General features: G+C 55.3%; 61 protein-coding genes across 61 annotated transcripts; 31 read left to right on the forward strand and 30 right to left on the reverse strand.

Moving 5' to 3' along the window:
• Nucleotides 1-3,310: 3,310 nt before the first annotated feature.
• CH63R_07492 (Major facilitator superfamily transporter) lies at nucleotides 3,311-5,336 on the forward strand (the record flags this gene model as incomplete). Its single annotated transcript, XM_018302467.1, has 6 exons — nucleotides 3,311-3,723; nucleotides 3,806-3,892; nucleotides 3,960-4,143; nucleotides 4,215-4,604; nucleotides 4,678-4,989; nucleotides 5,052-5,336. The coding sequence occupies 6 exons, from the start codon at nucleotides 3,311-3,313 to the stop codon at nucleotides 5,334-5,336; spliced, it is 1,671 nt and encodes a 556-aa protein (XP_018157245.1).
• Nucleotides 5,337-11,353: 6,017 nt separating this feature from the next.
• Nucleotides 11,354-12,570, forward strand: CH63R_07493 (BZIP transcription factor; the record flags this gene model as incomplete). The annotated part of the gene is made up of 3 exons (XM_018302468.1): nucleotides 11,354-11,476; nucleotides 11,589-11,932; nucleotides 12,057-12,570. The coding sequence occupies 3 exons, from the start codon at nucleotides 11,354-11,356 to the stop codon at nucleotides 12,568-12,570; spliced, it is 981 nt and encodes a 326-aa protein (XP_018157246.1).
• Nucleotides 12,571-14,670: 2,100 nt separating this feature from the next.
• On the reverse strand, nucleotides 14,671-16,120 carry CH63R_07494 (CDP-alcohol phosphatidyltransferase; the record flags this gene model as incomplete). Its single annotated transcript, XM_018302469.1, has 3 exons — nucleotides 14,671-15,473; nucleotides 15,602-15,714; nucleotides 15,813-16,120. The coding sequence occupies 3 exons, from the start codon at nucleotides 16,118-16,120 to the stop codon at nucleotides 14,671-14,673; spliced, it is 1,224 nt and encodes a 407-aa protein (XP_018157247.1).
• A 1,419-nt stretch (nucleotides 16,121-17,539) lies between these two features.
• On the reverse strand, nucleotides 17,540-20,551 carry CH63R_07495 (Coatomer subunit gamma; the record flags this gene model as incomplete). The annotated part of the gene is made up of 5 exons (XM_018302470.1): nucleotides 17,540-17,772; nucleotides 17,824-18,642; nucleotides 18,699-20,013; nucleotides 20,080-20,390; nucleotides 20,476-20,551. 5 exons carry the CDS (start codon nucleotides 20,549-20,551, stop codon nucleotides 17,540-17,542), a joined length of 2,754 nt encoding a protein of 917 aa, XP_018157248.1.
• Nucleotides 20,552-21,392: 841 nt separating this feature from the next.
• CH63R_07496 (Coatomer subunit) lies at nucleotides 21,393-23,198 on the reverse strand (the record flags this gene model as incomplete). Its single annotated transcript, XM_018302471.1, has 1 exon — nucleotides 21,393-23,198. One exon carries the CDS (start codon nucleotides 23,196-23,198, stop codon nucleotides 21,393-21,395), a length of 1,806 nt encoding a protein of 601 aa, XP_018157249.1.
• Nucleotides 23,199-24,125: 927 nt separating this feature from the next.
• On the reverse strand, nucleotides 24,126-24,458 carry CH63R_07497 (uncharacterized protein; the record flags this gene model as incomplete). The annotated part of the gene is made up of 1 exon (XM_018302472.1): nucleotides 24,126-24,458. The coding sequence occupies one exon, from the start codon at nucleotides 24,456-24,458 to the stop codon at nucleotides 24,126-24,128; it is 333 nt and encodes a 110-aa protein (XP_018157250.1).
• A 2,621-nt stretch (nucleotides 24,459-27,079) lies between these two features.
• CH63R_07498 (pH-response regulator) lies at nucleotides 27,080-29,337 on the reverse strand (the record flags this gene model as incomplete). The annotated part of the gene is made up of 3 exons (XM_018302473.1): nucleotides 27,080-27,593; nucleotides 27,650-29,081; nucleotides 29,148-29,337. The coding sequence occupies 3 exons, from the start codon at nucleotides 29,335-29,337 to the stop codon at nucleotides 27,080-27,082; spliced, it is 2,136 nt and encodes a 711-aa protein (XP_018157251.1).
• A 5,844-nt stretch (nucleotides 29,338-35,181) lies between these two features.
• CH63R_07499 (ABC1 family protein) lies at nucleotides 35,182-37,251 on the forward strand (the record flags this gene model as incomplete). The annotated part of the gene is made up of 1 exon (XM_018302474.1): nucleotides 35,182-37,251. One exon carries the CDS (start codon nucleotides 35,182-35,184, stop codon nucleotides 37,249-37,251), a length of 2,070 nt encoding a protein of 689 aa, XP_018157252.1.
• A 6,687-nt stretch (nucleotides 37,252-43,938) lies between these two features.
• CH63R_07500 (Septin) lies at nucleotides 43,939-45,547 on the forward strand (the record flags this gene model as incomplete). Its single annotated transcript, XM_018302475.1, has 2 exons — nucleotides 43,939-44,408; nucleotides 44,476-45,547. 2 exons carry the CDS (start codon nucleotides 43,939-43,941, stop codon nucleotides 45,545-45,547), a joined length of 1,542 nt encoding a protein of 513 aa, XP_018157253.1.
• Nucleotides 45,548-46,694: 1,147 nt separating this feature from the next.
• CH63R_07501 (Myb dna-binding domain protein) lies at nucleotides 46,695-49,595 on the reverse strand (the record flags this gene model as incomplete). Its single annotated transcript, XM_018302476.1, has 6 exons — nucleotides 46,695-46,869; nucleotides 47,005-47,934; nucleotides 47,993-48,947; nucleotides 49,005-49,055; nucleotides 49,114-49,179; nucleotides 49,262-49,595. 6 exons carry the CDS (start codon nucleotides 49,593-49,595, stop codon nucleotides 46,695-46,697), a joined length of 2,511 nt encoding a protein of 836 aa, XP_018157254.1.
• A 1,025-nt stretch (nucleotides 49,596-50,620) lies between these two features.
• Nucleotides 50,621-51,128, reverse strand: CH63R_07502 (Nadp-dependent alcohol dehydrogenase-like protein; the record flags this gene model as incomplete). Its single annotated transcript, XM_018302477.1, has 2 exons — nucleotides 50,621-50,993; nucleotides 51,067-51,128. 2 exons carry the CDS (start codon nucleotides 51,126-51,128, stop codon nucleotides 50,621-50,623), a joined length of 435 nt encoding a protein of 144 aa, XP_018157255.1.
• Nucleotides 51,129-52,388: 1,260 nt separating this feature from the next.
• Nucleotides 52,389-54,083, forward strand: CH63R_07503 (MYB DNA-binding domain-containing protein; the record flags this gene model as incomplete). Its single annotated transcript, XM_018302478.1, has 1 exon — nucleotides 52,389-54,083. The coding sequence occupies one exon, from the start codon at nucleotides 52,389-52,391 to the stop codon at nucleotides 54,081-54,083; it is 1,695 nt and encodes a 564-aa protein (XP_018157256.1).
• Nucleotides 54,084-55,098: 1,015 nt separating this feature from the next.
• CH63R_07504 (40S ribosomal protein S4) lies at nucleotides 55,099-56,342 on the forward strand (the record flags this gene model as incomplete). Its single annotated transcript, XM_018302479.1, has 3 exons — nucleotides 55,099-55,112; nucleotides 55,301-55,723; nucleotides 55,991-56,342. The coding sequence occupies 3 exons, from the start codon at nucleotides 55,099-55,101 to the stop codon at nucleotides 56,340-56,342; spliced, it is 789 nt and encodes a 262-aa protein (XP_018157257.1).
• A 5,026-nt stretch (nucleotides 56,343-61,368) lies between these two features.
• Nucleotides 61,369-63,407, forward strand: CH63R_07505 (Glycolate oxidase; the record flags this gene model as incomplete). The annotated part of the gene is made up of 4 exons (XM_018302480.1): nucleotides 61,369-61,725; nucleotides 61,779-62,460; nucleotides 62,554-62,952; nucleotides 63,007-63,407. 4 exons carry the CDS (start codon nucleotides 61,369-61,371, stop codon nucleotides 63,405-63,407), a joined length of 1,839 nt encoding a protein of 612 aa, XP_018157258.1.
• Nucleotides 63,408-64,705: 1,298 nt separating this feature from the next.
• CH63R_07506 (RNA-dependent RNA polymerase) lies at nucleotides 64,706-68,586 on the forward strand (the record flags this gene model as incomplete). The annotated part of the gene is made up of 2 exons (XM_018302481.1): nucleotides 64,706-67,589; nucleotides 67,655-68,586. The coding sequence occupies 2 exons, from the start codon at nucleotides 64,706-64,708 to the stop codon at nucleotides 68,584-68,586; spliced, it is 3,816 nt and encodes a 1,271-aa protein (XP_018157259.1).
• A 1,475-nt stretch (nucleotides 68,587-70,061) lies between these two features.
• Nucleotides 70,062-70,794, reverse strand: CH63R_07507 (uncharacterized protein; the record flags this gene model as incomplete). The annotated part of the gene is made up of 2 exons (XM_018302482.1): nucleotides 70,062-70,104; nucleotides 70,568-70,794. The coding sequence occupies 2 exons, from the start codon at nucleotides 70,792-70,794 to the stop codon at nucleotides 70,062-70,064; spliced, it is 270 nt and encodes an 89-aa protein (XP_018157260.1).
• Nucleotides 70,795-71,886: 1,092 nt separating this feature from the next.
• On the reverse strand, nucleotides 71,887-72,618 carry CH63R_07508 (uncharacterized protein; the record flags this gene model as incomplete). Its single annotated transcript, XM_018302483.1, has 2 exons — nucleotides 71,887-71,977; nucleotides 72,215-72,618. 2 exons carry the CDS (start codon nucleotides 72,616-72,618, stop codon nucleotides 71,887-71,889), a joined length of 495 nt encoding a protein of 164 aa, XP_018157261.1.
• Nucleotides 72,619-76,681: 4,063 nt separating this feature from the next.
• Nucleotides 76,682-77,218, forward strand: CH63R_07509 (uncharacterized protein; the record flags this gene model as incomplete). Its single annotated transcript, XM_018302484.1, has 1 exon — nucleotides 76,682-77,218. The coding sequence occupies one exon, from the start codon at nucleotides 76,682-76,684 to the stop codon at nucleotides 77,216-77,218; it is 537 nt and encodes a 178-aa protein (XP_018157262.1).
• Nucleotides 77,219-78,935: 1,717 nt separating this feature from the next.
• Nucleotides 78,936-81,834, forward strand: CH63R_07510 (uncharacterized protein; the record flags this gene model as incomplete). The annotated part of the gene is made up of 2 exons (XM_018302485.1): nucleotides 78,936-79,610; nucleotides 79,675-81,834. 2 exons carry the CDS (start codon nucleotides 78,936-78,938, stop codon nucleotides 81,832-81,834), a joined length of 2,835 nt encoding a protein of 944 aa, XP_018157263.1.
• A 1,515-nt stretch (nucleotides 81,835-83,349) lies between these two features.
• Nucleotides 83,350-83,809, forward strand: CH63R_07511 (Stress responsive A/B barrel domain-containing protein; the record flags this gene model as incomplete). Its single annotated transcript, XM_018302486.1, has 3 exons — nucleotides 83,350-83,448; nucleotides 83,518-83,633; nucleotides 83,704-83,809. 3 exons carry the CDS (start codon nucleotides 83,350-83,352, stop codon nucleotides 83,807-83,809), a joined length of 321 nt encoding a protein of 106 aa, XP_018157264.1.
• A 10,592-nt stretch (nucleotides 83,810-94,401) lies between these two features.
• On the reverse strand, nucleotides 94,402-95,555 carry CH63R_07512 (C6 transcription factor; the record flags this gene model as incomplete). The annotated part of the gene is made up of 2 exons (XM_018302487.1): nucleotides 94,402-95,271; nucleotides 95,337-95,555. The coding sequence occupies 2 exons, from the start codon at nucleotides 95,553-95,555 to the stop codon at nucleotides 94,402-94,404; spliced, it is 1,089 nt and encodes a 362-aa protein (XP_018157265.1).
• An 11,050-nt stretch (nucleotides 95,556-106,605) lies between these two features.
• Nucleotides 106,606-107,501, reverse strand: CH63R_07513 (uncharacterized protein; the record flags this gene model as incomplete). Its single annotated transcript, XM_018302488.1, has 2 exons — nucleotides 106,606-107,178; nucleotides 107,319-107,501. 2 exons carry the CDS (start codon nucleotides 107,499-107,501, stop codon nucleotides 106,606-106,608), a joined length of 756 nt encoding a protein of 251 aa, XP_018157266.1.
• A 1,809-nt stretch (nucleotides 107,502-109,310) lies between these two features.
• CH63R_07514 (Serine threonine-protein kinase sid2) lies at nucleotides 109,311-111,378 on the reverse strand (the record flags this gene model as incomplete). The annotated part of the gene is made up of 3 exons (XM_018302489.1): nucleotides 109,311-109,671; nucleotides 109,726-110,764; nucleotides 110,814-111,378. The coding sequence occupies 3 exons, from the start codon at nucleotides 111,376-111,378 to the stop codon at nucleotides 109,311-109,313; spliced, it is 1,965 nt and encodes a 654-aa protein (XP_018157267.1).
• A 653-nt stretch (nucleotides 111,379-112,031) lies between these two features.
• Nucleotides 112,032-112,891, forward strand: CH63R_07515 (WW domain binding protein 11; the record flags this gene model as incomplete). Its single annotated transcript, XM_018302490.1, has 2 exons — nucleotides 112,032-112,104; nucleotides 112,176-112,891. 2 exons carry the CDS (start codon nucleotides 112,032-112,034, stop codon nucleotides 112,889-112,891), a joined length of 789 nt encoding a protein of 262 aa, XP_018157268.1.
• A 1,432-nt stretch (nucleotides 112,892-114,323) lies between these two features.
• CH63R_07516 (amidohydrolase) lies at nucleotides 114,324-115,760 on the forward strand (the record flags this gene model as incomplete). Its single annotated transcript, XM_018302491.1, has 1 exon — nucleotides 114,324-115,760. One exon carries the CDS (start codon nucleotides 114,324-114,326, stop codon nucleotides 115,758-115,760), a length of 1,437 nt encoding a protein of 478 aa, XP_018157269.1.
• Nucleotides 115,761-116,201: 441 nt separating this feature from the next.
• On the reverse strand, nucleotides 116,202-118,819 carry CH63R_07517 (Nitrogen assimilation transcription factor nira; the record flags this gene model as incomplete). Its single annotated transcript, XM_018302492.1, has 6 exons — nucleotides 116,202-116,963; nucleotides 117,258-117,644; nucleotides 117,730-117,997; nucleotides 118,063-118,511; nucleotides 118,608-118,630; nucleotides 118,690-118,819. 6 exons carry the CDS (start codon nucleotides 118,817-118,819, stop codon nucleotides 116,202-116,204), a joined length of 2,019 nt encoding a protein of 672 aa, XP_018157270.1.
• Nucleotides 118,820-123,302: 4,483 nt separating this feature from the next.
• Nucleotides 123,303-124,232, forward strand: CH63R_07518 (basic region leucine zipper; the record flags this gene model as incomplete). Its single annotated transcript, XM_018302493.1, has 1 exon — nucleotides 123,303-124,232. The coding sequence occupies one exon, from the start codon at nucleotides 123,303-123,305 to the stop codon at nucleotides 124,230-124,232; it is 930 nt and encodes a 309-aa protein (XP_018157271.1).
• Nucleotides 124,233-126,055: 1,823 nt separating this feature from the next.
• On the forward strand, nucleotides 126,056-126,910 carry CH63R_07519 (C6 transcription factor; the record flags this gene model as incomplete). The annotated part of the gene is made up of 2 exons (XM_018302494.1): nucleotides 126,056-126,612; nucleotides 126,673-126,910. The coding sequence occupies 2 exons, from the start codon at nucleotides 126,056-126,058 to the stop codon at nucleotides 126,908-126,910; spliced, it is 795 nt and encodes a 264-aa protein (XP_018157272.1).
• A 3,595-nt stretch (nucleotides 126,911-130,505) lies between these two features.
• On the reverse strand, nucleotides 130,506-130,864 carry CH63R_07520 (uncharacterized protein; the record flags this gene model as incomplete). The annotated part of the gene is made up of 2 exons (XM_018302495.1): nucleotides 130,506-130,560; nucleotides 130,629-130,864. The coding sequence occupies 2 exons, from the start codon at nucleotides 130,862-130,864 to the stop codon at nucleotides 130,506-130,508; spliced, it is 291 nt and encodes a 96-aa protein (XP_018157273.1).
• Nucleotides 130,865-130,886: 22 nt separating this feature from the next.
• CH63R_07521 (major facilitator superfamily transporter) lies at nucleotides 130,887-132,453 on the forward strand (the record flags this gene model as incomplete). Its single annotated transcript, XM_018302496.1, has 2 exons — nucleotides 130,887-131,466; nucleotides 131,546-132,453. 2 exons carry the CDS (start codon nucleotides 130,887-130,889, stop codon nucleotides 132,451-132,453), a joined length of 1,488 nt encoding a protein of 495 aa, XP_018157274.1.
• A 332-nt stretch (nucleotides 132,454-132,785) lies between these two features.
• CH63R_07522 (uncharacterized protein) lies at nucleotides 132,786-133,435 on the forward strand (the record flags this gene model as incomplete). Its single annotated transcript, XM_018302497.1, has 3 exons — nucleotides 132,786-132,936; nucleotides 132,980-133,124; nucleotides 133,339-133,435. 3 exons carry the CDS (start codon nucleotides 132,786-132,788, stop codon nucleotides 133,433-133,435), a joined length of 393 nt encoding a protein of 130 aa, XP_018157275.1.
• Nucleotides 133,436-133,509: 74 nt separating this feature from the next.
• Nucleotides 133,510-134,703, forward strand: CH63R_07523 (DNA/pantothenate metabolism flavoprotein; the record flags this gene model as incomplete). The annotated part of the gene is made up of 1 exon (XM_018302498.1): nucleotides 133,510-134,703. The coding sequence occupies one exon, from the start codon at nucleotides 133,510-133,512 to the stop codon at nucleotides 134,701-134,703; it is 1,194 nt and encodes a 397-aa protein (XP_018157276.1).
• Nucleotides 134,704-134,940: 237 nt separating this feature from the next.
• CH63R_07524 (Acetyl-CoA transporter 1) lies at nucleotides 134,941-136,716 on the reverse strand (the record flags this gene model as incomplete). The annotated part of the gene is made up of 2 exons (XM_018302499.1): nucleotides 134,941-135,274; nucleotides 135,329-136,716. The coding sequence occupies 2 exons, from the start codon at nucleotides 136,714-136,716 to the stop codon at nucleotides 134,941-134,943; spliced, it is 1,722 nt and encodes a 573-aa protein (XP_018157277.1).
• A 1,018-nt stretch (nucleotides 136,717-137,734) lies between these two features.
• CH63R_07525 (Cenp-O kinetochore centromere component) lies at nucleotides 137,735-138,671 on the forward strand (the record flags this gene model as incomplete). Its single annotated transcript, XM_018302500.1, has 2 exons — nucleotides 137,735-137,804; nucleotides 137,863-138,671. The coding sequence occupies 2 exons, from the start codon at nucleotides 137,735-137,737 to the stop codon at nucleotides 138,669-138,671; spliced, it is 879 nt and encodes a 292-aa protein (XP_018157278.1).
• Nucleotides 138,672-139,686: 1,015 nt separating this feature from the next.
• CH63R_07526 (Beta-endoglucanase) lies at nucleotides 139,687-140,649 on the reverse strand (the record flags this gene model as incomplete). Its single annotated transcript, XM_018302501.1, has 1 exon — nucleotides 139,687-140,649. The coding sequence occupies one exon, from the start codon at nucleotides 140,647-140,649 to the stop codon at nucleotides 139,687-139,689; it is 963 nt and encodes a 320-aa protein (XP_018157279.1).
• Nucleotides 140,650-142,738: 2,089 nt separating this feature from the next.
• On the reverse strand, nucleotides 142,739-143,431 carry CH63R_07527 (Yae1 protein; the record flags this gene model as incomplete). The annotated part of the gene is made up of 1 exon (XM_018302502.1): nucleotides 142,739-143,431. One exon carries the CDS (start codon nucleotides 143,429-143,431, stop codon nucleotides 142,739-142,741), a length of 693 nt encoding a protein of 230 aa, XP_018157280.1.
• A 795-nt stretch (nucleotides 143,432-144,226) lies between these two features.
• Nucleotides 144,227-145,285, reverse strand: CH63R_07528 (Pirin; the record flags this gene model as incomplete). Its single annotated transcript, XM_018302503.1, has 1 exon — nucleotides 144,227-145,285. One exon carries the CDS (start codon nucleotides 145,283-145,285, stop codon nucleotides 144,227-144,229), a length of 1,059 nt encoding a protein of 352 aa, XP_018157281.1.
• A 10,923-nt stretch (nucleotides 145,286-156,208) lies between these two features.
• On the forward strand, nucleotides 156,209-156,484 carry CH63R_07529 (uncharacterized protein; the record flags this gene model as incomplete). Its single annotated transcript, XM_018302504.1, has 1 exon — nucleotides 156,209-156,484. The coding sequence occupies one exon, from the start codon at nucleotides 156,209-156,211 to the stop codon at nucleotides 156,482-156,484; it is 276 nt and encodes a 91-aa protein (XP_018157282.1).
• Nucleotides 156,485-158,994: 2,510 nt separating this feature from the next.
• CH63R_07530 (GATA zinc finger) lies at nucleotides 158,995-162,280 on the forward strand (the record flags this gene model as incomplete). Its single annotated transcript, XM_018302505.1, has 3 exons — nucleotides 158,995-159,443; nucleotides 159,599-160,001; nucleotides 160,247-162,280. The coding sequence occupies 3 exons, from the start codon at nucleotides 158,995-158,997 to the stop codon at nucleotides 162,278-162,280; spliced, it is 2,886 nt and encodes a 961-aa protein (XP_018157283.1).
• A 3,726-nt stretch (nucleotides 162,281-166,006) lies between these two features.
• On the reverse strand, nucleotides 166,007-166,557 carry CH63R_07531 (Ribosomal protein S30; the record flags this gene model as incomplete). The annotated part of the gene is made up of 3 exons (XM_018302506.1): nucleotides 166,007-166,030; nucleotides 166,107-166,218; nucleotides 166,505-166,557. 3 exons carry the CDS (start codon nucleotides 166,555-166,557, stop codon nucleotides 166,007-166,009), a joined length of 189 nt encoding a protein of 62 aa, XP_018157284.1.
• A 605-nt stretch (nucleotides 166,558-167,162) lies between these two features.
• Nucleotides 167,163-168,829, reverse strand: CH63R_07532 (Oxoglutarate iron-dependent oxygenase; the record flags this gene model as incomplete). The annotated part of the gene is made up of 2 exons (XM_018302507.1): nucleotides 167,163-167,998; nucleotides 168,070-168,829. 2 exons carry the CDS (start codon nucleotides 168,827-168,829, stop codon nucleotides 167,163-167,165), a joined length of 1,596 nt encoding a protein of 531 aa, XP_018157285.1.
• Nucleotides 168,830-170,248: 1,419 nt separating this feature from the next.
• Nucleotides 170,249-171,082, forward strand: CH63R_07533 (uncharacterized protein; the record flags this gene model as incomplete). The annotated part of the gene is made up of 1 exon (XM_018302508.1): nucleotides 170,249-171,082. One exon carries the CDS (start codon nucleotides 170,249-170,251, stop codon nucleotides 171,080-171,082), a length of 834 nt encoding a protein of 277 aa, XP_018157286.1.
• A 693-nt stretch (nucleotides 171,083-171,775) lies between these two features.
• Nucleotides 171,776-174,536, reverse strand: CH63R_07534 (uncharacterized protein; the record flags this gene model as incomplete). The annotated part of the gene is made up of 3 exons (XM_018302509.1): nucleotides 171,776-172,215; nucleotides 172,271-172,768; nucleotides 172,820-174,536. The coding sequence occupies 3 exons, from the start codon at nucleotides 174,534-174,536 to the stop codon at nucleotides 171,776-171,778; spliced, it is 2,655 nt and encodes an 884-aa protein (XP_018157287.1).
• Nucleotides 174,537-175,813: 1,277 nt separating this feature from the next.
• On the reverse strand, nucleotides 175,814-176,449 carry CH63R_07535 (uncharacterized protein; the record flags this gene model as incomplete). Its single annotated transcript, XM_018302510.1, has 2 exons — nucleotides 175,814-175,933; nucleotides 176,111-176,449. The coding sequence occupies 2 exons, from the start codon at nucleotides 176,447-176,449 to the stop codon at nucleotides 175,814-175,816; spliced, it is 459 nt and encodes a 152-aa protein (XP_018157288.1).
• Nucleotides 176,450-181,645: 5,196 nt separating this feature from the next.
• On the reverse strand, nucleotides 181,646-182,229 carry CH63R_07536 (uncharacterized protein; the record flags this gene model as incomplete). Its single annotated transcript, XM_018302511.1, has 3 exons — nucleotides 181,646-181,750; nucleotides 181,822-182,169; nucleotides 182,212-182,229. 3 exons carry the CDS (start codon nucleotides 182,227-182,229, stop codon nucleotides 181,646-181,648), a joined length of 471 nt encoding a protein of 156 aa, XP_018157289.1.
• A 540-nt stretch (nucleotides 182,230-182,769) lies between these two features.
• CH63R_07537 (Pre-rRNA-processing protein IPI1) lies at nucleotides 182,770-183,875 on the forward strand (the record flags this gene model as incomplete). The annotated part of the gene is made up of 2 exons (XM_018302512.1): nucleotides 182,770-182,817; nucleotides 182,904-183,875. 2 exons carry the CDS (start codon nucleotides 182,770-182,772, stop codon nucleotides 183,873-183,875), a joined length of 1,020 nt encoding a protein of 339 aa, XP_018157290.1.
• Nucleotides 183,876-185,587: 1,712 nt separating this feature from the next.
• CH63R_07538 (DEAD/DEAH box helicase) lies at nucleotides 185,588-187,714 on the forward strand (the record flags this gene model as incomplete). Its single annotated transcript, XM_018302513.1, has 5 exons — nucleotides 185,588-185,890; nucleotides 185,924-186,131; nucleotides 186,189-186,626; nucleotides 186,689-187,180; nucleotides 187,245-187,714. The coding sequence occupies 5 exons, from the start codon at nucleotides 185,588-185,590 to the stop codon at nucleotides 187,712-187,714; spliced, it is 1,911 nt and encodes a 636-aa protein (XP_018157291.1).
• Nucleotides 187,715-188,383: 669 nt separating this feature from the next.
• Nucleotides 188,384-190,343, reverse strand: CH63R_07539 (Aldehyde dehydrogenase; the record flags this gene model as incomplete). Its single annotated transcript, XM_018302514.1, has 3 exons — nucleotides 188,384-189,970; nucleotides 190,045-190,207; nucleotides 190,285-190,343. 3 exons carry the CDS (start codon nucleotides 190,341-190,343, stop codon nucleotides 188,384-188,386), a joined length of 1,809 nt encoding a protein of 602 aa, XP_018157292.1.
• Nucleotides 190,344-191,421: 1,078 nt separating this feature from the next.
• On the reverse strand, nucleotides 191,422-196,108 carry CH63R_07540 (Phospholipid-transporting ATPase; the record flags this gene model as incomplete). The annotated part of the gene is made up of 3 exons (XM_018302515.1): nucleotides 191,422-192,364; nucleotides 192,416-195,594; nucleotides 195,653-196,108. The coding sequence occupies 3 exons, from the start codon at nucleotides 196,106-196,108 to the stop codon at nucleotides 191,422-191,424; spliced, it is 4,578 nt and encodes a 1,525-aa protein (XP_018157293.1).
• Nucleotides 196,109-203,235: 7,127 nt separating this feature from the next.
• On the forward strand, nucleotides 203,236-205,536 carry CH63R_07541 (uncharacterized protein; the record flags this gene model as incomplete). The annotated part of the gene is made up of 2 exons (XM_018302516.1): nucleotides 203,236-204,813; nucleotides 204,871-205,536. The coding sequence occupies 2 exons, from the start codon at nucleotides 203,236-203,238 to the stop codon at nucleotides 205,534-205,536; spliced, it is 2,244 nt and encodes a 747-aa protein (XP_018157294.1).
• A 242-nt stretch (nucleotides 205,537-205,778) lies between these two features.
• Nucleotides 205,779-206,693, reverse strand: CH63R_07542 (V-type proton ATPase subunit E; the record flags this gene model as incomplete). The annotated part of the gene is made up of 3 exons (XM_018302517.1): nucleotides 205,779-205,929; nucleotides 206,018-206,526; nucleotides 206,664-206,693. 3 exons carry the CDS (start codon nucleotides 206,691-206,693, stop codon nucleotides 205,779-205,781), a joined length of 690 nt encoding a protein of 229 aa, XP_018157295.1.
• Nucleotides 206,694-208,111: 1,418 nt separating this feature from the next.
• CH63R_07543 (Duf803 domain-containing protein) lies at nucleotides 208,112-209,961 on the forward strand (the record flags this gene model as incomplete). The annotated part of the gene is made up of 2 exons (XM_018302518.1): nucleotides 208,112-208,153; nucleotides 208,249-209,961. The coding sequence occupies 2 exons, from the start codon at nucleotides 208,112-208,114 to the stop codon at nucleotides 209,959-209,961; spliced, it is 1,755 nt and encodes a 584-aa protein (XP_018157296.1).
• A 2,821-nt stretch (nucleotides 209,962-212,782) lies between these two features.
• CH63R_07544 (Tetraspanin) lies at nucleotides 212,783-213,610 on the reverse strand (the record flags this gene model as incomplete). Its single annotated transcript, XM_018302519.1, has 3 exons — nucleotides 212,783-213,055; nucleotides 213,119-213,351; nucleotides 213,442-213,610. The coding sequence occupies 3 exons, from the start codon at nucleotides 213,608-213,610 to the stop codon at nucleotides 212,783-212,785; spliced, it is 675 nt and encodes a 224-aa protein (XP_018157297.1).
• Nucleotides 213,611-214,058: 448 nt separating this feature from the next.
• On the forward strand, nucleotides 214,059-215,617 carry CH63R_07545 (uncharacterized protein; the record flags this gene model as incomplete). Its single annotated transcript, XM_018302520.1, has 5 exons — nucleotides 214,059-214,198; nucleotides 214,497-214,694; nucleotides 214,753-214,984; nucleotides 215,044-215,183; nucleotides 215,233-215,617. 5 exons carry the CDS (start codon nucleotides 214,059-214,061, stop codon nucleotides 215,615-215,617), a joined length of 1,095 nt encoding a protein of 364 aa, XP_018157298.1.
• Nucleotides 215,618-218,373: 2,756 nt separating this feature from the next.
• CH63R_07546 (Alpha-galactosidase) lies at nucleotides 218,374-218,616 on the forward strand (the record flags this gene model as incomplete). Its single annotated transcript, XM_018302521.1, has 1 exon — nucleotides 218,374-218,616. One exon carries the CDS (start codon nucleotides 218,374-218,376, stop codon nucleotides 218,614-218,616), a length of 243 nt encoding a protein of 80 aa, XP_018157299.1.
• Nucleotides 218,617-221,656: 3,040 nt separating this feature from the next.
• CH63R_07547 (uncharacterized protein) lies at nucleotides 221,657-222,319 on the reverse strand (the record flags this gene model as incomplete). The annotated part of the gene is made up of 2 exons (XM_018302522.1): nucleotides 221,657-222,054; nucleotides 222,196-222,319. 2 exons carry the CDS (start codon nucleotides 222,317-222,319, stop codon nucleotides 221,657-221,659), a joined length of 522 nt encoding a protein of 173 aa, XP_018157300.1.
• Nucleotides 222,320-225,873: 3,554 nt separating this feature from the next.
• Nucleotides 225,874-226,419, forward strand: CH63R_07548 (uncharacterized protein; the record flags this gene model as incomplete). Its single annotated transcript, XM_018302523.1, has 1 exon — nucleotides 225,874-226,419. The coding sequence occupies one exon, from the start codon at nucleotides 225,874-225,876 to the stop codon at nucleotides 226,417-226,419; it is 546 nt and encodes a 181-aa protein (XP_018157301.1).
• Nucleotides 226,420-229,281: 2,862 nt separating this feature from the next.
• CH63R_07549 (uncharacterized protein) lies at nucleotides 229,282-229,589 on the forward strand (the record flags this gene model as incomplete). The annotated part of the gene is made up of 2 exons (XM_018302524.1): nucleotides 229,282-229,443; nucleotides 229,488-229,589. The coding sequence occupies 2 exons, from the start codon at nucleotides 229,282-229,284 to the stop codon at nucleotides 229,587-229,589; spliced, it is 264 nt and encodes an 87-aa protein (XP_018157302.1).
• Nucleotides 229,590-232,322: 2,733 nt separating this feature from the next.
• CH63R_07550 (SRF-type transcription factor) lies at nucleotides 232,323-233,179 on the forward strand (the record flags this gene model as incomplete). Its single annotated transcript, XM_018302525.1, has 3 exons — nucleotides 232,323-232,568; nucleotides 232,691-232,825; nucleotides 232,895-233,179. 3 exons carry the CDS (start codon nucleotides 232,323-232,325, stop codon nucleotides 233,177-233,179), a joined length of 666 nt encoding a protein of 221 aa, XP_018157303.1.
• A 4,954-nt stretch (nucleotides 233,180-238,133) lies between these two features.
• On the reverse strand, nucleotides 238,134-238,825 carry CH63R_07551 (Ctr copper transporter; the record flags this gene model as incomplete). Its single annotated transcript, XM_018302526.1, has 2 exons — nucleotides 238,134-238,242; nucleotides 238,296-238,825. 2 exons carry the CDS (start codon nucleotides 238,823-238,825, stop codon nucleotides 238,134-238,136), a joined length of 639 nt encoding a protein of 212 aa, XP_018157304.1.
• Nucleotides 238,826-246,714: 7,889 nt separating this feature from the next.
• On the reverse strand, nucleotides 246,715-248,142 carry CH63R_07552 (C2H2 finger domain-containing protein; the record flags this gene model as incomplete). The annotated part of the gene is made up of 4 exons (XM_018302527.1): nucleotides 246,715-246,831; nucleotides 246,922-247,807; nucleotides 247,860-248,001; nucleotides 248,049-248,142. 4 exons carry the CDS (start codon nucleotides 248,140-248,142, stop codon nucleotides 246,715-246,717), a joined length of 1,239 nt encoding a protein of 412 aa, XP_018157305.1.
• Between the last annotated feature and the right edge of the window lie 9,865 nt (nucleotides 248,143-258,007).

Here is a 258,007-nt window from a genome sequence, read left to right on the forward strand (position 1 = left end):
ACCCTGTGGTGATCATGTCGGTCCGGATGCCAAGGCCATAAGCGATTATGTCTGTTTGAGAAAGGATGGAAACCGCACGGGTGTGTTCGGATTGGCAGTTGCATACTACAATGCTTCGGACTTTGATAAAACATTCGAACTTCCACTAAGTAGCCGTCGATCTTGCCGGTCACCAACACCTTGTTATCCATCGTCGGGCAATCGGCGAGTCCATCTCGCGATAAAAGTGAAGAAGCGGTCACGCTGGAAATAATAAATGGACCAGTCCATAGTAATATGTCACCCATACCATGGCAGATCATGGGCGGCGGCGTCACGGACAAGCATCAGCAATATGTCATCCACAACATGGCCGACGCCGACGCCGACGTCTTTCTTATGGAGTGCCCTGAGCCCACGGCATAAGTGGAATAATAAGACTTAGTCTTTTCCGAACATAGTCAACAACGTTCACGTCCATCCGTACGCTTTGGAGGCCCTTTTTTTTCTCTTTGATTCCTTAAGAAGTCTTGGATTGTTTTCAAGGCCGTCGCCCGGCTGATCACTTCTTCGGTGCGGCCGGTTGACGTGCTCCTGCGGACTCCTTCACCTAATTATCTGTGTTACCATTTTCTCTCACCATGCTTGTGTCTCCTTGACAGCGAAGCCCGACCGACCTACGTCCTGGACTCCGACTCAGCAACCACGCCATTGCCTCATTCTTCTCTGAGTTATCAAACGAGAAAAGATTCTGATGACAATCACCGACATCACGATTAGCATCGAACAAAACACAGGCCAGCTCAAAGTCAACCGTTCCAAACCGCAATCATGTTGCGGCGGGACCTCAGCTATCCCTAAGCAACTGTCCAGATAGGGATCAGTGAGTCCGAGGAGCCATAGACCATCTATAACACCAGAGACCTAGATTGGGCTACGAAACTAGGGTCGGATAGACTTGGCTAAGAGGGACGAGAGATTTACGTCTAGGATGACCACTAGCGGTTGCCTGAAGGCGGCAGATGTACAACCAGAGTTCCTCCTTCCGCTGGTAACCGGCAGACTGCACTCAACGACACCATCTCTATGGTCGTTACACGCTCGTATCTAGGCATGGGATTGAACACATCGACGTCCGACGGCCTCTTGGAAAAGGCAGCACCATGCAACTAATCCTTCGGCAGTTCGGCGGGGACCAGAACTCCAGTTTAACCGTCGACGAGTTTGTCAAGGGAAGGCTTCTCCCGCAGCCATCCCCCCCCTGAATCGCCGCAGTGCCATGACTTCGTCCCTGGTGTAACAATACTGGGCTGGGCGGTGAGCTCCGTGAGCCATCGCCAAGAGACAACCATCCTCTGGGGTGACGAGGGGTAACGATTGTGCTGGACCGCGCTGAAGCAGCGACTACCGGTCGTCCGGACAGCCTAGGACCAGAAGAACGAAAAGTCGACTGTGGTGGCCATAACGGATATTCTCATCGTGAAGAAGTGCAGGAGAGATACGCCTCAATGAAATCTTACCCTAATTTTCTCTCCGTGTGCTTGTTCTATCAGCTCAGGAAGAACACGCGACAGCTACACATAGAAGTGAGTCCCCAAGCCAGGCAATCTATTCTATCTCAGGGTATCAGTAACTACACAAGCCACACTGTTGTACCCGCTTCGACGAGCTGCCCTCGCCTAGTCTCAACTCCGCTGGGTCAAGGATATCGATCACAATGACAGGCCAGACGGGCTTTGACAGAGCGCAGCGTATCTCTCAGAACTGTTCTCGGCCGTGGGTGAAGCAGCGACTCATCATGAACTTTCAGTTTTGGGGAAACGCAGATACATACGGGGTATGAACAATGCACACTCTCCTATGACGGCTAAGCAGTTCTTCTCTGGAGCACCTCGGAAATTGCCCGTCTACCCAAGGGGGTGGGGATGTCCTCTAGACCGCCTCCGAACCGTCCGCCTCGATTCAGAATCGAAGCGAATCCCACCCGGGGGGGCACGAGAGGGGTGGTGTTGATACCAATATTACGCACCCCAAACATCACGAGGAAGTATCCGTACATCAAGGAGCACGGAAAACCGCCCAAGTTCGACAAAAACGCGTTCGGGGTCTTGTCTCTTGCCGATGAGCTGTACGCCACGCCCCGACTTTCCGACGAGAGATCAACCATGAGCGTGCTCATAATTATGCAGACTCCACGAAAAAAACCTTCCCCCAACACATTGCCAAGCATGGGAGCACCAACCACATCGCCGCGGAGCTGGATCCCTCTCTCTCCCATTGCAAGGTGTCCCACCCCCGGTGTCGGGCCCATGGGGGCGGCGGAAACCCCAGGGCACTTTCATGAAATATATCATTGTAAGCGGAGCAGCGGAGACGCTTCGTATCAAGGCGGACACTCCCCTCGTCTTCGAACAACCTGAGCCAAGCGACAGCGCCCGCCCCTCCCTGCATCGATAGACAACGCGCGGTGTTGTCCCCGTCACGACTCGTCGCTCAATCAAATCGCATCACCGCTTCTCCTCAAACAGCATCTTGCAAGGACCCCTTCGGAAAAAGGGGGAGGGGGGGGACGGGACAACATCATGGGCCCGGAGCATCCCAACACCGCAAGTCCCCTCCCTCTTTCCCTCAGGGCCTCCGCCAAACAATGTCAGCCGCGAGCCCGTCATCCCCCGCGAGCCGCATGGCCTGAGCCTCCCCACCCCCCTCTCATCTTCTATGGGCCATCTACCACAAATCGTGCGTCAGCGGCGGCGTATGTTGAAGTTGGACATGTTCTCCGGCTTGGCCGCCTTGAACAAGATCCCCCCAAGGCCTTGGCTGACTAACCAACACCAATGAATACACTCCACACCGCGTGCACCCCGGGCGAGCCCGTCTCCATACGGATCCTTTGCCAATGCTTGGTCTTCCGCTCGGCGAGAATCCGACGGAGGGCTTTTATACAGGGACCCGTGATGTCACCTCCACAATCACGGACTTCAGCCCGGTCTCTCACTTCCCGGCAACGTTGCGTTTCTTGGTTTTCTCTCATCATGGCCCATGATGGGACTACGCGGGCTTTTTCGACCAACCTTTACCAAGCACCCGTCGGCCGCGGCGCCAATACCGGGGAGAGCGAACGGAACCCCTCATTGCCTGCTCAGAGAGAGGGAGAGGGAGAGGGAGAGGGAGAGAAAGAGGGAAAGGCAGAGAGGGGATGGAGGGGGGTGGTTTCGCCTCCGCCGAGTCCAACATCTCCGTCCATCAACAATGCGGAGTAGTGTGGGATGTAATCTGGGGTAAGTAGTGTGGGGGACGCGGTCACGGTCCAAAGGGTATAAGAGCGACGATGCTCTGTGTGCTCTTGGGAGGAACAGACGGGCACCCATCGTCGATCCCTCCCTCCCTTCCCCCTTTCTCTTCCCCGACTCTGCAACTCCCACACATGGCGAACGACAAGGTGCCCGACGCGCCCTCGGGCCAGGAGCCCACAATCCACGGCAGCACCATGGGAGCCGGGGCGCCGCACGCGGCCTCGGAGAAGGCCAACAACACGGACGACGAGCCCGCGTTCCTCGAGCACGCCGCGACAAACAACTCGGAGGCCTTGAAGGAGGCCCGGAGGGTGAACGCCATCGAGGCCCTCGGCATCCCGGACTGGCAGGCCAAGGAGAAGAAGATTGTCCGGACTCTGGACATGACGCTGTTGCCCCAGCTGTGGATCTTGTACATGTTCAACTACCTGAACCGCACAAACATCGCGTAAGACAGGAAGCACATGCTCGCGTGGGCAAGCAAAAGAAGGAAAAAGAAAACCCCCGACCCGCTAACCTCTGGGGTACAGACAAGCCCGTCTCGACGAGGACTTTGAGGCGACGCTCCAGCTCGGGAACACCGACTACAGCACCGCAGTCGCCCTTCTCACCGTTGGGTTAGTCGAGGCCCCCCCCCCCCCCCCCCCCATCCCGAGTGAACCACCCCGACTGACTTTTCTGTAGCTACATGTTGGCGCAGCTGCCTTCCAACATGCTCATCACCCGAGTCCGCCCGGGCCTCTACCTTCCGACATGCGCCATCCTGTGGTCCGGCGTTTCCGCCACGACGGCTGCCGTCACCAGCCCGGGCCAGCTCTTTGGCGTCCAGTTCATCTTGGGCATTATTGAAGCCCCCCTATTCCCTGGTGTAAGTCGGTCATAAGTTTTTTCTTTTTTTTCACCCTCTCGTACCCGACCCCGCACTGACCAATTAAAAAGGCCGTCTACCTTATGTCATGCTGGTACACCCGGAGAGAGCTCGCCCTCCGCACCGCGCTTCTCTACTCGGGCCTCGTCCTCGCGCAAGCCTTCTCCGGCCTCATCGCCGCCGGCGTCTTCTCCGGCATGTCTGGGGCCGCAGGACTCCGTGGTTGGCAGTGGCTGTTCATTTTAGAAGCTGTACTCAGTGCCTTCTTTGCGTTGACTGCCTACTTCATCTTGCCCAACTATCCTCACTCCAAGACCGGGGGCGCCATGTGGTCCATGACGGAAGATATGCGGAGGATCGCCGTGGCCCGCATCGAGGCCGACCGTGTGGAGCAGCCTACCGACTCGACCGTCTGGCAGGGTCTTCGTCTGGCGCTGACCGATGTGAAAACGTACATTTTCGTGAGTAACCCCCCCCCCTCACAAAGGCCCCTCGGGGGCGTCCGCCGCCTTTGCTGACGTATCAAACCGCCAGATCTTCATGAACATCTTCATGACATCCTCTTACGGCTTCAACAACTTCTTCCCGACCATGGTCCGCGGCTTCGGCATGGGCAGCAGCACGATGGCCCTCGTCCTCACTGCGCCGCCCTATATCCTGGGCACCGCGGTGTCCTTCGGCGTGGCGTGGTCTTCGGACCGGAAGAAGGAGAGAGGTTTCCACATCATGGCCAACAACTGCATATCCATCGTTGGTTTCATCATCTCCGTCGCGACCCTCAACACGGCGGCGCGCTATACGGCGGCCTTCCTGTACACGTCGGGCTCCTTCTCCGCCAACGCTCTGGTAGGTCTTTTCACAGACCCTCGTGATCGTTCCAACTCCATGCTGACATGTTCTCGCCATAGGTTTACACCTGGGCCGTCTCGTCGCTCGGCCAGACGCCCGAGAAGCGTGCGGCTGGCGGCGCCATCGTCAACATCATGGGTCACCTGGGCAACGTCATGTCGCCCTACTTCTTTCCCGACAGCGACTCGCCGCGCTACACGATGGCCATGATCCTCCAGATCGTCTTCGCCGGCCTGACATTCTGCATGGCCTTCACGTCCAAGACGTACCTGCGCAGGCAGAACAAGAAGCTGCGGACCGCGGCGGATGAGAGTGGTCAAGTGTACAACCCCTTTACGACGTGACGACTTTTGCGTTTGGTTCTATGTCTGGTTTTGTTTTTGCCTTGTTTTCGGAAAGTGTTGCTGCTCGAGCATAACGGAAGTCTCTGTAGTTGTCTTTTCAATATCAGACATCGCCGCTTCCGAGCGGAAAGTGCCCGAAGCACCCACCCGCGTAAATTCCGGCTTGCAAGAAGCGTTACCTCATGTGATATTCGTGAATTGCTGTCCCGTTCGAGTGGTGTACCCTTACGTGGGGCCTCGTCGTTTCGAAGACATGACCCGGAGGCTTTGGTTGTCGAGCGATGGAAGCAGAGCAAACTAGCCGCAGCCCAAAACGGCCATCCGTCAAAGAGCTGCTGTAGAAGAGGGACTAACCGCGAGGCATTGCCTCCCGACTTCGCTTGACTCGGTCCAGGCTCTTCCGGGTCCTCCACGGCTTTGGCAGCATAGGATGCAACTGCTTGCCCTTCAAAAAGTTGCCATGATGGCCGGTGGGAATGGGTAGGCATTAACCAGTGGGGAGAATCCGCTGCTGCGACTCCACTGTCCCGGTTCCTGTGCCGACCTGAACTGTCAGTCACAGCAACTTCGATGACACACAGGGAGCCTTCAATACAACTTAACGGGAGCCCGATGTCGATGCCGTTGCTGCTGGGAAGAACCAGCCCCTCGGTCACAACGAGAAGTGGGTATGCGATGCGCTTGAAAGACTTCAAAAACAACTGGGGAAAGGTGTCGGCGATGAAGGAGGAGGAATGTCCGTATACGAGGAGGTGCCAGGGCGGAAGGTGGCTCTCGGTTCAGGTGAAGACTCAAACTCATCACCTACGAACCAGGCCTCAATGGTAAAAGGATAACAGCGCCCCAAGCCTGAGTCAGCTCAGACAAGGCGGACAACAGCGCGTGGAGCTGACATTGAATATCTTGTAAATCGAAAGAGGTTCCAGTTTCCTGTCCGGAACGGATGAACGTCTGTGACGTGGATGGCCTTTTGCCAGAGGAACGCCGAGAGGCCGAATGTCCTAACGCAGTTCTTGGTGACGGCAATCAATGGTCGTGTCGTGGTGGTTGTAGTTGAGTCACCTCTAGGCGCGCCATTCAGAATGCTACGTACGCCCTGTCTTATGCGAACAACCAAAACAATCCCACACCGTCCCGGCAAAGAAAGGACGGGAGTTCAAACTAAACAGATCGTCCGATTATGGTGCAGCAGAAGAGAGCGGGTTTCCGCCGTCCGCCGAACCAGATGCCAGCTGGGGAGTACACTACAGAACTGGTCGATTTCCCACCCATCCATCACCCCCCCGCCCCCCACCATCCCGGGGCGATATCCGGTTAAGTGTGGATGACGGCCCGCCAAGCACCAGGCGAACCCTTCACGACCTTCAGCCGGTGATGTTAATTTCAAAGGCTTGCTCCATCGTTGATGCTACTCAACAGGAACAGGTGCGCCAAGGTTGCTCAGCTTGTGCAGACAGGGGCCTGTGTCGTACGCCCACCGCTCACCACCTCGGGAATGGTCGACGGAGCTTCACCAAGACCCCAATAGGTTTGGCCGTGTGCGCGTGGCCTATGTGGGTGCGGCAAAAGCGTCAGCAGACGGCGGGAGTGGCTGTGGCCATGCTCTCTCTGTCCTACCCTCTCTGGGCTGCAACCCCCAGGCGGCAGCTCCCCTTGGATCCCACGATAAGCCCTACGGTAGGGCTGCCGCTGGTCACGCGCAAAAGGCAGGAATCCAGAGGAGCGCCGTTGGCCGAGACCCGACGGCGCTTAGGAAAACGTCTCTGCTGCAGGCGCGTATCCACACGGTGATCTTGTTATCTGCTGGGGCTTTGTCTCACATCCCAAGAGGTGAGATCACCGCCCCAGTGTCCGCTCAAGCGACCAGTGTGCCTCTTCCTTCGATGGACTCGCCGCCATCATAGCCACAAGGTCCAATGGCCGGATTGTCCAATCGCCTATGATCGGTTGAAAAGCACGGATTCCATAGACCGAAGTGACAGAACAAACACCTTGGAGACTCGGCGACGCGGCGCCCATCTGACCCAAGACATTCCAAAGCGATGCACAGCAACCAAGGACACAGTCGGGCGTCTTTGTCAGCAGCGGCTATTTTCGTGCGAGGAAGTCGATAAGTCTAACGGCTCCCTGTCCCGTTCCCAAGTGGACAGGTTAAGCCAGTAAGTTCAGGCAAATATTGTCCTCGCCACCGGGCCAAATGCCTGCCATCTTGTCCGGGGTTCGATTTGCCGGTTATGTAGGCGTTGTCAGGTGGCATCCGCGAGCATGCGTGAGCAGGACTTCCTGCAGTGCGTTCGTCCTTCGGCTAGCACTATAGTCTAGATCTTCGATCGAAATGTCCGTCTCGGGAGACATACGACGTCGGCGATGCTACCGAACCTAGTCTCAGAGCAGTGCTGGGATGCGAAGCAGCAGGATTGGCCTGCGAGAGTGGCTGATCATATGATTACGAGAGAAACCTCCTGGCAGGTTCATCCCTCGAGCGGCACATCGTGTGCCGTTTTTTGTCCCGTGCCCCCGTGCATGCTATGGGCCGGCCCCTCAAGAGAACCCAACCGTGACATGCCGCATTGTGCATGGTCGAACTCGTTAGAAATACATAAAGATAACCCAAACGTCGAATAGAGTTTCCCAGGTCGTCTTTACCAAGGTTGCCCAGGACTGACGAGCTCTGTGTCAGATATCAGAGTTTCCTCGGCAACTGACTTCGGTACTTGCATGGACTACACCGCTCAGAGTCATCCGGTGTCCAGGAATAGGGATGCCAATTGTACGAGTGTCGTAGGAGGACCGAATAGATGGTGGCGGCGCCAGCTGAATGGCGATAACCAACAACTATCGGCGAAAGCCACTGCTGCAACGATGGAAAAGTCATTCGAGACCACGGGAACTGAGGTGGGACACGTCGAACGGTTAAGCTTTGCCAGTGCCAGTCTTGAACCATGCGTGCTAGGGTCTCAGACAAGAGACAAGACCTAAGATGGACGATGAATAAACAGTTGGTTCTCTTGTGGGGGAACCAGGAACTTGGGGTAAAGGATGGCGATTTGCATAGCATGTACTGTACGTACACTGTACGTCACAGCATCTGTCTTCTAACAGGGTGAGGACAGGCAATCTTGAGACAAGAACCGGGGAGAGGGCGACTGGTGAACCAGCAAGCGTAGTACAGTAATCACTGTGTTCACGTCTTTGACTAATCTTCATGGGGCACATGTGGCTGCCAAAAAGGGCAGTCAACGCCAGAACAGTGCCGTGCCTCCCTGCGCCTGTCTAGGACACCAACTCTGCAGAAACCATGCGAGAAACATTCTCCCGCGTTTAATGTGCATCGACGATTGCCAGCCTGACGTCGCGCTTGTCAAGGTAGCGTCAGCGAGCGGCTGTCGACGGGAGGGATCCTAGGGGGGCTGTCATGGAGTGCTGTAGATCACTCGCCGAGATGGGTACCGAGTCCATGATTCAGCACGACTGATGGGTGGTTCATCTCTCGAGCAGGAAGGGGAGCCTCAAACCGAAATATGTTTCTGATTAGTATTCTTGTTGGTTGCTCGGTGGATATCGCCGTGAAGGTGTGGCTTGCCTTTCTATAAAAGGAAGAAAACTGAAAGGATAGAAAGAAAGTCGGCTCAGTGGTCTTTCTTTGAGTCAGAACATGCGACGACGCAGTCGACGAGTAGAGTTCGCGAGAACGAGGGGCGGCAGAGACGGCCGAGGGCGGAAAGCAAGGCGAGAAGGGAAAGGGGTCGCCGCGGACGGACGGACGGACGGACGGAATGTCTCGTGTAACGTGGGGGTGGGTGGCCGGCGGAGGTTTAAGACCGCGCTGGGTACGGGTGTCTTTGTGAAATTGTGATTGCAGAAAGCTGCAATCTCGACGGGGATGGATCGCCGAAACCCATGATGGCCGTTGGGTGCATGCAGGATGCTGGATGCTGCCAATGACCGACCAGCCGTCAACGTTGGCAGATGGGTTGGTGATTTGCAAGTCGCGAGGAGAGTTGTGTAACGAAGCGCCGGACGTGGCGAGTAGAAAAGCACATGTCTCGAGCCTGTGACGAAGGAGCCATGTTGATGGTGCTATCCTGAAAGTAGAGTCGTCGAGGGGCGTCAAGCATTGGTTGGTACTGGACAGTCGCATGCCCTAAAGTTATGGTATGAATGAATCCTCCGGAGAACGGAGAAGGGCAGAAGCACTTGGGGCCAGTAACAGGGGCAGGAGCAGGCGCCGGTGGGAGGGGAGAGAACGAGGTGGAATAGGGCAGGCTGCACCATTTCCCGGCAGTGGAAGGATACCCTTGTCGGAGCAATAGCAAAAAAAGGAAACACAAGCCGCCAACGGTGATCTGGAGCGAGTACGAACATTGTATTCGTACACCCCAGACGACCGTTGGCTCGGGGCGACGTGCGCAATGGCAACAGGTAGATTGGAGCGGCCGTTAACGGCTTGGGGAGTGAGTGGGAAAGGGGATGATGATGATGGTGGTGATGATGAAGCAAACAAGCACGGGACGTATTTGCTCCCGGGCTGTTACTTTCAGGTCCGGACATCCAACATCCAAGTCTTAACATTGCCTCATGCGGATTCATCAGGCCAGTCTCATCAAAAAGCCCCAACTCTAATTAGGGATCCGTCATCTGTCAACATGGTGCTGCGCCGACAAACTTGGATTTGGCCTTTTGTCCTCTGCCTCATCGACAGCAACCTTATCCTCGCCGTCACACCCGAAGACCCCTCCCACGCCGGTTTGGGGGCAGTATCGTCTGGTCCGACGTGCTTCATCTCTCCAACCCAACTCAGACGAGTCACGGAAAACGTCAAAGGCTTTTCAGGCACAGCGCGGACCAAGTGCTGCCTGCCGTCTTCCCTCTGAACCGATTACCCGATGGTTGTGGTGAAGCTTTGCAAAGCATACTCGGCTTCATTCGAACTTGACACAAACAGAGAGGCCCGGTCCAGGATGGCAGACCTAGGTCTTCGGATACACTGTACGGGTGGTTGCACACCATATGTAGGCTTTGTATCCGTACACACTTTACACACTTCATACCAATAAACGCAAAGCCCGAGTGGAACTCGAATACATGAATTTTGTTTTCAAAACAATGCCAAAGCAATTTAGGGCCTCCATCCACCACACCCGTCGAAGTTGGAGATAATGCCGACCTCCTGCCCCCTCACGAGTTCTATTCAGTCCCCTCGGACGTTTGTTGATTCTCGCAGCCACGGGTACTCTACAGAGGACCCCTTCGTCAGCCGGCACCCTGATACTGGCGGCACCGATGCTGTCTGTGCTACAGGCATTCGAAACTTGCGCCAACGGTTTGCCTTAGCGGACCCTGTCCCGGCCTGTCGAGGCCTGTCCCGTCCAGCCTTGTCGGTAGGTACATAGGACTGCAGGCACTTAACTCTGTCTGGTTCTGGGGGTGTCTCTGTTGTCTAGACCTCTTTCTTCTCTTGGCTCGCCTGACCCTGCAACCCGCACCACAGCCTTCAGCCCGTAGCTCGGTCGACTCGGCTTCCTCGCGTCCTCCGTTGCACCCAGTCTTCAAGGTACTGGGTACTAGCGCAGTTACAGTGCAGTACATGCACACACTCCTGGCCTATCCTGGCCAGTCTTGGTCTGTGCATCTCATACCTTACTCGGTGTCCGGTTTGCTGCCCCGTTTGTCGCTGGTGAGCCAATCCACCCCTCCATCAACCCAAATGTCACTTGGCCAGTGAGTGCCATCTCGCCCTAAGACTCTAGAGCAAGTACTGTCTGTTGGTAGATGTGTTGACGCTACATACTACCCCCCCTCCCTCCCTCCTCGTCTTCGTCGTCGTCCTCCGCTTGTTCCTACTTACGGCCTAACCGCCCCCCCGCCTCTACGACTGGACTGGACCGGACTGGACCTAGACCCTCATCAGAACACGCCTATCCGCTTTCCAATCCAACTTCTACCCTTTTTTCCTCACCTTTACCCTTCTTCCCATCCCAACGAGCTGGCCAGCCTGTTCAGACCAGATCGCAACCATGGACTTCTCCCATCAGTACTTCGCGCAAACGCAGCCCTACCAGTTCATGGGCATCCCGCCCCTCACGCCATCCCATTCCAATTCCGCAGGTTCAGACGACTTCAACACGACATCTCCACCAGTAAGTCATCGAATTCCTTTCCCGTCCCTGAGCCCCCGAATACCCACCGCCCACTGGTGGGCTGCCGCTTAGCGTACTGCGACCTGCACTTACACAATCATGACATGAGCAGGACGTCTACGCCGCCGAATTTCCAAACGACCACCACTTCGCCTCTTTTGATAACTATCCTCCCGCCCAGTTTAACCACCAGCACACTTCTTTCCCCGGTCCTCCCGGCCCTCCTACTCCGCCAAATCATGGCCTGCCCGTCCAGCAGCCCGTCCAGTCGCAGCCTCAGCCGCCACAGCACAATGGAATGAGCGCTCCTCCCGTTCACCAGATCAAGCCCCAGCCCGATGCTGTCGCCCACAAGCAGGAGCCCCTAGACGATCATTCTCGTCGGGGCCAGTCCAACTCGGACGACGAAGACCTGACGCCCGCCCAGTCGAGGAGGAAGGCCCAAAACCGCGCCGCGTACGTTGCACCTCCGCCACGCCCCCCTCTCCCGCATGAATCGACGACAAGGCCCTTGGCCTGTTGATGCGAACCATGCCCATTTGATGATGGAACCTAGTACTGACACGCGACTACGATGCAGACAACGCGCATTCCGGGAACGAAAGGAGAGGCACGTCAAGGACCTGGAAGCGAAGCTCGCGGACCTCGAGGCCGAAGCGCAGCAAAAGTCGACGGAGAACGAACGGCTCAAGCGAGAAATGCAAAAGATCAGCACCGAGAACGAGATTTTACGCGCCACCTCGTCGATGAACGGCCACCACAGCTCAGCGTCCCCCGAGCCGCGGACGACAGGCCCTATGCACTACAACCCCAAAGACTTCTACACGGACCTGCTCGCGCCGCACAACAACAAGACGCCCAGCCACCGAGTCGCCATTTCGTCCGACGGAGAACGCTTGCTCGCCGCTGGCGCTACGTGGGATTTCATCATCAGCCACCCACTCTTCAAGAGAGGCATGGTGGATGTGGGCGACGTGAGCGAGCGGCTGAAGAACCAGGCACGGTGTGACGGCCAGGGTCCGGTCTTTTCGGAGCGCTGCATCCTGGAGGCCATCCAAGGCAGCGTCGCCAGCGGAAGTGACGAGCTGCTCTAGTCCGTGATTCGCGACAGCGGGGACCTCTCAATAAGGCCGCGTAGGTGGCTTTGTAAGCAACGTGCAGCACCGACGGCGCTAGGTTCGGCGTTATGGATAAACGGAGTCAAACGGAGGACGGAATTGGGGGAATCGCCTGCTACAGCGACAGACGAAATCGTGCCCGATTTGGCCGTTGGAGTTTCTTATTTTGCATCGTTGCCAGTTATGTGCGATGCTTGCTATTCGACCGATGCGATGGAATTCTGGCTTGGGGGGGGGGGCGATCAAGCACCTGCGATCTGACCAAAAATGAGGTTCCAACTAGACGATATGGCTTCTTGTATATGGAGAAACACAACAAACAGGCCTCTGGCCGGCGACGGCATCCAGCCAAGCAACAAGGAAAGCCGTCCAAAGGCGGGCTGGGGCAGCCGGAGCATCATCATGATTACTATCGTTGGAGAAACGGACGAAACACTCGTCCTAGGCGGGGCGGCCGCCGCTTCGGCACGCACGGATAGGTTTGTGGTGGGCACATACGCGTTGGATGCTTCTGGGGGTTACTCTGGTCTGCTTTTTCCTCCATCCCATTTTTTTTCTTCTTTTTCTGTCTCTGGGGGACAGAGCCTATCTAGCAAAGAGGGTCCGTTGGTCGGAAGGATATCTGACTTCGCAGGCCCAGGTTAACACCTTCTATTCCCTGGGAACCACGTCCCTTAGGTCCTTTAGGATCTGAGGCTCTTCTCATCATTGAAGGGTGTTGGAAATAGCAATGTCTCGGTGTCCCCACCTAAGAAACCGTGCCCGCTTCGCGTCGCTTCGTTTCGTGTTTCCTCGCGAGCGGTGGTGGCTTGCCGTGGTTATTGTTCTGAATTCCTGAATGAGAAGCGAGGGAGGGAGGGGAGAGACGGACGGGGTTTCGCCAACCGGGTGGTGGTGGGTGGGTGGTGCTTGAAACAACACCGTCGCGGGTTGCGCGCGCGCGGGGGGGGGGGCAATTGCGCTTCCATTCCGGCCCGGGCCCAAGGTCTAAATGGTCGTTACGCCGCCCCCCCGGTTCTCTGCTCCTTGCTTCGGTTTTCTCCCTCTGTTGCTTGGCTCTTCCTCTGATCGGATCGTTGCATACCCTAGACGGGATCAAACCCCTCCCTCCCCGCCTACCCCGGGCGGGCGGGCGGGCGGGCGGGCCTAAGTTCAGATTCCGCTCCGACCATCCTCCGTCCGGACCAGATCCTCGCTTCCGTCTCCGTTGAGCTGTACCGCGATAACCGTGCCAGACTTCTTAGCAGCTAACTAAGTACACCGGGGCCACAGTAGGTACAACGCGCCAGGACGAGTGCGGCCGGGGACGGGCTGCATGAAAACCGAAAACCATGCCGGGGCCGTGGGGAATTCGTGTGTTATCTCATTTCAAGCGGTTTTGCTCGAAGGGACAGACACCGCCGTTCGTGACGGAAGAAACACCCCAGTGTATGTGAGACAGAGGAGAAAAACAGCAGCTCGGTAGGTACGTAGGTAGGTTAAAGGTAAAGCAGGCATACTCTGGTGACGGCCGTGTATCCGTCACGTCACAGCCCACCTCTCGCATCCGGTACATGCGCCCGAACTCCTGACATATGCTGTGCCGAGAAGGAGATACAGATTGATGAACAAGAAACAGCAAGAAAGCAACTTGGAGAGAGGTGGGGAAAGAAGAAGAAGAAACCCAGAAAAACACCGCGCGTAGACTTCCATCACATCATTACTTTTGCTCCCTGATTCCACCGCCTCCTCCATCGCCGTCGTCCCAGAACCATCGTTTATCCCGTCATGTGCTTGGTCATACTCTCATTTCCTCCGATGGCCCGTGGCTCTTGTTCGTTTCATTACGCGGTAGTCGTTCATGGAGGGGCCGGCGACGTGCTGGATCGAACCTTTTACTCGACCCTCATTCAACCCTTCACGGCGGGCGTCCCCCCTCCCTTCTCTGCAATGTCTGGCGACAAGCAGGATATAGACTCAGCTCACCGCGGAAGTTAAAGGAGGTCCCCCCCCCCTGTCTATAGCGATGTTTAAACCGGTCTACTGGCATCTCCCCAGCCAACAGCAAAGGCAAGAGAAGAGTTGCCTCCCCTCCCTTTACTGAGACTTCTTGCCGTTGACCTGGGCACTGCCCTCGCCGTCCCGACCCTCAACCCATGGGTGCTTGATCGTCAAGCACCAGATGTCGAGGTAGTCGCAAATGGTGACGATGACATCCACGACGAAGCTGCCATAAACACCAACTGCCAGACCGAGCATGAGGAACATGAAGGCGACCTGGTAGACACCATCGCCCAGCGCGCTGGGCCAGCCGAAGCCAAAGTATTCCTGCAGCTTCGGGCCCAGCGCATCACCGACCCCGAATGCGAGCGGCAGGCCCAGGACGTTCCAATAGGGGAAATCGAGCTTCACCAGGTGCGCCGTGATCATCTGCCCGACAGAGTATGCGTTTACGACGCCGGCGAACATGACGAACGGCACGAGATGCGAGTACAGGATGGTCGGATGCAGTAGCAGGTATGCTGCGATGAGCACCCACATGCCGAAGAAGGGCAGGAGGCCCAGCAACGCGCCGCGGGAGCGGTCACCACGCGCGCGACGGGCCTTGATGACGTTACGCGCCGACTCAATCGTGTTGAGGACGAGCACGAACGAGCCCTGGACCATGTACCACTGCGTGAAGGAAAGCTCGTACAGGGCCTCGGGGATGCCCAGCTTCTCCGAGACGCCAAATGTCCGGAGGAGCGACTGCTGCCAGAAGGAGGCGCCACCCATGTAGCCCGTTAGCGCGTAGACGCCGACGAGGATAAGGACGCCCTCCACCGGTCCGTTGATAATGCCGAGAGTGAGCGTCTTAGTGTGGTACTCGTCCCACGTCTGGGTGTAGAAGGTGAGGAGTGCTGGTGAGAGAGTGTCTGTTAGCTTTGCTAGAAATGTTTTGGGGGAGGTGTCTCCAGAGTCTGGTGGGGGCAGACTCAAAGGAGCATTAAGAACATACAAGAAAAGAGGACGCCGACAGTCATCCAACCCTGTCCCATGTTCTGCGACGCAGCAAAGATGAGGACCTCGAGCGAGGTGTTGAGCGCATCGACGCCGTGGTCGAAAAGCTCGCCGAGGGGTCCGGACTGGTGTGTTCTTCGGCTGTTGACACAAAATCAAGCCAGCATTAGCTTCTTCGCGTTCTACCGTCTTAAAATCTCTGCTCGAATAGCAAAGCCATGGAAAAGGGAAGAACTCACGCCTGCGAACCGTCGACCGCGTCAAACGTCTGGTATAAGAACAGGCCGATGGCCCATGAGTAGTAAACCCATGGGGGGCAGTCTTGGTCGAGCGTCGGGTTGTACCACAGCAGCGTCAGGACGTTGGCGATGACGAACATGAAGCCGGAAAGGGTGATGAGGTTCGGCGCCATGCTCATGGGGAAGATTTTGATGACGACGTTGGTGTAGAAGGGCTTGAGGATGTACTTTGACGTCAGCGAGCGGTCGACGCTCGAGTACTTGTACTCCTTGAGCGCCGGAAGGCGGTCCTGGCGCACGTAGACCATATTGAAAGAAAGGATGCGATCTTGTTCTTTGCGTGCGTCGTTTGGTGCTGTGTTGTGTTTTGTTGAGGTAGTGGTTGTACTTGGACAGATCGATCGGGTTGGCACCGAGAAGGGCGACTGGGTTTTGGCTTGCCGGGAACTTTTTTCTCGGTTGTCGGAAGCTCTGGTAAGCGGGGCTCGGGGAAGAGAGCGAACGCTGTAGAACCAGCCGATGGGTCCCAGAGAAATCCGTATCCGTTATCCTTCAAAAGCGGTGACGATGGCTTCAAACCAAGGGGGGTGGGGATCCAATTGTAAGGTAAGTGGCCAAGGACTTCGGCGGGGTGGGCGGGCAAGGCAGGAGGCACGGTAAGTAGATGGGTTGTTGGTTGGAGGAAGGGAAAAGGTTTAAGAAGAGGATGCGGAGTGGGTGGGTAGTAAATAGGTAGGTATTGTACGGATACAGAGAAAGACGCTTCAGACGGGTCCGAGACAGGCGACAGGGAATCCTCAAGAGCAAGAGGTTGTAACCAACCTCCGAGCAACAGACAGAGAAAGGACTTGACATGTGGTATCAACAAGCAACGGCCGGGGGGTCGGTCGCGTGGCCGGCGCTTTCTGCTCGCGACCCAAGCTCGAGCTAATTTTTTCTTTCTTGGACAGCTCTGCAGTGGGTGAGTGGCCCTGCACAGATGCTACAGCGCACACCGTCACCGACAACGTCATTTCTCTCCCGTCTGCCCCGAGCTTGTGTCTCCGACAAATCCTGGAATGTCCTACTTGTCTTTATCGGGACTAGCCAAAGTACCCTACGGTCTTTCTGGTCCGTGACACACTTGTCAAGCTTTCGACCAGTGCCCTTCAAGCTCCCCACCCAAAGGACGGAACCAGCCATGCCCAACGCCAACCGCTCTTTTGCCTATCAAACCGACGCGCGCGCCGCGAGGCTTGACACCCTCGGACGCTAGACAGCTCCGGCACAGGATTCGGTCGTGTGCTATATCGTCTTATTCAAAGCCGTGCAGTCTCTGGCGGCAGTTCCGGTATCAGTCAGCAGTAAATAGTGGCATGGTGGTATCAAGCATTCAGACCCGGTCACGGCTGGCCCAGAGACGATACTGGCAGCAGTCACACATTTCAATACACCGCAATACCAAACAAAGCACAGGCAGCTCGTCTTCGTTTCTTTTCGTGTCTTCATTCTAGATGTACGCGAGTCGCTGGCCCTTTTCAACGCGCACGCTTGTGCGCTCAAAAACTCCAGCTTAAAACCCCCTTACTACTATGGTGGCGGCGGCGTCGTTGGCTGCTTTGATCGAGTCGGCTGTGATAGAAAAAAGGTCCTCATCTCTTTTCGTCTGCCGTACGTACATCTTGGCTTACTCGGAACATCCGACCATTTGTATTGATCCCACAAACTCCGAACAAGTATCTTCTTTTTTAAGCAACCGATGCAACAACAAGCGACGCCACGCCCTCCTCCTCGCTGCGAACCGTGATCTTCGTCGTCACGCCAGACTTGGACGAGTAAGCCATCCGCACGTTGGCAACCACTCTGCCCCCGCCGACAGTCTTGCCGAGCAGCTTGAGGGTATGTGTCGTCTGGTTGACCGGCACATCCGTGCCCTCCAGAGGCTGCAACGACAAGACCTTGGCAAGTTGCTCCGTTGCCTCTGCCAGTTTGTCAGCTCCATTCATGTTTTGGGTCCGGGAGGGAGACTCACCTGCTATGCTCTTCATGCTGCTGAGCTGCAGAGTCTCCTCGGCCTCCTCGCCAGCCGCACCCACCTGTTCCCAGATGTGGTTGAAGTTGCTGGCAAACGTGGGAATGACATAATCGCTGCCCGCAAGGTCGAACTCGGCCACCTCGTACTCGTCGTCGTAGCCAGTATCCTCTGGCTCGTTCGTCGTAGGGTCGATCTCCTTGCTGGTAAACTTGAGCACGTTGGAGAAGCTGCTGATTGGCATGGAGCCCTCTCCGTTGACCTTCTTGAAGGCTACGTAAACCTTACCGGGCTCGTTGGTGGGGAGCTTCTCAGCCTGGATAATGAAAACCTCCTCGAGCTCCTCCTCTTCGGACGGCGTCGCCACAATGGATACGTTCTCGAGGACTGTCGCGTCCAGTGTGTTCTTGACCTCATACTGGAACACGACGTGCTCCTTGAAGATGTGCTTGACCACGGTGACGACGTACTCCATCTCCGACTCGGTAAGCTCGACGACGGGCGACGACTTGAGCACACTGCCAAACTCCTTCATCTCGGGTATCTGCATCAGCTCCTGGGCGTAACGCTGAGTGGCGGCAGTTGCTGATGCAGCAGCCTCCGCGCCACCTGCAGCAGCCTTCGTAGGTCCAACCTTCGGGGGCTTGAGAGACGGGGCAGTCGCCGTGAGCTTCTTCGTCCGGTCCTCGGCATCGGCCTGCTCGCGGGTAACGACAGGGATCTGGGAGATATCGAAGGGGCTGTTAAACGCAGACTTGTCCTCTGACGTGACGTACATAACGAGCTGTTGCTCGAAGTAAGGCAAGGAGAAAATGCTGTCTGTGAAGAGGTTAGTATTTGGGCTGCCTTTCGCAAGGTGCGGGTGAAAGACATACCGTTCTTGACAAACTTCTCCGAAATCTCATCTTCCTGGTGCATGAGTCGGAGGTTAAGCGCGGCACGATCTCTGACTTCGTCATCGACATCGTCCAAGCATCTGGTGAGGAGAACCTCGACACTGCGCTTGACCTCGGGATCCTTCTGCCCGACACCGAATTTGGCAAGGGCGGTGACGGCGGCCGCGCGCACGATGGCGTTCTCTAGAACCACTCTGTTATAGATGTAGCGGATATACTTGGTAGGCTGAGAGGTCTTGGGGCCTTCGAGACCGAGCAAGTGCAGGATTCTGACCGCAAGTTTGGTGAACTCGCAGTCTTCGATGAACTCGCACAGGTGAGCAAGGGCATCCTCCTTCGACTCCGGGACAAACTTGATCAGGTCGAACATGCTCTCAACCACGGCGCGCTTGAACTCGTAACCGCCCTCGTCGCGGAGGATGCCGCTGAGGAAAGCAAGCATGCCGGCCTGCTTGCTGGGGAACTTCAGACACAGTGTGCGGATAGCCTCGACGATGGTGATCTTGAACTCGTCCGTGATCTCCGACATGAAACCAGAGATCTGCTTCATCAAACGGTCGACGCTAGCCTCGTTACCAGTCTTGAGCAGAGTGGTGATGGCGAAGGTGGCAATCGATCGGTTGCTGTTGGAGATCAAGAGCTCAATGTCGGGGTTGCAGACGTTGACGGCGTTGGGCTTGAAGGAGGCGAAGTTGTGGAGGATCCGGAGAGCGGCGAACTTGGTGACGGCGCGAGGGGAGGTAAGGAAGAGCTGGAGCACATGTACGGCCTGGGAGACCTCGGCGTCAGTGACATCCCGCATGTCGCAAATGGCCTTAGCGGCCTCAAAGTTAACCATTTCGCTCTTGTGACGCAACCAGCCGTCCAGCAGCTGCATCATCGGCTTCCTGAGCGACGGGTCTTCCTCGGCAAGCTGGGCGGCCAGGCGGACAAGCATGACAATGGCGGCCGAGCTCTTGACTGCACCAGCGGCACCGAACTGCTGAACCATCTTGACGAGCGCCATGCGATCATGCATGCGCATCGAGTAGAGCAGACCAATTGCGTGGTACTGTGGCATAGTCGAGTTGTTGGCGGGCAATTGACCGCTCGAGGAGGAGAAGCCTAGGGAGAAGCCGCTCGAGGACTTCGTGGAAGCCGCAGCTTCCTGGGTCTCGCTCTGCCAGCGGCGGACGACATCCTTGGCGATCGGGAGGAGGTGGTACGAGGAAACGAGGGCCGCAGACGATACGGAGGGGTTCTTGTCGACAATGGCGGTTTTCATCACACGCTCGATAGACTGGACTGTGGTGGCCTGGAAGCTTAATTAGCAAGGTGCTCCTTCCCTCCCTTGTAGCTCGAGACAGCAGCTTCAGCGTACATCGATAATGCGGCACAGGGCCCTAATGGCGTTGGGTCGGAAGATGGCATCGGTGCTGCCTCCGGTATCCTTCATGATGGTGCTCGTGACCATGATAATGTCTTCAGCCGAGTGAGCCAGCTCCTTGATGACAAGGTGGACCATCTGTCGCAAGCTGGCATCTTTGTTCTGGAAAAGCTTCGAGATGCCGAAGAAGAGGGTCGTCGCTTCGTTCGTCGGAAACTTCTCGCCCGTATAGAGGAGAAGGGCGATCTTGGTGAGGAGGATTCGGCATCTTCGCGGCTGGATGGGCGAGCTGTTAAATAGCCGTGCTGTTCACCCTGGGATTAGCCAGCTTGCTCGCCGCACGAATCTCGAAGGGTGAGCGACGGAGCAGTTCCATGGAAAAACACTCACCTTCTTGGAATACCTGGGTCCTGTCCACCTTCACCAGGCCCAAATCGGCATCTTCGTCTTTCTTGCCGTAGCTCATGTTGGGCAGCGGTGTTTGGCGGACTGCTTGAGGTCGGCGTCGGTGGATTGTGAAGTTGGCTCCGTGTCCTTGGGATAACGCCAGTCAGTCCCACACCCCTTGAAGTTGGTGGGGCCAGTCACGTGCAACACTCTGGCCAAGTCCCAACCTCACATCAACGAACGTGCAAGGTGGCTCGACCAAGAAGTGTACAGCAAGCGAGTTTATTGTTATGCTTTCATGTCTCGATCTGATCGCTGAATTGGCTTAGTTCACCTGATTTTTAATCTACATTATGTTTTCTTAATTTACATTGCGAGGCTCGACCAATATTCATCGTCTCATCATTGAGATCCTCGGTGTCATTCCGTCCCCCTTGCGCTATATTCGCAAAGAACTAGCGTCTGTTTATGTCTGGCTCCGGAGCCAGGAACGTAGCATAAAAGGCCAAGTGCAATGAGTCGTGGTTTCTTGTTTGAAACGAACACCGACGTAAATATCATGCTTGCCTAGCTACTCATTAACATTGTCATCTGTAAAACGCGCATGACAAGAACACGTTTGAAGATACCTAAACTTTTGGGTGTCTATCTGAGAGTAATAAAGTGAAAAAGACTGATGGCCGTATCTCAGCCCCGGGATGCGGCCTGAATCTAGAAAACCCACTCTAACAACTTGCTTCTTCACGCCCCCCTCTAACCTGTGCTTAGGCGGCTGCTTCCTGCTTCAATATCCACCCCAATCTCAAGACTGCCCTCTAGGTAATCCACACACAGAGGGCCAAACAAGGTCCTCATCCAAGCAACGACGCTAACGAAGCCAATGTGATTGCAACCTCATCCCAATCCACGGTCCCAGATCTTCAACGTCCAAAGACTGACTTGCGTCCCTCCACAGAATCATCAACCTTGCATGCCTCGGGATCCTTCCATTGATTAAAGCGCTGGTTATCGTACTTTGCCTCGATATGATTCAGGAGGGACGAGACGCCCAGGGCGACCAAAGGCTCCGCTGCCTCCTTATTCGTCATGTTGCTGGCCTGTTGAATCGAAATTGGCCGATGATCAGCCTTTTCTGGCTTGGTCTTGGGCCGCCGGTCTCCAATGACACCGACTTGGCGCTTGAAAGTATTGAGTTCTGCATCCTTGACCACAGAATCCAACGACTTTCCAAGCTCGCCTGTACCCGCGTAGAACAACTGGTAGATTCTCTCGTTGCGTTGGCGGAGCTCGTCCTCCGCGATCGTCCACGTTCCCTTCGACAACCTACTGCGACCAGTCTTGGGGTAATCTGCTACCCATTTCTCGCCGAAGATAATAGGAATGTTGGTTTCTGGCTGACGAGACTTGTTCTTGTTAATATTGGCGTAGTGGACCGGACTGGTATCGGTGTGCTGGAAGCCCTTCTTCATGTTCACATCAGAAAGCTTTCCGGTATGGATGGGGTCCTGATAGAAATGGTCCGCATCGGGGGTCGAGTTGCACAGAAGCGAAGGCAGCCCGGCCATGAGATGATCAGGCGTTTCGGAGCCGGCGAGTCTCAGCGCGTCAAGCGATGTGGTATTGTGCATGCAGTGTGAAACAGGGCGAGAGTCACCCTTCACAGATTCATCGTAGAACGTGTCCGTTTTCGGACCGCCGTTGAGCGCCTTCATGGCGAAGTCGAAGGTTGATGTTCGATACTGGCGCTGACCAGGAGGGCCAGCAGTCAGGGGGCGAGGGGCACCCGGACCAGTCGCGAGAGTGGACTTGTAAGTCGTATGCGTGTTGGTTCTCTGAACGTTGTGAGCAGCGAGGAGGCCCGGGGGCGGCGTCACGCCGCTGTCTCGCCAGGACAGATTGAGGTCTCGAATCATTTTCTGCTCAGCCTGCATTTTGAGGATGGTGTTCGGATCAGTCTTGGCCAAGCGGAAGAGACCAGGGGAACTCGAGCCATCGGCTCCCATGTCGGATGCCTCGAAGGAATGGGCTCCGTAGAACGGAGTTGTCGTGCGACTGATGTTGCCGGTAGAGAGAGCGGGAGTGGCACCCGGTCGAGCACGAAGAAGCGTCTTCTGGGCCCTCTTCTGGTTCGGGTTGGGGTATGATGCCAAGTTCTGAAGACCTTTGACAGTGAAGTTTTTGAGAGGATTGTCGCCGGGGCCCTCGTCATCTTCAATGTCGCTCGACTCGGCATCGACAAGCCTGTCTACGGTAGACATGGGCATTGCACCACTTACTGGCGAGGCTTGATCGCCATTCATGGTGAATGACGGCACGCGAGAGGATGAAAGGCTTGAAAGGTCAGAGTCATACAGCGACTCGCGGCTGTGGTCGGTGACGGGGCTGACAGCACGATCGTAGTTTTGCTGAAGAGGCGAGTACTTGGGGATCTTATGGGGAAGTGGGCTGGGAGGTGTAGTGACGGTATTGTGTGACTTCAGAGGCAAGCTTGCGAGAACCGACTTGGGAAAGAGGGACAGCTCCGAGGCGGCAGCGCCGACGGGCGGCCACTTGAGGGTGCGGCCGCGACGAACGGGAGGCTGGAGCGGCTGAGAGTTGCTGGGGTTGTAGATGGTACCAGCCGTTGTGTAGGTTTGCTTAGGAACATCTTGATGGAAGGTGCTGACAGATTTCTGGGTATAGGTGGTCGTGCCCGTCGACGATGAGGAAGAAGATAGATGGTCCATGTTGAAGGCCGGAGGCATCCGCAATACTTGGAAGCATCCAACAGAAAATCGGGATCCCCTGATACTGATACGTGGTTGGCCAAAGACGAGCTGTTCTGTTGATCCAGTCAGAGATATGAATTGGACCAAGAGCATCCAAGGGCGTGCTGTGGTGGATGAAGGAACGACTGATGTTGAGTTGGCGGAAAGTGGTGTCCTGGAAAAAGGTGATGCCGGCTGCTTTGGATAGCTTCAGGTCATCTCGCCTGGAAGTCGAGATGGATATGAGAATGGGACAAGAACAAAGTGTCTGTTGACAGAAATTGCGAGTCGGGGAGTGGAGGATGTGATGGTTCAAAGAATAGAGAGTGTGTGAAGAGGGGGAGAAGACGGGGATGATGAAGAGTCAAGAGGAGGGGTCGGCGCATGTGGAAGGCAGAAATGCTGACGGAGGAAGGGTAGGACCGCAGGCTGGAGGCAAGATGGAAGGTGCGCGCGTGGGTTGTCTCCAAGACAGGAAGGCATAATTCAGGAGGGATGAGGCGGGTAGCCTAGTAGACGAGGCGAAGTGAAGCGACGGAAGGCGGACAGGCAGGTGCTTTCAGGTGCCCTCGCCAGCGAAGGCGGCTCCAGGCTCAACTTTCCTGTTACCTATCTTGCTCAACAGTGAACAGGTGAATGGTTCGATGAGACATGAAGCAGAGGTGAAAAATCGAACCAAAGCCAAAACATGGCTTCTTCCCTCTCCTCTCTCTACCTAATTTGTCAAATGGTTTATTTGGCAGCTGAAAAATACAAACGCAAGAACGTCAGACCGATGGAGAAATTACTGAACTTGTTGGCGCGAGAGACTTTTCCCAAGGAAAAGGGACCGAAAAGACCACGCTTCCTGGCCGAAATCAGACCAGGCAGGCGGGAAAGGCAACAGACGTACTATCGAAATGAATCTCAAAGACGAGCTCGGAGAATCTCCACAGCCCTCTCCAAGCACGCTGCGTAGACACCCTTCGAGAAACCCCTGATGCTGCACGTGTTGGAGTAACTGCCAGCTTTGGCGACGTCGATGTCCCCTTCAAGCATGGGGAGTGTCAGCGGCAGGGAGTCGAACACCCACGGATAATACAGGCACCACTGTATGCTCGTCGCGCCGGCTGTTGTGGGAGCATTTTCGGCTTCGTCGCAATGGGTACAGGTGAAGCAGACGACGTAGTGTTCTTGCATCTGGAGATTGAGCCGCTTGAACAGACTCGAAGGGTCTCGTGTAATACCCGTGGCGTACATCTTGGAGGACTAGGACGACGAAGAATAGATGACGGCGACTCGAACACAAGACTACTGTTGATAAATGTAGTGGATGATGCATAAGGGCACAGCGAAGACGGACCTGATAACCAACACTCTCCCTTCTCCGTTCACGACAACCAGAGAAGGGCCCTCTCTCTTATAACCAAACGGTCCTAAAGCATATCCTGACAACCCCTTTGGCCACTCATCCGGCCCGTCTTGTCTGGTTCGCCAATACATCCAGCAGAACACGTCAATCACCACAAACACATGCAATTCCTTCAACTCACCTATTTCCGTGAGTGAAAAAGAGATCCGATAGCACCACCGCCAATCGCTCCCTATCACCAACAACACAGATCTTGCCGCGCCTTACAAGCCTATAAGAACCTGAACCCAAAACGCTCCGTTGACCGAAACGTCCTCTGCAGCAGCCACAACCGCCGCCCATGCCAACGATGAAAGGCTCCCAAGCCCGGATTACACCGTCCCCGAACGCCCCCTGTTCTCTTCTCCTCGTATTCTAGTCCAGTAAGGGAACACTTCCAGCTCCAATGTCAAGCACGATCGGATCTCGAGTATCCAGCACCACATGCCATTCGTCTCAAATAGATGCCATGCCCACCGATCAACAGCCCAAACCGCTCTACTAACCGTGTTTACTTGACAACAACCGAACTCTACAAGCTGTTTGTTTACCCCACCTCCTACGCTAAACATTGCCTCAATATCTCGTCCTCAGAAAGTGTTCGCCATGGTCAAAGGATTGAGGTTGGTGGCTCTTCAAGGTTCTATCTTTAGGGTGACACGAGCCTCGTCATCCCAAAGGGTCTAGCTCTAGACCTTGATAACCGTGTGGATAAGGGGACTCCTGCCTCCGGGCTGAATTGACATGTTCAACCCCCCTCGCAGCTCCTGTGTTACACAGACTAAGGCCATCAGGGCAAACCGCTGGTTCCGCTTTGTGCTAGAACCTCTGAGGGGCCGTCGTTTAGTTACGCGACCAACGTACCTACCTGCCTCCGGTCGTCTTGGGCTGAGAGCGGTTTCGAACGTAGACATACTCTCAAAAGATCGAATCGGGAAAGCCAGCTAACTGGGCCCCGAGGGTCTCAAAGCTACGGACCACAATCTACCGAAGCAAATGATGTCCGAAATCAGACAGCAGCAGCCCAAGTACTTTATTGGTTAATCAAAGACCAGAGACGAAAGACCACAAGCAGAGGGAGGGGGGTCCGCGGATGTCATCCATCGAGACTAGTATCCCAGGCGTCCTCTCACACGCGTGAACCCCAGTTTAGCTACTCAGGCATCATTCTCGAAAGAGCCCACCCCCGCCAGAGCGCTCGTAGTCTCTTAAACTCTATCTCAGCTGCTTTCCGTAAGATGGACTGATGTGAAGATCTCGGGGGGTGGGGGGGGGGGGGGGTGACGCGAACACCCGGACGCTAAGTGAGTCGGTCCGTGATTGCCTCGCCAGCCCGATCAGCAAAGAAACAGCTTGCCAAGAATACCACTCTCCCTCTCTCGTCCCTCTGCAACTCATTGGCTGACTACTGCAACAGAACAGTCATGCTACGTCTGCTGCGGGGCGGCTCCAAACAGATGGCCCGCGCCGTGGCAGAACATGGTTGATGAGGTGTCTGCGAGTCGACCGCGATTCGTGGCACAAAAGGCACGAGGCGTAAGGAACGTTCAGATCTAACACCGTATTGGCAAAAGAGCAGCACAGTTTAAACGTTGTAAGCATAAGCTAGGCGCGATGCAAGTGTTGTGGTTTGGATGATCAGGGCTATCTGTCTTATTGTTCAGCTACCACCTATGTTGCTCTACCATCACACGCACCCGAGGCAGACGAATTGCGGTGTACATGTGTTAGCTTTCACAACGACGCCCATCGTTCCTCTTCTTGCACCGGAGGGGTCCATCCATGCTTTCCTCATCACATGCAAAACACTCGAAAGCCGATTCAAGAGTCCGGCCAACGATCCTGAAACCATATGCTGTAATCGTATTCCTCCCCTACAAGCCAGGTAACCGCCCATCAAAAGAAAAAGGCCAGAGGCAATCGTGACCAAATGGCCTGCAAATGCCTCAACAATATTCTATCATATCCCCCGCATGCGTCGTGTGGGGATCGATTAGCTTGAAACAAAGTAGGCCGGGAAATTTGGCCGCCCTTGTAGACAATGATGTCGGGAGAACCCGCCTACACAACCAATCCCTAACCACCTTGTGAAGAAAGGACCAAGTTTCGAAGTCAACAACTTGGAAGGAAATTTTGGGATACCCAAGGATAAAAGTCCGCTGTTTCAACTGCTTCAAAAACAAAGAAGCTTATGTTAGAAGAGAAATGCCCGTTTTAGAAAGAAAACACGAGTCCGGTGTATGTACTGGGCGGATGAGAACTGAATGTTGCTTGGGGTATCGGCTGAAGGACATGAGTGTAAACGTCATGAGCCCATGCTGAGACTCGTAATTGCGACTCGTAGTGTTGAAGGAAGGTCGAGAATGGAAATGCCAGGCATCCCTTGACTGGTATATATACGACGTGGCGAGTAGACCCGACGAGAATGAACCAATTATGGTCGAGCGAAAAAGGGATAAAGTTGTAGTGATTAAAAGCCTGGCGGGTACGCACTGCCGGGTATCATACCGTTGCCTCCCGTGCGAGATGGGGGTCCAAGGCGACTGCCGGGCAGCTCGAAGTCGGGGTTGTTGTTCAACAGAACGTCTTGCCGTTGCTGTTGAACCGGCCGACGCGGCGGCATCTGCTGACCAGATCCAGGCATCGGAGGGGCGGGGTTCCACCTTGGGTTTATCCCTCTCTGAGATATGGAGGTGAAATTGGACCGATCAGACTCGGCGCCAGGGCTACGTGCACCGGCATCCGCATGAGCGTCATCATACATGTTGGGCGCGGGTAGAGGTACCTGAAGGGCAGGCGGGGGGCCTGCTCTGGGAGCTGGAGCCGGTGCTGGCACGTCCGCGAAGCGCGGATCGACATCTTCGTAGTAGTCGCTGGCCGCCGGCGCAGGCGAGCTTCGGACGGGTAGCTCACTGTGTTGCAGCGGAGACGCCGTGCGTGATGAGCCTTGGTTGTTCCAGGCCTGACGAGGCGGTACGTATGCCCTAGAAATTACGCATTAGCATAAAGATAGATGTACGCAGGAATGAAGTGAACTCACTCGTCCGAGCTGTACCTGCTTCCCTCGCTCATGTACGTGTCATGCCGCAAGGGTTGAGACCTGTTTCCACCGTTTTGCTGCTGCTGGAGTCCAACCATGCCAGCGATATCGGCATCACTGTCCCGGAACTGGCCAAACCCTTGAGGCGGGAGGGCGGGACTTCCCGTTGCCGCATCCATCTCAACCGCTTGACCAACCATTGGCGGCGGTGTATTACCAGGGAGAGGCGGGGGTGATTCGGCTCGCGGCAAGCTCCCACGCTCCGGATTGTACGCCTCATAGCCTTGCTGCTGCGGGATGGATGGGAGAGAAGGGTTGGTGCTGTTGTTTGCACTGTTGTATCCAGGGGCCATGTCCATGGAGCGTTGCCCGTACGGCCCAACGGGAGGAGGGGGACCACCGTAGCCGTTGCCCGGGCTTGGTCTGCGGTCATATGGTCCTGGGCCACCAGGCCCAGGTTGGTAGCCAGGCGGAGGCGGCCGTCCGCCTCGCATGCCATTCGGTCCAAATCCGCCGCGAGGGGGCGGCCCATATCCGCCTCTACCACCAGGAGGGGGCCCACCGTAGCCTCCTCCTCGTCCCGGAGGGCCGTAGCCGCCTCTCCCCGGAGGTGGTGGGCCGTAATTGTTGTACCCACCCCTGCCATAACCACCACCGCCGCGTCCTCTAAATCCACCGGGGGGCATGCCGCCTCTACCTCTCATGCGCTCTTGAGAGGGTCCTCTCCTGGGACCGAACCCATCTTGTGGCGGCATTGGGTTTCCATACGGATCTCTGTTCGGCGGAACGGATCCAGACCGTGAGGGGGGTACATCTGTCGTAGCCACGATGCCTTGGGAGCCATTGGTGGGGCTTCTGGCCGTCAGGGGGATATGCTCATCGCTGATCTGGTCGTCCTTCTTCTGGGATTCGAATGAGGCAAACGTAGGCAGCTTATCGACGCCGTTTCCACCGCTTACAACGGGCATGGTCGGCTGTGAGCCGATGGATCCGGTGGTCTTGACTTGAGCCTCACGGTTGTAGTAGTTCTCTCCGCTCATCTCGGCATTTTCGGCGATCCTCTTCTTCCTGGCCTTTCTGCTGACCAGCATACGACGCATAGCGCAGGCCACGAGTCCACTCATTCCAACGAGAATCGTGGCGGCGAGGACGATGTATGAGCCCCAGGCCATATGAGGGACGAACAAGAGTACATCGACCAGGAAGGCCAAGAGACAGATGAGAAAGTCGATGAAGGAGAAGATGAAGACAGCGAGGAGGTAGCGAGCCGAATGCGAGGGTGAGTGAAGATGGGCAACGGCGGCCATGATAAGCATGATGAGCGTCGTAAGAGCGGCGATCGGGTGCACGATCAGAATGGCGGAGAGAGTGTTTCGAGCCGAGTCCGGTAGGTCAAAGGCACCCTTGTTGTCTGCAGCTGCAAACACTTTGGCTGGAAATGGTGTCAGTGGCGGTCATCTACAACGCTCTCAACAGAACACGACGGCAGCCGACTTACTAGTGTCATAGCCAATCTCAGGGCCTTCGCAAGTGCCATCCGCCTTGCAAACGCCAAAGACTCCAAAGCTGGCACCCTTGAAGCTGCCGAGTGGTATTTGCTTAATGACGGGTGTCGACAAGGTAGAAAGCAATAGCAGGGCGAAGGCTGCGAAGAGCAGCAACGACATGGGGGTCGCCGGTCGCAGCATGATGGCGGCCTGTCGTCGAAAGAAACCTGCTTCCAAAGAGATTTACGGAATGCCGGCGTCGTCAAGACGCGGCAAAGAGGGGGTGTGAGTTGCGCCCGAGGTGATCAGATATCGTCGCGAGAAGGATCGGAGTTGGCTACTGTAAGATGGAAACGTTGCACGGCATTGTCTGTTCGGCGGCGGTAGAAGAAATCAAGGTCGTCGAGAATAGCGACATGAATGAGGGTTGCCGAATAGTGTCGATCGGTGCGATGTGGTTCCCAAGTCTGACTCTCTTTCCAATCCTGCTTCTTTGCGTTCGAGTCTGGTTGAATCGATGTCCTGGCAGGTGTTCGTCGTGTACCTGAAACAATGTCGCAAGTAGCTGGTGATTCGGTCGAGGCTGTAAATCAAATCGGGTTGGACAAAGTAATGTGAGTCGTGAGAGTTTCAGCGGTATCCTAAATTCAGGGTGCATCCAACGTTGAGGGTCGAAATTCGAGGTTGAGGTTGAGGTTGTGCGAGGCAAACGGGATCGAGTTCCCTCGTGGTTCGACCTGGAGAAAGGAAGAGGGAGAAGGAGACAAAGGTACGCACGATCTGGGGAGTAAGACGATGTGGGCGGGCGAGAGTGGGCGACTCCCATGTGTGGAGGGAGAGATGAAGAAAAGTGGGCCGCGACCGTGGATGCAGCGAAAATGGGCAGTTTTGGGACCACAGAGCAGGGGAGCCAAAGGTATTTGGGGGGCAGTGGGGTGTGGGCCAGTCTGGGAACGGTGGTGTGAGTCGAGAAAGGCTGGAAAAGGAGCAGCATGGCGGCCCACGGGAAGCGGGAAGCGTTGCGTAGCTGACTGTGGCTGGGGGGAGCGCTGTGCTGCCATCAGCAAGTGCTGCACTGCAATCAGCCAGCCAGCTTAAATTAGCACTGCGTCGCTCTGTCTTTGCGGCTTGGGAATTCACTTGAGCAAGTTGCTGCGTGCGTGAATGAGTGAATAAGATGAGTTGTGACTGGAAGAAGCCTTGGTTTGGAATCGATTGTGCTGTGCCTTGAGAGCGAGATGCCGTCTAAGTTAGGCACTTGAGTGACTACCGCTTCTACCTAAGTATTCACATACGGATACCCTGGGGTATGATTCGAGACGCCCTGGTGCGGTGGGTGTAGGGGGAAAAGGTACGTACCCTCTGTCTAGTGTACATATTGTAGGTGCACAGCCCACCAGCACCTGGCAGGTAGGAGGTTGCAGGCACGAAGCAGCACGGATTGGCAGAGACCGAGAGCGATGGGCCAGGTCTTGGGAGGGAGACACAACCAAATGGGCCTGGAATGGCGACTGCCCGAGCGGGCTCTCTCTGCAGCAGCATATGTCATGCCCGCCAACTCGTCCATTTGGTTAAAATCTAGTTCCAGTTTTGTCCCTGCCGCCGACGTGCTGCACAAGTGTCACTGTCCTAATGGGCCATTATCGAGGGCTGCCATTCCACCTGCTGCTGGTATGTCATCTTAAGCGGCAGGTACCTGAGATACGTACCGGTCTTAGTATCGAGACGAGGTATTCTTTGTTCCTCCCAACATGATCTATTTCCCGCACCAGCTGGGATTCCTCGGCCGCGTGGCACTCCCAAAAGGATACCTTCCTCCGTGCTCATCCAGCCAGTACAATGCCCTTGTTCTTGGGGAAGTCGTTTCCGTCACCATGGACGGTACGCCGAATGCCACCATGGATATGTGCCTACCTGTACATTGGTTTCCAACGGTGTATCTTTTCGGAGTCTTCATTTTTTCACTTTCCGCACTGGCCACCTACGACGGCAGGTCGCGAACTCAAATCCTTCACACGTTGTCAACCTGCCGTCATCCAGCACACCGACCACCTATGGGAACGCTAAGTATTAATATCTCTGCAAGCATGCTGATGTAGACGGGACGAAAACATTCAAAATGGTTCTTGGTCTGCTCTACTTTAGCAGAGTCCGGTGCAGTCAGGCTCCCTCCAGCAGCAACACTGAAAACCGACAATCACAACAACAAAGGGGCCAATGTCGACCATGCCGTCTTTAATTTCCCAGATTGCGGCCGATATCACCCCAACAGATGAGAGTATGTAAGAAGAGGGGGGAGGAGACTCGATTCATCCCCGCCTAGTCAGGTCCCATCCATTCGACTTTTAGTCTGGCCCATCTAGAATCGAATGCACGCAATCGCGTGCTTTCACGGCGGGTTTTGTTTGTCGCTTAACACTCGACATTCCTTCCGTACGGCGCTGGCTGGGGCTTGAGCTCAGGGGATCCGGATACTGACTGGGCCCTCACGACACGTACAAAACGACCTCTACCCGATTCAGCAGGTCGTTGATACAACACTCACGAACCCGTTGGCCGGGTCCAACAAAGCTTAGCAGGAAGAGGATTGGAATGGCGGAGGAATGTACCGCGCCGACAGAGCCCCATCCATCCTCCTTATCATCCATCCTCTGCAATCCCCTCCCTCGCCAGTAGGCTGGCACAGCCCACCAATCACCATTGGATCCTGCCAGCCGACTATCAACGCTGAACACCCTGCACTTAGATAGGTAGGTAAAGTATCTTTCTATCTCATCGTGAGAGAAAATTCGCCAGTAATTATAGATAACCCGGCCGACCAACAAACGCAAAGGCATAATATCGTGAATTGACCGCCCCTCTTTTTGTACTGGAGATATGGAAACTTTGCTGGGTTCCGGGTTCCAGGGGCTTGCACAACGCCGTTGTCGGCCCTATCCCTACACTGCAATTTGCATGCAACCATTGTTGCGACTCTAGAGAACCGTGGATCAACTGCGTAGCAGATACAGGCGCCCAACACGCTTCTCCACGCCGACTCGCCGCGAATGGTTGTTTGCAAACGCCAATCATCATTACCTAGTGTACACCTGGATTTCGATCAGCCATTCATTCATTTGTTGTTTATCCCGATGTTCCAAGTTTTGGCTAATTGCAGTAAACGTTGAATTGGCGATCAGCAGAACTGGGAACAGAGGCTGAATGAAAGAAACATCGAACGCCACACTTTAGTTTACAATGTGTGGTTCCCCGACATCCTTCACTTGCCCGTTATCGTCTTCGAAAACCCAGGCGTGTCTCGGACGCTACAACCGCTACCCTGAGCTATTTCAGGACGTCTGCCGGTCCAAGCTGAGCCCTCAGTCCGTAGGCCGGACGAGCCACGGCCCTTAGGCGCACGTCAGAGGACCGAAACTCGTCGGAGAACTAGGGTGGGAATTGGTTCGCCTTCGAGGTGGCAGAAGCGAAGCCCAAAGCCTCTCCCGTCCTTCGAAGACCAATCGATGGCAAGCTCGCGGTACCCATCATTGTGGCTGTAGGCCTTGTTCAGACAACCACGGGTCTGAGGCAAAAGGCTCACATCTAGATTTGCTGACTACAGACAGGACAGGCGACTTTGCGACACGGGCGCCCTTCGCCGTCTCAGATTCTGACGCAAACATCAAGGTTGTTCCCCTGCGTCTCTTGTAAGCTTCCATGCCAACCCTTCCCACCCCCTTCCCACCAGTCCATTCGGCGAGCGGCTCCGGTTGATGCGGGACGTAACCGCCCACGCTATTCGCCATCATTGAACAAGAAGCGTGGTCACAGTGATACACCGCAACGTGCTCGAGGTGATAAAAGGCTGGCCAACCAACGGCTCTCTGTTCTGAGTCCCTCCGGCCGTTCCAGAACGTAGCCCGGGACTGTCGCCCAACAAGTGAGGCCACCTTGGCTTTCAAGACGTTCCGCAACCGAGGATCGGGGGGTTGTCCCAGGTCGACTCACATAAAAAGAGCCAAGGGCGACTGCTGTTCCGACGATGGACGACAGCCCTACACTTCTGCACTTTTTGTCCATGGTATGATGCCTGGTTACAGGTACTCTGGCTTTGCCGTGTGAGACTTGACCAAACAGCGCCAAGTAAAGTCAGTGACGGGAGGCCAAGAGCCACGGAAAGATCTAACACAGATTACATCGCCAAGGCCCCACCCCCCGGCTCTTGGTGAGGTTGTCAGGGAATTGGCTGACTACATACACGGTAAACAGCACTTGATTCTGCCTTCTTTACAGTGTCGAGACATGTCTCACTGCATGGGTAGTCGTGGCTCCTGCACGGCAGTCGAGTCCAGCCTAGTCGAATGTTCGCACCAGCAGGTGGGCAGACAGTCCATCCATCGAAACCACACTCTGAAGTTTGACTCTGGACCCTCAACCAAAAACACGCCTGCACGGAAGTGGCATACAGACCGTTGTTCAAGCTGGTAGATCCAAAGAAGCCTGGTCCGTCGTGAAAGCCGCCCAGCCCGCCGAGGCAAAAGTTCCCTGTGACTACCAGTAGGTATCTACCATGCCTCCATTCGTCACCCGGACCCCACAAACTCTCAACAGTCAGATCGATGTGTGCAGGGACGACGAGTTCATGCACTCGTCTTGCGCCAGGCCCTTGGAGCTCAAATCAAGACGTCACACTCGTCGACTGTCCCTCGTCATGCTTTATAAGTGCATGAGCAACCGGTCGACTCAAGCCTTCGCTGCTTCTGTCCCTGCTTCCCCTTCTGTTTTGCTGTTCCTTCGTCATAACACAATGCGCCCCCCCCCCCCCCCCTCCCCCCCCAAACTGGCAGAGCCGTAAGTACGGCAAGCGGTCAAGCTTTCCATGAAATCGGCCCACCGACCTCAGTTTTGTTTCACTTGATCTCAGGCACCGGACGCCGTCGATCCCTAATGCTTCAGAACCAGCACTTCAGACGGGAGCCCGACTGACCCTGTCAGCGAGCATCATGGCCCCGTGAGAGCCCTGTTGTTGAGCTTGAGCGCGCAGAGTGTCGGCATTGCATCGTACATGACTGAGGACGATGGGCAGGCAGGGTTGTACGTTACGCGTCTGCTTCGGGGTTCCTGATTGACTTGCTGGCAATGGCCAGAGAACCCCTCCATCGTCTGCCATCGCGCGTCTGACAGGTGCCTTCAGTATTAGCATTTGGGATTTGGACTTGTACCCATCATCGCGTTGAACTTTTGGGGATGCCATCGGAAGACTGTCAATTCCGGAATTGGCCAAGGTCCGAGTGGTCTCGGACTTAAGCAAGCTGTCAGTATCGATCTGACAGCCTAGAATACCCGGTGAGATGGCACGGGGAAGGAACGCGTTATCTACATGCCTGGCACTTTGCTTTCGAGCGTTGTGCAAGGGTTCAACTGAGAAAGGATGAATAGCACTGTGGCTCCGTAGGTTGCAAACGAGAATCAAGACCGCTTCTTGGCACTGGCTGCCAAACATGGTAACAAGGCTCGTGTTGGGTAGAGACCAGGAGGACAGCTCCAGAGATTGCAAGCAGTATTCCTCTCTGAATGTTTTTGTGTTTTTATTTTTTATTTTACAAAAAGGCCTCCAGATCCTGCCTAACAGCATTGAAAGAATCCGAGAACCCTCGGAGACCATGTGGCTCGCACGAATTCCGCGCCGAATCACGGGTCGTAGTCCAACACAAGGGCCGACCGAGGTAGGCTGGGGCGCATGCAACCGGCACCGATTGAAAATCGGGCGGGGGCCGGGGATAAGTGGAAGGGACTCTTCGGGGTTTTCTACAGTTCGCCCGACGGCCAAATTTCCCCCATGGACGGTGCGGTGGTGTGGGTGTGTGTGTGGCTTTTGCTGTCATCGTCATTGATCAGTGGCGCCTATCAACTCATCCAGCGTGCGCGAGCCTAATTGAATGACCTAAGGCTTGCAACCTTTTTTCCCCTCTGCTTCTGATTAACTTTCTCTCCCTACAAATCGAATCCCAAGGTGATGGTTCGCTTTCCACCTTATTTCCCTTCCATACGCAGCCATAGCCAGCTATGTTACGTCACAGCATAGCTGGTCTCTCCGCGAGAGCACCCGCACAGAAATGCTTTCTCTCCGCCTCCGCCGCTGCCGTAGCAGGACGTCAATCCCTCCGTAATTCGAAGACGATACCGACGATAACGACGATAACGACGACGACGACATCGCGACTCCTCTCGTATACACGGACGGCGCGCATACGTACCAGCAGCCACCGTCAGGCCCTCGTTCCCCCATCGCCCGCCTCCCTCGGCGCACCGCGCAAGGCGCGCACATACCCCCGCGGGAGCAAATGGCTGCGCCGGCTCCTCGTCCTCTCCGCCGTCGGCGGCTCCATCTACCTCTTCGACCGTCAAGTCTACGCCTCCGGGCTCGGCCGTACCCTCCGCACCTTCAGCATGGGCCTCGTGGTCGCCCTCGACTACAAGGTCAACTTCCGCCCGGAACCACTGACCGGCGGCTCCGTCCAGGACCTGCACCACCGTAACGCCGAGCGCTTGTTCGAGCTGCTGCGACACAACGGCGGGCTGTATCTCAAGATCGGCCAGGCCATCGCCATGCAGAGCGCTGTTCTGCCGCCCGAGTTCCAGAAGATGTTCTCGCGCATGTTTGACGACGCCCCGCAGGACGACTGGCGCGACGTTGAAGCCGTCATCCGCGAGGATTTTGGGGGCAGGAGCGTCGAAGAGGTCTTCGGCGTCAGCTTCCGCGGCGAGGAGGGCAAGGGCGTCATGGAGCGGCGCGCCCGGGCGAGTGCCAGCGTCGCGCAGGTGCACTGGGCCCGCCTCCCTGACGGCCGCGAGGTGGCCATCAAGATCCAGAAGCGCGAGATCGCCAAGCAGATCAGCTGGGATCTGTGGGCGTTCAAGACGGTCGCCTGGATCTACAGCAAATGGTTCGATCTGCCGCTGTACAGCCTCGTGCCCTTTATCACGGAGCGGCTGGAGCTCGAGACGGACTTTCTGAATGAGGCCAAGAACTCGGAGACGATGCGCGAGCTCATACAGTCGGAGAAGAGCCTGCGCGGCAGGGTCTACGTGCCCAAGGTCTACTCGGAGTTGTCGACGAGGCGCGTCATGGTGACGGAGTGGATCGAGGGCATCCGGCTGTGGGACAAGCAGGGCATCAACGGGCGCTGGATGGGCGGCTACGGCAACGGATCCCCCGGCGTCCAGGGCGCGAGCCTGCAGCCCCCGGACATGGCCACCGTCCGCCGCGAGCTCCGCGAGCGGCCTTACGCCGAGCAGATCAAGCCGGAACGAGCCGAGTGGAAGGGCCGACGCGGCCGCGGCGGCCTGGGCCTGTCGAGCAAGGAGGTCATGACGACCATGATCGACCTCTTCGCCGCCCAGATCTTCAAGTGGGGCGTCGTCCACTGCGACCCGCACCCGGGTAATATCTTTATCAGGCGGCTGCCCAACGGCCGCGCCGAGCTCGTGCTCATCGACCACGGGCTGTACGTGTACATGACGGACCGGTTCCGGCACCAGTACGGTGTCTTCTGGAAGGCCCTCATGACGTTCGACAATAAGACGATCGAGCGCGTCACCGAAGAGTGGGGCATCAAGGCGGCGGACCTCTTCGCGAGCGCGACGCTGCTGCGGCCGTACGAGGGCGGCGACGAGCGGACGCGCAACGGGCTGATGAAGGAGCTCGAGGGCAAGACGCCTGCCGAGCGGCACTATGAGATGCAGCAGCGCATGAAGCAGGGCATCCGCGAGATGCTCGCCGACGAGGAAAAGTGGCCCAAGGAGCTCGTCTTCATTGGCCGCAATATGCGCATCGTCCAAGGCAACAACCAGTACCTCGGCAGCCCTGTCAACCGTGTCAAGATGATGGGAGAGTGGGCGAGCCGCAGCCTGTTCGAGGACCCGAACCTGCCGTGGGCGAGCCGCGCCGGTAACGCGTGGCGGCATCTTCTGTTCAAGGGCGTGCTGGCGCTGACGGACATTGCCTTTTACTTCTTCAAACTTAAGCAGTGGCTCGGCGTCGGCGGCGGTATGGAAGACGAGATGGAGAAGAGGATGAAGGATATTGCGCAGGACTTCGGCGTCGAGCTGCAGCACGAGGTTTTTGAGGGGTAGGTTAGACCATGTGTAGATCCAGAGGCATGGGGAGAAGACAGCCAGATGGATGTACGTTTATAGAATCACGGTAGCCGGCGGTTTAGATGCGCGTTTTGCGGTTCGGGACTCGGTGCGAGTCTTATAGACGCTTACTTTTTATTGATACAGGAAAGATACCACTCATCTGTTAGATGCCGTTCGTCGGGGGGTTTTTTTTTTTTTGGTTGCCCTGTAGTCCCCATCATGTGCTTGACCGTACTGAGCCCCGTCAAAGAAGTCGACGCTCTCGGGAAACCGGCCCAGGAAGATGTGACCTGTCATGGTGAATGTTTGGCTGCGGTTGTGGCTGCGATTTCTTCTATATGTCGTGTTCTGGGCGAGAAACCGGCCACCACACGAGGCTCGGATGTACACATCTGAGACACCCTTGATGGTCAAGGTCTCGTCCTAGCCCTTGAGAGTGGGATTACTTCCTTCCCCAACAAAAAAAAAGTTTGAAGGCTCGCAAGACTTTACACCGTCTATCTGTAGCGAGACACTTGACGGCGTGTCTTGACCAGAGCATCAACCTCCCCAAGGCGGTGGCCGGCCGGAATTGTCATGGTTTTCGACCCGGCCTGCCGCTATTCCTTTCCTACTTGCCCGCCGTGCCTTTTTCTTTGGCACCTAAGAGGGCGTTTTGGTGCCCATATTATTGGTTCTCGCCCGTCGATTGTGTTTTTGATGGGCATAATCCTCCCAAGCCGGAGCTGGAAGAGAACGGCAACTGCCTGTAGGGCAGCAACGAGACCGAGCCAAATCCTCGTGCCCCGAAAACACTGGGGCACAGCCCTTGGTTCGCTCTTTAGGGGCAAGCAGCCGGGCTATCCTTTCACATAACGAAGGAACCTGCGGTCTGAACCGCTCTGTCGTCAACCCCTCCGTCGAGATTGCGCTTACACGCGGTATCGAGGCAGCCCACCCCTCTCGAGGGCTGACAAGGTCTCACAGCCCGTGTCCCGAGCCCTCTCTCTTGGACTCCATGTACCTGCCTTGGAGAATCGGTTCAGGGCCCCGTCTTCCTTGAAACTTCGAGCTCCTCTCACATGGGGAAACCAAAAACGGACGCAGTGATTCCTAAGCGGCGATGGGTAAGTATTGGTCCGAGGTGCGGGCTGCCCGGCTCTCTAGAGAACGTTGTAGACACGCTGTGCCTGCCATCCTCAGCCGCTAGCCAAGGAGCACACGATAGTAATACCAAATAACTCCCGCGCCAGAGGGAAAATGCATGTGTCGTGAGCCTCACGACGCCGCCCTAGTTTCCTAGTCTCAGACCAGGGCTTCTCCGAAACCGCAAAGACCGCCAAGATCACGGACCGATGCGACGCTTCGTGTCGTGATTCTTGAACCCGAGAGAAGAAACAGCCGGGAGGACCGTCACGAGACAAGAGAGGCAGAGAGAAAAGAGAAACTGAAGCACGAGGCAATGGCGTGGCATGCAATCATATATGTGCGAATGCACAGCGTAGTAGCATGCAGGTAAACGAGCCTGAATATAGCCCGGCGCTATTGCCCTGCGGCCTGGCAGCTGAATTCCCCTAGAAGCCCCGAGGCAGGGAGAGGGGGGGGAGGAGGAGGCTGCCCGAATACCATTTTCCCTCTTCTTTGCAATGCGTGAACATGATGTGGAATGCTTTCGCACCTCTTGCCGGAGCCTGGGGGAGTTACATTTGCAAGGCAGAAGGCCCAGACGACTGGCGGATACGGCTTGGGACAGGCGTCATGCCAGCAACTTCTATCCAAGGTACCCAGCAGAGCCGCATGGGCAAGCATCGCAGGCTTGTTCAGGTGTATAGGGCTGAGCAAACGTGAATATCCGCTGCCCAGGAAACCTTGCTGCGGACCACCCTGGCCACTTGCCAATTGGTAGGCACCGGCAGAGTGTTGATCCCGAGCGTGTATAGCCATCTTGTTGGCCAGCAGGTTCGCAGCTCAACACATCCCAGATCCAAGCCATAAGCAGCCGATAGTTTCTCGGCAGGCACGTTGATATGGCCAGTTGCCTCTCGTCAGGTGTCTACATTCCAAGCTGTTCATACAGGCCTAGGGAGGCCCGGAGATGAGATCCGCGTCCGCTGCGTTGGTTGGTGCTGCAAGTGCAGCACTGTCTGAAGAAGATGAGTTTATCTAGTCTCCCGGCTGTGGAAGCCCGGGCCGATACTGTATGGGAGCGGGAGAAGCAAAGAGCCGGCGGGCCGAGATGGATGCGGCCGAGCTCTGAATCCCCTAGGGCCGGAAGCGGTCTCCACAGCACTGTAGCTCACGGGATCTTCCCGGATCTTGTCAAATGAGACGCCAGGATTAATAGACAATGACGAACCCACCCGCTTCGCGCGACTCGACGAGCTGCACAGTAGGCCAAGTGGATATCAATTCTCACTTTTCGTCCATGTCTTGAACTGCATGAAGTTGAGTTAAGCTTGGGGGTTATAAGGGGATCAGAAAACCATGCGTTATGGGCCTGGTTCGGTTCGGAATGGATTCGGCGCCACTCAAGGAGAGACACCGGCGTCATGTCTCAGTCTCACAGCTTGATGGATAAGGTGAAGTGACGGTTTTGGGTGGGTAGCGTTAGCGAGCCAGAGCTCGGGGGCCAGAAGTTAGACTAGTAGGATAAGGGCATGCTGCGTGCGGGAAATGAAAAAGGAAAAAAAAAAAGAAGGGACCTGGGGCCCCTGGAATGCGGTTGTGTGTCGTTCCACATGCTAAGGCATTGTGAAATTGGAGTGCCGATCGATCTCGGACAATTTGGGAGGGTTTTTTTCTTTGGCTGAGATGGCATGAAAGAGCGCGTGGTTAACATGAAACAAGGGCCATTTCGGCGTCGGAGGCCCATAATTCATGAGGACAGGGGGGCGGGGCCGTGGATTGGGGGAGCGAGATTATCTCTTGGGTCCGGGGGCTTCAGCTCCCGAACAAGAGATGATGGAGAGTTTTGAGTATCTAGGACGAGTGCGTTGGTGAGGCCGTGAACCCCCTGATAGATGCAAGGCCCGACACAAAGAGAAGAGACTCGACGATACCAGCCAGTGGCAGTTGTGTGTGTTGCATTGCGAGAGATCTCTGCGATTCCGAGCGTAGGAATATCAGTCGCGTGGCACGTCCGTCGTCAATTTTCCGGTTGGCGTGGACAAGGTAAGCTGGCTAGGCCGCAAGGGCAAGGCCGTTTCCATCCGTGCCCACAAGCCCTGCAGTCCCCAGTCTAGCCAAGCGATTGCTGCCGTGTGCATTGTATGAGGAAAAAAAACAAGGAAAAAAGCGGAAAGGGCGGGCTACGAATACAGAGTACGCAAGCATCAATTACACGATGCAGCATGGCCGGCAGCGAGCGTTTTACGCGCACAAAAGGCGCCAAGACGCCGGCACTGTCTCTAATTCGACCTGTCGACGTTCACAGCTGGCGCATCTCGGGCTTTTGGGAGAGAAGCAGCGCGAAAGCCACGCGTGACAGACGCGCGGAAGCAACGAGTAAAGGGGACCAGTAGCCGTGCAGTAGCCGACCTAGGTAGGTAGGTAGGTAGGTAGGTAGGTAGACAGACTACCTAGTATAGCGGTCGATGATACTGATTGGGTCGGTGGGAAGACTTTGCAACGAGCTGGATGCAGTTTTAAGGGGTGCTGCCGCCTGAGGCAGCATATCGTCTTGCGGCTGCTTCAAGGAAGGCCCCTATTTCTCAGGGACTGCTTTGCTTGCGTCCTCTGTCGCATCTGAAATGCACATGCACACCCAAACTCTTCCGAAGAAGGAGAGCGAGCACAAACTACTCTGCGGTCGAGCGAGTGCCTCTCTTCCGCGCGCCTCGTGACAGTCAGACTCGAGAGCGACGTGATTCGATCGGTCGGTCGTGTCGGAGATGAGAGCGAAAAGGCTGGCTGATGGCAAACAAGTAAGCTCTTCTTCAGACGGATGATCTCCCTATATGCCTGGCCCCAGCATCATCTTTCTTATCGTCCTATGAGTTGGATGCGAATAAAAGCAAACGGGCCGTTGATTCTCGTAACGAGGGTTGGCAGTGGTGGCGAGACCCCTATGCACGAACACGGTGTAAAGACCACTGGGAATCGCCCACCTCTGTATAGAGCCCTCTGAACAGATTACACCTATTTACCTACCTTGAGCACTCACCGCCATGTGGCCCGGGGAACATCCGCTCGAGCACGACAGCATTCCGCATCTGCTGGACGACGTTCGACGGGCACCAACCATGGGTTGAACCAGATATGTTGGAGTTCCGGCTCGCAGACCAGTACTGGTGCAGCGTCCGGCCGAGAGGCGAACAGCCCAACTGTAGAGTTTAAACGGTGTTTCCAAGAGGGAGGACCCATTCCCTCGTGGGTGGTGGCGGTGGGTGGGCGAGACCATTTGGCCCTTGGGACCTGGGTGCTTGGGGCGCGCCCCCCTTGGGCCGGCTTGAAGTGGTCCCCATGGCGTAATTAGCTCTTATTAGTTGCTTTGGGGGCCTGGGTTAGCGAGCTGTTAGAGTCTGGCTGCGTTACACGCCATGCGGAGGTTGAGGATGGTTTTGGCTCCTCTTTTTTGCTCCTTACTCCTGACTTGGTAATGCACCCACCTTAGGTACCTACTCAGGTGGATAAGTAGGTACTTGCGTAGGTAGGTAGGCACCAAGTTGAAGGTCGGACGACGGGTACATCGACCTTGACCCATCTTAGCGTAGCCCCATCTGTACCTGCGTCGGGGGGATTTCTGGCTGCAGGCTGAGGGTGCGGTGCGGACTGCAGTTTCAAGCTGGCCAATCAGAGACCCGAACTGCAGTTGCTAACTTGCTTCACAGCACATCCCGACTAAGGCATGTATCGGCGTAACCCCCCTCCCAGCTCCCAAATTGGACGGGACATTGGATCCAGTAGCCCGAGGGGGGACGCTGAGGACGAGAGCATTCATCTGTTCCTTACTATCCGCGCTCTCTCTCTTTCTTGTCAGGAAGTACAGAGACGGATAGTACATAACTAGGTGCTGGGCAAGATAGGTAAGTAGGCTGGCCTTACGTTTGAAGGGCCCTGCGTTACGGCTGCAAACGCTCTCTCTCGTCTTTTCTTACTTTTCTTCCTTGCAAATACATACTTAGTTGCCATCACCACCTTGCATATGCCATGCGCCAGCGAACCTGACGAGAAAAGCAACAAACGGCCGTTGGCGCAATTGGCAAATCTCGAATTGCATTGCACTGCGTGCGGCACTGACCTCACTCTGGCCCCCGTCTCCTCTCACCTCTCACCCTCCTCCACTGGCATAATTACATTCACTCGTCGCTGCATCCATCCCGGCCTGCGGATACCACGTCCAAGGACAACCGCTCCCGCTTTGCTCTCGCCCGCCCTCTTTTGCAACCAACACATCATTGCCCTTCTTTCCCCCAAAGCCGACGACAACGACCCGACCGGCCCGGGCCTCTTCCCATCTTTCACTTAACTGCGCCTTTTCCCCTCGTCGACGCCTCTCTGTCCATCCCTCCTCGACCTCGACTGAGGTACGGATACCCAACCCTCCTACTCACACTTGCGCGCACATACGCACGCGCGGGCCACGGACACTCGACCATCCCCACGCGGCCACGCCTCGTCGTCCGATCTATATCATCACCCACCGCCCCGACTGTAAACTATCGTTGCGTTCGACCATCCATCCGACGTTTCTCCTGCTGCTGCTTGGGCCGAAGCATCTGCTTTCTTTCGACTGCGCCTGCTGCACGAGAATAGCAATCGTGCATCTACACTAGCCTCCAGCCATCATCCGCTTGGTACTGCCTTGGTAAGTGCATATAACGGCGACCAGATCGCGCCCGTCTCATCACTCCCCTTCTTCCTGCCTCCTTTTTACTGCCAATCTGCCCCTCCTTTGTACCCTTTGCAGACGGCAGAAATCCTGCATCAACGACGTCTGCCGTCCTTTGCAGTCAACCGGGACAAGCAGAAGGAGCTCGGGAGACAGCCGTGTCCATCAGGATTGGTTTCGACTTCAGAGCCACCCTGCTACGCACTGGTTCCTGCTCCGTCTGTTTCCCCTCTCGCGTAGGTAGTCTGACCTAACAATTGGCTCCCTCCCCCCTCTCCCAAACTCCCGCTCGCTGCCTTTACCCTGTCCCATCTTGCAGGCGCTGCCCAGCCAGGGAATCACCCGCTGTGACTCGCTGCACCCGCTGCGACAACGCCCTGCTGTTGGCTGAGAATGCATTTGGGCGGCTGGCAACTGCCTCGGGTCGCCTTGGTCGTTGCTTGGAAGCTGACCTCAATCTATCAGACACTCTTTTTCCGTCATCGTCTCGTGCAACCCATCACTCCCCCCCCCCCCCCCCCCCTTTTTCACTCTTTCCCGGGGAACTACCAAACCCCCTTCCGCCTACCACTTGCAATCACGAACACGAGCGAGAAAGCCAGGCAAGAACAAGCCCACTACTATCCATACAATATCAATTGCCAAGTCGCTACTCTTTCGACTTCGCGATCCTCACCATCGATCCACTCGACACTTGACGCACTTTCGCTAAGCGCTTCACGCTCGCCGTTTACACGCAACGCACGCGGAGAGCCCCAACAGCAACCAAACAATAGGCGCAACTGACGTAGTGTGGTCGCACATGTTGTTCGCCCACTCCGTTTGCGGCCTCCGACCCCGAAACATTCAGTTTATGCCTAGGACCCCAGATAATGAGCCAGGCCCGTCGCTCTAGCTTCGGTATGCTTCTCAGACGCTCCAAGTCCGGCGACTTGGGAAAGGGTGGTAAGAAGGCCCAAGCCCAACGCGAACAGCAGGAACGCGAGGTCGAACGCCAGCGCCAAGCTGCCGTTTCCAAGAACCCTCCCAAGCTCCCCGAGTTCTACAAGGTCAATGACCAGCTCTCCAACTCCATCCCCTCCGACCTTCGCGCCGAGGAAGCCTCCATCATGTCCGACCACACCATAGGCACCGCCTATTCCACTCGCCCTTCCATGGAGCCCGGTCGCAGTGGTGTGGGCTTCGTCCCTCCCATTCCTCCCATCCCGGCCAACGCCTATGATCCCTATGCTCGCACAGAGAGCATGACGCACCGCGGTCGGTACAGCTACGCTAGCAGCGCCATCAGCACGGTGAACAGCCCTAGAAGGGTTCGGAGAAGAAAGGATCCCACTCCATTCAAGTGAGTCCCCCTTCCGAGACAAGGCCCCGCGTATCCCGTCACCGAAGCTTACTAACCCCTCACTAAGCATCCTCGTCATTGGCACCCGTGGCGCTGGCAAGACTTCCTTTCTCGAATTCCTCAAGACCGCCCTGGCACTCCCGCCGAAAAAGCGATCCCGCCGAACCGAGGCAGAGGAAGACAGCAGCCCCCGGCCGCCTCCTTCTGGCAACTTCATCCCCCACTATCTTGAGACCGAGATTGATAGCGAGCGAGTCGGCCTTACAATCTGGGATTCGGAAGGCCTGGAGAAGAACGTTGTCGATCTCCAGCTTAGGGAGATGTCGGCCTTCCTGGAAAGCAAGTTTGAGGAGACTTTCACCGAGGAGATGAAGGTGATCCGATCGCCTGGTGTACAGGATACCCACATCCACGCCGTCTTCATGGTTCTCGACCCCGCCCGCCTCGACCGCAACCTCGCGTCGGTGAGAAGCGGTGTGTCGAATGGTCACAACGGCAAGTACGCGCCTCCCGCTCGCATCCAGGGTGGTTTAGACGAGGATCTGGACCTCCAAGTCCTCCGTACTCTGCAGGGCAAGACGACGGTCATTCCTGTCATCTCCAAATCCGATACAATTACGACCAAGCACATGAACGTCCTCAAGAAGACTGTTTGGGAAACCATCAAGAAATCGGGCCTGGACCCTCTCGAGGCTCTGGGCGTCGACGAGGATGATGACTCCACCAAAATCGAGGAGGAAGATGAGATCGCATCGGAAAATGAACAGGCCGTGTCTCACGATGAGGATGACTTCCCTTTTCAAGACCGTGAGCGTGCACCCTCTTCGCCAGGCTCAAAACGACTTTCCAGCTCGTCCATCCGTCAACACAAGGCGAATCAAGGGGCAAAGGCCGAGGAGATACCGTTCCTTCCTCTCTCCGTCATCAGCCCGGATCTGTACGAACCCGAGGTCTTGGGACGGCAATTTCCCTGGGGCTTTGCCGACCCCTACAACAAGGAGCACTGCGACTTCACCAGACTCAAGGACGCCGTCTTCAGCGAGTGGAGAGCTGAACTCCGTGAGGCCAGCAGGGAGCAGTGGTACGAGGGTTGGCGCACGTCGCGACTTAAGAACAACCCGAATGCCCGTCGACGATAGGCTGCTTCCAAACCAACCCGCAAGGTCCCCTCTTATGGACCACTGATACCCTTTCTCTTCTAAGTACACCGGTATTCCCAAGACCGGCTTTTAAACATGTTTCCTCCACTTGTTGTTTTTAAGATTTGAGAGCACCACGCAGCATACCCCTATTGTCCCGTTTTTCCTATGTCACATATTCTTACGAACTTCTATGGTTGGAAGGCATCCCGAAAACAGGCCGAAACGACAGCATCTTCAGGCCGAACTCGCATGACGAAAACCCTTTTGATATCCTCGGACGCTACCTTGCGATGGCAATCTCGGTCTGGCAAGGTGGCATTGTGTGGCATACCAGCATGTCCGACTCCCCATCATCGAGGGAGCTGGAGAGTGTGACGATTGCCAAGACTTCTGTTGCAGGAGAGGGATGCAAGACCTGTTTTGTGGTACATTTGCGCACCGAAAAAGCGCCACACCCGCTCCCTCACCGGCGGGGGTGACGATTCATTCTACCAGGCCCAATCTTTTTCTATTCTGCTTCAGTAACGACATTCGAGACCCCCGGGGACGAAGGAGCAGACTGAGGTTTGCAGGGGGTTTGTAAACAGTCAACAATCGGTTGGAGAGCAGCAGGTTGGTGGAGAAAGCCCTGTCGTTCGATTGGAAGAATAGGCTTGAGAGATACAGAGACACCAGTTGAGGTCAGTCACGGTGACCAACCAGGAGACGCCGGTCGACATCTGTAGGACAGCCTTGATAGGGACCGGATTTTCAATTCACGATTTCGATTTGTCTTCTTCGTCGAGGAAGGTCTCGCGGTTGCGCCTGGAAAGAAAGGACTGTAACTTGCCAATGTTTTTTGTGATTGTAACAGATGACCAAGCCCCCTCTGAGTGGTCGGCCTACTAACAATGCTGCCATTGCAAACGAACGCAACTTTTGTCCCACAAACGCCTCGGAGCCCAGTGAAGCGAAGCTCAAACAATGCATCTTTCCTGCCCCCTTATCCATGTAGCAATACAATAACAACAATTTTGCTCGAGGCCTCTTTCCGCTTCTAGAGTTCTCACCTGCTGCTACCGCGAGCCGTCCCGTATTCCCTGCGGGAAAGGCCAAGAAATAACGCAAGCAAAACCATCGGTGGCCATCAATGAAGAAACATCCTTTAAATGCCATGCTCCTCTTCGCCGAGGGGCACGTACTCGGTATGCATCGGGTTGCCGTCCGCGTCGACGTCGGCCTCCGTGCGATCCGGATTCTTACCGCGACTGATGAGGGCCTGCCGCTCCTTCTTGCCGAGGGCGATGCCGTCGAAGCCGGGGTAGAGGGGTAGGTCGGCTCTGCAAAACACGTCAGGACTACTATGGTTGGGTCTCGTTGGAACAAGGTTCAAGGATGAGGAGGGTAGGTCAAGGTGGGTGGGTGGGGGGAGGGGAGGGGCGGGCGGCGGAGAAGACAAAGGGCACACGACGTACTTCAGCAAGTCAACCTTGAGATTTCGCGCCTTGTCCCGGATGGCCTGCTGGTCGCGCGGGTGGTCAAAGATACAATCCTGCAGTACTTCGGGCCCCGGGTCGGAACCGCGGTGCTCGTGGAACTGGCGTTTGGCGATGAGCGCCCAGAGGCAATTGTGGTACTCAATGAGGCGAATAAGGCGCCGAGTGTCGCTGTCGGACCAGGGAACGCGTTGCTGCGGGCCGCGGGAGGCGGCGCGGCGGTTCATTTCACTGAGCTCGCGGAAGGAGGGGCCGCTGCTGTTTGTGCTGCTCGGCAGGGAGCTACGCGAGGAAGAGGAGGAGGAGGAGGGAAGGGGGGCGGAGCCGCTGGGCGGGATGGAGTCTGCCTGACGAGGGGCTGAGGATGATGGGGGTGGCGGCGGTGGAGGCGCTGCGGTGGACGATAGACGAATGCGCTTCCGGGGACGAGAAGGGGGAGGCGGCATATCACGGCGGTCGCGGTCGAGTTGAGCCCTGCGTCGTGGGTCGGGTCTGCGGTCGTCGTACTCGAAACCATCGTCGGTATCTTGGGACTGGGACTGGGGTTGCGTGCGTTTGGCGCCGTTGACGGGGGTGAAGCCAGAGCGGACGACCGGGGCGGCGGGGACATGATCGCTGCTGGAACCGACATCGGCGGAAGGAGGCTGGATGCTGTTGCGGGTGATTGCGGTACTGGGAAGGTCGGCGAGGATGCCCTCGATGTCCGTGGACGCGAGAGAGGGCTCGCGGCGGCTCTGTTCTTGGTCTTCCTCGTAGTCGTCGAGGCCGCCGTTGACGGTTGGTTCGCGAGTGGTGCCCCGTCGAGGGTTGGTCGAGACTAGGGATGCGCGGGGCGCTTGTGATAGTTGTTTCTGCTGGGAAAGCATTGCTAAGAGGTGTACATTGGGTCGTGAGAGCATGTCGTCATGCCTGGGAGCGCATTAGCATTTCGAGGTGCCAGGGCAACGGGGGAGAGAAGACGACGTACACGTCCTTCCGGACTATGTCCTGTGCCGCCATGGACGAGGCCAGAGAGTCTGGCGGTGAAGACTCCCTTGGTAACGGCGGCGAGTCCCTTAAGCCCTCTTCGATCTCGTCAATGATCTTGCCGCACCAGGCGGATATCTTGGTGGTGAAATCGTCCGCAGCTTTAGGATCACCTTGAGACCCATCGAGCGGTCTTTCGAGAGGGAAGTTGCCATCCAGAGCCCGAACGGCCTCGGCAACGCTCTTTCCACGGATGAGGTTGAGAACCGTCTGCGCTCTCTCGCCAAAATGTTCAGCCTTGCGACCCTTGATACCCTTGAAGGGTCCATTCTGCAGAGCTTCCACCGCATTGGCTGACGCCTCGGCGGCGCAGAAGATGTTGGATGCCACGTCGACCGGGCTCTGCCGCTCGTCTTCCAGATTGTTCAGGTTAATAATCAACCTGTGTGTCCGGATATCCAGCGCGAGATCGATGTCCTCCTCGGCGACAACCTCATGCCAGTCATCGCTGGGACAGAATGGCGCCGGGAAATCTTCGTCCAGACGCTCAAATAACCTGAAGAAATGACCATCCTGGCGATCCGCGACCGCCTCAGACAATGCTTCCAGCAAGGCAGTCGCGTTCGCCCCCACAGTGACGGCTCGGGCCTTGATCTCGCACTGCTCGCTGATGTGCCGAACGGTCTGGGGAAGGTCGATGAACAGCTCGTCTTGTTTCGCGAAGAACACCCTGGTGCCAAACCAATTGCGGCGGAGGACATCGAGCAGCCTGTGCCAGGACATTTTGCTTGGTTTGGGGTTCCGGAGCAGCCTCGCGAACCCCTCGGAGTTGTGCCAGAGGGAATCGAGGGCGTTCTCCTTAAGCTCGGCCTCCTCTCTGTCCTCCCTCTCGTCGGCTTCCTGTTCGGACGGGTCGTCGACGCCATCGTCCTCAACGCCCGGTAAATGCACCTGGCCTATGACTCGGTTAGTGCTGTGCCCGTAAGTTTCCAGGCCATAAAACTGCATCTCACCTTCGCGTGTGGCTCGCGCCGATAGCGACAGGTCTGGTGGCTGGGCTATGCCTAAGACAGCATGAGTTTCTGTGTTGTGAGAACGGAAAAGGGGGAAGAGCAAACGGACTCGAAAGCCGGGTATATCCAGGGGTCATAAATCTCTGAGTCCCCGCAGCGCTCTGCGATCCCATCTCTGTCGCATTGTCAGCGAACCAACCATCCACTTCTTCGTCTCACGGCACATATATCGAGAAGCGCGATGGAGAGTAACCCACCACTTTCGCTCGGCGGCGGACTCATGCTGCCCTTAAACACGTGTCGTGCATTGAAGCGTGCTGGCGGCTCGTTCCTGACCACTTCTTCGCCATCATCATCTTCTTCATCTTCCTCCTCAGCGTCCATCTCTTCTTCTGTGACGCTCGAAGGTATGACCTTCTCCTTGCCCCTGCTCCGTACCAGCCGGGATGTTGCACCTGCGATGGTGGCCAGGGCGGCGCGTTCCGTGGTCGTTGTGTCAGGGTCTACGCGACGTCGCGTCAACCTCGCCGAACGAGCGTCGTCGACGACAATCTGGTCCGGGGCACCTCGGCCCGCTCTTGTTTGCACCATGTCTGTGCTTACAGCCTGGTCGGTCAAGAATCGCAGCAGGACGCGTCACCGGCGCAAGGTGGTAAGAAGATGTAAAGGTAAACAAGTTCTAACCCTAACCCTGGTGAGCATGCAGATGAGGGTAGGTACCTAGGTACCTAAGTCGAGGCCATTAAGATGGATGCCTGAGGCAGGCATCACTTTACTGTACGATGTATTACCATTGTCAACAAGAGAGGGGTTTTAGGTTCAGACAATCAAGGTTGGCTCTCAACTCTGGAAACCCCTCTGTGGAGACGAATGAAAGAGATGCGATAGGGCAACTATACTGTTCGATTGAAATCGATGGTTTGTAGTCAAAGAGAGCAAGCTGCCTGGGCTTCGGTTGCCATGCCTGCCGTAGCTAGGTGGGTGAGCCTACCGGACGGACTGCAGTCAGTTTCTTTGGCGGGGGTGGCCAGGTTCAATCCGCTTCTTTACACGTGGCTGTAAGGCAAGGAAGAGAGGAGGCGATTGTTGCGGTACTGTCGGAGTCTATCATCGCCGTCAACGCACAGCCCAAGATCTTTCTACCGGGCATCAAGTTCTTCACTTCAATCGACTGTGCCTTGAGGAGACAGCACAGAACGGCATGGGCCGTCATGTTGCCTCTTTAGGCAAACAGCCCCAACGGCAGTGGCCGATCGTGTAAGCACATATGCCGACTTCTCGACGGCACTGGATCTTGGCCGTACGACGACAGGTTGCAAAGAGCTGTGGAGTCAAGCCGAGTTTGTCCCTGACAGGAGCTAATGCGTGTGTTGACGACTGTAAATGTCTATATCCACCATCTCTGCTGTCTTCTCTGGAGACAAGACCAAATAAACACCTTTGGATGGAAAACTGCATATTGTATCCCGGAGAACACTGCTATCGCAACCCGCTCGTCAAGAGTTCACTACTGTTTCTTTGCCGTCTTTTTGGCAGAAACATCTGGCCCAAAAAGCCCTAGAAGGTAGGCTGTCCTTGTCAGACAGAGGAAAGCCTAGGACGGTTAGAAAGACAGCTCATGAAGGGATGAGTGGGTGGTGGGTGGGCGGTCGCACTGTTACTCCCACATTGCCCCAGGTCAGGGCATTCCAATGTGCAACATCGAGGAAGCGACCGAGGCCCAGAACGTTATAGCAGACGTAAATGTGGCCAATGTCCGCTATCCAAAGAGCTACTAGGTAACCGCGTACGACCTTGATCTCGCTCGTGAAATTCAGCACCGCAAGCCCAACCATGGCCATGAGCAGGTAGATATTGCCGAGCTGGAGGGCCACGAGACGGTCGTTGTCCGACACCGGCAAGGGCGGGACGGTGGAGCTGGCGCTCCCCACGATCTGCTCGGATATGAACCAAGCCGGGTTGATCACGGCGCCCAGGAAACCGCCGACGCTTGCGATGTTCAATTCATTAGTTCAGTCACGCCGGGTGAGGAAACAGGTAAGAAAGGACGGGATACACGTACAGCGAGATGGGCTCGAAGACGGTAAAGACCAGCCGAGGGAAGGCCGGAAGAGCAGATGCCATGACGAGAACGGGAAAAGTATGGGAAAAGCACGATCGACGGATGTGGTCATGTATCACAGGCTGTTGCGGACAGACAGAAAAGGGATGAATGGGTGGAGGGTCCCCGCGGCCGCGGCCGTCAAGTGGTCCAGAAGGATTGGGTGGACAAGCAAGGATCTAGAGGAGGTGGCCGAATGGTGGAGGGACGAGTTGCAACGCAATTGACGTGAACGAGACTTTGGGAGACGGTTGTCTCGCTATGAGGTGCAGTGTATTGTAATGCGGTCGTTGAGCGCTCGGAGAAAAGGAAGGGGAGGGGACGACTCGCGAGCTTGCAGACGCATGTCAATTCGAGCGGCGCGTGTCTTCGGCACTTTGGCGAACCTTGCTTGCCCTGAATTGAGGTTAATTACGCGTGCCCCAATTCAGGCTCAGGAGAAAAGGAGGGGGGTATCATTGGGGTGAACCCAAGGTGGGACGAGAGACGTGCACGGTGAGCCATCCAGTCTACCAAAGTCAACTTGGCCTGTGTGCCTCCCTCCCTGTCTTGCTTTCCCCCTTGGGCTGATTAGGCAGCCACCGCCCCCCCTTCCTCAATGTTTGTTGGCTGAGGCTTTGCGGAGCTGCCATCTGGTTCAGGAGCTCGCTCTTTGCCTTCGAGGGCAGCTGAAGCCGCGGTCAGCGAGTTATCTTGGAGCTCTCAAGTGAGGCTGCTCGGCTGCTCTCCGGTCTTGAAACATCGACCAACGATAACTCTCCATGTATTTAAGTTACTTGGCGCACTCAATGTTACCGCTGGGCCATAGCAGCAAGTACTACCGTCCCGACCGCGCTAGTCTCATTTGCCGCTCTTCACGTGGAGACATCTTCACGTGGAACTCCCGTCGTGGACGAATCCCTCCGGGAGGAGCCCTGCAGCTTGCTATTCGGCGTGGGAGTCTTTTGTTGAAGCCCGTATGTCTGCCAGACTGGGCCCTGAAATGGCTGCATGTCATTTGCTAGCTCTTGTACCCTTGGCCTCCACCTTTCCGTCACTCACTGCGAATGCCTCTGCTACCTGATTGAAGTATAGACTTGATTCTTCTTGAGCCCTACTCCTCTTCCTCCTTCACCTACTCCTCACCACTCAGTCTTCCCACGTCGTACTTCCACTATCGACGCCACTGCCAGTGTCTCTCCTTCCTCCCCCCGCCTCTTTTCGTTTCTTTTCTCCTCTTCATCAGAATTGTTTCCTACCTCCAATTTCGAACCAAATGCCCACTCCGACCCCTTTCGCCCACGATGGCCTACATCGAGCCACGCCTCATCCACCTGCTGAACGATGCGACCACGCCGCAGCTCGCTCACGCTGATCTCCCGCCTCTTCGCCTGGCCTTCTCCCGCCCCTCCGAGCGACCTTTTCCCCTCGAGCCTGACACGAGCCATCGCGAAGACCAGTCCAACGGGCCGTCCCTCGCCACCAGCCATGGGGCCCTACCACCCAATGCTGGAATCATCGATGACGGCTTCTTGGTACGGGAATCGAGAAAGGATGATGATTTCGCGTTGGATAGGGTAACGGTTAACGGCTCTACCACTACGCACTTACAACTACGCCTACTCCTTGGCGAAGATCGAGACGCGACAGACTCCTCCTTCTCTCTAAGCAAAATTCTAGACGAGGTGCCCGATAACAGCAAAGATGACACGGCCACGAAGAAGAGACACCGCACCATCACTGCCAAGGACGATTTCGTACAACTTCCACAGCCGGTCAAGAAACAAAAACCAATTCAGCCACAGGTCATGCCGGCTATGCCGCCCATCATCAATGGCTTACACGAACCTCCCCCCGATGCTGCTCTCTTCCCGCCAATTGCCTCCAACGACTTTAATGAACCCGAGAGCAATCAACTGAAGCCGATACGAGACTTCGCTCCTGCGCCTGAAGAAAAAGAGACAGAGAGACTAGCTGAGACCGAGTCGACGTCGGCAAAGAATGCAAAAGCCAATGGTGGCAAAACCAGAAAGAAGGCCATGAAACCGAGGAGGAAGTGGTCCGAGGCCGAGACGAATCACTTGCTTCTTGGGGTTAATCGCCACGGCGTCGGCAAATGGACCGACATCCTTGCGGATCCCGACTTCAACTTCAACGATCGCACTGCGGGCGACCTCAAGGATCGATTCCGTACCTGCTGTCCGAATGAGCTGCGTAGGAGCAACAGTGACCCCAAGATTGCGTCTTCCGCGGTGCCGCCAACGACCTCGACCGAGGCGAAGACGAAGGCGAAGACTGGGCTCTTGTCCGAGAACATACTCATTGCCCAGGAAGAGCCCATCTTGGGGGACCAACAGATGACGCAAGCCGAATTGGACGCGTTCCCCAAGATGAAGAAGAGTCGGGCTCATCGGAAAAAGCTGGAGGACTTGGCCGAGCTGGGCATCCACGGACCGTTCAAAAAGTCTCACAGGCGTGAACGGCGGCCTTTCACAGACCAAGATGATAAACAGATACTCGAAGGACTAGACAAATACGGGCCTGCCTGGACCAAGATTCAGAGAGACCCACGCTTCAGTCTCTCGGGACGGCAACCAACAGATCTCAGAGATAGGGTGCGGAACAAATACCCTAGTGTGTACGCAAAGATTGAGAAAGGCTTGTTTCAACCCCAGGATGGAAGAGGAAGTGATATCCTCGAGCCCACTGTCAGCATGAGCATCGCCAACAATTTCCAGTCGAACAGACCGCCCCCAATGGAGGCGACATTGAACCGGAGCAATTCCAAGGAGGATTTGCCCAGATGGCCACTATCTGTCATTGATAATGGGGAATTGCCCGTTGTCCCTCAGGCCTTTGACTTTGGCGAAACGACAACAGCCGCGTTTATGGGCAGCGCGGGTGAGATGGACATCTCTCGTCTGTTGTTGGACGACTCGCAGGTTGGAAGCTCGGCGCGGTATGCGCCTGATCAGACATCTGACTCGATGTCGCCCTGATTGATTTGTTGTTGGGAATCGGGCGCCGAGAGAGGCTGTTGTGGAGTCAGCTGCGCGATGACTCTCGACATATTTTCGATGACCGGAGATTTCCTCACAGACGCGATATTAACGCATGCTTTGCACATATACACCAGGTGTTTGCCTGGAAACCGGAAATGCTGGGGGTTTTCATGGAACTTTTAGAATCAAAAAGCGTCGCGGGTTGTTTTCTTGCGTGGCGTACATGGGGGTGGGGACGGGGCGCTTTGCTGCCTCGAAGTTCGTTTCTGGACACTGAACCAGGATAGTATTTCCGTAATTTTGTCACGGAGACCAGGCGCGTAATCGGATACCTCAGATCAAAGATGGGGAAAAGGAATTAGGGAGGTTAGACGGCGAACTACAGTCGCTTCTTCTGCACAAGATCGTGAGCCCCCCGCAGCACCACTGCTCCGAAACCTGGAACCGGCTGTTCGATGTTCGAGTAGAAGGTCAAGAAAGCCATTGTGAATTGAAGCGTCCGTACCAATCGCCTGATGGTTACAGCCTTGACCTGCGTCTGTGCTTTTTAGGCCTTTCAAGCATCAGAATACTTTGAACAATCGGCCATCTCATGGTGAGCCTAGGTAAGCCTGATGCCGTCGAGGTGCATGCATCCCGGGCGGGACTCGTTTGCGTGGGTTCACCATTCCTTTCCGTCGTCCTGCTCCGCACATCAAAGGCCCCACCGCGGCCGAAAACCCGGTAGCTACCCAGTGGGCAACAGATTGGGACAAAGGCACACGGACCACCTCGCTTATGACAGCCACTGGGCAGCACCGGATTATCGAAGCCCCGCCCCTCTCGCTGACGGCCCGCCTGCCACCCACAGAAAGCCGTAGGGTTCGAAAAACCTAGCGTAGCACAGGAAGAAGGATTTTGGCCCTTTCTCTCCTGTACTCCACGTCCCGAGACCGAAATTTGTGTATTCTCGACTTCGACCTTCACACCCACCGACCAGATACCCCCATAGACTAACCGGCAGTCAGACAAGATGGGCAAGGGACTGTAAGTATTGATCATACTCCGTCTGAATCAATCGCGACGTCGATGTCTAGTCAATCCATCTGCCGCACGAGAAGAGGCTGGAAGAAGACAGGAGCCACTTGACGTCGGCGAAAAGATTCATGGGCACAACGACAACTGCGATCGTCGCGACATCGAAAGGAAAAAAGAGTCTGACAATGCCCTCACAGCAAGAAGCACCAGAAGCGCCTTAGCGCGCCTTCGCACTGGCTCCTGGACAAGCTGTCCGGAACCTACGCGCCCCGCCCCTCGGCCGGTCCTCACAAGCTCCGCGACTGCCTGCCGCTCATCGTCTTCCTGCGCAACCGTCTCAAGTACGCGCTCAACTTCCGCGAGACCAGGTCCATCCTGATGCAGCGCCTCATCAAGGTCGACGGCAAGGTCCGCACCGACATCACCTACCCCGCCGGCTTCATGGACGTCATCACCATCGAGAAGACGGGCGAGAACTTCCGTCTCATCTACGACACCAAGGGCCGCTTCACCGTCCACCGGATCCAGGCCGAGGAGGCCGAGTACAAGCTCGGCAAGGTCAAGCGCGTCCAGCTCGGCCGCGGTGGAATCCCATTCTTGGTCACGCACGATGCGAGAACGTGAGTCTCATCACCTGTTCTGTCAGCCATCATTCAGCCGTTGGATCAAGCTTTGGTCGATTCGCTATCACCCCCAAAGTACTCTTGTTGCATCTATTTCCTGAAACATAGTCTTCACTCCCCCTTGAGGGAGGAAGCGGAAGCAACGTTAAAAAGACGAAAACTTGGTCGATAACGAAGCAAGAGATTGGAGCTGCGAACATCCGACGGCTGTAATGTATTCCCCTTCACCAAACCCCCTTTGCTGACTCGATTTGCTCTTTACAGCATCCGCTACCCTGACCCCCTCATCAAGGTCAACGACACCGTCAAGATCGACCTGAAGACTGGCAAGATCCAGGACTTCATCAAGTTCGACACTGGCTCCATTGCCATGGTCACCGGTGGTCGCAACATGGGTCGTGTCGGTGTCATCACTCACCGTGAGCGTCACGACGGAGGTTTCAACATCGTCCACATCAAGGACGCCATTGACAACACCTTCGCCACCCGCGAGTCCAACGTCTTCGTCATCGGCTCTGAGAAGCCCTGGATCTCCCTGCCCAAGAGCAAGGGTGTCAAGCTCACCATCGCTGAGGAGCGTGACCGCCGCCGCGCCAACGCCCTCGCTGGCAACTAAGCTTTTCGCCTCTCTCGGAAAAGAAAGGATTCGTAAGCGGAAGTCTGCTGCGTGTGTGTGAGGATGCCGTTCTTGTCAAGAAGTTGACTGACGGGCCATCCGAGCCACATTTTCGTGATGTCTATCCAGGACGAAAACGGTTATTTGGGTCGGGCAAAATGGGATTGAGCATGATCAAAAGAATTACGGAGTCTAGGGCTGATTTTAGAGTTGTCGGCTTTGACTACCCCCGGCAGATAGCTGTACTGCGGCCAATACCAAGCCATTGAAGGTCACTCTTCCGCCCAATCTTGAGTTCCCATATATCATTCGCTTCTGTTTGAAAGTGACGTCCCTTTATGTGACTAGGTCATGGATGGATCATGTATTTCGCGTCTGGTCTTGATCCCCAAATCGCCTAGAGCCCCGTGTGTCATCGAAAGGGCCTTACTAGGTCACTACGGCATCAACGAGCCTGCTCCGGCCACTCACCTTTTCCCAGCCTGCATGAAAGGATCCTTCGCCTAGCTAGCCAGCCCGCCCAGGCCTCTGGAGAGATGGCGCCCGAGGGCGCCAACAGCTCCAATCCCTTGGCTCTTTCCTTTCTAGAGGCCTTAGGTTGATCTCTGTCCAAAAGCCCCCACGGAACCTGCCTTCCACACCACGCACGACTGGAAACGCGGCCACCCACGTTGATTCTCCAAGGGGGGTTTTCTTGGTGATTCTCGCGTCTCGGTCGGCGAGGTCAGATGTTGTCATGTATCAAAAATCATCCATGGGCTTCGAAACCCTCTCGGATCTGCGGCGGCCACGGCTCGCCCGTGGCTCTAAGACGATGGGCAGCCGCGGTTTCGTGTTTCCCTGGGAAGAGCTGATGATGTCCTGAGCCGCCGACCTCACGCGGGGTCGTTTTTTTGGTAACATGCAGCGGCCAACGTAGGCCGGCAAGTTGTATCCCTAGACTGGGGGTTGAGCACAGCAGCAAAGCGGTCGAAAAGTTTCGTTCCCGCCCATAGAAACACCCCAACAGGACAGTCAGAATGCTTGTAAAGACAAACGTGATAGGGCAACCGCTTGAAGTCACCCTCTTCGAAGAGCCTCTCGGAATGTTCCTGTGCGTCGTGACTGTGGAACACCCCGCCCCTTTCGTCTCCCCCCCCTTTTACCCTGCCGAGCCACCCGCGCGGCCAAACACTTGTGTCACGGCCAGGGCGCTATTTCGACAACGACCATTCTCTTTCGTGCTCACCCCGCTCCTGATGAAGCCATTGGGAAGCTGACAGTGTCGTCATACTCCCCATCTCTTAGGTTTTGGGATACAGGCTGGACTCAAAGACTGTGGGACTGAGGAATGCCCAACATAACAGGTTCACGACTCACAACTGATCGCCAGTGACCTCTTATTCTGTCGTGGATGGGATGCCGCCGCGGAAACCGCCCTGGTTGCTGAGCGTCCTGCAGCGAAAAAAACCATGTTCCGTGGGCCATCGCTCCTTCGGGCAATTCTTCTTACCGCCGCGCATGAGACATTGGTAGCCAGTGAGAGGCAGCGCACTGGGAGATGACAATGCCAGTGGCCCCCCCAACATGCCCATTCTTCCCTCCCCCGCCCGTTCCAGAACCTAGGGGGCAGTCGGGGCACGCGGACACTTGGAACCATCAAGCCCGGCCTGGGCAAGAACTTCAAGCTGGGGCTTTCTCACCCACTTTGTTCCAATTGTGGCTCGCGGTAATGGTTAGAGGCTCTATTACTGCCATGTCGGCCTGGAATGAAACGCGCGAAGAGAGATCATGGCCAAAGTCGAAAAGCCACCGGGAAATGGCGAATAGAACGGGGGGGGGGGCAAGAGGCTCTGTGTTGCTTCAACCCTCGTTTGGTGGTGGTGTGCTGCACGAGCTCGTCAGGAGGACCCTGGCCGTGGAGAAAGATTCGCCGACGCACGACTAGTGGTGTGTAAGCCATTATCCGTCAAGCCGTCGGATACGAGGGGGGGGGGGGGGGGGGGTAATTATTCCACGTCAATGATGCGCCGTTCGCTATATCTGGACGGGAGTCACAGAACTAATAATGGCGGTCTCTCTCTCAGTCTTTGGCAAAGGAGAATCAGCGGACAACGGCTGGGAAAGACGAACTGCTGCTCTTGCGCCAGAACCGCGCGAACCAGGAGACTCACAGAATGCTTGTCGGGGGGCGGTTCAAGATATCCATCGCCGGCTTCCCTGCCTGGGCTATCCGATTTCCTTTTTGCAAGATCCCCTGGGGGTCCGATTCAGCTCCCAAGCTAGGCCGATCATCGTACCCCCTCGATGGTTGGGGTTTGCAGGGCGAGCGGCAAGGGGGGTTGCGTTGCAGCATGGAGGGCACGCGCCTAGCGATGCACCGAAAATCCTTCGAGCAGGTCGGCAAGAGGGCTGAGTGGGCGTTATGCCAGCCTACCTACACACTGTTATTGTCCATACGAGCGTAAAGACGCACAGCTCTGGGACGAGAACGGAGTGGTCGAAACCCTCCCTCCTCTCCTTTGAAGTAGTTCTACGAGACCGGTGAGGATGCTGCCCGAGAATGCGTGTCTGTCCGTCGCGCAGTCATTTGCGAGGCCTGACCTCGCGTTTCACCTTACGGCGGCCAGTCCGGGGTATCGCGCAAACAGTTCCACACGACGCATGCAGCTGGGGTCACGTCGCTGACCTACCCCGACTTCGTGAGTGTGACACGGCGAGTGACTCCCAGCGAGCCTTCGTGGTATGAGCCGACGTTGCTGCTTACCACCTCTTTGTTGCAACATCAGAAACACTATTGGGCTTATGTCATTTCTGCGTCCCGAGTGTCAGATGACGGAAACACAGTTGCCGATCGAGAGCCGATGGAGAGACTCTAGAGTCCTGAACGTTGTCGAGTGCACATCAGCCTCCGTCCCGGTCAACCCATCGGAGGCGGGTTTCTGGGTACTTGAGTCGGTGTTTTAGGGTGGACTGCTTCTGTTCGTCCTGGCCATGTGGCCCCCTTCCGTGTCCGGTGTTGTCCGGTGATCCACCCGCCAGAGTGTCTGCGACCTCACAGCGTTGCGCGGAAGAAACCTGGCCGTGTATGTAACGAGCCTGAACCCCATAAACTGGAGCCAGCATTCCACCAGACCTGGGCAGAGAGCCGCGAAGCGGCAACCGTCCCGAGTGTCTTGTCGTGCTCGACCGGAGGCCAACGGACCTGCGTCCTCGGCGTCCACCGCGTCCACCGTTGGCTACCGTTACCCCTCGCGAGCCCCACTGCGGGCTGTACACCGACAAAGCCCGGTGCGCGGGGGTTCATCAGAACTCGGGCCCTTTTGTTGCTCACCACTGCAGCAAAGGCGGGAAACCGTGGTCATGGGAAGCGCTTAGATTTTCTCAGCCCCCTGCGCTTCCCCCTCCCCCCCTGTTCATCGTCGTCGTTGAGGACAGTATGCTGATTGGAGGTCCAAGGGTTGCGGCCTTGCCTTGCCCCAGCTATCCATGTTGCACCAGAGTGAGAGAGCGCCCAGAGCAAGGACATTGATGGCTATCTCGGGCCACGCGGTCTCCCGACCTCTCTTGAGTTGGTCGATCGATTTGGCCGTTGCTGGTGATTCCCGGTAACTCTTGCCAAGGGCTTGATTACGTCGGTGTAAATGCCAATAGAGAGAGGGTGGGATGTCGTTGGTAATCTGACTTCAAGCAGGCCAGCAACCGTGGAAGCTTGTTGCTGCCCCCATCCATCGTGCCCCCAGGCTTCCAAGCCACCCCACGGAACGGGGGTCACGTCTGCATCACAGCCCACATCGGTTTCTGGTGATGACGTGAAAGCCTTTGTCGTCTTCCACTCTCGGTATCATCCTCGTGCCCTTCTGGTCCTCCAGACTTTGCCTTCTTTTCCGTGTCGACTCCGATACCCCTGCTGCGGCTTGGTGGGTTGAAGGCGTCACTCAGCGTCACGAGACAGCCCCCAGTGGCAAGGGAATCGAGAGCGTCAAGTCGAATTCTGTTATTGTCTGTTCTGCCGAGTCCGGGCTGGCGTGTGCTTCGCCGGGGAGGACTGGCTTCGGAACTGTCCCCGCCTATTCTCGGTTGTGCCCCCAAGGTCCAGGCCCGATGTCGTCCGCTTCGTCGTGTCTACGGTAAGTTGCAACAAGACAGTCCCAGTTCGCTGCTCCACCTGGAGGGCTCACACTAGCTGTACTGGTGCTAGCTAGCAAACAAACAGGGTACTCCCAAGTACACACCTAGTCGAGCACCAATCCAGCATCCCACCTTCGCTGACGCCTCCATCTATGCTCGCTCGCCGGCCATGCTTCTCGTTCCTCCCAGGCCTCCGCCATTTTTGTCTCTTGACTTTTTCGGCCAATATTCTGCCTTTCGGGTTCGTTGATTGGTTGAGGAGAGCGGTCGTCTATCCACACACTGCCTCTGCCCTGGCTGCACCTCGTTGCAAAGTGGGAAACGGTACGTTCAGATACTTTGACGGTTGGGTCACGCTCTCGACTCCTGTCACAGGAGAGAGGGCAAAAGCATCGTTATTAAAGACGAAGGGCCCCGTTGTCATCCACCATATCCACATGCCCCAACATTTGGTTGCTTAGTTCCCTTTCGTGGTCGATTGCGACATTGGCCGTCGACTGGGTTCTTGGGGAGACGATTCGTTCGCTTTCTTTCGTTTAAATATAAACCTCCTGTCGTCCTCTTTCTCTTTCTGCCAGGCTCGTGTTCTGACTTCGGTTGTCACGGACTCGTTTCGCACAACCTCCCGCATAGACGATTTACGAACACAACCACAATTCCTTTCGCCCGACGGACGGCCTCCTCGGCACATTGCTAGCTTACGAGATAACCGGAAGTACCGTGAAGTTGCGACTTCGAAAACACTCGCGGTCGAAGCTCGCAGCATACGTCCTATTGCCACCACCAAGGGGGGAACTAGCACAAATCCCAACGCCGACGCAACCCATAGCGTAACCCTGCCCACTTTCAACCATTCCGTGCCCCCGGTCATACTGTAGGCCAATAACAAGCAGCAGCCGGATCTGCGTTCGTGTAAATGTCCGTCGCCTGCATGTCGGCCAGATATTCTGCGAGGCCCTTTTTGGGCCAAGGCTTGAGGACCCAACTCGTGCCGTCTGCCACCCGTGCTGTTCGGAGCTTCTCGGCAACGACCGCTCGACGGAGCGGCACCCGAACCAACACCGACGGTTCAGTCAACACCGCGCAAGGAGGCTGGAGCGGAAAGTCGGTGTTGGCGGTGGCATTAGCCACGGGGACTGTCGGATGGGGTCTCGCCAATTCGGTCAAAGACAATTCCGCCAGTTCGGGCTTTCTTCCACTGGGTGGCGGGCTGCTCTCCACGGATGGCCAATCTCGCCCGATAAACTACGCCACCATGGCCGAGATGGAGCAGGTCGGTTGTCGTCTGTACCCTTGATGTATTGCGGTTATTAACGTCCGGGGCAGGCCCTGAAGGAAATTCGACAGGAGCTGAGCGGCGAGGACATCATCTCCACAGATCCGGAAGACTTGCACGCACACGGGTATTCCGAATGGTCGTCGACCAACCCTGACGGTCTGCCAGTTGCCGTCGCATACCCCCGCTCAACAGAGCAGGTGTCGGCAATTGCCCGGGTGTGCTTCAAGTATAACGTTCCCATCATCCCTTACTCGGGAGGCTCCAGTCTGGAAGGGAACTTTTCGGCGCCTTACGGGGGAATCAGTGTCGACTTCGCCTTCATGGACCAGATTCTCTCGTTCAATAAGGATGACATGGACATTGTCGTACAGCCTAGCATCGGATGGCAGGATTTGAACGAGAAGCTCGCCAAGATGGAGAGCGGTCTCTTCTTCCCCATTGACCCAGGTAAGAAAGGGATCAACGCCGTGTTTCTGGTACCGAGATCTCGATGGCTGACCTATAGGAAAGGCCCAAGTGCGAAGATTGGCGGAATGGTCGGTACCAACTGCTCGGGAACCAATGCGGTTAGATACGGCACCATGAAAGACTGGGTAATCAACCTCACTGTTGTGTTGGCAGACGGCACCGTGGTCAAGACGCGACGACGCCCGAGGAAGTCGTCTGCTGGCTACAATCTCAACAGTCTGTTTGTTGGTTCCGAAGGAACACTGGGACTTGTTACTGAAGGTACGTCAAGTCGCCTTTTATTCCTGCGCTGTCTTGATTTGCCGATCTAGAATTCCGGCTTGTTTCCTCGGCAAAGTATTGACAAAGGCATAGCGACGCTCAAGCTCGCGGTGGTTCCTGAGGACTTCTCGGTTGCAGTGGTGACGTTCCCGAGCATTAGGGATGCCGCGGCAGCAGCAGCAGAAGTGATGCGGAACGGCATCCCCGTGGCGGCCATGGAAATCATGGACGAGGTCCAGATGAAGGTTGTCAACATGGGCGGTGCAACGGCCCCCCGTGTTTGGCAGGAACTTCCGACGTTGTTCTTCAAATTCTCGGGTACCAAGGCCGGCGTCAAAGAGAATATTGGTCTCGTCCAGAAGATTACCAAGGGCCACAAAGGTGGGAACTTCGAGTTCGCCAAGGACTCCCTGGAGCAGAAGTTGCTGTGGTCTGCCCGTAAAGAGTCCCTGTGGTCCATGTTGGCACTGAGAAAGGAAGGAGAAGAAGTTTGTGAGTTGCCGCAAGGGTCCCAGTGCATGAGCCACGTTAACTAACACCGGATAGGGAGTACGGATGTTGCGGTTCCCTTCAGCCGCCTGGCTGATCTGATCGAGATCAGCAAGAAGGAGATGGACGACATGGGCCTTTTTGCGAGCATCCTGGGCCACATTGGCGACGGAAATTTTCATGAGAGCATCATCTACAACCGGACGAATCCCGAAGAGCGGGAGAAGGTTGAAAAATGCGTTCACAACATGGTGAAGCGGGCAATCGACATGGAGGGAACGTGTACCGGCGAGCATTCGATCGGTTGGGGCAAGAAAGAGTCACTTCTCCTCGAAGTTGGCCCCGACACTCTCGACGTGATGAGGTCGATCAAGCGCGCGCTGGATCCAAAGTGGATCATGAACCCTGGCAAGATCATCGACATTCCCGAAGGCTCGAGAACGAACTTGAGCGTCTAGACGATGATCTTCCTGCTGCTTTGTCTAGAGTCTCGACATGGCCGACGTGACTGTATCTATCTTTCATGGTAGTTGGAGCTATGATTCGGGTGAAGACGCATCAGACAGCAACTCGAATTTCTAACCCAGGGGAAGAAGGATACTGTAATATCAGTCAAATAGGCTCACAGAAGGACGAGTACGCAATGCATACCGGGATAACACTCAGGGGCGATGCTATTAGTGATAGCAGAGGCATTGGGATACGGAAAACAAAAGTCTGGATGGAGCCTACATGTTTTGATTAAGTCTCAAGAATCATATAACTCAAAACTGACTAGGTACCGTCTCAGCTTTATGACGGCAGGTTTGTGAACGGATAGACAATTTAATGACGCTCCATTAAACAGATGCGAGTGGGTTCTAGACTGCCGAAATCGTCAGACGGTGGTAGCAGTTACCTAGAGATATGCAGGCTTTTGAGGCGGTGAATGGGAGCAAGCAAATTGTTTAGATGGCAACGGCTAGTTGCATCTGGTGTGGGAAACTGTTGTCTGGAAACTGGCAATAACGGCCAGCCACCCGTTCCTTCCTCTAATTGGCGAGGAAGAAGAGGGAGGAGATGTGCGCCTACCTACCTAGGTACCTCAAGTCAGGATTTCTTGTTTCACAAAATTGATTCGGCCTTCATTATCGGTCATTTTGTGGCTTCTTTTACGAATTCGTCCGGCTCGTTTCCACTTGCTCATCTCAAGCCTGCCTTCGACTCCCTCCCTCCCGCTGATCCTTTCTGCCACTCTTTCGCCTTTGGGACCATGATAGGCTACATCAAGCATTCGGAAACAAACAAAGAAACAAGTTGGTTTTGATAACGACGAGCAAAACATTGAGTCCAAACAGACACTCTTCGAGGTATGTACCGGTCATAGGCTGTCAAGGCAGCCTCTCTTGAACCACGACCTCCCAATTCCTTCCAGTTTTATTGACTCAGAGGAGGGCGATAATATCAACCAAACTGTCACCGGTCCTTCCAGACACAAGCCAGCATGCAATATCCATCGGGCACACCACAGCACTCCGCACCTTCTCAATAGAACTCAGCTTGTGTCCTGCCCTCTCCTATCCTTCTCACACTATTCTCATCTCTCAACATTCCACTGCCCTCGTCCTCCTCTGCTCTCTCTGTCTCCATTTATCAAAACCAAACAACCACATCTCTTTCTTCTATTCCACAACACCTTCCTTGGACGAGGCAGTCGAATTAACTATTCAACAACCACCTGTTTCACCATTGGAAAGCAAGAACAGACCCTCACATCATGGAAGCTACTGAGACCGAGCCATGGCGGACTTGGCCGGATTTCACCATCAAGATCCATCGCCTTCCCTCCACTGTTAGTCTGGCTGAACTATACAACTCTTTCACAAAACATGGCAACATTTCACTGCTCGAGATCGGCGAGGACCGCAATGGAAACCGAGACGGATTCGCCTTGATCCGTTTTGAGCCCCCGCCCCAGCTCAACTTCTGGTCTTCCAGAGCCCACACTATTAAGTATGGCCAAGACAAAAGCGCACAGGTTTCTCTCAGTGTCTTCAAGACGCCTCATCAGAGATACGAGGGTTTGAGTAAGAGCCCAGCCAACCCCGACATCTGGTTCAAGTCCAAGATGTCCTTGCAAGCTGATCGATTGGATTTTGGCTCGCAACTCCAAGAAGAAGAGATGATAGTGCTGAGGTCTGTCACGGACAGTGTACGCATCGACTTCAATCTCCGGAAAAAAAACCTCACCATCTATTTCGATACTTCCACTCGGGATCGAGCACAGAAACATGCGGTCCAAAACCAGGGCGAAATAGGCGAGGAGGAGTACGACAACTGCGTTACTCACCACAAATGCATCGTAGATTTTTCTCGCCTCAAGGGAGTCATTCGAGCCAACGATGGAAACGGCATGGCATTGGTCATACCGCTGGAGCTCCCCCCTATGTTTTGGACCAAGGCCAACAGAAAAAAGCGTGAGATGATGGCCGTAGGGAGGTCTTCGTGGGGTAACCTGGATATGTGGGAGCGTCGAACCATCATACTCGACGATGAGCAGCATACTCGAGAGTTCCCCGTGACTCTGCAATACGACTTCGACCAGCCGGACTTCATCAACATTGGCCGTTGGACCACCTTTCGATTCATTATGAAGAAGGCCGAAAACGCAGTCGACAATGTACTGGAGGCACTACAGGCCCATAACGTTGCCACTACATTCCTGGACCGATTTGGAGCTGTGCCTTCTCGCTCTGCGCTGCTCAGCACACTTTGCCAACCTACAACTTCAAAGTTCGGCAAGCCGTCCACAAATCATTCGCTGTTGTCTCTCGCACCTCTGTCCCTCGCCCCGGCATCCGATGATCTGAAATTCGAGGTCTTCTATCAGCTAGAAGTCTGCATCTCTCGCGGCGTTCTCTCTGAGTATGCCATCACTCAGGAGTTCGTCAATCAGCTACATCGCATGGACAAGAACCGAGCAAAGTGGATGCTTGAATACTTTGCAGATCAAGGAGCGAGGGTATGGAACCCGATGGAAATGTTTAAAAATGAAGAGGCCCGGTTCTTCTTTCCAAATGCCAGCATGCCGTACTACTGCACCACTATTCGGAAAGTCATCGTCACACCATCGACCATGCATTTCTGCTCCCCAAGTGTAGAAGCATCGAACAGAGTTCTTCGAAAATACAGCTCTCATCAAGACCGCTTCATCAGGGTCCAATTCACGGATGAGCTGTATAAAGGCAAAATATACAATGACGCCGGTGATGAGGTCTTCGACAGGATCTACCGCGCCTTGAAGCGCGGCATCAAGATTGGCAATCGCATCTACGAATTCTTGGCCTTTGGAAATTCGCAGATTCGGGAGTGCGCGGTTTACTTTTTTTGCCCAACGGACTATGTTACTTGTGACGATATTCGGAAATGGATGGGCGAATTCAACCACATCAAAAACGTCGCAAAATATGCCGCTCGCATTGGTCAGTGCTTCTCGACAACAAGGGAGATACGCGGAATTACTGTTCCTCGCATCGAACAAGCCAAAGACATCCAAAGGGGCGAATACTGTTTCAGCGACGGCGTGGGCAAGATTTCGAAACTCCTAGCAGAGATGGTAGTTAACGAGATGGGCCAGGAAGCAGTCGGCATACCGTCTGCTTTCCAGTTCCGCATGGGCGGCTGCAAAGGCATGCTGGCCGTCTGGCCCGATGCAAAGGGACTCGAAGTACATATTCGACCTTCCCAAGAAAAGTTCAAGGCGCAGTTCAACGGATTGGAAATCATCAAGTCTGCACAGTACTCGGTTGCCACCCTGAACCGACAGACGATTACTATTCTTACCACTCTCGGCGTTAAGAGCGAACCCATCTTGAAGCTTGCCAAACAGCAGATTCAGAACTACGAGAAGGCCATGGATGATCAGGTTGCGGCTACAGGTCTGCTGGGCAAGTACATCGACGAGAACATGACTTCCTTGACGATCAAGGATCTCGTCTGCTGGGGTTTCATGGACAAGGAGGTGCAAGAGCCGTTTGTTCTTACGATCTTGAACCTCTGGCGAATCTGGTCCATGAAGCTGCTAAAGGAGAAGGCTCGGGTGATTATTGAACAGAGCGCTTTCCTTCTCGGATGCCTCGATGAAACGGGAATACTGCGAGGTCACTCGAAGGCCACCGAGGGGAAGACCACGCGAAACATTCATGACCTTCCCCAGATATTCCTGCAGATTCCGAACTCCGAAGACGGAAAACACTATTGCGTCACTGGAGTATGCATTGTCGGGCGCAATCCGTCACTTCATCCCGGTGATATCCGAGTTGTGGAAGCGGTCGACGTTCCCACTCTCCATCACCTCAAGAACGTTGTAGTGTTTCCTAGCATTGGCGACAGAGATGTGCCCAGCATGCTTTCAGGAGGAGACCTGGACGGCGACGACTTTTTTGTGATCTGGAACCCTGATCTCATTCCTCGAGAATGGCATCATCCGCCAATGAACTACATCGCGCCGAGGGCCAAGGTGCTGAGGCGCGGGTTCGTCAAAGTATCTGATCTAAGAACATTCTTCGTTCGGTACATCCAGAACGACTGCCTGGCTTTAGTTGCAACTGCGCATCTGGCGCTGGCTGACCACTCCAGAGTAGGAGCCAAAGATCACAGATGTGAGTACCTGCCTTACCTCGATATAACCGCTGAATGCATAGCAGATGCTAACAGACGTTGCCAGGCCTGAAGCTGGCAGAGCTTCATTCTAAGGCGGTCGACTATGTCAAAACAGCGGACCCAGCCAAATTCCCGCCAGACCTACATCCCAAGGCATGGCCTCACTTCATGAATCGGAGATGTACCTACAGGTCATCAAGCGCTCTTGGACAGATATATGACATGATTCAAGACCAGTCTCTCAACCCTCTCTACGGAAATAAATTCGACACGAGAATCTTGACCCGTTTCCCTCTCTCAGACGAGATCCTCCGAAAGGCGCGCAAGGTCAAAACCCAATACGACACCTCTTTGCGTCGCCTCATGAGCCATCGCGACGTCCAGACCGAGTTCGAAGCCTGGACCGGCTTTGTGCTCTCCAAACCACGTGTTGGCAGCGACTACAAGCAGCACGAGGACATTGGCCGGGAGTCGTCAGCGCTCAAACAACGATACCGCGAGATTTGCTACAAGGAGGCTGGCAGCAGGCACTACGACGACTTTGCCCCGTTCGTGGCTGCCATGTACAAAGTCACCGAGGAACAGGTTAACGCAGCCCTTGCGAAGGAGTACGAAGACGAGGAACACAAGAGACATTCGATGCCCCTGACCAGTTTTCCGTGGATCTTCCACTGGATCATGGGCCGTATTGCCACTGGACACGTCAAGATCACCCCGACCGTCGACCCTCAGGCCCAGCCCATGACGAAGAAGTCTTTCCCCATTCGCCGCGCTGAGGGAGACACAGCACAACAGGAGACTCAGCTGGACGACGGAAGAGTGGTTCACCGGGGCGAGCTCTTGGAGGTGTTTGGGAGCCCCACGAAGGAGGATGACAACAAGGTCTTACAGCCACCCGAGGGCGTCGATACTACTGGTGGAGATGAGATACATGTTGAGGAGGAGGAGAGTGCTATGGATGCCATGGACCGACTGATGAGCGGCGCCATGGCCTAGTGAGGCGAAAACAACGGTAGCTTTTCCCGCTGCGACAGGGGCGTTTGACATGTCATTATCGCGGGCCCCAAGTCATCAATTCAGGGAAATACGGGAGGGAGACGGAGCGATACCGGAGAAGGCTTTCCGGGTCAAGCCTGGGTTCCGGCAGACGGCCAGGCGTCCTTTCTTACGAGACATGGGGAGATAGCAGGTGCCCAATAATGGCCTTGTTTTGTGCGTGGCCCGTTTCTCATGTCATTGTGACCTAACCCCAGGAACATCGCTTGGAGCGTCGCCGGGAGATCCTAAGAGCCTCGAACTTGTGGAAGCGTTTCCACGTTACATTACGTTTACCGCGGGAAGGATCCCAAAGGGGGGGGGGGGGATAGAATAGAAATGGAAGGAGGGAAGGGGACAGGCTTGTCGCTCGGGAAAAGGACCGGAAGCAGCCGGCGGTCACGTTCGAGGCCTTTTTTCCCACGGACATGGTGATAATAGGACTAGGATACGTAGCCAAGGCAACCCCTCCTGAGGTCGCACATATACGCAATATGAAGAAAAAACACGGGTACAAAAAAAAAGCACAGTGTAAGTGTTGTACCCGAAATAAAACACATCATAAGGGGAGAGAATGAGACGAGCACGCGGCAGCAGCAAAACCTCAGCAACAGAACTGTAGGTAGCACCAGCATCGAAAGAGAGAGTGAGGGGGAGAGAGAGAGTGAGAAAGAAAGGAAAAGGGGGCGCATCCTGCCGGGCTCCCGTCCAATCCTACGCCGTGCCTATCGGCCTAAAAGGTACGCCCCTCCTCGACCGATACTGACAGAGGCAGCAGCAGGACCGGAAGGATGAGCGAAGGGAAAATAGGATTGCCTGGCACGGCGTGTACCGGATCGTTCATGTCACCACTTTCACTCTCAAGCATGTGTCTTTACGTACATTTCTACTTGGCACACACGCGATGGGGATCTCGACGGCCCTGATACTCTGATGATTTGAATTGCGATGGGAAAAGAAGGAGGGGAGGAGAGGGTGGACCTGAAACTCGTCAACCCCCTCTTGCAGAATCTCATCTGCTGGACCCCTCTTTCTCCTCGTGTTCCCCGTCCAGATCGTTGACCGAACGGGCAACCTGATCGGGTGCGGCATGCGTGCGGCGCGAAGCTCAGAGGTCAACGCGCGCTGCGAGTCCACTCCGTTGTCTTTTTCCTTCCTTCATAGGCACGATCCAGCAGTAAATCTGATCAAAAAAGAGGGGGGGGAGGGGGGATGAAAACACAGTAGGTCGTCGAATTGGCATATTCCACAGAAAGCGGTTACCGTACCAGACCAGTGGATGGGAAATCGAGGCCCATGGGCCATGTGCTGTGATCCGTCTCCACGTCCGAGCGGGCAGAGGGCGGGACAGCCGACGGGGAAGGCTACCCATGTTGCGCGATGCCTGGCGCAGATCAACAGAGAACCCTCTCACTTTCTGACGCATAGATCCGTCCTCAACACCCACTTCTCGCCTGACGTGACCTCGCGCCCCTCGTGCTGTTGACAAGTGGAACATGTGTCAGTCTAAGGGAACCTATACACTGCGGCCAGGAAGGTAAAAATAACAGGGCCAGACGGGAGGGGGGAGATGTAGGGGGTGATCGGTTTGGTGAATACTGCCGAACATGCGGAGTGGGTTGGGCTTATCGGTGAGTGGTTGGGGATTGGGGGAGGAGAGGAGAGGTGAGGCCGCATCAGTGGTGGCCGAGGTTGGGTCGTGTTTCGCGCCACCAAAAGCAACAAAAAGGTACAGGGAAAGGACTACCGGCGAGGAGACCGTGGCAGAGGCCGTGGTGGCAACGGTCGCGGCCACATACGAGCACGCTCAGGTGCGTTTTGCACTGAGCATGCCGGGGATCAGGGGAGGAATCAGGATGCATGGGGAAGGGGGGGGGGGGGGGGGGGGGTTTCTTGAGAGTATGTACACAAACGAGGAAATTTTTCGCAAGACGAGACTTACCAGCATGCAATCTTCCCCATGCTTGTGAAGGAGAAGCATGCCCGTTTCGAGGGCGACCGGGATCTCCTCCTTGGCGGAGCGGCGGTCGTTGGGAAAGAAGACGGTCTCGCCGCCCACACAGCCCTCAGCGGACGAGGTGAGATACAGCAGCAGCGTCCAAGTTGTCTTGCACGTGACGGACCCGGTCGAGGGTTCGGGACTGAACGTGACGTTGTTGGAGTCGTCATCTGTATGTGGGGGGGGGAGTACAAAGGTCAGTTGGATCGATCTTAATGATGAAGAGGAAGCCTGCACGGAAGGCAAGTGAATGATGCAGAATGAAAGAGTAAAGGCTCAGAGACCAAAAGATCCTTGGCTGCTGCAGGTCGTCAAACGATCCCAGCACCATTCACTGCTGAGTTCCTTGTTTGGATAGGGAGATGCGAGATGTCGAAGGGTTTTGGCTGGATCGGACTCGCAGGCTCCCGGGCTCAATCTCTCGCATGACCCGAGGGGGTAACGCCATTGGGTGGGTCGATATGGACCGATTCGCAGGGTTTGGGCCTGCGCGACGAATCGACAAGTTCTTTTGGTGCTGGGATGGGAAGTCTGCGGTAACAGGAAGAGCGTAGACAAAGAGGACTGAGCGGAGGGGATGAGATATCATATATCAAATATGACCATCGCTGGGCTGATCGACGGCCCAGGCTCTTGCTGTGGGGCCCAACATCATCTTCGAAGAATAGTGGGTAAAAGGAAGTTGAATTCTAAGCAGGTTTCTCCACGAGGCGTTGTAAGTCACGATCGCCTTTCGAGACTTTCGTTGTAAGCTGGAGGAGATTGAGACATGCATGTGTTGGAAACTATTCCGAGTCCGGTTCCCATATGACTGGGTCGATGAAGGATACTGTAACGAAAAACTGAAGAAACATATGGATCAAGCGAACTCATTCATCCTTTGCGCAGGTTCGCTGCACTTGACAATTCAGGGCCGCCCGCTTGAACGAAAGATGAATGTCTTGCGACGACCTTCAAACAAACCGGCCTTGCGGACTCAGGAGGTTTAGCCTACACCACGCAACGTGGCAGTTGGTAATTCCCTTTGAGACTTTATAATGAAATGTTTGACAGGCTCTGTCCTTCCATTGCATCTCAGCTTCAGTCATCTAAGAAACCGTGAAAGTTGTGACTTGCTGCTTGTTGCGAGCATGGCAAAGTAATGATTGAAATTATTCGGCCACAGGTCTTGAGTGTATGCAGAAATGGGTACCTTGCCCCGTGACTCGCAGACCACTCATCGCCCCTCGGCGCATGTGGCGTATGGCAGGTCAAAGATCGGGTTATTGAGACTTACAATGTGCGTCGAAATACTGCCCCTTGGAGTAGCGATAGATGCGAATGTTGGGATTCAGGCCGACGACCTCACCACCCCTAGCACAGTCGAACCTTGTTAGCAAGTCTCATGGCATACCCGGAACGAGAAGGTCTTGACGCAGAAGAGTTCCTTCTTCTGTGTGGGTTTCATGTTTGTTATAACTGTTTTGGACGTTTTCTGATTGTGCGCAGACACGGGCGGATCTAGCCGGAAGCGCGTGGGACGGACACATCGCTCAGAACAAGGGTCCGGAGGGGGCGGGGATAGCAAGGGAGAAGAGTCTGCACACTTACCACAAACCCTGAATGTCTTCTTGGCCCAGCGATTCGCGCAGCCCAGTCTCGGTCCAGAGGCGTTGAGCAAATCCGGCATCCTGCACTTGAAAACGGTCGTTCACCCTAACCGCTTCTCCCCGCTTGGGCCGCCCAGGGGTGGTGATCAGCGGCAGGCCCCTAAGGAAGGTGACATATGAACTGCAGAGGGATTTTGGCCAGAAGTTGCGGATCAGAACGATCTTGTCGGGACAAGAGTCGAGCTTGTCGGGAACCAGGTCGGTAACAGGCAACGGTGGCTTAAACTGGGGCCAAGCGGGGGGTACATTGGGGGTGGAAAGAGTGGTTGATTTTGTGTTGCTGCCGTTGTTGGCCCCGGCGCCGGCTTTCGTCTTCGCAGTGTTGCTACCTCTAGGTTTACCCATGATTTAGGTTTAACGCTGTGCCGTACAGATTGGAACGTGGTTCGGAATGATGTGCAGCGAACCAAATAGTAATAGGTGGCTTGCGGTTCCGAGCGGTTGTCTGGGACACAAATCTGAGCTCCCGCTAGTGTTGCAACGCGGCGTGGCACAGAGGGGGGTGGGAGCCGGTGGGCTGGTCCCCGAGAGGAGTCTATACGGTACGGATGAGAAAAACGGGCTGTGTAATGAGCGGGTGATTTGGCGGCTGAATGTGGTCGAATCGAGCCTGGGGGACGCCGTTAGAGCCCTGGGCTTGGTGTGTGAGAGCAATCTCAGGTTTGTGGGCGGCAGAAATAGAATGAAATGATGTCGCCCTGAGTTGGAGGTTGTTGTTGATGGAAGGAAGTGGGCTCAGATGACATACTGCATGCTTTGGGCTCGTGCGCATTTACTGTGCATATGCACAGTGCACACAGTGTCATATACCCTATCCGTAGAGGCACTGCAGTCGCTGATTTGAGATCCCAGTGGGTCTGTACATATATGGAGCCATGACATCGGGGACCCGGGGGTCGCATCGCCGGTGCCAGGGGTCGGCGGCGCTAAGAACTGCGTCGGTCTCTTTGCTCTGAGCATTTGGGGTCTTCTGTCAGTACTGACTTCGACTTTCTCCCTGCCATGTCTGTCCCTTCCGCTTTCGTCATATCTCAGCAGCCAGCCGACCTCCTGCACACTCACAATTTTTTTTCTTTCCAACTAGAAAATGACAGTTGACAAAGTTTTTGTTTCCCCTCCTGATGTATCTAAACCATTGTCGACTTTCTTCAGTACTCGCAATGGAGTTGTCGGCGACAGCATGGCGTACTCGTAGCAAATACGACTCAGATTTCGCACCCATCCCTCTCTGCCGGAACCCAGTCTGTGCACCGAGTACCGACCGTCGAGTTGGCTGCCAGGCGAATATGACCTCTCAAGCCTGCTGGATCTGTGCGCGACGTTGAGTCGCACAAGCCCGATGAGTAAGGGCGTCCTCTGGACGGCGGGTGACGGTGCCACATCAGCAAACTTTCGGCAACGCGGTTGCTCCCGCTCTTAATCGAAACCTCGGGCCGCAAGGACCAAAGTACAATAAATCAAGGGGGGTCGATCGTACAGAGGCGTTGTCTCTACCAAGCTCCGCGAGTAAACTGATCGGTTGCTGTCAGATTGCCGTGTTTGATGGGCACCGGTCTTTGGATGGCAGAACAAAGGTCGCATTGTCCCATCCCATCCCATCGATCTAGCACGATGCAATCTGATCGGTGACCCAGTATTGTGGTAAAGCAATCGTGGCAGCCGGGGTGGGGGAGAGCACACGATAAGCTCGCGCCTCGGCGATCGTGGAGCATCCCACATGCACTGTACCACGTCTAAACTCTTGGTCAATTGGTAAATCCCTCAGCCAGCAGGAGTGGGAGGGTTTTTTTTTTTTGGGGGGGGGGGTTTTGGTACGTGTGTGTGTGTTTGTGCGCGCAGAGGTGTCATCTCAGCTAATACTACACTGTTACTGGGTGTTGATTCGTGACTATTGCCTTTCCTGGCTGAGGCACTAGATCTTGGGGAATGTGATTTGTGACACTGCCGGACCTGAAATCAAGCCCGGCAGGTCCCAACAGCTTGCTTGCTAGCCAGCTGATTACTGGAAAGATCTCTGCGATGAGACCTCACCAACCGCTCTGACATTGCGGAACAGCACTCATCCTAGTTCAACACGCAGCAGAGTTTCTGCTGCAAGCAACCCCTCATGACGGGGGATTGTCGCAATCGGTTCCTGGCCATGATGAAGACAGTGCCATTCTGACCAGTTTGGGTTTGTGCTGTGAGACACCCAAGTCAGTTTGGAACTCGTCAATAGCCGTGAGCCAACACATGTCTCCCGTCCAACCAAACTGTGGCTTGTTTTTGTCTTGGGACAACCCTCGAACCAGGTGCCTGATTGTCGGGACGGCGCTCTCTTCAGCCCAGGGTATGTTGTCGAGAATGGGCAAACCCGTCGCAGTCTCCACAGCTGGCGCCCGACTGCGCACCCCCGTCTCGTGATGCTTTTTTGTGGTGTGGTGCATCTCAGTTTGCGACTCGCCCCGGCATCACTTCTCACGAAGACGACTGCGACAAGCCTCACCCACCTCCTTAAACCACACATGGATCCGACCAACCAAGTGGCGGCACACAACAACTGACCCGGTATTTCAATCATTTTCTAAAGAACCCTGGGCTGATTCGCTCACAAGTTGTTCCAACTATTACCAAGCTCTACGGTCTTGTCCCATCATCGTCGGGCCCGCGGAAGCAAAACAGCAATTCGTATTTGCCCACAGAGTTTAGCGCATCAACATGGCCTGGCTGTCCCCAACAAGGCCCGCGGAACTAGACTTTTCGTTCTGCCTGAGCGGAAGACGGTCGTACAGCATGTTGCGGTGGCGTTGTATTAGACAAACGATGTACAAGCCGCCTGATGACAGCTGGTAAACGTGACATGCACAACAGCCAACCGGATGATTGTTTCCAGCAAAAAGTTGATGTCTGAACGCTTGCCCGCCTGAATCTGGCACGCCTCATCCATAGCACCGCGCATGCTTTGCGGGGACCCGACAACATGGTGCGACTAACAACTGACAGAGCGCAACGATGTTGTCGAATACAATCGACGATCCAGCAATCTAGATCTCGGACAATCGATCGTTGGCGAGACAAGCATGTCTTCTGTTCCGTGTGCTTCGCCGGATGGAGTGCTGGCGCAGGGCCATAAATTGTGGAAGGGGCAGGCTCACGAGGCGTCGATGGTGTACGAGTGTATGTAAGTGAAAAACGACGTCTGATGTGTCATTTTGATGGTCTCGCACATGTTTTTATTGCAGTGGTGTGTGGCCCATGGGACGGTGGTGACCCGCCAGATGCAGCCGTCGTCGAGGGTAGGCGGACAGGCCCCGGGGAAGCCATCCGATCATCTTACTGGCATGTCTGTCGTCTGCAGGTGATTTCGACTGGTGGTACGTAGTTGCAGCCGTTGCAAGGTCGGCTATCGCCCCAAAAAGCGAGCAGGCAGGCCGGAATCGTGCTGTGGGCGATGCTAATTGGGCCTCGCAACCAGGGGCAGAGCGACGTCAGGACGTGCCGCCATTGCTCGACCAGGGCTTTAGTGTGGCATGACAATTGACCGCCATCGTGTTTTCCATGCCATCTGCAGACATGACGACGGGTGGCTGTCGCGGATGCAATGCCGACACTCCCGGCCCTATTGTTCTGCCGCTGTACGAATAGTGTGGACGCATTAGCAGCAGTCGTCGAGTTGCAGTCTTAAGGTGAAGGCGTGTCCTCTGCAAGTTGTGTCGTGTCAATAGTGGGCCGGCATGCATTTCGTCCGTAGTCAACGGGGATAGCATCTTGTCAGCATAGTGCGAAATTGCCGCATTGCAAAGCGAACTGGTTGTTGCGGACACTTGACAAACAGCGAAATTTGGACTCTAGGTTGGGAGAGGGCGTCGCCTGTGATCGATAAGAGCAATTGGTGACGTCTTGGAAACAATGTAAAGGAAAGAGTAGGACACTGAAACAGGCCAAATGCCGAGCTTTCCTATTCAGGCCAGTACGGTTTATTGGCGGGATAGCCCGGGGAAATCTGGTGATTCGATTTGCTCGACGCAGGCAGGAGAAAGTACTGGCTACGATAGTAATACTGGTTATATGCAAGCCTGAGCGGTCAGCTGGTATATATGCATATTGAAACCCACTCTTTGCAAGGGTCCGAAAATTTTAGTGGCGGGAACTTCCTTTCCCCGATATCCAGTTCTAAGGAGCTTGCTTTCCTATCTTGTCCCGCCATAGCTCCGCTTTACCTCTCCCCGGCACACGAACCTCAGCTTGCCCAAGGGACCGCGACTCCATCGACTCCCTTCCGTCTTGATCAATTGACCGTCCGGTCCTTGCCGCTCTGACCCAGTAAGTTTTTTTCTCCCGCAGAAGCCACTGCGGATGCCCTGTCTGACCTTTTTCTTCTTCTTGGGAGGGGTAGGAATCGATGCTCGCGCAACGCTTGCCAACGGCCATGGCTTCCGACAACGAATCGTCCGACTCTCGACCTGCGAGATCGTCGCCTCAGACAACATCCTCTCTCTTTCAATCCAGGGCTACGAAACAGTTGGGCCTCTTCTTTGCCGGCGCCGGCTTCTTCCTCTTCTCGGCCATGATCACGCGTCGCTCCGTGGTTCGCAAACAACTCGCCGCCTTTCCCAAGTTCTACCAGCCCAGCCACTACGCGGCAGGCAAGCAAGGAAATCCCGAAGGAGGCATGATTGCCTTTGAGGCGTTGAATCTGGCGACTCTCAACGTATTCAGCTTTGCCATGATGATGACCGGAGGTGCTGCCTGGGCCTTTGATGTGTCTTCCGTTGACGACCTCAGAGATATGGCCCAAAGAAGCATTCGCGGATCAGCTGCTCAGACGGATGAGGCCGCTGAGCGTGAATTCGAAGAATGGGCTGCCAAGGTTCTGACAAAGTTCGGCAAGATGCCCGCTGAGAGCGAAGAAGAGAATAAAGTCAAAAGTGAGGCCGACTCCAAGACAGGCAAAGAGGGACGGTGAGGTGGCAACGATCATCTAGATCAAAATATCTGTCTGTTGCGAGTACAGATGACCCATGGGTACGGCACGTCCCATTACGGACGCTGCCAGGTCGTCCACGACGCGACACAATGTACATAACCCACAAGGCGCATATCGCTCTTTAAGACACCTCTCACCATGATCGACTCAACAATTGGCATGGACTGGCGTGCATTTCGTCACGTTTGCCATCCAGCAAGACCATTTGCCTTGGCGAGAAAGCGAGACCGGAGCAGCCAGTATGGGATTGATGAAGCCACCAGAATGGCCATGTCAACATCGGTTTCAGAACAGGGCGGCGGTGCGGCCATCTACTGGAGCCCTCCCGTCGTGCCTCGGCAGGGCCCACGGGTCCTGCATCGCGGCGTTCCCAGCGCCATACGGAGTATGCTGATCCGTAATGCTGTCTCAAAGCCACCTCGATAGCCCGATCCGTGAGCCGCGCATACTCGATAACTTCATAAAAGCCAAGCAGCTCTGGTTAGGCGCCTGATCCCCTCATGACTCTGGCGGGGTCGCCGCTTAATAGAAGCTAGTGGTCGAGGAGGGCTTGCAGGCGTTCGGTTGCTCCACGCCCGCGCCATCAGGATCGTGGTTTGGCATGGTCAGCAGCCAATGGCATGTATTGCCCTATCACTTCTCAGAATTTTCTTTGCGCGTTCATGACTTTTCTTTTAGAAGGAGTCTCTCTCTCTCTACCTCCCTCTCTCTCTTCATCTCTGTACAATGAAGTAGTGCTTTGTGAGCTGTCACGAAGTCTTTCTCACCATCCGGAACGGCGTCAATGGCGTCAAATAGGTTGAGCGGTTGACGCAGATGACGCTTGTTTCCGTTCCCGAGATGTTTGACTCGGAGCTCTTTCTTATGTCGACCATGGTTGATGATCTAGGAGGCCACCGACAAGAGAGGTGGATGATACGAGCTGCCTGGAAAGCCACGCCTCATTGGCGATGGGGCTGGGTACGCACCACTGAGGCACCGACAGACTCGATTCGGAGAGAACGACGACTTCGCCTTTGGGGGTGGAGAAAGGGTCCGAGACAACCCATGGCCTTGTAATCACCCCCCGGTCGTCCCGGCCTGCCCCGTCACCATCCCTGATACCTATCTCGTCGACCAGGATTTTGTACCTTGCGGCCCTAGGTACTTAGCAGATCGCCCTCTAGTGCATTCTGGATTTTTGACCACCCACACCCATCCCCCCCTGTTTCCTACGTCCGCAAGAGCTGGGAGGGTGTTAACAAGGGTGCCATACAAATTCATACAAACGGAAGCGCAATGAGCCTTCCGCTGCAGCGACACTCTATGATCCATGCTCTGGCTATCGGACCCGAATCTATGCCAAGTCGCGTCTGGCTCCAGGAGGTAAACCGGGTGGTATTCGTCCACGGCTCCCTCTTGTTTCGGTTCATCTTATAAAACTTCCTCGCCTCCTCATCAATCCCGCTTGCTATAACCTCACACACTTCTTCACTCATAACACGCTGCTTGGACGTACAGCCGTTCACGTATAGCATAGGCTTGCCTCTACACGGCCTCCATTTCTCTCCACTGTTGTCAAGCAATGTGCCAAACCAACATCCAACTTGACTCTTGGTGGTGCTAATCCTCGTACCTTACGTTTCACGTATTCTTGGCCGCCTCCTTACACCAAACCGAAGACCATCGTCTGTCAGGAAGGGCAGTCGAAAAGACAATGTCAATGCAGTCAACAAGTTTCACGCCCATGAGTGGCCACACGACGAATATCAACATGCAACCAGCCCACGGCACGCTCCTCCATGATGGAAAATCCTTGGACGACCAGGAGTATCAACGCGGTGACCCCGTTGCAATCGTCGACGATGGTGCGAGAGAGACTCTTACAGATGCGATCCAAATTCTCAACCTCCGGAACAACCAGTACATGCTCGTCTTACTCAAAGCTGTGTGCTGGGTTCCTACTCACACCGAGCAACGGTCCGGCACCACTTTCTTGCTCACCTTGTACGGACCAAACTTGGACTTTCGTCACTCTCACTCTGAGCGTCCTCAGATGGGGTATCGTGGCATCGCCACTCTTTTCGGTTCCGGCGTCTATGTAGGGCGCGAGGTCGTGCTAGAGGGCAATCTCTCCAGGGTCAACCTTGACCCTGCGAATCGGATTTCTCTATTCACAACTCAGTGGGATGCGCTTTCAGTCCACTCGGAATTGCAACAACCGGCATTGACACCCTCTGCCTCGTCCTGTGCTTCAGAAAGAAGCCCTTCCGAGTCCGGGGATGACGCCCCCCCTCCGCGGTTCTACCGTCTCCAAGGACGAAGGGACTCTGCTATTGAAATTCGAGACCCTGAATCACCAGTTTACAAGTCTTGTACTAACGGGCGAAAGGTGAGCTCCTTATTCGAACAGAACCCCAAGATGTTGAAAACCCAAGCTGACAGCTCCCGAACAGTCGGTCTCACCTAAGCCCCTGTTTACACGCACTGCATCCTTTGCGACGAAATTCAACACCCGCGTCGCGGTAGAAACCCCTTCGCCCAAGCGTCTACAATACGAAAGCAACACTCCCACATGGTCAGACCTGGGATCTGATGACGATTTCGGTTTTGGTGTCGACGCCACGTTTAATCTTGATCCCATCTTCCCTGATGGTCTTGATTTGTGCCTGAACGAACCTCAGTTTGACAGCATGATTGCAGACAGCGACTTGCAAGTCAATTTTGTTTTCCTGCCACAAAATGGAGGCAGCGATTATGCGCCTGGGCACGCCGAACATCAACGGCCAAATGGCGGCGGCCAAGAGCCTCTGTGGCCCACGCACGGCATTCCGGCAGGTCAAGATACTGCCTGGGATCCTCTGCAAATGCCACCGCAACACGCGCCGGAGATGCGGCCACAACAACTCCCAATGCCTCAACGCCAGCAGCAGCCACCTATGAGACAGGGCCCCCAGACCGAATACTATGAGCAATATCGGCTTGCAGAAGATCAAGCCAGCTCTCATATGCACTCCGGGCCTGATGCGCACCACCCTCAGCAGCCGGAAGCCCCGCACATGCCCAATGATGCCCGCGCGGGTTATGCGCCATCTCAACTACCCCCGGTAGCTGCCTCTCAACCCATCCAAGGATTCCAGATGCAGTCCCGCTACCCGGAGTCTTCCAGCAGATTACCTGTCCCAGGTGCCCCCATCAGCTCTTTCCCGACGCCTCAGGAGGTTCACATCATTCAAAGCAACCGTCACGAGCCACGCCAGCCTCACCCCCTGGCCTCCAGCTCCTACAGTCCGGTGCAAGAAGGGACATTGCCTTCATCGTCACATAGCCAGCAGTCTAGGCGCAGTCCGATGTTAGAGGAACCACGGGCGGCTGGCACTCGAAGCACGCCAGTCACAGCTCGCCGAGCATCAACTCAGTCCGTCCATACGTTTTCGCCGAATGCGTTGGTCGAGTCCTTCCGTCAGAGCACGCAGGCGCACATTGCTACGTTGCAGAACCACCACGACCAGTTACAGCGGAACCCAACTACTGACGACGAGTTTCGCCAGGCCATTGAGGCATTGCAGGCTGCTCGCCGAGCCGCGGATGACTCCTTGCAGCAACTTGGTCTGCTCCAGCCTATCACCGGGATTCCTCTGAAAGGCACTGAGAAGAGGCTCCAATCCCTCGCTGATCAAATTGTTGACGCGATGAAAGCTTTGTTTCCAAATGCTTCAAATTCGTCTGAGCAGAGCGTTCAGAGCATGGTCCAGAAAGTTCAGAGCCTGAAGGACTTCATTGAGTACGTCGAGGGTGTCCATCCCGAAGTAGTCAAACGGGCTCAGGAGCCCGCTACTGCTGCTACCTGCGACAAGAAGATGAACGCACCAGCTACTACGGCAGGCCGAGTGCCCTCGGCTCCGGCCTCGGTGTCCTCCCAAGCCGCGGACGACTCTGACTCTTGCCGCTGGGCCGACGGCCAGACCACTCCCCCGCCAGACCGGTCATCCGCAATGGTGCAGAACCGAGACCGCTCGCGCATGTTCCGCGACATGACGACCGCCCACAGTCGTCGTACCGAGCACCGAGTCAACAATGGCCCGGAGTTTTACCCCCCCAATAGCTACAGCCAGCCCTCATCTCGGGTTCACTCGCCGATGGCCGCCCACTCGGTACCAGTTGAGGCTCAGCATCCCGCCGGACACGGCTTCTTCCACCAACCTCTTCCGACCCCTCTCCAGCAGACGATGCAGATGCCGGATTTTGGCGCGCCGATGGAATCTCGGCCGATGCATGCCTACCCGCCGCCGGCTTCGGTCGAGATGATGCGTCCAATGCAGCCCATCCCGAGCCTGCCCCCTCAGCAACATTACACAACTCAGCAGGAGAACTCATTCTACCTGCGACCGAACCCGTCTAGCAACATCTACCCCGCGAGCGGAGCAGAGATGCCGCAGACGGCGTACGCCCCACGGTCTCCGTTGTCTTTCCAGCCGGGACCGGCCCCGTCTCATGCCGGTTACTACCAAGATGTAAGGTCCACGCTTCCGGACCGACGGACGGTTCGTCAGGAACGCCCTGCCCCTTACTCTCTCAACTACAGAGATCAGAGACGACGCAGGGGAAGCCAGTGATGGCCCATGCACTTCTCGTATGTGCCTGTGAGCACATGATTCCTACACTCACGTCGGCTGCGCCGTACAACATGAAAAGTTTTTCATTTTGGCTTCAAAACTAGCGAGCATCTGATATCCTGCTGCATTCTTTCTGGCGAGGCGTTTCCAAAGTGTCAACTTTGTTTTTGTTTTCTCCATCCATGTCGCTCTGGCTGCTGGACTTCGCGTGGGAGGCTAAGCTCTCGCGCTTATCAGCCCTTAATTTCTAACTCCTAAAACATACACAATGCTTCAAGGCCTCTTGCTTGGACCTCTTTTTCTTGGTGTTATGGGGGTCTGGAACACTCCCGGGGGGCGATGAAGTGATGGGACATTGAGTACACGAGACACGCACGAGCCTGGGGTGGACTTGCGGGAGGGGAGTTGTATCAGTAGATGAATCTCTGTGTTTTTGGTGTTATTGGGATGGCTATAAAAAAGTCTTTACGATATTCGTCTTTACAATCAATGATCAATGATCAAATCATCCAGAACACCCATTCTCTGTTTTGTGATATATGAGGCAACATTCTGTGAGTGAGGGATGGTGAGAATGAGCATTGATTCAACATCTGTCGCATGGTTTAGGAGATGCCCGCAGTAAGCCGCGCCTTGGATGGATCCCACCGGTCGGCCGGAACCGTTGTCTACCTACGGCCCCGGAAGCCGAGTAACTGCACGGACCCCGGCTCCGCGCTCCACCCAGCGTCTCCAACTCCTTGTGTGCCCCTCCCCCGCCGCGGGGAAGTTGGGATCTGCCCGGTACTAATACACCTTCCCCCACACACCTCGGCTGACGCAGGCTAGCAACCCGAATCGGCATATGCTCCGCCGCCGAGCCCTGACTACCACCGACGTCTGAGGTGCTCCCCGGCTGCTACCGTTTCGAAGTTTGAGCGGGCGGGTGCGGGACCTCCTCGCTACCGGTCTATTTTTCTTGGCCTGTGACGGGAAAATGGGCTGGATTGGGTCTTGTTGTTCATGCTTTCGGTAGATGCCTTCGTTTCCGGCAAGTCTCGGCCGGCGGTGTGTTCATGCAACAGTCTCCTTCGGCCCTACCATTGACGATCGGTGGGCTCCACATCTCCCCCTCCCGGCCTCCGTCGGTGAATCCAGATCAGGGCGTGCTCGGTGGTGCCAACTCAGCCGATCGACGTTTCAACGCCCCGAAGTATCATGGACCAGTGTCTCTCGACCCGGCTTTGCTTTCCCACCTGAGTAAAGGAGGGAGAGCTATCGGACGGGGGAGCGTGGTGCCCCAGCTTCTCAGCTGGCATCGTGAGACGTAGGTCCTGCGGCGATCCGACGGCGATGAGTTCCTAGGTCAGGAGGAGGGGTGGGCCGAGTTTAGAGGATCTATAAAAGAACCGCGACGGGCCGCGCAGTCGAGTTTGTTGGCAGCCTAGCATACAACACGTTCCAAAGTCTTCTCTATTGGCTACTGAACCCTACTCGTCCCTGGCACGGATCTGTTGAAGCAGATAATCGCAAAATATGGCCATCACCAGGATTGGGCTCATCGCCTTAGCCGACGACGTCAAGCAAGACGAGGCCGTCGCACGGTTCAGCAACTTTGCTAACGAGTGCAAAAAGGTATGTCCACGCAGCCCCCCTCGGCTTTTATACGGCAGATCCGGAGTGCTGATGTCCCTCTGTTCCCAGGAAGACGGCCAGACGTACATCGTCGCGTCCAAAGCGAGCAAGTGCAAGGTCCTGACCGACGTGCCAGGCTCACAGTCGTGGAGCGTGGTTTACGAGATTACTTTTGCGAGCGAGGCGTAGGTTTCTATCCAGCGATCCCCCCTTTTCAACTGCGGCACAGACAAAACGACTGACTGCTTGACATAGAGATATGGAGTACTACCAGACCAAGGACGCCGTTTACAAGGAGCTGATGAAGCAGGCCGCCGAGGGGAAGGCGACTGGCTTCATTGCTGTATCGGCGGAGTTTTAAGAACCCCGGTTGTAGAAAGAGAGATTTGATAAATTGGACCAATGTTTTAGCTGCCCCTCCGTCTTCCACCTCGTAAATCACGTCTGGTACTCTGAAGAAAAAAGAGTGTACAAAGACCTGTTTTCAAGAGCTTGCGTAGTGCCTGACTGATGAAACAGCCTGTACACGTAATAGTCAGGTCAAGTGGCTCTCGAGTCGACAGCCCACGGCCGTAAACAACCCCCATACGCTGGTTGTGCATGCCGTGTGGGATTTGAAGATTGCGGGGACCTTCCAACTTCCGCCTGTGATAGTTGCAAGGTGGTCGGTCCCCTTTCGTGGGTGCCAGAAGCTGCCTCAAAAATGGCCCACCAACAACCGAGCACGAAGTTGTGCGTTCCCACAGACGAACTGAGTCCTCGTTAGCATCAAATTTCTAGTTGCTCCTCAAGAATCCCCAGCACCCAAACCACTAAGAAACGGATGGCAAGCTTCTCACAGTCGCCGTACAGCCCTATCGGGGCCATCCCGCTACCAATAGCATCTTTGGGCGATAGGAATGCGCCTGGGCCAAATCTCATGAACCTTCGCTGATGGCACGCAGTCCAGTCAGTTTTCCATGTAGAGATCGTCTGTACTACTCTGACAACGGCGAGAGGACCTAGGACGCTGGTTCATACAGCTCCTCTAATCAATGGGAGGGGCTTTCCATATTGCTTTACTGCACTCAAAACTTGTACAAAGGCTGCCGGAAAGGGGCATAACTCAGACCATCGGGTTGAATTGCTGCTTGACGCTACATTCCCAGATAAACCTCGTTGGTATGTCCCCCTCCTTGGCGCTTGGTTTCTGCCTGGTCAGTTGCGGGTTCTGTCTGACTGCAAATAAGCCGAACGAAAAGCCCTCGTTCATCCGAACGGCTTCGCCGTGTTCAACGCATACGGGATCCTGCTCTGTGACTCAATTGTCAGCTTGTTCAGGGCCTGCTGCCGATGACTGAGGTAGGGGGAGGCACTAAACCGATACCAAGGACTTTGCGATATGGTGGGGAACGGGCCTCGGGCCCAAACTGCTCTGTGTCTGCTTGCAAGTTATGATTTCGGGACCTTTTCCAACGGGGCTCCTGTGGAACTGTTAGCGAAAGCTGCCGTGGCTTTTGAGAGACAGACAAGGTCTCCCGAGTTTGGGGAAAGGGCACCGAGGTCCTCGGGGAGCTGCAATGGTGCGTTCGTTGCGAACACAGCATCATTTTGAGTCCCATAATGTCATTGGTTCAAGAAAGCCGGGGGAAAGCACATCGTGTTACTCGAAAGCTCGGGTTGCCAGCGCAAGTAGTCAACCGGCGCAAAGGCAGGCAAAAGTGCATCTGCGAGACGTGGGAAGCGACGAGGGCCAAGGGAATATCGGCTACTACATCTCCCGCAGTATGCGTCAAAGGAGTAAACACCTATAACGACTGACTTGCATGCGGAAGTACCTTCATTATCCACAGCTTTACCCTACGGCTGCCTCGCGATTCATGTTCCCAACAGCCTAGATGCGGTGTCCAACACAATGATATCGTATGTAGAGGACGTGCTTTGTACAACCACAAACATGGGAATTCCACCAGTTCCGTCTAGAGGGCCGCAAACGCTCAACGGAGTCCCCCCCCAATGGATTCATCCGTTACCGTTACCGATACCGACTGTTCCGTTCCCCAGGTCCCGAAACCGCGGTCACGACAGCCGGCTCAAACCGAAAGTCAGGAGCGTGGTCACAGGACGACGTGGCAGGTGCCCCCGCCAACAAGGCAGATCTACTACTCCAAGTACTCTGGTATCAAGCACCCGATTGATACCCCACCCTTGACCGGGCAATCATGGTTTAAGCTGCCGCGGGAATCCTTAGCAGCAGTAACTCACGATCCCGGTAAACTCTCAGCTTGGTCATGGCTCCCGAATAGTCGCTAACCAAGGAAATCGTACTCTACACTGCCCAGTAGGGAGGTGTACCTAGACCCTCCCACCAAAGTACGTCCTGAAGACAGGCTGTGATCACCTGCAGCGTCTTCGCTCTAGCGTAAAGTAGTTCCAGAAGTCTGGACCCCGAAAGGTACACAGTAGACGACAGGCACGGCGGCGTGGCCTCTGACGAACGATCACGGTTGCGTTACCGAGACCGAGAGCACGCATCCTCCCTGCCACCCGGTATCCGATCATGTGTGGTGGACGCCTCACCCGCCACGACGGCCGGCAAGCCTCATGCGGCGTCGAAGTATAGGTCCGAAAAGGGGGTCCAGCGCCGGAACCGAGTGGACAGACGCCGACAGCAAAGTCAAGGTCTCGGGTGGTTTGTGGTGGCAGCAGGCGAGCGGGCCCGGGCAGATTCTCTCGTATGCAAAGTGAGAATCGCATCCCACTTTGCCTTCCCCAAAGATGCCTGTTTCACTGTCCCGGTTTCCCGCTAACGGCGGCGCGGCGCCTACACGACTCGGGTCGCGGCATACGCTATCTACCATGCCTATTCGGTATAATAATCGAAAACCAAAAGGGGGGGGGAAGTAGCCCAAGAATTGCCCTTGCCCCTTCCCGAGACGGGGATCCTGTGATCGGCAGACGGGACTTGTAAGGGCAATATGAGTGGTTAGGACGCGGGTATGAATCCTAAACCGTCCCAACCCCTAACAATCGGGCTTTGGGGATGGAAACGCCGAATGCGAAAGAGTCAACTTTTCAATTTGCGAGCTCTCCGTCCCTGTGATGCTCCCTGCTGGTATCGTGAAGCTGGGGTGAGCAGATGTGCCTGGCATACTGGGGTAGTAGAGCGATGCCGGACCCCGAGGTGACATATCCGGCCTGGCCATCACGCATCCGGCTGATTAGTCGTTCTTGCCTTTGCTGTTTCACTGATCGTGCTTGACCTTCATGGGCCCCAACTGATTGGGCTGACTGATCGGCGAAACAGTCGCCACTTTTTTTTCTACACAACTTAACCAGCACTAACTGTCAACTGTCTGCTGGCTGTCAGTTGCTGATCACTCATAAGCATCCCCCGGGCCAGCAATTTGGGCAAATTTCTAGGGATACATCCCAAGAATTAGGACCGCCTGACAACCACTTCGGGGAACCTCCCGGGGCCAACCTCCCGGGGCCAACCTCCTGGGGCCAGCCATCCTAGACCATCCCGCCGGCTGTCACTGCACACTGCGTTGACCTTGACTGGCGTTCACTCGAAACCGAGGCTCCGCGCCCGCACGGAGATAAAGGAGAGGAGCTTGCGGAGGCCGCATCCCAGACCTCAGCTTCCTCCGGTGATAGCACACACACAAGCAGCACTTGAAACCGTATCAGCCCTTCCACAGGCCACACGCCATCGCGTCGCAACCCTGTGGCTTCCAAAACGCAGATGAACGTCTCGCCAAACCTCGCGCTTGCAACTGGACCCATCCCGGCAGCATGTCGTACCCAGCGCGGTACCGCTTAACCTTAATTTCTTCATCCCCCCCCATATGTGCCTGCTGGCTCGGAGTCGTGACAGAGTGCGCCGACTGCCACCGTGTTCAGCGGGCGGGGGTAGCCATCTTTTTACCATCTTTCGTCCTTCTCCTTCCCTGATCCCCCCTTGCCAAGAAAGGATGAACCACGACTCGCGCAGACTGCCGCTCGTTATTTAGCCAGTCGAAAATCGAATTTTACCCTTTCTCGTTATCACCAGCCATCCAATCGGCATTCACCGCTTGCGCCTGCCCACTTCCCTTAGCGAAAGTTGGTCCGGTCCTTAACGTGAGGGGCAGCAAGCAGGATCTGCGGCAACATCTTCGTCTGAAGTTTGCCTCGCACGAGTGAGGTTATCGACCTATTTATTGCTGTTGCCTGGACACGGCTGGCGTGAGTCAAGAAGCTTTAACGGACATCGACGGAGAATTAAGCCTGAGCAGCAAAGCCGAGTCACCTCTCCGGCCCAGGCTCCACTGCGATCAGTTAGCTGTTGGAGGTTTCCTCCAATCTCCGCTGTAAGCTTCGAGCCATCATGCCCAAGGTTTTCTTCGCGGGCAAACCAAGCTTCACTTTGTAGGACAGACGCGATGAGGTCCCGGCACGGACGAGCGATATCTCCTAAGAAGCTCGTCTGTCGGTATGTCCAGGTCTGGCTGCATTGTCAACGTTTCCCTGAACAGACTGAAGCTGCCATCGAAGTAGATGTATCGTCGGATTCGAGGCTGTGGTTTCAGGTAGCACCTTCGCTGCTGACGTTGGGTTGAGCGAGAGCCGCTCTCCCTCTTGGTCGACTCGTCAAGTCGAGACCGAGACAGAGTCACCCATAGCCAATGGCTGGTTGACCGTAAGCACAAAAGGCCCGGTTGGAACTCTGGAAGAGACATCGGCACTGGCTTTGTCCTATTTGCTTGCTTCGCTTGCCTCCGCCCGTAAGCTGACGGGCTTTTTTTATCACGAGACAATGTTCCACCTCGCGTTCTGCGACACACTGAAGCATACATACCGTTGTGCGACTCGGCAGAGGCCTGGTCTGATCAAGGTGCTTATAGTGGTGACAACAGCTTGTTGGCGTGACCCGTATGACTGGCACTTAGCTTGCCAACGCGGCATGATATCATACAGGATATCTGTAGCCTGGTAAAGGAACGAGACGCCTCTATCAACACGCCTCGGGTCGGTTAAGGGGCAGAGAAGATTATTTGAATACCCTAGCTGTGACGATGGTCCACCAGTTGAAAATCCGATAACCACGGCCTGTGAGGTACCAGCGATGCAGTATTCATAGGGCGGGTAGTAAAGACGACGCTGTACCGCATGCACGAGGTCGACGTCTCTCTCCCGAGCAGAGGAGAGAAGATTGCGATACTCGCCAAGGACCGCTCTAGGTTTTGGAGTTCCGCGGATTGAATACAGGTTGTGGCCTGGCACCAGAGTTTGCCGGCAAACAGGGCAGTGTGGGCGATAGTTTCGATAGTCGTCACCTGCTGGTTAGCGGCGAATGATATGTGTAGTACAGACATACATATTGTACGCAAGGTTATGATCGAAGCTGATTAGCAGACCACGAGGGTGGCACAGTTCAGGGGATAAGGGTCCAATCTCAATTGCTGCCGAACGTCGCCCGGGGCGGTGCTCCTGGTAAATACATTGTGTATCAGACACGGCCCATGATTGCCAAGGACCCGGTGGGATACAACCAGAAGGTTCCCCGAACGCGGAGGCATAACATACCATGACAAGTCTTGGGGACGTGAGACTTGAGCCATGTCACTCGAAGTCTCGCCAGGTACTTTGAGTCGACGACGACCGACGTGCTGCTGCGCCAGCGTCTCTCTCGTGGTGGGCCCAGACCGGCCCCGAAATCCCAAGAGCTAGGCAATATCGTGCATCGTCCAGATACAGCGTACGGCGTGCGTACAGCAAGAAAAGGGCGGGGTGGACAATTTGGCATGGCAAGGGGGTCTTGGTGATGGGTTGACAAGAAAGAAAGCATAGGCCATCTCTTGTCACGGTGAGATGGATGACGAGATGCCAATACGGTCTTTGCAGGGCGCCAAGAGGAAGACCGGCGACCCGTTTTGGAAGCAAAGAACAGGCCAAGACAGTGGGTTTGATGAGAGATGAACAAGGTTGGGGTTGCGGTTAGTTGTGCATGTCTGGTTGCCCGGCTAATTGGCCAGATACTCTATTCGGAGGCAGTAAGTAGTATGTATTACCACCCACCACAACGGTTGCTTGGGGGCCTGGCCGAGCCACAGACATACTCGCAAAGTTCGCATCGAGTCGTGGTTGGCGAGAGCCGGGAATGCGGCATGGTTGCGTAGGTAACTAGCCTGCAGTGGTGGTTGCAGCACGCACCCGTACCTACCTTGTGGCAGAAACGCCAGCTCAGGTTGAGGTTGAGGTTGATGTCGACCGCGAGAGCGAAAACGAGCAAGGGGAGACGAGCAATGCGAGGAACACGAGAGGACATGGGGAAAATACGGCGATACGCGTGTGGGGGGGAGACCGAGACTGAGTGACCTGTAGAAGGCAGTTTCTAGGTGTGCAAGGCAAGGAAGGTCACCTCTACTCGCCCATCTTTGCCCAGGAACCCAGATAAAGGCAGGGAGGTAGGTACCTGGCTACACGACAAGCGAGCGAGCTGTGGTTGACTAGTCTTGCTGCATCCCGCGTATTCATTCCAATGCAGCTTGTCCATCAATACTACATACAGTACGGATGCGGATAGTTTCTCTGGATACTGTTGTTACTAGGCCATTACGGAAAGTGCGAGCTCCGAGGGAGGTCGGAGTGGTCTGTCGACAGCGAGAGCCAGCTGCGCTGCTCAAGGGTCTGCTGTCGCTGCCGTTTAGTGCTGCTTTTCGTACCAAGTACCGTGTATCCGCACCACCGCCGGGCGAAACTACGGCTAAGTCCCGGGCGGATCGACAGAGGGAACAACAGACGGCTTCCTTCTTGCAAGTTTCAGCGCCCATGATGCCACCGGGTCCCTACGTCGTCCTTCGTTTCTCCAACTCTTCCTCGGACCCGAGATACCTCCATGGACTATGTATGCCTCGCTTCATCCATGCATGATTCGACAACAAACTACTCCCGACTAGGAACCCGCAAACAACATGTGACAAGAATACTCTTGAACCCTGTACGCGCGAAGAGCATCCCCCAGATAACGGAGGGGCCCGCGTGTACACTTGCACTTTTGTTGACGCGATCCCTCCCGACCGACGGCGTGGGTTGCTGGCCGCCGTCAACATGCCGCGGACTCTTAGGTACCGGCACCCCGAACCCGCGGACCGCAATGTCCCCAAAAATACCAAGAGGGCCAAGACAAGCGCCAATCAAACACGCGCCCCAGTGTGAATTGGCACAGCTTGTCCGCACTGTACGGTAACGGACGGACACCGATATGCAGCCTCGACCAAGCGCAAGCGCGCCTTGTCCTTTCATCGCAGGGAACCGAAACTTTCTCTCCTTGTTTCTGCCCCCAAATCTGCCCATTATCGTGTCATTTGCTGCGTCGCCTATTCATTCGCCTTGGCTTCAACCCTAAATGCCTCTATCCCACCAAAACTTGATCATCCATGACCATTGGCCCGACCACCAAGCTGGGAAGTCCTCGCCGGTCATTCGCAGCTCTTGGGCTCCGCCGGCCGATCGACACCCCCGGTCCGGCACCGCCAGCTACCTACCGATGGCTCTTGCACAAAAAAGGCCCGCCTTTGCTTTCACAACTCTCCCATCAGTAGTGGCACATCTTCTGCGATCGCCTGCCTAAATTATGGGGCCCCCCTTGTCAGGCTGTCAGCGGTGGGACCACCTACCACGTTGGCGGTTGGTCATCAAGCCCGTACGAAAACCCCATTTCTCTCCGATCCCGACCATGTGGACAGAGTGGGACGGCGCAAGACTGTGTTGCAGCCCGACTGGCTGCTTGCAACTATGGAGCAATAGAAAGAAAAAGTCGAGAAGAGAGGGAACAGTCAATCTCCCGCACCTTCTGACGGCGGGATTGACCCACCTCCCTGCCTTTCTCATAAGGCGAAAGGCCGAGTGCGAGAGAGAAAGAGAGAGAGAAAGAGAGAAAGCGCTGCGACCGAGAGGTTTCTTCGTTAAGTTTGACCCGGACCAAAGTGATTTGCCTTTGGAAGGGAAAAAACTAGAACGGTAATCACACGTCGACAGGGACAGCAACAAATAGACCAAGTCTACCATTCAAAGCCGCCGGAAACTTACGTACACACAGCGCATTTCCTTCTTGGCGAGGAGAATGGACTTCTCCAAACCCCAAAATGCCCCGCTGACAAAGCGTCTCGAACACTCTCTTCCATCAAGCCCGACCCAGGGGTTCCCCGGTTTGTGGTCAAGCCAGACTCGTTAGATATTCGGCCCAAGTCGACATGCGAACTCACAAGGCGCCATTTACTGCTGACCGGCACTTGTTTGAGCCCGCTTCAAACACAGTAGTCGGCCAGGTTTTGAGAGTCCGTGGACGATGGCATGCGCCCGCCGGCTCGTACCCGAAGCAGCAGCAGCAGGAAGCCAAAGAAGAATTAAAAAATTAAAAATTAATCCCACTCAATTCCAAAAATCGAACAAAGACGACGGGGAGTGGTTTTTCCCCCTTTCCTTCCCACAAAAAAATCGACTCATCATGGGTCACGCCCGCCTGTCGGACCGCGGGGTTTACAAGTCCCCGTCCCGCCCTCCGTTACAAACGCCGAGATCATATTTCGATTTCCAACCACCGAGTTTGCCCCTCCTTCCCATCTCTTTTCTTTTTTCTTCCTCTTTGTTAGCGCTCCAAAATGAGTAATACACGACCACCCCCCCCCCCTTTGCCCTCTGACCAGCGCCACATGTCCATTCCCATCACCATCGCATAAACCGCGCCCTGAGCTTCCCGCGTTTAAGTGGAAACATGAGATGTGGAGAGAAGTGTATTATGGGCTCTGTGGGATCGTAGGGCGGACGGGTTCAGACGGTTTCTTCCCCCGTTCTGACTCCTGCGGCCTGTCCGCCGTTCACATCAACACGAACACCCTATCCTCTGGAATTCTCTTCCCCGTCTCGGTTGTGTCTATGTGCCGTTGTCTCGTGGCATTTGCGCCCTGTCATGAACCACGCAAAACACTGTCAACACTCTGCTGCGTCCGCCCCTGCGCTACAACCCCGGCCACCCCTTGATCGACCGACAGGGATTACGGGCGGGTACACCAAGGGGTATCCTTTGTCAAGGACCGAACCAAGTGTCCCAAGACACACTATCTGAGTGGCTTAGAGGTGAGGGGCGTGACGACGACTTACCAACCCGCCAGCCGCCGTCTCGGCGGACCTGGGGAATCCATTTCGTCCGCCTCCGACGGCAGCTGTACGACACCGTTACGCCTGCCGATGTGCACCACAACGAGGGGGCGTGCTCATTTCACGTGGAAGCGGATGTAGGGGGGGACGATGTCATGTCAACACTACATCGTCATGACAGCTTTGTTGTTTCCGGCCCCCAACCCCCATTCGAGACTGCTGGCAACGCTGCCGTAGTGTGTATCTACAGGTAACTCCCTCCGGGTGCTGTGAGTGTACTGTCGATCAAACCAGCGCCTAAGTGGGACCGCCAGAAGCTTGAGGAAAGTGCGAGATCAAGTTTTGGGGACGGGGGTAAACATCATGTTCGGCGCCGGTCGCTCTTCGAGCTGGGTATGGTGAGGCTAGGCCCATTTTTCGGTCGTCTGCTTCGGCGGCGCCTGGTTGCGAAAATATGCCAGAGAGAAAGAGAGAGCCGTGACGTGGAGACCCCGTGGCTCACCCCCCCCCCCCCCCCCGCCTCCTTCCCTCCTTGACAACTCTGAGCGTCGCATTCGCTCCAAACCCTCCTCGATGAGAGAACAAGGGGGGGGCTTGGTTAAAGGCGGCGCACAAATAGCAAAACTTAACGGAGCTGGCTCCTGGTGCTCTATTTCTCTTCCCGGTGTGCATGCAAGCGGGAGGGGAGGATGAGGGGAGGGAGGTAGGCTGTGTGTGTGTGTGTGTGTGTGTGTGGCGCTTGGAAAATCTTCCCCGGAACGCATGTGGCAAGAATAGTTCGTCAATTGATTCTTGCGAGACAACGGTTTGCGTGAGACGCCAGAATACCTGCATTCCGAAAGTTTAAACGTAAAGAATTTGGAGAAGGAAAGGATGAGAAGTAAAGAAAAGGAGGAAGAAGAAAAAAAAAAAAAACCCCTTTGGGGATGGAGAGAAGGTTAAACGATACCTTCGCTCGACTCACTCGGTCCAAGTTCAACTGGGAAAAACAAAATGCTCATCACAAATTTAGTTTTTTTATTATTTGAACGATATCGTGAGAAGATTTCCGAGGGGACTTGGAAGCCTGGGCAGCATTTTGCGTTGTCACTTCATCTATTCCACCAGGACACGGTCTGTTGTGTTGCATTCTTGGTTGAAGGAGTTGTGGTTTGGTATTTTCTACGTCTTCTTTTGCCCAGAAGTCAAGGTACTTTGACCCTCACCCCCCTCCCCCTCGCTCTTGCGCACAGGCTTTATGCAAGCTTCTGTGTCCGTCCCAACTCTCTCCAAGGCAGAAAGAGATAGATAGGGAGGCGGGCAAGGGGCGACGGCGATGAGTGAACCTAAACCGAGAAACCCCACATCGTCAGGCTATGCGAAGCGACTGACGTTGTCCGAGCCTGGCCACGATGAGACAAAAGAGAAACGTAGACCAGAAAACAGAAAAGGGAAAATTGTGTACAATGGTGGGAATTCGATTTGCGCGTTGCGCGCATCGATGTTTCGTGACGTGGAGTTGTTGACCGTTCGGTCCCCCCTTTCATTCAGGCCCCCCTCGATGATTAATCACTCGGAGTGATGAGCAGAAACCCCAACCGAAAAGCCATATCCGTCAACGCCTCGGTATCGCCGCAACGTCTCTCTCGCGAGTAGAACCCATGGTCCCGATAAAACAGAGAGAAAACAAAAATCAACGCCTTCGCGGTGTATCGTGCAACAACGCCAGATAAACGTACACCTTTGCCCCGGTTCTTTTGCGCCCCATGTCATCGCCCGGCCCGAACCCAGCTTCTATCTCTCATGATCCCATAATTAACATGCGCCCAAAGGCTCCAAATATCGGCTGGGTTACAGTCGCAATGGCTCTCCGTCGTAGCCTCCGTAGATCATTGGGTCGCCCATGCCCATCATGACTTCCGGATTTGGGCAGTTGAGGACATGAGGCTTGATGGTTCCAAATTCAGACTCGATGAGGCCCTGGTTGAGCATGTCCATATTGGTGAGAGCACCTGGGTGCTGGAAGAATTGTTGCGTGAGGTCCATGGAGGGGGGCGCCGATTGCCTGGGCATGCTCCATTGCTGGTAGGCGTTCATAGGCGGCGACTGGTTTTGTTGCTGAAACATTACAGCGGCCGGGTCGACGGGCGAGGCGACCGAGTCGACGTCGAATTCGGTGTAGCCTGTCGAGAAGCTCTGCGGCGACATGGTCATCGGGTTGTTATGGCCGCCAAAGACAGCCTTGCGGTAGTCGGCCTCAAACTCGGAGTGGTCGATCTCGGAAGAGCTGGCGCGGTCCGATCGTTCGCAGCTAGAGGTCGAGTCGACCTCGATCTTCATCGCGTTCTCGACGTCGCGTTCCTTCTGTTGCTCCTCCAGTTGACGCGCCAGCTCGGTCAGGCCGGCCTCGTCCTCGGGAAAGACTGAGTGCACCGGCAGGTCGATGTCGCTGTTGGGGCGGATGCATCCAAGCTTCTGAGCAATGTTGTGGATGACGGGTTGCCCTCTGTCATTGAGCTCGGGTTCGCCCAGGTCCCATTGCTGCTGATTCCTAACCATGGAGTAGAGCTTGTGGACGGTGGCGATGAGGGCAAACTGAGTGTGCTCCAGGACTTCGGCGTATCCCCTAGGGAGCTGCTTGTATTCCGTCTTCTTGCGGACGCCGGCGGTGCAGACGAGACCATCGTCCTTACACCTCTTACAGGGGAACTCTCCATCGCACTAGATGTGGGGTTAGTTTATGGGCGGCGGGTGAGAAGGGTGGACGGCGGGCGAGGGGCGCATACCTTTGTCTTCTTCATCCGACATCTTTCACAGGCCTTCCATACTCTCTTGTGGCGGCCATCGGCAGACATGCCTTGCGAGGCATGGTCGTGATGTTGTGTAGCGTTGTGAGGGCTGGCGCGCTTGGCGGTGTGGCGGTTGGGCTTGATGGACTTCGAGCTGGATGAGCTCTTCCTAGACTTTTGGTCCTCCAACGGAGGGGTGGGCAGGCCGCTTCCCATTGTGGATGATTAACAGTTGTGAATTGGTATACGGACAAGGGAGAAGGGGGAAGGGTAGATGGATTTGTGGCAATGTGGAAAGCGTTGTAGCTGATGTAGACGGAGGGGCAAACTGCGTATAAGTGCGAGAGGATGTAGATGGGTGCCGTGTAAGTGAAGTATATAATAGCGAGAACGAAAAGTGCCCCAGTCAAGGAAAGATAACCACAAAGGTAGAAGGGTCGGGATGACACAGCCCAGAGTCCGCGGCGCTGGGGTCGACAGGGCGGGAAAGTCAGCACGACAAGGTACCGGGGGTGGGAGGGTGTTGGCAAATTATTAATGTCGAGCAGCAACGGGGACCCGACGGGGAGCAGACGGGGTGCGTCTATTGTGCGCGCGCGAGAGATTATGTGATGCACAAATCAAAAGGGCCTCGGGAAGCTTTTTGGGGGGGTTGATAGAGTTCGGTCGCTCGCAATGCTCCAAGTATGACAGGGCAGGGTGTGTGCGGTACGTATAGGAAGGCAGGTAGGTGGTAGGAGGAGTTGCGTGCGCGGGTGCGGGTGCGGGTGCGGTGCGGATACTGGCGCTGACACTGGCACTGGTGCTGGGCTCTGGCTGCTTCTGGTGTGGATTCGCTGGCCAGGTCTGGCATTAACGGTCGGCGACGTCTTTATGTCCGAGGTGCGCGGGCGGGCCCAGTGACTGAGTGAGTTGTGGTTGTTGTGGAATGGGACGGGCCTGAATAGGGATCCCTGGTTCCGTTTTGTGCTCGATCGAGTACCGGTATGCGTGTGCGTGCGTGTCACCGGTACGTAGTCAAGTTGTGGGATGTAGCCTGTCGTAACAGCGCGCTAGCAGCCTTTTTGGTGAACTAGCCGCCTGGAAGATCAAGTCCGCAGCGGAGTTCAGAAAAGTGTGAGGGAAGGAATTGGTGTTTGATTTGCAAGCCGTCGGTGTGCTGCCGATATGGCGGCGGGGTGTTGCTGACTGCAGAATGGACGTGTCTCAAGCAGATGGGCCCCTTTTCTCTGTTCGCCGGTACCTGTCTGTCGACGGCCAAAGTCCTATGGTCTTTTTGCGGGCGGACAAATGCGGGAGATGATGATGCGAATAATGATGTGAATGATGGGAGTTTTATCACCAAAACAAGTCTGTCTCCGCAGGCATGAAATCGACGTCTGGATGGATCGAGGTGGCCTTTTTAACCCCCTAAATCATTACATCAGACCACGGAAGCGATCAACGTCAGGTCGGCGGAGTTGAGCTGAACAGTGATCAAGGTCCCCGATTCGAAACATGAGCAGCCTGTAACTCCGTTGTTAGGAGACTGACCCCGATCGGACGGGACATCCTGCCGCGTCTTATACAGTAGTGTCCAGGAAACAGGGCTATCCAGAGCTCTGGCGGGATCCCGAAATGCGAACTTTCCATGTTGTGTGGGCTTGGTCCTGATCGAAAGATGACATAACACTGCGACTCTGGTAGCCATAGGCCTAGTCCAGGCCGTCCTCCATCTGCCTCGGGAAGTGCTGGACAAGAATGAACGAAACGGTACCGCTGGTCGCGAAAGTGGATTGTGCGATGTGCGAGGACAAGGCTCGTAATGGTGTTGTCAAGGGGCAGGCCAGGTTCGGGTTTAGGTTGTGCGGAATTGTCCTGATGACTGACCGGTACTTGACGATACTTCGGGTGTGGAGGTTGCTAAGTCTCCGAGGACCGTTAAGGTGAGTAAGCTCTCTCTGCATGGATGACAGAGCCAAGGAATCCAGCGAAATGGCAGGGAAGGAAAAAGAGGCGCCTCGCACCGAGAGTGACAAAATCGCTCCGAACCCACTCCGCCCCCACTCCTCCGTACTCGACCGTATGCCGTAAGGCTCACTCGCTCTGACCCGACGCCGGCACGCCTTTCCAAGAGACGCTGTCCGTTTTGGTGGTAGAGAAGATGTGTGTGCCTCGCTGTGTCCAAGAGAGCCGCCAACGCCAATTCACAGCAAGAAATCTGGCCAACATCTCGATCCAGGGATAAGCACCGGGATTTCGTCAATCTGTCCCATCTGATCATAACTGCAATTTCATCATGGTGCACTCGGCGGGATTTGACGGGGCCGCTGACGGCGCCACGAGGACCAACTGCGTTCCCGCATGCCAAGAACTCCGGCCTGTTGAGGAGGCCGGTGCCGAGGGCGGGGCCTTGACTTTTTGGTTGCGCTTCTAGCGTGTGTGTTGTCGACGACATCAGCGCGCTGCGATGATGGACGACAGCGTTGGCGAGTTTCTGGACTTGAATGCGACATGTTGGTAAGGCATGATCGGATTGATGACGCCAGTGGCCAGACTCTCCCAGGTGCCGCTTAAAATGCGTGGTTGGTCCCTGAGTGAAATGCCGAGTTCTGGTAGACATGACAGGGTGCTAGGGTTGATGAATCATGATGGATCATGACCGCCGCGTTGGGCCAAAATCAGCATAGTGCCAGGTGGACCACGCCTTGCGCCTTGTAGCCCAAACATTTCGGGCTCGCTCATGCTTTGATACTAACCGGAAGCGCTGCATTATCAGATTGGGCCCCGTGGTTTCTGTCTGCCCGATTGATGGCGGTGCGTCGTTGGGAGAAGAGGACTCCGATTTATGACCGCCAAAGGGCCTTTCTTGGTGACAAGGCTTGAGCGTACTGTGTAAGGTCAGTGGCCTGCAAAACGGGTTCGAGGAACAGACCTTAGGGGATGGCCGAGCTTCTCTCCATGCAGGGACTTCCTCGTTGAGGTTAACGGATGCCGACCGCTTGGTGAGGGATGGCCGTGGCGGGCGGACTATCATGTCATCTTAATTTCCTTCAAGGCGAAGGCCCCATGCTGTCGGTGCGTGACAAAATCCGATATGCGCCAAGGGAAGTTGCTACCCATTTGGTCAAGCCCGTGATGCTTCGCCGGGCTGCATAGAAGGCATGTACTATGTAGCTTCATCCCCGAAAACTCTGTTGAAGCCCGAAAACGGGGATAGTAGCCCAAGACAGTCCTCGTGGTGGTGCATTGGCGGTAGCCGACAAGGCGATGAGGTTCACTTTAAACTCGCAGCCGACACATTACTCTGTGCGGCGGGAGCATATGCGGGCTGGTCGTGCCCACACCATCAAACCCATATGATACTGTGACACCGTCTGAGGGCGCAAAGGACGTCATGGCGATTAGTTTCGAGGAGCAAACCCTATTCCAGAATCAACGCCTAAGAGCCGCCGTCCTCTATTCCCTGCCTGGCCAACGTCGGCGGCTTTGTCACGGGGCGGCACGCGAAGCCAATGGTTCGTAATCAATCACGAATGGCCGGGGATGGGGCTTCTAGTGAAAGTTCGGTGGAAGAGGGAGTTGGAACGGGGTACAAGAGTTTTTTCGCCGATGGCACGCGGAGGAACTGCGGAGCACGGACAAGACTCAAGACGCGAGGCCGTCGTCTGGCCCGCTCGCCCGCTCGCCCGGCGGCGGCGATGGTAGGCATCGTCGTCCAGATCTCGTGAGAAAGATGGTGGGCCGCATGGAGCAGAGGCTCGCGGCCAACTGGAGGGTGTCAGCATGCGAGCTGGCTTCATGCGCCGGCGGTCGGTGATGCGAAGTCATTGCAATGGTGAGAGGGGATGGTCTTTTGGCGTAAGGGGCTGCAAGGCGACAAAGCCGGCAAAAGAGGTAGTGACAGTCCATTCTGTAAAATGCCGGGTAAGAAGAACCGGTAACTGGGCCAGACGCTCTCTGGCAGGAAGAGGGAAATGCCTTGGCTTTGCCTACAGACCTTACAGGCAACAAACATGACCAACATGACCAAGCAGCCACAGTTGACGGCCGGGTCGTCTGCGATTCCAGCCCGCGCGCCAATCATTGAGGCTTTCTTGCTGTACTGTTACGAAACACAGAAGTGAGCGTCTAGGGTTCGCTGCGGTACGACGACGAGATGCTTTCCAGTCGAGTATCCGAGCCGAACTACGGCTCCCCGCTCGTTAGCTGAGTTACCCAAACGGTGCTCGGGCGGAGAAAGGGCACTGGAACAAGCAACGGAGATCGGCTTTGCCCAGGCCAAAATGTCCCCCGTGCATAATTAGAGTGTTGGGCGTGGAGTTGCGACACAGAAAGAGAGGGAAAAAAGAAAATCGAGATTGTCACTGGCCACAACAACGGGGAGGGGGGACGGAAGCAATGCTTACCTTAGGTAGTGTACAGTACCTACCTACCTTGCTACCTACCTTCCTTACCTATTCCCGACGGATATAAATTTGTGGGGGTCCTCCCAGAGACACATTCCTCACACACTCCTGTACACATACTACCTACCTCTACCTACCTAGAGACATCGTACAGACCTAGGTAAGGTAGGTTTGTACTGTACTCGCTACTACTTCTCGCCTACCTGCACCTTAGACTCCCTACAGTGAGTGACTCACACGGCAATCCTCTGCCTCTTGCTGTGTGGATAAGCCATCTGGTATTCTTACATAGTACATCGTAGCCTGGGGTGACGGGGGAGGGGGCGGCCGGACCCACGGCGCGGAGATAACATCATGTCAAGTCCGTGATGCGCTTGTGTTGTTGTTTTGGTCGTTTTCTGAATGCTGTTAGAATTCCCCCAGGTCAAACTCGCCAATCGTGCCCAGGGGTGGTGTCCTCACTGCTCTATCCGTCCACCGCCCCTTGCAATTTTACACACCACAGTACGGATACATTCAATCGGAGTCATCAGGGCCAGGCCGGAACGCTTCCTCGTAAACGGCAAGCCATCAATGTGACATCATGGCGACCCTACCACGGAGTATCATTCTATATCTTAGCCCAGGCCTGGTCGTCTCGTGCTACTACATCGACCTGTGAATGACCGACCATCATCAGTCTTCACATGGGCTGGATTAGAAATCTTTCGGCGGAGGAAGAGAGAGAAAGAAAAAGCTTAGTCAATCTCTGGGGCCGAGTGGGATGGGTGTTAGGTTTGAGGTAGAGAGGCAGCCAATCACTACCGCCCGCCAACTACACGCCGGAAGCCGCAATCCCACCGTCTCAATCTAGCGTATCTCCTGAGGTCTACCTCTGCATCCCTACAACAGTTGCAAGCTACCCAATGCAAAATTTCTATGGGTACTTAGCATGGGGTCTACCGAAGTGCGGAACTAAACCGGCGAGCGGACTCCGGCTCCTCCCCCCCCCCCAAAAAAAAAAGTCATTTGATAACGGAGTGAAATCATGATGGATCATCGAATTTTTCTCTTTTTTCTTTCTAGAAGGTCGTTCGCAAGCGGGCTCTTCTTGCTCCAGTGTCGGCGGGGTCGGTCTCCTCCGAGGCCGAATCGAGCAAATGATTAATCAATTGCCGTTTCCACTTTCGTGCCGTTGCCAGAGTACGTACCTTCATCCCCGGCTCAAGTAAATGTTGGTCGCCACTGCTTCAGGATCGAGACAGGAACGTGCCTCTTGTACCTCGTAGGTAGTCTCACACCAAGGGACCGTATATCAGTCCGGTCGGTATATTCGTCGATTGCGTCCTCCAAGACTCAGCATTCTAAAACCCATGAATCCGTCCTTGTCTCCCCTCAATGACACGTCCTCTGATCACCAGCCCTCCCCCCGGTACAACCTGAATGCCCCGAACTTTGTCGGTCTTTATTGATCAACACTCGCCGGCCGAGGGTTTGTCCAAGTCCCCGTTTCTCGGCACACTGCCCTTCGCGGCGTTAGATCGCGCCCGTCATCGTTACATCCATACGATGCTAGTCCAGACCCCTGGTGAGGCAGCGATTACACTGTCTCCACCTTCGTCTGGTCCCTTGACCACTATTCGTAAGCCTTCTGGTCACTGTCATTAAGGACCGACTTGCTGTGTATACAGGGCTACAGACAGGACTAGGGCTGGCTCGGATCAGTATCCGCAAGGATAGCGCAGCCCACCCCAGCGGATGCCTCCCGCTCCCCGTCGGTTCTGCGTCTTGCACAAAGTTATCCTGGTAGATCTTGGCCGAGCATGGGCCTACGGCTGTGCCCAAGAGCGGCCATCTCTCGGCAACGAAGACGGCCTTTCGGCCTCCGACTCACAATCTCAACCACCGAACAGGCGAACCATCCCTGAACCCTTCTCCCTTTTTTTCTTCTTTTTCTTTTTCTCGTGACCCAGGAGTCACTAGACTACAGCGTTTGCTTCGCCGCCTTCACTCGGCCCTCTGTACAATCTCAGCATTCAGAAACTTTCCTCTCCATCCACCACGAGGATCAGACCCGGAGTTCTGGATCCCCCCTCGTGACCCCTTCATCATCCACGAGGGGTTTTCTTCCAGGGGTTCGGGAAGAAGCCGGAATCTAGATGGCGCACTTGGGCTATCTGCCCTATCCTGCCATTGAGGCACATGAACATCATCTGCAAGAGGACAGAACAGTACACTGCTCTACTTTAGTCTTGCTTGCACCTAGTCTACCGCCATCCAGGATACCAGTTGCCTGCTCTGTCACCAACAGCACCACCGCCCCAAAACGGACTTCGGCTTCTACTTAATTTCCACTTCGGCCGAGGTTCGACTCCACCACCACGTTCTCCATGACGTCTAGCCGCATTTGAGCCTCATTGCCTGTTGGCGCGGCTTTCGAGCTGTCCCGCTACGCGATGCCGACTTCGATCTGGTGGTATAGTCTTGTCCTCTGCTTAGGTCGGACCGCTTTACAGTCCATCTAGTACCTCGGCATGAACTTTCTACTCACCGGCCGAAATGGCTTTGTCGAACCTGTATGTCCGCCTTGTCAGGCCATCAGGACATGCACAGGCCCCTCGTCGTTTCATTTAACGACACCTTCAGGTGCAGAAAACGTCATCCGTGTTTGGAGCCTTGTACAAACTTGCCGGGCGAGTTTTGGTCTCCAGCTGTATTCGCCGTCCCGCAATTTTAGGGCCTTGACACAGACAAGTTTGTGATACCAAAGGAACCTAATGGACGGCAGCGCCGAGGCATACGGATCACCGTCCTGGATGGAGACTTTCTAGCTTCTGTTCGACCCCCCCGGCATCTCCCTCCCCGGTGATTCGCTTCGCCCACGCCAGGCTTGTGGACACCAGACGATGTGGTGTTCAGTGCCGTCCGTTGATTGATACGCGCCGGGGTTGCACGTCTTCCCGCTCTTTGTGGATATTTGGGGCGCATGATCGCGCCGTCCACACTCAAAATTCATCGGAGTACACGTCTACTCTCCAGCCGAGGCTTGGGGTGGGCCTCTGGCAACAGAGTTTTCCGCCGTCAACCTACTTTCGTTGATGCCCGGGCCCAAGAAGACCCGCGGGCGGAATTGCGGGATTGAAGACACCAGGCGCCGGGTTATCTTGGCACCGGCGGCGGGGGTCCCGGGCATCGCCGTGTGGTACCCATTATCCCGGAGTTGCACAACAACGAAGCGGCAAAGCGCACCAAAAGAGATGCCGGGCTAGACCCACACGAACGGGGCAAAATCATGTCAGGTACAACGACACCTCACAGCGGCTGACGGTTTGAGAAAACGGTGACGACTCGAACATGGCGAGCACAAGTGACGCGGGCCCATGGGTCTATCGAGCCGGCTGCCTTGGTTACGATTTCTGTTTCTTGGTTATCTCTGCCTTGGTTGATCTAGAATCTCGATCGCCAAGGCACTTTGTTCATTCAACATGTTGATAGCGGAGCACAGATGTGCCTCGACGAAAACGAGGAGCGTTTCGAGTCAAGCCACCGGCCCCTGTCTGCAGGACGACGGAGTGGGTGGGGAATTCTCCCGTTACCATCGCCGGGCTGGATCTAGGATTTCAATGGAGATCGTCTGCAATACCACTTGAGGGGGCTTTCGCCGGCAGCACAAAAGGTCGCCGGTGGCCGACGACTAACCTATATTCTTCCTAGTGGACTGTTCCCAACATGCAACAACGATGCGACGGGTGGCAGGACACCTACAAGCTGCATGCACTGACTAACACAGATCGGTTCTTTCTTCTTTGGGCCCTGTGCCGCCTGTGTCGCCGAGCTACCTTGGTAGATACTGGCGGCCCTTCATCACCTCAACTTTACATATCATCTCGTAATTGGCGCATGGACTTCTGATCGGTTCAAGATGGATCTCGGGCTGCGAGACAAGGCCATTATCTCGTGTCTTGTGGTAAGCAGTTCCGAGGTCAGCAGAGTCAGCTTGCCCAGTTTGTTCACGTAACGCACTGGGATTGGCAAGTGCCAATCAATGCTATGATGATCATATCCAACGACTTGCAGATGATTTGCAGATGTTGGACAGTTTGGAACACCCAGTGGTTGGTCACTGCCAAGGCGGAAAACGGCTGCGCGAGTCAAACAATCCGAATTTGGGAACAAAGTGCATCACGACTCCACTAGACAGCGCTTCCCCTTATCAACACGCCAAGACGTGCCAACTTCTGGAGCTGTGTTGACGAGCAGTTCCAACTTGCACAAGAGTACTCCACCACTTACCTCATGGTTTACGAGAAGGGGGAAAGCAGGCTAGAAGAAAATTCTTCCTCACGATGCGAGTCACTTCCGCGACGCGCGACCTGACAGCTCCCCGAACGTCTTCAGGCCCAATTTCGCCCCACCGACGCCCGGGGTGACGCCAGTGATGCTTTGAAGTAGGTAGCATATGACCATCGCTGGGATGCAAATATTTTCAAGTGGAGGTATTCCTTCGGTGGGGATGGACAAAGGCGGCCTGGTCCCCATACAGAAAGCGTCGTACGATGACAGAGCCCCGATCAGTCATCCGCCGACACGGAGAAGCGGGGCTCCCACTTTGTCTCCTGCGGCTGACTTCGCCGGTCCTCTCCCGGTATCTGGTAGCGGCATGGCGGTAGTCTGGCGCCGGGGTCGATATGAGACTGGGTCCAGTAACTAGGACGAGAGCGGGGACCCCTGGATCCGTAGCGCTGGACGATGGGTATCGTCCATAGCCCGCCTGTGACACGGGACGGCCACTCATGTCACAATGAGGAATCGTCTTCTTCGTTCTGGCTTCTTGACGCTTCTCATAATAAAATGCAGATACGCCTGCCACCAAGACCGAGATTGGCCCCCCCTGCGTGGATATCCATGCCCAGTGTGCTCCAGAACACCGCCCATGGCAGCCCCATTCAGAAGCCACCATTCTTCTGCTGAGAATGGCTAATCGCAAAGGTCCCTGTCTGGTGATTCGCACATGCGTGTTCGATCCTTAGGTGTATTGGATGAGCCTTCGATTCGGGTTTCGAGACTTGCCTGGTTCAAAGACTACCCACACGAGTGGGCTTAGAATCTTAACGAAAAGTTATCTCTGGGACGCCAGCCAGTCCTGGGACTACGAGTCATCAACTGCGGGATGCCGCCGATGGCTGGCTAACGCCCCGAGTCGATGGCTGCATCCTGCGGATAGGACAACTCTAAAATGGTTCGGGAGAGCGCCGGTTTCTAAAACCTTCTTCTTGTTTTACTCTATCCGACCTGCGTTTCAGTTGCCTGGCCCGATTTAACGGGGTTAAAAAAGGTTTGTCATAATCATTTTTGTAAAGGATGAAATAACTTTGGGCATCATCCCCTCCCCCCTTGGTTCACCACACCAGGAGGAGGGCTCCCACGGGCCCAAGCCGGGTCCTTGTCCCAGGTCCAAGTACGGCATGAACTGCTCGAGTACATCTCCAAAAACAAACGCCATAGCTTGGGAGACGAACGTTCGGCGCATCTTTACACTTTTTTTGCGGAGAAACGCACGACATAGTTTGTCCCCTCTCCGATCTCCTGTCCTCCATGGCGCAAACGATTGCAATGTTTGTTGATAGTTCGCGCCTGTCTGGCGACACTCGCCTCGACCGGGGCCACTTTGTGAACGGGTACCCAGTGGCGAGGGCGACATGACTTGAGCACATGCTTTTGTTTTCCGTCGTTCGGTCGCTTGGCCTTTCGTGTTCAAGCCTGTCCCGACACGGCGCCGATATCGAGAGCGATTTTGTGTATGTCCATGTGTATGTCTGAATTAGGCGGTGCAACCGAAAGTATCACAAGTCACCTTTCGATAGGCACTCGGTGTCGTGCAGGGGCTTTCAATGGAAGGCAGCGCGAGGAAGAGCGCGCGCAGGTGGTGCGCGCCTGCCTTGTTGTGCCTTTCATCCGGTCCCTTGAGGCTGGACGCAGGAGTGGGGCGTGATTGTTGATGTTCGTCCCCACAGCAACGGTCGTGTCCGTCGACGTTCTCGTGGCAGTGCTTGCTGGGGTAATGCCACCTCGGAACTCTTGTGTGTTTGCCCGTATGTGGCTCGATACGACGCTTGTGGAAAATTTCGATTTCACCCTCCAAACTTGCTGTTCATCGATTGTCAAAGCATTGGTGTGGCATTAGTGGGCATCGAACTGAACGTAAAGATACAAGCACATCCTGAAATGGTTTACATAGGGAGCATCCCGATCTATAGATCTTTCCCGGGGGTCAGGGTTATAAACCAAGATGCGTACAAAGCAACCATAGAGCTGGTGGTATCGCTCTGTCAGGGGTGCACTTTTTTCCGTCTCTAATGATATGTGCAAATTCGGACGAGGGACATTCGCCAGAAATTGATGAATTCTCGATGCTCTGTTACTCTTGCAATTCATTCCTTGATATGGATAATTCTTTTCAAACCGGGAAGACATAACGGCATATCTATCTTCAACCAGAGAAGCCAGCTGTGCGGTCACGTAAGGAAGTCGTCAACGTTTGAAAACTCTCATTTCCATTATCATGTGCGGCCGTAGCTTTACTAGATCATAACAAAAGTAAGGACTGTAGTCATCTCCCATGGAACACATCTCATCATCAAATGAGGTTTACGCAAAAGGTATCCAGCCTTGACAACATCCCAGCCCACTTCACATACTCCATACCAGGAGGCATGAGGTCGATGAGGGAGAAATGGAAGCTCCGCCACAAACGATCAAACCCAAATCATACCCCTTATTTTCGTCTCCAGAGTCATTTTTACAAATCCCGTTTGTAAAACACACAAACATAGGAAAGGTTGGGGGTAAGGTATACAGGTTCAAGATGTGTAGAGATCGGGAAAACCCGATACCCTTTCTCAAATGAGACCGACGACGGCGACGACGGCACCCAGAGCTGCGCCGGCGACCTTGACGGCGCGGTTGGGGTCACTACCGGCAGCGGCGTTCTGCGAGCCGGAACCGCCGGAAGAACCGCTCGTCTCCTGAGCGGCGAACGCGCCGGTGAAGGTCGTGAGCAGTGTGCTGCTGCCCGAGACGGCCTGGGCGACGGTGGCGGGTCCGGTGATGGCGACCCCATTGATGGTGCGGGTGACGGTGACAGTGTCCGTCTTGTAGGCCCAGCCGGGGCCCATGCCTCCCCATGCGCCGCCAGGGGCCCACCAGCCGTCGACGGCGCACCCCGTGATAGTGACGGCGGCATCCGTCTGAGAGGCGCCGCCCCACCAGCCACCGCTGTAAGTGAAGGTGCTAGTGGTGCCGCAGTTGGTGAAGGCGTTGCAGACGGACGAGGAGACGGACGTGTAAGACGCCAGTGCGGCCGAGTCAGTGGTGCAGGCGGAGCGGACGCAGTCGTTCAGCTGCGGAGCGTCGGTGCAAAAGGCTTGCGGGGTAGGGGTGGCGGTCGCAAAGTGGGAGGAGAAGCAGGAGCTCTAGTTAGGGGGAGGGACAGTGTCAGTAAACATTGACGCGGAGAAAGAAACTTGGAGACGGGAGGAGACAGAGAGACGGGACAAAGATGGAACTGAATTTTGCGATGACGGGAGGATGTAGGGGGAAACATGGGACTTACAGCGCACTGAGCAGCACCCTTGCCGAAACCGCCGGGGCCGAAACCGCCCCATCCACCGCCGTATCCGAATCCTCCGAAGCCGGCGCCATTGCCGGGGCCCCAGTTTCCGTTGCCGGGCCCGTTGGGGGCGGCGACGGCAGCAGCGCCCTGAGCCAGGGCAGCAGCGACGATGGTAGCCTTCATTTTGAGTAGCTTCTTGTTGCTTCTTCTTCCTGTGTTTTACTGTGTGCAAAATATGCCGCTAGGGGGGGCGGATATGAGATAAGACTTGGTAGGTTGGATGGAAAATGTTGTGACGAAAACGAATATGCGTCCCGGTCTGATGGTTCGAAACAAAAATCCAAACAACAGACGGTCAGGAGTTCGAACGACTCCCCTTTATATCCAGAGAACGACATGACCGCCTCCGCGCCTCACGCTCACTCACCGACGTCGCCGCTGATCCTGCCACTGCAGATTGGCAGTGCGACGACAGAGCTTCGGTCCCGAGAGGCCGTATGGCCGAACGGCAAAAAAGGCAATGACATGGTGTCTTAGCGGCCCCTTTCGCCTGCCTCCCTTGTAGAGGAGGGGAACCGCCGCGGTCCACGGACACCTCGTGGACTCTTTGAGCCCTTCGCAGATCCTATTCGGATACCCATGCGGCTGGTTCAACAAGACGCACAAAGTCATGTCCCCCCGCAGTCTGCAATCTTACGCTTTCCACACAGCTCCCCCTTCAAGAAGCCATCTCGCGGCTGTGGCATGACAGGATACCCGGCCAGTGTTACGGGAAGAGACAGAGAGAGAAGATACCTCGATGATGCCCATCCCGGAAGCCTTGCTCGGAGTCAGCCCTTGCTTATCCTGCAGCAGCCGGGCAACTCTAGTGGCCCTTCGGCACTGTATGCTTACCTTAGCTCAGTGGGGACGCGTAGGTCAAGTATCGGTTGGTGTGATACGACAGGTGATGGTAGTAGTCCGGGATGGGGTTTGGGGAACACCGGCCGTAGCGGGAGCCCTAGTGTCGGTCGGTGATCCATCGCGGTCCAAGCCAATCAACACCAACCTCCGTTTCCACCGCGCTGGCTCGGTCCTCCACGTAACCCATGAGAGAAAACGTGGAACACCTCTTGGCTTTTGCTTCTTCTCCCAATTGTCGCGTAGTCGTTGGATAGGCTTTGTGATGTATGAGCTCGTCTGAATGCGTGTGTTGGTGTTGATGTGATGTAGGGGTCTGCTACTTCTGCTGATGTAGCTTGCATCCAGCCCGTCGGGATCATGCTGTCCCTCTAGGCGCGGTTAAAAGGAAGGACGCGAAACATCATCACTCGGACTACTGTCTGGGCGCCGAGGACCTGGTCACCGAGTTGGACCGAAGTCTTATTCGATTTGTTTCACAATATGTGCTTATGCTAATTCTGGGTCCGGGCTAATCAAGCCTCTCCCACAGCCCTCCATCATTCAAGGAAGCTGCCATCACCAATGGCAGCAAGTCTTAGGCTAGCTGCCGTCGTGCCGAGAGGCGAGGCTGGTCATTCCGGCATGAGCTAAGATGGGATACTCTCACGGGCTGCCGCACCAGCCTCGATGGATGACGCGGACAGTTGTTTGTCAACTGATTGACTGAATGCGCGTTTATTGTTTCTTGTTCCACGTGTGTCAGATGGCCGGCTGTCTGCAACGCCCCCATCACTAAGATTAATCCCTGCCGAAAGGACCCTGCGGTGCTTGATGCTCTGCAGCAGGCCTGTCATCCCAATCCCGTCCTGTCCTGTTACAAACTCCAACGCAAAAAGAAAGCCCGAAATCTCATCTCAAACATGCCATTGCAGTAGGGTAGTCCAGCCCCAAGCTCATACAAGTAGTCCATCGTTCCCAACACAGCCTATTTCCCCCTTCCCATGACGTCCAACTCATCATCATCATGAATGGAATCTTTCGACTCCAGGCTCAGCGCTAGCACCGCTGAGGAAACCACTGCCATTGGGTTCTTTGCCACACGGGCTTGCCCTACAGCATTGTGCCAAAGGTGTCCTCCTCCTCCTTGAACGGTATCGGCTTGCGCGGACTGGCGTCGTCCGTAGTCTTGCGGTGACGGAACGTGAAGCCGACAAAGAGACTCTTGCCCATTTCATCATCGCGATCCGCCATGGTCTCCAGTGCCTGCTGCTTGTCATGGACCTCCTTGTACTTGGCCATGTCGGCCTCGTTGGTGAAGTCATCAAAGTATCCTGCGTCGGTCTCCGAATCGAGCTCGGGCACAAATGGAGCCTTGGTGCTACGCAAGGTGTCCCAGTCAACCTCAGCGAAGTAGTGGTGATCGAAGATCTCCTTGATGTTTGAGAAGCGCTTGGACCGGGAGTTGATGCAACTAGGGTTCGGTGTTAGTACTTGTCGCACACAAAGTCTCGAAAAGGCCACTTACGTCGTGATGAAGTTCCATGTGCGGTTGCTTAGGAAGTAGTTAGGGTCCTCCCAGACGGGGCGCTTCAGAACCTCTCTCCAGTGCTTCAAGTTCCGCCAAGTCTCGTCAGGGGTGGAGCCCGCAAAGGGAGGGAATCCCGTTAGTGCCTCGAACAGCATGCAACCCAAACTCCAATAATCTACCGTGTAGTCGTACTCGTCTCCTCGAAGAACCTCGGGCGCCATGTAGTCAGGTGAGCCGACGATGGACTTGGCGTAGTTCGTGTCCTTTGCTCGCATCGTCTGGTATCCCTCGCGTCGCTCTGCCACTGTTCGCTTGTCCATCGGCTTTCCGAACGGCACCGATGTCTCAGAAGCCTTCTCGAGGCGTACTCGCATCGACTCGATCTTGGCTGGAGCGAGCATGCCGGCAGCCAAACCGAAGTCAGTGAGCTTGACGTGTCCGGTTGAGTCAACAAGGAAGTTCTCCGGCTTTAAGTCTCTGTGGATGTAGCCTAGCTGATGAAGGGCATCAACTGAGCAGAACATCTCGGCGATGTAGAATCGCGCATGACGGTTGCTCAAGACACCAGTGTTATTCAACAGGGTGCGGAAGTCTCCACCCGGCACATACTCCATGGCAAGATAGATACTCTTGTCATCCTGAAAAGAGTAAAGCAGACGGACTAACCAATCACTCTTGGCGGTGGTGAGGATGTCACGCTCTGTCAGGACGTGGCGGACCTCGTCCAGTTTGAAGAGCAGTTTCTTGCTCATCACTTTCAGGGCGCAAACCTCGCGTGTATCCTTCTTCTGGGCAAGGAAGACCTGGCCGTAACCTCCCTGTCCGACCTGCGTCAGGATCTGGAAATCACCCTGCCGAAGCCTAACGCGTCTCTTTCTTAGATTGGCGCGCTCTCGGCCCTTGTACTTCTGCCACATCTGATTGTACGTCGCTTCATCCGTCTCGGGCGGAGGCGGAATTTCCGACTGGAACGCAGTCAGGCGGTTCTGTCTGGAGCCGACATACGTCAGGAGGTCGAAGTAGTAGTCAAGAAAGTCTGCTACTCGTTAGCTCAGGCGCGGCAGGTCTGGGGAACTCGAACATACAGAGCTGAGTCACGTTGACCAGTCTTCGGACATTGGGGCGCTGAAGGATTTCCAGCTCTTCGGGGGTCAGTGCTCTCTGGGTGTTGAATTTGTTCCTGGGGGTCACAGCCTTCTCTTTGGGTTGGTACAACTCGTGGCGAGAGATGGCGGCGTGGCTTTGCTGGTAAGGAGAGTCGTTGCCCCCAAGGCGTGGAATGGGAGGAGTATTTTCCTGTCCGTGGGACTTTTTCAAGGGACTGCCGGTGGAGATGGCCCCCTTGTGCAACACGCTCTCATCTACATTCGGGCTGTTTTCGTTGCCCCTTCCGGTGGACTGGGGGGTGGTGATGACACTCAGCGGGCGATCGAGTCTGGGCCGTTCGAGAACAGGCGTGTTCAGCTTGAGGGCGTTGTCAAATGCGTCAGGCAGTTCATGAGCTCCAGGGGGAAGTGTTCTCTTGCTGGGGCTGCCCTGAGGCGTGCTGGATGGGTTGACGAAGCTGTTTCTCGTGGGCGTCTCCGGTCGCGACGCGGCGTGGGTGTCTCTGGCCCCTCCGGGGAACAGATTGGCCATGAAGCCCGACATGGTTGCGATGGTGCCAAGAAAACAGATCGAAACGGGGGCGTTGGGGGAGGAGCGGCGGCAAGGAAGAAAAAGGCAAAAAACCAAAGCGGGCAAACGATCAGCTGGTGGAGGGCTGTCGAAAAGAAGGTCGAAAGGGTCGAAAGGGTCGAAAGCACTGCAAGGTACGAATAAAGTTGCGTGCTTCTGATAGAGGATGACCAGCGCGGCTTATTATGTTGTTATCTTCTCCGCCGTGGGGTTGATTTGGGCTGGAATCCAGGGTGATGGATGGAGACGACGACCCAGGCAAGATCTATGGGCCTGAACCTGACCAAGAAAGGCTGACGGTAACCATGCACAGTCGATCGCTGCCCGGGTGGACACACTCGTTTTAGGGGGGGAAGACAGGGAACAAAGAGAAAGTGTTATTGGGCAATGCGGGGCATAAGTCAACAATGTTGCAGGGGCAACTATCAGGCCCCTGTCACAGGCGGGTTTCACGTGACTAGATAAGATAAACAGGTGTTACTGATCAGAGAGCTTATCGGAACAGTTCATCTTGGCTTCGCGATATCCAAATCTTACGTACTTGCGCCAACACCATCTTTGAAAACGACTTCGAACTCACCCACCCTGTTGTTCGAATCCTACCATACAAGCTCGAACTTTACAAGATGCCGAAGGAACGCAACTTTAATCCGGTACAAGCCCAGAGAAAGGCTGACAAAGCGAAAGCGATAAAGAAAGGTTCGTCCCGACCGCAGGAAAAGCGTATGGCCCTCATCGGCGATCTCGTAGCTGACGTGTCACCTATCTAGGCAAGGCCGAAGTCCAGTCCCGTCGCAATGAGAAACTTGCGCGCCGGAATCCCGAACGAATCCAGAAGCAGATCGACGATCTCAAAGCTGTTACGACAGGGGGCGGTAAACTTTCTCGGCATGAAGAGCAAGTTCTTGAAGGTCTCGAGAAGGAGCTCCATGCAGTGAAGAAGGCACGCGAAGTACTAGGCGACAAAGCACCCACATTCGGCCGCGGCAGTTATGATCGCGATGGCGATGCTTCGAGGGGCGTGCTTGGAAAGCGGAGACGGGACAACGATGAGTTGACCAGCGATGAGGATGTCCCCGATGAAGTCAAGCGAATCCCCATGCCGCGAGATACCCCTCCACCGATCCCAAAGGAAGTGATGGATAAGTGGTATGCTAAGAGACGAGCGAGGCGACAGGCTGAGCAGGCCGAACAACAAAAGTCAGAGGAAAAGGAAGACAAACCTGCAGCGCCAGAGCCCAAGACGGTGTACGAAGCCAAGCCAATGGTCCGAAATTTGGCACAAGAGGCAGTTTCTGCTTTCGTGCCTACTGCTGTAAAGATCAAAATGGACAAGGGCAAGGGCCAAGCAGGGTTGATGGAGCCCGAGGAGGCGGACAGGCTCGAGCAAGAAGGCTATTTAAAGTCAACAACCTCCGTGGATGAGACCGCAATTGCCGGGCCCAGGAAGGCTATGGTGGAAGATGTTGAAGATGATGATGTCTGATTGGGACCGCCGATTGCTTCGTCAAATCTAAAAACAAACGCATTGGTCTGAGAGTGCGTACCGACGAAGCCCGATGCCGACTCCTTGCCTCGAAATCATCGAAATCTTTACGGTGGTCGTCCCTGCGACTTGGCACCAAATATACACCCAACAGGGGATTGCCTCCGGCCGGCTTGTTATGATTGATCGCTTTCGCGGTTCAAAAACTGCCGCGTGCCAGACGACGTTTTACGAGAGTTCTCGTCAGTGGAGACGGATGGCAGGCCGAGAGTACTGTCCTCTAGCATCACAAGCTGCGGAAGTATGAAGAGAGATCAGACAGTGAGTCTACACCAATAGCCAAAGCGGTGACTGCCAACCAGACCTGAACACACATATAAACCCCTGCATTGCGGATGCAGTCTTTCCCATCGACAATTTTCAGGCCAAATGAGAAAAGCGTCGTCCACCAACGGTGCAACATAACGACGTAGAATTTGCAATCGAACAATATCCTGCTCGGAACTCGACTCTGTCTGGGATAACGTACGAGAGGAATCTTGTGCTTTCATATTGTAATTATCGGGCCATGATCGCTGAACAATTTGCATGGAGCAAGGCGTGGGGAGCACGCCTTTTTTCGGCCTGGAGTTTGGGATGTAAGTTTTGACTACAACTACACATCGGCGCAGCCACCAGTTCTTTATTGGCGCCAGAAGCACAAGGAAGCCGGCAATAGCGACGACAATAACTCTGAATTCGACAACAAGTTGTTTTCTTCGAGTGCGCTAACCGTTTTTGCAGGGATGTTGGCGAACAGATCAACTTTCAGATTATGAAGAGCAAAGGAGCAACAAGTATCCGTACATATCCAGACTTGTCAGTCATCTGCTGCACGATCGAAACCCTGACCTGATTTTACTGCTTGTGGAACTCGGAACGGTTTGTCGTCTTGCCAGACATGATATGCTAGATGACATGCTAGGCTTGGCCCCAACGCATCCACCCAATTGAAACGCCGCCCCCGCCGAGAATAGCAGTTGTCGCCAACGTTAAGAACTTGATGTTTTCAACTACATACTCAATACTTTAACATGATTGGCCAAACGGGGAGGGTTCCGGACAGGCCCTCTCTCTCATTGGCTTACCAGACTTCCTTGTCATTGACTTCTCGATATCGCCCCATCCCCTCCACTGAATTGACATGACCAGCTTCTGACGTTCAGCCAATACTGGAAAATACCCTGTTAGGATGTAAGCAAATCTGAACTTTGTTGTACGGAATCTTGTTTCCAGCACGTTCTTCTTATTATTTGCACCGGACTCCTCCAATGACGACCTGAAAACCTGTCACTGTGTAGCACCTCGGCCCATAGTCTTGTGTCAGTGACTGGTAGGGCAGGTGTTGCATGTAGTTGCGTACGTACGCTGATTTGAGCGTTTGTTTGTGATCATGTCACCAAGCACCTGCCAGTCGCCATTCCAACCTGCAACAGCACATAGTATACCGAGTTTGCCCTGTTGGATCACCGAAATTATCTGTCCGCTTAACAACCACACACGACTATCCTGCATTCGGATTCTGAAGATACCGCTCAAGTGGGAGCATACCTGGTTCTTGAATTCACCTACAAGAACGCTACGCAAAAGGTATAGGGGAGGGGCAATGGTTAAAGTATTGATCCAAAATGTTCGCGTGTTCGATAGCGAGACCATTCTTGAACCTGGCAATGTTGTCTTTACGCGATCCGCCGGCAACATTCAAAACTACATGGCCGACGACTCCGATGCTGAGACTTCCGACTTTGTCATTGATGGCCGAGGCTGCACACTCATACCGGGTCTCATCGACGTCTATGCCAATGTCAAAGGTGCCAACGCAGCCCTTGGCATGTATGCGAGCCTGGGCGTCACGACCATCCTCGACATGAGCAGCACCACCCAGCAATGCCAGGCCATGCGCGTCTACGCCGCCGGCAGAACGGGCATCTCGAGTTTTCTCACCTGCGGCACCGAACCATCTCCCGCCCGAGGCTATCAGCCGCAGCTGTACGACAGCCCGGACAGCTACATCATCCGCACGCGCGAGGACGCCGTGGCCTATGTCTCGTTGAAATCCAGCGGACCGGACAGCTCCGACTTCATCAAGGTTTCGGTCGACCCTGAATCGTTCGACGACGATATTCTCAAGACCCTCGCCGACGCCGCCCACGCCCACGGCAAACTCATCATCGCCCGCACCGCCGGCAAGGCGTCCTACGAGCGCGCCCTACGCGCCGGCTTCGACGTCTTCGCCCACGCGCCCCTGGACGCGCCCATCGACACCGTTCTGGCGCGCAGGATGGCCGCCAAAAACGCAATATTCGTGCCGACGCTCACCATGATGCGACGGCGTGCGTTGACCAACGACCCCACCGCAGACAACACCACTACCGAACCCTCCCACAGCTTCGACAGGACCACGGCCAACCGTGACCCTGTCGAGCGCCCCCGCACCGACGTCGTTCCCGGCGGCAGCTATGACCACGCGACGCAGAGCGTGCGCACGCTTCACGAGGCCGGCGTCACCATCTGCGCCGGCACGACGGCGAACCCGGTCCTGGGGTCCCAAATCCCCTTTGGTGACAGCCTGCACGAGGAGCTGCGCCTGCTGGTCGAGGCCGGCATGCCCGTGATCCACGCACTCCGCTCGGCGACCTGCGTGGCGGCCACTGCCTTCCGGCTCAGCGACCGCGGCATCGTCCGGGGCGGCCTCCGGGCCGACTTGGTGCTCGTCGAGGGGAACCCGCTCGAGGACATCACCGCGACGCGGAAAATCAGGAAGGTATGGATCCGCGGGGAGGAGATCGAACCGTCTGTCGCGGCGCGCGGCGGCGGCAAACACACCTAGCTCTGGGAGTTGCGAAGCCGCGGCGGCTGAGATATGATGGGCTGGATCGGATAGGGTTGTCTTTATCCAGGCGGCGCATGGGCGTATAGGATGAGGCAAGTGGTTAGAACTTTCAGGAAAAGGCAGCATTTGGAATTATACCCCTCCCTATTTCTGTTCAAATTGTGGAACGAATTGAAGTGTTCCCCCTCTTGGTATACTTGTCACCGCGATTAAGTCCCCGTCCGTTGTACATTGTGCACGCTCCCGCGGGGCGTCCATCGTGTCTGATGTGAATCCAGTCAGTTCCATAGAAGCCAATCCATAAATAAATAAAAACCGTCGCGAAACCTCCTAGAAAGAAAACAGTCAAAAAACACTACTCCAACGTGCGAAAGTGCGACATCAACCTCTTCCACAACGCTTCCCGCCTCTCCCCCTACCCCTAGTACCATTTCCGGGTCACTTTTTGGCTGAAGCCCGGGAGATATCAGCAATGGTCTTGCCGAACCTTACGTTGTGACGGCCGTCGGCGCCGTCCAACATCCCGCCCTCGCCGCCCTCAGCGCCGTCGAAAACTCGCACACCGCGCAACACTATCATGGCCCCCCCTCCGTGTGCCTCCTCGTCCGCCTCCTGCCTCCCATACGCCGGGACACGGATCCTCGACGCCCTCGCCCTCTCTTCGATGCCCTTGAGTAATTCCCCAGCGCGGCCCGAGACGCCCGCACACGCCATCTCGTTGAGGATGCAGCAGGCCCTGCCGACGATGTCGTGGACCACGGGTGTCGAGGTGTTGGTCTCGAGAGACGGCAGGAGGGCATGCGCGACGGAGGAGCAGTACTCGGCCGCCCAAAACTCGTGCTTGATGGTGTAGATGCTGCGGTATATCCAGAGGTTCGTCATCATGGAGCTCGCGTGGAGCACCTGGAGGGAGGCGGCGTTGCGGCCGTCGAATAGGTCGGTGCCGGCATGGTTCGTGTAGCTGTAGAGAAGCCTCAGGGCGACGAAATCGTATGATGCTCTGGTGGGGAAAGCTGTCAGCTGGAGGCTTCCGGAGAGTGTTTCCTTTTTTTCTTTCTTGCTATTGGCATCGGAGAGAAAGAATGAAATATGACTTGCTGGAGCAGCAAAACAGATGGCGAGACGCTGTTGCTCGTCATGAGATGGTTGGGAAGTGACAGCTTCCAGCAAAGGAGTTTGTTGTACAACGCCGTACACTGTCTGCTATCCAGAAGCGAGGCCTGTTCATTCATCGAGAACCCGGACGTGAACTGGTTGGAAATCTCGCAGAGGGAGCATTTGGCACTGAACACCTGCAACTGATGTGACGTTTGGCTATCCGGGCTGTCATCGGAGGTGGACAGAAAAGAGGCTTGCGAGCAGAGCCCTTGCTGGGCTTCCACGTCTTCGAATGCCTTCATTATTCGAGGCCTCGGAACCAGCATGTCTGGAGAGAACAATGCCGCCATTTTTCTGTGAGAGGTGGGCGCCTGATTAGTTGCAATGTGCACGCACTAGGGGGCTTTGGGTGATAGGGAGTACGTACGCAAAGAAGCAATAGAACCCCCATGTCATGTGAGAAACCGCCTTCCAGATCTTGACTTTGTGAGCCTCACTCGTTCCAGAAACCCTGAAGGCCATGGGGCCACCGGTCTCAAGACCAAGTTCCGACCAGGTGCGCTGGATCAAACTCCCGAGGCTGGCGGCCTGCGTGGGGAATGCTCGAGCGCCCTCATTCTTGGCGAAGAGCCAGAGAATGGCCGCGCCCTGCAGCAGTGTTAACGAGCTCGAACCCGAACATCTCTCCGATTCGAGCAAGTCGAAAGCACAGCGGGCAAACTCGAGGCTGAGCACGACGAAATTCCCCGAGTATGGACTGAAACTCTTGCGTGTCGCGTGTAGCTGTGGTCGTGTAAACGCGAACCTGTTAGCGAAAGGGACCCCGGCAGTATGGTTCAACACGCTGATTGGATTTCTAGTCACGAACAGAAGCCACGGCAAGAATTGCGTTGACGAGAAAGGGCGAACAGAAGCTTCGGCGCTGACCCGTCGAAAGGTCCGGTAAGGTGGCGCTTAGATCGGCAATGAAGAGCTCTCGGTCGACGAGGTGGGATAGGGTGCTGTCCCACATCCAAAAAATATCAAAAAGATGGGTCAACAGTTTGTTGTCCCGAGAAACGATTGTCCAGCGCGAAACTGGAAGGGCATGATCCGGCTCGGAGTTGGCTGACGGGTCTCTATTGAAGCTATCATGACTAAAGTGACCATCAGTAAGCAGAGTTCAAGGGTTATATCCACGAGTCCTACGTTTGGAACATACTTTGAAAGTGGTTGAGTTGTCGACTCGGAAGTCGGATCCCCTAGGCCCGGGGGTGAGGAGAGATCTGTCGAGACTCCTGCGTGCGGCAAGCCATCACGTAAGCGACTGCTCGTCTGGTGGATTTCCTGTTTAAAGCGTCTTGGAAACTCGCTAGGAGACTCACGTCTCTGTTCGTGAAACTTAGGGAGAAGGAGACTAGCGTCGGCTATCGATTGTATCGCCTCGTCGAGGTGCTCCGAGTGTTGTAGTTGCTTCAATATGTCCTGCGAGGCGCCGTCCCGACTCGCCCGGAGCAGTTCCAACACCCGTTGGCTGTTCTCATGGGCCCTCGACACGTAGTTGAGTTTCTGTTTCTGGGCCTGCCTCTGCGAGAGGCCCTCTGGGACGGGGTAGACACATGGCGAATTCGACGTCTTGCAGGTGTAGCAGCTCGGCCGGACGCCATCACACTATCGCAAGTTTTAGCCGGTCCTTGTTTTTGCTCGACCGTGTTTGTAACAACACCATCAACGCAACGAGACTTGGAAAGAGCTATTGCTGCTGACCTTGACCTTTCTCTTCCGGCAGCCTATGTGCTGTTATATCAGAGACTAAGCTTGTTAATTTCGGTGTGGGGAGCTAGTGTACCATTACATGCGGCTGAGACTTGTGACCCCTTCCTCTTTGGTGGTCTTGTGATGACGGGGGCCGTCGGCGGGGGGCCGCTGGCGGCGGCGGCGAGCGGCAACAGCGGCCTGAGCTTTACTGTGTTTGACATGATTCAACCTCTTCCGTCCGGGCTGGTGGTGAACAGTGCCAGATGGCCTGCAGTGCACAAGATAGGAGCTGGGGAGAAAGAAAGATGATTGATTGGGTGACTGAATGCGTCCCTGTATTGGGCAACATAGGTACAGAGCGGTCTTTTTAGAGACAAGAAAAGAGGATTGGTCGACTCAGAACAGCTCTTGGAAAACCATTGCCTCCAGTCAAGGTCTAATAACCAACGCGAGGGGTAAGTCTCGAATCGTGAAATGGCGAGTAGGGGAGGGGAAGATACGGGGTGATTGAACGAAGACTGATGTGGACAACGAAGAACGCACTTCTTGTTGACCTTTGGTCGTCGTTCTCTATCCGCAAATGCAAGGTCGCGTTTCTGTGATGTGATTGTCATGGGATAAATCCCCGTCGGACTATGTCGCCACGCGCAGCAGCGGAGAAGCCCGCCGCTGTTGTAGAGGTAAGAGAGCGAAAAACAAGGATGTGAGAATACTGGCCTTCGGCCGAGCCAAACAACTGTGCTTGCGGTCCGGAGGAGGCGCCGAAGGTCAAACAAGAAACGATACCGGACCAAACATGACGGAACCTTGATGCTGGAATTTAGTCACTGGAATGAGTAAGCGCAGCCCGGGGCTGCACTGTCTGAGGAAAGGGGGTCAGACGTTTCCCCTACCTGCGTTTGCCGGGGGCACGCGTCCGTCCCCCTTGGCCGTGACCTCGATACAGCGTGTGGGATCGCGGACGCACCAGACGTAAACCTATTTCTCAATAGGCGCGGCTAGGAGATATCCCTCCGGCTCACCCAGTGCAGAAGCAGGAAGAAAAAGGAAAGTTGGAGGATGGAACCGAGGCAAGCCCCAGAGATTAATCCAGGTAACCAGCCCAGGTGCACACTGGTGGTAGATGTAGCCAAGTCTGTTCTTTCTTGCAGCGGCACAGGTATAATGCACAATACCGATAGAAGTACGTTTGAAAAACCGAACAAACCCAGGCAAAGGTGTAATGGCCAGCACAGGGGACATATACAGCCTGGTCCAAGTGGTTCAGACCAGAGACAAGCACGTGGAACAATTGAGAGAGATGACCTGGAGGCACATGCTAGCTAGGAGTGCTATAATGTGCGATGTTGCAGCTCGGCAGCAGTTTACTGATGAGAACCCGGTGCCATCGGAAGCTGTGCCATGCAAGTCAGCTCATCCTTGATGGAAATTAGCGGAGAGGAAGAGTAGGCGCCGAGGGAAACAAAGGGAAATTTCATGCATGCTACCCACGAATACCTTACCTACTTGCCTTATGTAGTAGGCCCCGCGCTTATCCATGTCCGAAGCCCTGCTTTCTGCAGGATGCAAACCCCCCGTTCCCCGAGATGTTGTGTCTTTGGTCAGCCCTTGGTAAGGATTCCTTGAAGCGCACACACAGTCCGAAAGCTCTCAGCCTCGGCCCGTGGCCCACTCTGAGACAGCTTCGCAAACCGGGATCCAAAGAGGTATCTAGAATCCTCATCATAGCCCAGCTCGTGAAGATCTGTGAGGAAAGGAAGTTCGCAAGTCTGCGTGCCTGTAGGTGCGACGAACCTAGCCTGGTATCGATCACGGCTTCTGCCACTTTGTGCTGAGGAGGCAAACTACAAACCTGCCTCACGACAGTTCCCACAGAAAAAGGTTATTGAAAGAAGTACACATTAGGCCCGAGGGCCAGACCAACGTGGAGGCTTCAGCTGCACAGATGGTCTGTCTAGACCTGTCTCTGGTCATTCAACGTCGGCCGACTGTTCTGCAGGCAAAAGAAACAATAAGCCGTCTCCGGGACAAGGGAAAATGTAGCAAATCACAGCCTGATCCCTATGGCATGGTCCATGCCAAATGATAAACATAGGTGTCGCAATCCTGGTTGTGAAGCAAGGTCGGTGTGTCATCTCTTCTTTGGTAGCTCCGGCCCGATGTTCAGGGGTGTCTGTTTACCTGTGTCATTGGCCATGAAGCAATGGAGCTACCTCCTGCGCTGACGATAGGTTGACAGCTGTTGATTGTAAAAAAAAAAATTGGTGAGACGCGGCCAGAAATTTGCGACCTTTCGCATTTGAACTTGGCATGTGTGGCTGGCTACTAATTGTGTCGTTTATCTGCCGCAGTCCCGTCAATGGCTTGAGCTGTGTAACCTACAGAGGTGTTGTTGGATTACAGGGTGCTACTTTCCCTCCCTTCAGTGTGGACTCTTGTCCTCGTGGCCGAGTTCCCACAACCCATCCTTCTGACGCGCGCGTGGTTGGGCAGACCATCATCATGGACCGCTTGTGTTAGGTCTACGTTACACCCGCGTGTGTTGGAGCCGGCATCCGGACATGCCCAGAGCGCACTTGCTGCAGTGAAAGCGCCAATGATGTGCCTAGAAGTTGAGATTGCAAGCTCGATGCGAGATGACAGTCAGTTGAGACCTGATGGCGTGCCTATACCAAAATGCATGGGATGGGGTGCTGACAAGCATCACACTTCGTCCTGTGAGCCCGGGCAGACATGGCTGTTGCCGCTCGACGAGAAGGCTGCGTTTAATCAATCGCCCATGTTGTGGGAACTAGTGAGCGGCGTCGGAAAGGAGTATCCGACGTCTGGGACATATGTGGCGGTAGGAAGAATGGCAGTGGTTGAGACGAGACGGCAGGTGTAGGGTGAAGCAGTGCAAGGCCGGATGCATCTTGAAGCCGAGGAGGCAAGGGGCGAGCCAGCCAGGCTCTGGGAGGGTGAATAACAAACTCCCGAGACCGAGACTACTGGAATTAGAAATCAACGTCGTAGGCCTCTCCGATTGTTGGCCCTCTCTGCTTAAACCCGGCAGGCCGGAGCCAAGAAAGGTGAGCAAGACGGGTGTGGGTGGGAATGGGGTGAGAGTGTGAGGGAGCAGAGGTGTGAGCGTGCGTATGTCTAAGTCTACATCACCTATGTATGTGTACGTTGAAAGAGGGTAACTAGCGCACCGAAGCATTGGAAAGCAGGTATCATGTAATTTTTTTTTGTAGGGGTGTCCGGTGGACATTGCATGCACGGTCACTTTCGAACGCAGTGTACATGGTGCGGAAGGAGGATGAGCGAAGGGTGAACCAACTGATCCGTATCTGCATCGGCGATTATCTGGAGGAGGGGATGAAGGAAGAGGGCCGAAGAAGAGGAGCATGAAGAAAAAGAAAAGAAAACCAGTAGATTCACGGATGGGGGAGGGGAAGGGGAGGTCAGTCCATCGGAGTCATCCCCGCAGCCAATCACGAGGGCAATCCCTTTCGGAATATATTCCGACATGTAGCGCATCAGCCACTGGCTGATTGGCAATCTTCCCTGTCTAGGTACTGACGGATAGACATGTCCTGCCAACAGTCGACATCCGACCTGGTCATGGTCTTGTCTATGTTTTCTTCGTCCTTCTCTGCCGCCCACAACGCCTGCATGAGGTACAGCTGCAGTACCTTAGCCTTGCGACTCCTAAGCCGAATGGCGTCTCATGCTATCGGATTCTTTCTCGTTGACTGGCTACTCGGACCCTATGCCATACCGTATCTCTCGTAACCACGCCCTCTCGCTCCTTAGCCGTCTGATCTCTTCGCCCGCCCTCCGCCGTTTCCTCATGGCCTCATCGGTGCACCCGTTTTTCTCGGGCACCCACCGCCCCCTGGAAGCAAAAGCAAAATGCCCGGTTGCATGTCTGCATAGGATTCGCCCCTCCCCAGCTCCCGCCCGCGTGCGATTCCCCTCCTCGTCTTGGTCCAGACCATGATACTCCAGCCATGACAACCACCGAGCCTCGCCCCGCCCTATTGAACGATATGCTGGCCGGCCGCGCATGCCTCATACACGTTTAGAGCATGGTAAGTTTGATTTTGGATCTGCCGCCTGGAACATCTACCAAAGTCACCCCCAGTGCTATCGTCACGCCTTGGGTGGGCAGTCACCTTCTGTTGCTCTCCATGCGGATAAGCCGACCCATCATGCCCATCTCGCATGCCCATACCCTTTCCTAACAACCACCAGGGTCTGGACAAATATGCCCTCGCCCGCCCCCCAGTTCTTCGTTATCGCCTGTTAAACCCTGGTTTCTTTGCTGTCCGCAAACTTCTACAGTGTTTAACTTCGGACTTATGCCCGTACGAGAACAATTGGACCGGACTCATGCTCTCTGGCCGAACACGATCTCCATCCCATCCACCACGTCGCATCCATCCTGACCCATCATCATCACTTCTTAGTAGTCAAGCCTGTCTGCCAGGAAGCCAATATAGCTCCTGCGAGGACCCTGATTTTGAGTTTGTTTCCGCAGCACCAACCCGAAATCACATTCTGGGCGGCCCGCTCCTGGAGTCTGCCATCCCATATTTGTACGACTCTCACCTACGGCCGCGGTTCAGCCCAATAACGCAAGTCAGCTAACATCCATCCGTCAGGAATCAAATGGCTCAGTCAGGCTATCCCGGCCCAGCCCCGCTGGTCGAGGCACGACACATGTCCCTGTCTCTTTATGACATATCACTGCCGGAGCAGACGCCCTTCTTGTCGCCCGCCAACGACTACCATCTCTGTCAGCAGTGGCCAGGGCACGATTTTCAAATTTTTGAGCCAGCGTTCTCTCCCGGCAACCCTGTAGGACCGATGGATTCGGTTCATTGGGAAGGGGAACGACAGAGCCATCAGTCGTCGGAGACGACCATAACGACGACGCCGGGTTACTCGGTTGTTGGCTGGGCGCCGCGGTCCGACGACTGGTCCTCGTACCAAGAGCTTCAGCAAAATCTCCAGCAACCGCGATCGGCCGTCTTCAGCCAGCCTCCGCAATGGCCAACACCGGCTGCCTCCCCCCTTGCCGTAGATGCAGCCTGGCAGCCTGCCACCAGTGGTCCAAGCAGACCAGAGCCAGACTCTAGGACCGCCACAACGAAGAAGAAAGTAACGATGTCGGCAAAAGAACTACCGGGGCCACATCGTCCACCGAAGGCACAGCATCGCACCAAGAGGTCACGCGTTGAAGCAGGCAGCGAACCCTCTCCCGTCACTCCGATTTCGTATGACGAAGACGCGGGGTGGGTCGAAGGCGACAACGAGGGCGAAGACAGCGATACCTCTCGGGCACTGCGAGGCCCGGAAAGGAAGAAGACATATCGCGTCAAGAATCGAGCGGCCGCCAAGCGCTGCCGCGAGAAGACAAAGCAATATGAGATGGACCTATCCAACAAGGAAAAACAGGTCACACAGGAACGCGTGTACCTAGACGCTTGCGTGGCGGCGCTCAAGAACGAGGTGCTCACGCTTAGGAATCAGATTCTCGAGCATGGCAGCTGCGATTGCGAGATGATCCAGGGTTACATTGCGAGAACAGCCAGCAGTGTCGGCCACACCGGGCATAGAGTCCCCGCGATGCTGCCGCCGTCGGCATGAAGTTAGACACGGAAGCGACGTCCGATACCACATTGCTTTGGAGCGGTGCTGAGAGGAGGGCGTTCGGGACACCGGAGAGCATCAAAACGAGGCCAGCGGTATGTTCAGAGTCAGACATGTCGTCACCGAAAGACTTGCGGATGCGGATGACGTCTACTGTAAGATGTCAGTCAGCATTAAGCCGCCTCGTCTGGACTCGACGTGCCCAGTCGACTGAGTTTTGTTCTCTCTCCTCCTCCTTTCCCTCCACGGCCCCGCCTGTCTGCCGTATCCGTCTATTTCACAAACAGTTTCTCCACCTGCAGCATCGTCGAGAGACTTCGCTTGGATGACGGACCTTCGGCTGGTTAAGTCTGGCTGACTGTCGTCGTGGAAGCAGGTCGTATCCGTCGGCCGCGGACAGGACGCTGCAGTGGGGCGTCGAAAGACAGATAGGCCCGTTATTGGCCTGTTGTTTCTCGGGAGAGTCTCCAACAAATCAACAGCTAGTGAGACGGAGCACTGTAGCCTTTTGCTAAGCCTGGCAAGCAGCGCATCACATCCACCACCAGGATCTGGCAGGGCATTCCTACAGGCTACAGCGTGCAGGTACGGACGGATGCATTGCATGCATCCCATCTTCGGTGACTCGGCAGCCGACTCAAAGCATGTCGTAGTATCATCTTCACTATATCATCTCCATCATCATTATCATCAGTCCTCCCCCTCCCCCTCCCTTCTTCGGAAAATCACAGGCCCTCGTCCTTCCCCTCGCGTGTACCTCGTCAGGTTTCTGCAGCCAGAGGGGATTACGAGAAAAGGTCGCGAGCAACCAAGCGCTAGGGAGGGGGGGCCTCTGACATCAACAGGCAGAGGGTGCCCCGATGTGCCAGCAAAGTTTCGATAGGCATGGCGGCGTCCAGCTGGCTTGCTGCGGCATCCTTGCCTTGCCGTAGCTGAACGGATGCCATAGCTACATGTTCCCAGCAGATGGGCTGGCCTGGCCACGGCCAGACGAGTCCATGGGGTTTGGACAACTTTGTAAGGCTTAACTTTAAGCCTTGATCGGTATTTTTTGTTTTGTTATTTTCTTTTGGCATCGTGAGGGCCTTTTCCCTTTTTTTTTTTTTTTCCCTTTCTTGGGGTTTGTTGCTTAGTTCTGGTTTTCTTATTCTCGTCAGAGGGCCCGCTGTGTGAGCATTACGACGGCGCCGGAACAATCCGAGCTCCCCTCAGCCCAGCGCCAGCGCCAACACCAGCTCCAGCACCACCCAGCGACTGCTGCACCTGAGCGCGCAGGAGTCTGGCCTAAGAAAGCGCAGCAGCCATCGCTGGGGCGGCCTTATGGTCCATTTCGTCATACCCTTACCTCACAGGCCCCCAAAGTAGTTCCATCTGCGACCACCACATGCGGCAGCATCTCAACGTCTTCAGGACCGAATCGACAAAACCGACACGACGGGACAGTTTTTAAAGCAAAAACCTCGAAACTCGGGAACCACCCCGGCACACAAAAAAAAGCAGAAGAAGAAGAGAGAAAAAAACGTCATGGCCGACAGGTCGGTAGTATGAGGCGCTCCGTTGTAGACAATCGAGACAATCCAAGCGAAGCGGGCGGATCTGCTGCTCTTGTGGTTGCGGCCCGCTCTGGCTCTGACTCCGGCTCTGGTTCTGCCCTCCCTCTCTCTCGATTCGTCCACCCGCGCGCCCGTTCCAATTACTGTCGGCGAGCGCGCTGATCACGCCGTCCCGGCTACTACACGTCTGCGCCTCCTATCACCAGTCCTTGGCGATCCTGGTCGCCTACCAGGCCTGCCCGTGGTCTTCCTGCGCTCAAGGTCACGATGAAACCTCAGCGAGAGATTCTACCCGCAGGCCCAACAGCAGCCAGCAGCGCCTCATCAGAACGGGAGTCGACCCCGCAATCCGCCACCGGAACCGCCTCGAATGCGCCTAGACGCCGTCCCCAGACAAAGATTGCTTGCACTTCGTGTCGTCGGAGGAAATCAAAGTGCGATGGCCAGCGTCCCGTGTGCTCCTTGTGCGCCGGCATGGGCCGTACTAGGTGTGAGTACGATGCCGGCCCAGACGTCACTCGGTTTGCCGCCCTCAAAACCAAGCACGAGGAACTGCAGCGTCGCGTCACCCTATTTGAAGAACTCTTCCGCCTGCTGTCGATGCGCTCTGAGGGCGAATCTGTCGAAATCATCCGCCGCATGCGCACCGCCAATATTGAAACGGATCTTGAAGACCTCGTCAAGTTCATCAAGAACGCCGACTTGTTGATGCAACTGTCCTCCGCCCAGTCGGACCAGACGCCTTCTGCCTCAGGGGAATCAAGTGTCGACACGCACCTCCCACCCATGCCCCTGGACGACATATCGTCTCTTCTTGAGCTTTTGTAATTTGACCTAGCCCCCAAACCCTCTCAGGGCTTTTTAGACTGACAGCAAGACACCAGAAAATCGGCCGTTTCTAAACTCGACGCCTCGGCCCGGACTGTTTTACTGGACACGATTAGACATCACATAGATGTCTTCACCTCACACGAAGGCGGTCGACCAGGCTCCGCGGAAACAGTGAAGCTTGAAGGCATGCCGGACGGGGAGGCACACACAGAGATGGACGGCGGACGGCCCCAAGAGCCGGGGGCTTTTCTCAAGCGGCTACTTAATGATGACATGACGAGACCGAACTGACGCGCGCGTACTGACTGCCCTGGGAGGTTGGCGCATTCTTGTATGACATCCACGAGCGAACGAGGTTCACAAAGGGCAGCGGTCGGTCAGACTCAACATGGCACGAGGGCCTGACCAGTTGATCCGTGAATTCTGCGCGTACAGACCACGACGGCGAAGCAGGCGGCGGGATTGGGAAACTACTGGGTCGTGAATGGGCGTGGGGATTCCTTATGAAATCGGAGTCGGCTTCCTGAAAGCCAAGATTTTGTTCTTCACTTTCCCAACGAGCAATATTTGGCCATGTTCTTTACGCAAGCGGTCCGGTGACCGTCACAACTAAAACTCGGTCCAACAGATCCATGCCGATCTGGACAGCTTCGCGCCGAAGGCGACATCGCCCGACGGACCTTGGCTTGGAGCTATCAAAAAGAGGCGATAGAGTTGTTTGACGAAAGGAGCGTCAGTGTATGTCCTCGCAACAGACTCGCCGCGCGTGAAGGCGAGGAGCAACCATGTGTGGCGTACAGCCGTAAAACATGGGGTATCATTATGTTGTCCTGACCAAGCAGCTGCAAACTTGTGGCGAGAGAAGGGGGTCAGAAGAGATGTCTCGGTCTCTAACAAAATGCGATCATTCGACCGAAACAGCTTTGCACTGGCGACACGCCCAAAAAAGATTGAACGTTTACGCAAGCATGACCACGATGGAGGCGTCGGTCAACCCCCCAAAAGCTTCAATTTCATCATCGACAGTGTGTTCTTAGCATCATCCCACATCACAGGCACTCAGCTGGGAGGGACAGCCAGGGAGGATCGAGTGAGGAGCGAGAAATGACCGATCGGAGACAGCCCCGAAGGTCGTTAGGCCCTTCGCAGCCATTGTCGCCGTGAGGGCGAAACGTCGCCACAGCGTTGCGAGGGAAGAGATGACAGTCTCAGCAACACACGGCTGACAGGCGACGCACAGCACCGTTTCGTACCGCTACTTCAGCGGTTCTCCTCCCTCCAAGCGTGCGCATGAGCCCATTAAGGGACCGTGCGGAACGGGTTCCGCCGGTCGACAGGCACAGGGAGGGGGATTGGTGGGGAGGGGGGAGGTTCCAAGATGATGGGTAAACACAAGCAAAAATAAAATATGTGCAAGCGTGGCTGTTATCAGCTACTTGAGTACTACTACATTGCATGTGCAGCCAGCCAGCCCTATGATGGGGCGTGCCCGATGGACGGCGCGGTAGGACAGCGGTAAGACGTCGGCAGGGGTTCGGGCCGAGAGGTGCAATTGCCATGTTCACCAGGGGGAGGGGATCGAGGACAAAGGACAGGGCACATTTGAACTATTCGGGGGGATTGTTTTGGTAGCGTTCCCTCAGCATAGAACAAAACGTGTCCGAGGTTTGCACAGCGAGAGATCTTGAATACGGCTTTTGCCAGGTCTGGGAAAAGGCCAAGAATGGTCAGCTTGCCGCTTATGGGGGAGGGGCATGGATCAATCTTGGATGGTCATTTGGCAGGTTGTGGCATCCTAGGACGAGTCTCTTTGCACCGTCCGGCCGAGTCGGTTCCGATAGCACGGGGATGTATCAAGACGACTTCAAAAAGAGAGAATAAGATTGGGGAGGGAGGGGAGGGCGACCTTGGGAGAGTTCATAAGCCATGCGCAGCGACGTTCGGCCGAGGGCGCTGTGTGCTGCTTTGGCGGGGGGAGGGGTTCCCCCCCTTTTGGTTGTTTCCCGCTGTGCGGTGAGATGGTGACGTGGGACGTTGGCGCTAGAGCTGGTTTGCGCCGAACACGATGAGGTCTAGATCGAAAAGGGCAGTAAGAGGAGAGACCTTAGAGACCGAGGGGTAGGTGGGCGGCGGAAGAACATGGGCGGCGGAAACTCCGTCTTTGATGGCGTGGCTGGCAAGGCAGGCTTCTCTCCCTTCAATTGAAGGCGTCGAGACGCTCAGAGCGGATTATGGATTCAGCAGATGCTGTTCGACTTTCTCATCAGAGCGATGGGCTTGGCAGGGGTGTTCCCCGGCCGCTTCCTGTGGAGAAGACAAAGCACGGACTTCCTGAAGGCTCATGCCTTGAATTACGTAAACTGCGGCAGAGAGCCCTTGCCTGTCGGGTAAAGTGCGGCAACCAGGTTTATGGGGATGAGTGTCGAAGGCTGATGAGCGGCCGGAGCCGGCGTTTTTTTCTCGAATGGGTGGAAAAAACCTTCGGCGCTCTGCGGCGAGCGGGGAATGGCCACTGGAGGAAGCCGAGCTTGACATTCCGCTACCGGCCGAACGCCGCTGACAGACTGTGTCGTTGTTTTGTCAGGAATTTTTTCCACCCCTCGACTTATGCGTCAGCCAAGATCCCTCCCCTCTCCTAGACGTTACAGCCGCCACTTGCTGATATATCAACACTGCCATGTCATGTGTGGGAGTAATCCGAAGGGATAGGATGTGCGGTATCAGGGTGTCAATTCTATCTCGATCGCCTACGTTATAAATCCTGGGGAATGGCCAGTGTACAAGAAGGGCGCGCAAACCAATTAGTCAACATGGTCATCATGGTGTTTGACGTGCGTGATGGTGTGTATCACCGCGTGCTCCGCCATATGTCAGCAGATGGATGGGGGGGTGCGGTGCTGAGATGTCGCGATAATTGCATACAGCTACGGGAGTATGATTGTGGTTGCTGTTGGGCATTCCTGCAGTATGCGCCTCGACTGAGCACTGGATAATGTCATGTGCCGGGTGTGCCCTGGACCCCGGGTTGGTCATGGTTGAAGCAAACTAACGACTAATTGAAACACGCCATTGGTCGGTTCCATCACGAGCTCTCACTCTCGCTCTCTCTCGCTCTCTCCCCCAACCCATCGACAACCCTACCCCGTCTTGAGCCGTTCGCGTTTTCGCGCTCTCTCGACCGGCACACTTTGCTGATCGACCACACCACACGCATGTGGCGACGGGTCTGTCTACTCCCGCGATGGCTGTCGATGGCCTAACTGTATGAAGCAAGTTGAGAGAGAGAGGCACATTGAAGATGCCTGAAAGGCATCTCGGCATAAAGGCGGTGCGGAGATGTAGCAAATCAACTTGTGTCTGGCTGACCCACATATCGAAACTCTTGACTCTTGACTCTCGAGGAAGCGCGAGCCGAAGAGTCCAACCAAGCCGGACGGACCCAGCCCGCTGAGACCAGCCCCGACCCCGGCTAACGAAGGAGCTGGAACCTACCTTATTCACACAACGGTTGTCGGTTGCCCGTTTCCGAGCGTCGGCACCCGATCCAACACAACCCGGGGGGTACGAGGGAAAAAAGTTTTCTCCCCTTCTTGTCCTTAGCCGCCTTGTCTCCTTGCCCCTTTCCCTTCCCTTTGCCTGTACCCCAATAGCTAGTACTTTCAGTGTCGTTCTCTTGTTTCTGTTGCATGTCGCCCGTCTCTCCTTGTAACGGTTGCGTAGTTATGACTGAAGACTGAATGAATGACCGGATAATTGCATTAAGCTCGCCCAACCCACCACACCTTGCCTTCCAGTTCAGCCCACCCCCCCTAATCCCTCCTCTTGCTTCTTAGCCAGGCTATTCTAGCCGAGAAAGACTAGGAAATTCTAAAGGAGGAACGGAAAACTACAAGTAGGTTCGCTCAGCCGCTTCTGTGCACAGGACTACGTGGGGAGGAATTCTTGGATGAATGTATTAGTCTACGTCCACTCCGAACCTTGATTCTGTTCTGTAAGGGACAGATCTTACGACAACCTTGTTTCAACGACTGTGCTACATCCCTCAACCTTGAGAAAGCGTCGGCGGGAGTGAGAGGAGGGCGAGCAAGAGACCGAGTTGGGTGAGAGAGAGCAGGACACGAGAAGAAGGCGTGTCAACGGACAGGAAGAGGAGAAACCGCGGCAAAACCTAAAGAGAAGGCAAGACGGACTGGCTTCCGACAACAAGAACACTCCCCCCAAGGCAGGGCGGCTAGCACGAGTCATCATCGCCCACCCACCTACCCTGATGGATCCGGAAAAGAACACGCCGCGCCACGACGGCTACCTAGCGCCGGAACCCGACTACAGCAACTATGACTTCCCGCTCCCGAGCAAGACCGAGAGCGCGGCCCGCGACGGCGCCGCCGCCGCCGTGGGCAACGACCTGATCCCCTCCGTCTCTAACGCCGTCGCCGGCGCCGGCGGCGACGCCTACGGCCAGGACCGCCTCTACCAACAGGAACCCTACAACAAGGAAGGCGGCGACGGCGACCACCTCGGCCGCGCCGACACGGCCGCCGAGGAGGAGACGTACCCCGAGGGCGGGCTCCGCGCGTGGTCCGTCGTCCTCGGCTCGTGGCTCGCGCTGTTCTCGGCGCTGGGCATCATGAACAGCCTGGCCATCTTCCAGACGTACGTCGCGACGCACCAGCTCGAGGGGTACACCGAGGGGACCATCGGCTGGATCTTTTCCGTCTACACCTTCCTGTGCTTCTTCGGGGGCATCTACATCGGTCCCGTGTTCGACCAGTACGGCCCGCGCTGGCTCGTGCTGTCCGGGACGGTTTGTCTCGTCCTCGGCGTCATGCTGCTGAGCATCTGCACGTGTGAGTTATCCTCCTTTCCTTTTGTCGCCCCCCCCCCCCCCCCCCCCCCCACAATAACTGACAACTGCCTCCGCTTCAGTGTACTGGCATTTCATGCTCGCCTTCGGCATCCTCTGCGGCCTCGGCAGCTCCCTCGTCTTCACGCCCTCCATCGCCGCCGTCGGCCACTGGTTCAAGCGCCGGCGCGGGTTTGCGACGGGCATGGCCTCGACGGGCGGCTCCATCGGCGGTATCGTGTTCCCGCTCATGATGCAGTCGCTCTTCCCGCGGATCGGCTGGGGCTGGACCATCCGCGCCGTCGGCTTCATCTGCCTGCTCCTCTGCGGCGCCTCCAACTTCCTCATCCGCTCGCGCCTGCCGCCCGCGCGCAACGCGAGCCCCCACCCGGACCCGCGCATCTTCCGCAGCGCCGCCTTCAGCCTCACGACGGCCGGCATCTTCCTCATGGAGTTCGCCCTCTTCATCCCGTTGACGTACATCTCGAGCTACATGCTCAGCGAGGGCTTCAGCGAGTCCTTTGCCTTTTCCATCCTGCCCATCCTCAACGCCGGGAGCGTCTTCGGCAGAGCCCTGCCCGGCTGGTGGGCCGACAAGGCGGGGCCCTTCAACAGCAATATGGTCGCCACCCTGCTCTCCATCGTCGCGTGTCTGGCCATCTGGCTGCCGGCGGGCTCGACGACGGCGGGCATCGTCGTGTTTGCCGTTCTGTTCGGGTTCGCGAGCGGGAACAACATCAGCATCAGCCCCGTTTGCGTCGGCCGGCTGTGCAAGACACAGTCCTATGGACGGTACTACTCGACGACGTACACCGTCGTGTCGATCGCGTGCCTCATCGGCATCCCTATCGGCGGCGAGATTGTCACGGCGACGGGCGGGAGGTATTGGGGTCTCATCGTCTTCACCGGCCTCGTGTACATGCTGGCCCTCGCCGCCATGATGGCTGCCAAGGCTGTCTGCGTTGGGAAGAATATTTGGGGAATTTTCTAATGGAAGGTCGAGTGAGGGGAATAGGGCGACGGCGTCACGAAGAAGGTTTTAATGGAATACTTGAACATGGGCACACGGATAACGTATTTACGTAGACACCTCGGATAGAGAAAAGAAAATAAATTGCAATACTTCACTATCAAACCTATTGTTTGTCTTCACCGTCGTCGTCGTCGTCGTCGTCGTCGTCGTTGTTGTTGTTGTTGTTGCTGTACCGGTCCTGAATTGCCGAGGTTGGAACCTGAAGAGCGGCTATCGGTGTCATGTAGGACATCACAGATGTGCGGGGGTCTTGTGTACAGATGCGGAAATATGTTTCGCGGCATTAAGCGATGCGGCCGCCGACGGGACGTCGTCGCGAGGCGCCGAAGCAAATACGTTCCCAGAAATCCGCAGCAGATTCCATCCCGGAGGTGCGGGTCGGTGGTGCACGGGCCTCCTTCGGCCCGTGCGGAGGAACCGAACCGGCCGCTGGAAACGACGGTTTAAAACCCTCGTCACCTTTTCCCTCTTGCTTTGTCGACAGAGCATCCGTCTCGTCTCGAATCGGTCCAGCTTGTTCAAGTTGTGGTTCGCCGTGAGACGCTGCATGAGCACTCGTTACTACTCGCGCTGTCAGATTTGCAGTATTCTTTACTGGGAGAGCTCAAAGATCGCTTAAAACCTACACGGTGAGTGACATGTAAGCCACGTCATATGAGGGAGGTTTCTGTCAGAGGACCGAGGTCTGGCGGAAGGGGTTGCGCTGAGTGAGGTGACGGGAACCACACTGCTTACAATCCTTTTACACTTGCCATTCTAAGCGGTTGCGAGGGAACCTTTCGGAGATATATCCGATCCTTTTGTTCTTCATTCCCGTATGAGTTGGCTGACGAGCCCCCTCAGATCTGACTCATTACGACCCTTATCAGTACATCCTCCCTGGCAATTGATATCAACCAGCCCTCTCTCCCAAATCACCGCTCACTTTAGCACATTGTGAGCAGAGCTCTTTGGCCGCCAAATAAAAAAAAATCCCTTTGCCGATCTGTCTTCTTCTCCCACCTCGGCCACAAGATGTCGGTCCCAACAGAAACCGCCGAGCGCCAGGAGGACGCCTACTTCTCGTCCCAGCCTCCACCCAAGAACCTTGAGTCCCACGTCTCGGCCGCGCGTTCCTTCATAAACCACCACGCCGCCTCCTCCCGGCGCATCGTCCTCGTCACCTCGGGCGGCACGACTGTGCCCCTTGAGAAGCAGACGGTCCGCTTCATCGACAATTTCTCCGCGGGAACCCGCGGCGCCACCTCGTCCGAGTACTTCCTCGAGGCCGGCTACGCCGTCATCTTCTTGCACCGCCAGTTCTCCCTGCAGCCCTACTCGCGCCACTACTCCCACGCCACCGACTGCTTCCTCGACTTCCTCGCCGAGGGCCACGACGGCACCGTCGTCGCGAACCCAGGCCACCAGGAGCGCATGCGCGCCGTCCTGCGCAAGTACACCGCTGCCAAGCGCAACAACATGCTGCTGATGCTCCCCTTCACGACAATCACCGACTACCTCTTTGAGCTGCGCGCCATCGCCGGCCTGCTGAGGCCCCTCGGCCCCTCGGCCCTGCTCTACCTCGCCGCCGCCGTCTCCGACTTCTTCCTCCCCCAAGACCGCATGGCCGAGCACAAGATCCAGTCCACCAACGCCACGGACTCGTTTGGCTCCGGAGCCCCGGCCGCCGCGCCCACCCCCGCCAGGACCCCCGCTAGGAGCAACGGAGACGGCAACGGCAACGGTGCCAGCCCCGAGGACGAGGAGACGTTTGACAACTTCGACTCGTCCCCCAAGGTGCCCCGCTCTAAGCGCCTCATCGTCGACCTCGACCCCGTACCCAAGTTCCTCCAGAACCTCGTCGACGGTTGGGCGCCTCAGGGCATGGTCGTCAGCTTCAAGCTCGAGACAGACCCGGCCATCCTTGTGCACAAGGCCAAATACTCACTCGAGCGCTACCAGCACCACCTCGTCATCGGCAACCTGTTGTCCACGCGCAAGTGGGAGGTCGTCTTCGTCGCGCCGGGCCAGGCCGACCGGTGGGTCCGCGTGCCGAGCGCCCAGCGGGAGAGATCCGCCGGCGGCGACGGGTCCGAGGCGTCATGGGAGGACAAGCCGCTGGACCCCAACGCGCTGCCGGAGAGCGACCCCGAGGTGGAGATTGAAAGCTTGATCATCCCCGCCGTGGAGGACCTACATTCGCAGCATATCCAGTCCTTGCAGAAGTAGTGTTTCGGCCGAACGGGAGAGATTGTGTGTGTTCTCGGATAGAACTTCTGTTTTCTTTTTGGTAGGCTGGCGAGCGTCACTAGATACATAATGGCATAGCGCGCATACATGGTAATGAAAAGTATCAAAAATACACCTTTTTTGTGTCTCTGCACGTCTCCAAACCATTCGCTACGTGATGAAAATAATAACAATGTATAAAGGTCCTTCTTTTCTAATGCACAGTCTGCACGCAATTTACTTGGACGGCGATAAACGCCATGCTCGCATGGGCAGCGACTGCAGATGTAAAACTCTGGGTCGAATGTACAGCATGAATGTGACGACACCGAAGATGACGCAAATGATGTTGACAAAGTAGTATCCGTCGCGCACCATTTCACACGTGCCGCCGCCGGCAACGCACCTCTCCTTGTCGGGCTGCAAGGAGCATGAGAAAGGCTCAGTGACAATTGAGCCCTTAAGAGCGCCCAGGTCCGCGGGGTTGCCGGGGTGGCAGGTTGCGACGGTGAAATAGTCGACGAGACGCAGAACGAAAAAGCGCGGGAACGTGCCACCGAGGTTGCAAACGCTGAGGATCAGTTAGCACGGGTACTTCGGATGAAGCCAAAGGTCAACAACTTACGTGGCCAACAGAGTCATGTAGGTGCCGCCGATGACGGGGTCTGCGATTCTAGCGTGGAAAGCCGAGACGGCGACGAACATGATGGTGTTGGTGAAGGTCGAGAAGACGTGCTCGCCAATTACCACCAGCATGTACCAAGAAGTTACGCCGCCTGCCGGAAAGATGGTGACCGTGAACTGGGCAATGAGGGCAGCGACGAGACGGCCCATGAAACCCCAACACCACAAGCGCATTGGGGTGTACTCTTGTGACCACTTGCCGGCATAGTAGCCGAGCGCGATTTCGAAGGGGAAGTCAATGAGAACCGTCAAAGCCATGTTCTCCTGACCGAAACCCTTATCGATTAGCTTGAGGTTCGTGACGGCGTCGTTGGCCTGGAAGCCGATCTTGGCAATGAGGTGGACGATGATGATGGTCTGAATGTTCTTCAACTTGAGCACACCCCACATAATCTTGTACACGTCCCAGATGCCATCCTCGTTCTTGGTCTTCTCCTCACGTTTGAAGAGAGACAGTCCGATGGTGATGGCAATGTAGGCCCAGCCCCAGAAAGTGAGATACCCGCCGAGAGACATCAGACCTTGGTCCAACGGGGAGCTGCGGAAGTAGCGGTTCGCAAAATCCTTGGAGTTGAATGCCAAGAAAACAGTGTAAGACAAGAAGTGGCCGGCAGTAAGGCCGACCGTCTGCGCGGTGGACGCGTAGGAAACGTTTCCGGGAGTCAGGAGGGTCAAGGCCCAGCCGTCTACAGCAATATCCTGGGTGGCGCACATGAACACCAAGAAGAACCACCAGCCGGTGAAGTTCCATACGGTAGGACCGCCGGGCTTGCCGGTGTTGGCCATCATGTTCTCCACGGTCGATCCAAGCCATAGCATACCAAATCCGGAAAGCAGCTGGATAGGAAGAATCCAGCTCTTTCTGCGGCCGACCTTGGGGCTCCAGACAGCATCCACAATCGGACTCCAGAGAAGCTTCAAGGAGTAGGGATATGAAGCCAAGCTGAAGATTCCAATCTCGCTGTACGACATGTGGTCCTTCATGAGGAAGGGCACAGAGCCGCCCGCCAGACCCATGGGCACGCCTTGCAGGAAGTATAGGAGCACCAACAGGAGGAAGTTCCTCTGGTCTTGCACCGGTAACTCGAAGAAACCATGGTTGTTGGCGATAGGGGTCTTGGGCACGGGGTCGTCAAGGGTGAAAGATTCGCGCGACATGAGGTTCGCGGTGACGGTGTCGGAGCCGGGAGCTGTCGCCTTCCGCCGATATTCAACGTTGTTCTGGTTCATCACGCCGTTGGCGTGGCCGTTTGTGCTGCCTGTGTCTACAGCTAGATCGGCCAAAGCTTTTCGCTTCACGGATTTGTTTCGGCGTGTTCGGACGCTCATTTGGGCTTGGGTTGCTATGAAGGGTTGTTGGGATTGGAACTTGCGGCGCAGCGTTTAGTCGTCGCAGGAAGCAAAAGTATCGAGCGCGAACAGTGATATTCAAAGAGTAGACGTATATGTCGGGAGACTTTACGCGACAAGTCGGGTGTTGTGAGAAAAGAGAAGTTTCTTTGTCCAGAGAGGACGCGATAAGGTCGAGGGCGGGGTGGAGCGAGCGTCCCTGCGAGTCAAGGCGACAGTGTCTTCAACACAGCTAAGACCGGCGCAATGACAGGTAAAGAGGCGCTAGGCACCCAGATGACCGAAAGTTCGGTTGTTTCCTGCGCAGTTGGGTTGGGTGAAGGAAGGACGGGAGGCGAAGGGCGATGCTGGCAGGACGAGTGAAAGCGCAACCGTGGCCTTTGACACTTCTTTGGGAAACACGGGTGGCAAAGAAAGGGAACGAAATGTGGTCGATTGGCCGTTGCGGGGTCCAAAATAAATGACGGTAAGAAGGAGTAAGAACGAGGCTTTACAAGGGGGAAAAGAATCGAGTCCAAAACGGACTGAGACGTTGCGACTTTTTTTTACCGAAGCACCTCAAGACAACGAAAAAGGATGTTTCTTGTTTGCGACGACACCAACTTGCGGCGGACGAAGGAGAGACGGGAGAAGATGCAAAGAAGCTTATCCAGGTCTAGACAGATAGATGCCCCACTCAAGCAAAGCCGCCGGCTGCCTGGGACCCCTGGCGCCATACTGGATTCGGAAGCTTCGTGGTTGACAAGATAAGTGATTAGATAAGCTTCCCCGCAGGAGTCTCATTCCGCGCTGGACTGTTGACTGACCAGTGGCGGCTAGTGGCTGACCGTGTTTGCGCTGCGCTGCGTTGCTAAGTTGGCTGGCAGCGATTGTCAACTATATCGAGACGCGTCACTCGCGTCGAAGCACCCAGATCACGTCATCGCTGGCCACAACAGTTCCCTTGCTTCCGCCCCAGATCTGCGGTCTCGTTTTTCTGTTACATACCACCTGCGTCATGTCGGCTGAATCGCAAGATGCTGCCACCGAGGCCCTCAGCCAGGAGATCAACGATCTCAGAGCCAAAGGTAGGCGGCCAGCCAGTCCAACCCTATGTGGATGCTTGCTTACCGTGGATGCTCCCAGTCGCCTCTTTGAAAAAGGAGTTGAAAGTGCAGGCCACGGCTCTCATCTCATCAGAGTCAACGCGTACAGCCCTCCAAGAAGACAATCAGACACGCAGTGCGTCCGCGCTCCCCTTCGAGTCGAAACCGGTCCGCGACCAGGTCCTGTCTCGATCCAAAGCCCAGGAAGCGCACGACCAACAATGTCTCTACCGCACCTGCGCGACAGTGACGACCTTTAGGGTCCAAGACCCCGACCCCAATGCCGTTGACCGCGGTCACGTCCTCGGCATCCGTATCGAAATCATGTCCGGCGCCATATTCCGCAGACCATACTACGTTATGCTCAATCGGCCATACAAGGAGTCCCGCCACCTACGAGTCCATCGACACACCGTTCCTCCGTGCATTCCGCTGGCAGCACTTGCCGCGCGTCACCTTCCGGCACCGAAGCCAGCTGACGACGAAAGACAAAAGACCCAGGACTTATCCCGTTTTGTCCGGACACTGAGGAGAGAAATTGTGAGGTTTCACAACCGGACCGCAGTCATTGGTGACTTGCAGAAGGCTGCCGGTCTTCGCGGCACCAGCGATGCCGATGAGGACTCGGCGCAGGCGGTCACCAGCATTGCCGCGGCAGACATCGAAGCCAAGCAGATCAGCATTGAATGGGCCGACGGCAGGGCAGGCAGACTGGTCATGAGCGAGGACGGACAAATCCAGAAGCTGGTTGTACTTGGTACAGCAGGACGCGATCGAGAGGTTACCAGGGATCTTCTGGGTGACAGCCGTCGCGTGGAGGACGTCGCAAAGCAGCTGACAAGCACTTGACGTGAGATTGGAAGCAGGAACCGGTATTACCCTGACATCTGCCGTCCGCACGAGTGTGGTACGGTAGTGTCCAACCTCTGCCGATGAGCGAAAACGGGAGGGAATCTTTTTCCGTCCACAACTCATCAACTTCATCCTCGATACCCCTGATCCAGGCAATCGATCCTGTCCACCAATTCCACCCTCCTCCGACCTTCGATGATTCCACGAGACGGCCCCCGATACAAGATTTAAAAATCCCTTCCACCATCAGTCGTTCTACGTGGGTCAGATGCGTGTGTGCTGTCGGTTCCCGGCACCAAAAAGCACTACCCCCAAAGGTGCTACGACTCGTATGTGGAGACCCGAGTCATCCGCGACTTGGTCTGTACGCAAATATAAGCATAGTGCACTCAATCTATAGCATCATGCAATGGGGAATTCGCCTTGATCGCCCGACCGTAGTTGCCCACTACCGGAGCAGGCCGGTTGAGGAGAAGCCAACATGGGCCGGGAGATTGACCGATCTGCCCTAGGGCTCCCTAGAACTTGGAGATCCGCCGTCGATCAGCTGCTGCTGCTTCAAAGCGCGCGTTGGGCTCATGCCAGCGACGGATCCGAAAGAACCAGAGAGGACGGATAAAATTCATGGTGTGTGTCACTGTCGTGCAAGAAGGGGCTCTCGCCTTTGGAGGAGATACCACATCATTGGGTCCCAAGACCCTGGTTTGAAGGGAGGCAAAGCACTTTGAAATAGAAAGATACACAGCCCATTATATTAGCCTTAACTAATTAAGTTTGGTTTCCAGGCCCCAGAGTCGAATTCTTCCTCCGCCCAAGTTTTGCGAAGAATCAACTGGGCACCTCCATCCGGAGGAACCCCCCAAAATCGTTCATTGCGTCCCAGTCATTACCACAAATCTGCCGTTGTGTCTCCTGCACTATACACACTGATAACCATGGCATGCGCCCATCTATCCGGTCCGTAACCCAACAAGTCTAAGAGCAAAAGACAGAGAGAATGAGGGGATGGTTCTTAGATGAAGGCGGCAACGGCGGCAACGGCGGCGACAACGACGCCGCCCGCGCGCTGGACATTCTGGGCGGCGCCGGCGGTGACGACGGCGCGGCCTGAAGTCGCAGTCGGGTTGGGCCTCGTGATGGTGCCGACGCTCGGCCTGGTGGTCGTGACGGGAGGAGCCTCGGGCGGGCTCGACGGCACGGGGGGAACCTCGGCCGGGCCAGAAGAGACGGGGGGCGGGATGACGACAGAGGAGAGAGTCTCGGGAGGGGAGGGTGCGCTGGGGACGGGCTCGGCTGGTGGTGCCGTGGGCGCGGGGGGAGGAGCAGCGGGCGGGGACGTCGGGCCCGGGATGGGCTCGACGGGGACGGGGCAGATTGTGACGATGGCCGGGACGGTGACGGTCTCGTACTGAGTGCCACCGCCGTTGCCGGGGCAGTTGGTGACGCTGGGCGGGCAGCTGTAGATGGTGGAGATGGCGGTCTGGGTGATGGTTGAGGTTGTCCACTTCCATTTTGGGGTGGTGGTGGGCTCAGGCTGCTCGGGCTGGTACGGTTGATCGGGCTGATCAGGCTGATCAGGTTGATCGGGTTGATCGGGTTGATCGCACTTGTCGCACGGCTGGTCAGGCTGATCAGGGTGCTTGGGCTTGTCGTGACCGGGCTTCTTGGGCTTCTTGTGGTCCTTGTCCTTCCCCGGGTGCTTCCACCACTTGGGCTTGCCTGGGTGGACCCAGTGCCAGCCGTGCTCCTTGTCGCTGTTGCAGTCGTCGATGTAGACGTCCGGGTGCGGCGGGTGCCAGACGGAGATGCAGCCCGCCGGCGGGCCCGTCAGGGGGCCGAAGGTCTTGATGTTGAACTCGACGTTGCCGTTGCTCAGGCCCATGGGGTCAATGCCGGGAGGGTAGCTGAACTGACCGTCCCATGTTGCGGAGCTGACGGCCGCGAGGCCGAGGAGTGTGACGGTTGAGTAGCGCATACTGAGTGGTGCTCCTTGTTCGAATGAGTGAGTGAGTGTGTCGACGAGTAAACGATAGAGGGGTGCAAGGAGAAAAGTAGAGAGCGCGGGACAGTATTGAAGGTATTAGCGAGTGTATTGGTATCGGAGATACTAAAGAGAGAAAGAGAGACGGGAAGAGTGTAAGACTGGGTGGTGAACCGCCCTTTTCAATCTTTTCACCCCTTGAGGATGTCGCTCACAGAAGGGTCAGACAGATGGGGGGACCAGGGGGGACTGCGTCACTCGGTGCAGACACCCGAATAGGCTCATGGAGTTTCTCCCTCGGGGGAAGGGGGATCGCCATGCCGGGTCAGCTCTGATCACAATCATGACATCGTCTCTCCACAGAGAAGCCCTCCAGTACATGGCCAAAGGGGGAGGGGCTGAAGGAAGAACACCCCGCAGGCCTCCATCGACCCTGTCGAAGATCTCCGTGATTGGGCAATCCGTCTCGGGCCTGGCTGTAGATCAGGGGGCGTGATCACAAGGACGGCCTGGTTCGGACGACTCTCTTCTAAGATTACGTTGGATCAATTCGGGACGACAGGTACGGATACGGGAAAGACAGATTGGGGATGCCCTGTCTCCCATGGGCAGGTACAAGTAGGGATCTCTATTCGGAAGAAAATGGAAGAAGAGAAGAAGGCCGGCAGAGCAGAGATGGAGAATGGAGATGGGCGCAGCCTCACTTCACGCATGGATCTGATACAGGAACGGGGCTTGGTCTTTGGTAAAGATGGGATCACTCCACCATTCCCTGTAAGCATCAGCCACGCCAGATCTACCGGAGCATCCAAGACATAACAAGAGGGGCCAGCGATGTCACCTCATCCGACGACTAGGAGGGAGGCGCTCTTCCGGCTCTTTACCACGCTTCGACGGCGGGGGGTCCCTGGAGGATTCGGCACTGATGGTGTTGAGCTTAAAGAGACTTCGGTCACAAGATGGGCTGATCCCTCCAGTAGTGAGGCAGCACAGCCCATCATCCGAACTTTCGAAACACCATGACCCCCTCGCCCATGAATTTGTGCAATTTCCAAAGTCAAAGCATCAGGGGCAGATTGGTTGTCACCTTGCACTTCGCAAACTCCGAGTGAGCGCGCGCGCGCGCGCGCGTGTGTGTGTGGAGAAACGAGGCTTGGCTTTGGGCCAGTCAGATGGTGATGGGATCGTTTTGACGAGGAGATGGGGGAATAGTTGGTGGCCTCTCTTCGCGGCGGATTTCTCATGTCTCCGAGCTGAAGCGTGGCGGTGGAACTGTTGGGACGTTGTGGAATCGGCGCTCAAGATACGTCCACCCAAGATACTCAGTGACGGTGGTGGCTGGCCATTTCATGACGTTATGGTATTCATGCCATGTCTCCTTTATGCTGGGGGGACTGGATAAAGCAAAGTCTTCATGATTTTGTTGACCACACCTTAGGAAATGCATCACTTCCATGCCAGTATTGAGCTGACTGGGTTGACAGGTGATATAACCGCACTTCGTCTAAACATGTTCCTCTTGGCTCAGCCGAATCGCCTCACGGACCGCTTCCCGTAAGTCATCCTGTCAAAAATAGGAAGTGTCATGAGGCAGCCGGCTGGTGTGAGTGGCTCGCTTCGTGGTGAAGCGTGAGGAAAGCCACATGACCGTCGACGAAGTTACGGCTCGGCTTCAGTCCCCCTCACTCGCCACAGCCCGTCGACAAGGGGGACAGCATCCTGCAAAGTGTTTACAAGCCCGACTTTGGCTCTGCCCTAACAAGGACCGTGGATCTCCCTCCCGGGGAAACCCAAAATGGTCCGAGTAATAACACTCCGTAATATTAATGCACTTTGTTCTACGTCGAGTTAGCATACCCAGTCTCCACCCGGCAGCGCCCATTAATATGACAACTTACTGGAAAACCGATGATGGCTCCTGCTCACTTGTAAAGTAAGACCATCGGCACTGCGAATGACATCTTTTGCCAAGGGGCCAGCTCGGCCCGTGGCCTCGAGTGGCGTAAAGGCTCGATGGAAACTTGGTCGTGCTGGGTGCACGTGCTGAGTGTGCCCTCTAGAGAAGTAACTAGCCGAGAAGACTTCACCAATCCAAAGGTTTCTTCGTCTGCGGTATCGCGGAGCTCGGGGCCCGTTCCGGGCTCGGCTGTCTCTCGTGCTCCGGCGCATCGCCAATGGCATCGAGAGTGATGCGCCACCGCTCAATCTCGGCATCTGCGATCTTTGTCCATTTCTGAATGAGCGGATGGGCGCGGGCCACGTCGGAGAAGAGGATCTCGTCACCCGCGTGCTCGTCGACGTCAAACTTCCAAGTCCCGTCGTTGTTCCAGAACGCGGGGGTGAAGATGGAGTCCGTCTTCAGCTCGGCCTTGGCGTCGTCCGAAGACTTCCGCGCGGCCTTCGCGATGGCCTCATCTTGACCGTCCAGGGCGGCGGCGATTCCCTCGAGGACGCCCACGACCTGACCGGCGAGGGCCCCGATCTCGGCTCCCAAGCTGAAGCCCTCGTCGAAACCCGTTTGGATGCTCTGGGCCTTGGCCAAGGTCACGCCCTCTCGGTAACCGGCGGTGGTGTGCTCGGCCTGGAGTCTTGGAATGTCGCCAGGGTGGGTTCCTGTGGGCGCGCCCTGAGCCACGTTAGTCGGCGAACCAGGCTCGGAGCCCCAGACATCATCAAAAGTCTCTTGTCCGTCCGGCATGATGGTGATGCGTGGGTCAGTGTCCATGGCGCTGGTGAAGGGCTCAATTTCGGTATTGTCGATGGGCTGGAGATGCATGATGAGAGCTGGCGTGGTTGTACTTGGAAATCCGTGCCGCGATCTTCTCGACAAGGGGTGACGTTTCGGTGGCGGTGAGGCTTCCAAGTGGTGGTGAAGAAGTCTGATGAGTGACAAACTCTGAAAAATTGCACGATTTGTCAAAGCAGCCCCCCGCACATGTACCTTTTGACCTGCGCACTGTGAAGATTATACACCAAACTCTGTAGCTTTTACTGTGTCGAAGATATCTCCACACAGTCCTCTCTATCATTATTCAGCAGGTCACTCACCAACTTCGAACTGGCATTCTTCACTTAATGCTACTATCAACATTCATCCACGACAATGAAACACGCTCATTCCTGGGCGCTTTCTAATTGTTATTTCTAGCTTCTTTTGTTTCAAGCTTAGCTCACTTGTATTACCCCTGTGTCACTGACCTGTTGTTGATACACATAGTAGGCAAATCGCAGATGATTTTAGCAGCAACCCATGACCAGACTAAGCAATTCACACAACAACAAATTCTCAACTCATCGTAGTGCTTTCAAGACTCAGTGGAGATGATGCTACCATATAATACGTTAAAGTGTTATCTGGTTCATTAACAGATTTGGCTCAGCTCCGTCTCTGGGATTTGCTTGGTCCTTCTGTCTCAGTGATTCGCTTGTATGAAGTTGGAAACAAGGACACCAGGGTTCATATTCTAACAAAATCAAATTTTTGAAGTCAAGTGGTATGTATGGATATTCCGAGTCGCTCCCAATTGAAACCCTTTTCACTGTGTACATAGTACTCTTTTTTCTCTCTCCTTTATGCTGTGTCCAGAACAACAACTTCGGCTTCGGCTTCGCCGACGCTCTCGACGCTCAACTTGTCCCCGGCGTTGACGACGTCGACGAACGCGCCGTCTCCCTCAGACAGGACGGCGTCATCGCGGCCGTCGATCCGAATCTTGGCCTTGCCGCTCTTGGTCATCGGTAGATGGACAAAGACCTTGCGCTTCGTCTGCTCCGTGACCTTGGCGCCGACACTCCACTCAAACACGGCGTTCGGCTCGATGATGCCCGCGCCCATGACGAAGTCGGCGTGGATCGGGATCGTGCCCGGGATCGACGGCTCCGCCGCCTTCTCCTCGGCCGCCGTGGCCTCGGGCCCGGCTTTCAGCGGGGAGAGGATCGTGACGAAGCCCTTGCGCTTGTCCTCCTCGGGGAAGTGTTGCGTGTGGTAGGTTGGCGGCAGGCCGCGCTTCCACGGGATCGCCCAGATCTGGAGGAAATGTACCGTGTCCCTGCTGTGCTCGTTCATCTCCGAGTGCGCGATGCCCGTGCCGCCCGTGGTGAACTGGACGTCACCGCGGTGCATGCGGTAGAACTTGTCGCTCTGGCCGCCTTCGGCGCCCTTTTGCAGCATCGAGTCGCGGTGCGTCAGCTCGCCCGACAGGATGTAGCTGAAGATCTCAAAGTCGCGGTGCGGGTGCGTCGGGAAGCCCGAGTTAGCCTTGACGCGGTCCTCGTTGAGCACGCGCAGCGCGCCAAAGCTGTTGAAGCGCGGGTCGTACCAGTTGGCGAACGAGAAGCTGTGGTAGGTGTTGAGCCAGCCGTGGTCCGCGTGGCCCCGGGTGGCGCTCCGGTGCGGCGTGATCTTGGCGTGGTGGAGAGTCTTGGACATTGTGTTCTTGACCGAGTTGAGCATGGGAGAGCCAGGCGAATCCAGCGAGTTTGGAGCTGTGATTTGGGTTGTGGTGTTCGTTGCGTTGGTGTTGATGAGGGAAGAGGTGATATCTGTGAAGAAACTCTTGAGCTGTGTGTTGAAGATGATGATGGAAACTAAGACGGCGAAAATCGCAGTAAGGGTTGCGATGCGAGGCATATATACTTGAAAGCTCGAGGTTTTCTCGAACCGACGGAAAAAAACTGGGATGATCGAGAATCAACGTGAATTTGGTTGGAGATCGTTGTTAAGCATTTGCAAATCTCACATTGGAGCTTATATGTTGTCATCGCCGGGCGCAGGAGACTAGTGTAAGGGTCTTACACATGCCCCCAGTGATGGTGTCTAAGCGGTTACCCAATGGGGGCGTTGTCACGGCCGATGACTGGCCGGTTTCTTCACAAATGGGCTGCTTAGGATTGGATTATTCATGCTGACAGCTTCGAGGACGTGGCCCCGCAAATGCGGCCCCACCCTGACGAGATGGGGCACCGGATACAGGGGGTTAGACGCAATGGTCCAGCCCGAGGCCCGGGGCACGTTCGGCCGTTATCCGGAAACCAACCCAACTCAAACCACAAACGGTGCAACCTTCTCTCATCACGACACTCGTTCTCAGGAAGTCTCACGATTTGTATGTGTCTCCTATGTCGATTGCATCTTGTTGGATGTCATCCACAGATATTTATCCCCAGTGGACCCCAATTATTGCTTGTCGGATTCTTCAAGTGTACAGGAAGATGTGGTTGGTTACTCAAACGATTCATTGCCTAATTAAATGGGAAATAGTGAGCCATTGGCGACACAAACTGTAATTTAATCAACTCTCTTTCTACAGAGATATGCTAAGACGAAGTCTGCAACCGTCCGTACGATCAGGACGTTCTACGTTGTACGCGGATAAGAGTAGTAGACAATGTCGAACAAGTAATTTGATGTCCATTGATGCGCGAAATGATTGTCTCGAATGTGAATATTGGAGGAGATTTCTCGATATGCTTGAGCCACTTGGCAGTCATCCTGATACTAACAGCCAAAAGTTTTTGACCAGGAGCACCTGAAAGTTGAAGGCTCCAAAAACATGGCAGTCCTTTCTCATTTTCTCTGCCAAACTCTTCTTGCCCTCCTTCTCTTTCGATGATACAGTCTGCAGAACAAATCCCCTCGGTTTCGCGATCTCGAACCCTTTTCGTTGCTTCCGTCCACTTCACTCGGTTGCTGAAGTCTCGTACTGGAGCTGGCACAATAGCGCTCTGCCGGACGGGGTAGTACTCGGCTGTGTTGACGTTTCCAAACACTAGCTCAAGCGCACAGTTGTCAATTTGGTAGTCTATGTTCCTGGTGCACTCAGGCTTTGGAGGAGAGCCGAGGGAATAACCCACACAACATCATATCTGAGCTGGTCATTTGGTCGGTATGGGTTATAACAGTGGTATAGCTACGTCTGTGGGGGCTTGTATAGCTCGTTCTAAGTGTTGTTTCAATGTCATTGCCGACTTTGCTCACCTCAAACGAGACCCAAATACAGCCTTGTCACTGTGAAAGCTGCCAGAACGAAACCGTTCATAGCAGCGGCTGCACCAGGAGTGATATTGTACCATCTCTACTGCGTATGGCTGTTTCGAAAAACATCTCCTCTGTCACATTTGTCTATCATCTCACGGGGCTTCTAGTCGAGAGCCTCATCCACGAGGCGCAAGTTTGATAGCTGTCGACGACTGCCGAAACTATGTTGAATCGTATCATTTCCAAGTAACGGGAGGTGTGGACGCTGAAAAGTGCGAATAGACTGAGGACGTTGCATGGTCCAGATACTTACCGCGCAACGACGTATCAGGGTTCTGAGGAATGGAGTCTATGCCCGTTGTAGTAGGTTTCTATAGAACCCACGAAGGCGTCGGCTGTTATAGTCCTAAATCAACTCAGCTGGATTATATATAAGACAAGAAGTCGAAGACCAGACCTGGGTGCGTGTGCCCGCATTGTTCGTCATCCACCCCGACCCCCAATATCTCGAGAACCGGCTCGCAGGCTTTGGCAGCCACATTCACTGAAAGCGTCAGGGCTTGCTCCGCCTCAGGATAAAGGATGGCCCTGTACCGGGTTGCGGTCAACATTGGGCCCAACGCCATACAACGACAGCCTTCAATGCACGTTTCGAAAGGGGTTGGTTTGATAAACATCGTCAGATTCGCTGTCCTCAGAGGTACAAACTGCCTGATCTATCTGATCTACCGATACCCTTCTCTTGAATGTCGGAACCATGCATTGTCACCCAGCATACGAGTAGCGATGAAGTCCATCCATCCCCTATTTTGGAAATCCCACAACGCCACCTACCTTTTTACCCTTTCCGCTCGACCGAGGAACAACTCTTTGTGGCTATGATGAAGGTCAAGCTTTTCTTCACCCTTTGGCGCTTCTGAAGGCCTGAGCGCTCTTCGAACGTTGCCGATTCGATTTGGAGTGTTGCGTGTTCAGGTCAGTTACTGGCAGAGGAGCCGTCGCCAGGGCGGACTCCTTTGTAATAGAGATGAAACACCACAAACCTGACCTCATAATCGGTTCGCGAGGCTTCGTTCAATATACATCGGCGCCCGGAACTGAGCGGCCTTTGAAAGTATCGTGCTACTGTATGCCAAGTGTCCAAGTGATGGTGTTCTTGCAATGCAGGAGCAACAATTGCTAGCCCCCAAAACCTGCCTTCGGCGAGGTATTCCATCATCACATGCCTGGAGACTATCGACGGAACTTCTGAGTCCTTCCCGCATAGCAGTTTGACCAGTCAGTCAACAGTCCAAAGGGATCATGCGAAAAGCCACGGACAAAGGGCCGGCATTCCACCAAGCAGGGTAGAGAGGGTCAGGCTCGGCAAGGGACGTTCCGTCGATAGATACTGTCCAACTTGCAAAGGGATTCGAAAGGGGGGGAGGGGGCATGATTGTGAAGATGGCGAGGCCTGGTGTCGCATCACATCGTATCGATCCCGGGGTCTGTATCGTTTCGGGATGGGAACTGGCGATGGGATTTACGTCCTGTTGGGTCCATGGCGTGGTCGAAAGGCGGCCCTGCATATTACGCGTGTGTTTCGTCCGCGTGTAAAGCTAGTAAGTGCAGCATCTCACCACAGCCCGCACCAAGGACTCGATATTCACCCGTAGATATCGTGGGCGACACATGAGCACAGTGCAGCAGTGCCATGACCGATACAATATTTGGGATCTCGCCCGGGTCGTCGAAAAGACCAGTCGAGAAGAGGAGTTGTTGATCATGTAAGTCCGTCTTCCTCGCTCAGGGTTGGCCTCCGACTAAGCCAGGCTGTCCAAACCGCACCCGTATTCCCAGTGCATCGTTCGTAGAATCAGAGGGCTTCGCGTAACTTGCGATAACTGAATCAACAATTGCCAATGGTCGTCGCCAGTATCCGGGGCCAGAATAGTATAGAGGGGACCTCGGTTCCCGTGTTGTCGAAAATGTCTGCCGACTATGCCTCCCTCCTATGACGAGCTGCGTCCACGCTGATTCGTTTCCCCGTAGGCATCCCAGCCCGAAATCGTCAGGCCGGTCAAGACAGGTTTCATATCCCACGACGTAAGAGACATTTTTCATTCCCATCAAGCGGTGTATCGATTCGTAGTGTCGAGGGGGCATCCGCTTTCGGGGCGGTTGGAAGGCCTTCGGATCGGCAGGCCGCGTAGAATGAGAGCTCGAACTCGGTAGGCGGGAAAGTGTGAAGGGAGTAAGCAGCAGCCGATGGCCTCTATATCTCCTAAACGTATCTCAAACCTGCCGGAAGACTATCCGGGGAAGCGAACAAGAATAAAATATAAAACAAATCTGGAGAAAAGATAAGGGAGGATTAACCGATCATTTCTCCTGCCTCGACCCCAGACAGGTCAGGCCCATCATCGACCAGATAAGAAGGTCACTTTGAAACACGCTCCCGCCCGACGAAGTAAGGCATGTGTGTGTGTACGGATACAGGCGACAGAAGATAAAGAAGCAGACAAACCCGCAGCAAACTGCCCAGTGCCAATGTTCCCAAAGTGCACTAGTATCATGTTGGACCATACATACGCGTCGATGCACGGAGTAAGTGTGTGAGCGGGAGACGCGAGGTTATCTCGAGGTACGCGCACAAGAAACCAACCAACCAACCGTGGTCCCTGGGGGCTGCGACGACGAGGAGAACGGCAACCGGGGTTAAGCACGCGGGCACCCCAAAAGTCGGTACGGATACACAGGTAAGAGGTAGATAAGGGGGGATTCAGACTCTGCAATCAAGATACGGGTGGACGGGCAGGCCAATTATGTAGGGCTGGTGTTTGCCGATTTCCTTGTACACCTCTCTCTCTCTTCTCCTGTTTCCCTGGCGGATTGGGCAGGTCCGAGGAGAAACACAGATCAAGTCCAGATAAGTGGCCGGATAAAGAGAGATAGTGGTAGGTACCAAGTATCCGTAGGCGGCCAGCAGCGATACCACGACAGGGAGACGATTGCGCACACAAGCCGATCTCTGGCGGCATGGCATCGCAATTTGCTAGACAGATGGTGCAAAAAAGGAGTCAGCTGCCTTATTCGAGCAAGTCTTTGTGCCAAACCTACAATGCTACGGAGTATACCTTGATGAGTTTGGCAAACCACGAGATAAGAGCAGACTTATAAGGAGCGCCCCCCAATCCTTCCTTTCCTACCTACCTATGCACGCACTCTATCGAACAAGGTCAACTCGAGCGACCTTCGAGCACTTTCAACACAGTCACCCGAACCTTGGGCAACTTGCCAGCGGACGTCCATCTGGTCACCTCGAAATGACCGACACGCATACACGAAAGCCCAGCAGGACTCGCGGCTCCTGAAAAGGGAGATGACCTGTCACTCTCCGCCCACTGAACTCTCTGAACGCCTCCACGACTGGCCGTCCCTCCTTGCTGCCAGGTAGTCGCGCAACCCACGTCAAGCGTTATGGTGGAGGAAACCGGTTCCTGGGACACCGAGGCCGTGGCTTCAGTCAGCATAACGAACTGGTGATCTCGTGGGCTGATCACCCTACAATCAACTTGCCAAACGCCACACCACAGGCCGCAGCTGGCATGCTCCTTGCCCAGTTTGGCTCAGCCAAGGTTGAGCCGAACCCCCACGCGGGGCACGTTTATGCCTGACCGGCGCGGTCGAGGAGGGTGTGGTGGTTTCACGGCGCAAGCACCCCTTTCAGACGTGATCGGCCACATCCTCTTCTTCGCCCTTTGTTCCTCCGAAATCATGGCAGATTATATCCGACACTAGGGATCAGCAGCAAACATCTGGGGCGTCGGCCGACTTTTCCCGACGGTTCCTAAAATGAGAACAGACAAGAACAGATCCGATGCACGGGCGGAAGGAGACGCAACAAGATTATCCCGCATCGATTTCGCTGACAACCGGGCCTCGGCCGAGAACCGCCAGCCTGTATGTGTCTGGATGACAATCGAGTGCCGTTTGGTTGGCTTCTGTCATCAGCAACATCGCTGCAAAGAGCACACAGAAACAACAAGTCCCGCAGATTGACGCCGGTGGTGGGGGGCACGCAATTTGACCGAGATTGCCGGGCTCTAAAATATCCATGTGGGGGGAAGGACTCGATAAGAGACGCCAGCCAGGCCAATAGGCGGCAATTGACTGGTCCTCGAACGAAACGCTCACTTTCCTCCGCTCTCTCTCTCTCTCTCTCGATTGGGAGCTGCAGGGATTCCAAGGAAGCAAGTCAAGGAAGTCGTTATCATCCTAGCGCAGTCGACTCGTGCCAGTTCTCTCCAAGCGTCTCTGGCCAACATGGGTGGCGTTGCCGGGGACTCTGGAGCCCACTCCCCGACTCACCGCCATCCACAATAACACTACAAGTACGAATACATTGCGCCAGTGTTGGCGGAGCCACATTTGTCCTGCCCCGGCATGGTGTTCGACAAGGCTAACGGAGTCGTACTCGCATACGAAAACTGGGTATTCTTGGAAGTTGGAAAATCGCAGATGGCGGCTGGTCAAGTGGTCTACGGGAACGCGACTGTTTATGCGCTGTATTGCGATACCAGCTAGAAGCCAACTGCCAGCGTGCCATGTGCGCCTTCCTCTGCGTATGTATGTGTGTGTGCGTGTGTGCGCGTTGTTTTGTGTGAAGCATCGCAGTCGTGGGTCCTCCTGTTGAGGTCATTCATGCACATCATCGAAGCCGACCCCTTTCTTACAACGCAACGGGCGTCAGCGTTGTACGGCCTCGTCGCTTTTGACGCGGGCGTTCTAGAACCTGGCGTCTGCTGTGGTATAGTAAGGTCGAGGGTTTCGATGTCACCCACTGCTCGCCCGTCGCATCACATGCCAGGCTGGCGTCCGCTTAAGTGAAATGCGACGCCGCAGCAAAACGAAATTAGCGGTGGACAAAGCTTGTTGATCCCTTCTGAGGCATGCCAGAGCCCCGACGGTGACAACGCCGATGCGGGATGCTATTGAGATGTCGAGCCATCTCGCCAGGACGGTCTCGTAGTCTCCTGAGCCACCAGGGATGCGGTTCGAGCCTGACGCCGGCCATGTCTTGCATGCTCCGATCATGGAGGCTGGGTAGCCCACATTCTGTTCCGCTCCATTTTCGTCGGACCCTGGGCTTGGGACTCTAGTGCGACAAGTGGTAACGAATCGGTCGCGGCGGCTGTGATGTATGTTCACCCGCCCAAAGGGTCTGGAAATCGACTATTCGCTTTACAGACCGGGGCGGGACTCGGGAGTCGGGAAGAACAAGCAGAAGATGCACATTCACCTCATCGGTCCAACCCTAACACTGGAACAACTCGCTGACGCGAACAATGCATGCCTTTGCAGGCTCTCGGCAGCAGTTCCACTGTTGATGCGGGCTGGACCGAGTTGAGAAGAGAGCTGCGTAGTCGGATGCATGAGCCCCTGCGTGCCGTTGTCGCTGCCGTGGAAATCGGCTCATTGGGGGCGATACGGCACAGCGTACCCTGCACAGATTCAAGAGCCCTGAATGGCTCGCGGCTGCATGGGACCTCGTGCGGTCGACAGCAGACAAACAAAATTCTGTCATGAATTCGAGCGCCTGCAGTGTCGCAAAGTTGAAAGCTGCCAAATGCAGTCTTGCATGAAACATATCAGCTCACAGGGCAGAGGAGTGCGCATATCGCATCGTGAGCTCTAGAGGACGGTATGCAAGCCTGCCATGGAGTTCGATACCTGTCGTTTTCGTTTCGGCGACAAGCCCCACGGTTTATTTGGCGGCATCCTCCCCGGTGCATCTTGGCATGGTAGGAATTCGCACGTAATCGTAGGGCCTTGCCTTCGAGCAGACGGAGTATGGGGCCGAGTGTCGCCGTTGAGTATGAGTCTAACGTATCAAACAATCGAATGCGCGCGAGCACGCCGGGGCTACAGACAGGCTAAGGGGGTGAAATGAAGTTCGCGTAGCCATTGACGACAACGTTGCGAGCGCCATGTCCCCACGTCTTGACATGGCGGGCGAGGGCGATGTCGACTGACGTATGCAAGCAGTAACGTCCTAGTGTTGGAAGGAGCGCTGTTACGCAATTCTCCGCAGACGGTACAGATAGAATACTGTGCAATCTTGACGACGGAAATGCTGCGAGGTGGTCGTGCGACGGCTTCTAAGAGGAGGTCGTAGCACATTTTGGGTTGGAATCGCCCAGCGACTTGAATCGTAGTTACAATTCTCCGACGACAATCCTTGTCGCAAGCGCCCGCCAGGCTCGAGCTGAAGCCAGGGAGATGCCCGCACTGGGACCCTTTGCCACGAGGCAGTGTGTGAGTTCTGGGGAGTTTGCCCATGTCTGGCCTGCGCTTGGTGCCATGGGTGCCGGTGTAATGACTCGTAAGAATAAAGAAAGGCCGGAAGAGCCGTGTGTTTTGCTGAGGCCTTACCGAATTTCGACGGTTGGCTCACCAATTGCAAGGATGAAGAATCGGGTGCCGGGTTTGTTTCGTGACGCCTCACGAAGGGATTCAAAGTGGACGGGGAACATGCGCAGGGAATCGCGGAGCTGCTCCGGGCGGACTCTGGGCGGATGATGACGAGAGGCCAGTTTACAGTAGAATGGATGGGTGTTGGGCATGAAATGCCTCGTTTTGCGGCGGCTTTGGCAGAGGGTGAAGCATCCGATGCGCGGGTAGGGGTTGATATCGAGATAGGACAGCGACCATGGGAGTTCGACGAGGTTGGATGACGGGAAAGTTTCCGGTAAGAGGGACAGGGAGGCTCGACAGGAGCAATAGGCCCGTAAATGTTGGATGAGTGGCCGAGCGCGAGACAGTGAGGAGCAACTATGGATGTCGGAGGTAGTGTACCTGTACGGGACGGGACAGTAGGGGCATAGAGTGGAGCGGAAACTGCGTCTACGCTACGCTACTACCTACCTACGTAGCACCGTTGTCGGTTACCCAGTGCTTGATGGAGTGAGGTGTGCCATTGATCTGATATATCCCCACACATACCGCATGGAAAGGAGAGAGAGGGTATACAGTCAGTACCTACCGAGAGGAGCAGCGTCAATTTAACATCATCAGTGGTGGTACTAACGCCCGCGACTTTCTTTTCTCTCTCTCTCTTATGGATTGCCACGCGCTTGCTCGTCGGTTCCAGAAACCAACCGAAAAAAGATTTGAAAAGTACTTGGGCAGTCGAATGGCATAAGAGAGGACGAGCTTGCTCTAAACGCCGGCTGTGTGTCGTGACAATTGTTCCTTCCCTGGCGCGCTTCTTCCTTCTCGTAGCGTTATGACATCGCCTTTCATTACCAAACAAGGTTCCTGAGCGAAGGGGTAACAGCCTACCTAGTAGATGGGTGGTATCGATAAAAAAAGGGCACAGGAAAGGGCAGGAAGGAACGAACAAACCTGTGGGTTCCTGCCATATATGGCCTTGTGGGGGAATCGTTCTCCAATGCGGCTTCCCTCCAACTGGACTGCACCTGTTATTTTCCTGCCTACCCACCTCAGGTAGGTAGGTAGGTAGCTAACCAACCGCCCGGTCTGTTGGTCTCGGATACCTACCCAGGAAATGCGAGGGCCATGCAGATGGTAGTATCCTGTACATGCAACAGAAACCCTTAACCCCTCAATTATTGTTGCGCCTTCAACATCGCCTTCGCCTTCGATACTTGTCAACTCAAACTTCCAGCCGTGTCGACTAACAGACGCAAAGACTGTCTGGCGAGTCTGCATCGCACTCCGCAGCCGAGCCACTGCGCCTCGTTCCCGTATGCATCCCAAAGCCCCTCCCTCCGTTTCCCAGTGTCGGTCTAGTCTTGCGAGAACTGCACCAGACCTGCGTCAGCGAGCAGTCGAGATCCCAAACAACAGGTGAGCCACTTTCGTCGTGCCTCGGCCTCTTCTGTTGATCCAGGACGCCGACGTCGCTTTCGTTCGTCAAACCAGAGCTCGGTATCATTCCGAACCCCCAGTCCAGATTTACCTCAGCCTCGAGCCCGCGTTTGAGCAGTCCCTGTCGCGAGAGTCTCTTTCTTCTTCTTCTTCCTTTTTTTTTTTTTTTTTTTTTTGAACATCCACACACATCTCACAGTACATGCGGCTCTGATTAGCCTAAAGTCACTTCTTGACCAGTCGCACATTGCTTCAGCCAAGTTAATTTCTGCCCCGGTCCGTGCCTCTTCGCTACCTGCATCAGGTACACTACAGTAATGCGTCTGACATACCGCAGCGGCCTGTCATCGGATGACTGCCAGCGGCTGCTCTCGGACGTTGCCTGCCGCGTGGGGGGCCAGCCAGCCAAGCTAGGTCGACACATCGTGTGCCCGTGCCACCGTTGTCCCGATCCCCTGTCACAGTCTCACAGAGTCCGCAAGTCCAGCAGCAGTTTCGAAATAATCTCCCCTCTCCTCCTCTCCAGGCCTAAGGCTGACGAGAGACCCATCGTCACCATCATGGACCGGCGACGGACCCTTATCCACAGTGTGCATCCGCTGAGAGGGGCAGGAAGAGAAAAAGAAGAGGTGGAAGAGGTGGAAGGGGCTTGCCGCCGACGTCTTGGTCTGCCCGCCACACGCCTGAACTCCACCCAAGCTTCATCGTGTATATATGGAACAGACAACCCTTGCTTGGGGTTTGCCTCATGTGCTTTAGCTACGCTGCGCATCTAAAATGAACAAGACGCTTCCCAAAAGGAACTGCCAGGCTATTGTTGACTCCCACATACCTGCAGCGTGGGATCACAGTTCAGGGGGGTGGCGGACATTGCCGCCGATTCCAGCCCATTTTCGATGGCCGGAAGCCTTGTTCTAGGCGTTCGACAACGTGCCTGGCCATCTACAAATATACTGCTACTGCTGCGGTACCAACTACTTCGAGATGCAACCGCTTTGAGAGTTATTGCATGCAAACGCTTCTGATTGGCGGCAACGACCCAAGAACACCGGCAGGTCGAGAGCGCGGTGGGCGGGTCTTCAGAGGGTCGCAAGCCACGCACGATTCCTACGGTCGAAGTACGCCCGAATTCTCGCTCGCTTGTAGGTGGATGCCCGTGGATTAATCCAGTAACTGATCCGGGATGAAGATGGGATGAAGCCTCCAATCTGCACTTCCTTGTAAACTCATCATGCAAGCATTATTTCTACCAACAGAGCAACCCTCGGCGCTACGTCTCGGCGGGCGCAACATTCGTCACTAATCACCAACATACCAGGATGAGCTTGTCCCAACCCGGCACGAACTCCTGCTCTTCGGGGAACCTGCCACTTGTGAGGCCAGCAACAACATCATCCCCTCACCCCAATGGCAGCCCGAAGCGCAACGTTGTAATGCCTACCTCTCTCCTCTTTCACCGCAAAATATAGTGCACACATGTACTTCACGGGCGACACAATCCATGCCCTCCTCGAAGACACGAGCCAGTGAAGATTATTGGGGCCCTGAACCAATGCACACCCTAGCAGCATGCGCCGTTCTCACTCTGCCTCTTTGTGGGGCTCCGAGTAGCACGGAGGAGGTGGGTACCGCTTCCTGCGACGATTGAGGGCGACAGATGTCTTTTCGATCAAGATTGCTCCGTGTTCCAAATGAGCATTCACCATGCGTGAGGAACAGCAATTACCACGTATTCCCGAAAACAATGCGGGTGAGGAATGCGGGCCACGACTTGAGGGGCAAGCGGATGGGGAAAGATCTGATGAACCGACGACGGATTCAGCTCTTGGGGCCGTGTTCCACTCGTCGGTCATCGACAGCCCGGTTATCCAGCGTAAATGTCCCACCGACGACGATGCGGGCACGCGAGTTGTCGCTGTCACTGTCGCTGTTGCCGTTGCCGCCGCCGCCACTAACAGTCTAATCATGGTGAGGGACTGACGCCCACCTGCGGCTGGCACCAGCAGTGCCTTTACAGGTACTTATTAGCGCGAGATTGAGGTTGTCTTCAAGTGGAGTTCTGCCGGGAGGGGATTCGGTGGGGGGCGGGCTTCTGACCGTGCCTTGCTTGTTGCAACTTGCAAGTTTCCCCCCATGTCCTCGACAGGACCCTGAATTCTGACCTGGAACCTCTAGAGGCTGACGGCGGCATGTTGTAAGCCATGAGTGGCATTCGGCTCCAGTGACGCCGTCGGCATCTAAGTTCTTGGGATCGGCCATTCGGACGACCGGCCGAGAAGGAAACTTGGTACACTTGGAAATGGGCTCGCGAATGCAATACAAGAGGCTTCACTGGACCCTCTACGAGGCCATTCCCGGCACGCGCAAGCGTGTGCCAGGGCTCGGCGTCTGTAGGAGCAAATGTAAAAGTATATTGAGCTCTTTTTCAGGTCATCATCCATGAAACATACCTGCTCTTCATGGGTTCCAAGCTACTAGGAGAGAAAGCAACGAGGAAGACGTCCTGACAAGAGGAATGCCGGCCGGCCGGCCACAGTCCGACAGCTCCATGCCCCCCCAACTTGTGCCTTGGGCTGCCACCGTTCGGTTTTAGTGGCCTCCACACCTTCTCCGACGTCTGGGCTGTCCAGTCTGGCCTGGCACAAGCCTTCGGGTCGGTCGTCGCCAGGCTGCTGACGAAGTTATGCTGTCCCCGTAACCGGATGGGAGTAGGTTGCTTGGGACGCGAGGCAATGGGCGGGGTAGTAGGCTCCTCCTGTACACTCTCCGATCGAGAGGAAAGAAGTTGGGATTCGGATCAGATGTCAGCCCTCGTTGCAATGCCGCTGTGGGCCAACCCAGCGTGTCTCGGAAGAAGCGTCCGACAGGCATCGAGGATGCAAAGAAGCGGTATTGTATATGGCATGGAAAGAGGGATATTCCCAGTTCTGAAGAAGCCAGCACGGCAAGGGCAAAGGGGGTCCAGACGCTGGTTTCTCCAACGATTCGTGAATGCTAAGCACTCTTCCCGAAGTCTTCCATGTGCTCGCCCTCGAGCCGGGGCGACCAGTCGGCCGCAGTCGCTGAAGGCTGGGATCGACCAGTGGCCCCCCCGAGGGACTCAGCATGAGAGGGGCCGAGGCGCCAGATGGGCAGCGGTGCCTCTAGTCTAATTAGGTAGCGTGCGCTTTCGCAGCAGACTCAGGAAAGGGTTAGGTCACTACAGAAACCCCCCTCCCCCCCCATCTATTTCTAGGCTGTGCCCCCACTGTCTTCGCTGCAGTAGCAGCAGGAGCAGCAGGAGCAGCAGGAGCATCAGGAGCACTTTCATAGCTTCGATATGCATTCAACGCTGGCTTCTGGATAGGTACTAACAGGCATGGCATCGCAGAGACAGGATTAGGAGGGAGGGGGGAACGGTAGAGACAGAGATGACGGGCAAGATGGCCAGCCAAGTGGCTGCTCTTCAGTAAGCAGTCTCACAAGTCAAAAAGCAGTGCGGAGACTGACTGTTCGGTGAAATCCACATCCACCTCCCGCATTTTGCATTTGTGAGCCTGACAAGCAGTGAGTGAGCGAGCTCTTTCACAGCAGGTTCCCAAAGGCTAGGTACCTACAGAGTAGATGCTAGAGAGCAGAGAAGAGAGCGCCAGGTCGGGCCCGACCCATGGATGTCCCACTCTCGGCCCACCCTGAATCCCACTCCAACTCCAACTCCCACACACCCACCACTCCTCGACGTCCCCTCTCCTCCCCTCCCCTCTCCCCTCCCCCCTCTGCCCCTGTCCGAGGCACGGCATAACTACGTACCAGCCAGAGGGAGAGGGAGAGAGACACACACCAAGACGCGCAAGAGCCGTTCTTTGTCTACCTACAGCCTATAGCCTACGCAATGCCCTCCACTCTCCCGCCCGCGACAAGAGATCCCTCCCGACGCCGCAACCTGTGCGATGACTTCTTCCCGTTTTCCCCTCGACGCCGTCTGTACATACCTCCCCTACTTGATCAAAACCCCAGTTGTATCGAGTCGGTAGCTCAGTCATCGAAACCTTCGTCCTTCATCTCAACTTTCTACCTACACTACCTGATAAACCTCTTTCCCACTTAGTACATCCAACACATACCCAAAAACACAGGCCAAAATCAATACCCGGTGTGCACAGGGAATACGGGGTTTGGTTTACCTACACGAGCGCCCTGCCTCTCTTCGTGGCGTATCCGTTCGTACCAGGTACTTTACAATTTGGTGACCGAGTCGGCGGGCAAGCAGCCACCCAGTCAGAGACGAGAGAGGAGGAGGTCGAGTGCAAGTGCGGTAGACAAGACAACTGCAGGCCAGGCGAACGTGGGGAAATTCCCAGCTGGTGACCCTCGACTCGCCGAATCCGAAACCTTCACTTTCCCCAAGGAAGCTTTTTTTCTTCCTTTCTTCTCTCTTACTCTCCTTCTCACACACACATACACCACGCACAAACCTATTCCTCTTTTCCAGAGCATTTGCCGGCTTTCACATGGCTGCCAGCACAGTGTCGCCCATTGCGACTCGGAGTCCCTTCACATCGATGAATCCCACGACAACAGAGCACGACTTTCGCTTCCCGCGAAGGCCTGACGACCACTACGGCGGTACATCTCATTCACAGGCGCATTCCAAGGCCAGCCCCAGCGACCTGCCCGCTGGTCTCCGGGATCTACGACTCGACCTCTCTGCGGCTCTGTACCCCGATGCGCACGACGAATTGCTGAAAAACTCAGATTTCCCCCCCTTCCAGAAGGCGACCATGGACTCATACAAGAGCCCTGAGGAGTTGCAGAGGGAGGACCCTTTGGCGACCCAGGTGTGGAAGTTCTTCAGCAAGACGAAGCACATGCTGCCAAACCAGCAGCGCATGGAGAACCTGACATGGAGAATGATGGCCTTCAACCTGCGCAGGAAACAGCAAGAGGAGGAGAAAGCAAGGTCAGGAATCTCACCCGTCCATGTTCATTATTTCGCTACAATCATTTTTTTCTTCATTTTTGTCCCCTTTTGCACCATCTACCAGCGCCGTTCGTTTCTGTGCCATGCCGGGAAGGGGAAGAAAAGACCCGGCTAACCTCTGTGGGATGATGTAGGCTCGCTCGATCTGCGCCGGCGCCTGCACCACCGCCAGCCGCTACGCCCGCTGCGACGTTCAGTGCCAACCCACCCAGCGGCATTGCCCAGTTGCGCAAGTCGTCGGAACAGAATGTGAACCACTCAGACCCCATGAACCTCGACGATTTTATCTTTTCCGACAATCTTGCGACGCCCGTCACGAACCCTTCGCCTCTGCCGCACAAGCTGGAGGAGAGGAGCCAACACCAGGTGCACTCTTCCTTCTCGTCGGCCATTCCCATCAAATCGCGCAAAGATCCGGCCCTCCAGCAGCAGTTTGTCCCGCAATCCGTCCCTTTCCCTCCCCATCACCAGAGAACCCATGACGAATTCAACTACGTTACCCGGCACCACCGCAAAACGAGTATTGACGAGCGACGGGTGAGCCGACCTTTTCCTTGTATCCCATCCCGCTGCAACCCAGCCAAACGAGGCACATGCCAATTATTGTGTCGTTCTGTTTTTCTTTTTCTTTTTCTTTCATTTTTGGGCACGCCCAACCTTGACTTGACATCTGCCTTGTTCTCTTGGGCTTCCTCCTATCTTGCGCAACCCCCCGGGCGCTTCACCGACATCGTGTTAGTGCCCTTTCTGCTTTCACTGTGCTGACACCCATTCGCACTTAGACCCGTAAGCGTCCGGCCGACTTTTCTCCTCATGTGCCCGCCGTGAACAGCACAACGACAACCACCAATGACTTGGACACCGACTCGGAGCTGCACGAATACTCGCTCGATAACGCCAACGGATCCAACATGTCGCAAAATTCGCATCAGGCGGGCGTTCCCTTCCCTCTCGATACCTACAACATCGAGAACGACCCTATCATCACGTCTGCTGGCCCCTTCCAGCAGAACTTCTCCTTCTCGCCTTCCTCCTCTCCCATGATATCCCACGGCCCTTTCTCTACCGCCTACAATGCATCTTCGGTTCAGTCTTCCTCTTTGAACCCGTCGGATTTCTATTCCCCGCCGGGATCGGCTTATCATTCCACTGTGTCGACGCCGCACCCCATGCCCGATAACGACGGTTTCTACTTTGGATCTATGGACGTGCGCAGCCAAAGACAGCAGTCTTTCCGGCAAGGCCCTCAGAGCATCGGCAATCAAATGAACGGGCAGTTCATGTACAACACACAGAATGGAAACCCCATGTTCCCGGCATCAGCACCCGCCGCCGAATCTGTATCTGCCTTCAGCGCCGCGCCCAGCCCCTTTGGACACATCGACCCGACCCAAGTCTTCCAGCCCGATCACCCCGTCCGCTCCCCTGGCATGTCTATGCCCAATGAAGGCATGTTCACCTTCGGCGCGGACTCGGACGAGGAGGATGGTGGTGCCTTTGCGGACCGCAACCTGGTCATGTCTCAGGACTTTTCGCCTGGTCCCATGGATGACAGCAACTCGTTGGGTTGGGATCCGACCCTGCCAGGTCAGTACAGTACGCAGGCTGCACGATACCCTGGTGGTCCGCCCCGAAAGCAGGTCACCATTGGTGGTACCACGACGGATTACGTCGAAACCAACGATTGGGAAGGTGGCAGCCTACCGCGGTCGCAGTCCTTCAGGCAAGGCTCCGACAGGAGAGGCGGCAAGGTTCCACGCACGGCTTCGACGCCTGCGGGACATCTGGGAAGGAATGGAAACCCATTTGATCGAATGGCACAGTCCACGCCCAACTCTCCACCCGAGAACAACGGCACCGTGTCTGGATACTCCTCTGTCGCCCCCAGTCGACCCTCATCCCCACCTGGCTCGAAGCAGGGCTCCACGACCAACCTGCAGGCGGCTGCGGGCAGCCAAGGGGAAGGAAACGCACCTACGACGTGCACAAACTGTTTTACTCAGACAACGCCGCTTTGGCGACGAAACCCCGAGGGTCAACCCCTTTGCAACGCTTGCGGTCTGTTTTTGAAACTCCATGGTGTTGTTCGGCCGTTGAGTTTGAAGACGGATGTCATCAAGAAGAGGAACCGTGGCTCGGGCGCGAGCTTACCCGTCGGCGGCACGAGCACGAGATCGAAGAAGAGCGCCACAGCACATGCGTCTGGGCCAGGCTCCCGCAAGAACTCTACTCTTGCCATCTCCACTCCGGCCAACCACGTCACGACCCCGCCTGCTGCCACTCGGGCCAGCAGCGCCAACGAGGGAGAGAGCCCTGCCAGCGGTGCCGCGTCGGGAGGCAACACCGCCGGCAGCACGCCGACAAGCTACGGGACCGGCTCGTCTACCGGCGCTGCTGCTGGTGGGAAAGGGGTTGTGCCAATTGCTGCAGCCCCGCCTAAGAACACACCCGGCCCTGGGGCTGCTGCTCTCGCTCGTAATGTCGGCACATCCTCGTCTTCTAGCTCCTCGAAGCGCCAGCGTCGTCACAGCAAGAGTGCCGGCAGCGAAGGCGTTGCGAACATGGACGTTGACAGCCCCGAGACGTCTATGGGCTCTCCCAACGAGGCTGCGAAATCACTGGGATCCGCCACCGGTCTTGCTAGCATGCCGACAGCTGGCTCACTGGGTTTGGCTAATGGCTTTGGTATGACTCAGCGTCCCATGATGGGCACAGGCATGATGGGGATGCCCAGCGGCCAGAATGGCCAGATGATGAATCCTGGTGGTCCAACCTCGGGCCCACAGGAATGGGAGTGGCTCACGATGAGTCTCTGAGGCACCTGTGAACCACATTCTTGTCGATCGCCGACACGTTCGCAAGATTTGACACAGTATGCTGGATGTTGGCGGAGCTATCTTACCAACTGGGGGGTTTTTTTTTTTTTTTGGTCTCTTCCCGTTTTCCTTTCGACCATAAATCGATTCCGGGATGCGCCTCGTTTACGACTTGAATTGAGTTGGCCAGGGCGAACGGATTATTTCACGGGTTGATTTTACGAAATTCTGCTTGATACCACCATGACCCCGAAGTTGGTCTTTGCGCGGCGGTCTTCTGCTTTTGGGCCGTCTATGTATGGGAAGATAATGGAGGGCGACCTGATGTGTTTACTCGATATCCTACAATCGTGGCTGGCGATCTGCGTGGGTTTCTCTGTGTCCATCTGACCACAAGATCAACCAGACTTTGCCAGCAGCGAAATACGACGTAATGCGCCGAGTAATGAGTGGCTTGATGAAGACGATTGGATGCTGAGGAGATTCACAACGTTGTTAAAGAGTGGCAATATTGTTGGAGCATGATGGGGGATTCAGCTGGGTCAACACTGAAGCGTATGGTTACTTTGCCGAGGCGTCGTTGTACTTTTGGGGCGGTTCGAACTTGTTATTTTGAAATGGTTCAAGAGCGGAGATCTCGACGAGCACCGGTTGTGCGTGGCCTTCTCTTTTGTCTTTTTTCCACGACCGAAGGGGGAGACTACTGGGAGCACTTTTGAATGTTTTTACAACTAGAGCTATGTACCCGCCCGGATGATATAAAGATACCTCTTCGTACTTCACCCAAGTCTCCCTTATATGTTGACTGTCGGACAGTATGGAATTGTGCTGGGACTGATCTCGAGTAGCATGGCTTGGAGCAGAGCAAGTTAGGCAGGGTATTCAGTCGATTACCACTGGGGCGTGGGTTTGACGCCACATCACTCTTCCGGACTCCATCTTGTATGAACGAAGGCAATTGTCCGTCAGCAGATAGCAAAGGCTTGGTGGACCTTCGGAGGTCCCGAGATTCCGGGAAGGCGAGACATTGGGTGCGAGGGGCCGATCCGGGTTGTCTCCCTGCATGAGCTCCCGCACACCGCACTCGTCACGGAAGGGGGGGGACACAGCTGAAAGCTTTCAGAACAAATCTGGGGTCTGTTTTCTTTTCGAAAGGGTTGTAGAAACTTGGGCATTGAAGGAGACTGACTAGCCGGCGGGGAAGGAAGGTAGAGAAAGGAGGGTGTTTGCCATGTAAGTGTTGACCGGGGTATCGCCAGGATTCGCGCCGTTTTTTTGCAGTGGGGCCGGCGCCGGCGGGAATGCTGATGACGGTCTTGGCACTGATCGAAGACTAGCATGCGCCGATCTTGTGCGCTATCTCTCTGTGTGTTTTGAGCCCTATTGCCAACTCCGGGTTCCGGATGGACGCATGGAAGTGCCAAGGGCGGAGATGGGTCGTCAAATCGGGACATACCGAGCGCCAAGTTTGATGCCCTGGACAGACGTTCTCTTCTTGGTCGTCACATGCCACGGCCGTGACGCCTGTGTTTTTGTTTCCTGGAAATAAACACTTCCAATGAATGAGGGACTCTTCTTAGAGCAATCAAGAAGGGTTGCCGGGACGAGGGAAACATGGGATCTGGGCTAGTGGTCCGCGCTGGCTCGCTGCGGCAATAGCCTAGAATGCGTGTGCTGTATACGGTAAAGGGACCCTGGCTTATATCAGGATGGGAATCCGGAGCATAGACATCCCTGAAAGTAAAGATTCTGGCGCCCGGACTCGGCCTTGCTGATCGATGATTAGCAACCGATGCTCTGGCTGACTTGATGAATCGTGATCCAACGTATCATCCATGCCATGGGGTGCTGGTTCCATCTGTTGCTAAGCGTGCAGAGAAGAAAAGAAGAAGCCAATACACGAAGTCGAACCAAATTCTGGGGAGTTCGATACATGCTTGGACCGCCGATCCTAACGTTACCCGGAAGCGCGACGGCCAGCTGGAGGCGCTGCAGGCCGAAGACAGAGGCCGGGACTGCCCTTGGTTTTTGGTCACTATCTCCGAGTTTCTCTGTGTGTTGTCGTTCCAGTTTACGATAAGCAGTGATGGCTGAAAGAGCATAATACGACGTAGCCACACGATGACAACACCAAATACTGCGTGGGGTCAGGTTCTGATGCGACTTAACAGATTGCACAGGGGAAGGGGCTTTCTCGGCCGTAGACCCGGTGGATCCCATGGAGGGTTTCCCTCGTCCGGCTCCCTGGAAGTGCTCTGTGAGAAGGGTTGAAGAAAATTGAGTTTGCCTATTGAGAGCGTAATGCCTAGTTACTGTGGAAAACGGGACTGGCTATGACCGCAGTAACGCGCTCGAAGTCTTAAGACAGGCAAGGGGTAAATACCAGAAGACGAGGAAGCGAGCTGGGTAGTAGATTTGGAGTCGTATTGTATCGAGAGCGTGTCGGCACTATGCAACATGTACCACAACACCCGAGCCCATGAACGGCGCTGCGCGTGGAGTGTCGTAATCTGACCGTCGACGATGCTTCCGACTCGACGCTTCTCAGGAGAGGGCAGAACGCAATCTCTGTATCCAGCATTATGGCGCTGCTCTTCCATGAATCAAAAGGTCTCGTGTCTCGACGAGTTTCCCAGCCAACTTCCAACTCCCCTCGTTTCGGCTCTGTGGTGCGAGATCTGGAGAGTGAATGGGTGTAACCTGGCGGGAATCGCGAACGTGCTGGCCAGATGTGATCCGTTCGGGTTTTTGGTAAAACGCGGCCAAGGACCGTAAGCCTTGGTGTTCTGATGACACGTATGCATGTTATTTATGTTTCTGCCAAACCCCGTTCTGAAGCTTCGCGGTGGCCATCATGAAGTCGGCAGGTCCTGCAATAAAACCTCGGACAGGGCGCAAGAGGTCGAACATGGCAGAAATCAGGTTCCCTGCTGACTGTTCCTAAGTCTATGGTAGCGTTTGAGGCCATGCTCTGAATGGTCTTTGTGTCGATTAGTAGCCGGATGCTTGTCAAGAGGGGCCTAGCCGCTGATGTTGAAATCAACGTGCCGGCACCTCTCCATCCGCCCTCTGTATATACCTGTTTCTGTGTCAGCAGTCCCGTGCAAGTGGACTGGGTCATTATGGGATAAGCAGGCCATGCTATGCCCGTGGTGACGTCCTCACTGTCACTGGCCGGACGTCTGGGCGCCAGCTTCAGGGTATTGATGAAGCGGTGGCCCAGCCGGGGTCAAGGACTTACCCCCCGGCAATCATTCAATGTTGCATCACTCGGGCAGGGCAAGACATGTAAAATGACCGAAGAAATAGCGTGTATTTCTCCCCGAACGATGGCGAACCACCGGCGGCCTTTGACGGCATCCGACGGACTCATTGGAGACAGAGGCAGAGTAAAAAAAGCGAGTTCCCCATTTCCGATTTTGAATGCCAGAAAACCAAGTAGTTTTACGTATTTCTGCTGTACGCATTCGTTTGTCTCTTGTTGCTTCATCGGGTCGTAGGAGAATATCTACACCCTGGCCGCACCCGATCTCACACCATCAGCAGGCGGAGAGGGAGGGGTGGGAGGAGTGGTAGAATCCCCGACCACGACGGCAATTTCCCAAATTTCACCATATTTCGCCAACCACCCTTGAACTTGATTGTCCCGTCGATTCCACCCTTATGCCGGTGGCCCAGACGTTCCTAGAGTCGTATCGAATGCGTAGGGAAGGAGAGAAAAAGCGTTTAAGCGGTAGGGTTGGGGTTCATCTGAAGGGCGGCGTTAGTTACCAAGCAACAACATGGCAGAATCTCAAGACGACGGTCTTGATCGGAGAAAGCGTACCTTGCGCTTGCCACCGGTAAGGGTGACGTTGACGAAGCGGCGGGTGTATGTGAGACGCTTCTTCGCGCGGCCCTTGGGGGTCTTCTTCTTCTCCTGGGGCTCAACCTTGGGGCTATCGTAATGGTCAGCGATCGGTTCGATTTGTTTCCGTCAAGACGGCAGTTCCCAGCATCGCCTGATCGGTCATCGCGTCCTTGTGTGGTCGTCATTTTCGTCGTCGTCGATTCGTCGACATCGAGCGTTGTTGCGTTATGGTCCCCTCCTCTTCCCTCCAACAGGAGTCGCTTTCCCTCGTCATCGTCCGCGATGACCGATATTTTCCGAGCGGTTGCCACTTCCCCCTCCAGGAAGAGCAGAAGGGGCTTAAGCAGTAGACTGGCTGAATGGGCAAGACTTACGTCTGAGACTTGACCTTTCCGGCACGCGCCAACGATCCGTGAACCTTTCCCATTGTGGCGGTTTGACAAGTTGCTGCTGTGGTGTTTCGGTGAGTTGGTTGTCGATGGAAATCGAGGGCGGGTTTGTCGACTTCTGCGCGGGCGGATGGGCGTCGGGTTGCGTGCGAAGGAGAACTGCGGGACCAGCAATTTTGGCTCACTCGATTCTGTGTGCACGTCACGTGTTGGCTGTGGGGAATGAGCAGGGCGAGCGAGGGGGTTTCCTTCCATTTATGATCGGGGGGTTCTTCATTTTTTTTGCCGCCCGGAAGAAATTAGCCGGAAAAGGGTTGATCGGATTTAGGGGTTAGTACAAACGAGTCAGCCAATCAAAACCAATACCTTAAACTTGAACCTCGTGGCCAGACAATAGCGAGAGCGAGATGAATCATCGGCCAAGAAAACTTGAACCACTTTGATGATGTTCTACTCGTTGGAAGACAGTCCACAAGATAAGCTATTAATGGATTGATATTTTCCTGAACCGATGTGCAATCCATGCTGCTTTTGCCCAACCGCCCCGTCTGTATGTGAACTAGGCGTTCAATGTGTATACTTTACAAAGTACAGGGTATCTTGACATGATCTCGTGTGAATGCATCAGCCATGCTCGCATACTTTATCCATCAACTCCGAGCGAGCCCCAAACCTGTTCCGAGTTCTTAGGATGCGCGCAGAACCCATGGCATGCTTTGCACTTGTCTAACTTCTTGGACAGCATGTCCTCCAGCGAACTCGGATGGAGGACAAGGTCTTTCGTCACAAGGTTCTGATCGAAGAAGACATACGGTCCTTGATAGTCGCCCAAGCGTATCTCGGGAAGGAACTCCAGGCTGTGAGGGGTGTTCTTCTTGGCAACTTCTGTCCATGCAGCTTTCACGTCCTTGTCCACACGGAAATCCCAAGTGCTCTCCCAGCTGGCCTTTGTTGAGAGTGTCTCAACGCTGTAGCGGAAGACGGCGCCTCCAAACTGGTCAGTCTTGTATATCTCCATGACCTGCAAAGCCGGCATGTGTTTCGCGACATTGGCCACCATGCGAAGGACGTTATTGATGAGCTCAGCGTCAACACCGTCAATCATCATGTTTGATGTCACCACAAGCCGGCGGAGGTGCTTCCACACGGGTGGCGCGCTTCTGCGCGAAATAAAGCCCTCGAAGAAGTCGCTTACATCGGACACGTTGGAGACGGCCATTTCCTCGGCTTGGAGACTGAGATAACCCAGATTGTGGCCCAAGCTGGGGCATGAGGTCCTCGGGACGCCTCCGTCTTCTTCGTCGTCCATGGTGGGACCAGGAGCGGCAACAGCATCGGCGTTTTCTTCTGCTTCACTTTCATCGCCAGAGTCGGCATCCTCCCACTCGCCCTCGCCACCATCGGCAAATGCGTCGAAGTGTTCAAAAAGGCTGATCCGCTTGATGTGAGACGGCCAGAAGGGGAGAGTCCGGGCGTGATCTGAAGAGGTCAGCTTCAGCTAGCGGCTGAGTTGTCCCCCATCTGATCAGAAAGGGACGGGGAAGACATACCTGAGTCGACTTCCAACTGGGCCTCCATGTCGACTTGATGCCAAGGCTCGAAGCGGACTTCGTGAAGCTGGGGCAGACTCGAAAAAATGGTGAGGAGCGCCCGAGAGGAGAAGTTCCGATGGTTGCGACGCAAGACCTGGCAACTGCTAACGACCGAGACCTCGGGCAAGCCGTGCCGTCCGACCTGGTCGCATCCGGCGGTGATGAAGCAAAAGTCGAGATCGTGATCGAAAAAGCGTGAATTGCCATCCTGGTCCAGGCCCATTTCACCAAAGTACTTGTTCTTGTCACTGGGCGAGGCAGCGCTCAGCTCCAGCTCGATGCCCGCGCCCGAAGTCGTCCATTTGCTTAGAATGTCGAAGAAGTTCCAGATGCCCTGAGTGAAGGCGATTTCGTTGTCGTTCTGTTCGACGTCAGTCTCGGGTATCTTGGCGAGCTTGTTGGCGTAGCGCGGCAGCTCGACGCGGAGTGAGACGCGGCGCAGGTAGGAGCGGCGACTGGGGCCCTGGAAAATCTCGTCGAAGCTGGCGAGGTCCTTGCTGGTGCTGATCTCGAGATTGCTGAAGTTGACCTTCTCGATGAACCCCTGCCACTGTCGACACACCACAGCGTAGCTGCCCATGTCATGACGTTTGCCCTTGGCCTTCCATATTTTTGAGCGCCTCTCTGTGACGGCACCAGAGGCCAGATGCCCGAGGATTAGACCTTTGAGCTCAACGGGGAGACCGTTCCATGATGCCATCTCAGTCTTTTCTCCCATGGCAGGCTTGGTGCAGGTCGGCTCCCGATAAGCGTTGGTCCCGCGATCAAAGTAAGTCCCTCAGGGTCCCAGAGTGAATTTTCAGTGGAGCAGTGAGTGAGACACCAGACCCTTTACGTCGAGTGCCAGCTAGGTACCGCAGTCAGTGAGTGAATCGAACACCAGAGACAAGGCAAGAAGAGATGCCTTAGATGTACTTGTTTTTTGTGATCCAAAGCTTCCTTGGTTGTTGTTGATAATATTTTCAGTTAGAAGGCCTGCACCTGCCAATGCGATATGCTTAAAACTGTCTTTGTTGATGAGTTGCGGCTTTTGCCTAGGTGCTGACAGATAGGTTACGCGCACGCACCAACCAGGAGTTGTCAAGAGAGAAAGACCTTTCTCCGGTAGACGGTACTTCCTGCCAAACCAAGTTTCAGCAGTTTTGGGTACCTTCTGCCATCTAATCAGGTACTCAAGTACCTGTCGGTCCCCACTAGAAAATTCTAGCTCACAGTTTCCACAACATGGTCTCAGGCTGCTGAGACTATCATTTACACTGTCTTCAACACTGTACATTCCCGCCCCTCACCCCGATAAGCCTGATAGGCGATGGGCATGGCATTCATTACAAGGCCACTAAGAAGGTCGTTCATCCCGTTCTGAATCGCTTTTCCTTTCTGGACTTTTCATCTTACGCCATGGTCATCGAACCACTTCGCCCATACCCGGCGGAAATGACCATGCATCTCAATCCCTGCAGGCGCGCTCTCTTCAGCCATGGCACCGGAGACCAAAACCTCCCTCGCATACGGCGCAGCGTTTGAAAGCCCTGCCCACCTGGGTGGGTAAAGCATGTCTCGGCGCTAAACGGCCTTTGGCTTATCAGATCTAACCCCGGGGCCACTTTCCAAGCGTCTCATCCCAGGCATCACATGCCCCTTCTCCTCTGCGGAGTGTGCTGCTAAACCCAACTTGAGGTAATCTTCTGACCGACCAAGCCCGACAACGCCAGTCCACCGTTCAAACCAAGCGTCCTTGCCGCTACGAAGCCCGACTCGTCGTGACTCTGACCCGGCGGAGCTTGTCCTCTCTCCCGTATTCCCTGGCGGATCCAGTGAGAGACCTTGCCCGTCTTCTTCAGCCATCCCACCCACGACCGACAAAGTCTCCCTAAAGCAGACGTCCCCGCCGTGCTCGTACTCAATAGCTCATCCGCATATCTTGGCCCTCTTCTTAGCCTTCCGAGACCGCTTTCGCACCACGAAAAGCTCGTACGATCGATCCCACCCATATCCGACCGCACATCTCGACCGACCCAGCGCTTGCTACAAAACCTCGCACGCACCCGCTCTCAACTGTCCCGGCCATCCCCTTTTTCTGCGCCCTCTGGTGTCTCCCCTGCACTTTTCTAGTCGTCCCGTCCCGTCCGAAACCATAATGAAGGCCTCCGCTCTTCTCTCTGGCCTCGGCGCCACCGCGGCTACCGCCATCCTCGAGCCTGGCATGCCTCGACACCTCTTGTCAAACCCCTCCTCCTCCTCGGTCGATACCAGTCGCATCCCGACCTCATACGAGTCCGCCATCATGGGCCGTCGCATCCTTGCAATGACCAAACTGGCCGAGCTCTCGACCGTCTTCCCGGCCGGCGCGCACTCCGCCTCGGGCGGCGACCTCTCTGGCATGCCCATCGGCCTGATGGACTACGTCGCCGACTGCGAAGAGGAGGGCAACCCGACGATCCTGGCCATTACCATCGCCACGTCCTTCAAGAACGTCCGCGCTGGCTCCAACATCTCCCTCTCTATGCACTGGGTCCCGCCCTTCCCGCCCGCGAAGCGCATCTCCCTCCTGTCCTCCCTCAAGAACAGAATCTTCGGTAGCTCGGACGCAGGCGCGGTTGTTGCTCCTCCGGACACCGTCCCCTACTCCGCTGCCAACTTGCCGCGCTTCTCGCTGCTCGGCTACCTTGAGAAGATTCCCGTCGACCCCGTCACCTCCCTCAAGCTCGCCCACTGCTTCGTTGACAAGCACCCGGACTCTAAGTACTGGCTCCCTGGCAGCCCTGTTCATGAGTCTGAATGGGTCCGCTTCGTCGTTACCTCCATATATTGGGTCGGCGGCTTCGGTGACCGCGCCTACATCGGCTGGATCCCCGTCGAGGAGTGGCAGAATGTCACTCGCGAGGAGTACGAGTCCATTCAGCTTCCCGGCGAGAAGCGTGGCTGGAGGGAATGGAGCGTCGACAGCTGGTTCGATAATGGTGATCTCTGAGCGAGATTGTCGTTGGGAGGCAACTTGGTTTTTGGCCTGCGGCATGCTGACCGGACTGACTTGCCACGAGCCGACGATTTGAACCGAGAGGGTGGCATCTTTTGGTACGATACCCGTTAAAGGCTGAAAAAGCCTAGGGATCTTTCTTTTCTGTGGAGGCTCGGTCTGGAACTAGTGCCGAGCCGTCTTCAATGCTGCACCGAGCGAGATGCATGATCATGTTTTCTAGCCGGTTTTGCGAACTGGACCCTGTCACTTCTTGAGATTGATTCAAATCCAGGTATGCGGTATCATTTGAGGCACAGCCGCTAGACCATTTAGCAGTATACTGGCTTCTGCAGTCAATTACTACGTGGGAGTTTGTATTTATGTTGCACGGGTGGAAGCGACGGTCCGAGGAGGAATATTGATCATTACAGCGTATTACATCAGGGGGGGTATCTCGCACTACAGCTCAGAACGGAAAAATGCAGACACCCATTATCCATCTTTCGTCTCCTAGTCTTTCTGCAAAAATCAACGCTATGTATGCCTCTCTCTGTGTACGTGGACGTGTATATCCCGTGAGTTTCTTCGCGGATCCTTGGCACCCAGACTTCCGTCGCCTTAGAATGTACACAAGCAAAACCGAAAATAAAAAAAAGGAGAAAACAAAAAGGAAAGTCAAGTAGAGTGGAGTGGAGTGTTGCGACTTTAGTCAACGCGAATGATGACTTTCCAAGCCAGAGCGCCGGCCTCCCTGATGGCGCAGGCGAGGCACCCCCGCCTGCGCCTCGAGATGATGGCATTCCAGCCCTTCTCCGCACAAAAGGCTCGGACTAGAATCTCCATGTCACTGCCAAACTGACGGCGCCGTGACTCGAGGTGCATATTCGCCGTGGCGAGATTGGCACCGTTAGCGGTACGCTCAAGAACGGGTGACGTGGGTGTCTCCTGCGTCGGCGGCTGACGTTTGAAGCCTGTTATGCAGTCAATCACCAGAACGCGGGGTGTGGTGTTCATGACGGGAGTTAGAGAGGGCCGTCGGACAGAGGACGTGTTGAGGAGGAGATCGTTCAGTGAGGCTTCAGGCTTCTCGAGCAGCTCCGAAAGGTGAATGACGGTATACGTGAACAACTTGTGCAGGGGGTGTCCTGAGATTAGTGGTCAGTGTAAGTGGCTGCAATAAATGGAGCGATTTTGCCTTACCCGTGACGGTGGCTGGCTTGGAGCTCTGACCGCCGACGCCGCTACCGTCTACATCAATTTGCTGAATGGTAGGGCTGGAAGGCGACCTCAAGACCCTAACACGAGACGAGGGATGACACGGATGAGCCGTGACGAAGTGGATATCTTTGGTCAGCGCGAAGCTGTACTCCTTTGCCTCGCCTCCAAGGGGGCCAACAGAAAACGAGATGGACGACGGGTATGTGTAGAGTTCAGGGGCTCTAGTCGCGTCAGAGAACGGGGTCATCACTGTCTCCTCCGTCGGAGTAGATTGGGCCGAATCTATGGGCTTGGAAAGGTTGAGCGACAGCAGTGAGATGCTCAGGCTAGGAGGCGGCTCGGAATAGTTGTTTTCGTAAGGGATGATAAAGTCAGCGGGCAACACCGAGCTGGGGTCCGCGTCGCCTAAGACACACGACTCGCGCTCGACGTGCGTCTTACCCCAGAGCCTAGCCTGCTTGCCAGTCTTCTTCATGTCCTCTGGCGGGCTGTCAGCATAGTGTAGTAAGAACTTATGATAGTCAGACAAACCTGATACTTCGGCAACGTCGATGTTGAGCCAGCCGTCCCCATGGCCTTGGGGGGTGATGTCGCTCGAGATCCATCCCATGCACTGCGCGGAACCCTGACCAGCGGCCAGAACACGGCCAACAATGCACGCTGTGCTCCAGAAACTCTTTCCGCGGTATACAAAACCACCGCAGAGGTTGGCCATTGGGCCCAGTTTAGCCATCGCTTCCTTGTCGTTCTCCAGGAGAGTGGACATGATCAAGTGATACAGCCCTTCGCCGGGTAGCATCAAGCCTGACACGTAAGACTTTGACAGCCAACCCGAAGGGTGCAGGGCTGCTGAAATCTTGTGCTTTCCGGACGGATGACGAGTGACCTTCGCTTCGGTCCTGCCGCCGCCGAAGTAGGACGACCTCTTCGTGTCAATACTCATTGGCGTCTCCGCAGGCGTGTGAATCGGCGTCGCTTCGGACACCTTGTTGACCGTGTCCGAGATCTGCTCGGCGTACGAGTCCGATTCGATATCAGGCCAACGCAGTTTTCTCGCGAAGTTGGTAAGACCGTTGACCTGACGTTCGCAATACCGTCCCTGGATGGTGTACACGGAGATACCACCGTGCGAGTGGGCGTGGCTGCTGTTGGGATGCAGGCTCATCTTCCCTGTCAAGGATGCGAGCCATCCACTCGAGTTGCGTTTGTGTGTGCTCGTTGGATCGACTTTTCTCTCGATAATTTCAATGTTTTCGAGCCAGGCGCGCGCAAGGTGCAACGACCACTTAACCGTCGCATTCGCATCTTTCTCAAATCGCTTGATCTCTGCTGGTCTGATGCTCTCGATTCCAAGCTCTTCACCCTCGGTGATGGCATCGAGTCTGATGAGAAGCTCGCATGCGAGGAGGATCTGGAGCAGCAGCCAGTATCTCTCTTCCTTACGCTCATCGTTGGTCTCGGCATCCTCGATGTCAACCTCGGTTTCGAGCTCGTCGCCCTCGAAAGAGCCCCACAGGATCTGGCCCAAGCGGATTCTCCATTCGACGTGGGAGAAGTCGACCCAGACATTGGGCGTGGCAAGTACCTTTACAAGGGCCTGAATCTGGACAGAGAGACTATATGGGTCGTGGTGGTCAATGACACGGGTTGGGGGATGCAGGATGCCCAGGAACAATTCGTTATACAATGTGTTGTGGATGTTCCTGTGGGCCTTGTTCTCCTTGTACCTGTCGGCGTTCTTGATGAGCTGATCCAAGATGGCCGTCTCCTCAAGGCGGCGTAGACCATCTTTGGAGGCCAGCATCCTCTGGCGCTGCTCGACGATGGCGTTGGCCTTGGATCCGAGGCTATCGAAGCCGAACTGTTCTTCTTGGAGCGCATCGCCAACGGGCATCTCGAGAGCAGCCTGGTACCCCATGGTGCCCTTCTCCAACCCTTGCATACTCAGCATGTTAGGCCGTTCTCGACATCGCGGGTTAAAGTGGGCCCGTTTTCTCTCCTTGGCGCATCTGATGGCGGCGGGATTGGAGTTCATGTCCCTTGTGATGTGAGGCCAGGCCGTGATGCAGCTCCAGGCTGCGTCTTCGATCTGGACATGATCGTTCAAGTCGCGGATCTCCAGAGACTCATCCCAGGGAAAGGCGACGGAGGGGTGCGGGGCACCGGTATAATGGCCCTCGGAGCGAGCAAAGTACTGGGGGGCTCCGGAGAAGAGCTTCTCGACATCGTCGTCGCTGAGGGTAGCCATGATCTTGGTCAGCTTCAAGACTGGCTTGAGTGTCGGGCCATTGGCTTGCTGCTCGCTGTCGCCGGGAGGCGGGGAAGGCAGTGGCTTGTTGGGGTTAAGAGGGGGCGGCGATCGAGAGGAACGGGATTCGGCACTGCTCTGCGGAGGGGAAACCTGGGGTTTGTTGGTAAGACACAACGGCTTTTTGGAACGGTCGGACGAGGACGATTTGAACCAATTGGGCGGAAGGGTCAGGTAAAGAATTGGCAAAAGGTGGTTTGGTCGGACGGGGGCAGGACTACCTGCTTCCCTTCTTTGTGTAAACGTTTGTGCAAACGAGAGACGTTCGTTGTCTTGAATGGTTTGAGGAAACTCGGAGCAACCAATACAATACGAAATGGCTTGCAGGAAGGTAGAGTAGAAAGATGAAGAGAAAATATTGCGCTTTGCAGAAGGAAGACAAAAACAAAGTCGAAGACGAAGGAAGGGGGAAGTGTGTGATTGAGTGTGGGAATTGGAGCTCCGAGAGGAGGCGGTGGTGGTAGTCACGCGGCATTAGAAAAGGATATATGCAAGGGAGCAACGGGTGTAGATCGTCAGAGTCTGAGCATCTCGAAAGGACGTCACTGCTAAGCAGATTGCAAGCATATTACGCGCTGGGGAAGTGGCACGGTAAGGGCCAGAGAGGGAGGCATGGGCAGATCAAAGTGGCCTGATGCAGCTCCCATTGATGGGCCGGATAGGATGATGGCGGGGGAGTGACATGGTGGAGAGAGAGAGGGGGGGGGATGAGGTGGTGCTGCAGCCAGACTGACGGCAGTGGCTTCCAAAGACTGAGAAGTCCAGAGGCGAACGCTAGAGCCAAGAGAGAGAGAGATGGGACACGGCTTGGGAAAGGGACGGACGGGGCAGGGACCCAGAGATCCTCCCAGAGGGGGGGGGGGGGGGGTACGTAAGGCACCTAGGTAGGTACCCATGCGTCTGAGGAGCTGCTGCCCTGTGTCGAAGTCGGGGGTCCGGGGGACCGTCCACCGGATGGGATGTCTGTGTCTACTGTCTTGCGATGCACGGAAGATCCAGCCTTAGCTAAGACAAATCCACTGTGACACACCGGCCGGACCGGACCTGGTCTGAGGAAAAGGGACGAAGGGGGGGTGGGGGAGGTTAATTGACGGCGAACCTGGGGTGTGGGTGGTACCGAATGTGCGTACAGGTGGTAAATTGGTAATAGATATGGTATGTCGTCTGCATGTTGGAGATGCATGGGTTCTGCGTGCATCTTCCCAACACGTCTGCTGCTATTCTGAGGACTCCCTCATCTTCAGCTGTGAACATTGGGACATCGGAGCATCGGGGTGGAGTTGGAGCGAGACCAAAGCCCAGGCGTTGGACCGATGCGCCCACTTCAGGGACCTTGCCTGAGAAAGAGGGAGTGAACGGAGGAACAAAGGAAGGAATGAACCATTAGGACCACACAAAAAGGGTGGGAAATAGAACGACAAGGACCAGAAAACATCGAAACATAGGAACAAGAGGGTGGAAACGGGACGTGTTGTAGATAGACAACGGACGCTGGGGGGAAACTTTGGACTTACAGGAAACTTCGTTGGCGACTCGGCGCCGGTTCCCCGCCCAGACTTTGTCGACGATGCAGGCGTCGACGCGCTGCTGCTGCTGCTGCCCCGGCCCTTGCTGCGATTCAGCAACCCCCCAAAGAGGTCCCGTTTGGAGAATTTGCGCTCCCGCTCCCGCTCGCCGGCCCCCCCGGTCCCGGACGAGCCCGGTTGTTGTTCTTGAGGTCCGGCTTCCATCCCATCTTCGTGTCGCGGTGACAGCTGCGAAAGCTGGTGGCGTTGCTGCTGCTGCTTTTGCGGTGATATCGGCCGTTGCTGGTCGTGCTTGGTGCCTCGTCTCAGTAGCGATAACGACGGCATCTTGGGTGCCGAGTTCGTCTCCCGTGGTGTTGGGTGTTGCTTCTGGGATGGGATGAAGGGCTGTCACCGTACTCGTCTCATTCGTCTGGATCGTCCTTATTTTTCCTTTCTCAAGCCTTTGCCTCGGTCTCCCAGGCCTGTGACTTTTTTAATCTTCCTCTTCTCTTTTTCACTGTCGCCGGCTGAAAATCTTGGCCCCTTGCGGTAATCTTCCAACCTTTTATTTCTTCTTCTTCTTTTGATTCCCTCTTCCGAATCCCCAGCAGAGAGGCAGAGTGGCTGATCAACGATGGCGTTCTTCGTCAAAGGAGAGGGGCTGACGTCTTATCGCCGACGACGGTGGATGATGGGAGTCCAAGTTTCTGCGGAGTAACCTTTAAAGGTTGCAACGGGAACGCGGGGTGTTATTTCAGGCCAAGTCGTAGCTGCAGATACAAATGGACGAATACGAGTGGACGACAATAGGTTGGGAGTCTCCCAACAAGCAAAGGAAAGCGCGGGAGGAGTGAGTGTCAAGGAAGGGGGGGATGGAAATGACTTGTAGGTAAGAGGGGGGAGAGAGAGAGAGAGAGAGAGAGAGAGAGTGTGTGTGTGTGAGAGAGAGAGAGAGAGAGAGAGAGAGAGAGAGAGAAAGAAAGAGAAAGGCAAATAGTCTACAGCAAATGAGAGCCAGGCGATGGGATGTTAAAACAAGAAATGAATGCAAATCAACATCAAAAGAGACACATGCGCGACGGCTGCCAAGGCAGGGGGGCAGTTCGATATTGTTATCGTCCACTCTTCTTGCTTCCTCCCGGTCTGCGCTGGACTTCATCGAGGGAGAGCAAGCCCAAAAAGACCCCGAGGCCCAGCCCAACACATCGAAAGGGCCCCCTCTCTGACTGGGTGGCTGATGGTGCTAGACACGACGGGATAGGACAGACGAGGGCCATGACCATGACCATGTCCACTTTGCTGGTGTGCCCCTCGTCCCAGCCGCAGGTCGCATGCAACGAGCAAGCACTGGGGGTGGAAGGAGGCAATGTGTCTAGCCCATGCCATGGAATACTGAGCCCTTGAGGTTGTTACACTACTTCACGTATCTGAATATAGCAACAGATCCCAGGAGCTGGAGCTGGAGCTGCGGGCGGGGGCCAGGAAGCGTGGAAGAGGGAGCCAAAGGCATGGCCTGTTTAGACTGTAAATACAAGTTGAGTTGGAGGGAAAGGTGGTGGGCAGCACGGCAGGCTCAGAACTCTGGTCGGTCCACGTCGATTGTTAGGCGTTAGGTACGATGATGGGGAAATTGGTTGCGTCGGGGAGACGGGAGAGGAGAAAAGGCACCGGGGGGGGATGCAAAACGAAAATCATCAAGGAGCTTAAGCCTGTTCGTTCGTCATCTGCGCGCCCATGTGGGTGGACTTGGGGGGAGGGGCGTGTGCGTGTGTGGTGATTTGGCATGTCCCGCATCTTGCGGCTATGAATGGCATGGGCATGCCTCTTCTCCCTCGTCGTGTAACATTTGCGTGTTGTGATTTCATCATGTTCAACGCGCAGGATTGTGCATACCCTACAAGCTTACGCGTGTGACTCCAGATTCCCTAACACTCCTCCCCTGTTCCCACCTCGCGTCCGTCTTTTTTGTTTTATTTTTTGTGGCTGCCTTTCCCTGCGTGGGAGCTAGCATACAGCGTACACCCAAAGCGTGGAAGGATATCAACAAGCGGCGGCGACGACGACGACGACGACGGCGGTGTTCCATGACCATGACGTCCATGCCAGCTTCGGTTAGTCGCACCACGGATGTGTCAGTTTTGACTTGACAACCACGGCTCATTTTGCCGGCAACACACCAGCTATCTTATACCCTACCTCTCTATAGAATACATCTAAGACTGCATGATTACCGGCAGGCTGATGATCCATCATCAACGCTTCACTTTTTGGAAACCGACTGACGAATTGTCCGACTCATCGGCAAAATGCCACATTTTCCCTCATAATCCTGACCAGGAGTTATACCGCCTGTTGTAACCCCTTGGATCCATCGCCAACACGACGGACAGAGATGCGTGGACTATTCGACTCCAACAGAGTCTGGCGGCGGAGCCTCGCAGGCAAGGGATCCATGATCACGGCCGCAACAAACCACCACATTGGGATCCCCTGCATCTTTTGTTGCAACTCATCGGTGGATCCTGGCTGGGGCTTCTGGGAAAAGAAGAAAAGAAGCGAAGAGCCAACGGAGGTGATGGAGCAAAGCTGGACGAAATAAGGAGCGAGGAATCTGCAACAGGCCGGAATCAGGAAGGGGGGGGAAATCAAAGGTCCAAGGGCACAGCAGCCAGTTCCCACGCGCGCGCATGTGAAATACAACACGACCCTTGCCAACCCTTCAGACCAGGGACACATCTCTCACATGCTGTCGCGTTTGGGCAGATCTCTGATCAGGTAGGGTTCGGGGGACCCGCTTCCCACACATCCTCCTCCTGCTCCTCCACATCCAAAGGCAGTCCGATGCGGTAGTGGAACTGAACGGAGATGTAGTGTGTGTTGCAGCTGCGGTGGACTTTGGTATCGGTGTCTGCTCAATTCGGTGGTGCTTGTTTCCCCTCTGGACCATGGAAAATATCAAAACAGACCTAGACTCACCGGAATCGTTGGATTTTTGGATACCCAGGACCCCTCTTGATACGGCCGTGCAAACCATGCACAGAATGGGGAAAAGCAACAATATCATGGGAGGTCGCATCCCCATCTGCCGGGGAATGGAAGAAAAACACCATGCATATACTGTATGTACTACTACACCACTACCAGAAGCTACCAAAAAAGGTTGAATTGCGAAGGACCGGCCCAGGGCTTGTTCAACAAAACATCAACATGTGTAATCTGGCACTTCCGCAGAACTGGGCGCCATACCATCATCTTCAGTGTCTTCGCCGGTCCGTCACATACCTGGCAAACGCGCCCACGGCATGCTGCTGTTGTGTCACCAGAGGGTAGGGCCGAAGGAGGCGCCGTGTGTGGCTTGCATTCTTCACACAATCCAGCCATCTACCCACCCCCACCCCCCTGGGCGCCGGCTTCAAGAGATCACCATGATCATCCATCCCCTCCCCCCCTGGCTTGGGACTTGTTGTTGTTCTCGAACGTTAGGACTCCGACCCAGACGGAGGGTCGTGAGTGGTGGCCGCGCATGACCCAGTTTCTGACCGGGATGCTAGGGCAAAGTCTCGTTGCTCTCAGCCGATGACAAGTTTCGGAAATCTGAAGCTTTTTCGACCGGCCCCTCGAGGCTCCTACGTACCTCGTCACAGTTTGGGGGGATGGTGGACATTATTAGTTTAAGACGTTTTGAAACGGTGACAACGGGATCTTTTGTCGCACGCCGCCGCCGCCAGCTGCCTCTGCTTCAACATGGACACACAACATAGAACAACCCCCCTCGGCTGTTGCTTGGTGCTAGCCTTAAGGTCTCCGCTCCGGGCACGAGCTCTGGGCAGCCGAGGGCCCGATCTATCCTGAGTCCCTTGACATGAGACGATATGTTATGGGGTTTAACGAAGGGCGGAATCCGTAAGTTGCTTCGCCCATCCTTCTCGAACGTCTTCGTCTCATGTCGTTGGGGCAGGGGGGAGGGGGAGAGGGGAAGAAAAGGGGGATGTGGTCAGCTGAATTCCACACACGTCTCGAACTGGCATCAACTGCTGTCGGCCTGCAATTGCTATCGTGAAATCGATCGCATGGAGAAGTCGGAAGGAATTAGATCGTTCTGGAGTTCCTGAAAGGCTCAGGGACCCATCCAGATTATGATCGCCAGCTTGCGCATTCAACAACAACAACCTTGGCAAACCTAATGATGGTTCAAACGAAGAAATGCAGCTTCTGTACTCTGTAGTGCTCAGGTGGCCATACAAGGAACTTCAAAACGGAAGGTTACACCACGTAGCCCTACCCTACACGTCTTGTCGATGCAGCCTCGTCCAAAATACGAAAGGTTCAAGAAGAAAACTCTAAAGGAGCCCCAATCTCCCTTTACGACAATTTCGCATGAGGCCGACGAACCCAGGAGGCCATGCCCTTTTTTTTTTTTTTTCTTGTTCTTCTTCTTCTTTTCTTCTCCCTCGTTGGGATGCTGGTTTTAATTAGCTGGGAGGCCTTCAACTTGCTGAAACGAGTCGAGGAGAGACCCAAAACATCCAGCCGCCTAAGCGGGAAAAAAAAACAAAAAAACAGTGATGGCATCACGCTTCTCTGCTAGCATCCACTTCATATGACCGAGCATATTGCTGCGTCTAAGCCTGGACAACCGGCTGGTCAAGATCGCCGTGCGAGCCGACCGAACGCGGGCTTAATATGTTCCTTCTTCTTCTTCTTCTTTTTCTTCTTCTTCTTCTTGGCACAGGGTGAATGGCCTTCAATTTAACCCCCCCCCCCGGGCTTAGGAACTTGGGAGGAGTGCAGTCGAGCAGGGGTGTGTTGCAACATTTCGCCCGTCAAGCCACACGGCACCCATCCCGGCTTGGGCCCGGCCCACTTCCCGTTCTTCGGCGTGTCGCGCCACGCTTCTCGGCGCCGGCGACCAAGATGTTTGCGAGGTCACTGACTGATCCCAACCGCCGGTCTGGTTGCTAGTTTAGATACCATCGAATATTCTACAAGCAAGGTAGGTTCAGGCGTCCCGCCAAGGCCGAGACGGGGCCCAAGAAGCTTTCTGAGCTCACGACTCGAATGGCTGTCGGGCAGTCTGTCTATCCCGCGAAACGAAATGACTTTGGCCTCTTGGCTTTCTTTTCCTGATTTGAAATTTTGAATTGCATTTCATATTAGACTCAAGTTGCCCAGCGCGCCTGCCGAACAGCCGACCCGGTATCGTTCTGGACCTGTGTATTTGATAGAAGTAGTGCATGGTAATTTCGGGGTATCATTCGCTCGCGTCACCTCAGACGTCCATGTCAAATCAGCCCCTCTTGAATCTTTACATACGCGCGTACTAACGCGTGTGTGCGCGCGCGCAAAAGCGAGAGAGGCCTGTGGCTTGGGCAAGCTCCAGTTTACCTGGTGCATCTTGTGTAGTTGATGACTTCGAAGAAGCCAATATATATGCCACCCGGCCAGCAGTAATGCGTGTTCTTATGGAGCGCATTACTCGGCGAGATAGGGTTCGTGAGAAGCTGACAGAACCCGTCATGTATAGTTAGGCTTCGGGTTCTCTCAAGCCGGCGGTGTGTCATGTACCACGATGAGAAGGTACTTCGGGTCCGGAACAATGACGAGTTCCTGTTTCTTCGTCCGTAGCCTCAGAAGCTTCAGCTCATCCTGATTTCCCTAGTCAGCACTTCGTTTCACCCCGCTAACACGTCGTTGCAGAGGTAACCGTGTCATCTTACCTCGGTGTCCAGATCCAGCACAAGAGTGCCCGACGCATTAACCCAATTCCAAACCTTGGCTGCGAACTCCTCCAGACCCTGCGGCTGCTCTTCGCCATTCTGTTGCTGCTGCTGCTGCTGCTGCTGCTGCTGCCCGGCGGCGCCCTCACCAGAGAAGGAGCCCTGCCCCGTCGCCAGCGTCGCAGCGTTAAAGGAGGAAAGCTGGCCGCTCGTTCGCAGGATCGCGCCCGTGACTCGGTCAAGGATGACGGTCGCCTTGACGCCGGGTTTCTTGGAGAGTCGCGTGAGGGTCTCGTCCAACGCGTCGTGTCCGTTGTTCTGCGACAGAGGGGGCACGTTTTTATTTAGCTATGACGCCATCGTTATAGAGGGGCTCGAGGTTGCTCTCACGGGGACGGTGTCGGCCATGGTTGCTGCCCGCGGTCTGTGGGAATGAAGGACGCGGAATAGAAGTTGTGCGTGTTTTGTCTTCGAGCGGTCGAGGGTTGAAAGGTTGAGTTAAGGGAATGTTTTGTTTTATCACCGAGGCAAATACGTGCGTGTATGTGTGATTGTGTGTGTGTGTGTGTGTGTGTGTTCCTCAAAGCTGGGTCGGCTCGCGGCGTCTGTAAGGCTGGTCGACCAGCCAAAATACGTACCCAGAGGACCTTAATTGGAGCTAGGATTCACAGGGTAACAACCGTGACAACGTTGGGGGGGCCGTACGGGGGGGGGGGGGGGGGGGGGCTCCGAATTGACGGGATTCTGCCGCTGCTGACCGCCAAAATTTTCTGGCTTCCAGTCTGGCAGGGGTCCAAACCTCCAATATGCAAGCCATCCATGAGAAAACTCATTGCTTTTGCAACAGACATAGCGAGAAGTTCATTCCAAGCGACAAAATTTTTCGGCTCTCTCGGCAAAACTTCAAAACGAATCGTTTCAGTTGACTATCTCTGAACGACAGCAACCATGGGCTCCAGCACGAGAAAGAAGAAGGAAAAGGCTAAGGACTTTGCGGTATGAAGCTCTCAGTGAGATGTGGATGAGGCACATCAAAGATCCCCTTCTCACTCACATCTCGGTGTACTGACATTCCTCTTCAGAAGCCAAAGTTTAAGGTCGGAAAGGCCAAGGTCAAGCCTGCCAACTTCACAGACACCAGCTTCAAAGCAAAGTCGATTGCTATGGGCCACCAGAAGCTCTCGACTGAAGCCCCTGACAACGCAACCCAGTTCAAGCACAATCTTTCTCTGGCCTCGACATCACGGGCAGACAAGCAGCGTAAAGAGTCGCTGGCGCATCTTACGAGTCAAGTGTTGGCCGACAATAACCCTGTCGGAACCGCAACAGTGTTGAGCAAGCTTCTGCCCCTTGTCTCTGACGCTTCGGGACCGGTACGCGGCCAGCTGCTGAAGCTTTTCCGGGCCCTGCCCGAGGCAGAAGTCAAGTACCACGCCGAGAAGTGCATCATGTACATCCGTGCCGGTATGACCCACCTTTCTGCCGACATCAGCAACGACTCGCTAGCCGTCCTTGAGTGGCTCCTGGACGTCGCTGAGGATGAGACCGTCAGCTGCCCCGGCGGCTGGGTGAAGACGCTCAACAGCTTCTGTGCCCTGATGGGCTGGACCGTCAAGACGAACACGGGGTGGTCGACCGCGCCGAAGACGGGCCTACGAACGAAAGACGCGCAGTCTCATGCCAGGCAAATCGCCGTCCTGGCCAAGTTTCTCCAAGCTGGGCTCAAGCCTGAGGTCGCTGCGCCAAGCAATCCCAACGCTCGCTCTGACAATATGTACCGCGTGCCTCGGATACCGAACCCCTTCGCATATCTCAACCTTTTCGGCACCCGCCGAGACGAGGAGGCCGAGATGTACAACGACCGCGAATCCCGGCAGCGTGTCTTCCACAGGAGGTTCCTGGACTCGTTCGCCCGTGGTGTGGAGCAGGCCAAGAAGGAGGGCGGTACCATCGGACGATCGGCAATACAGATGGACCAGGCCCTGGCTGAGGGTATGGGAGGATATGAGGCAACGTCTGCTGTTGAGCCTCAAGACCTGCTCGACTTGTGGTGAAACTTCGGACTGCGCTTGCTTGCAGTTACCCACAGAATCTTGCCCGCCAAGACCTTGCGCGACACAACCACTGTCAAAAGCGATCACAACCACCATCAACCAGGCGGCTTTTGCCTCCAAGATCCACGTGATTCAGGGTCTCATACACCGTGGAAGCTACACATCACAATAGCCAGCAGCGTAATCTTCTACTCTTGTCGTCCGTCTGGGCAGCCTGATGGCCGGCAATGCACAACGGGACGGTCTTTGAAGCCGTTGCGCTTCTCCGCTCTATACGGAAACTCCGTATGCATAAGGTACATGAAAGAATGGGCTGGCGGGGAGTTCGGGCATTAGCACCATGAGAGGCACCCAGGGCAATTCCAGCCCATCGACTCGGAACAGCATTCATTAGATGGCCACAATCTTGATACCCGTCTCACTACGGTGAGACCTCAATCTTTCAAGTTTGCTCATGCCCGATATTGGTGATTGATGGCGTGGATCCTCAGCATAGGTAGACACAACAATAAGTATCATCTGCCTTGTATTTGTATGCCTGTTGGCTCTACTGTATGAAGGGTAGCCAGTCAGAGATCTGACTTCTCTCATCTCAAAGTAACACCATACAGAAAGGTTCTTGCAGTCTCCACCATGTTTGTTCACATCAAGTAGAAGCGCTCTTGAACCCCCATCAAAGCCTATGTCAAGGCTCTATGTAGTTGACAGGGCAGGTGCGCAGACTTCAGGCAGGGTAGGAGCCTCTAGTATTGCGCCAGCCTAGGCTACTTACGTCTGGTGCCTACAATAATCTGGGACATCACAAGGCTGTCAAAAATCATGGTAGGGGCTCCTGCTTCAAAGAGATTGCACAGTGCCTTTCTTCCCCCTTCTTCCATCTAGGAAGGACCACTGAACTGCCCCTGCTCTCCTTAAGTCGATTGATGCTGCCAACCCCTATCCTCCTATTTCTATCCTTTGCTCCTTCTCAACTCTAACTCTCTTCGCATCTTTTCCTTGCCCAACCATACATGGTCCGTCAAGAAGGATCTCACTAGAGCATCATTTCTAGGTTCTTCTTCAGGTTCGAGTGGTAAGTGACTTTCTGCTTATTTTTACCACCATCTCACCCATCCCTCCTGTCATTTTGAACATCGTCCTCATCACTTTGGTTGGGGGTTCGTCACGGCAGTTGGCGCGTCTTCGCAAAATCGCCTCGTCATCCTCAAACCTGAGAAAAATACCCTTCGCAAATCGCGTCAGCCAAGGTCCCTCTTCGCTGCAGGTACACCATCCAACTCAGCCGCGATCCCCTTCTCGCCCGTTCCTTCCACCTGAGCTTTGTCTAATCTGATCCGATCCGCATTGATCCGTCTGGCACCGCGGTGTTGGCATCAAGGATCACGTGGAAGATCGCTTTCCATCCAGCAAAACTTTCCCCTTCCTGCCACATTAGTAGCAAGTGTGCACCGTGTGTGGCTTCCCCTTCATATTCTTCGGTATCTCAATACGCGACTCTTTCCTTTCCCAGCATTTTTTCCCTCCTTCTACTTAGCCGACTAACTAGAGAAGACGCAGGAAACAAAAGGTTTTCGCCCCGCGTCATCCTTTCTCTCAAACGTTATACTTGTAATCGCCATTGAGCAAACGACTTGGTAACTAATCGCAGGTCAACATTCGCTGGTCCCCAAATTATCTAACCATTGTGACGAACAGGCTTTCCCTCAAACAAGATGGACGTCTTCGACACCGCCAACATGCAGGCTGCTCTCTCGTCCGAGAGCTCGGAGAAGAAGGCACCTGCTGCCGTCATCGACAACGAGGGAAAGGCGTGGGCCAAGCCTCTTCCCTACAACTACGACGAGCTTGCCAAGCAGGGTCCAGTCGAAACTACTGACTGGGAGGGCAATGGTGCCATCTACGAGTGGAACGACGAGTTCGGCGATGTTGGCCCCAAGTTCCCAGAGCTCGAGCTGGCCCTCTTCGGCAATCCTGACACCCGCCACGACCACTCTGGTCTCGACTTTTCAGTGCAAGTGTCTCACCCCCTTCTATCTGTCCGCGTATAGCTTACGTTTGTTAGTATCTCCTCTGTCGATGTCAGCCAGGACGGCCCCACTCGCGTCGAGCCCGTTCACTCCTACAAAGACGCTGGCTTGCACCCTGTCATGCTGGAGAACGTCGAGCTCGCTGGATATGAGGCTCCCACTCCCATCCAGAAGTATACCTTGCCGGCCATCCACAAGGGCCTCGATGTGGTCGCCGTGGCCCAGACTGGTTAGTCATTGTGCCGACCATGCTTGTCCTGATCGTCGGAGCTAACTTTCAATACAGGTTCCGGCAAGACCGCCGCCTATCTCATTCCCATCCTCAACAAGTTGATGGGCAAGGCCAAAAAGCTGGCTGCTTCTCGCCCCAACCCCTCCGAGGTTGCGCTTGGTCAGGTCTTTGTTCGTGCCGAGCCCCTGGTGGTCATCGTCTGCCCCACCCGTGAGCTCGCGATCCAAATCTTCAACGAGGCCCGCAAGTTTTGCTACCGCACCATGCTTCGTCCCTGCGTCGCCTATGGTGGCGGTCCGATCCGCGACCAGATTCAGCAGCTTGGCAAGGGCTGTGATGTACTCATTGCTTCTCCTGGCCGTCTGTGTGACTTCATTCAGCGTCCCGATGTTCTCTCTCTTCGCCGCCTGAGATACATGGTCTTCGATGAGGCTGATGAGATGCTTCATGACGATTGGCGTGAGGAGTTCGATGTCATCATGACCGGTGGTGGTATGTCTTGCTGTTTTTCATCCCCTTGTCGTATCCCGGGTTGATTCTTACTCCTCGTACAGAGCAGCAAGAGGGCAGTATCAAGTACATGCTCTTCTCGGCCACCTTCCCCAAGCCCCTTCGCGATCTTGCCAAGGAGCACCTCTCTTCGTCCAGTGTCCGCATCAACATTGGACGCATTGGCAGCACCCATGCCAACATTATGCAGAGAATCCTCGAGGTGGCCCCCTTCGACAAGAAGACTGCTCTCAAGGATCAGATCAACTCGCTTCCTGCTTGTCGCACCATCATCTTCGTCAACAGCAAGCGCACTGCTGATGACCTTGACGACTTCTTGTACAACATGGGCTTTCCCTGCACTTCAATGCACAGTGACCGTACCCAGCTGGAGCGGGAGTCTTCCATGCGCGCTTTCCGCGCCGGTAAGACCCCTATTCTCATCGCCACGGGCATTAGCGCTCGCGGAATCGACGTGAAGAACGTGAACCACGTCATCAACTACGACCTCCCCAGCATGGACCACGGTGGTATCGAGGAGTACACCCACCGTATTGGTAAGGCTCTCCCTTCATTTCTACTCTCTCATCGACTTATACCATATTAACATCCACAAAATAGGTCGTACCGGACGCATGGGTCAGCGGGGCATTGCCACTTCATTCTACACCGAGCGAGACGAGCCCATTGCCAGCGTTCTCGTTCGCACACTCTTGGAGACCAAGCAGGAGGTTCCTGAGTTTCTCGAGCCGTTTAAGCCTACTGGCAAGGGGTTGGAGAACCTGAAGTTCGAGACTGAGAGCGACTTTGACCCCGAGGAGGCTGGTGTTGCCCACCTTGGCATCTCTAGCGGCGATGGCGGCTGGTCCAACGAGGGCTATGGTGGCGATGATGATGATGCTGCTGCTGCTGCTGCTGCTACTGGCGACGATGCTGCCTGGGGCGGCGGCGGAGGCGGCGGCGGCGATGCTTCTGCTGGTGGCAATTCTGCTTGGGGTGGTGCTAGTGACAATACCGGCAACGAGATCAAGAAGAAGGAACCCCAGGCCGCTTCCGTCTGGGAGTCTTCTGCTGGCGGCTCTGCTTGGTAATTAGATATACCTTCTACATGTTCCAGCGAGGCTTGGGTTACTTCGCGGCGTGTCGATTATACAGAGAAAAGTTGAGAAGAATTGGGGCGGTCTATTCGGAATGCTTTGATGGATTTGCCAAAATGGAATAGGGCTGCAGCTAATGAATCAAGTGTTTTCCTCCTTTAATGTCTCATCCCGTTCCTCGCCGAGTGCTCAGCATCATTGCGAATGTCAACCGACATCCAAGTTGTTGTTGAAGCACATCGTGGTTTCACCAGAATGTCGTAGCTCACTGCCTCTGGAGTTATCTATGGGTAACTCTGTTGGAGGGCCTGGAAGTACGGAGACGTCTCGTTTCATCAGGACCAGCCTCGGAGTTTACATTCACTCCTCCACTGACGCATCGTGACCACCCCACCATGCAAACGGGCGCTACCGTCACTGAACATATCCCCCACACTGCCGAGCCGGATTCCATCACCCACCACGGTCTCAAAACCAGTCTTTCGGAATGCGTAGATACTGGAGAGGAACGGTTAAGAGACGGGATCGGCTGCAAGAAGGCAGTCACGCGATGATCAGCTGTCAGAATCCGTTTTATCAAGCCTGGCATAGGCTCTTCATTAGGTATTGCATGCATTTTATTACTCGACTCCTGGTTCCCTGCCATGCTCCCTGGCTCCCTAATCAAGCATTCTTTAGTATGTCGAGAATTCCCCTGACCTTCCCTGCAAGACCTTGCGCATAACCCACACCCACAACCCCTCTCGCAAACCGCCAGCTGCGTTCCTGATCCGGAACGGGATACTTGACGGGCGGGGGGATGGAAGTACGAACGCCTAACCAACCGAAGCGGTCAACGCAGATGCTCTTGATATTGCAGAGACCCCTGAGCCCCTCTTCGCCCGCGAAGCGCCCGTAGCCGGAGCCGCCGACGCCACCGAACGGCAGCTGCACGGCATAGGTTGTGCCAAAGTCATTGACGGCGACCATTCCAGTATTGAGGCCGTCCACGACGGCTTGGAGAACGGGGTCGTTGTCGCCGCCAAAGATGGAGGCGCCGAGACCGAACTCGGGCGCGTTGGCCACGGACAGAACAGACTCGGCGTCGGGGCCTGGGGCGCGCATGATGGTCATGACGGGACCGAAGCATTCTTCTTTGGCGATCTCCATGTCGGGGGTAACATCGATGAGCAGTGTCGGGGTGAAGTAGTGACCTTTGGGATATTCTTGGTGGGTGTGGCGGTTACCGCCAGCCAGAAGGCGAGCACCTTGTTTGACTGCCTTGTCGATAAGAGCCTCAAGTCGGTCAAAGGCAGCATCAGAGATCATGGCGCCTACATCTGCCGTGGGACCCAAGCGGAGAGCCTGTACTTTTGGTGCGAGCGTGGAGATTAGCTGGTCGTAAAGCTTCGGCGTGGCAATGATTCGCTCGATACCAATGCAGTTTTGCCCGGAAGCCTGGAATGTTCCACGCATAAGTATCTCAACGATACGCTTCAGGTCCTTGGCGGCAGAGTCGAGTATAATGGAAGGGTCCTTGCCGCCAAGCTCGGCGATGAGAGGGGTAAGCGATTTGGCAGCCGACGCCGCGACCTTGAGACACACAACACGGGACCCGATGAAGGTCAGGTGAGAGATCTTGGGGTGGGACGTGATGTGGTTCGCCGTCTGGGGCCAGCATACCACCGTCTGGATCAAGGCAGGATCATGACCATGGGCGATAAGAGCGCCTCTCGCGATGCTGGTAAAGTATTGAGAGCTCCAGGCTGTTTGTTCAGAGACCTTGACGAGCACACCGTTCCCGGCAAAAATGCTCGAGATGATGGGCCCTATAAGGTTGTGGAACGGGTAGTTCCAGCTCACCAACGCCCCAACCACACCGAGCGGCTCATACCGCACCTCGTTGCGCTTGTATATCATCAGGAGGTTCGTGGGACGCGAGCTCGGTCGGAGGGCTTTCTCGCCGTGGTTTAGCGTCCAGGTAAGCTTCTCGACGGTGACGAGAATCTCGCCCAGCTGGGCGTCGACCATGGTCTTGCCGGAATCAAGGCATGCGGCGCGGCATATGGCTTCCTGGTTGTCTAAGACGTGTTGGAGCATGGTACGCAGCACACGACGACGCTCCCGGAAGGTTGTCGTCTTCCATTTCGACTGCGCGGCGTGGGATGCATCGAGGGCACGATCAATGGACGCCGGGGTGGAAGGGTTGATGAAACCGAGGAATTGACCCGTGGCTGGGGCGTAGCAGTGGACTGCGGTCGTTCCGGAGATCTGCATCGAGGAGTTCAGGCTAGCCATTCAGAAGACTCAGTAGCCTTATATTGATTGTAGTACGCTGTACGCACCTTGACATTAGTCTCCTCGACGAACGAGTGCTTGTCCGGGGTCTTTGGCGGCGGGACGGTGTAGATGACGGCTTTGTCTTCGTTCCATGACTGCGCTATTTGTAGGAGCCAGATACTGAGAGCAATGGCGACTGCAGCAAATACGCACTGGGGAATGCCGGGCCTGTCACCAACGCGTCGTATTAGCTTCAGTATTCAAGTGCAGACAGACGTGGCGCCATTCGGTCCGCGGTGGCGTACGGGATGGCTTTAAGGTACGAGCCGAGCCTCTCGGCAACCTCGTCCAACTGCGTGTCCATTTTAGAGTCGACCTTGAACCAGTTCCTGCCGTCCAGATATAGTTGTAGTGCGATGGTTCGTTGCGAACGCGTCCGTCGAGGCCGGAAGTGTGCTTTGCTCTTGTGAAGTGAGAACCTCCCCCAGCGGATCCATGAGGTGCCGCATCAGATGTTCTTCGTCAGAAATCAGCAGAGCTCGGGGGAGCTTGCCCCGGTCAAGTCCCGCGATTAGCCCCCGCCTGACGCGGATTAGCATCTGACAGGGGTACGCCACAGGTGGGATGCAGGGGGGCTACAACAGACGATGGTACCTGCGTGCTGGGTGGGGAATCGCCCGCCAGCTTGCACGCTCAAAGCACTAGAGAATAACTAGCACTGATGGTTGGTTGTATGGCTATGCTACCTAGTCGATAACGTAGATCAAGTTTGGATGATGCAAAATAGCAAGTGTCGCTTTCAATCACCAATAAGCAGGATGGGTGTACTGTGAAAAGTTCGAATAACGGTTGGCTTCTGTCTCATCTGCTGCTCTTCTCCAAGCTACCCCCACCCCTATTATGTTTTTGGTTTTCGCTTCTTTCTCCTCCTCTTGTTCGAGCGTATGTACAAAAAAGGCTTCATCAGCACGAATGCTGTGTGCCATCACATTGTCTGGCCTGTCAAGCCGTAACGCCCTGGGGGCCCTTAAGGAGAGATTCCAGCACCTTTAGCATGGACTGGTTCCTGACGACCGACCCTCTCTCAATTCTAGGACGCACACAAAAAGTTGCACAGAAAATGCCGTCCGAAGTCTTCCTTTCCTTTGCTTCCTGAACGCCGTCGCAGTAGGAATCCCCCTGTACGATAATGATAAAAGAATAGGAAGAAGAAAAAAAGCAAAACACCAACGATCGAAAGTAGACAGGGGTGTGGGTGACAAAGCATTGGGGGTGTCGCTGGTACGCGAGGGTGAGAATGTCGTAGATCGCTCATGCAGATCGTGATGCATTGGGGGATATCAACAAAACAGCAAAAAAAAAAAAAACAAGGACCCTGTCTCGAGGGCGAGGCGGGATATAATACAAGGATGATCTGAGGGTGTTGAGTGAAGAGGCGCTTGCTAGATATTGGCGCTCTTGGTCAATGATAGGCCTCGTAGTCTTCGCGGATGGAATCGGTCGCTATACGACTGGCTAGACTCTATTCGGGAGAGGCGAGCGGCCGACGTAAAGTCATTGCTGGCCTCGAAACTGGCTCGCGTGCGGTCCATTGAGGCTCGTATTCGGTCGTAGGACGGTCTGGCTCGGTCGTAGGAGGGACGGGTTCGTTCGAACGAGGATCGCATCGGAGGAGTCATGTCGAGGGACTGCGTGTGCACCATGTCCATCGATTGACGATGGCCCGTGTAGTTGGTGCCGTCGCTGCCATTCTGGCTGCGCGGATTGTGCGTCGTGTGTGTCGCAACTGAAGGTGGATAGATTGGCCTTCTGTCCTCATCCACACTGGCATAGTGCATATGCTTACCCTTGCGCGAGCTGTCCGACGAGTTTGACGGCGTCTTGCTCGCCTCCTGCTCCCCAATGACCGTTGCCTCGTCGCTCTGGGTGAGACGAGAGAATTTGCCCTGCCGCTCTTGCTCGCGGATGATGTCGACGTCGTAAGGGAAGTACACCTTTTGAATCGCCTTGATTGCGAACCGAGGGAAGAGGCTAATGACGGGTACGATGAAGAAGACGGCCCAGAAGGATGCCTGGGCGTAGACCTGCGGCGCGGCCTGGTAAAAGAACATGGATCCTTCGGTAGCCGTATAAATGCCGGTAACGATAAAGATCGTTAAGTCGCTCAATACCACAATCAAGATCATGATCCAGTCCCAACGGTACGTGTTGATAAGGATGTACCCGTTGATGACGAAAACTGCGGGGTGCGCGATGTAAGCGCCGAGTCGTGTCCTGTCTTCAATATTCAAGCCGTTTTTGGTCACGAAGCTTGTGCTAACCACAGTCAAGTACGGAATATAAAAAACCATAACAGACTGGTAGACGCCGTCAAGCATGTAAAGCCTGTGGAGAGGTTAGCATCTCATCAAAGGCCACAGCTGTGACCAGACTTACCAAAACTTGGTCTGCGTCCACTCCGCTCGCTCAATACCCCGGCGGTACAGTTGAGGCACTGCGAGCGAGACCTTGTCCGAAACGTCCTGGTCCAAAACGCCCATGACAACGACTGGGACCGAGGTGAACAGCAGGTTGAACAGCAGAATGTAGGTATACTCGTAGATGTACGTAATGTCGAAATCGCAGTAAATTTGGTACCAGAAGATACCAAATACCCAAACCACGTTCTTGTAGAAAAAGTTGGCAACCGTCTCTCCGAGACGTCGGTATGACCATCGACCATGAACGAGCACCAACCGCGACAGGAACCGGAACTGAGCGATGGCGTAGTCTGATGACATGACGGCTTGTCGACCTTCCTCACCAGCAATACCGACACCCACGTCGGCCTCTTGGATCATGGCGACGTCGTTAGCACCGTCTCCGATGGAGAGGGTCATGACATCGAGACCGTTTTTCACCATCGAGACCACGGCGGCTTTTTGAGCAGGGCTCACACGACAGCAAAGAACCGACTTGCACTGCTTGCAAAGAAGCAAAAACTTTTGTTTCAGGGCGTCGTGGAGAACCCACTTGAGAGAAAAGCCGTCAATAACGAGACCGTGCGTTGGGCCGGGCGGCTCGTGGTTCTTCTTCGCCTTGGCCAAATCACCGTCGTCGCCCTTCATGCCGAAAGCGTGAAGGTATCTGTCGAGTTCCTGTTCCAAAGTGCCGAGGAAGTGCTCATCGGGAGTTTCGCCGGTCTCGTCTTCGTCAACCTTGAGGTGGATGAGTTCCATGTCGTTGTTCAGGAGGTTGCAAGAGAATCCTATATTGATGGCCGTCTCAACCTTGTCGCCGGTGAGGACCCAGAGCTTGATACCGGCATCACCAAGTAGGGCGATGGTGTCCGGCACGCCATCTTGTAGTCTGTCCTCAATGGCGGTTCCTCCGAGCAAAGTCAGCTCCCGTTCGAGATGGTCGGCAACCTCCTCCATCTTCTCCTCTCTATGTTCGAGAGCCGAGGCAGCGGCATCGTATTCCTTGCGCCAAGCCTGGTATTGATGCTCGGTGAGTTCACGCTGGGCAATACAGAGCGTTCTCAAGCCCTCGCGAGCAAACATCTCAAGGTGCTCGGCGGTGACCTTGCGAAGCTCTTGTTGTTCACCCCGCTTGAGACGCGAGTAGATGATGCTGTCTGCGCCCTTGCAGATGAGGAGAATACGGTTGTCGGGCATCCGTACAATCGCACTCATCCGCTTTCTGCTCGAGTTGAACTCGATAGTATTGAGTATGGGGTAAAATCGATCCTCGCCCAAGACGTTTAGATTGATACCCTCATGGGAGCTACCGAGTACGGTGAAGCCCATATCGCGGGCTGTCGCGACGAGTGCCGCCTCGTCGGGGGACTGCGCCTTGAAAAGCATCTTGGGCGGCGAGCCAGGCACCTTCTCTGCGATGACTGTGTGACACAATGCAAGGCAAAGCATGAAGTGCTCGTTTGCTATTTGTTGCTCCTTGCCGGAGTCGCCAGCCAAATCGGAAACATAGTCAGGAGCGATGAAGGTAAGGTCCTCATCATGAAGGTAGGGGTTGTCGTGCAGGTTCCTGAGGCTGTCAATCGCACGGAGTTTTGCGTCTGCAATCTCGGCCCGGGCTTCGGCAGCCTCCTTCTCGACATCGACGCCCAGTCGCTTTTGCATGCCAGCCTGTGCCTCCGTGTATGCTTCGCCGTACGGCTGCCCATTAATGGTCGCTTTCTTGAACTCCATTACGTTTTGAGTCAATGTGCCGGTCTTGTCCGAGAAGATGTATTCGATCTGGCCCAGGTCGTCGGAGATATTCCAGGACTTGGGGATGCAAGGCTGGTCAAGCGGCTCGTAGTACATCTCGATATCGCTGTAGATGAAGATTGCCTGAAGCAGTCGGACGATTTCGAGAGTGATGTAAAGAGCGATGGGGATCAGGTTCTGGAATACGATGAGGGCAGCCCAAAAAGTAATGAAGCCGGACATGGGCGCGGTGTCTCCTATAGACCCAAAGTCGAAGAAGTGCAATGAAGCATCTGTCTTCGCCCACGCCACACCGTTGATGATGGCCGACAGAATGCACAGGACAAAGAGAAAGCCAAAGTTGTAGATAACGTTGTAGTTCATCTCCCGAGCAATTCTGGCGCGCTTGCTAGGTGTGATGCCAGAGTTGATCATAATTTTAGTGTCGTGTCCAGTAAAAGCGACCACACCAAGCGCCCATTCCGTGTTTCTGAGGTTGCATCCTCGGAGGAGCATGTTGTCAATCGTAATAGGCTCGGTCATGAGTTCAGGCTCCGCCTCGTCGGCGAATGTCTGATGCCACCTGATAGCACCGTTATACTTGTAAAGGTTGGGCTGAGGAGGTTCGCTCTCGATCCAGAACTGGGCTCTTTCGCAGTCCCTCGCGTGCTTCAGCGCTCGGCCACACCTGAGGGCTTGCCGCACCTTCAAGTTCGTCTCGCCGTCCAAATTCTTCGTCTCGACGTAGCACGCCCCGTCAGGGTCGGACGTCGACAAAACAATGATATCGGCTGGAAGCTCGTCGTCGTTGTAGATTCGCACAAAGTCGCCCACCCTAAGGTCTTTCCAGTGGTCTTTGTGGAATCGGGCCTCGCCCTTGCTCGGGAGGTTGCGATTCAAGACGTCTCCTTTTCGCTGCATCAACTGTCTCGCCCGCTTGTCATCATCTGACTGAGGCACCTCCAGGGTCTGACGGGGTAGCGGAGACGGGACAGGAGTCATCTGGATATCCTCGCGCGCGGAAACAAACGAGTCGCGGCCGGACCGCGGCGAGGTAAAAGAGTCCCGGGGGCCCACGTGGGTTTCGATCGAAGGTCGCGGCGCGTCTGCGAGGGATTGAGGGCTCTTGCGCATCGCCAACTCTCGCCTGGCCTTCTTGGACCATACACTCTCGATGGTGTGCCAAATGATTCCAAAAAATCGAGTATTGGCCTTCTTGACGCGTCTCCAGAGAGAGACGTTGTCCTCCTCGACGTTGACGTTGTTCCAACCCCGCAGGCGATGGACGGGAGCATTGTTCAGCTCTATGTCAAGAATAGTACGGCGGTAATCTTCGACGGCATCCTTGAGCGCAGTGACGGCGATAATGAAGATAAGGGGCACTGAGTTAAGGCCTGGATTCGTGCCACCAAAGATGGGGAAAAACTGTAGAGAGTTGGAATTGGCTTCAGCAAGCTTGGGAGATGCCTCGAGTCCGACTTACCACCAGGATGACGAGGAAGAGGAAGAATATGTTGGCGATGTTCTGGAATTGAAACCACAGATTCTTTGGCACGAAACTGAGAGGGGTGTACTTGGCGGTCCGAATCTTGTTCCGCGTAAAGTGTTGGCTCGGATGGCCCTCCTCGTCCAGAAGCTCTGGAGGCAAAGGGAGATTAAAGAACATTTTCCTGCCGCCATTGCTTTCTTCGGGGTCGGGGTGAGCGACGTTGTTTTCTGTCTGTAGCGATTCGGTCCCGCCCGAACTGCGGCTCTTTTCACTGTTGTTTTTCTTGTGAGCGGCGCGATGCATGAGGGAGAGCCTCTTCTTGTTGCTGCTCTTTATTGTCATTTTGCGGGTTGCCCATCTTGTCCGCAACGTGGGGATCTCAGGGTCGTTGGCAGGGTTGTTAGCAGGGGCGAGAGCGGCGTTGGGCGCTTGTTCGTTCGTGGACGCCATCGTGGTCTCTTGGTGTGCGGGCGAGCAGCCCGATCAACCCGAGTGGTCCTCCAGGATGGCCTCGTCCGGCCGCAACAGTGGTCCCGGATGGGAAAGGAACGTGTTACTTGACGAGCGGTCCAGCGTCGGAGAGGTCGAGTCCGGAAAGAAAAGGCGTGGGTTGTCGTCGAGTGGTTTGTGAGAGGGGAAACGAGCGACCGTGGATGTTCGGCGTAACGTCGTCGTCGATAACCGTCCGAGGGTATGTTGTGGTGTTGGTTGAGGAAGTGTGGTTCGTGCGAGGGAGTAACAGAATTGGAAGGGAGCGGTCGGAAGGGGGTAAGAATTATTTTGGCTGAAGGGGCCGGGAGGCGCTGTCGCGGTGTTTGATGACAGCGTTACCCAAAAACCCGCTGGAAGGGGGGAGTATCGGTCGCTGGGATGTGGGTGCTGGGGGGACTGGACGATGGAGTACTGAGGTACTTTGCGAATTGCCCGGGGGTAGACAGGCAATGTATCCGTACTTCGAGTCGCCCTTCAGAAATGCGCCTGGTATGGGTGTGTGTGTGCACGTATGCAAAGTATGCAGAACGGATGAAAAGGCGCTTCCGTCGTCCAACCCAGACTCTCATTCTCTGGAGGGGAGGGAGAGGGAGGGGATGAGAGACAGTTATCCAACCCAAGCTGGATAAAGTACCTCACGTATCTCACACTCTCTGTGCAATGGCGCAGGGGAAATGTAGGTAGCGTACTCTGCACAGTAAGCGTGTGTAGTACGTGTCGAGAGTACCTCAAAGGAGTGTGGCGACGGAAGTACCTCGCCTTGCCGTTGGAGTGGGGGACTGTAGCAGAAACAGCCTAGCTGGGTACGGACCTCCAACACGGCAGAGCATGTACTGTTTCTAATTGCCCTTGTACCGTGCTTTTTCTTCTCTGCGCGGCGTCTAGTCTCTGGGGATTCAGCTTAAGGTCGAGGTCCGAAGATATGGGCACAGGGTCTCTCGGATCTGGGTCCAAGTCCCGCACCGCCAGTACAATTCCCATTGACTCGGAGGATAAGTCGGAGGGCGAGACAGACAGACAGACAGACAGAGAGGGATGATGGCTGGCGAAAAGAGGAGAAAAGGGAGAGACGGGAGAGACAGGAACGGTCACGACCGAGGACAAGGACGAAAAGAGGGAAAGACTGGAGCAAAGGAGCGCTGCGATGCAACCAAAGCGCGTGCTCGTGGTGCCCGTGATGCCCGTGGTGCCCGTGGTGCCGCGTCGGCCGAGCAAGTCCGCCTCTGTCACACGTTTCTCTCTTTCTCTCTTCTTCCGACGGAGTACGGGTTTTCTAGTTGTAATGGATAACAGAGAAAGGATGCACCTCGAGACAGCAATGCCATAAGCGTAACAGCAGGCGGGCGGCGCCTAGGATCTCCGCACTCCTCCGTAAAAACTAGACGGCCTAGACGGCAATCCAAAGTCCCCTCTCTGCTTATGGGTGGTCACTCGCGTCACCGATGCACACCACCGACTCCGCAAATCGATGGGCCACAGGTACAACGGGGGGTACGGGCGCGGTCAGGTGGGAAGCATCAAGTGGCCGCCCGCCCGGATGGCCCGGGGACTAACAAGACTCCACGCCAGTCTCTACATCTGCAGTCGACCGGGCTAACATGCCCTGTTCGAGGTTGGTATGGTGCGTGTGGCTGTTGCAAACATCAAATCCCATCTCTCTGCTCTACGAGCGAAAGAGCGGTTTCCGTCTAGTGTCCGCTCCATCAGCCATGCCGTCACGCAGTCCGAAAATCGACAACAACCAGCAACCCTGCTGGCTGGATGAATAAGCCTGATCTCACGGGTGGATGCGCGCGATTGGTAATCAAGCTCATTGTGCAAATGCCGCACCCGCCCGTAGTGTAGAATGTAGGTACAGTGCACACGTCTTCAGCAACAGTGACCCATACCGTCCCTCATTTTCGCTACCTCGGCGCAGATTCGAGAGCAACCAGCATAGAATCTTGACATGGACAATGCCAATGGTTACCTTCCCTGGCCCCAACATAGGATTCCCAATTTCCATGCAATCCAATTTACCCTGCGACCGTCCTGTGTGGTTTCGTTTGGTATTTCCCGCATGAGTGATGCCGCTTCCATGCGTGCTGACTGATATGGGAGACAAAAAACTGTGACTTTGAGGCGTGCATGAGAGAGACAGGAAGAGAGGGATGGAGAGACGAAAAGGCTGGTAATTCTGTACCCCAGTCATCATCCAAACTCCAACAGCCAGTCAGGATGTGAGAATCGCTGTCCTCTTCATCTTACGGCGCTGGCCTTTGGGTCGAACACCTTAAAGACGACCAAAGTAGGCAGGCTACTTGACAATTGTTGTCGCTGTCCATCAGAATTGAGCACGAGCAAAGAGAACAGGCCAAACGAGCACAGAGCGGGCCATGGCCGTGGCCATAGATCTCTCAATGCTGCGTCTTGCTACCTACGTATGTACTTTCTGATTGTCAACCCAGCCGCCATCGACCCCAAGTCCGGTTCGTCACGAATCAATTCCAGCCTTGGGGCGCAAACATCGAGGTACTGTACTCCTTAAAATGATGTGAGGTGAGGTACCGGCATGTACACCATGTAGGTACTGCCTACCTATGCACAGTGGTACGTACCACAATTTCAAGTGCCAGACAGAGCCTTTCCCTCTCCTATTCCCCCCTCCAAATGGCGCCTCCTTTATCTCGCCTACCTCTTCTCTCTCCCTCACTATCTCCCTCTCTCCCTCTTTTGTCTGCCCCGTCAGCAAGACCTTAACCATCTCGTTTGGGCCTTGGGAAAAGCTTTACTTCAAGAACAGGAAACTAATACCTTTGACTCTCCTTGCACCTAGAGAACCTGTAGGGATTTGGAGAAGGAAGAAAGTGGCAGGTATGGTGACACGATGATCGCCCCGACGCCCATCCATTGGATCAGCATCCGAACCAACCTCAAAAGTACTCTGTACGGATACTTCATCTCCAAGCACTCGCTTCTCACTCAGTCCCTCTCCAGTATTCGTAGCACCACCGGAGAGTCAGGGACCCCAAACCTACCCTTGGATTCTGCAGCTGAATCCGTCTGCCCACTGCTTAGCTCTTCCCTGCGCCGGCTTCCGTGACTGCACTGCACAGCACAACTTTCACTTCCCGCTCACTCGCCCACGAAAGCCTCTCCCTTTCCGTCCGCCTCTTACGCCCTCGGCCTGTGGAGGTGGGATGGAAGAGACGGTGGGAATATTTAAGAAGAGAGAAGGCAGACAACGGCTTGGATACATCGTTCCACCGCCCAGCCACTGCTTACTGTGACACCTATCAAGACTGAGCCTGACCGACCACCGAGGTTGTGTGTGCTGGCAGCGCTATAAGCCTTAGGAAGTCGCGCTAACAGCGAGCGGGCGGGCTGCTCTCAAGAACACCCGCACTGGCGACTGGTTCATTCGGACGGGCTCCAGGTGTCATGCCTTGTCGCAAGCAGGCGAATCCCAACCTCAACCACCACCTTGGGCCGCGGCGAGCCAGCGGTCCGGGATCAAGCGGACCAATTTGCTGCGTCGCAGCGTTGCCCTGTTACTCACAGCTGCTTATGAGGCTGAGCACTTGTGTGCGTTTATTACGGGAAGCCATCGTCGTCATCCTGGCCCATTTCTTTCTGTCCACCCCCCATATCCCTCCGGTCCAACAGGGACCCCAAAAGGGGGGCGTTCCAGGTGTGGGCAGTCGCTTCTCGACATAAATTGGACTCACTGGCATCTCATAATGATCCATGCTTGGTTGCGAAATTGGCCAAGAATGTGCCAGCCAGGGGAAACCGCGCAAAAGACCCCCAGAGGAGCCACCCAAGTCTTGTCTTGATGACCGGCGGAGCACGAAATCAGATGGCTCATTACGAGCCACCGCTGGCCAGGCCCGACTCACTGGCTCTGAGTTGCCGACGTGCTCCATATTCTATCTCTTTCCCGCCTCAAATAGCAAGCGACGACGCTCCATCAGCCAGGCCCCCAGTGATGGCAGTGGGAGAGGGATGGGTCTCAGGGTTGCATCGTGACCACGGCCGCCCGGACGGATCGCGAATCTTTGCGCCTCTGGCACTAGGGCCTGTTAGGCATGCGGGATTGAGATGCGCGCTCGAGCAAGCCTGCTGGCTAGTGCTCCTCACCTGAGCCAAGCTTTCTGCGTCTCTCATGTCAAGGACTCTAGTTACAGTTCCAGAAGAACACTGCCTCACCAAGCAATCTCGCCATCTCCCGTCGAGTAAGGCGTGGCAGAAGAGATGGCGATCGAATCGATGCGAGGCTGCGGCAGATCGAAATCAATGGCATAGCAAACCAGAAACTTACACACAAACTCACACGCAGTCACACTCACGCCCACACACAAACCCAGCCTTAAGCAACATACCTGAGGCTGAAAGGACTATGAAAACAGAGACCCCCTCCCCTGGAGAGACGATACCCTCCGGATCTCGCCCCTCCATCAAACCCGTCCTAGCAACCCAGGGATGGCACCATGAAACAAATCTACAGCCACTACGAATGCACACTCAACGCCCCTCAGACGCCTGTCGGCAGGGTTAACATTATTTCCGCATGTTCTTGGCAACCTCTTCTGGGATTGCCTCCGCTCACAGATCTGTCCGTGTTCTTCTCTTTGCGACGGATGGAAGATATTAATGCTAGAAAGGACTACTCGCAGCGGCCAGTGAACACCGACGTCGTCAACCTCGGGTAGGTCCTGCTAATGTATCAGGGAGCCCCCTGTGGCATTTCCCTCAGAAACCAATGGCCATGCCACCGCTGCGGCCGGCATCCTTGCGAGCAGTCTTTTTAGTTCCGTCTCCCCTCTGACCATCACTGGCCAGTCCGGCCAGTCTGGTGGCCAGTAGTTCAAGTGAGCCCGCAAGGAAGGTCCCACACGAGGGTCCTCAAGCCTATGCACCACGCCTCTTGTGGTGCAGTCGGGCATTCGGGGCTTCGAGATGTCCTTTCGGAGGTAGGACGAGGAACGGCAGGACGTGCAGGGCGCCCAACCAGTCATCTGCAAAACTGCTCTTACGGCGCATCTTGACGCCGAGGACAAGATAAGTGGGACGAGTGAGACTCGCGCGCCGCTCTCACCAGCGGACGCCGGTCTAGAGTGCGGTCTCCGCACCAAGCCAGACATAGTCGCCAATTGCTGTCTATGCGAACCATCCAGTAACAAAGGGCAAGCTAAAGAGTGTCGGTTACTGCTGCTCCGGAATTCTCCTGTCTTCCAGTCGTGCCGGTCGCATAATGTTCGCCGCGATGATTCTATTCAACTAAATTCAAGCGGCATCAATTCCAGCCAACGCTCCAGCCAATACTCCAGCTGCCCGCGTTGATTTGGCTGGTCTCGTCCGATCCAACGCCGACCAACCCTCCTATTCAGCAGGGAAACGGACGGAAGACAACAGACGGGGGGGCAGAGACAAGATGGGATGTGGCCGCGAGCCGTGATTCTCCCACCCACCCTCCCTGATGCATCCCAGACGCGATAGGGGATTGGATACCAGGCGGTTCACGCGGGACGCCGGTTGATTTAACCTAGACTGGTTCACGGCCCAAGATCCTGGAACGGGTTCTGCGATGCACCTCTGCTCCGGGCAGCCGTGGTGACAGATGGGTTCCCTAACCCTTTGGCAGATTTTGGCCCGATGACAGACATTGGCGGGACGTGAAGAGTGCTAGTGCTCCGAGCGCCCTGTACAGTGGTGGTTAAGGACTCCATGCAGGCCAGAACCTTTCCCATCTCTTGTGATATACTAGGAAAGAGCGGAGATTCAAAGGGGCGAGAACATGGACAGCTCCCAGTCAATCCATACTCCCAAACCACACAGTCATGCAGCGCAACCGCCATGACCACGATGGCCCCCTATTCCTGACTCTTGCCCGGCCCCTGAAACCGAAAAACTAGAGAATTGCCGTCTCCAACGGTTTGCGCTGGGAATCTTCGGGGTTTTCTATCGACCGCCTTTCTTGAGCGTGTGCCGGGATGTGAGCACGCTTCAACAGCCCTCTGCCATCGTCCTTCCTCTTCCCCCCGTGGCGATCAATCCGGCCTCGTGGCGTCTCCGAGGTACCCTCCTTATCCGTCACCCGGGGCTTCCGCATGCAAGTTCAAGGAGGGGAAAGGAAAAAGTCCGCCACCGCCGCCGCCGCGGAAGCCGAGCTTTGGTTCCTCCGTCACTGGCCCGAAACGAGTCTTCGTCAGGCCTTGCATACAACACTTTCATGTCGTACGGTGTGGACCGAATCAAGCAATGTGCGCCTTTTACCCGTGAGCTTATGGATGCCTGCTGGGCGTGTCACAGCGATTGCCGCTCAGTCAGCAATGTCGCAACAATATTACTCTTGCCCGAAATCGGATTCTCTACCGTTGCTGGACTGCCTGATCACTCGTGATAGGCGCCTCCAGAATGCTTCGCAATCACCGAGTTTGAATGGAACTAACTACCTTCTAATATTTACTCAGTCAGCCGTTGTTCTTGAGAGCCCCAGACTTAGTCTCAATCAACGCAACAGCATTGCTGACATAAGCAATGGTAAGATAAGGATAATGGTTAAAGTGGTCTCCACTTAAATCTCCCGTCAATTCAACGCCCGACGCGAAAACGGCATCCCCCACGCACGCGTCGGACCTTGACGTCCATTCCATAACTAGTGATCCTGACTGTACCTATCCTTGTTGTATGTAACTGAACTCACATCACCACGACCTATGCACTCCGTTGGCTTCTAAGTAACCTGCGAAATAGTCGGCACCGCAACTCGGGCGAATCTAAGAATATACACCACACGAGGCTGAAGCTGCACTTACCCTTCGTTCGCCATGGCTCGCAGATCGGGCAACACTGCCCAGCCTACGGGCGCAAACGGCAGTCGTGATATCAGGTTATTCTTCGGAGCTGCTCGCACGGCAAAGAAACCCGAACCTACTGTGTCATCGTCTCTGGCTTCCCAAGAGTCTGTTTCAGAAGCCTCGCCATCACTATCGCCTGCGGCCGTCCCGGAGTTGCCAACCTTTGCTCGCTATCAGACTCGAAGTGCGAAGCCGCCTAGACAATCGACGACCAGGACCACCCGCTCGAAGAAAGGGCAAGCAGAAATGACGAGCCCGGGTACCAAACGCCGCTCGGGTCGGGCTGTGTCTCCGACGACCTCACCACGGCCTGCTCTTGCATCATCGAACTTGAACACATCGGCCTCGTCACTGTCCGATCTCCAAAATACCCCAGTCCTCCCGCCATCATTACGGCGCCTTATCTATCAGACGCCAGGCCGCAGGAGAACACGATCTCGATCGCGGACTTCTGGAAAAGACGCCACTCCTGATCGGCATTCCGTGGGGCAGAACACCGGCTCGTCGCAAAAGGTACGGTTCTCTTCGCTACCTTTATCGATCAAGCAGTCCCCCGAGCCTGAGGAAGTCACCACACCTAGACGGCGGCTCTTTGGCCAAACCCCGGCTAGAAAGACGGCTAGCGAGAGCCCCCCCGGGTCCCCGTTGGCTGGCATTCCGCCCGGCCTGCTCTCATTGCGGAAGAGCCAGCCATCGGGCACGCTGAAGCGCGACAGCTCGGGGGAGACAAAGACCAACGAGAACCCCAACAGACTGCCGTCTCTTCCAAGCCTACCCAGCTCCCCGAGTATTCCACCATCTCCTTCGACGGCGAGAAAGCGGCCTACTCTTGCCAGGGATGCAGTCATTAAAGGCTCTGACGATGATGACGATGATGATTCGTTCTCCGACGATTCATTTCCTGACCTTGACATGCTGGGACCGACCAAACCGAGGCTAGATGGGACGCCAAAAGCCAAGAGACGGGCTAGGATGGTGCACAAATCACCTCTTACCATTCAGCCGAAGCACAAGTTCGATTTCAAGACGCTGGACGCACACTCAAGGCGACATGATGTGCTTTTTGACAGTCCCAAGCGGCCAGCTGCTTCCGAAGTGGTGGAAGATTTCGATGCCAGCCCTAGCAAGGCGCGCCAGAAGTTGATCGAAATTGCTGGCGTCAAGAACGATGAGGATGCGGACAAAGCGATGAAGGCAATGGAACGGACAGATGCCGGTGCATCCAGAAATAACTGGTATTTCTTCAAAAAAGATGTCAATTTCCCAGGCAAGCGTGCTACTTTTCCGAAGAAGTACGCAAAGGGACCTTGGTCGTTCCTCGAAAATGCGGAAACGCGAGACCAACACATCATGTCCGGGATGCCTGCTAGTCTGGCAACTACCATTGCACCTCCAGACGAGTTGTACCTCTGGGTTTTGGACATGGTCAACGTCGAAGAAGTCGGCGTTATCCAGGAGGAATACCTTCGGTTTGCTGCGGCCAACAGGAAGCAGGTCAAGCGTCTCGTCACACCCCAGCGGATCGAAGAGGTATTGCGCAAGTTGGGTGCCGCAGATCATATTGTTGACGAGGTACTCAAGCCGGTGCGAGAGATTCGGGATGTTTATGCCAATCGCGACTGGAAACATCTCCAGTCGTTCCTTGTATGGCTCTACTGGGTGGCAGCACAGCTCAGCCACGAATCAGTGGTTCTCGCCGTGAAGATGCTCTTGCGTATGGCGGCTGACAGGGCAATCCATGAGAATGCGGATATCCTCACATGTCATCGACATGCCATGGAAGGCTTGGTGAACTCGGTCGAAGACGGCTTTTGGGATGATTTTGTGAGTTGAGCACAGGGACACGGTTTGCAAACCGTCGCTGACCTTGTTGTGCTGCAGTGCGTCGAGATCTGCTCGTCCCTTTACCATGGATTTGACAAGACCTCCTTGCGGATGTTGCCGCTTGTCTGTCTCCCGGTCACCTCGCCAAAGCTCCATGAGCTGCGGAGACGTCTGGCGGTTGCGTTTTTCCTTCGGGACGCAGCTCTGGCTAGCGAACACCCCGACGATGCCATCTCTTTACACCTCGTCATTGCTCGGGTCAAGGATAGTGACTTTCAGGTCAATAACAGGACCGACTACACCGACCTCAAGGCTCTGGTGCAGCTTCTCGACATGGCCGTGGACGACGGCTCCTTTGTGCATAGCAAAGGCGGCCGAGAGCACGAGGCGAAGTTCAACGCAGAGATTGACGATCTTGCGAGGCGTCTCAAGGCCATCTGGCGTGGCATCAACGATACTGGAGCCGCAAACCTAGCGCGGACAGAGGCCAAGAGCGTTCTCGAATGGGTTGGGGAGCGTCTGAATTACTCGGTCCGGACCAGACGCCCGCCTACACAGAGCATCTTTGGAGACCAAGGACCATCGTCGGCGAAAAAGAGGCGGCAGCAAGAGTTCATGCACCAGTTCGTCCACTCAAGGAAAAACAAGCCAGCTGAGACGACGGTTGTCGGGGCCGAGTCTTTGCCAAGCGAGGACGACACATGCATCACGGCGCTCGGCTAGGGATGATAGACTCGTAGTATAACGATGACTACCTAATACGCTAAGGGATGGCCACATTCATACAGCACATCTAAGATACACCACAGGAAGGGGATTTCAAAAACAGGATGGCGCCGGGAGTTTCCTTCGTGTAGCGTTGCATTTGTCCAGCCCCGGGGGTGGGGGGGGGGGGGGGAAGGAGGAGGGGGGCTATATAGGTTTTTGCAGGGCGCGCGTCTTCGGGGAGGGAGTGAATATGCGGTTTAATCGGTGAATCTGCGGTTGGGGTTCTTTCCAAACAGGGTCTCGCGAACGGCCGGCAGAGCGGTTTCCTGGAGCAGGTTTAGGCGTTCCTCGAATGTGTTGTTGATTTCAATCTTTCCCTTTCCGCCAATGATGAATACACCTCCAGCACTGTTTGCTATGTCGTTAGCTTCGTTTCTTTTGGCCCCTTTGACAAGCGCATGGAGGAAGGAGGGTTCGGAGAGGGGAGGAAACGTACCTCTCCGCGGGCAAGGGGTTGGACTCGTCGACCTTGGCGGCCGTGTCCTTGCCAACCTCCTTCTTGTAGTCCTTGACGGCGTCGTCGATGGCCTTCTTGACGGCATCGAAGTCGGCTTTCCGCGCGCGGACGACGACCTCGGGCTCGGCGAGGGCGTAGAGACCCTCTAGGACCAGGTTCTTGAGAGTGGCCTGGTACTTGGCCTTGTCCTTGGTGGCGGAGGGCAGCTTCTTGCGGGCGTCCTCGAAAATGTTGTCAAGGAGCTCCTGGCGGGCGCCGAGGACCTTGAGGCGCGTCTTGTTGGAGACGGTGGAGCGGGTGATCTGCTGGGACATCTGGGCCTGCTTGAACTTCTTCTCGTACTGCCCGTCGATGGCATCCGTCTCCTGGCGGACGAGCTTAGACTTTTCGATTGCGAACTCCTCATTGGCCTTAATCTCGATCTCGCGGGCCTTCTCCATCGCCTCCTGCTTGATGAAGGCCGTCATCTTGCGGAGCTCCTGACCGACCTATTTCGTGTCACCGCCATCACGTCAGCCTGGATGGGTTTCCTCTGCGGATCGCCCCTGTCTGGTAGGCGAGATGGGTCGTCGTCGACGACAGACGGGAGACGGGCGGGCGGAATGCGGGGAGAGGAAGAGCTTACTTGGTCGTCGGTCAACGGTTGGTGCGACATGATGGGCGGTTTGGGGCGTGAGCGACTTTGTTTTCGGGTCCAATTAGGTTTATCGGGGGGACGGGGAGGTCGACGGGCAATGATGGACCGCGTGAAGAGGGTGGTGGGAAATCGTGTTGGTGCCCGGTCGGGGAGTTGAGGTAGGTCGCGATAGGAGGGGGGGTTCGGGTTTGGAGGTTGAATGAAGCTGTTGTTTGACGAGGCCTTGGTACATACTCTAAGCCGCAGCAGCAGCGAGCATCACTGGGCGTTCGGCCCAGCTTCAGCGACCTGCGCACTACAGCAGGTTGGACGTCAGCCACATCAGCTTGGGTGGAGCATAGACCCACATGGGTCATCGCGAAATATACCAGCCACATAGGGTCCGTGCGTCCTCGACTTGTGGCTGTTCATCATCTCTCCAGCCACGTTTCCCTCCGTGGACGGTGACATCACGCATAGGATCTAAAGCAGTGATAAGATAATCCGGTATCCGGCTGTCAGGTGACGTCGGGGTCCGAGAAGCAGCCGCAAACTAGGCACTCCGTACAGAGTACAGACACTGAATAATGCAATGCAGGCTGGGGGGACCTGAAGAGTGGAGTGCCTCCCCTGGCTGCAGTGTGGTGGTGGTGCTTGGTTGCTGCGTGCACCACCATGGATTACTGGGGGCAGGCGGCAGTGTTATCCTTCACTCTCCCCTTGGCTATTGGGGTACTTCCTGGTTGCCCGCCAGGCCAGACCCGAACCCCGACCCGCCGGCTCTGTACACCGATTGGAACAGGGCGACCATTGCGTCGTGCATGGCGAACGTACGTCTGTATGGTGTTTCGAGCTGAGGCCACGATCTAACAGTGAGAGCGTGCTTCGCCGACTCCGGCCATGCTGGTGGAAACCCCGTGCTTTGATCACACCCGTTCAAACTGATTTTACGCATGCAATATCCACCGTGAGGGAAGAAAAGCGACTCTGTTTCTCCTTGGTCGTTAACAGAACGGAGTAAACGCGCGCAACCGGTCATTGAAACCCATCCGCAAGCTCTCTCTTGGCGGCTATTGGAGGGAAGCGCAGCAGCACACCTTTTCGCCCAAAACGTGGGCAACCACAATTCGGCCAAACGTTCCTAACTACATCATTTCCCCCCCATCCAACCCGAACGTTGAAGCCATTTTCGCACCATCCCTCCGTCGTCCTCCTCCGTCCTACCGAGGCGTCCGATCACCCGCCAAAGTCGATTCCATCTGGTTATTTCGCAAAGGGAAACAAACACCGCCCTCCAAACCGCCCTCCTCCCTCCACGACCGAACGCTAAGACAGACCGAGAGGAGGGAACGAGAAACAAGGGACGACCGACGATATTCCATGATCCCGACCGCCGCTACTTCAACCTCGACGACCGCAGCCAGATGACCGACAGCTAGCTGGATTCTGCGCGCGCAATGGGGTCCCTTGGCGGCATCTCCCCCGGGGGTACAATCGCCGTATGCTCGCCCCCATGCCTCCCTTTCGCGCTGGACATGATCTATCCCCTTGAAACTCAGAACATCCATGTCGCTAACATCGTCCTCTGGTGCAGATCGGAATCATCGTCGGACTCTTGTCCACGAGCGTCCAGAGTCTGGGTCTCACCCTCCAGCGGAAGTCCCACATCCTCGAAGACGAAAAGGGCCCGCACGAGATACGCCGGCCTCCGTACCGAAGGGGCAGATGGCAGCTGGGGATGGGCATGTTCATCGCCGCCAACCTGCTCGGTAGCTCCGTCCAGATCTCGACCCTCCCTCTCCCTGTGCTCTCGACCCTGCAGGCCTCGGGCCTTGTCTTCAATTCGATATGCGCCACCCTCATCCTCAACGAACCCTTCACGAGGTGGTCGCTCTGGGGCACCTTGCTGGTTTGCGCCGGCGCCGTGCTGATCGCCATCTTCGGCGCCATTCCCGCGCCTGCTCATAATTTGCAGGAGCTGCTGGAGCTGCTCGGCCGCAAGCCGTTCATCGTGTGGATGGTCATGCAGGCTTTCCTGGTCCTGTCCATCGCCATCAGCGTCGACTGCCTCGACCACTTTACGAGCATGTCGCTTAACTCCAAGTTCCGCTTCGCCCGTGGTCTTGCCTACGGGTGCATAAGCGGCATCTTGTCGGCGCATTCACTGCTGGTTGCCAAGTCGGCCGTCGAGCTGATCATTAAGACGATCGCGGACGGCAATAATCAGTTTGTCCACTGGCAGGCTTGGGTTCTCGTGCTGGCGCTGGTCATTCTGGCTCTGAGTCAGCTCTACTATCTACATCGTGGTCTAAAGCTCGTTTCGACCTCAGTGCTGTACCCCCTGGTGTTCTGTGTCTACAACATCATTGCGATCCTGGACGGCTTGATATACTTCAAGCAAACGGACATGATCAACCCCCTCCGCGCGTGCCTTATTGCGCTGGGGACCGCGATCCTACTGGCTGGCGTGTTGGCTTTATCCTGGCGCCTTAGCGACGAGCAGCATACACCGGGCGTCGGCCAATCTTCCCTGGCACCCGGCCTCGGCCTAGTGGAGGACACAGAAGATGAGGAGGAGTCTCTCTTGGGCGGCGGCGACGACCTCTACAGCCTCCACGAAGAGGACGACCCGTTGCCTGCAACGACCTACTCGACATTCCACGTGGCGAGCGGCGAGACAACACCGTTGACTCCCACGTCCAAACGCAAGAAGACCGGCAGGAGATGGCAGGAACGCGCCGAGATCTGGGGCGAGCTCGAGGACCGCGACACGCCTAGCCCGCCCGTGTCGCGCAGGCGCTCCAGCACGATGCCCGACGTCGGCGAATCAACATCCCTCCTCCCGCACCGCCGCGGTGTGAGCAACGGCAGCAGCAACCAACTTCCCCCGCCCGCCTCCGCCTCAGAAGCCGGGCCCAGTAACGAATCGAGCTCATTACGCCGGCCCTTGGGGCGCAGGCGACGTAAATCCACGGGATTTCCAGGTTTCACGGCCCGCCGCCGACGCAAGAGTCAGAGCAACACGCCCACGCTGCAGGATGCGCTGGGCGGCATCTGGAAGCTCAAGTGGTGGCGGTCCGACAAGGGCTCCGGCGGTGCGGCGGTGGACGACGGTGCGAGCAATCCGCCGGGGAGCAGCGGGAGCGGCAGCATATGGCCCGTGTTTCGAGACGACCCTCCACCGCCGCCGGAGCAAGGGGAAGGGGACGCTGGAGTTGACGCCGGAAGGGGGAGGGAGAACGGCAGCGGCGACAGGTCCCAGGATAGAGGGCGCGGCGGCCGTCCGGATGACGATTCGCTTGTATGAGTATCGGAACACTTGTCATGTCTTTATTCCCTTATAAAACATTTTCTTTACATCATTCAGAGGCCATCTTCTATGTGTGCGGGAGAAAGCGGGTTATCCACACGTGTCATAATATATCAAACACATTCTGGGCCGACCTACCAGCGTTTCATGTACATATCACGAGAGTATTTGTATCATTAACTATTATGATCACAAAGTACATTGGTTTCGATTATCACGACAAGTCCTTAATGGCGCGGCTTGCAGTACAGTACTGTCGCCCGGGTTCCGTACTCACTAGCCATGTCTACAGGGCATGACGGGGTGACGGGCAAGAACAAGACAGATCAAAAGCCGGCGCGGTTCGGCGTGACTCCCTGTTGGGCGCAACGTCGGCTTTTCTGGAATACTGAAAACGCTATAGTCCAGCTGCGAGAGGGAAGAGAGGCAGAGAAAAGAAAACTCTGAAAACCCACATCGACACATGTTTTCCGGTTCGTTTCTGGGCGACGACACCGTTGCGGCCCTTCCCCCCACCATCCTTATCAAAGCATCGTGATAATCAGCGTGAGCGGCGAGGACGTGGGCGATGCCTGACAACCCTCGCAGGTCATGGCGGGAGGAGGCGGCCTGACGTGTACGCCTGTTCATGGCGTCAAATGGATGACGGGGACGATGAGGCGGTCCGCCTCAAACGCGTATGTCATCATATTCACTCTGGCCAAACGAGGGTTCTCGACAAGTCAGGCTTCTCTGTTCTTTCCTTTTTCTCTTTGGTTATACTTCCTACCAAGAGCTGTCTCAGGCGCGGATAAAAATGGGGCGCGTGTCACTATATTTACTCTGTACGCACATGCGGGAGAGCGACGGACGTCGGGAGGGCCCCTTTCCCTCTCGTTGGTTTGCTTTGGGCTTTCCCTTCTTGCTACTGACTAGTGCTCCAACGAGACGAGAGGAGCACCGTTTGAAAGTCAGGGCGGGAGGAGGAACGGCTGACTCGCGCGGCTTTTGGTACGTGGCCGGTTCCTAACGGACCAAGGTCAGAAAGGGGGAAAGGGGGCGGTATTGTTCGTCTTTGTAGGCTGACTGAAAACTCGGGGAGAGCATGAGCGCCGGCCCCGTTCTCTCAACTCAAACCCGCGGTCTTTCGAGCCGTACATACGGCAATGTGGGAACACCGGGAGGAGGGGGGGGGATCGGCGGGCATTGGGGTCCCTCCCCCCACCTCGCATGATTTCCGAACCCGCCGCCGGCCAGTATGCATATCTCTTCCGCGTCCAGGCCCGTCGATCTAGAACTGCCGTGCCAGCTCTTGTCCACGCAAACCGTCTTGCCTTTATTAGATCACCGGCGTCCACCTATGTGCCCTCCCCTTTACATGCTGCACTGCTGCCGCTGGAGATTCGTTGTAGATGGGTCTTGAACATGTCTTCCCACCCGTCCCCCCGCAAGCCCGTCATTGATCCACGTAGATTAGTCCAGCTCGTCCGTCTCGTCTCGTTTATATACGTGCGGGGTTGCACGTCAATCCAGTCCTACCCTCGACCCTACGGCAGACCGTAGGCAAACCCCCGCCCAGCCCGTCAAGCCGACCTTCTTGGCGGGGGGAGGTTGTTAATCTCGATCAAACCAACACACCTCAGGGTTCTGCTGAGTCTCGCCCCGTCTGCCAGCTCTGCCAACAGGTGAGGACTTAACAGTCCGACCGGTCTGTGTGAGAGGTAGGGAATACCCTCCCTCGCGTATGGAGTGTGTGAGAGAGAGGGGCTCCTTGGCAGTTTTTACTCCCGACGCAGAAGCCCATTCTATTCCAAGCTGTGATGCTGTGATGGCGACCCTTCCCTCCGCCTTTGGAGGTCCCGTTTCCTGGTCTTCTTTGGCAGCATGCCTGACGATCTCGTTTATCCCAGTCACCGGGAACCGTTACCAGATATATTGCACGCTGCCTTGGCTGCGTCTGTTGTCTCTCCCATCATTATTCGTCACGAATAGATCCGGCGCATGAAGTTGCGTTCGCGCGCTAGGCCAGCTACCGAGATTGGTATATATATGCACTCATCTTCTTCTCATTGCTATGTCTTCCGCGACATAGCAGATGAGGTCGGCATTTGGGAGGCACCGCTCCCCCCCTATTTTCACACATTTCACTATTTCGAGTCTGTATTCACTCGCACACGCCCCCACATACACACACTCACACATGTCAGGCACAACAAGAAGACCATCGAACGGGAGTTGTAAAGTTAAACAAATTTGTTTCCAGGGCAAGCCCCCCCTTCTTGACAGAACAGGGATAAACAACACTAAAATCTGTATATGATGTCCACACAAAACAAGAAAAGGGGGTAAGTTCGCTTCAGGAAGCGTGATGACTCGGGTAAGAGAGAGAGTATGGCCGTCACACAAAAGACTTTCGCTTCGAATATCCTGTCCGAAATTTCGTTTCCGTACGTCAAGGGTCGTTATAGGCCCCCTAATCCGACTGGTGACCAGGTCTTGGTGACACCAGGCCGCTGAGGAGGGAAGATGAAGGCTCTGCGGGTTTGCAGAGAGAAAGGGGGGTAAGATATTGATTCTGCCTGTCCACTTTGTCGAAGGAGAAAGATTAAGGCCAATCAATGGCCGTGGCGGAGGTGAGGCGATTTTTCATTTCATTCCCATCCCAAGAAAAAAAAGGAGGCGTGCGTGCTATGCTCGCTCCCTTACTGGCACACAGCAAGAAAAAATAAAGGGGGCGTTTCCGAAGAAGGAAATGCTCCTAGAACGAGAGACGAGAAAATTTGGTTTCCCCGGCTCGCGGCCGACGGCATATGCCCCGAGAAACGAAACGGTCGAGACTTCAGAAGCCGCGGTAGCCGGCCTTCTCGTCAATGTGGCGGTAACGTTCGCGCTCCTTACGGTCCTTGAGGAGCATGGCGGTGCAGACGACAAGAAGGGCGTCAATGCCGACCATGCCGAAAACAGCGGTGAAGATGTTGTCGACAAAAACGTTGGCAAAGCTCGTGATCGGGGTGGCGCAGCCGCGCTGCAGAGCGGCAGCGGCGGGACTCGGACACTGAGCGTCGGTGACGAAGGCGGGCGAAGTGCTGTTGAAGTAACCGCAGCATTTGAACTGACAGTGGAGTTAGTTGTCATGTGAGGGTTAGACCACGATCATCACACGTAAGTCACTTACAGCAGTCTGCATGAGTTCCTGGACGCTGGGGTCTTGAACACTCCACGTCTTGCCAAAGTCGTTCTTGGTAGTGAGAGTAAGAACCCAAAGGTAGACACCAAGGACCAGACTGAAGAGGCCGCAGAAAGTGGTCATGTAGCCTGAGATCTTGAGCCAGCCACGGGTGGGCGTGATCATACCCGGGATGGTGATGAGGAAAGTAACGAAGACGAAGACGGCGTTGGCAATACCGGCTGCGTTCCAGTCAATAATGGCCACAGCAAACGTCACATTCGCGAGATGCCGGCAGATTGAATGCCCGCATCCCTCCGTCTTTTACGCACCTGTTAAGGGAAACTGGGCTGTCAGCAGACGCATGACGGCCTGAGTTCCTTCCGTCGGGGCCTCCTTGACGAGGTTCTGGTTGATGAGTGCGTAGCCGAGGAGAAGGGCGCCGGTGACGACGAAGATGATATCAGCGGCCACAAAGGCCATGAGAATTTTGTTGGCCATGGCTGTTTGTGTTTTCCAACCCAAAAAAAACCGAGCAGCCTAGAGACCCGAGAACCAAGATGTCGCTCGGAGAGACTTGGCTGCTCCTCTTTCCTTTTGCTCCTTAGATCGAGACGTCCCTCCTTTTCCGAGACTCCTCCTCTTTGTTTTGAATAGTGCTTAGATTTTTGAATTTAGAGATTGATGATGATGGTAGTGGGTTGACGACCGGCGTCTTTCGTTGTTGTTCGGTACGGGTTCGGCTGTGCGTTCGTCGGCGTCGCTGCGTCGAGGCGGAGGGTAAGGACTGTCTTCGACCAGCAAGAAAATATAAACGGAACCTCCACCACCCAGCGGGGGACGATCGAGCGCACACAAGTTTCGAAAGGGGGAAATGAGAGAAGTCGACGAAGCCGTCGTGAAGAAGAGAATAAGGTGGGGTTGAACGACAGTGCAGAAGAAGGTGAAGATGGACCAGAAATCTCCCTCCAAAGAGAACCGCAACTTGGTAGACGGAGTGGGAAGAGAGAAGAGAGGAGGATCCTGCTGCTGGCGCTGGTTCCTGCAAGGCGAGCGAGGTCTGAGCCGCTGGGGACGGGAGAGCGGCCGGTAAGGGGGGCCCACAGTACTGTCTCGGACGAGACCTGTGTTGGCAAGGGAGACCCCAGAGGGAATCGCCAGATTCAACGAGCCAGGGGATGGGCGCTGTATCGAGACAGGGGCAGGACCCCCAAGACAGGTGGGAGAGGTGGGCTTCGAGTGGGATGGTGACCTGGTACATACATACATGGTAGGCTGGTTACGTAGGGTCAGTAGGTAGATGCTCTGGACACTACATAGCACAGAGAGTGGGTATAGGTAGCCCCTCTTCCCTCCCTGGTCTTACCCACCAGCTCTCGAACAGCAGACGCGAGGATGAGAAACGCACCAGAAACACCATGGGAACTGTCGGACAGGCTTCACACACTGTGAATGGAAGCCTACTTTGGTCAACCCATCACCCAAAGGAACGGTGCGAGATCCGCAGAACACACACGGAAGGGGAGGACTGGAGGACGACAAGAAGGGCTGAGGAAGGTCACGATGAATCCGATTCCCTGACGAGGTGTGTTTCAGGACCGAGGGGCGACCTCGACCTCATGCAGGCGGACACTCCACCCCAGGCCCCGTGCAGACGCCGGCGTCCTGGGATCGTGGCCAATCATAACTCTCGAACTGCCAAAGAGTCGCCTGATTGGGGGTGGTTGCCCGTTTGGCCAATGGCTTGTGGCTGCCGTTGGCTGGCTTGACCCCTGTAAGCTACACCATTGTGTTGCACTGTTGCCCAAAGACGACGGATCAGACGTACAACATCGCCGTGCGCATGTCACTGCACACCGAGCATTCCTCGAATTGGTACGAAAGACAACCGCTGCAGCATCCGTACCTGTACACGACCTACTAATAGGTACTAGCCCGTACAGATCTTCCCTGCCTTTTCCCACCTCACGTGTGGGAAGCGTGGCGTGTGTCTGCAACGGTGGGGCTTACCTCAGCGGCTAGAAGAACGAGATAATTCACATCTGACACTCGAGCCTCCTCGACTTACATCATCGTCGGAAGAAAGGGATAAGAGCAAGTGAAGAGAATAATACTCTCGGGAGCCATTGCCAAGAAGGCGTCCGCGACATCACGAGACACGTCACCAAACTCGGTGGGACGTCAGCGACGCCGGGTTACTTAAAGCGCGTCGTCACCACACAGCCTTTACCCGCCGACGTGCCCGAAATCGAAGAAGCCCGGGTTGGACTCCCGTCTCGTACGGAAGACACACCACGAACACCGGAGCACCATACAGATGGAGAAGTCGACTTCGACGCTGAGCTCCAAGCCCCATCATGGCATGATCCGGACTGCGGTCTCGCCTTCCATCGAATTCGGTGGCACGACATTACCGCCGCCGACGCCCAATTTCCAAGCTCTTGGCTCCTCCCTTGTCGGACCTTGTCGCTGGCAGCCACTGTCCCCACTACCTTAGTACCCGTCTAACAAAGTGATTCGGAGATGGGCGACGAAAGAAGCAGAGGCGGTGCACTCTGGAGTCCTGCAGTCTAGAGTCTGACTGGTGGACGGTGGTGCTGCAGTTCGGGAACGACGCCAGGGATCATGAAAGCGCTAGACCAAACTGGAGCTCTCCCTTCTTAGGTCTGATAATTTGGGTCTCTGTTCTCGAGGCCATTTCCCCTCGGGTTTTCACACACCTGTTTAATCATCGAGGCTCTATTTTACGCAGCCTTGGAATATGCCACGGTTGCCCTGGTATGCGCATGGAGGGTTCCCGGACTGATTTGCTACCGCTGGGTTTGGGACGCCCAGACCTGTCAGGACCACCTCACGACTCGCGAGGAAGGGAAAGCATTGCGGTTCGATCGTGTTGTTTCGTGCTCTCCTTCGGAGGGTGGAAACCGACAACCCCCCGTCATCCCAGAGCCGGCTGCGTCGTCGAGAGTCTGATTCAGGCCCTTGTCTATTCCAATACCCAATACGACGGTTCGCAACCCTTTTAATCGACCTCTGGGACGGCTTTCGGTCGAAGGGCAACAATACCATTTAGCCTCTGCCAGGCCAGAAGATGTCGTGCTGCAAGCGATTACGTACACCGCAGAGCCCGGACAATCAATCCCACAGGATTCCATCTCCCGAACTCCCGACCACACTTTTCCGACACCTCGTACTGTGCTTAATCAGCAAACGGCGCTTATTACTCCCATTTCGTCCCTGCAACCGTAGTGCAAAAGGGTGCGGCATTTTAACCGCCGTCCTGGACTCCGAGCCAACGAACGGCCTTGTGGATTGAAAAACCACCACGTTTTGCGCGACGCTTGAAAAAAGAACACCTCCCCAGCAGCAAGGAGTGGCAAAATAAATGGGCCCTAACCAGGGATCGAACCTGGGACCTCTCCCATTGTAGTGATGCTATTCGCAACCCTAAGGGAGAATCATACCGCTAGACCATCAGGGCTGATTGTATCCAAGTGTGCGTTCTTGGATGAGAAGATGGTGCGGGATTTGGGTTCATGTTGTAAATGTGGATGCTAGGTGTGGGGCCACCATGACTGATGACATTTTACCGAGGCAGGGACCTACCGGTACCGGAACAATCAAGGTATGAGACACATCAACGGTTTTAGTATTCAACCGCCTCTGTACAGCCATGGTTTGACATGTTTCTGTCATACAGGAAGGTACTTCCATCGATTTCATGTGCCACAGTCTCGTCTCGACGACATTTTGGCGCCATCCATGCTTCCGTCCCCTATGTCACCTAGACGATTCGATATTAGCAACCCAGCAATACGGTAGAGACGTGTTAGAGCAGCTACCGGCGATGAACTTCTTCTGTCCCGTCTTGGGCCAGTCCACCTCAAAAAACTACGCCTAAAGGTCTAGCACATGATTGATGCGAACAACGCCCTACACAGCCAACACCAGTCAGCGTTGCCGCCTCTTCCAGTCCACCCTAATTGCAGCACATACCCTGGTAATCTCACGGTCGCCCTCCGTGACGACCGCCATGTCTTTCACCTACAGTTTGCCGTCATTGACCTATGTGCCGACCGGTAAATGTCACTCCACCTGGATCCGGATCGTTAAGTCGTTGAAGACGCCTGCGGTGAACTGCGAGCTGGGCGCGTAGTGGTTTTGCACGAAGTCCACAAGCTACCACCTCTCTTTGAGCCTCGACACAAACTTGGTGAAGTATTGGCCCATATGCTCAGCGAAGACGGCGCCTGACGGTGTAAAGAAGGTAAAGTCCTAGGTGATGTTAGGCAAAAGAGACAAAAAAGAAGGAATCGTATTCCCCGCCCTGTCCCCAGTGAGGTTTGAACAGCGCGCCCCAGCATGGCCCAGTAAGGTATGAATAAGGGGTATTATGTTAAAGCTTCAACCAACTAGGCCACTCACGCCGTCATCGATGGACTGGTGACAGGAACGACGATAGAGTTGACCAAGTAGGAGGGTAGGTAAGGTACCGTTGAGGGCTGTGGACGGATGGTTGCCTTGGTACAGTGGCGGCATCAAGGTGGCCGTCCTCGAGGGAAGATGCGCGAGCCCCTCCTCCCAACCATGGCCGGCACCCACACCCACCACCCAAAAGGTAGGCAGCAGTTGTCCGTGTCGCGTTTTGCACGATAGGGTTTCTGGGGCGGGCGAGCAAGAAATACCTGTAGATCCGTTGAGATCTCGGTGATCATGGTTAGGTGGCTTCTGGACTCAACAAAGTCCAGGAGAGTTGTCACGTTCGGGGTGTTGGGAGGGCCTAGGCCTCCGCGGGCCTCGGGGCGTAGGACAACTGGTTTCTGTCTACGGCACCGACCACCGGGATCATGTCGAGCATGAGGAGACTCAGGAGGCCGGGGAACTTCGTGGTGAATGGTTAGACCCGCGACGACGTTTTGGGAGTGTCCGCTTCATATAGTCGTCTCACTCACGCACAAAACGTATACCCAGCCTAATACTAGAAGCCAAGACAGACTTTTGCGAAAATCCCCCGGCCCGGGTCCGGACCCCGGCAGTCTTCTCGGAGGGCAGAGATCGGCTCGGTCGGCCCTCTTCCCCGCGGCTCACTCTTCTTCCGGGGTCGCTGCATCGGAAGACATCCCGGTATGTTCCTAGAGTATCGAAACTGCCGCTTTCGGTAGCCGCCGTGAACCCCGACACATGTATCTTACAAGTAGCCATGGCGCGTTCACTGTTAGTGGACATGATGCCCGAGACCGCGGAGCAGACTCTTCCCCTTCTGTATGGCCCTCAAGTCGCCTCTGATCATCAGCACCGAAGTCCCCAAGATCCGCGAGTTGTCGCCGAGGATAATCCCGCTGAACGAGGACATCACCACCGTGTCACAAAACGAGAGGGGCGATGCAGTGTGGTATCTTCCGGGGCTTTCAACCGAGGGAGCAGTGCAGGTCTGGGAGGGCGGAGGCGGTCGAGTCGGGAACGTTTCGGCATGTTGTTCTGGTCCTGGACTATGGGCAGAACGCTGACGGACATCGAGGTCCGATGGAAAAGGGGTTAAGAGGCTGAAGGGATGCTCCGGCGGCGGAGTGACAGATATTATCTTACTGTCTGGCCAAGCCTCCAAGGACGTTCGATGGTGGGTATAAGCAGCCAAGCTTTTGTTATGCCATGTCTGCGGCGTACAGCATGCTGTTGGCTCACGAAGCTCATGCAGCACTCGGCAGACCATCGACGGACCTGACGCACGCCCTCGGACTCATCCGCGCATCTCAATAATCACTTCAAAGGAAGCGGCAAGGGCCTGAAATTGACCAGGTCCGTCTACAAAATTGAGCACGGCACTGTCGAGGAGCAGGTGGCTTGGGACGTCAGCGTGGAGAATGAGCCAGAGACTATCTTGAACGGGGCGACAGTCAACAACAGTGAGTTTGCGTTGCGTGTATGGGCAAATCACGGCTTTTTCAACGCCAACTATGTCTTCCTGTTGGCGGGAAACAAGCTTCTTGACATGGGAACAGTGGGCATTCTTGACGGCAGTGTCTGATGACACATATCGAGGTAATATTAGATAAGACCCGGGAACTATAAGAATCATTGTTCGAAGTTGAAATCTCTATAATCACGAACGTGTCAAAAAAGAAAAGACCCCCCATCTTAAAACTCGTGCAAACGGTCAATGTCTTGTGCGCTGGCACGGGTATCAACATCATACTTTACCGGCCGTCTTTGAACACATACTAATCATTCGATCCAATAAGAACGAGTAGTCTAGTTGGGCGTCTATATTCTCGAAATTCCCAACTAAATTTCGCGCAACGTTGTGAATGTTTGTCATCCCAATATGGAACTGGTTGAAAAAGTTCATGCGGCTGGCTTATATCATACTAAGAACTGATGATGGAATAACCGTACAGCCTTTGCTACAATACTGTGCACGGAGGACTACTGGAAGCGGACGCAATGCCGAATTCATGCTGTCCGGGGATGCTTCTTTTTCAGAGTCCACATTCGAGCCGCCCAGGCTGTCCGTTCATTCTGCTTCCTGGCTCAGGTATCGGCATGGGGAGGAGACAACGCTCTGGCGATCAGGGCCACTGCTTTGTACACCGCTAAATTTTACCGGGCGCGTGTGTTGTCACCTTCGATTCATCTCGTCCGTTGAGAGACCTACCGGATGAGCCATCTTGACTTGAACTCGAGGCATTCACGATGGGGACGGTGCTTCGGGAATTAAAAACTGTGACGTGATGCCTATGACATATAAACAACGTAATGGATAGCCAGGGCCGGTCTTGAACTCATTTCACCTTGTCATGTAGCCCCCTCAACTTCTTGCGTGCATCTCCAGATGGGCTAACGAAGGTACTACAGAAAACACCGAAGCCGGCAGTGAGAACCAAGGCACAGGAAACGCGGCCATAGGGACTTTATCGTAACCTTGAACGTTCTCTCTTACCTTTTTCGAATCGAGATGCGAGACCAAATTGGGTGGTACAGATTTATGGCAAATACCCAAAGCTTCGGCCGTTAAGCGGCAGTCCGCCCCCGAACTTCAGCTGCGGGCTCGGGCGAGCTACCGGAGGCCACGCCGAGGAGGCCTTCCAGTCCCGCCAAGGCATCACCAGATCACAATCAGTCCCCGTGCCCCCCTAGAGGAGCTTCTCTGGCTTCGTTGCTTCGGACTCGTGAGAACTGTGGTCAGAATTTCACTATCGGTCGCAGATAGAGAGGCTCCCGATTCAGGGAATCTGAGATTAGCCATGAGATATTAAGCCGCCTCTATCAGATGAGCCCTCCACCACAGGTCTCGCACACCACCATGGAGTAACACACCTCCGTCCAGGGTGATAACTCCATTGCATTTGCTGCTTTCCACGTTTGCGGTGGAGAATCGGGGACGCGATAAGATGGGAAGTTCTCCAGTATGCCATGCCTCCTCTGCCACCTCCTGCATCCCGCATCTAGACGCAAGGCTCACCATGCCGCAGACCAACGAGTGTGCCGGCACCCAAGCAATCTAGATTAATAATAAGATCGACAGAGAGCTAATTTGGCTCATAAAACGTCGTATGCTGGCCTGTATGCTCGATAACTACTTCTGCTGATGTTGCGACAAAGGACTATCATGTTTACAATGAACATCAGACAAAATGCCAGATTATTGGGCCAGTAGTCCAGGTAAGCTGGAGCGCCTTTAACCGAGGCACGGCGGCGATAATCACTCTGTATAATTCTTTACATGGGCGTCCTTGTCGGAGAGTGCCCAACTGCCCTGCTCCTTCAAATGCTGCCTATCGAAAAGTACTTGGCCACCAACGTCTTCCGCTGGGGCGTCGTTATTGTCTACCCAACCACTGCAAAGCATCCCCGACCCTGATGATCTTTAGATTCTGCTCAGTGATTTTGAGCCCTGCGTCCAGCCGGCCTTCATCGTCATGTTAGTATGATAGCCCCTTTACCTCTAAATGTGACCGAGCCTCCCAACACGGGCTCATAGGACTTCATTTGGGTATGTGACATGCAAACACCACACAGTAACTGTGACATTGGCGTCCTTGCTTATAGTATAAAAACAGATAACTTTCCATCTTGACTTCTCTCTGGTACTGCATGGAAGGGGTCTAGCTTAGGTTCGGTTGCATCACCGCCGGAGGCCACCTACTACAGCGGAAATGACATCAAGTCCTAGTCTCCCCTCGACGTCGTCACCGACGCCTGGAGTTCCTTCATCGGCTGTTGGCTGTCAGAAGCGCCCATGACGGCCAAGTACACTTTCTACTAAATCAGACAACGAGGCCGGGCAACATGAGAAGACCAAAAGTTGACTTAGTCGCAGTCCCGCCGTCATCTACACCCCCCCCCCTCCACGAGCGACCGCACCGGCCTTCTCATCGTCTTCAACTGTGCCCGTTTCTTCCTCGCCGAGGGCTTTCTAATCTTCTCTCTCATCTCGCGAAAGGTCACCGGCCAGACAAAGAAGTAAACGACGCTCGCCATAGCCTTCGTTGACTGGCCAGCCGACAACATGACGGCGCCCCAGATCTTCCAGGTCAACAGCGCGCCGTGCTACTGGAGGGGGGATTCTCGGCCCACACCTGTCCCTATGTCCTCTTCGACTCCTTCCTCTTCCTCATAGGCTTCCTGCTCGTTCGACGCAACATGGGGAAGCGCAGGGCCGCCGCCGACCAGATGAACTTCGCCGCCGAGGAGAGCGCCGCGGAGGGTTCCAAGGTCGACGACGAGTAGATCGAGCGCCCAGACGCCTTTTGCCGACATGGCAGACAAGAAGAGCACCGACTTCAAATACTCCTGCCAAGGAGATCCGTAAGCGGGTGCTGTGTGGGGCTTTGCATTGCAACGTAGGACGGGAATGGCTGTATGGGAACGCTCGTGCTTGATGACATGGAGGTCCTCAAGACGCTCGCTCGCCTTCTTCCAGCGTAGTAAATAGACCAGTGGAAGGACTTGAGAATAATTTCACGAACTTCAATGTCAGAAAATGGGGAACTCATGATTCCATCTCACCTCGCTTGCTCACGCATTTGAGGCCAGGCCCGGATCGTATGCGATGGCCGGGGAGATGATATTTGGGCGTAAAATATCACCTATTGATTGGCCACAGCCTACCACAGGAAGAGCGATGCTTGATCCATCAATCTCAACATTAGATATCCTGCTCGTAGTAGTCTTTTCGCGCCCACGTCGGGGCGCATTCCGATCACCTACCATGCCGAAGGGTTGAAATCGTCATCACATCACCCCTACGCCTCTAAGCCGCTGAGAAATACTGGACGCAAATCATCCGCGTTTGTTGAGCACGAGCACAGTCCGATGGTCTAGCAAACACCTCGAGGGGATATGTGGTGTTGTCAAACGGCAAAGTCAAGCTTACGGATACTGTACCTGGCGTGGGAAGCCTTGCTTTGCGGTACGCTTCTAGTTCAATGTTCATGAGCAACCCCTGAATGCCTGAGTATGACGATGTGACAGTTTTGAAAAACACAAAGAGGAACAAACCGGGAAGATTGCATTGGCAATAGCATCCCCTCTCATCATAACGATGAGGACCAGCCTATGTCGCCAAATAGAGGCGAACCACAACTCGTTTCTCGGAGACTTGAACTAGTCTGGGGGAGGGCGCCATTTCTCACTCAACTGGCGCAGATACATACCACACGCAACGGTTGGGTCACCACGTTTGGTCTGGGTTCGTGTACGGGAGACGATGACCAAAACTTCCCCTATTACTCAGACGTGACTGGCATGTCATCCAATGTAGGCAAATGGTTTTTGGGTGCGATGCGGCCAGACGACCACATAAAAAAGTGTTTGGACGGAGCAGTTGGCCATGATGATAAGGACTGTCGTCCCCAGCGTCATTGACTAGACCAAGCACTTCGTGACGCGTACGCGCACACGCGCCTGCGCATGATCCCACGAGAACGCGTCCGCCTATCTTCCAATACCCCACGACCGCGTTTGTGATCGCTCTGGGAGCCTGGAGGTCCATGTTCCGGAAAGCATTGGCCGAGCCAAGGCTTGGGATCTGTCCAGACTCCAGAGAATCTTTCATCACACCGGCCGGGGCGGCGGAGTGAAGTCTGGGGCCCTGGAGCTCGAGCTTGTGGACCGGGCTCCATACCAGGGGGATTAACGGAACGCTTTGCGAGATGTGGGAACCTAACTTGGGGGAAGCGTCTCCAGCCCCCCTGGACGGTGGACAACGCGATGCAAAAGACATGCCACTCTGCCTCCCCAGAGCGCCTCTATATTCGTAGATGGCCAGAGCCGGCAATGTCTGGGGGCACGGGTTATGATGTTTCCTGTATCTGTAGTCGTTGAGTTGAGCACAGTTTCGCCTGTGGCTCGCCAGGTTGTCAACCTTGGCTGGGGGATGCCCGACAGCGGGTTCTTCAGTTCGGGCACAATTCTGGAGAGGCCATCAGTCAGCCTCGAAGGACATTCATGTAATGTTCCCTGCGTCGCCTGTCTCACCTCGGACCGTGATACAGAAATCCAGTCAAGTCAGCCGGACCAGCCATCAGTAGAACCATTGCTGACGAGATACGACCGGAGCTCATGGCTGATTGACATGTTTCCTCGTGCTCTACGCCGTACTGTCGTAAACACAGACACATGCTTGCCAGAAAGACTGGACGAACGACAACCGTGCATTAGCCGGGAATGCTGCGCCGTGCCAATGACTTATTGTTCCAGATTTACTCTTTACGGTTGCTAACCAACCAGCTCACTGCACAGTAGCTCGTAGCCCGCAGTTACCGGCGTCAACTGCAGTCACTCAGTAGACCGGCCGAGTCCCTCTTGTTGTTTTGTTTGTGGCAGCTGAGGTTTGCTGCTTAGAAACAGCCCTGATCCCGACAGGATGGAGGCAGGATGTCGCCGTACGGGCTGCCCGTCCTGAGACAGTCCTTGACGACTCGTGATCCGGGCAAAGTTGTGCTGGCAAGAGACCGGAGCGGTGGGCAGGTTGTCGTATTATGGAGCTAGGGATTTGCCAGTCCCTGTTCGTTATCCTAACCAAGATTGGGTTCATGCAGTTCGCTCAGCCTATAACGGGAGCATGCCTCTTAACGAACATGATTTGCATTATGTCGATCGGGACAGATAGACTGCAGATGATATCGTAACAACACAAAATCGGGCTCTGGGCAAGATCTGGACCGAGTCCTTCAATGCAGGGCGCGAAGCGCCGACCGATCCGCCTGTTGCTGTCCGCTTGACCTTTATGGGCCCTAACTAACGGCCTGACCTGTTACTGTCCGTCAAGGCCGTTTACTACTCTAGAGGCCGGCCTGGCTGTCTCGAGTCTTCCGATGCACTTCACTCAGTGCTACAATCGCTACGCACGTCCTCTTAGTGGCTCGGCCAAAGAAAGGAAGTTCCATAGACCAGGCGCGCCCGAAAGGGGCCAACAAATCGGTAGAAACCGTTGAGGTAAGATGTCCAGTCGAAACATAGCCGTCCGTTGCAGTCCGGAGTGGAAGTGCAGGTTGCACACACTCCATGATAGCACCGGGCAGAGCGATTAGGAGGTGTGGAGCTGGCAAGACTGAAGAGCAGGGGGCGCGGGTGAGTGAATCAGTTGCAGCCGTTGTCACCGGATTCTCTGACTAACCCTTGGAAACCAGACGGACTCTAGAGGGGCATGGAGTCACGTGTACGGAGAAGGCCCGGGTTGACTGGCGACTGGGTTTATCACTCGACAGACTTTTGACTGGGGAGTTTGCAGGGAAGGGGCGGTAGAGCAAGGGGAAATGGAAGGCATTCTTCGATCGGCAAGCACTCGCCAGTCCTCCCCGGAGCCTGGACACCGACATTTGGGCGTGGTGGTGACTTGCCAGTCGCACTTACACTGTGTTTTCTGCAGTGTTTTTCTTCTTCTTTTCTTATATTGTGTACCAGTGCGATCTCAGGATGGAGCACCTTGGCCACGTACCTTAGTGACTTGCCAATCTACGCGTCGTCTTGAACGCTCTTGGGATGCGCAAAGAGAGAGGGCCACCACGCATTGCTTTTGAGCGTATAGGGCACCTCGCAGTAAGAGTGTGACATCCTAGATGGGTGTTGCCGACGGCAAACCAGCACGCTGCCTGCGTCTGCCCACGCGCCATGCAGCTTTTCACCTCACCTTGGCTTTGTGTGAGTTTGTACGCCAGCGAGATGCTGCAGAACCATATCAACGCCCACCCACAGCACCAAAGGCACAACGCAGGGAACAGGAACTGACGACGAACGGGCCGCATGGCATGGCGGACCTTGCACCATGACTTGACACCGTTGCTGTTGCTATTGCGCGCCCCCAAAGTCCGAGTTCGTTTGATCATGATTGGGCCTCTGTTAGGGCAAGGTGAGAAGCAACAGGTACTCGCCTCTGTCCCTGGTCCTGGTAGGAAATGGCGCCGTTGACGGGTCGGTGTACCTAGGTAGTGTAAGTGAGAGTCGATCTGGCCAGGCCATATCTCGACTCTCGAGGCACCCGCATGTCGCTCATTGTCCCACGCTTGCTGGTGGCCTCTGGGCGGTTGTGAGGTCCAATGTTATTGTTTGCCCGGAGCCAAGGTGGTAAATTAACACATTACTTCAGCCCACATGCACCTGCAGGAAAGGGGAGCGATGCCTGCGGTCCGGTGTGCAATACATTGAACATTGATTCTCTCTCATTTACTGGTGCATTTTCCCCTCGACTCGGGTATCCGCACGGGTAGCGGATGAAGTATCCTATGCCATAATCGACACTGTGTGGGACATAAACTAGCTTCCTCATGAGGCAAGGCGTCTACCCTTCACTCGCTCGCCGCCCCCCTTCTCGCACTTCACCAACGACTGTTTACGACAAATGTTCAACAACAGCATCAACCCTGACCTGGCCTGGTCCGGCCTGTCTACCCTCGCGTGGTCCAAACGCCATCGATCTCATGGGGCAGACTGCAACATGCCCCAGCTCCGGACAAGAAATGATGAACGGCGTCGAGGCCATGGTGACAGATACGCACCCTGCCCTGTTGCATCCCTCCTCTCCCGTGGGTGCTTGCTTGGGTGCTTGCCTTCATTCGCGCGAACGTGCAGCGCTGCCTGCCCAGTCAGGTAGGCAAGCGGTACGTACTGGCCCTGTTCGAGCACGTTCGTGTCTCCATCCCCTCGTCCGTATCGATTTCTTCCCTCTTCTTTGGGCCAATCTCGGTCCCCTTGCTCCCCGCTTCGTTCCACCGTTCCACACTTCACCGCACCTCCAGGGCGCCCATCGACTTTTGACGCTCCAAAAAGCCGACTACACGGTGCACCCGCCATCCACACTCCAGTTGTCCTGACCCGACCCAGCTCAGCCTAGCCCAGCCCAGTCCATGTCTAGCATAGTATGCGCCCACAGAGCCTGGCATGCCCAGCGATGCCCCCCGGGTCCGTGGTCCTCGAAAGGCTGTCGCGAAACCTGTCAAAGACGAATCGAGCAACGTCCTGATCTCTCCTTCGGGAGCACAAAAGTCAAATTTGACACGCCTTTCCTTCTCAGGCCTGACATCCCACCTTATTCTTCGTCATCAATCCCTTGATTCCATTTCCGTGTCAGCCTCTTCAACCACAGCTCAAGTCTACCCTAAAGTCAACCGCAACATTTCGAACCTTACCATGATACTCTCCATCACCAAAGACACGGTTCCAGTCGAACGTGTATGGAGCAAGTCGACCAGTATACAGATAACCCATCCAAACTTGCCCGAGACAGCCTTGCCGGCAAAATTTGCCCCTGCCCCATCATTAATATCCAACGGGCCCTGCGTCGTTACTTTTCGTTCCATGGCTCCTCATTGACTATTTACAACCATTTCCTCCTAGGTTCGCCTTTCTGTTCGATGCGCGCGAGGCAAGACACTGTATTGTATATGCTAGCGATTGCAGTCTGCATCCTGACCCATCGCCCTGTTAGCCACCATTGCGACAACTTTTTGCTGTCACGCCTGTTTTCGCCGTCGCCGTCAGGCTTGAACTTAGGTCAGCTCCATGCAGCTTTGCATGTGCTTCATCTTGCTATCCGAGACATGCGCAGCGGACTTGCCGCACTTGAACTTTGGCCTCGCATAAAGCACCAGCGCTCCCAGCACAAAGCCTATATCTTGCATCGGTCCAATCGCCGCGGGTGCACAGCAAAGAACCGCATCCGCCACCCGACATCTGCCCAACAGACATGTACTCCTCCTAGATCCGTCCCGAAGCCCCGAAAACACTCCCAGTACCGACCCTGTATTTTTCGGTCTCGAATTGCATCCGTTAGACAATCCTTGAAAAGAGAGGCCGGTAATTCAGCATATCTACCAACGACGGCTCCACGCTCACGACATTTGCTCCGTGCCTGTGGCCGCTGCAATCACACGCTACCCATCCTTAGCTCGCCCTGACTGTCTCCGCTCTGGGGCCACGTTCTCGACAGCACGTCCCATGTTAAGCCCCAGCACCTGAAGCACTGTGTGCTGTGCCGTAACGTGACTGCGCCGTTCCCATCCTCCTTGCAGCAAACCACCAACCAGACCCTTGTCATGACTCCCATGCCCGCGCCGTGTCGTGTCGTTTGATTTCTGTCGGCGACGGTGCGGGGCGCCCGCCTCGACCGAGCGAACGAACGAACACCCACCAGCCCACAGATACTCAGAGCGAGCCTAGAGGCACCTCATACATAGGCCCCGTCCCAGTCGCTGGGTCTGGCCAGCACTATCGATTCCCAAGAGAATGGAAGCCCGCCTCGAGGGACACAAGAGCACAATCTCAATACATTGCCAATTTCCGCCTATCATTGATTGGTCGGGTTGGCAAAGCCGTCTAATCGCGCTCATCGCACGGCTCCTTGGGCCTTGTCTACCGATTCCAGGCACCCGGGGAGAAACGTGTAGCTTGTGTAGGTTGTGGCTCGTCTCGAGGACTCTGCCGCGGCAAAAAGGAGAAGAGAAGAGTTTTCAGATTGCTTCAAAAATACTGTCGAGAACCTCCACTGTCAGCCGGTCGGTCGGTTTCATCAGTGCTCATGGACGGATGCCATGAGCTACTTGCCCTTTGCGGACTGCATGCCAGTGCTTATTGAGGCAGGCTTCTAGAGCGCTGCTTAAAAATGGGCGTAAATGAGCAAGACCGAGCAACAGCTCTCCAAACCAGGAAATCAGCTTCTCATTGACATCTAGGAGCACCCCTACACCTTGCACAGCAAACACGCGCTAAGCCAACCCGCTTCATATTGTCCCACACACGTCTTGCCTGCGCAGGGCATGCACTGTGATGCGGTCCAAGCAAGAACTTCGGCGCGCCGTTATTCTGCGAGTGGTGCTGCCAGCTGCACGATGTGCCGCCCGGAAGTCTTACGCGCAGCTGGCGATCTAACAGGCCGCCTGGAGACGGGTCATCGTCATATAGCGATGACAGTCAACATTTTTTCGACCTCATCGTCTTTCATCAGCTGAAAGCAGCCACGGAAGCGGGCCAGTCGTTGAACTGGAAAGACAGACCAAGACAAGCCGAGGTCATTGATTCCGCTAGTCGCGGTAAGCGGCAGGGGTTCACGACTGTACCTTGCACACTGGTCGTCGCACTGGGCGCTTTCCCGATTACCCATACTCCATAGTCTGCCCCACCAGGACCAGGAATCGTTGATTATTATTTTGCTGGCATGCTTGTTCATTATTGCGAGCGTGGTGGTTTCTTTTGCCTCGACCCTCAAATCCCCAAGGTCAAGGTCGGTAGTCGAGACCGCAGGAGGCAGAAGGCCTTTCCAACGATGTCCAAATGGTTCTTTCAGATGGGGGTTGATTGACGAGCCCTCTGCTCAAATTCCTTTTTTCTTCTCTTTTCTCTTGCCATTGCTGCCTCAAAGCCTCCACATGCTGCCTTGGCCACTGTTGCCATGCAAACGAGGAGCGCTTACGGTGCTACAATGTACATCCGCTACCTCGGTCGCTTATTTGAATTTCGTATAGATGCCGCTGTCAGCCTACACTAGACTGGGGATGGGGCGACAACCAGAGGACGGCGGCGAGAAGACGGGCTTGACAGGACGACGCCAACGTTCTCGGTGCTGGACGCGCTGACATTTTGTTTTGCGCTCCGCCTGGCGTCAGCTCGGCCCATGACAAAACCGCCTCTCGCGCAGTCGGTAGGGCGGGCACAGGAACGCATCCCAACCTGGACAAGTCATGTACGTGCTTTGGAAGACGTCTGAGTGGAAGAACGACGCAGAGAAGAACGACGCAGAGAAGGGTGAGGTCCAACAACGAAGTCATACAGCCGCCACTAGTCCATTGCGACGCGACGCTCACGGTGTTTCCGCGCTCTTTGCCAGATATCGAAATCACCCTGTACGTACCAAAGATGAGACAGGGGAGATACTGGCAGAGTCAAGTCACGAGCGCAGAAGCAGTACCCATGGCGGTGGGATTCCCCTCCGAAGAAGCAGGCCAGGTTGCAGCTGGTAACTGGCGTTGTCGGCCGCGACCTGACCTAAGGACCCACAGGCGGGACGCAACCTAACAGTGCCAATTGCAACCTGGACCATTTCTTAACGTCTATCGCGCGCCGGCACTGTCCGTCCCAGGGGCTTTGTTAGTAGATTCGGGTTGTTGGCAGGAGAGAAGTGATTACCTGGTCCATGGAGATAATATGTGCTTCATTCAGCGTACGGCGTGGTGAGGCGTGGTGTGGGTGAAGTACTCGCCTGACAATAAGTGAAGCTTTAGGTGATGGGTACGGAGTACCTGGTTGCGAGAAGAAGGGATGTGCCTCATCAGCGGCGACGCAAATGGTGCAATGCAATAATTAAAGAAGAGCAGGAGCCAGGAGCATTTGCACGCCAGGCGCGCGTGTTTACGCTTGCGCGCTGTCGGAAGGGGACCCCTCTCTCTCTGCCTGGGCTGCAGGTGGATGCAGGCTAGTATCTCTTTCTCATCTCTTGTGCCTTTGTTATCTACGGGGGGGCCGGAAGGAGGGATGCCCTCGCTACTGTATTTTTTCCTTCGAGGGGTCGAGTTGGGGAAAAAATCCTGTCGCGCAAATAAACACCAGAGACGAGAAGAGAGATAACAGTAAGAAGAAGGGAAGAGAAGGGAGGAGAAATAAGAGAACAATGTAAATGGGAAAGCTGAGTGAAAAGGGACAGACACCGCCGCAACGGCCATTCTTGTGCTTCGGTTGTGAGTGAAGAGTGACGTGGGAGAAGAGAGAGGAACTGATGAAGGAGGTTGCCTTTCGAGGCCCCACTCTCCTCTTTCGACACCAAGCATTGCATCTTGACCAATTGTGTCGGCATACGGCTGGGTTGACTGGGCAGGCTGGCGGTAACCTTCGGGTAGTCGCTGGAACTGCCTGCCGTTCATGCTCCTTGCCTACCCGTTAGTTACTCCTCGACACACAGTTTCTCCATCGCCCGCCTGCTGACTGTCGATTTTGCGGCTCTATTCTTCGTCTGTATCTCTCCGGAGCGTCTACAGATCCCCCCGCCTTCTCCTTCTCTTTCGGTCTCGTCCTGTTTTTATCTTCTTCACCTTGCTCCGGCTTCTATTAACACCGAGAACCGATAACGCCAACACGGGGGCAGACGACGGGCCGCTCAGTAGCAAAATCCAGGAAATAGGTCAATAAAAATGAAAGAAATGATTGAAGTGTGTTTTTTAATTCATTCGTCTATCCCTGACTCTGCGCGGGCGTCCATCCACCCACCACCACAACACACAATCTACCTGTACACACACACGCACATACACACACTTTTGAGTACATCACGATGTGCGTGCCTGAGGTACGTACCCGCACCACCACCACCTACTTACCTGGGTACATACTCCTTCCCCTCCCCTCCCGGGTCCCTGAAGGTGACGATGTACCTGTCGTCGTCCTGCGCACTGTGCGCTACAACGCAACTAGCAATAGGCCACCCCTGTCATTCCCCCAAGGGCCCCCGTCGCAGCTGCGAGGTCTCCGAAGAAGCCCAGAGCCCAAGCCCGCCACGCCCCCGCCTTTCGATTTTCCTTAAACTGTCTGGTTGTGGCCACAGCCCGTGCTACGACCTTACTATCCTCTTTTCATTCACTCCGCAGTCCCTTTCGCCTTATTCTCAATCGAGCTCTTTCCCCAACTGACACTTGTTGCTTGTTTCCGAGCAGGGGAAACCGCTTGACGACAACCAAAAGCGTTCACGAACACCAACCTACTAAATCGCCCTTACGCCTACCTGGCATCTTATTCTCTGGGGCAGCCAAACCCCCCGTTCATCGGCTCCGTGTCCCTGGATTGAATCTCCGGACGAGAAGAACCCTTGGTCAAGGTTGGAACACGGCCTTGCCTCACCACACCTCGTTGCCTCCACTACAATCATCCTACTCCCGTAGAGAAAAAAGACACACCCCCATCTCCTCCGAGGCTCTCCCCAGTTCCCCCGAGTCGCGTTTTTTCTTTTTCAAAGCGACCACCCACCACTACCACTGCCACAACACGCTCCTCTGCAGAAACACACAAACCCGCTCGGCTCTTAATCCGCACCGCTGCCGGTTTTCTTCTTCTTGTTTCGCAAGGCCAAGCCATCCCGCTTTCGCTGCGAACAACCACTACCACCACCAGCACACCACCACCCACAGCACCCCCCATCCACTACCACCAAGACTATTTTTTTCGACAACACGTCCACGGCGCCTGTCAAAAGAAAGCCACTATCGACCTTTTAGGCCAAATTCCATCCGTCCACTGAACCCTCGACCAGCACGAGCGCATTGCATGTCAGGCACGGAAGCTCCAAAAGTCAAACAAAGCAAATAAAAAATAAAACCAGCAAATTCCTCGCTTCCGTTGGTCGGCACAAGGAGAGAGAAGGGGGGAAAAAAGGAGACACTACGGCCTCCACGTCCACACACGCACCCGTCCGTCACCTGCGTAACCTCCACTACTACCTTATCCGTACACCTTACCTTTTACGCCCGCCTCGACCTTGCCTACCTTTCCCACCTCCACCTCCCGCAAAGGTACCGCACTGCATCCGCTCCGCACCAGACTCGATACAGGTTACGTCCCGTTTCGACCTGCTTTTTTCTGCGACAGAAGCTCAAGCTGCACACAACAGCACCTCTTCCTCCCTGATCAAGTATAGATCAATCGGCACCACGCTCAAAGCAGCTTCTCCACCGTTTTTGCCTTTTTCTGCCTTGCTCGTGATACCTACCATTCGACCGACAGCCTTGCTCCGTCCACAATGGCCGACATCACCGACCAACACGACCAGACCTCGCCCACCGACCTCGACGAGTCGCAGGTCGGCAACGGCAACGCCGCCGAGAACAGGGGCGTCAAGCGTCAGCGTCCAAGCACCGCCGACGACGACGACGATGACGACGACAAGGGCGGCCGCGAGCGTCGCAAGATTGAAATCAAGTTCATCAACGACAAGTCGCGCCGTCACATCACCTTCTCAAAGCGTAAGGCTGGAATCATGAAGAAGGTCAGAAAATCACCCCCCCATTCGTCCTTGCGTTTGACCGGCTGGCTGCCTTGAATGCGCTCTTGCGCCATCACAAACCGGGCACCTCGTACGCATCAATTGCTGACACCAGTCTTGTCTAGGCTTACGAGCTTTCCGTCCTTACTGGCACCCAGGTCTTGCTCCTCGTCGTTTCCGAGACCGGCCTTGTATACACGTTTACGACACCCAAGCTGCAGCCGCTTGTGACTAAGGCTGAGGGCAAGAACTTGATTCAGGTACGTGTCTTGTCGTCGCTAGTCACGACGACTTCCTGAAAAGAGGCCATATTCTGACAATTGATGCAGGCATGCCTCAACGCGCCCGAGCCCTCTCAGGGTGGTGAGAATGGTGTCGATGACTCGAACCAGGTCGACTCCCCCGAGGAGCCTCCCCAACAACACCTCCCTCCCCAGGCCGGCCGCCAGGGCATGCCACAAAACCCCCACATGCCTCCCAACTACATGCCCAACGTTGGTATGGACCCCTCGCAGGCGCTCGCGTACCAAAACTACGTGCAGCAACAACGGGGCGGAGGCTACGCCATGCCGCCGCAGTCTGGTCTTCCCCAGCATACGTCGCATCAGTCATGATAGCCGGGCTGTCCATGGCTAGTGTATTTCTCGTTGATACCAGACAAATCCTGCATCTTGCAACTCCTCGCCCGTCGGCTCCTTGGTCTTTCTTTACTCGACGTCGAGGTTTTGGCTGTTTGGCGTTACAGCTCGATGTTGCCACTTGCTACATCTCGGTTCCACTACGTCTCTTACATTTCTCTTGATCCCGAAATCTTCTTCGCTATGACGCAAATCCCGCCGGTATTAAGCACTTTCGCCTCCCTTTTCGGCTTTCGAGGAGTTCAAGGCTCCTTTTTCCCTGCTGCGGGGCGGGATTCAATGCAGGTAGCGAGGAGTCACCTGGGATGCGCTATGAGAGAGAGATACGGCAACATTGGGATGGGTACCCGAGAAGACGTGAGGGTTATCGAAGGCGGCAACCTCGTTGAGCACGGCCTTGTGCTATGAATTTAGTTGAAGAGCGGGCTCCGCGTGAAAGGATTGTGTGGACGCGAGCTTGCGTGGCACTGTGTGCCAAAATCATTTCTCTTTTGGGTGCTTTTACCCCCCCTCTCCCATAAACGGTAGGGGCTGCGGTGATTGAGAAGTCTGCCCTGAGCGAGGGGGTTGTTTGGGGGAAGGGGCATTCTGGCGCGGGAAGGGTTTTCGGGTTTTCAGCATGAGAGCATGATATCTCACGGCTGGGCAGGCACGTCTTTTTTTTATTATGGAATGGACTTTGACGATTTTTCTCAATTCGAGGACCTGTGGGGGACCAAACACGCGCGAACTTCGTTTTTCCATTTCTCGTAGGAACTTGGCTCGATACCCCCCCGGCCCAGGACAAATCAACAAAACAAAACCACCTTCACACGCACATGAGATTATATACCTTGGGACTCGTCTTGTCTCCCTTGGTGACCCCCTCAGCCAGCTTGCTTTTGGAGTCAGGAAACAGAAGGGGAAACGTCAACGAGCAAACTGCATGGGAAGAAGATGAGGAAGAAGCACAAAGGCCCAGCCTACCTGTATGATAGTACATCCGCGTGCGCTTCTGTTTATCGTTTTTCTCGTCTTCTCACTTTTACTACTACTACTACTACTACTACTACTAGACCAGTCAGAGCCTGACGAATGCTAATCTTTGAACGCTTACTACAACAAGGTATTATGCCCCATGCCCGTCCGTATCTAATCTCGGTAGGATGCAGCAAGCACACACCTGAAATGATATCTCAGTATCTCCATCCCGCAAAACGCTGGAGGCGGCCGACCAGGCTTTGATCGATACCTAAACATGGCGCGCTTGGCTGGGTTTGAACACATGTCCCCTTCCGCCCGCCCGCCCGTCCGCCCATCGTCCCCAACTCTAATGTCCGTTTGCGGACGGAAGTGTCAGCCTCAGTTCCGTGCTGGACGATAAAGCCTGGTGTGCGTGTGTGTGTGCATGCTGTACGTTCCGTCATGGCGACCTGACAAGTGACTGAACTCTAAAGAGAGAATGCGAGACGCACTTTGTCCCCCCTCCCTTCCCCTTCCCATCCAATAGCCAACTCCCCCGGATAACTCCTCCGGACTCCACGAACATTAAAAATCTCAACCGAAGAGCCCACATAGTTTTCGCAAAGATCGTTCGGCAAGACGGCCATGTCACCTCTCCCACGGCCGGGGGCGTTCCCGATCGAACTCAAGATTTTTGGCTCGCGTGTGTCTCCATATTGCACGTGCGCCAACCCCGTCAGGTTTACGTGCAAGCGGGCACGTTAGCATGCGCTTGCGATTTCCATCCGGGGAGGAGGAGGAGGAGGGAAGGTTGACGAGAGGCGGGTGCTTGTCGGCAGTGCAGTCGTTCAGCGCTCAACACCTTTTTTTTATTTTTTTCTTTCTTTCTTTCCTCTTTTCTGCAAAATACGAAATAAAATGAATCCGCTGCAGAAGTCAGAGAAACGGAGATCGGGATGATGCATGGTGGGATTTGGGGGGAGGGGGGGGGGGGGGGGGGGGGGGATGCGAAGACTGGCAACAGCGATTCGAATGCTGCTTTTGGCCGTCTGCCGGGCTGTGATTCGGTGAGTGCATGGCCCGTCCGTGGTGCCCCGGTTGGTACAACCCAACCTCGCTGAAGGGTACTCCGTAGGCGCTGATTTACGGTGGCTGCGGGGCCTCTCCTCGGGTCCCCCGCCAGCTCGCTGCTGTGGTATCATCCTATCCGCTCGCTGTGACGCAGCGTGTCAATGTGTCGGGGGGCGCACGTCCGCACGTCCGCACGGCGGGCACCGGCGACGGCACCGGTAGTGGGTGGGGCTCAGCGGGGGAGGCGGCTAGCTGGCAAAGCTCTATACTTGCCTCGAAGTCATCGGCCGTCGTCATTCTCGCATCTGTCAGTTTAGGTTGATATGTGTCAAAGCGCGACACGGAAAACCAGATTGTCGGACAGATAGATGTTGTTTCTTTGGCAAGCCTGAGGCCGCGGGGGCCAATGGCTCGATGCCACCATAGCCTGCACCTGTGTGCTTCTCCACTCATTTTCGTTTCTGTTTTTTCTGTAGGGAGATCAGACGCCGTTTCCATTGATTTTCGTCGGCGTAAAGGTTTGATGCTCATGGTGGGGAAGGTAATATCTGAATGTGGACGCAGGGACAGCTTGTTGCCTATTTGGGCCTGGTGGGTTAAGTGGAATTCGCGGCGTCGAATCCACTGTGAAATTCAATGTAGAAATCAAGATAGCGACGAGACCAGAGTGCAGAGTTGATACAAGTGTTTGAGCTTCTTTGGATGGTCGTCTCGTCGATGCCCAAGGCCGACACCTGTGCTGTCCTCCCTTAAGAGCCACTATTCAGTAACATCTGAATCAGCTTGGGGCCACGGAGTTGGCAAGCTGTCGCATTTGAAGAAGTGTTTCTTGTCGAGTCCCAGATACTCATTCTCGGGGCCGGATATGGCGTCTGAGGTCGTTCTCTTACAAAGCTATGGGCCATAGGCAACCTGCGCCGAGTCTCCGCCGGCCAAGCCGTGTGACCTCCTTTCGACTACAAGCAGGAACAGAAAGAATGGCCTGCATCTCAATATCTTCGTTTTTCCTAGTGGCGGCCGGACTTTGTGTGTCATGTGTGTTGCGTCTTCAGATGTCTACAAGTATGGCGACGCCCAGGACGCTGTCTTCCGCTTAGCTTTTTTGGTTGCCAACGATGGCCCTAGCTTTGAGTCTTACGCCTGGTTCCCTGTCTTTTCGGACATTTAGCAACTCTACGTCGTCCTAATTCTTGTCCCTCGAACCGGACAAACGTCAACTAGGGCAAACAAAGTCCCGGTGTCCGGAGATGATGGCTTTGTACCACACAGTGCTCGGCTTTGAGTATTCTAGTTGATGATTAATGATGGCTTGTCGGGATTGGCAATGAACTGGAATGAGTTGAAACCCCAGCACAGCCACCAAGTCTCCATCGTCTGTTGTTGTTGTTGTCCATCTATCAGATTTCAACCCGATTGGAGGGCCGCGATGGGGGTGCATTGGAAGACAGGGCTCAACCTGCCCACTCCCTATCCGATGCGCCGATGACCATGTGCCAAAGATGTGTATACTTTTGGACCTAGAAGCCGGCGTTGTGGGCTATGACGTTGATGCTCGCCCATCAATCTCTGACGCCGGCGCCAGTTGCCTCAGTAACCGTCGGACAGCCTGGAAGCTGCTGTTCACAGCCGCAGCGTAGGAGACCCTCGAGCGGCTACAACTTTATCCTATGCAGATGTCTCTCTGTGCGTGCTTCGCACTGTAACCAAGCGAGCCAACGAGACGATCTGACTGGAGAAGAGTATCGGAGCAATGAAACCTCGAAGACGCTGTGGAGGGAACTGTTCAGATGAAACAGGCGGAAACAAGGTTCCTGGGAAGATGGCGCCTGGAAAGTGCTGGCTTGGAGAATCGCCTCTACAGTCCCAGCGACAGACACCATGCTAGACGACGAATTTGCCTCTACCTTTAGAAAAGAGGGATCTAGTCAGGAGCATGCCTGTTGTGGGCGGTCGCTACGTATCCGTACTCGTGAGCATGTCGAACATGTGATTGAGTGTGCAGCAGGCGGCGCCGAGCATCGCTCTCCAAAAGAGTGATTAGGTAAGACCCCAGTCTTGACATCCATCATCCATGAACCCCCTCGTTGATCTTATCGTTCATCCTGGAGTGCCATTCCACGAGAATGACCCCCATCTGTGCAGTGCGGAGAACTCGGTTGTGGCCATCCGGGGACAGCTCAGGTGGACGACGGGCTGTGTGGCCGGATTCGTTGACGGTCTCCTTCGAGGCAGGAGGTTGTTCGGAGTGCGGCTCAAACATGATACGATTCAACACCGATCCATGTGGTGATACGAGACAAGAACCCTGGGGGATGGGCGACGGTCTGGTGAGGTCGCAGTGGTCGGTTGGGCTCGTATGGCTTGGTGATACAAGAGCACGTCTCATTGGTGGGAGGGAGGCGAAGGAGCGGGCTGAGGGGGTTTGAGAAGGTTTCTGCACGGGCCAGGTAGTGGCGCTCGACACCACTGTATAGGTACCGAATTCACTATCACGTGCATTGCAGGTAGCATCACAGGGACTATCAGATCAGGAGCAACCTGATTTGGTAACCAAAACTCGTGACAGCTTCATTATCGTTACAGCTCGAGGCTTGGCATCCATCTGCGAGTAAAAAGTGAGTACTATATGCAGCGCAAAACAGCGAGCGCGAGTCTCAGCCGAAATCCGCGACCTGGTGATATCCTCCGACCGAGCTATGCCCAAAAAAGAGGGGGAAAATGGTTGAAAAAGGGGTTTATGGAAAGTTATAGTCGAATTCGTCGTGTCTGTTCTCTCGTGGTCGCGTGTCCCTCGTTTCCGTCTTCTCGTCCCCCTGCGCGGGCACTGTTTTACCCTTAGGGTCCATTCGTGAACATCAGGGGGGAAGGTGAATTGATTTGTCAACATTTCCTTCCCGGGCCATAGAGCCTACCGACTCTAGTGTTCGCCCATGGTGGCGAAGCGGCCGACAGCGAGGCTACCCAAGAATACACCGCCCAGGACCGAGAGAAGGTAACCAACATTCATGGTCATAACGGCCAACATTCTACGGCTGCTGTCAGAACAAGTACTCATGCAAGGGTGAAAGGGGCCACGTACAGCAGGTATCCGACACCAGCGATAGCAGTATCAATCAGGGCGCGGATGGGGTCGACCGAGAATCTCCATGGTCTCCATATGCCGTGCTGCGACTGGACGACAGTGACATTCTCCTCGACACCGTTCTCTGAGAGCACCAACTGCTTTGCCATGCTATCCGTTGACATCTTTCCGGACATGCCCAACTTTCCATTGACGCTGACGTAGCGGCGCTTGAAGTCCTTGTCGAGCCATCGCTTCTCCTGAATGGACTTCAGGGCCAACATGCTGCGCAGACCGAAGGCGAGGAAGATGAGGAAGATACAGGTGGCGGCGTAGGTGCCTACGCTGTTCGGGGTCCATGCCTCTGAGTACAGAGGCGTCCTTAGGTTGGTTTGGAAGATGGTCATCATCATCATGCTGCCAGAGGTATGGCTGTCGTTCGCCGTGCCGGATCCCATTTGCATTCCCGGCATGGCCTCAGAGGAGGTTGCCGTACCCGTCGCACCGTGGTCTTCACCACCGTGCCTGGCAAGGAGAGAGCTGTCCATTCCGGCGGCGTCAAATATGAAAGCGGTCGTGGAGAGTCGATGGAGGACGAAATGGGAAAGAAAGTCGTAGGCTAAGGGAGTGACGATGCTAAATTAATGATCAAACTAGGCTCCAGTCCCGGCCGCGGAATTCGTGATTATGTCGAATCGAGAGTGAGAGAGCGTGCTGGTCCTTCAGATGGAAGAAAAACGCCAAGATGAAGAGGACCAGGCGGCGAGAGCGATATTAAAGACTCAACGGTGAGAAGATTTGAGTGCAATCTTCAGACGCTTTGAGTAGGGAGGGGCGTTGCGGATTGGCTTTCGGGGTTACACGACGAAACGAGAGCATGTTCTGCATGAACGGCAAGTGACTTGGCTCATGCCAAGATGTAGGAGACGGGCAGTCGCGACTTTTTGTTCCGTTTGCAGACCAGACGACGCCGCCCGGGTGGCCCCTAGTGTGAGCCAACTCTCAAATCGGGGGCCTAAGACGTCGTTAGCAGGCGTGTGCGGCGTTGGACACGTCGAGTCGATAACGCGATATGGGTGTGCTGATAATGCCCTCCATGGATCCTCGTCTGCAAGCACGCACTTTGGTGGAGTCTGCGACGGCGCTAAGGACGGATAGTAAGCGGGGAATGCTCCATCCGTCTTCGCTTATTGGTCTACCCTTGCCTTTGGCTCCGCCAGTCTATGAAGAGCAAGAAGTATCGCTACCTACTTCACTAGCAATTTCCTGTCCGATTAACTTCCAAGCTCAACCTCCCACCCATCCTCATCTCAAACACACTGCTCACCTTATTCGAAGACATCGGCCGTTTTTTCTTCTTTTCATCCCGGGCCAGCCTTGTATTTGATTTACCATTGACGAACGAGACGAAAACGAAATCTAGTTGTTAAGCTGAACGTTATTGTCGTTTACCTACGGTCAAAGCTCGTCTACTCACACTTGCTTGGGCATTACATCGTACACGTACTGATGCTAAACTTTGGGGGCTCTCCTGCCAAGGTACATCGTATGTAAGACCATGGGTCCTGGGCAGTTTAAGATACGACTACTGTGCAGACGTACTGACCCCATGTCTGGCTTCAAAACTCAGACCCCGACTACGAGCATGGGATCGTGAGCGTGGCTGGGAGATTCGCCAGCAAGCTCCCGTTGGTTGATGATTGATATGTGACTTGGAACAGTAAGTGATTCAGTGCAAGCCAGCCCCCGAAACGCGCGGGCTTGGTGGACTCATGCGCCGTCGCAACCGAGTCCAAATGTTGGCTATTCGAACATTCGTCTGATATCAACCCTGGTCCGACCTATTCTCGGTCGTCTTGTCGCCCTGGAGAGTAAGCCCGTCCTGCAAATCCGCCCCGAGCCCGCCAATCGCATCCATATTGACGACATTCGAGTTCCTGAGACCACGGCTGATCCACCGGTAAACGAGCACGTTTGGACGTGCAGCTTCCGCATCATCATCGCCCGATGTGTTGTTACGCCCCACTCCTCGCGTCCAACTCCCCTACATGGTACGCTGTTTCTAAGTTGTATGGGTCTAACGCTTTTGGAGTCGTTCGGCCGAATCATTAAGATCTCGGGATACTTTTTTGATGACGACAATAGCAGCTTTGGGATTTCTTTCCGCTGTCGAAACCCGTCTACGACAACTGTCGAACATCGAGAGATACACCATCACCGCCAAAAGGCCTGTATAACTACTTTTCAGTCACTGGTCACTGTTTCTGCAAAGTGTGTTCTTGCCAGCACTGATGAGCAATGGTTGCGGTTTCTAGGTTGACTTTTAATTGTTGGGAATGATTCATACCACTCTTCAGTGGAAGGCCGCCATTACAGCACAGGCGGCCATTTGATTGATCAAGCGGAATCTAACATGAAGCAAAATTTGCTTGAGATTAACAGGCGTCCAAATTGCGCCGACATCGAGAGCTATTAACACAAGCTTTCCACGATGGTTCAGCTAAATTCTCAAAGTTGTTTCACCCAACAGGTAAAGTGCGAGAGACAGCATAAATTGAAAACTCCGCCGGCGGCTGACTCGGCCGATACCCATCCAAACCAGCATCTTCTGGAGCTTCGGTCTTGGAAAGTTGGTGTCATGGGAGAGCGTGATAGAGGTTAAATCTGTCTAGCTCGTCCCCGACTTCTTGTCCTAGGCAGGATAGCATTTGAACAGCCATTCAACGACCACATCCGAGAAGTAATTCACTGCTTCATCTGGTGAGAGGTAAGAAGGTACGCAGAGCATCGAAACTGTTTGGACTGCGTATCTGCACATTCGACGGTACGAGCGACGTCGAGCAACCCCCCTTCCCCCCTCCCCCACCCTCCACTGACATCGTTCTTGTCCTTGCGAAGCCCTCGCCTGAGGAAGGCACAGCAGCCATTACGCTCGATGTCGACGACCCGGTCCTAGTCAAACCGAGCGAAACCCATCTGCTGCGAAATAGACGTGGCATTCGAGTCGGTCCCGCAGGATCTTACCTAGGACCTCCCTCATACGATCAGGCAAACCAGAAGGGCGGGGTTCTGCCCCAGACAGGTTTGGAATCTGGATGTAACTTCGGACACGGTCGGGCTTGCCGCCATGCACGACTGCGAAACGTAAATGACAGGGATTCCCGAGGATCACTAATCCGATAGAATGCAACCATTGGCGACTAGACGCCAGGACAACCCTACCGGCTGTGTTTTGATCCAGCGGTACCGCATCAATTCATGGTCAGTATCCAACGTACTCACCCACGGAAGCCGTCGTCTCACGGTGTTGTACGAGTCTCCCGTGGGGACCATGGGTGTTGTTCTGCCTGGCCAGGTCGGCTTTCGCCACGTATCTCTGTCGTTTCCTCCTGTATGTACTTCGAGAGTAAGCAGCTTCGCTGCGGCCGCGGACTGTGGTTTGGGTTGCTTTGGCTCCATCGGACATGGAGTCCGATCTGCACCAAGCCGCTGCGCCATTCACGGCAAATGGATGGTTGAAGCCGTAATTTTTTGTCGGGGTGGGACCCGTCTGCACCCAACCCAAACCGCAGGGCCGGGATCAAGGGGTGGGCAAGGCAGCTTGCCGAGTTTATTTTGACGACTTGCAACGGATGACCTTGTCCCTCGGCTATCGAGTGCCATCCTATCGCCAGCCCGATTAAAGACGGCCAGCACGAGGGTGGCCTCGTTTTGGCGCTGGTTCTGCTTCGCACCATACCCTTACTAGCTTGAACGCACCGAGTTGCCGATTCGACCTCGACTAATACGGCTGAGTCTCGGTGACATTCGAACAGCACAACCTTGCTGCGGGCTGTCGCATCGTGGCCTTGGTTAACAAGAACAGAAGAAAATACCGATTTAAAATGCCCGAGCCAAGCGTTATTTCCAATATTCAAAATTGCCGCCTGGGTGTTGCAACGCCCGAAAGGAACTCGGCCCAAAGCTTATGGGCCCTCCCTCGGCTGCATGTGCACAGCGTATCGGTTCCACAACGTCTGATATATACTGTCGCCAATGACGGCTCAGGAAGAGTGGTCATCACTTCAATCGCTAATTTCGAAGCTTTACGACCATGATGGACCTAGCTAGCCTGCACAACAACACGTCCAAATAGCTTGTTGATGGGCATAAACGGCTTCATCCATTGAGGCAGAAAATGAAAAGACAGCAAAGACTTAACCCACTGGCTGTCGCGCCACACGAGAGGCAATCTAGCAGCAAGTTTCATCTCTCTCAGAAAATCGGCCTCCGTGCTTTGGCATGGGTATCTGCACCGAAAAGGAGAAATGCGTATGACCTGCTCACGAGTGGAACAACCGTACCACATCAGGATACTGACCCAATCAGAGTAGGCAAACGCCGCTGGGCTTCCGATAAGAGAGCGAACGGCTCTCGCTGCCTCCAAAGTGGCGCGCGGTGATTGATTCTGGGATGCAATGCGTGCTTCCGCTACGAGTAACGGAGAGCAAAAGTCGATGGAGTGCGGATACTAGCCACCATAACGTCGAGCTGCTGCAACTCCACGAGAGTGAGTTGACTCGGTGCTTCAGGCTAAAAAATAAGGAGATCTGGTTCTTTGGCAGAGACGAGGGCAGTCAGCAACAGGGTAGGTCAACCTCTTCTTTGGATGACTCACGGCTTATTGATACAAGGCTTGCGGCACGATCAAGACAACGGGCTCCCAAGGCAAGATATCTCGACGAATGCCCCGGTACTGTGTCGGCGAGATCAAATCAGTTGCCTCGGAAAGAGAATCGGCTGCGGGAAGGTTTGGGGGGATTTCGGACCGTCCAGCGACCCGTTCGTCGCATTTCCCTAGAGGTACACCTCGTGGAGTGCTCTCACAGTATGTGGACGCAAAGAACACAAACGCAGGGAGCACACCAGACCTGACGGCGTGGTTTGCATGACCGTCGTGGGGATCGCTGATTCCGCATCCGGGTGTGCATCCGCGGTCATTTTTGGGAAGCTGTTAGACTGGAAGTCGACTGAGAGACGGCTCGTCGATGCATTCTTATTGGTTGTTGAGAGAGGGTTCAAGATACGCTCTCAAGGCGCAACCACGTTTAGCAGGCTTGGAGGGGGGTCGCCTTGCCTCCCGTCGCTCATGACCGCCCGTCCAGACAGTCTTTACGTAGCGCGGTGGGCTTCTTTCGTCACCCTGGGGCTGCAGTTGCCGCGGCATTCCACACGACCTTCTCGATCCTTTTTTCCCCCGCCGCAGCCGCAGCCGCAGAAGACAAGGCGTGTTGTTCCATTCCACGTTTGAGGTGGAAACCGAGAGAGTAGAGAATCGAAGACGTCCGCCTCTACCGTCCGCCACGCTTACCAGTTGGCTTTGTGGGCGGCGAGGAACAACAGACGAAGGGCATTCCGACTTTTCTCGAACGCAAAACCATGAACCGCCAGGGGGATTAAGTAATCCAAGCCGAGCGGCCCTGCGCCAAGACCAAGCGCGTAGGCGATCACTACTGCGCGGTCCAGTCAGAAGAAGACGTTCGTCATCTTGGCCTGCAAGTCCATATGACGGAAGGATCAAAGAAGTACGACAACAAAGTCAATATGATTGGTCATTGAGAGCACTAACAACCCCTCCTTGTCAGCCGTCGGGAAAGGAGGGAGAATACTCTCGAATGCATCAAACAAGCCACCACCACCCACTCACCCCTCATACGGTAGCGCTGATAGACTCAACCATCGATTCGAGAGCTTCCCCCTACTTCCGAGTCCCGAGCGTGAAACCCGACTGCAGCTGGGCGACAGACTCGTCGAGCCCGCGTGCTCATGTGGGTGTGGTGACGCTAGCTCGTCCACTAACGATGCCGCCGGCTCCAAAGGCAGAGGGGGAAAAGGGGCTAGAAGGCCCCGGTAGTAGGCGTCTCGCCTATTCTCGCCAATCCATCTCGTGGGGAATGGCGGGAATGCTTGTTCTTGGACTGGCGTACGCCCCCTCCCCCCAAGTTCGGTGTGTCTCAGTTCACTTCAGGCCTTTTCTCTCCCAACTATCTCTCGGGTACAGCTTTGCAGACAGGCTTGCCTTCACACGCTATCCGACTTCCTCCTTCCCTGCTTCCCAGGCTTTGTTTGTTCTTGAACCGGAGCTTTTGGGGTTGCCAGCCCTTATTTCCGCGCAAGGCAAGACACGAAAACCCCCAGCCGGAACGCAATGCCCGCTCAGCTCGGGACGGGGGACCCTTCTAGATAATCGAACTCTTCGTTTACACAGTACGGCCTCGTCATTACGGAGAAAGTCGCCTGAGTGCTGCCAATGGCCAACACGCAAAGCAGCTAGCTGCATCCTGCATTCATCGCGTCCTCTCCCTTTCCTTTCGCTTACCTTGCAAGAACCAGGCAAGCCCGGAATGGCAAAGCAAGAGTGAGTGGCCAAGACCAGCTCGGACTGGAGAATGTCACGATAAGCTTTGGCAGTGCTTTGGCAGAGCAGGCGCGCCAACCAACCTTTGATTGACATGGCACGAAAAAGTGTAATTGCATGACTGGCCCGGCCCATCACCCCACTCACTTTCTTTTGGGCCTCTGAGTCCCTGCCGGATGGAGGCAAAACCCGAAAAGAGAAAAGAAGGTGTTGTGCAGTGCGCGCATATGAGCAAATGACTGGGGAAGAGGGCATGGGGGCGGGGTGGGTGACACGAATTAACGTCTCGTTTCCTCAGCCAGACTCATCTCCTCCCCCCCTCGTTGTTTTCTTCAAGGCGAAAGGAGATGAGGAGAGAAGGGGATGGGGATTGGGGGAAGAGAACAGCATTAGCTCGGTGATGCGTTGCTCATTCCTCTTCGCTCAAGCCATCTGATGTTTCGAGCATGGCGCCTGGCTGCCATCCCATCTTGCCCCCCCCCCCCCCTCTCCAAAACGTTCCAAGCACGTTCCCGCAAGCCCTCATCCTGTCTCGTCCGTTCACGCCTTCACGCCCTCTCTTCACGCGTCAGGCCTGCACGTAATAGGTGCCCTTCACTAGGGGGTGCCTCAAGGCTCCCCGGGAGCGGGCGGCCATGCTTCACTCCAGATTGACGTGCGCGAGTCTCGGGTGTGCTCACATAGGTCTTCTCCAAAAAAGATTTTTGTTCAACAAGAGAAGACTTCTCCAGGGGCAATCTCGTATTCTCTGTCTGCCCGCCTAACCTCGACCCATTTGCATAATATCGCAGGCGGCCAAGGTGCCTTCATCGCTAGCATCGCCCCCCCCCCCCCCCCCCCCTCCCGGAGGGAACAAAGATGGCCGAGCTAGGTCTCGTGTGCCTGTAGCCGTACTTGGAGGACCGGCGACGGCCAAGGTGTGAGTCTTCCTTCACATGTCAGCCCGCCTGCCCTGGAAGCTCCCCTCCATCGCCGCGTCTAAGGTGAGCGGATATGATTCTGCGAACATGCATTTCATTTGCATCGGGCAACACTTCGATAATTCCATCATAGCAGCAGTATAGTTACAGAAGGGTGACATTTCCACCCTTGATGATAATCTTGGTATCTCACAAAAAGCAATCCCGTGAACCCAACTCCACCTTTACCTTGAGAGGTGGTTTTTTTCTTTTATCCCACAATCTCTGCTTTCCAACTCCGACCGAGCCTATCCCGAAATGCCCCTTCCCAAACTCTGTCGGATCCATGACTCCATCTTAGCCCCGTCCTCGTTATGGGACCAACACCCTCATGCCCATCGTAACCCGTGCCAATCATGGCGGTAACTCCCCTCTGTTCCCCTTCCAGAAATTTTGGGTACGTAACTGAACCTTGATCCGTAACCCTTGTGTCTGCAGAGACAAAGATCCGTATTGTATTCCTCTTTCGCCGTGAAAGCCAGTGTGTCCCGATCCATACGGGCCTTCATAACCTTCGTCACCGGCAACTTTCCAGGAAAGCAGTCCGTGGCGATGGGAAACCTTGCATGACAGAAGAAGAAAACACCAATGAAAATGGTGCCGGATGTACCCCCCCTATATGACCCTGATAGTCCCGTTTCCATTAGATTTGTCGTGTTATCGGTGTAATAATAGTAACTCCTGGCTAATCGTGTATGGCCAGGTGTGCGGAGAGAATCGAAGATGACGAAGTCCGTGGTCAAGTTATAAAAAGAAATGAAGAGAGAATTAGGAAGTTTCTTTGAAAACTCCGAGTCGGGCACTGTTCGATGAAGCCAAGAAATGATTCGCACGAGTGCCCTCCCTGCAGGGCAGGTACCCTACGGGCGTGCGATTGTCGAAGTTCTACCGAATGCGTCCCTGCTCCTAATGTGGTGATTGAGGGATTCTCCACAAGATTTCGGGGGGCCTGGACCTCAAATCACGATGAACGACCCTTGCAGTGGCTTCACTCCACCAGTTAGCAGATGGCAGTGGTCGATAGATTCGACCGAGACTGTGACGTTGCTGTCAAGGCCTTGTGAGTCAATGCTGGACTCCCTCAATCCCGCTTTAGCGGCGGCGTGCCATCGTCGGAATGCTCTTGCGGAGAGCGACGGCCGTTGTCGTTCTGGTTGTCTCCGTCCTTGTTACCGCAGCCTTTAACAAGTCGGTGTCGCTGCGGCAAAAGTTAGCAAGTTGTTCTTCTTCACTGACCCAAAGACTTTGAGGGCCTTTGGTGTTGCGGAAGGCTCGGGGGCATACACACCTTCAGAGCGTCCTTACGAGAAAAGCTCTTGTCACAAAAGTTGCAAGGAAAGGGCTTCACAGCGAGGTGGATCCGCTTGTGTCTCTTCAAGTCATGGTTCCGGTTGAAGGATTGAGGGCACTGGTCGCACTTAAAGGGCCGCTCCGTCTGAGGGTTCGGCTGTCCGCCGTGGCCGTGGCCGTACATCGATGTGCCGAGATGATGGGCTCCGTACCCGCCGGGAACGCCCATCCCCGGAACAAGCGACATTTGGTGACCAGGTGAAGTGAGGTTCGACATGATAGGTCCTCCCATTGACGGAACATGATACCCGTAGCGGTACGAGTTGGGAGGGGCCATGGCCGAAGGGTGTTGCAGAGAAGCAAGACCCCTACCGGGGCCGCCTGATGTCGTCGGGGAGTGGGCGTTGGGAGACGTGTGTTGTTGGAAGCTGGGAAAGGGGGACTGTTGGGAGGCGGAAGACGTCGAGTAGTAGCTGCTGGGCGTCACTGGTGGCCGGGACTGCGTATACGAGTCAACGTGTGAAGGGACAGCGCCGGGCGTGGGTGGCTGCGTCGAGACTGCGGCATGGGATCCTAGAATCCCAGCCTGGGGCGTTGGGGGGCCTTGGGAAGGCAAACTGACTGGAGTAGAGCCCGTTCCTCCCGTAGAGTAGCCCGACTGGAAGGATTGGTGCTGTCCGTAGGGCGGCGCAGGCAGACCCTCACCCCCAGTCGCGGGAGACTGCGAAGTACGAGAATAGGACATTGGGGATTGCTGCTCGTAGGTACTTGCTCGGGATGCGTACTGTGACGGCTGATTGAGGGCTTGGGGGTTGCCAGAGCTGAGCTGGTAGGACGTTGACGGAGTCGGCCATGACCCGTGGACGCCCGACGGGTAGTAGGAACTTTGCGAGCTCGTAGTGTTGACGCCGGAGGAGAGCGGGCTTAATCCTTCACCTGGCACTCCTGAAGGCGATGTTAGACCAGAGCTGGCGGTATTGGGAGAGTGTTGGGTATTTGAGGTGGCGGAGGAGGAGGATGGCGGAGCCGACGGCGTGATCATCGCCGGGGCCTGCCACGTTGATGGTGATTGAAGAGGCTGATTGTGATAATTAAAGGGGTATTGATGAAGATTTCTACTCATACTGGGTATATCTTGGGACGATGGCAGATGGAAAGGCGGCAGAGCCTGGGTCGCTTGTCTCCGAGCCGTAAAGCTCGAAGAAGTTTCCATGGCCATGGTGGGTCGGTGTCGGTGTCGGTATGAATCGTTTCTTCTCGTTTCTGGCGGTCACGTTGAATCCCCCCCTTTTTTTCCTCTTCCCGCTTGCTTGCTCTCTCTGTGTGTCTCTCTCTCTCTCCTTTCTTTCCGGGAGGCAGGGCCAGTGGGCACCCGGAGAGCGGGCGCGAGACCGATAGTCTGTGATGTGACCGACACCTGGAAGGCAAGGCGCAGAGGGGTGCTCGGGTATTCCCCCTTGTGTTCAAGGACTCGAGCAAGCTTGCGTCAGAGCTGAAAAAGACTGGAACTTCAATGCGATGCTCAGGAATGCAGTCGACGGGGCTCCTGATCGCTGCTGGTTCTCTCCACTCTGGCCGGTGATTCGCAACCACGCACAATCAGACGTCCAACAGAGGAAGGAATGGGAGCGAGCGAGCGAGGCGGAACGAGACAAGGTGACAAGACAAGGTGAGGGAGGCGTTTGGGAGGAGAGTAGCCAGGCCCAAGGAAGTGGTAGGTTGGTTTGGCTTGTGGAACGGTTGGATTGGTGGATTGGATGGATGGAGAGAGTGATATAATGGATGGGCAGACTGAGTAGCAGTAGTATAGAGTAAATGGACAGCAAGGCCTTGTGGACGAGAATCGAAAGGAGGCTTTGTGTGCAGGTTTTAAGCTATCCTGGAGCGAGATGTCGAAAGGAGTTATCGTGCGTCGATCACCTTAGGGGCGCCAGTCAAGTCGGGTCTGTTCGTCGAGTGTGGAGAGGCGGCTGTCGAATATATGTAGCTCGTTGATGGTGCGGGACTTGGGCTTGGGGGGCTAAACCGGGATCTCCTTAGGCCAAAGCCAGCCAGGCTCTAGCTCGGGAGGGCTGAAGGGGGGCTTGTGGATGGGCAGTCGAACACCAAAATGCTACCGGAGGACCCTGGGCGCCTCAGCTCCAAGTACCGGGGGTGGGTTGTGTCTGACAATCCGGTGGCAGACGGGGAGGCACCGGCTGCCCTGCGAAACGGAAAGAACAGAACTCTCTTGGCCCGGTGTATATTCTCCTCTGCGGTGCTCTGCTGTCAACAGCAGCGGCATTGGCAGCGAGGCCTGTTGTCGGAATGTCTAACGAGAGAACAGGGAGCGGTGGGGGGGGAGAAAGAAGCTGGATGGGAGATGTGACCAAAAGCAGTGCTTTTCTTTCCCGGTCAGTGTCTCTCTGAATAGCGTGTCTCTCTCTATCTTCTCCTCTCTTTTTGTCTCTGTACCGTCGTTCCCCGCCTGGCTATCATCGAGACCCAGCTGCGACAGGTACCAAGCCGAAGAAGAGTAAGTAGGGAAGGCAGGTAGCCTCTTCACCAGTCGAGGTACTCGGGCTTCTGCTGCTGGGCCTATGCTATGCTATGCTATCCTATCCTGTACCTGGGGAGATGGGCAGCAGTGGCGTATTGACCGACCTTTGGTTTGGGACCACAGGGTCTGGGCGTTGGAAGTCGAAGGCGGAATTCAAGCAGGCTGCCGGGACGGTGGGTTTGAAGAAGGGGGTGGGTTGCTCAAGAGTCAAAGGTAGCCGCTGGTCTATGGAGATTAAAGGTTAATATTCCATTGACGGACGGCGGCGGCCCTCTCGACACAAGCTGGCGTGGATAAAATAGGCATCAGGAGTGGGTAAGGCTCTTTGCTTGGGGAAACACACGGACGAGGAGGGCGAGGACAAGGAGGGAGGGCGTGAGCTGAGATTGGCGGGCAGAGGAACAGTGGCTCTCACCAGGGGGGGCGTGGGCGTGGGTGTCTACGTAGGGCAGGAGTCGAAGCTGGGATAGGATTGGATTGTGAGATGGGAGGATTGGGTATTGGGGGGAGAGAGAGAGAGGGAGAGGGTGTGTGTGTGTGTGTGTGTGTGTGTGTGTGTGTGTGTGTATGAGTACACTGGGTGTATGTGAGAGAGAGGGATGAGTGAGAAAGAGAATTCGGGTGTTCCAGCCAGCATTCATTCAGTTGACCATCGCGAGAAGGAAGCTAAGGGGAAGGGGGGGGGTGCGAGGGGGGTCTGGTCGACCTGCCAGCCGGAAAAGAAACGATCAAAGAAGCAATCGGCGGCGTGTGTGGGTGAAAGAGTGATGGCGCACGAGTACACTAGGCCGTAGGTAGGTTCGGAGCTGCTGCTGAGAGAACAGAGGATTGAAAGTGACACGAGACAAAGTCGAAGACGGAGAGACAGAGAAAGTGAGAAAGTGGACCGCGTGAGATACAACGGAGAGGGAGAGGGGGAGAAGGAGAGAGAGGGAGAGGAACGGAGGGGGGTCGGAAGGCAGGTGGGCAGTATACTCAGTAGAGAAGCTGGAACCCTCAACCCTGTCTCTGGCTTTCCGCTCCGGTGAGAGTCCCTCCCCCCGAACCAACCCAATTCGAACCGAACCCATCCCCATGCACTCAGCACCAGACACTTGGATCACCCCCGTCTTCCTGGTCCCCCTGAGATTGACCTTTCCAAGCCAAGCATCGACATGTGCTTGCTTGCCGCCATCTAGTTCTGGTCCTTGCTCCCCATCTTGGGGACCAAATCGAGGATGGTCGTGTAGGTCTCTGGTGAAGCGACGTAATCGGCACAGTTTGGTTGACGATGAGATGCTCTGGCCAACTCTGTTCCTCTCCCCCCTTCCAAACCCCAATACTTGGGACGAGCTGGTGTGTCCGGGACCCCATCCCATCCCATCCCATCCCATCCCAACCCATGGCCCATCATGGGACGGAAGCTTTCCAACGTCGTCTCGCCCGGCGGCCGAGACGACTGAGATGGACGCAGTCCGTACAAGGAATTATAATCGTTTGATTGACCATGATTGGCATGGGTCCACAGCATCAACCCACGCGCGCGCGCGCGCACCCATTGATTTTGATTAAAATACGTTCTATTGTACGGAGAGTTTGTATACCGTACCGCTATCCGGAATGGGTGAGGAGTGCGCTCAGGATCCCATCGCAGACGAACAGCGGAAGGGAAAAAACCTGCCCTCGGACCTCAGCTTATTCGTACCTTGGCCGTGTTATTACATGGTCCACTCTGGGCTATTGTCTTCTGGCCCGGCCGTCCCAGAATGTGAAGGTGCTTGCATGGGCCTGGCTTACCACTGTGCTCGTCAAGGATGGATGGACTCAGCCCAGAGCATCCTTGGGCCAGTAGACACACGCCGAGGGGTGCTAGCTTTGCCCGCCGTGATTGGGCTGTGTGCGCGCGCGTGTGTACAAGTATGTGTGTGTATTGGATTTGGTCAACCCCTGGCTGGTCCTGCATCAGCTCAACCTTTTTTCCTTTTCCCTCTTTGCCCTCGTCTCGACTTGGGATCACTTGTTGGTTTCCACACCAGCACACCTACATAGTACATAGTACGCAGCAGGGTGTTACAGCAGACAGTAACTGCTGGTTAAGTTCGTAATTAATAAAAAAAGGGTGACTTTTCGCCGATGACTCAGCCCCTTAGTTGGGGCCCATAAAGGTCAAGCGTGCTATGTACGCTGTATGCCTGAACTGCGGTGTTTCTTCCCCGTTTGCCCAGGACTCATGCAATGCTGGCTGGTAGTTGCGAGGTCCGCCGTCCGTGTGTCCCGACGACGACTTCATGCCCGCCGCGTAGGGTGAGATGCTCATCTGCCTACCTGTCTCTGTCCGTGGCCTTGGAGGTGGTTGACGAGCTATGCTCATCATTCTGGCAGCCATCTCAAGTGACATGACGAGCCAGGGTCAAGTGTCGCTTGGCACGGGAGAGTCCAGAGCTACGTCCCGAATGTCATCTGTGCTCGTGCAGATGGCTGTGAACACCGGGGATGACGCCGTGACGACGGGGTACGGAGACTGACGCTGAAGATCGTCCGTGCGGTTGGACAGCCTACGAAATGATCATCAAGTAGGGAGGCCCGCCTAAGGATGGAGCCTCAACTCAGCTTTTACTGCCCGGTAAGCGTTCCCTAAGACTCCACCGGGTTGTGGCCCATGGCTGGTTCTCTCTTTCACAGCACCCAAACTGGAATGGCCTTGACTGAAGCTCCCTGAAGCGTGTAAAGGCTCGCGAAACCGCCATCGTTCCTGTCGAGAACCAACCAACACTTAGCAGCGCGGCCGTATGACGATTCCCTCGATCAGACAATGGAGTAGATCTCGTTTTGCGCGCCCAGCTCCTGGCCGACTGCCATTGTCGCGGCCTTTCGGAAGGTTGGCATGTCTGTCAGCAATCATTAATTACTCTCTGAGTCCGTGTCCGTGTCCATTGCCTATCCCGGTTCCTTGCCCTCAGCGTGCTGGGGCCAGAGCCGGAAACTGTGCAGGATTCACGCACGCGCCGACTCTGTGTCGAACATCTCAGTGCGCTCCTGGAGAATAGAGAGACGGAGACGAGGCGCTTCCTCCCATTGATGATTGACCTTCCCCCCACCCCAAAGTCGTCATGGTCCACGTCTCCGTCCTGAATGGAGCTCGGACAATTATACGCCCCGGTGCCATCTGATCTGGCGACGGCTCGTGGCCAGGCTTGACAAGCTGTCATGGACGCATGCATGTACATGGCCGTTGCAACGACTATCTGAGTCTTTGCGCCGTACATGATACACGCTGTTATGTGCTTCGTTTTACGTGGTGCCAACAGCCAGCCGCGACAGCCATGTGGCGCTGAAGACGGAGAAGCCCTGAGCGCATGGCAAAGGACCCGAATTGGCCACTGTTGCAAAGCAATGAGAAAGAGGGAAGGAAGCGTCAGTAAGCCTGTGAGCCCCCGGCGTGGGTATCGTCAAGATAGCCTTCCCGGTTTACCTTTTCCTTTTACACTCGCGTTGCCGGCCGTCAACACACACCACTCTCTCACTCTCACCCTAACTCTCACTCTCGATTTTTTTTCTTCGTCGTTTCCTTCGCTTTAAATCCAACGTCGACTTTTTGGTTGACGGGTCATTTGGTGGGTCTGTTACCTCTCTGCCAGCTCAGACCCGAGAGCCCGAACGCCTCGACCATTTCCCCAGTGCTGTATTCGCTCGTCTGTCGGATTTTTTGTCCTTCTCTTTGCCCCTTGAATTTGGCCTAGGTCGGTCTTCGGTTCACGGAGCCAGCCCCCGCCAAAAGGGACTACCAGTGCCCACTGGATCGCAGACCGCCACACCCTTCAGCTGAACCATTGCGCTGCCGCGCTTTGGGATCCGTAGTCGCTCGTTCTATTCGTTGATACCAAGACGTCTCCTTGCGCTGGGCCCAGCCGTGTCTCGCCCCGCTATGCTCTCTGCGGCATACGCTAGCCGACTAGCAAAGGCGCCACTGCTGCATGGGCCAGCTGCATGAGAACGCATACAGCTTAGCACACTGGAGTGTGTGCTACGGTACCACGGTGCCACGGTGCCAGTGGAGAGTGGAAGCATCTCTGCACGTCTGATCGGGGTTCTCCTCTCTAGCGGTGACATGTCGAGGCTCTATTTCGATGAACCAACCGAGCCTGCCTGACCTGGGATGCCGGCGAGATGCATTCGGTTCGGGCCCCCATGGTTTTGCTTCGGGCGCAAATTAAACAGCACAACGACCCAGTGCGTTTTCCACTTGGGAAATATTCTGAGAACAAAGAGGGCTGCGTAAGCCATCAATGTGATGCATGCTTCGGCCCTGCACCAACCGTCAATTCCGATATGCCATCACCAAAGTCACGCCAACCAGTCGCCGGCCAGGACATGTACTCAAAGCTCATATAATGCGAACAGCTTGTTACTAGACATGCAGGGGGCTGTCTCTCACACTGCCAGGGTTAGGGCCTTGTGGTGTCAATTATTGTGTAGGCCGAGGATGATCACTGGATTCGTGCAAAGATTCCCGCCATACAGATGCCATAACCTTGCGTTTCGGAACTGATGGGCTGTCCCTCTGGTAGGTACCACCAGATGCACGCCGACATTGGCAGAAGTCAAAGGCTGAGAGGTGGGCCGCTTGACTTGCGTTGCTCTCATCGGAAGTCTGGGTTCGTCTAATCCTGCACTGGTCGTTCAAGTGTATGTATGCTCCTTACACCAGCTTCCCACTCGCACTGGTCTCCCAGACGGGAGGTACACGGGGATCGCATGTGCATATCGTCTGTTCCGCACTGGGATACTCCCGACACCTGCTGTTAGTGCCTCCCTCTCAACACCTGTCTTCCCATGTCTGGTGAAGCTAACTACTGCGCAGTTGTCGGCCAAAGGGGTCTAATCCTGAATCGGACTAGAGTCAAGAGATGGCCACAGTCTTGTCTTTATTCGGGAATTTTTGACGAGCCATGGGGAACGCGTGCAAGGGGGGACGGCCATCTTGTCGGTCGCGTAAATGCGAAGATCATCGTCAAAGCCGATGTTGGTCGAGCTCCAGCATTATCAGAGTGACTGCGTTCCCCGAGTCGATAATGCGGCCGAAATATCTTTATTGTTTCCAATTTTAGCGTCGCTCTTATTGCCAGGTCTGCTGTGAAATCCGTCGCATTCAGCAGGCCGTCCTGCCGCCACTGCGGGATAGCGTCTTGTCTCGTGTAACATGAACTCGAAGCCTTGTGGAGCAGAAAATTTTTGGGCGTGGTGAACAGTCATACAGGGCAAACCTGCTGGTTATCCTTGTTATTAACAGATTACGGATAGCTTAATGAGATAAAGAATTCGGCAAGCCAAGGGCTCACAGATGACCGCGCTGGTTTCTGTGATACTGGATCCTCGATTGATGATGCCTAGGGCAGTCCTGAAACTCATCACGGCAGCTGGTTGTATATAATAATTTGCCGGATGGCTGAATCTTGCATCTTTGATCTGACCACCGTTGAGCCCGCGAAGCCACAACACGAGCCGAATGGCAACCACCAAGCGTTGATTAGGTGCATGACGAGGCTGCAAAACAGTACTGGAATCTTGCTTGTCGTCTGGCCTCAGAGGACGGTTCGTCATTTCGTCAGACAGCCACGTCCCCGGGTACCACGAGCTGATCGTTTTGGCTGTGAGGCTAATTGATCCCATCACTTTCGCAGTGTGCAACGAGACGACGGAACATATCCGCCACAAAAAGGCGCTGGTCAATTAGCGTCAATGAAGCCCGGGGGCGCACATGCGTCCGTGGAGTGGTTTATGGGGCAAACGGGGTACCAAGGCAGTAGTAGCAGTAGTAGTAGCTTTCTGGTCACCCCTTTTGCCCCGGTCCTTCTCTTCGTGCCATGACACGCCGCTTGATTCTGTTCGTTGGAAGGAGGGGGGAAAAATCCCTCCCGAAACAGAAAAAGGGGCCGCGAGGCGAGATCTGCAACCCGCGTATGACGCCCCATGTGCGAGTCGACACAGTTGGTGATTGCATCGACTATGTTGCCAGACAGGTTCACCATTGATAGCTTTGAGCACACACTACTCTCCGGCGGGAAGAGGCGTCATATATACCGCAAGACTTATGTCTCTCTTCATGCGAATGAATATAGGATCAGAACCAACTACAAAACAATCCCTTGCAAAATCGGTTTGTGTTTGTCTAAATGATCATCCCGTACTCTGCGGGCCGAACAGAGACGTCATTTTCGGGGCGAGTGAGCCATGATCGCAGTTGATGACAATCGCAGACTGTAAAACGAAGGGGCTCGCTCAGTGACCCCCCTAGTCGTCGCGTCAAAGAAGCATGGCGGCCAAGTTGACATCGACACCTGGGAGGGTGTGAGCTTATCCGAGCATCGTAGGGACAGGCCCTGTCGGAAGGTGTCATTGACCTGTAGGCAACCACACTCAACGATACGGGCGTAATGGCGGTTCCGAGCCCTGTCACAGACAGGGGATAGCGCCGATTGACTGATGGAGGTTTCCGACCTCTCGGATGGGCTCGTCGGGTCGTCCCCGCTTAATGTTTGTCTGGATTGAACTAGATTTTTTTGAGAGTGGTCGTCCCATCTCCTCCGCAGATATCGGAACAGATAACGAGAGATGTACGATGGATGATGGGCGACGACGATGAATGGGTATCTCAATGGTGTATAACGATACGCGCCGCGTTGACGGACAGAGGAATGAGGGCCTTCAAACCGAGGAGTGTTCATGGTGTTCATGTCAATCGTCGAGTTGACATGCCGCAGCGGCGCAGACGCACAACAAGATGCGGCGCGTGGGAGGCGTTTTGGCTTCGCGGGTAGAGGATCAACGCCACCGAGGGCGCCTGACAGACCGTGCTCTTAGATGGCGTTTTCCAGGGGTCGAACGGGAAGGCTTTGAGACTAGGGTCTGGCTCCCACGCTCACAAGGCAATCTGGTTGAGAGCTTGCGCGGCAGTCATCGCTCACACAAGAGCCAGCGGAACCGGGTAGATGACCACACCACCAAGAGGGCAGAGATGGGCACTGGTATCGGAACTGGGGATGGAGACCAGGTGGACACGCACAACGTACCAGGATGTGGTCTTCCGAAAAGCCGGGGCCTCGATCAGACCCGCGAGGACGAGATGAGATATCTGTGTACTCGATTCGTGGTAGGGTGGAAGGGGACCTGTGCCTGCAATACTTCCTGCGAGGTGTCGGCGAGTGCGACAGATCAAGGGCAGTCGGTTGGTGGCAGGCAGGCCGAGTGGCAGACTCCTTTCAGCTACAATACGTGTTGCCACTTGGCCAGTTCAGGGAGGGACTAAGTGGAAAGTTGTTGTAGCCGCGTCGTGGCACAGCGGAGAAGAGGTGGTCGAGTAAGCTGATGTAGTTGGTTCTGAGCAGAGTGCCGGGTGGCTCAGAGAGTTCGTTCAGTATCAAGATGGTATGCGTACTGCCCAATGGTGTGATGTGATGGGATTCGCGATGCGACGCTGCATGTACAGTAGTGGTGACAGTTTTGGCGGAACGGCACGTCGAGAACACCAGGCCAGGTGGCTGGCTGGCTGTGCTAGCAAGGGGAGGAGAAATAAGCTCTTCAACTTGAGAATCTAGGGACGTATGTATGAATGTAGGTTTGGGGTATCGAATGCGGACAGTTGGTGGTCGTCGGGGTACGGTATCCTGACGATACGTCAAAGTAATTCCGAAAGTTCGGTCAAGGCTGCAACGGTCGACAAGCCATTGATGCAAAAGTGCCATCTTGTTGGAGGCGACTCAGCGCACGAGGCGTTTTCTCCGGCGATGAGGCACGAGCAAGGAGGAGGAAAAGAAACAGAAACATTTTGCCGCGGTGGGGTTTTCCCCCTTGGAGGGACGGTTGTGTGGACAAGATAGGTGGTGTGGTAGGGTAGTGGAATGAATGGATGGTTCGGGAGAAGAGCAGAGCACATGGGACCCAACTGGCACGAGAGGGCTGGGAATGAATGCAAGGATAGAGAAAACCCCAAGGCAGGCGCCTCGGCGCTTCAACTTCTTCCTTCCTCCCTCACTACCTCGGTAGGTGCTAGGTATTGAGGCCAGGTTCACCGGGCATCCGTACCTGCCTCGCAATATCAAGCACACTGATCGGGCGAAGACAGGAAAAAATATACATGCCTAGGGGTAGGTACCTACGGTTGGCACATGTAGACATTGTGCCGCCTAGATGCCTAGGTAGGCACCTACCCAGCCGCCAAGGGCTGGGACTGTAGCGTGGGGCACAAGCGTGGAAAGCACCAGGTCAGGGTTTGTGTCGCGTCGAATCATGTGGGCCGGAGGAGCCTCTAACGACACTGGTACGAACGGAGCCATGGCTCAACTTTAAATCCGAATATGGGAAGTCCCGTTCAGGATCCACCCAAGACCTCGGACTCAAGCTGTTGCTGCCTCGGACAGCGTCGTCTGTCAGTACGCGCCCCCTCCCCCTGCCACACTGGAGTTAAGACCTTCGCCAGATACAGAATAGGTATGATTGATTGATTTCCAATATGGTGCGTATTCGTGGACCGTGTCAGACCCGACAGACATTCCTCCGTCTTTTGTTC

This window comes from Colletotrichum higginsianum, chromosome 5 (assembly GCF_001672515.1).
Source record: "Colletotrichum higginsianum IMI 349063 chromosome 5, whole genome shotgun sequence".
NCBI lineage: Eukaryota > Fungi > Ascomycota > Sordariomycetes > Glomerellales > Glomerellaceae > Colletotrichum > Colletotrichum higginsianum.